The sequence below is a fragment of the Heptranchias perlo genome, chromosome 31, assembly GCF_035084215.1.
Source record: "Heptranchias perlo isolate sHepPer1 chromosome 31, sHepPer1.hap1, whole genome shotgun sequence".
Taxonomy (NCBI): domain Eukaryota; kingdom Metazoa; phylum Chordata; class Chondrichthyes; order Hexanchiformes; family Hexanchidae; genus Heptranchias; species Heptranchias perlo.
In genome coordinates, this window is record NC_090355.1 from 28,261,258 (window position 1) to 28,549,615 (window position 288,358).

General features: G+C 42.7%; 4 protein-coding genes and 1 pseudogene across 6 annotated transcripts in view; 3 read left to right on the forward strand and 2 right to left on the reverse strand.

Annotated features, from left to right (window-relative positions):
* fnbp1b (formin binding protein 1b) overlaps positions 1 to 8,156 on the reverse strand; it is a 269,577-nt gene extending 261,421 nt beyond the window's left edge. The window contains exon 1 of one of the 2 annotated variants that reach the window (XM_067969826.1): positions 7,382 to 8,156. In XM_067969826.1, coding sequence (XP_067825927.1) covers positions 7,382 to 7,405 — 24 coding nt within the window. In that variant the 5' untranslated portion in view covers positions 7,406 to 8,156. Of the gene's footprint in view, positions 1 to 6,746; positions 7,025 to 7,381 lie in introns of those variants that run through there. The other variant, XM_067969829.1, reaches the window with a different exon arrangement.
* A 12,286-nt stretch (positions 8,157 to 20,442) lies between these two features.
* On the forward strand, positions 20,443 to 119,047 carry gpr107 (G protein-coupled receptor 107). Of its 2 annotated transcripts, XR_010958143.1 has the most exons (19): positions 20,443 to 20,548; positions 28,324 to 28,446; positions 31,805 to 31,855; positions 33,458 to 33,546; positions 33,645 to 33,829; positions 35,018 to 35,055; positions 37,077 to 37,130; positions 37,238 to 37,348; positions 39,193 to 39,326; positions 41,201 to 41,276; positions 44,271 to 44,344; positions 46,856 to 46,973; positions 48,740 to 48,870; positions 50,847 to 50,890; positions 68,577 to 68,626; positions 71,448 to 71,531; positions 75,255 to 75,376; positions 92,276 to 92,726; positions 118,972 to 119,047. XR_010958143.1 is itself a non-coding variant. In XM_067969838.1 (18 exons), exons 1-18 carry the CDS (start codon positions 20,450 to 20,452, stop codon positions 92,370 to 92,372), a joined length of 1,680 nt encoding a protein of 559 aa, XP_067825939.1. In that variant the 5' UTR covers positions 20,443 to 20,449; the 3' UTR covers positions 92,373 to 99,377. The 2 variants fall into 2 exon arrangements, 1 of the variants encoding a protein (XP_067825939.1); XM_067969838.1 differs by lacking the exon at positions 118,972 to 119,047 and having other exon boundaries at positions 92,276 to 99,377.
* A 515-nt stretch (positions 119,048 to 119,562) lies between these two features.
* Positions 119,563 to 238,950, forward strand: LOC137300634 (neuronal calcium sensor 1). Its single transcript, XM_067969839.1, has 8 exons — positions 119,563 to 119,651; positions 156,225 to 156,249; positions 227,489 to 227,627; positions 228,989 to 229,067; positions 230,036 to 230,124; positions 232,715 to 232,792; positions 233,170 to 233,293; positions 237,384 to 238,950. The coding sequence occupies exons 1-7, from the start codon at positions 119,588 to 119,590 to the stop codon at positions 233,266 to 233,268; spliced, it is 573 nt and encodes a 190-aa protein (XP_067825940.1). The 5' UTR covers positions 119,563 to 119,587; the 3' UTR covers positions 233,269 to 233,293; positions 237,384 to 238,950.
* On the reverse strand, positions 231,117 to 232,624 carry LOC137300315 (cytochrome c oxidase subunit 1-like; annotated as a pseudogene).
* A 20,294-nt stretch (positions 238,951 to 259,244) lies between the features above and the next one.
* The window catches only part of LOC137300344 (hemicentin-1-like), a 270,914-nt gene continuing 241,800 nt past the window's right edge, over positions 259,245 to 288,358 (forward strand). Inside the window, exons 1-2 of the mRNA XM_067969428.1 lie at positions 259,245 to 259,470; positions 279,999 to 280,069. Coding sequence (XP_067825529.1) covers positions 259,245 to 259,470; positions 279,999 to 280,069 — 297 coding nt within the window. The remainder of the gene's footprint in view (positions 259,471 to 279,998; positions 280,070 to 288,358) is intronic.

Sequence of the window (288,358 nt, forward strand, 5' to 3'; positions counted from 1 at the left end):
AGTCACTCTCACCTCACCTCTGGAATCCAGCTCTTTTGTCCATGTTTGGACCAAGGCTGTAATAAGGTCAGGAGCCGAGTGATCCTGGCGGAACCCAAACTGAGCATCGGTGAGCAGGTTATTGGTGAGTAAGTGCCGCTTGATAGCACTGTCGACGACACCTTCCATCACTTTGCTGATGATTAAGAGTAGGCTGATGGGGTGGTAATTGGCCGGATTAGATTTGACCTGCTTTTTGTAGACAGGACATACCTGGTTCTATGTTTACAAGTTGAGGGATGTCAGTGCTGGGAGATGGAACTTTTCCACTTTGCCCCAATTTTAGAAAAGCAACAGTGTTAACATTTCTCGCACCAACTATTCTGAATGTGTGCCAACTTGCACCAAATCATAGACAGTTTCTGTTATGGATCTATATCTGCTAAGAACTGCCTAAATTAATTTCAAGTAAAACTTAATAATGCTAGAAAAAGTAAAATTTCATGCCATCAACAACAACTTGTATTTATATAGCGCCTTAAACGTAGTAAAACATCCCAAGGCGCTTCACAGGAGTGCTATCAAACAAAATGTGACACCAAGCCACACAAGGAGGTAATGGCCCAGCAACTGCTTTCAAAATAACGGTGAGCATAACAGCGCTCACCATTATTAAGGGCGAAATCAAAGAGCAAGTTCCAACAACCACACACGGGCAGTCAAACACAGAAATCCGGAACTTGCTCTTCCTGGTGCGCCAACAATGTGGCAGCTTCGCCTTAAAGGGATATCGCTGGCTGCAATCAATGGACCAGCGCCAACTTGCTCTCCTGCCCAGCTGGAAACGAACTAATCTCGCCACAAAACAGGTGTACATGTTTTTTTCTAGGTCTAAGCTAAGTTTTAACAGCTTGTTAAGTCTTAATGACTGCCAAACCAACTCTCTGGCATTACAAATTCACTTTTAAAAATGTGGAATCTCTTTACTCCTGATTTTAATAGTTTTTGGACATTTAAAAAATGTATTTAAATTATAAAATTAAAAACATTTTTTTTACTTTTTCCTTCTGTCTCTTTTATCTCAGTGTTTTAATCTTAACCTCTCTTTATTTCGCTTTCTCTATGTAATTTTATAATACCTTATCGGGCACATCCGGGTTTTTAGTCTGTGCTGTTTGTCTATGAACTGCACTTCCTGGTTCTCACAGTGTGGCTTGCTTCAAGCTGATTGGCTGAGGGGCCTCAGCGATCCTTTCACCACTCTCACAGCCTGGGAAAGTACACTAACCCACTAAGAACGCGGTAACTTAGCGGGCAAATTTAAATCTAATGAGCGGCGACCACAGCTGGTTCGCCGCTCAGAGCAATTTCCGGCCCATTAGGACAGGTGACCAAAAGTTTGGTCAAAGAGGTAGGTTTTAAGGAGTGTCTTAAAGAAGGAGAGAGAGATAGAAAGGCAGAGAGGTTTAGGGAGGGAATTCCAGAGCTTAGGGCCTGAGCAGCTGAAGGCATGGCCGCCAATGGTGGAGCGATTAAAATCAGGGATGTGCAAGTGGCAAGAATTGGAGGGGCGCAGAGTCTCGGAGGGTTGTAGGGCTCAAGGAGGTTACAGAGATTGGGAGGGGCGAGGCCATGGAGGGATTTGAAAACAAGGATGAGAATTTTAAAATTGAGACGTTGTAGGACTGGGAGTCATTGTAGATCAGTGAGCACAGGGGTGATGGGTGAACAGCACTTGGTGCGACTTAGGACACGGGCAGCAGAGTTATGGATGAGCTCAATTTTATGGAGGGTGGAAGACGGCCAGAAAAGCATTGAAAGAGTCAAGTCGAGAGGCATGGATGAGGGTTTCAGCAGCAGATGAGCTGAGGCAGGGTTGGAGACTGGCGATGTTACGGAGGTGGAAGTAGGCAGTTTTGGTGATGGAGCAGATATGTGGTCTGAAGCTCATCTCAGGTTCAAATAGGATGCCACGGTTGCGAACAGTCTGGTTCAACCTCAGACAGTGGCCAGGGAATCGGTGGCTAGGGATCGGAGTTTGTGACGGGAACAGAGGACAATGGCTTTGGTCTTCCCGATATTTAGTTGGAGGAAGTTTTTGCTCATCTAATACTGTATGTCGGATAAGCATGACAAATCAAAGACAGTGGAGGGGTCGAGAGAGGTAGAGCTGGGTGCCGTCAGCATACACGTGGAACCAGATGATGTCACCGAGGGACATCGTGTAGATCAGAAATAGGAGGGGACCAAGGATAGATCCTTGGGGGGACTCCAGAGGTGCGGAAGCATTATGAACCTTTTAAGAAAATAATTTCAATTTTTTTTAAAAATCGAACATCAAGCCATTTCAGTTTTTTTATAAACATTAATTGTGGAGTATATTTACATTTCAGTGTTTTTTTTTATAAACATTGCTTCCATTGCAAGCGATTCTCTAGCTATGACGGATAGATAAGAATGGTACCAGGCGAGTGCAGTCCCACCCAGCTGGACGACAGAGGAGAGGCGTTGGTGGAGGATGGTGTGGTCAACTGTATCAAAAGCTGCAGACAGGTCAAGAAGGATGAGGAGGGATAGTTTATCACAGTCACAGAGACATAGGATGTCATTTGTGACTTTGATAAGGGCTTTTTCAGTACCGTGGCAGGGGGGGGAAACCTGATTGGAGGAATTCATGGAGTCACGAGAAAGATGGGCATGGATTTGGGAGGTGAAAACACATTCAAAGACTTGAGAGGAAAAAGAGGCTGGAGATGGGTCAATAATTTGCAAGTACATAGAGGTCACAGATGTGTTTTTCAGGCGGGGGATGATGACGGCAGATTTGAAAGGGAGGGAGACAGTACCTGAAGAGAGGGAACCGTTAATAATATCAGCTAATTTGGGAGCCAAGAAGGAAAATTGGGTGGTCAGCAGTTTGGTGGGAATATGGTCGAGGGAGCAGGAGGTGGGTCTCATGGTTAAGATGAGCTCGGAGAGGGCACGAGGGGAGATAGGAGAAAAACTAGAGAAAGATGCAAGTTCAGGGCTAGGACAGGGAGGAACCTTAGGTGAAGTTTGGCTTGGTGGACTAGGGGAAGGGAAGGAGGCAACATAGGCAGCTGAACGGATGGTCTCAATCTTAGTGACAAAAAAGTCCATAAGCTCCTTGCACTTGTTGGAGCTGGATCATGCTAAGCTGGATTCTGAGGTGAGAAGAGTGTTAGCCAATTAGCCTTCTAGTCCCCATAATTTAGAATTGTAAAGTATTTAAAATTCTAAAATTTAAAGGCTGTTTTAGTCTTAGAAGTTTATTAATAATTTAAGTTATCGATTTACTAGAATATAGAAAAATGCATAATGGAGTGAGCTGCAAGGGCGTAAGGAACAAGGAGATGGATGACATAATAAGCAATCAGGTAGCTGTTATTGTCACAGACAAATTTATGTTTTTTTGCATTGATGTTTCAGAATTTATTGATAGTTGGAGCAGATCTCTCATGATATTTCTTGGTGCAAGTCAGAAAATGTTTTATACCATACAATGTACACCATTATTATTTAATGAGGGGAGTGTTTACATCTGGGATATCCCTTTCCTAACAGACTTAAAGGGATCGCTTTGAGCAAAGCTATAAGCTAAGGTGGATCTATGTTTAACTCCTTTGTCCCTTTTATACTGGGGGGGGGGGGGGCACGGTGGAGTGCTCTAAACAGGCCCATTCTGAAATCAATTTGAAGCTCATTTGTTTTGCAGAGAGAAATTAAGATTGTTCGGTTATGATTTGCTCCTGTTTTATGAATATGATATTTGAACCAATCAAGTACAAGTGTAACATTTCATGTGTGGTGAGCATGCTAGATACAGGATGTATATTTTAGTGGATTTTCTGTAGCATCACTCACTATAAATCAGATTTTTTTTAAAATTTAAATGATTGGGGCATTAATTTAACACACAATATATTGTTTTGCTACTGAAGTGGAGCTGTGTTTAAGCTGGTCTATCCCCTTAAAACCACCACGTCCAATTGTTGTAAACCCTGAGGTTAAAGTGCTATTGATAGATTGGCAGATGCAGGTAAATTTCTGGCTCGACATCAAAAGCAACCCGCATAAAATGGCTACCTTTATCCCATTTTTAAAAATCTATTTGACGCTTTTAAGTATGAATGGTGCTGGACTGGAGTCTTTTATGGACAGTCAAGAAGATCTTCTGTGGCTTTGCTCACAATCAGAGGATATGCTGTTTATAGCAATAGAGTATTAGCAACGTTTGACTGGGAAACTGTTACAGGAGGTAACTGTGATACACAGAGGAAATGTGAGCTATATGCAATACTGAAGAGATTGCTGGTAAATATCTCGTGGTGTTGCTCACGAGTTCTGTGTCTGTCTGATTTTTGTGCAAATCTGATTCTGACCCTCTGTCCTCCCAGGTCTCTGTTTCCGTCTCAGTGTCTATGTCCTACAAACTAGTTCTAAGATACAAGACAGTAATTCAAATGAATTGTTAACCGTAAACAGTAAGAACAAAATTCAAGGGGTTTAGGAACAAGTCAGCGGAACCCCAAAAACTGAATTAGTCCCTTAAATTCACTAAACTTTTTTTGCTGTTCTTTATGCAACCAAGTTTACACTATAAAATCTTTCATTTTGTGCATTTAAAAGTAGTTTTAGAATATGAACATGTATTTGACTTTAGTTTACTTATTTAACACTATAAGCTAATACTCTTGCTTACATAAATTATCCAAGAGATTTCTTAAACTGTTCATTGGAATTACTGAAATTAAAACTGCTACAGCAATAACAGATCTTGCAGCAGTTTATTTGCGAATATTTATTTCCAACTTTTCTCACTGTTGGGTCCTGTGCAATGAAACAAGATGACAGTGATAACTTGATATCTGGCATCATGTGACTAGCACTACATGCTCTCTCTAGACAAAATCCAAGTTAATAAACACAAATCTATAATTGTGAAGCTGGATGTTTTTCACAATTCAAGTGGTCATAATACAAAAATTTCACACGCTCACCTATCATATCTTACTGCAATCCTAATGACAGCACTGTAGTTTTTGTTGTTTAAGGTATTATCAAAAAAAATCATTTAACTTTAAGGTGTTTCTACATCACAAGTACTCTATGAAAAGGTGGCAATGTACTGCTCAAAAGGCCACAACCAGTGTATAAATGAAAAATGTATGATCATGTCACAGCTAAAATTATTGTATTGAACATGCTGATTCACAACTTTCTGTAAGTAATGCATTATGGATATTATATGCAAGCAATCAAACAATGTTGAGCCCCCAATCTTATTATACAGCATAGCTATTGCTGCTATTCTACGAAAACTATCATGGTGGACTGCAGATGTGATTATTTTAAAAGTATTACAAGCATATAAACACCAACTAATATTACCACAATATATCATACAATGCAAAGGGTCATAAAATCTTCAGGGATTCAACTGTAAATTATTTCTTGATTAACTTGTAGTAATGCTATTACAACTGTGAATGAATTTAAGCATCGTGATCATAATAACATCAATGATACAGGCAGTCAGTGTTCTGAATGACAGTTATACAAGAATAAATTAACACTCTAAAGTAAAAGAGCACATTTAAAAATATATCCAGGAATAAATTCAAGGTAATTGTGGTATTCAGATCATTGTTACAATCTACTTGTTCACTCATGTTTTATGACGTTATTGCCCTGTAATTGATCCTCAGTGTTGATTGTATTGGTTCAAAGAAAAGCCCACCATTACCTTTCTCAGGTCAATGAGGAATGGGCAATAAATGCAGCCATGCCACTGTCACCCACATCCAGTGAACAAATAGAAACAAAATGACATTCACAAAATGCAAACTATATGGTCACTGGTCGCGAAGTTCATAATGGTGTTTTCAATTACGTTTTTTTTTGCTTACTACAGCTCCCAGTGAGGACATTGATAGCAATTGTGCTCCATATCAATAATCTGTAAATAAGTCCACATTAAAGGATTAATGGGTACATGTGATTGATTCAGAACTCACCCCAAATTATTATTATATATAGTTTGTTGGGTAGTTTTACTTGTTCATGCTTAAAACTCTTCCCACTTCACAGATATATATCATAGCAGTCATGTTGGCCAGGATATTTCCTGCTGTTGGTGGCTGATTAGGTGATCATTGAAAGGCTAAAATTCTTAAGTAATCACTTTAAATTCACTAGAATTTAATCTACTGTTCATTATCAGAAAATAACAGGTCATAGTATTATACAAATAAATACTTAAATTCTAATGTCACAAGGAGTTAATGACACTACATCCCGAACTTCTCCACACAACCTTCAAATACAATTTTCTCACAAATTACGAATCACCATTTCAGTCCAACTGGTCATGACTTTATTTAAAACTTAAATCGAAATCAATCATGTCCAATCCCTCCACCATAAACCTCATATGGTGTCCCCGGGTACAAAACTAAATTTTCATTAACAGAAAGTCATTTTCTAGGTTTGCAAGACAGTTCCTACTTCCTTCAGCTAACAGTATTTTCTACTGCACTCACTGGTATTAGAAAAAGCTAACATTTATATAAAAAAATATTCTAGAAAAATTTAAATGCATAACATGTTTAATACAGCCAAGCACTGCCATGCGTATCCAAGGCGTAAGAGGCAGCATTTCTCCTTCAGGTTTTATCCACTTTACCATCATGGGGCCCGGGGTGGGGGGGAAACATACTCTAACAACTTGCAACCTATTAAAATACCTTTGTCTACCGTAGTCAGGTGCTAATGTGCACGCCAACGATTTGTTTCTTGCTTAAAAGGCCGTTTCCCTGCCTCGGCTCTTCACCTTTCACAGGAACGGAAATTTAATTTTAAAAATGCATTTTTTAATTTAAACCACCAGAGATGCTGCAATTGCCAATTCAGTAAGGTTCGATCGTAAACAATTCAGGTTATTGATTTCCTCTTGGCTCAAGAGATCGGCCTACTTCTCACAGCAGATTTTTTAAAAATGGGTTTAAACATAATTTAAAAAACACAACAAAATTAAACAACGTACACCCACCCCCGCCTGCTTGCGCTTCAGGCTTATATTTATATTTCTATCGCGTGCTTCTTCCACTCGCTCGGCTCCATCATAAAAATGTAAATGCAGATGAAAATGTAAAACCAAGAAGTAATTTTTAACCACAAATAACTATTTATATACTTAAATATTAAAGAAGGTGATAGTAATGATTAACCAGTCTGCAATTAAATACATCAATCTCCCTCAGCTCTTCTCTTCCCCCGTCCCCCGTCCCCCTCTCCACTGTTTTGAGCTGAAAGGAAAAATCTGGGGTGTTTAGTAAAACACAAAACAGATATTTATTTTCCCCTTTCCTCTTCCACTCACCCACAGTTCCGTTCCCCAGCTCATGGTCGGCGGGCTATTCCAGAATTAAAATGAAAAATAATGGAAACAAAACCTAAACGCAACCACCGCTGGTAAATGACAAAAGTGCCGTTACTAATCCGCCCGGAGTCGAAGAGACTTTTTGTCTGAATTCCGTTTAGGATTTATTTCTCCTTCATGGTTCTCCACTCGCCTCTTAGCCCACTCTGTGCTGTTTGACAATATGGCCAACGGCTGACAGGAGGCGGGCGCGCGCAAACCAGCATCGGGAGCGCGCAACGGGCAGGTGGGAGGAGGGGTGTGTGTGTGTCAATGGGGACCGCACGTCCAGCGCAGGAAAAGCGCGGAGATAATCCGATTGGGTTGTCGGCAGTCCGAGAGCAAATGAGGTGATCGTCCAGGGTGAGAGTCAAAAAAACAGAGGCGGAGCCTGAGTAACGGCCCGCGCGCGAGGAACCTAAATAATAGCTCCTGGGAGTAGGGACAGTAATAACGGGCCGCGATTTAAAGAGGCTTCTCCTCAAGTTCTGATTGCATTTCAGTCCCACGCTCCTGCTCTTTGGCTTCCCGGTGAGGAGGAGGGCGGGCAAGTCGGAAGACGTCCTAGTGGGTCTGCTCCTGGACCTGTCCAAAGTGACTATCTACAGGTCCAGGCTAGACGTGACCCGTGGAGGCGGTAGCCTCTCCTGGAGAAGGAGCACGCGGTGTCTGCCGATAGGCTTGAGGCTTTCCTAGGCCGGTGGGCACCGCAGGGGTTGGAGTGCTTCCTTGGTCATTATAATAAAATTACTTGACTTATTATTTGGTTTTGATTTTCAAAAAAAATAAAAACACACCCAAACCGCCCCTCCCCACACCTTATAAAAAGGGGCCTAAACACACGAAAAAATAATAACCGCCGGCGCGAGGAACCCAAATAACAGCCGCGGCGGGGACACCAGTAACGGACCCTGCGCGAGAACGGGGACACTAGAAACGGACACGCGCGCGGGTGGGGACACCAGTAACGGACCCTGCGCGAGAACGGGCACACTAGAAACCGACACGCGCGCGGGCGGGGACAGCAATAACGGACTCCGCGCGCGCGCGCGAGCGCGGACACCAGTAACGGAGACCGTGCGCGGGCGGGGACACTAGAAACGGACCCCGCACTAGGGACCGAAGTAAATAGACCGCGCACGTGCAAGATTAGGTTAAAACAGGCCGCGCGCGGGAGGCTAGGGTGGGGTAGAGATTAAAGCGCCAAAGTGCTTGTATAACCGAGCGCGCATGAGTGGGGTGAGCGCGGCTGAAGGTGCCCGAGGACGCGCGCTGGGCGGGTGAGAGGTGCGCGCGACACCTTCCTTCGGGCGGGGCAGATGGACCAAGAGGAGGGCGCGCCCCCAGACAATAGAAGGGTGAAAATCTTCACGGCGGAACGCACGTTATGTAGCTTTATATTTTTTGTGTAAGTCATTTGCAGGTCTCTGGGCGCGAAGAGAAACGCAAACATGCAGGATGGCGCGCTCCGGATGAAGCTACGAGGTCGTGCACGCGCTTGGTGCAGGCTTCTGTTCGTAGGCGGGGTGGGGAGAGAGATCGGGGACAGCACCGCTGCAAAACAGCGACCCCTGCAGGCCAGATTGGGGACATGCAACCGCTGTACCTGAACTAATTGGTAAATCGACAGGTTGCTCCAGCCGATGCGACACGAGTGCAGCATGTATTTACTCTGGCGAGGAAAAGTACACTTAACGACCTCAATTCAACATAAACTAGAATCAAGAAAAATAAAGGCGGGTCGATACGCTAATGTCCCCGATGTTTGCAGTCATCTGATTCGTTATGCACAGGGCTGTCAATCTAAGGAAAATGTCAGGACAGAGATTCATTTAGAATCATACAACACAAAAGGAGGCCTATCTGCCCAACCTGCCTGCTTTTTCAAAGAGCTATCCAGTTAGTCCCACTCCCATGTTCTTTCCATACACCCCTGTAATTTTTTCCTTTTCCACCACCATTACATCGCCAGTCTCTGCTGATGAAACCCTCATCCATGCCGTTATTACCTCCAGACTTCACTATTCCAATGCTCTCCTGGCCGGCCTCCCATCTCCACCCTCCATAAAATTGAGCTCATCCAAAACTCTGCTGCCCGTATCCTAACTCTCACCAAGTCTCCTTCACCCATCACCCCTGTGCTCACTGATATATATTGGCTCACGGTCCAACAACACCTCGATTTTAAAATTGTCATCCTTGTTTTCAAATCCCTCCACAGCCTCGCCTCTCCCTCTCTCTGTAACCTTCTCCAGCCCTACAAGGGCACAGAATGTACTCTGGGTGGGGGACTTCAATGTCCACCACCAAGAGTGGCTTGGTAGCACCACTACTGACCGAGCTGGCCGACTCCTGAAGGACATAGCTGCTAGACTGGGCCTGCGGCAGGTGGTGAGCGAACCAACACGAGGGTAAAACCTACCTGACCTCGTCCTCACCAATCTACCTGTCGCAGATGCATCTGTTCATGACAATATGGGTAGGAGTGACCACCACACAGTCCTCGTGGAGACGAAGTCCCATCTTCGCACTGAGGACACCATCCAATGTGTTGTGTGGCACTACCACCGTGCTAAATGGGATAGATTCAGAACAGATCTAGCAGCTTAAAACTGGGCATCCATGAAGCGCTTTGGGCTATCAGCAGCAACAGAATTGTATTCCAGTACAATCTGTAACCTCATGGCCCGGCACATTCCTCACTCTACCATTACCAACAAGCCAGGGGATCAACCCTGGTTCAGAGGAGTATAGAAGAGCATGCCAGGAGCAGCACCAGGCGTACCTAAAAATGAGGTGCCAACCTGGTGAAGCTACAACTCAGGACTACATGCATGCTAAACAGCTGAAGCAACATGCTATAGACAGAGCTAAACGATTCCACAACCAACGGATCAGATCAAAGCTCTGCAGTCCTGCCACATCCAGTCGTGAATGGTGGTGGACAATTAAACAACTAATGGGAGGAGGAGGCTCTGTAAACATCCCCGTCCTCAACGATGGCGGAGTCCAGCACGTGAGTGCAAAAGACAAGGCTGAAGCGTTTGCAACCATCTTCAGCCAGAAGTGCCAAGTGGATGATCCATCTCGGCCTCCTCCCGATATCCCCACCATTACAGAAGCCAGTCTTCAGCCAATTCGATTCACTCCACGTGATATCAAGAAACGGCTGAGTGCACTGGATACAGCAAAGGCTATGGGCCCCGACAACATCCCCCGGCTGTAGTGCTGAAGAATTGTGCTCCAGAACTAGCCGCGCCTCTAGTCAAACTTTCCAGTACAGCTACAACACTGGCATCTACCCGACAATGTGGAAAATTGCCCAGGTATGTCCTGTCCACAAAAAGCAGGACAAATCCAATCCGGCCAATTACCGCCCCATCAACCATCAGCAAAGTGATGGAAGGTGTCGTCGACAGTGCTATCAAGCGGCACTTACTCACCAATAACCTGCTCACCGATGCTCAGTTTGGGTTCCGCCAGGACCACTCGGCTCCAGACCTCATTACAGCCTTGGTCCAAACATGGACAAAAGATCTGAATTCCAGAGGTGAGGTGAGAGTGACTGCCCTTGACATCAAGGCAGCATTTGACCAAGTGTGGCACCAAGGAGCCCTAGTAAAATTGAAGTTAATGGGAATCAGGGGTAAAACTCTCCAGTGGCTGGAGTCATACCTAGCACAAAGGAAGATGGTAGTGGTTGTTGGAGGCCAATCATCTCAGCCCCAGGACATTGCTGCAAGAGTTCCTCAGGGCAGTGTCCTAGGCCCAACCATCTTCAGCTGCTTCATCAATGACCTTCCCTCCATCTTAAGATCAGAAATGGGGATGTTCGCTGATGGTTGCACAGAGTTCAGTTCCATTCGCAACCCCTCAGATAATGAAGCAGTCCATGCCTGCATGCAGCAAGACCTGGACAACATCCAGGCTTGGGCTGATAAGTAGCAAGTAACATTCGCACCAGACAAGTGCCAGGTAATGACCATCTCCAACAAGAGAGAATCTAACTAGCTCCCCTTGACATTCAACGGCATTACCACCGCCGAATCCCCCACCATCAACATCCTGGGGCTCACCACTGACCAGAAACTTAACTGGACCAGCCATATAAATACTGTGGCTACAAGAGCAGGTCAGAGGCTGGGTATTCTGCGGCGAGTGACTCACCTCCTGACTCCCCAAAGCCTATCCACCATCTACAAGGCACAAGTCAGGAGTGTGATGGAATACTCTCCACTTGCCTAGATGAGTGCAGCTCCAACAACACTCAAGAAGCTCGTCACCATCCAGGACAAAGCAGCCGGCTTGATTGGCACCCCATCCACCACCCTAAACATTCACTCCCTTCACCACTGGCGCACCATGGCTGCAGTGTGTACCATCCACAGGATGCACTGCAGCAACTCGCCATGGCTTCTTCGACAGCACCTCTCAAACCCACGACCTCTACCACCAAGAAGGACAAGGGCAGCAGGCACATGGGAACAACACCACCTGCACGTTCCCCTCCAAGTCACACACCATCCCAACTTGGAAATATATCGCCGTTCCTTCATCGTCACTGGGTCAAAATCCTGGAACTCCCTACCTAACAGCACTGTGGGAGAACCTTCACCACACGGACTGCGGCGGTTCAAGAAGGCGGCTCACCACCACTTTCTCAAAGGCAATTAGGGATGGGCAATAAATGCCGGCCTTGCCAGCGACGCCCACATCCCATGAACGAATAAAAAAAATCCTTCCGAGATCTCTGCGCTTCTCCAATTCTGGCCTCTTGCAAAGGTTTTAATTGCTCCACCAATGGCTGCCATGCCTTCAGCCCTTGGCCCTAAGTTCTCGAATTCCCTCCCTAAACCTCTCTACTTCTCCTCCTTTAATATGCTTCTTAAAACCTACCTCAGTGACCGCCACCTGTCCTCATATCTCCTGATGTGATTCGGTGTCAAATTTTATTTGATAACATTCCTGTGAAGTGCCTTGGGATGTTTTACTACGTTAAAGGCACTATATAAATGCAAATTGTTGTTATAGATCCAATTTCCTTTTGGAAGTTACAATTAAATCTGCTTCCACACCTTCTCAGGCAATGCATTCCAGATCATCATAACTCGCTGCTTAAAAAAAGTTCTGCTCATCTCTTCTCTGGTTCTTTTACCAATTACCTTATACCTGTGTCATCTGGTTACCAACACTCCTGCCAGTGGAAACAGTTTCTCCTGATTTGCTCTAACTAAACCCTTCATAATTTTGAACTCCTCAATTAAATCTCCCCTTAATTGTCTCTGCTCGAAGGAGAACAATCCCTGCTTCTCTAGTCTCTCCACATAACAGAAGTCCCTCATCCGCGGTACCGTTCTAGCAAATCTCGGCACCCTCTCCAAGGCCTTGACATCCTTCCTAAAGTGTGGTGCCCAGAATTGAACACAATACTCCAGCTGGGGCCTAACCAGTGATTTATAAAGGTTTAGCATCACTTCCTTGCTTTTGTACTCTGCCTCTATTTATAAAGCTCAGGATCCCGTATGCTTTTTTAACAGCCTTATCAACTTGATTTATTATTATATGCCTGTTTTTTCAATCAATAGGAGTGACACTGGGTTGCCCCATCATCAACAGTGATCAACAGAAAAATAATTTTGCAAGTGCCCCCTTGTGTTCTGGAGGCACAGCTGTTATAATTTAGACATAATTCTAGTTTGAACAAGACAAAGGAAATTCATAATCTAAATCATAATATTATTGTCAGTGTCTATCAGATGTTTTATTTCCTGCAGTGCCGACTGCATGCTTCCTCTCCAGGGCCACCCGGACACTCATTTATTGTGTGATTTAAAATAACAGATCATAAACCTGTTTCAGTGAGATATGTTAAAATAGTTGACGTTTTTACACCAACCATCATGGGTTGTGCTGAATCTGCTACTTCAATTTTTTTAAATGTAAAATTTCAAAGTTGAAGCTAATATCACTGTTTTCTGTCCGATCTGCACTACACGAATAATGCATACTTGAAATCCAATTCTGACCATGGTAGAAATTGCTGTACGAACTCATATCCTATAACACGGTGTCCCCATCCTAACTTCTCTTGTAAGCATCAAAGGTTGGACCAAATTTGTCAAATATTCATATGATATTTGGATACCATTGTGGATATTACAGTGACTTCAGAAGCTATTTAGGGGAATGTACTGTATCAAAAAAGTATATGAGTTTACACCTAAATATGCAATGATCTCATAAAATATCTGTATGTATGTATCCTTAATTCACAATGGCTTCATAAAAGATATGTATGAAAATTTGACTATTCTACCCCATAATCCAACAGCCTGCCAACGCTCAATCTCTGGGCTCCAACATGATCAATGTGTATTTAGGCAAGAGGGTGGCTGTGTCCATGGAACTGTTCCCCAGCAAGAGTCAGCAGTTTGAGGAAGGGAAGGAATAAATCGGCAAAAGAAAAAAAATGACAATATTTTGCAGTGTTGCCATCTCAATCTTTCAGTAAATATAATTATATTATTATAAAGTAAAGGTTGCGTGAAAATGTGTTAAGTGGAAATAATTTCTCCAGGTTCAAATGACAATAAGCCATTCCTGTTGAATGTGCAATATCATGGGAACCTTGGTGAGGTGATGTTTTGTAATCATTCCGACTCACCCATTACTCTTCATTTAATATCTGGCTTGCAGATTATCATAGGCTAATACTTGCTTTTGCTACTAACACCCGACAACAGGGACATACAAATATTTTGTCCTTGTAAGCCCCTTGGGCCACTGATAAACAATGGCAAAATCTAAGTAAACAGCATATAAGTTTTTAAAAGCAAAATCGCATTAAACACTGACTAAATACAAAATAAATCCTTGTGGCTGAGATTCAGGAAGTTTGGACCAAGAGGAAGGGCTGCCATATCCCTCCTGAGATGCTTCCCCTGATCAACTAAAACTTGCATTTATGTAGAGCCTTTAATGTAGTAAAACATCCCAAAATGCTTCATAGGAGAGTTCTTAAACAAAATTTGATCCAGCCGCGCTCCCAAGTTTAGATCACCTTCGCACTGGTCAGTTCCCAGCCATTAGCCAGGATCTCTTGCATTTTCAGTTCCAGGCATTCTCTAAATATATAATTATGACATTCTCGGGCTTGCTGCTGGCGAGCCACTGAAAATAAGTTAACGCTTCAGTGCAGCAACCCACTTACTGGCCATGCGGGCCCCAAACCCAAACAACTTAAACATTAATATTCATGACCACTTTTCACCATCCCCAACCCTATGTAACTTCAGACTTAGGGCCAAATGAACTACATCGCTGCCCCCCCACCCCCCTGCCCCTGGACCCATATTGCTCCTAGCACAAATTGCCTGATGTGACAATACATTCCTCCCACAGTCACCATGTAGCTGGGTATCACAGTGACTTTAGAAGCTACATAGGGGAATGTACTCTGTCATATAATGTATATGATTTTACACCTAAATATGCAATGATCTCATAAAATATCAGTGTGAATGTATCCTTAATTGCACAATGGCTTCATAAAATATATGTATGAAGGTACATCTATATGGATAATCGCTTCATGAATTGTGTATGTACATTCTTGAGAACCCAATAAAAAGTTTATTAAAAAAATGAGGTGGAACAATATTTTAAAATTGAACTATAACAAGTCAAAAGATTGGAATTTTTTTTTTCCTCTTACAGTTCACTTCAAAATTAATTATCTTTTCTTTCATGTTCAGTGATTTTTTTAAAATCCTGTTTCCACAGTGTGGCTCTCCACAAGGTTGTAACATTCATTCTCGGGGAAGATGGCTTGGTGCATCTGGACAATACCTGGTGCGTGAGAGTTGCACAGCATAACTCTCTGACTTTGCGTTCCTCACTTCAGTATCTTCCTCTCTGGCACACTCGGGGGGCGAACTCACTGTGGAAGAATAGTAGGGAACAATTTACATGCTTAGTTACCCCAGAGTAACCTTCCCCCTTTACCAAATTGTCCCATAATTCTAAATGTTATAATGGGCAAGTTCTGTGGCTCTGTAGGTGTATCTTTTCTTTTTATCGTAGTCACCTCTTGCTCAGTTTTACACGTTTGAACTGTTGGTTAGGAGCTGACAATTTACTTGTATTATCATGAAACTTCACCCACTGATATCATGAGTGAAAGATGCATTGTGGGTGATACTCATTCAGTGTGTTATTGGAGGATAAATACCACTGTTGCCAGGCTGCTTCTAAATCTGCAGTTCTAAAAAATAAAACGGGATAACAAGGTGTGACTGAGACACCAATAAATATACCAATGAGTATATATTCCCTTTAAGACATTTAAAATTATGGTGCATTTCAGGAGTATATACCTCTTTAAGGAGCAACTGCTTTATACTTTAAGTTCACTTATTGAGTAGACTACCACCTAGTGGAAGTAATGGTGTCTCAGTTGAACTATGCAACAACAACTTGAATTTTTATAGCACCACTCACATTGAATTATGTCTCCAAGCAATTTACAAGGAGGAGTGAAGGATGCCAATTGAGAAAGATTAGTTGGGGAGGGGGGGTGGTGGGGGGAAGTGGTAGTGGATAGACAGATTCTTCATTCAACGTGAAATAGTAGAGAACAAGTACCTGAGAACTCAGCATGTGGGGAATCAATGGAATTGATTCCACATCCGGGCACTTTGTGCTGAAGCATATCAATACACTGATAAGTTGTGTCACTGTTCTGCAGTGTATTGCTGGGATTGCTTTATACAAATTCTTATCCATAATTTTCTCACAACTCCTCCCAGCCCATTGCTTATGTGACTGCAACCAACTCTCACTGTCCCTTCAATTCCTTCTCAACATTATTCCTGCCTTCGACACTATCGATCACTTCATCCTCCTTGAATATCTCTCCTCCACAGTCCCCCTTCATGGCACTACTCTGTCCAGGTTTTACTCCTACTGCAGACATTTTTTTTTATTCGTTCATGGGATGTGGGCATCGCTGGCGAGGCCGGCATTTATTGCCTCAAATGGTATTATTCCCTTGCCCACGTGGTAATCTCTGGTGAACCTCTGGGTTCCATCCTTGGCGCCCACCTCTTCATCATTCACGTGCTTCTTGAGAAAGTTATTCAGAAGCATGAGGTCAGCTTTCACATGTACGTTGCTGATACCCAGCTCTAAATTGTCATATCTTCTTCAACCACATATCTGATATTAAAACCTGGAAGAGGCTTCCCACCACGTAATGTTGTCAAAGCTATCCTCTTCAGCATCTTTGGCCTCGACTCCATCTCCTTTCATAGCTGCCATTTCAGGATTAAACCCAGAGATGTGGAATTTTGGAGTATTGCGCAACCCCAAGCTCAGCTTCCTTCATCACATCCATTCTGTCAACAAGATTGCTTTCTTTCACCTCCGCAACGTCGGCCCCCTCCACTGCTGAAACTTTAAACCACGCCTTCATCACTTGATGGCTGGACTTATCCAATGATCTCCTTACCAGCCTCCGTGCTTCTACCATTCATAAACTCCAACTTATCCAGAACAACGCAGCCTGTAATTTCACCCACACAAAGGCCTGCATTATCATCAAGCTTTCCATGCCCAAGAAAATTGACTTTTAAGATTCTTGTCTCCACCTCCAAATCCCTCCACATTTCACATTCCCATCTCCAGCCCTACAAAGCCTCCAGTTCTCTAACAGCATTTATTCATTCCCCGCTCCCTCCACTCCTTCAATCCCATTGTTGCTGTCCTCTGAAACTCCCTCCCTTGGCATCTCTCAGCTGCAGCCCCCCTTTGTGCCTTCCTAAGACCCCCCTCTCTGACTGTGCTTTTGCCTCATTCTCATCCCCCTTACTTTCCTCTCCCCACTTGGTGTCCATCACTGTATAAGGCACTCACAGAGCTCTCTATTTACATATCGATTACTATGGAAATCCAAGTTGTTGTTATTCAAACTCCACTCCAGGATTTGAGTACGTAATCTAGGTTGACATTTCAGTGCAGTATTGAGGGAGTGATGCCCTCAGCTGACATATTGAAGTGAGACTCCATCTGCCTGTTCTGGTTCGGATGGATGTAAAGGACCGCAAGGCACTATTGGAGAAAGCAGCATGTTCTCCCTGAGTCCTGGCCAACATCCTCCTTCAACCACCACTACAACAACAACAACTTGCATTTATATAGCCCCTTTAATGAGCAAAACGTCCAAAGGCGCTTCACAGGAGCGATTATCAAACAAAATTTGACACCGAGCCACATAAGAACAGGTGACCAAAGATTTAGGTTTTAAGGAGCGTTTTAAAGGAGGAGAGAGAGTTAGAGAGGTGGAAAGATTTAGGGAGGGAATTCGAGAGCTTAGGGCCTAGGCAGCTGAAGATACGGCAGCCAATAGTGGAGAGATTAAAATCGGGAATGCTCAAGAGGCAAGAATTGGAGGAGGGCAGAGATCTCGGAGAGTTGTAGGGCTGGAGGAGGTTACAGAGACAGGGAGCGGCGAGGCCATGGAGGGATTTGAAAACAATGATGAGAATTTTAAAATCGAGGCAGTCGTGGACTGGGTGCCAATGTAGGTCAGCGAGCACAGAGGGATTGGTGAACAGGACTTGGTGCAAGTTAGGATACGGGCAGCAGAGTTTTGGATGAGCTCAAGTTTATGGAGGATAGAAGATGGGAGACTGGCCAGGAGAGCATCAGAATAGTCAAGTCCAGAGGTAACAAAAGCATGGATGAGGGTCGCAGCAGCAGATGAGCTGAGGCAGGGCCGGAGACGGGCTGTTACGGAGGTGGAAGTAGGCGGTCTTGGTGATGGAGTGGATATGTGGTCTGAAGCTCAGCTCAGGGTCAACTAGGACGCCAAGGTTGCGAACGGTCTGGTTCAGCCTCAGACAGTGGCCAGGGAGAGGGATGGAGTCAGTGGTTAGGGAACGGAGTTTGTGGCGGGGACTGAAGATAATGGCTTCGGTCTTCCCAATATTTAGTTGGAAGAAATTTTTGCTCATCTAGTATTGGATGTCGGACAAGCATTGTGCCAAATCAGAAACAGTGAAGGGGTCGAGGAGGTGGTGGTGAGGTAGAGCTGGGTGTCGTCAGTGTACATGTGGAACCTGAACTTGATGTCGCCTAGAGGCAGCATGTAGATGAGAAAAAGGATGGGGTCAAGGAAAAGTCCTTGGGGGACTCCAGAGGTAATGTTGTGGGAGCTGGAAGAGAAGCCCTTGCAGGTGATTCTCTGACTATGACTGGATAGATAAGAATGTAACCAAGTGAGCGCAGTCCCACCCAGCTGGACGTCGGAGAGAACAATTGGAGGAGGATGGTGTGTTTAACTGCGTCAAAGGCTGCAGACAGATCGAGAAGGATGAGGAGGGATTGTTTACCAGTCACAGTCACATAGGATGTCATTTGTGACTTTGATATGGGCCGTTTTATGGCAGGGGATTCAAACATGGAGTTGTGGGAAAGATGGGAACGGATTTGGGAGGCAACAACATGTTCGAGGAATTTGAAGAGGAAAGGGAGGTTGGAGATGGGGCAGTAATTTACAAGGACAGAGGGGTCAAGGGTGTTTTTTTGAGGGGGGTGCTGACAGCAGATTTGAAGGGGAGGGGGACAGTACCTGAGGAGAGGGAACCGTTTACATTATCAGCTAACATGGGAACCAAGAAACCAACTGGCATTCACCTTGTGCTGTTGGTGGGAAATTGCTATGTGCAGGTTGGCTGCTGTGTTTACCCAACTAACAGTGACAAACCCTCCAGATAATTCATTGGACCCTAAGCGCTCTGGGGGTTTCCTGCAGGAGTTCCTCAGGGCAGTGTCCTAGGCCCAACCATCTTCAGCTGCTTCATCAATGACCTTCCCTCCATCATAAGGTCAGAAATGGGGATGTTCGCTGCTGATTGCACAGTGTTCAGTTCCATTCGCATCCCCTCAAATAATGAAGCAGTCCGAGCCCGCATGCAGCAAGACCTGGACAACATCCAGGCTTGGGCTCATAAGTGGCAAGTAACATTCGCGCCAGATAACTGGCAAGTAACATTCGCGCCAGATAACTGGCAAGTAACATTCGCGCCAGATAAGTGCCAGGCAATGACCATCTCCAACAAGAGAGAGTCTAACCACCTCCCCTTGACATTCAACGGCATTACCATCGCGAATCTCCCACCATCAACATCCTGGGGGTCACCATTGACCAGAAACTTAACTGGACCAGCCATATAAATACTGTGGCTACAAGAGCAGGTCAGAGGCTGGGTATTCTGCAGCAAGTGACTCACCTCCCGACTCCCCAAAGCCTTTCCACCATCTACAAGTCACAAGTTAGGAGTGTGATGGAATACTCTCCACTTGCCTGGATGAGTGCAGCTCCAACAACACCTAAGAAGCTCGACACCATCGAAAACACCTCCCAAACCCGCGACCTCTACCGCTTAGAAGGACAAGGGCAGCAGGCACATGGGAACAACACCACCTGCACGTTCCCCTCCAAGTCACACACCATCCCGACTTGGAAATACATCGCCGTTCCTTCATCGTCGCTGGGTCAAAATCGTGGAACTCCCTTCCTAACAGCACTGTGGGAGAACCTTCACCACACGGACTGCAGCGGTTCAAGAAGGCGGCTCATCACCACCTTCTCGAGGGCAATTAGGGATGGGCAATAAATGCCGGCCTCGCCAGCGACGCCCACATCCCATGAAAGAATAAAAAATTCCTGAGATAAAGTGCAATGTAAATGAAAATTCTCTACTTCTTTCTGTACATAAGTGAAAGTTATTGTTTTTCTAGGTCTGAATGGAAGTTGCTCATTTCTCTCTGTCTCAGTGGAACATGGTAGTGCTGCTGTTGCTGGTCCTGTGCAGAGTCCGACCGCAGACGACGCCTCTTTGCTTTTGGCTCTTGGGTTTCGATCTTGTTGACGTCATGGCGCCTCGTCACGTTTGCGCTGCTCGTTGCTGTGACTCCCGGTGACCCCTGACGCCGGAAGCTCATCCGGATGGTGACGTTGTTCAAAACATGGCGGTGGTGAGTCTGTTTGTTGTCCGGAGCTGGACACTTCTCTGGATTTTGTTGTCGACGTCGGTTCGGGGCCGAATCCATCACCTGATCCTGAAGGTAAAGACGGGCGCGCTCCAAGGACGGAGGCAACTGTTTGTATTCTTTCTTTCGGGATTAATCCATTGGGATGGGAATGGCTTTTAATGACGGACCTAACTCGACATCTAGACAGTTGAGTCTGGTTGAGATGCTGGCCTTTTGCTGGTTTATATTTTTCTACGGGGTCTAACAGCTGGTAGGAGTCACTTCACCTCCTTTCAAAACGTACCCAGTGGGAGTCGTTCAGCAGAAAAACTTAAATATTCAGTTCAAAAATCGGATCTGTTTTGATCAGTGTCACTTTTTTGTTATGATGTGGAGATGCCGGTGATGGACTGGGGTGGACAAAATCACAAGCTTTCGGAGGCTTTCTCCTTCGTCAGGTGAGCGAGTGTACCTGACGAAGGAGGAAGCCTCCGAAAGCTTGTGATTTTCAAATAAAACAGTTGGACTATAACCTGGTGTTGTAAGATTCCTTACTTTTTTGTTACGTTTCTCCCACCTCTCCTGAAGGTGCTAACTCGTGCACTGATGTAAGTCATCCTCCAGTACCTTGCAGCGTGCTCAATCTTCATCGGTGAGCCAAAGCAGCCAGTGTCAGTAAGCCAGTCAACTGCTGGCAACACAAACTAGCCTATCCTGTCCTCACCCGATGCCCGAACATGCACAGTTCCAATATGAATGATGTGTATATATTAGAACATGACTCAATATGTTTAAATGGGTTTGCAATCTGGTTTGTTCTTGTTGACCTCATTTGCAACATTTCCCTAATGTTGACTACTGGGTAAATAACATCTCAATATCTTCAGAATTGGCAATTCTCAAAAATGGATTGTACTAAGACCCCTAGGCATAGTCAAGTGTCATGCTTCTCACTCAGACCCCTGCACACATGCAACCTTGTTCTTTTCTGATTTGGTGACAAAGCTGCTGCTTATGTGTAATATGATGAATTATTTCATAAGTAAAATTGCTAAAGTTTGTCCCAATAAATAGGCACTATATTCATGAAAAAGTATTTAGTAAGTACTTGATGGAAAGAAGTAAGCTGCATATGTGATGCCATCAGGAAAAAGTAATGCATTTTAACTTTTCTATCTCCCAAAATCTGACTTGCTAAACATTTTATTAAGACAAAATAAATAAAAACATGCAAGTTGTAGTGTTGTCTCTAGAATTTCAGTCAAATATAATGATATTGCATGCAATTTTCACACATGCACAGTGGGTAACTCTTTTCCTGAAATTAATGACATTTTTTAATTATGTCAACTTAAACTGTGTAGAACTGCCATCAGTATAGGACTACCAAACTTGTTTTTTGTCTGGAGGAAGCATTTTGAATTGTAAATTGCTAGTGTGAAGAACTGGTGGTTGGAGGTAGTTGGGAGGCAATTTAAAATGATGAACTAAGAGTATCACAGAAAAATGAATTGCTCATGTATAGTACGTTTAACTTAGAAAAGAAGTCCCACGGTGCTTGGCAGAGGTGAGGGGGAAAAATGAGATGACGAGCCAAAAAAGATTAGAAGGGGTGATTAAAAGGTTGGTCAAGGAGATGGGGTTTAAGGAGGGTGTTAAAGGTGGAGAGCTGGAGGGCTTAAGGAGAAAAAATTCCAGAGAGTGAAACTAGGTAGATGAAAGCATAGCTACCAGTGGTGTGAGGAGGGAGGGAGAAAGCACAAGAGGCTGGAGTCAGTGGAACAAGATGGAGAGTGGTCGGGATGGAAGAGGTTAGAGACAGGAAGAGGTGAGGCTGTGGAGGGATTGAAATGCAACAATGAAAATTTAAAATTTCAGGCGCTGAGCGATTGGGAGCTATGTAGATCAGCGAGGATGGGTGAGATGGGTGTATAAAACTAAAATGTAAAATTTTGAGTTTCAAATGTTGACTTGTGTTATATTACTTTGTCAGCTGCACTCTCATTGTCTGCTTTCTGCTCCTTGATAGTCCCATTGTTGTCTAGCATCACTGATTTATCCTTTATGAATATTTTAAGGGGAACAAATATAGCAAATGGTCTGATTAGTCCTTTAATCTGTGACTAAATAAAAGATGCAGGATAGTTCAGGGATGTCATTATCTTCATCCAATTTTGCAAAGAATTTTTCTCGAAGAAAACCTTTTGAAGTCAGATTAAATCTGATGAAAATCAAAATGACCACAAAAAAATCTTTAATTTAAATAATGTTAGAAAAAGACATGATAGCTCAGGAAATTTACAGAACTACAGCTCCCTTCTGTTTGAAGTCCACTTCAAAGTGAGAGGCATTGAAAGTATTACCACATCAATTGACATTTTCATTGCACAAATATAGGGTTGGTATTTGATGCATCATTGAATTTTACAGCACAGAAGGAAGCCATTTGGCCCATTGCCTCTGTGCCAGATCTCTGAAAAAGCTATCCACTTAGTATCATTCCCCATATCCTTAAAATTCTTTCAAATATTTATCCACATCCCTTTTAAAACTATTATAGATTCTGCTCCAACCATTGTTTCTGGGAGGGTATTCCATGTCCCAGCAATCCTCTGAATTAAAAAAAACTCCTCACCCCTTCCTTTATTCTTTTGGTGATATTACATTTTTGCCCTCGAGTTACCAACCTGGGAAAATAATTTCTCTCTTACCTTAATAAAACACTGCAAAACTATTAACACCACTATCTGATTTCTCCTTAAAAGTTTCTGCTCTAGTAAAAAGAGCTCCAGTTTCTCTAGCCTCTCTTCATAAATAGGGTAGGGAAAACGACATGATTCTCACTGCAGCCTAACCAATGACCTGTACAAGTTTAGCATCCCCTATATTTTGTTTTAATGTAATTAACATTTTCAAAGATTTGTGTATTTTACCATTTTAACTGTTTTCCCCTCTTATTCTTCTTCCCAAAATGTGTTGCCTCACATTTCACTGGATCAAGCCACCTCTGCTGGAAAGAATAGTGAGGATGAGATCATGCTCAGTTGTGGTATTCACTAGGTTTGAAATAATCGCCAAGAGATGTTCTCTGGCCGCACACATGAAGAATAGTCACCTCGTCATGGTATTAGAGGGGAAATCAGTGACCCTGGAAACATTCGCCAACATATATTATGGCTTTTGGGAGAGAAGGGGGAGAAAATTGGGATGGGTGAAGAAGGAGGAGCTGTGGCACTGGTCCAGCATTGCATCAGTGGGAGTATGATTGTTTCATAGTTGTAATGGTGCCAGCTGTTCTATGGTAGTGCCAGTAAATTAATTCTTTGTAGCCTATATCTGCTCCTGAATTGAGTTTCAAATGTAGTTGTTATTCTGATTAGATTTTGACTCCACATGACTAAACTACCTTCAGACAGTTCCATGTAGAATGCATTCTTAAACTGAGTCCTACTGATGTAGTCCAAGTTTATCCAGCATCTTGTGATTGGCTGTGAACCTCCACTGCAACGTTTAGTTGATACAGTGGTAGGTGATGAGTAAACTTCAAAAATGCAGTGTATGGATTTAAAAATGATTTTTTTGTGGAAGTGTTTGTAAAGAGGGAAACTCAAAAATATTAACTTCTGTTTTATTTTTCTTAACTATTGCTGTGGCCTTTTTGATATCATCAGCATTCACTGATTACACAATTACATCACAGAAACTATCTGGGAGGAGTTACTGAGATGGGCTGTGCAAGAGAATATAATTCTTGTTTCCTATTGAAATGATGCAATCATTGTTGGGCCTACATCTTGTCTTCTGTGAGCAGTGTCCATTGGAGGCCTGTGATGGGTGTCCTCCATTTGAATACTGCCCTTTAGGTCTGATTGATCTTCAGCATGTTAAGCAGCTTGCTGCCCACCTTTGTTATGGGATGACACCATACTTTGAATGCATTCTTCCCTGTGGTTACTATCTTACTCATGAGTCTGAGAGTATTGACAGTCTTATATTAGAAGTTGCACTTTGGGAACGGGCATTTTCAGGTAGAGACCTGGAACAGTTAGGAAAACCCAGTAGCTGGCAATATTTCCTGTGACTCATACTGTTGCAGCACCACATGAGGCTATTTTGTTGAGGATGGTTTGGAACTTGGGAATCTATCTGTGAATCCTGCTCAAAGTGTGCATGTGTGGATGTCCGATCAGGACTGAATTGAGCTCAGCTGTGATCTTCCATGTTGTTGAATAGCCTATAGATGGTCACTGTCTCGGCTGACACAAGAAAAAGAGGCCGCTTGATCAAGTTCCCAAAAGATGCTGCTGCTATTGGAACTGTACGCATCAAGGAATCAATATCTTCAGGAGGGAAGGGAAGAAAACAGGCAGAAAAAGAAAAAAATATTTTGACAACAAAGGGGTTGTTTAAATTATGAAAACCGTTCAGTGGAATGTCCCCTGTTGACGACATAGGGCAATTCCACCTGTATTTAAAAACTCGAAGCCACTGGGCAACTGCGCGCATTGAAATTAAGACTCACCGCAGTCTCCCACTCCAACTAATTCTTTCCTAGGAGTTCAAAACTATGAAACTCCTTATCCTTCTGCCTTCCTTGTTTCCTACAATCTCCAGATTTTTAAAACTCAAGCTTTGTGACCCAGTAAGTATTTCCTGATTTACTCCATCTTGCATTTTACTGTTTTCAACTTTGGTGACCTCCTGCACTATGAAGCTTGGCCCTGCAAATTAATAAAAGCTCTGTGGTGCAGGCAGTGTACCAATATGCCACTGGAAAAAATGTTGTGTTATGATCTTAGTTATCTCACACAGCTTCTACAGACTTGTAACCACCAGTACTTCACCCTTGTGTTATACAGCTCTAAATGCTCTTTCCAGATGAACCCAAGTCTGAAAGGATAAAAATCTATATTTGTGCAATTGAGTTTTTCACAGTTCAATTAGAATAACATGGAAATTTCACATGTCCACCATTAGATTGTTGAAAACCTTGTCATCATTCTTGAATCGCTCCCAACCAAAAGCTTGTGGGTTCAGGGGCTCCTTCTCGATAGCTCCCAGTTGCCCTCCACCACCCTGAAAAATAATTGTTACCTTATTAGTTCACTGTAGCCACACTGTCATTAGTTGTCAGGGACCAATAGTCCTATCTGCAAAATGCTCCATGAATGATAATGCCACTTTTCAATTAGACTGACCGGAGAGGTGGTTGAGCAGCGAGGGAAGGTACCTCAGCCGTGACCAATCAAATTTCCATTCCTTCAATCGTATTTCCCCCCATAACTTGGGTGATAGTAGCAAGGGGATAAGCTAAGTACGAATGTTAGCTGAGAACCTGATGCAGGCTCAGGTTTTGTGCATGAAGAGCATTGTTACAGGTATGGTGGTATTTCATTGATTACGGATTCAAGCAGGAAAATAACGCAAGCTGGTAATCCAAGAGATATGGTGATGGGGCAGAAATTGCTTGCAAAATCACGGTGAGCTCACTGTTTTAGTGGCGCAACGGAGGAACAAGTTCCAGCATTTGCACATGCGCAGTGAAACACGGAAATCCGTAATTTGCTCCGACTGATTTGTTGGCGATATGACAGCTTTGAATTAAAGGTATATCGCCAGCTGCAATCAGTGAAATCATTGAAAAAGCGCCAACTTGCTCATCTGCCCAGCTGGAAAGTAACTAATATCGCCACAAAAAAGGTACGCCTAAAAATACCAGGTCTAAACTAAGTTTTAATAGTCTTAATGGTTGTCAAACAACTAAAAATTAACTTTTAAAAATGTGGACTCTTATTACTTCTTATCTTAATAATCTTTGGTCATTTAAAAAAAACAATTTTTTTTTTGCCTTTCCCTTCTGTCTCTTTTATTTAATTCAATTATTCCTTACCTTCTCATTTCTTTGCTGTCTATAACTGTTTTTACAATGATGTTAATGTTGTACCTTTCACTTCCTGGCTTTCACATTGGAAGCCTGCAGAGATAGTTTTGCAGCTTGTCAAAAATGCTGCAATCTGATTGGTCGCGGGAAGCGTGTGATCCTCTCGCTTCTCCCACAGGTTTGCTTGAACTGACGCTGGGCTCTCCTCCGCTTCCTATTCGAGGAAGTGCCTGATGAAATTAGTGGGTTAGTATAAACTGCTGGCTCGCCGCTCCGAGCAATTTCTGCCCCATGGTGTTCTGTTAATAGCCCATTACCAAGGTGTATGATGTTGCCGGCTGAATGTGTGCATCCACCATGGGGAAGTGCTACTAGGCTTCATCAAAGCAGCAGCTTTCAAGTTTTGGGGCCTATTTTATGAGGTACTGCTTACAGGCTGAGGAGTCTCAACCAAGTGGAGCTATTTATAGCAGAATGTAAGAACATTTCACTCTTCTTGTGCTTTGGTGGGTATTTACTCTTGTGGGTGCTAAAGAAAAAGAAATGTGTCACCTACGGCGCAAATATTAAAGGGAGTGTGGCATCAGGAATAGGATGTTGGGTAAAGGATAGAAAACAGAATGTAGTGATTAATGGATTTTTTTTGGATTGGAGAAACATAAACAGTGATTTCCCCAGGCATTATTGCTGGGACCATTGCTGTTCATACATACATACATACATAATTTATTAACGATCTGGACTTTGGTTTAATGGGTAATATATCAAAATTTGTACACAACTCAAAAATGGTTAACTGTGATGAGGACTGTGACTTTGCAAGGAAATGAACAAATTAGTAGATTCAGCAGTTAAATGTTAGGTGAAATTTATTCTGAAGAATTGTGAGTGAATATAATTTGAGGAAATATACACTAAACTTTTAAAAGGAACAGAGGTGCTGAGAGACTTGGGCGGGGGGGTGGGGTTCAGATATACATATCATTAAAGTGGCAGAATAAGTTGATAAAGCTGTGTTTAAAAGAAAAACACGAGATTCTAGGTTTTCTAAATAGTGGTATAGAGTACAAAAGCAAAGCGGGAATGCAAAACCTATGCAAATGATTGGTTAGGCCACAATTAAAATATTGTGTCCAATTTTGAGTGCCTTACTTTAGAAAGATATATAAAGACCATAAACAGGATGTAGAAATGATGAGAAGCTTCGGTTACAAGGAGGGAATAGAGAAACCTCCTAGAAGGACAAGAGCAGCAGGCACATGGGAACAACACCACCTGCACGTTCCCCTCCAAGTCACACACCATCCCGACTTGGAAATATATCGCCGTTCCTTCATCGTCGCTGGGTCAAAATCCTGGAACTCCCTTCCTAACAGCACTGTGGGAGAACCGTCACCACACGGACTGCAGCGGTTCAAGAAGGCGGCTCACCACCACCTTCTCAAGGGCAATTAGGGATGGGCAATAAATGCCGGCCTCGCCAGCGACGCCCACATCCCATGAACGAATAAAAAAAAACTGGGACTCTTTTCATTGGAACCAAGGAAGTTTAGAGGCGATCTGATAGAGGTATTCAAAATTATGAGAGGTTTTGATAAAATAAATTGAGAAAAACTATTTCCACTGGTTTTGCAACTGGGTAACTGGAAGGAAAATTTAAGATAATCATAAAAAGAAAGGATGAGGTTAGGAGAATTTTTTTTATGTAAGGGATGTTGGGTTGTGGAATGCCCTACAAGAAACAGCGGTGGAAGCGGAATCCCTAATAGCTTTTAAAAGGGAAGTGGACAAATATTTGAAAAAGAAAAATGTAAAGCAGTAAGGAGAAAAGCCAGAGGAGTGAGACTCAGTGGCTAGCTCTTTCAAAGAGCTGGCACTGGCTCAGTGGGCCAAAAGACTTCCATCTGTCCTGTAGAAGTCTTTAATTCTGTCTTCTAATCTGGGAAAATATTGCTTTCTATTAAAGCATGTCTGTTTCTTTTTACAGGATGACGTTAGGCAAAAGGTCCATTTAAACACATTTGGTTTCTTCAGGAATGGAAATATGACGGTGGAAATGACCAGTTTGATTCCAAAGGGGTTTGACTTCAAAATTGTCGATGGCTCTTCAGTAAGTTCAGTGCTTTTCACTCCATTGTAGGAATACTTGAGGTAGCAGTGGTTTATGGAGGGAAAAAAACAGTCCCCTGCTGTGGGCTGCATCAGGTGTGGGTTATTCCAGCTGCATGAAGATTGGTTTATTCTGTCTAATTCACCACTATCCCGATGTATATTTTTCTTACAACAAATCCTCGTATCTTTGTTATAAAAATGTTAGTTGCTTTTGTTGACAGTTTAGGATTTTTCTGATGTGTTATGTTGGATGGAGGTGGGATGGTTGTTGAATTAATGGTGCTGTATGTCGTGGGCAATCATTGCGTTCTCAATCTGCAGTCACAGGTCCCACTGTTGACACTGAGAAGGTGTGTAAAATGCTGCGTCTCCATTGTTGGTACATCAAGAAGACTTTTTGCAGCAGCAATGTCCAGGAGTTTTATCGTATTGCTGATTGATTTTGAATCTGTGAAATTGAGGAGGAATGTTTGTATTGATTGTTGTAATACTAACTGTACCTGATGGCTCAGCTCTGAAATGCACTGTCTTATCTTCAGCCATATAGAACACAAGGTCCCTATATCGATTTCCCTCTCTGATTAGTTAGCTTATCTCAGCTGGGATGGCACGAGCATAGTCGGCCTCAGTGACACACTGGCAAAAGAGGGGGGAAAATCAGCAGGATTCCTGCCAGTGACCCCTGATGGATTGTGCACGTAAGACAAGATTGGACTCCGTAATGCCTTGTATGTGGTATATCCTGCTAGGTTCACACATGAGCAGAGTATTCATGTATCATACCAAGAAATCAGCAAGCTCAGACTTAGCAAGTGTGACACTAAATGGATTGACAAACAAAGTAAAAGTGAAATAATCCTGCAGGGAGAAAGGGTTCACTGGGATAAATAGAGAAACATGCAGGAATAGATTAAAAAGGTGGTCAGAGCAGCGAAGAGAGACCTAGAAAAAAGTATAGCTGCAGAGCTAAAGCATAACAGTAAAAAATCCTTTCCTCCGAGTATTCACTAGGGATGACATGAGCAGCATGCCCTCCTCAATCAGAGATAAAGCATAATTTTTGTCATGTACATGAGATGAAAGTCCTAGACTGGCTTAACGGGCTGAAAATTAATTAATACCTGGAGGTAGATGATATTTAACTAAGCGTGCTGAGAGAGACTAAGGAGGATATTTGTGAGGCATTGATGTTATGAGGAAGTCAGTGGATACTTGGGGAGCTACCTGTCGATTGGGCACAGGCTAACCTAGTGCCATATTCAAAAACGGTGACAAAACAGACCCGGGCAGCTACAGACCCATTAGTCTCACTTCAAATACCTTTAAAATAATGGAATTGTTTAACTTGAGTAAATTTGATTATCTGTCCAACAATAATCGAGTGAAGAGTCATCAGCATGGATTCAGAAGGAAAGTATCTTGTCTGACAAATCTCCTAGACTTCTTAAGGTAGTGACAACCCAAGTGGACTGAGGATAAACATACAATGTACCTAGACTTCCAAAAGGCAATTGACAAAGTTCCACATGAAAGGCTATTAGTTAAACTCAAAAGCTGTGGGGATCCAGGGAAAATCTTGGAAATGGATAAGAAATTGGCTGAATGGTAGAAAACAAAAGGTACTTCTTAGTGAAATTATGTCAGGTTGGCAGGGAAGTACTGAGTAGAGTGCCGCAGGGATCAGTGTTGGCCCACTGTTTCTAATTTACATCAATGACTTGAATATAGAGCCTCAGCAGAAAGTAGTTAAATTTGCAGATGATAACAAACTAGGAGCGGCAATGGATTTGAAGAATGACTTAGACAAAATGTATTCAGAAAAATGGCAGATGATATTTAATGCAGTGTTGAGTACTGTACATAGAAAGCAAAAATGGGCAATACACGTACTCCATGAATGGTGTTGAAATAGTCATGGGTGAAGTTGAAAGAAGATCTCGAAGTCTTCATATACTTGATACTTAACATGTCCAACTGATGCAGGCCACCAATCAACAAAGCTGATAGAATGTTGAACTGCATAGTAAAATAGTAGAATATAAGTCAGAGCAAGTCATGGGTCGGGCCACAGCTTGAGTACAGTGTTCAGTTCTGATCACTGAGACACAAGGGCGACATTTAAGCGCTGGAAGCCGTGCAGAAAAGAGCCTCAAGGCTGATCCCTAGTGTAGGAGATCTAAGTTATAAGACTAGAGGAACTTGAGGTTTTCAGCCTGGAAAAGTGGCATCTCCGAGGTGATCTTACAGAGATATACAAGATAGTAAACACAATGAGAAAGTAAATCCAAAATGTTACTTTAAATTATGAGAGTAGAAAAGTAGACAGAGGTTCAAACTAGTAAAAGCTAACTTTACCACTGATATTAGAAAGTTCTGCACGCAGTGATGAACATGTGGAATGGACTCCCAGATAGTCATGGAGGTGGAAACCTGGGAATAATTTAAAAACCAATTAAATACTGTGATGGGGTAATGTAGGTCCTTTCCAGATGGATGTACTAAGATGTGCTGAATAGCCTTCATCATCCGGAGTAGGCTCGAGGGGCCATGTGGCCTACTCCTGCTCCTATTTCTTATGTTCTTATCCTTTAATTATCTTGTGCTCCAGGTCCCAGCTTTACCAAATGAGCCACCAGAGGAGCTGTAGAGCCTATTTTAGTATCTTCAATATTGAAAATTGTTCCATCATAAATTGCTGTTGAGTCCCTTCCCAAATAATGCTTATTACTCATGCTCCTCAGCAGAGTCGAAGCCTCTACTATTCTTGCAAAGGAAATGGGTAGCAATATTCTCCAGTCAGACCTGTGTACTGTTGAAGCTTCTGAAAAGACAGTGCATTTAAGGCGTTTGGGCTTTGCAAAAACTTGCTAGTAGAATTTTTCTGACGTGGCAGTAAAAGAAAGAACTTGCATTTGTATCTAAAAAAAATATATCCAATATCAATGAATTCCAGATTGTTCAAATGATTTTAATTGAAAGGGGAAATCTTTGTAACTTTCAGATGAAATGTTAAACTGAGGCCTCTGCCTGTTCAGGTGAACAAAAAAAAAATCCCATGGCACTATTGGGAAAAAAGATTTGGGGAGTTCTCCAGGTATCCTGGCCAAAATTGATCCCTCAACCAACACCAAAACACATCAACTGAACATTGATCTCATTGCTTTTTGTAGGAGCTTGATGTATGTGAATTGGCTGTCACATTTGCCTATATAACAACAGTGCCTATACTTTAAAAGTAATCCACTGGCTGGGAAACGCTTTGGGAGGCCCTGAGGTGTGAAAGGCACAATATAAATGCATGTTTTTCTTTCTTCAACTATAATCTACTTAATCCTTTTCTTTCCTTTTTTTCTCAGCTGGGGCTTAGTTTGGACAGAACCAAGAATGATGGTTTCTCATCGTATCTGGTAAGTCAGCAATCAGCTTTTAGGGTTCTTTTTCCTTCACTTTTATTTTTGTTTGACCAATTTACTGCCCTTTTCTGCTGAAGACACTGACTCGAGCTGTTATATAGTTCCATGAACATCAGCAAGTCTCTAGTATCTTGCCCAAATGGCCATTCTTGCTGTCTGAACTTAGTGAGTGTAAGGAGGTCATTGGACTTTGGAAGGCATCACAGCTGAGCTTGCTCCTGCCCTCACTCGATGTCCACTGATGCACACTTTACCAGGGTTCACTGGATACTTAGCAATAGCAGGAATCCCGGATGAATATTCCCCTCCCCTTAACCAGCCCAGGGACACTGAACCCACTCATAGCTCCCTATCTGTGGCCTTGGCTGAGATCAACCAAATCAGCGTAGAGAGCTGTGACTTTCTAGTTGTTAAAGACAGTGCCTTTACCCTTGAGGGAAGATGTACCTTTTGGAGCAGGGAGTGGATTCGTATGCCACAACCTTTGAATGGGCCACATATGATTAAAACATTTTGCAATCAGTACATCATTTCCATTTGACATTTGTAAAAAAAAAAAATTCGAAGCCGCCTCCCCTCATACACTTAAAGTCCGAGTTCTCACATATACTAAGAATCCAAGCCCCAACAATATATCTTCAAGCTCACCTCAGAAGGAGAACCTTCTACTACCCCTGTATGAGCTTTTCCATGCTGTGCACTCACTATCTTTATCATCCGTCTCAGTGAGATTGCTAATTTCGTGCCTTCTGAATTCTATTGCCGATGTACTATCTATTTTTATAAATGTCCCCTCTGCTACAGAAAATTTTCTGTTCAAGCCCTAATCCAGGACTTGAGCAATCAGTTTAGGCTGACGCATCATTCCAGTAGTGAGGGAGTAATTTTTTGTCAGGAGTGCCTTCCTTTGAATGAGATGTTAAACAGCGGCCCTAGTTGCCTGTTCAGGTGGACATCAAAGATCCGTGAAACTATTCAAAGAAGTGCAGAGTGCTCCTGGTGTCCTGGCAAACATTCAACTCTCAATCAACACCACCAAAATAGATTAACCGGTCGTGTATTTCATTGTTGTTTGTGGGATCTTGCTGTGCACAAATGGCTGCCATGTGTTCCCAAATAACAACAATGACTACACTTCAAAAAGTAATTTGTGTGAAGTGCTGGGAGACATTTGAGAAACATGCAAATCTTTAAGTTTCTCTTTCGGATTCTGGGCAGTTTTATTGGTTTGAGACTTGCCCAAGCTGATTTCATTCACTACCCCACAACTCTGAGACCAGCCTAATCAGAAGTTCGTCCTGTGCAAATCGGCGGCCTGTGAATCAGATTCCTCCCACAGTTGGTACCTAATTAATGCAGTTAACATTCCAGTGAGGTATGCTGCCCAACTAGATTCATGCTTGAATTCTGCATGAATCTTATGCCAGACTCCATGCAAGTGTAGGTGAAGAATTTCAACTTGCAGAAAAGTGACCCCGGAAGGAGCACTTTGGTAAATGCACTGAGTGTTTCCAAGGATTGCAGATAATTCTACCTGTGATCAATAACCAATGTAGAAACAAATTTTTATTCTGTGGTGACTTTTTTTATTAATAGGAAGAAGATGTTGATTTTTGCTTTTTGAAGAAAAAGCCACCCAATAATGTACCTGTTACACTTTTTCTTTTTGACTTTCAAAATCATAGGTGAGTACGCAAAAAAAAAAATCTTTCATTGGACGCTTCAGCTGATGACAGCTTAATTGTTCCTCGGTGTTCCATTTATATCTATTATTGGTTCCCAGAGTTAGAGTTCAGAAGTCAGGCAGTAATAAGCTACAGATCAATGATGCTGGGACCACAGGGAGCAAACCAACAGAGGACAAAAGCAGCAAGACAGATGTGAAACCCCACAGTGAATCTAAGAAAGTGGAGGAGCCGGGGAAGAAGGTGAATCAAACAGCAGACCAGACTGTGCAAGAGCAGAAAGGTAAGAAATTAGATCGTTTTTTTTTGACTGCTCCAATGGTTGGTAACGGTAGGCAAGAAGGAAAGTTATTAATCAACGTCAACCAAGATGCATTCATGCACTGTCTAGTAATTACTTCGAGAGGGGTCATGAGAAAGAAGTAAAGTAGATCTGCTTGCCCTACTCCCAAGCGGGGGAATGGTAAAGGGCTAAAAAGCCTTCAAGTTTGGGAAGAACCACTAGGGTTACTGGGAATACCATGATGGGAGTCACTGTATTAGAGGAAAAGCTTTGACTGGCCAAATGGCTTTTTCTCATCCCTAATTCTTCATTTCTTAGACACACAATGGATTGAGAAAAACATTTGCCAAGTTGAAAAAATAACTTGCAATTCCCAGAGCTGAAGACTGATGGCGTTGTTGTACACTTAAATTCTCATCTGTACACCTTTTTATATTTTCTTTAAAAGAGAATATACATATACTTTGAAGTCACTGTACAGTTTTACAATACAGTACTTAAAGGAGAATAGATCGGCATATTTAGGGCTGTCAGTATGGTTGTGCGCATGCATTGATCCTGACCTCAAACCAAGTCCCTGGGTTTTAGCACATCTCTAATCTTGAGGGAAGTAGTTCACCTGTTATAGTAGGTGTGCCCAGTTAATTGGTGATGAGATCCACAAGAGAGAGTGCAGCTTTAGAACGGGTTGACATACAGCCATTTTGCTTGGCCGCACCTATTAACAAATTCCTTGGGTGCAATGCGCTGTGATGATCAGTGCGCTATTGGAAGTGGAACATGCGGAGAGAGATGGAGAAATCGCAACAAACATCCAGGCCAATTTCTTGTAATTCCTGGCTGATAACCTTGCATATCGAGGGGGATAAAATTAGATGCAAATTTTGGCTGCTTAATATTTCCAATTACATATTTGATTTAATTATTTGGATAAGTAGTAAAATATTTGATTTTTAGAATTCTGGATTGCCACAGCTCTGATTTTGCACAGTACGATTTGGTATCCAGTGCTTTGAGTATACTAACTGGAAGCTTTAATAAGTCAGATTCCTGTTTTATTGAAAAGCTAGACACAAAACCTGGATGAAGGTTTTTTTTTTAAAAAAAGCAGAATAAACCGATAATAGAAATTGTTCATTACCACATGCCACTTTGTGCTAAGTAAACATATTTATTTTCCCTTCACAGCAAAACTAAGATCTGTGAGAACTAATGATAAATCAAAGGTTAGTAAATGTACTATTTTTCTGTACTGTTTTTATTTTGATTGCTATAAATGCAAGTCTTTTCCTTTTTTACTGTCCTTTTAAGGGTGAAGGCCTGGTCCTTTTTCTTTGGAAGCCATATAATACAAAGCATTTCCTTTAAATAAATGGTATGTGGAGGGTTCTCTGTTGGCGATGTGCTGTGGTAAGACGTTGTGCAAGTTCTGGACTTCATCTGTACTGTCGAGGGGGAAATAGTTGCCTGACATTTCTATCACACACCACCTCTTGGAGAAGGGAGAGAAGAAAAAATAAGGGGTTATTATTATATATCCTAATGACAAACACTGAATGGTTGAGGATATTGCATAGCATTGAGAGACTGCGGGGGATGGTGGATATAGAAAATGATGCGCACTGTCTAGGTTCATACAACTTGAGTGAGGTACTGGAGAGCGCCTGCTGCAACATAAGTCACTGCCTTCAGTAGATGATTTATCCTAAGTAAAATGATGTGCCTAATCCAACAGTATAATGGCTCAGAAGTGTGTGTGTGTGTGTGTGTGTGTGTGTGTGTGTGTGTGAAAGAAAGGGGCATATTCTCTAAACTAAACTTTTTAATCAAAAACTCCACAAATAACATGAATCAATGTAGAGACACAGCAAGGATAAACAGCTTGTTGAGGTCACTGCCATTTTGCCTATACATACGTACAGAACATTACTGACATATCCTGGAATACCAACGACAGTTACATTCACCTCTCCTGGGGAGGACTGTTCATATTGCGGGCTCCCATTTTGTCCGAGGATGGGAGTGTTCTCTGACCCTGAGAGTGGAGTGTTGAATGCTGCAGTGTCAGCTGCCAGCAACTCCCTTCACCAAGAAGGTTCCTCTTAAAGCTACAAAACCCCACAATCTCTCTCTTTCTGTGATTGCTATTGATCAAAAAGGAGCAGTATCCCTTCAGTGGTTTTAATCTCTGAATTCTACCTCCAATAATCTGCAAATAATTTAATTTGAAGCAGAGTTCTACTCCAGCTATTGTGGAAAGCTTCCCAATTTTAATGTTGGCAGACCACAATTTTGGGCTTCTGTCCACCTGCAGTTTTATCTTTTTTTTTGTTCCCAAAAAAACAATTTTAGTCAGTTTTCTGCTTTTCTCCCCTGAAAATACTGACTCCTTGCTGGGCTGCATTCCATGGGCTCCCAGTGCTTACTGATACCTTGCACAAGTGGCTTGACACTGAGTGTCAGCAAACCACTCGGTGATGAGGGGGAAGCATCACACTTGAGCCCAATCCTGTCCTCATCCAGTATCCACACAGGAGCTTTTTCAGTAGGGCGAGCAGAACAGGGATCGGGGGTGCCAATCATTTATTTTCCCATCTCCCTAAATGGTGGCAATGAGGCTAGTTGCAGTACAAGCTACTGCCACCCCATGTCTGGCCTGTTTAACTGACACTTTGTGGGACAATGACTAGTTAACAGTGTGTCTAACTCCCATTGGTTGACCAGTTGGTCTGGTGCGTCCCTCTGCCCCCACCCCCTTCAATGCCCCAGAAAAGGCAGGGAGGGGAAATCCAGCCAGATCTATCTCAAGTTTGTTGACACGTGCCTCTTGGGAGCTGGCTCAAAATGGCCTGTTGCTTGCCTAATGTCACTCTTTTTAATATGTAGCTCAAGTGAGTCGCTCAAACACGTTAACTTTAAGCCAGCGAGAAAAAAGTATTCTTGTAAGACCTTACTGTACCCCAGGGTGGTTAGATCATGCCTCCAAATTCTAACATGGCAAATGCCTGCTCTTGTCCCTGTGGGAGGGAGAAAAAGTTGATGGATTCATCACTGGTAAGGGTGCATCTCAAATGATCACCTCAAGCGCCATTGGATAAGGTGCAGAAGCAGATTTCCTGCAGCCCCCGTGCCCACCTTAGGTGAGGATTGAAAGTGCTGGGAGGGAAAGGTCATTGCAAAGATTAAACATAGTTGGACATTAATGAAAAAACAGCAGCAAGACAATAACTCACTCTTTTTATTCTAGGATGGAACAGATACTATTCCAATGCAGGAAAAAAACACATCCTATTCATTCATGGTAAGTGGGATCTAGGAGTTGGTCCTTCATGCTTCAGGTAGTGTCTGCACAGACTTAATTCAAATTGGCAAATTCTGTAAACCTTTATGTATTTTTCTGTCATGCAGTTCTCGTTTACTATCAATACTGAGGAGGAACAGGGACTTTACAGTCTGTACTTCCATAACTGCTACAGTGACAAAAAGCCGGCTGCACAGTCTTTCCGGTTTGATATGGATGTGAGTACAAGGAAGACATCATTACTCTTTATGGAGCAAGCAAACTATTAGGGAAATTTAAGCAAATCATCTATATTGGCTTAGAGCAGTTATCCTTTCTTACAATATTGTGAAAGCTTTTATATGCAAATTAAAAACTAAATTTATTAAATATAAAACAGAAAATGCTGGAAATGCATAGCAGGTTGATCCGTACCCGAGAGGAAAAAGATTTGTGTTTCTGGTTTCATCAGGATCGTTTGAAGGGTCTTACCTGAAATGTTAACCTGACTTTATCTTTCAGATGCTGATTAGCCCGTTGTGTCTTTACAGCATTTCATGTTTTTGCTTTAGATTTCCAGCATTTGCCATTTTCTTCTACTTCAAGTTTAATGTAATTTCTACTTTAATTTAGACAGAAAATCTTCCCATTCCCCCTTCTGCTGGGATATGGACTCGGGGGCACTGCCAGCCCTCTGGTACCTCACCCAAGTAGGCATTCTTTACGTGTAATGATGTTGAGCTATATTTTGAATTTTCCCTCTCTGCCATTAAGGGAATGCTTTGTTGTAATTGCAATGATACAGCAACCATCAGTTGCCAATGAGGCTGTTGCCTTTACTTCATAACTGATGTTGCAGAAATCTGTTTGCTCTTGAGTATGACACTACTGTGGAGGGTGCAAAACTTACATGGTAAACGTTAAGGAAAATCTAACTCAAAACATTGCATCTATTACACATTTGTCACACACCAGATGCCATACTTTGTTACAGATGCAAAACATTTTTTAAAAAAGAAAGCTAGTAATTGACCCAGAGCTTGAAACTTAAAAGTACTGCAAAGTTACCCCATCAAATAACAATTGAAGTCTGATTAACCCGAGTGTGTGTTTATTTAACAGCTAGACCTTGTGGTTTTAGTGAGATACAGAGCCACCTTAGCAACAGGATAATATATTTTGCATTATATAGATGTCAGCCTTGGCTCAGTGCTAGAACTCTTACCTCACTCCCTGTCTTGCTCCCCGCCCCCCCGCTCCCCCACCCTGAAGTCACTGTCAATAATTACAGCTACCTCTCCAACTATCTTCTACAGTTGGAGATAACCTGATTCTTAGGAACTCGTCCAGCTCCCTTTTAAAAAAAAAAGTACAGTGAACTCATACTTAAGTGGTGAAGAACAGAGTTGAAGGAGATGTAAGCAGAACAGTGAATGATACTAATGGTGTCTACAGAGGTGTTGCAGTTTGTCCAAGTTGAGGATGGTTGACCGAGTGTCCAAGTCACAATATGGCAGGGGAAGGGAGAGGTCAATTAGAAAGTAGAAATTTACAAAACTAATGGTGCATCTCTGTGTGGGCCCCTTTCATCGGAAGGAGTTCAATTCACTGAGGGCCTCTTCTATGGGAAATTTATTATTGTAGCAATAAGAACATAATTACTGAACCAGAAGAGACCAGTTTGTCCACTAAACCCTAAAGGCCTTGTACGATTTGGACTATTATGGACACTCTCTCGAATTTATTTGGTCTTGTGTGGGACGTCAATAATCATACCTCATACTCTCCAAGAATGCTTGATTCCATTGTAATAATAAATGGGCTTTTGAAATATAAAAATAACTGAGGACCTGAATATTTTGACCTTTTTGGATTCTTGAAGAGTATAAGAGGGAGTGCTGTCTGCTAAAGACAGGAATGCTGGGCAGGAGGGGGATAGCAGGATTTGTGGAGAAATCTGTGATTTATATCTTGTTGTCTCAGATAGATCTTAAATCATTCATATTTGGAGAAAGGCAAAGAAGAAAAGAAGTGGTTTAGTACTTTGTTATCTCTAACTCCGATCTGTGTGATTTTCTAACAGATTACAATAGTGGAACACAACCCTGGCAGCTATTTGTCTGCAGGAGAGATCCCACTCCCCAAACTCTACATCTCCATGGCTTTCTTCTTCTTCCTGGCTGGAGTTGTCTGGGTTTACATTCTCCGGAAACGCAGGTACTGTGCAAGTACTTGCTACACTGGAGGGCAGGGTCTACAATGTGCAAGTACACATCATACCGGTTGGGGTGGGGGGGGGGGGGGTAATACAGTGGTGTAGTACTGTGAAACTACACATGGCAGTAGATAGGGGTGTGTACAATGTATTTCAACATTATGAAATAGTATTGAAGAACTCGTTCTCTCTTTGTGAAGTTGCATGCAAGAGCCAGCAATTCGCTCCTCCAATTGATTATAATAATGCCAATTGGTGCATTCCAGGTGCGGTGGTGTAAATGTTATCTGATAGAAAATTATATCTGAGTATTGAGCAGTAAAGGTGTTAGTTCTCTTTTTCCTGGGAATTATTTCAATTACATTTTGTGCATGTTTAATACATCATTCTGTTTTGCAATTAGCCTAAGTATCTTATTTGATATCTTTATCTAATGTACAAGGACCTGTAACACACTGATTGCAGGTGTTGGTTGTAATGTGTTGCTGGGGTGGAGAGGAGCAGAGTTTCTGCTTGTCAAGGCCACTGGTTTGCAGTTGTTATAGAAAAATGAATAGAATTGTGGAATGTGATCCCAAAACACAGTAAACATCCTGGAATCCCTCAATAAAAACAGAATTTGACTTATTTGGTGACTGTAAGCCAATGGCCCTGGTGATAATCAGCTGCAGTTCTAGTGTTGTTGCTGGGCTTATCGAGCATATTGATATCAACAAACTATGAAAATAATCAGATTTAAACCAGTGTGTTTTAATGTTGTGTGATTTTCTTAATTCATCAGCTCAAATTGCTCCCATTGCTAACAGCAGACTTGTCATCGCTAGTACTTCATCCTGTTGTTACACAGCTCTAAGTGCTTTCTCCAGACTTACAAAAGTTTGGTAGGACAAAATCTTATCATTGTATCACTAGGTGTTTTTCACAATTCAAGTGGGACATAGCACAAAAATTTCATGTATATAATTTACTGAAATTCAAGTGATAATACCAAGTTTTTAGATTTTATCTTCTTTGAATTAGTTGTCAAGTTCATGTGAAAATACCCAACACTTTGTGGCTTGTTTTTATTTGTGGGTGTTCCTGGTAATGTGCCTGGCTCCCAGGACACTCTTATACATGTTAAACTACTGTGAAAGAACATCTAAAGATATGTGCAGGATTCAGGCAAGAGCCATAAATGCAACACCTCACTGATCTTTCACTGTGACCCAATCGCATGAGCTTCCTCTGTTGCAGTTCTGCTTTTAATCTGCATTATTAAACATGTTGTTCTATGGCTCCCTGATGGCTCAGTCCATAAATACATTGTGGTTTTGTGCAGAACCACACAGATCAGGAAATTTCCACACTGAATCCTTAATCTGCGCTAGGTTGTATGATCTTGTCTTGCCATCAGTAGGGATGCTACATTTGGCACCAACTCCCTGGGCTAAGGAGAGGAAAGCTCAGTCAGGTTTTCACTGCTGGTTACTGTCCTTTGATTCCTGCAGTACGGTGCATGTGACAAGGTCAGGCTTGGCTTCGATGCCCCATGGTTGAATAGCATATCAATGCACACTGTCCAGGTCCACCCATGAACAGTGGTTGAGGTACTAGAGGGCAGTTAGCACCAGTGGAATCATACCCACAAGTACATAAAGGTAAGGCCACTGTAGATCATAATCCTGGAGTGTTGACTTAGTATTTTGAAGTAATGAAATGTGGAAAAATGAATGCAGAAGCCAGTACATCCGCTGATTCTCGCTTGCTGCATAGATTCCTATATACAGCCAAAGGGAAAATGTAATGATTAAGGATTAACTTTAAATTCAGTCCATCATGTAATAAAACTGGAAATGTGATCAGCATTCTTACCACTTGCATCCTTTTTCCTTAGCACCGATGTGTTTAAGATCCATTGGCTGATGGGGGCGCTTGCGTTCAACAAATCCCTTTCTCTGGTTTTCCACGCTGTAAGTGACCTGCATATCATTTTTATTGCGCGAATGATGACCCACAGCACCTTCTAGCAAAGTCAATTTGTGAATTGTTTAACATGTGTCTGCTTGCAGGCTCTGTGCAGTTGAGTAGTACACTGGCATGTTAATATTGTTGAGACAGCAGCACCCTGTGATGTGGAATGTTGGGCATGGGCTCACCCTCTGATTTTATCTACAGTGGCAAGTTCTTCATCTTGATCAATGGGGGAAGGAGGGGGCTTGAGAAATTAAAATATTGCACTGACTTGTAAGTGAGTTGCTTCCTTCGAGGGAAGAGAGGAACAATTGACATCCACAATTGTCCAGCACGTCCAGTCAGCCTGTTACACAGCAATACAAGGAATCAGGTTAGGTTCCTGTTCAGGGAATGGTGCAGATACATGAAAATCTTAAAAAATCAGACTCCGTGAGAGAGGAAATGGGTTCAAGACTCGTGTTTTGGGCTCCCCTGATGCATTTTTCCATTAAGTACATAAGCCATATAGACCAGTAACCTCCCAAGTTTGATCTGTATTGAGTTCACTGATGTTAACCAGAGCTACAATTGTTAACATTCAGTGGAAACTGCCAATTATTTTGTGGCTGTTCTTATGAGGTATTTGGATAAGATCCCCTTTCTCCGTCCATCTGCCTGATAGGGTGGACATGATTTGCTCCCAGGCTGCCTCAAGTGCCCCCTGGAGCCAGTCGGCAGGAGGTGTCAAGGACTGCCCAGATGTGTCCACCCACCCCCCACCACCAACAGGAATGCTCCATTCAACTCTTCTGCACTCGATAGAACTGAGATTAGACATTGACTGGGAGTGGGTTTCAAACCTCAGTCTGTCCACTGAGAGTGAGCTGTTAACACTGAATGTCAGTGCACCACGCCTGAATCTGCTAAATTAATGTATAGTGTTTTTTAAATTAACTTGTTTCTATCTAAGAAAAAGTTGTCATTCATTCATTGTGGCGAAGTCATCGCACTGTTGCACCAGGAGGACCATTTTATTCTAATTTGAGGAGGCCGGTGCTGGTGAAGCTGTTCATTCCCACACAACCGCAGTCTGCTGGTTTCCAAGGTACTGCCTTGTATGAGGAATAGGTTCATTGTAATACCCATCACAGTTCCTGACCCTGAAAAATATCAGATGAGACTGGACTACCGAATCCGTTATGTTTATTTTAAAATGTTTTTCCAGCATTTTATGTGGGTTTTTGTACTGATACAGCTAGTTATGTGGCACAAAACAAAATTGGCAGAGTTCTGTTAAAGGGAGCGAATATAATTATAACAAGGAATTGTGGGGGGGAGGCGGGGAGCGAGCATCTTTTCTTCAAAACCACGCATTAAAAGTGATTTTCATTTGTTCAAATTTACATAGTCGTACATTTGTTACAATAGAAAAATTGTGATTATGTATCATTAGCGTTGGTGTTACACAACTCGAGAGCTATATCTGTATTTGTGTAGTGTGCTTCTTCTAAAATGCTAATCATTTAATCCCCTGGTGCTCTGAAGTGCTTAATTGCCCCATCATCAAACTGATGAAGCATTATTCTCATTAAGTACTTTTCAAAAACATTATCCTGAATGATGATTGCTGATCTTGCTTACAAGATAACAAACTGCCTTAACCCTTTCATTGAGGCTTTAGTTTTGAACAAAATGCCCTGGGGATAATGTTAATCTTGTTCCTTGTTTGCACTGATATCCTCAGATATACAGTTTCACAGAGGCTGACAGTCTTCCACTGCTTTGCTCCAGTGTTCTAATTCTTAAGGATTTTTATATTTTGGCAATTTGTCATCAGATGTACCCTTTCTTTCTCTTTTCCCCCCACCTCCCCGAACCCTGTGCCAACAATGCTGTTTGATATAAACAATTCAAACTCCACATTTCCAACAGCACTCTCATTCTAAATCTTTGGGACTCCTGAGAGATGCCACCAAAAGGCAATACAGAAGTCTCCACCTCAGTTGGCCACCAATGGGACTCTGTCAGGGTCAGAGGCACCTAACAAGGTAAACCGGGGAGAGCTACACTGGTACATCACAGATCTGTGCTTGAGCACCAGTCTCCATAATGCCAAGGTTGGTTGACTCATGGAGAGAGAGTATCTGGAGTTTTTTTTGGCAGGAGGGAAAGATGAGAAACCTTTTGTACCATTTGTCCATGTTGGCTCAATGAGAAGGAGCTTCGGTAATTTTATAGAAACCACAAAACCATCTCCAAATGAAGTGGGATACTTAGAGCTGAAGACTGATGGAGGATGGGGGTTTACGGGGTGGCAGGTACCTTTTAAATTAAAAGGAAGCATCATATTTGTGTGCATTCTTTAGCACAAAATTTTGAAATATTAGTAAGCTTTCTTCAGTGATGCAGCCTGGTCTTGATTGTTCATTTGCATTCATCGCCTGTTCACTGTCATTAGTGCAATCGAGCTTCAAAGAGCTGTTGCTGAGTAGTGAGATTACTTTGTTCAACTGACAATGTATGCAGTGGTACAAGATAAACATGTAGGTATTGTTTAGCAATTATGGAGGGCACTGTTCAATTCAGAGTGAACCCTAAACGTACTAAATCTCATGATCCACATGTGATTTTCATAATATAACCTGTACAAAATCTATCATATAGCGTCTGCAAAACTGATGCATTATGAATTTTCAACACTTAGAAGCCAGAATTCAAGAAGTTATGGAACCATAGACTTTTTTAATGGTAGATCTGGGGTGAGGTATCTCCACATGGCAGAGAGGGAATAGCCCTCCTGCTGGTCCTAGCAGCCAGCTCAGAACAGCAATAACAGAGGTCTAAGACCTAACATCTCCACTACTGAATGGCTGAGGTAACAGTGAGTGGGGAGGAGGTGTGGAGGGTGGAAGGATTTCACAGAAGCCACTTCCATAAAAGCAGCCTGTATTTCTTCCAGATATCATCATTCAAGTGATATTAATGCTACTGTTTTTTTTTTCCCCCATCAGATTGATTATCACTTTATTTCAACTCAGGGATACCCCATTGAAGGTTGGGCTGTGGTGTACTATATAACTCACTTGTAAGTGGATTATCATGTTGTCCCTTTATCTATGGGACATTTTTGAAAGCCATTGTGTCCAAATGTGTTTCTGAAACAAATCACTAAAAATTACAAAAATATAAACTTTTGGAGGAAATGGAATCATTGAAGGACCACAGCTATTCGCAAACTATTAAGTGCACAACAATGCAATAGCATAGCTCTTCATGGGCCTGTGGGATGTGGGTCTCGGCCTATGAATCCACATGCACTATATTTCATATCTGTACCTCTCCAGAACAGAGACACGTTAAGCAGAGGCTAATGGAGTTGTTTTCCCACTGGGATATTCAGAGGGACTGTTGCCCTGACCTGGTTCACGTGCACCTCCCTATGGCCAGTTTCATAGATGTGGAGATGCCGGTGATGGACTGGGGTTGACAATTGTAAACAATTTTACAACACCAAGTTATAGTCCAGCAATTTTATTTTAAATTCACAAGCTTTCGGAGATTTTCTCCTTCGTCAGGCAAACATTTGCCTGACGAAGGAGAAAATCTCCGAAAGCTTGTGAATTTAAAATAAAATTGCTGGACTATAACTTGGTGTTGTAAAATTGTTTACAGTTTCATAGAGGCATTGACAGAGGCCTGGAAGCAGGGGAAACCTAAAATGGGTAAAGAAGAAAAATAGCTCTTAAAAATTATCTTTTTAAAATTTTATTTATCTGTCCAGTTACCCGGCAATGAATATAAATAAAATGAATCCTGCTAAAGATTGGAAGTATTGCATTTAAAGCAGCCTATTCTACTGAATTGCCACGTGATCCTAAACATCAGAGGTGCCTCTCAATCACTTCTTGTATTACAAACAAAAAGAATGCTGGAAATACACAGCAAGTTCTACAGCATCTGAAAGAAAAAAGATAGATTAACATTTCACGACTGTTCTGATGAGTTCCAAAAAAGGTTCTACACCTGAAACATTATTTATCTTTTCAGGTACTGATGGGCTTGCTGAGTATTTCCAGCATTTTCTGTTTTCATTTCAGATTTATAACATTTGTCTGCTCCCTTGTATGTTTTATGTAACAAAACTGCAGGGAGAGTTGTTCACAAAGTATCTAGTGCCAGGCTGCAGCTAACCAGTGTGAAGCAGAGTTGCAAGAGAAACCTGAGTGACAATAAGAGGTGTAGAGTAAATTTCACTTAATGTAAATTTATGATTGTGTCTTTCCATTTATTAAGGATAGCGAGCCCCCTTTTAAATATTTTTGTGCTCTTCAAAGTGAGGAGTGCTTGGGGAATGGAACTCTTCCTATTTCAGGCACACAGTGTCTGCATCGAGCACAGCCAGATGCAGAGTATAGTTCCCTCTGTTTTGCCTTAGCAACCTGCCTTACTTAGCCCCATCTTGAAAATACTTTATTCCCCATTCTGTGGCATCTCTGCTGAACTGGGGGAAGATTTGTGCCGTAGGTACACACCAGTTAGCAACTGGGTTAAGACTGCTCAAATTCGTTTCACTCATAGAACTCTTAAAGCCAGTAGATAGAGGAGAATTTCAGTCTAGGCTGGATTTGAGCCCCAAGATAAAAGGCTAGTGTCTAATCCACTGCACCACCCAGTTTCCCCACCCCTCCAATTTAACTGAGAGCCCATAATGTGCAGTATATTTCCTGGTAATACACAGCTAAAAATAAATAGCTGGTGATATATCATTAGCTCCTATATCATAATATGGATAAGTAAGTACCGTGTCCATTTAATCTTTTGCACTGTTTGTACTGTGCTCAACACAACTGTTTTGTAATATGGTTTAGAAAAAAGTACAAAATGAAATTTTTAAAACTCTAGTTCCTGTTGATAAACAGGCCAAGCTTTCTGCTCAGACTGAATGATGCAAGTTTGCTTCCATGTTCTTCCACATGCCAATTGCTGCTGTGAGGAGGCTCTTAGCTCACCACAGATAAAAGGCAGGAAGAATTGGAGGAAGACTTGCCATGGGATGCGCTCACACATTTCCTTGCAGTCGGTTTCAGAGATAGCATTGGTGGAGGTGCGAGAGCGGATCACTCACAGGGGATATGGGGTATGACCAGCACCTTGGAAAAATTTAAGAGCTGAAATCTAGATAATGGGTTATGAATCTTTTGAGCGTGGCTCTTTCAGGTTGACATTCTGTGAACCCCTCAACTTGATCACTTGAGTGCTAAGTGCTTGAGACATTTTGACAACATGATAAGGCTCCATATAAATGTAAGTATTTTTAATCACTGTTAAGTATCCACCACTTTCTATTTAATAAGAGACTGGTTAGATGTCTGCATTAAAGAACTCCATTCGGTAAATATCCTTGATAAGTGTCAAATGGATAGAACTCTTGAGTATACAATTAAGTGAAAAGCACCATTTCTGATTCATTTTGCAGTGATGGCTGTAACTTTCACTGCCACAAACACATAGTTACCTCCAAGGAAAGTGTCTTTACTATTTACTATCCTTGAATCTTCCTCTTAGCTAACGCTGTCTTCTGTTCTTTTTTTAAAAGGTTGAAAGGCGCTCTCTTGTTCATTACAATAGCACTGATAGGAACCGGCTGGGCCTTCGTTAAACACATCCTGTCAGACAAAGACAAGAAAATCTTTATGATAGTTATTCCACTCCAGGTAAAGAGCATTGCTGATTACCATTGTCCTTTTTGCAGCATTCACAGTCTGCACACATCTGTCATTTGTCTGAGTTCAGATTATTGCTTCTGATTCCATTATGATAATCAGAAAAATGGGCCATCAGGCCCTACCTCATCTTGCTGTATTGACTAGAAGTCGCTGTTCTGGGCTTTTTAAATCCTGAATGCAAACTTCTCAGGTGGACCTGATTTTTTTTGAGAAACAAAGGTGAAGGGCCAGTGCCCATTGTGCAGGACACTATGGTTGAAAGGAATGGGAGAAAGGATGAAATAAATGAAGCAGTGGTTAGGTAATGCCAAGTTTGTGTTACAAGAGCCTAATGATTGTAAAAGCCTAATGATTGTAGCAGGAAGGGAAGGCTGAAGGTGGAAAGGAGATTCACAGATTTGAGGTCCCAGGAAAGTGAGTTCAAGTAAGAAATAGTGTGATGATTCTTGATTTCATTACAATAAGGATATAAGGAGGGGGAAGTGTTGGGCATGTTAGCCTACCAATGTCATGAAGTTGACACCTGGTGATGTTGCACATGCATACTCTACTGTGCATTAGGAGGCCAGAGTTCAAATTCTATCCTGTGCTGATGCCACCCCCAGGTTTGTGCACCTCACTGGATGGTAGTGAATTGCTAGAATTTGTCAGGCAAGGTACTGGTTCTTGGGCTGGCACAGTGCTTCCTAGTGACTGAAGCAAGAACAGCGTTGACAGCTGTAATGGAGATTATGGCCCTTCTGGTCATGGAGGATTACCTAAATCTGAAGAGAGAAATTAAAGAAAAAAATGGGTGTTACACTATTTATGAGTTGACAGGGGGCACAATTTTGATTTAAATCATGCATTTGAATTGCTGAACTGCTTTGGGGAGGCAGTAAGTTTTTCTTTTGGCCTGAGGGGGTGATGGGAAAATAGGAATTTAGGGAATGTTAAGCTCAACATCCAGTCTCAGGGACTGTGTGAAGATGGCTGCCTCTAATTGTGTGGTGTTCCACCATGCCACAGCATTTTAAAATGGTTTTTAAACTGGTAGATCTTTATTTTAATATATTTATATAAATAATTTAATATGTACTTATATAAATAATCTTGAAATATTGTCATCTCCTAAATTTTTGCCTTTAAGGCCCACCCAGACTTAGAATTGTGTAAACCAAAAAAGAACAGCAGTGGTGCTCAGGCCCCTGTGTGTCAGTATGCACTCCTTTATTACCAGACCAGACTGATGGGATAAAATTTCTCTCTCTCTTCCTCTCCAGCTTTAAACATCTCACTTGAAGTGAGTTTGGTGCAATCTTGACCCATTTCCTAGTGGATGAAGGCCCACAGTAAAAAGTGGCCACAATTTGCTGTTAAATTGACAGTGTTACTTGGAAACTCCCGAAATACGAGTTTGGTCTAGGAAGTGGAAATATCACACTGGTCCAGTAGAGGGTGCTGAGAGATTTGAATTGATGTTGTTAAAGCAGGTTGTAGGGAGTTTTAGACTGCATCATCCCCGTGCTGTACCTGACCAGCGAGTGCTTGATATTGATGAAATGAACCAGGAGAGTGGAAAATGTTATTCTCTCCCTCCCTCCCCCCAGCAAAAACAATAAATGATGCAAATCAAATTGCTTTATGCCACTGAATTACATATGTAAATTTACAATCCCATTGCTTAATCCCCGATCATGCTAGGACATTTGGTGAGGAGAGATATTTTCCCTGTTGAGGAAGGTGTCCGTTAGTGAAACTGCTTTGTTCACTAGGTCCTGGCTAATGTCGCTTACATCATTATCGAGTCAACAGAAGAAGGGACGACTGAATACGGACTGTGGAAGGAAATCCTCTTTCTTGTCGACCTCCTGTGTTGTGGTGCCATCCTGTTCCCTGTGGTGTGGTAAGTGTGGCCATGATTTAATGCTGCTAACATGAGTGTTGGTCATTTGACTGGTGCACATGATGAATTGTGCCTTGGGTGAGGAAGGAAAAGCCAAAATGTTCCCTTGTCTATCCAGACTGCCCAATCCCTGGTATTTGGTAGAAAACGTAGCTCATACAATATGTGGAGTTGCCATACAGATTATTCAACAATCTAACCAATTAAAGTCTGATGCTGTCCTGCTGAGGCTCGATTCCCACTCAAGAAGATGAAAATACAGCTCAGATTCTCTCATTTTCTTCTCTTCCCCACACCACCCCTCCCCCACTTCCCATTTGGTCTCCTTGGACTTTTTTTCATGAAGGATACGAGTTCATGTGGAAGCAGCCCTTTGGCATCTTTCCCAGGTAGGTATTCTTCATGTGCAAATTAGAATATTGAGTGTCAGGATCACAGGAAGCATTGACCAAGTCAGAGTCTCATCTCACCTGATGTCCACACCAGAGAAATAGCCACGGGTGAGCCCATGAGCCACGGCCCACCCTATTAGCACCCAAGCCCATCCTATTAACACCCGTACCTACCCTAATCTGAGACTCCCAGAAGAGCCAGGGCGAGAAGAGTTGGCTCATCTGTACTTGCATCCGGTATCTTGCCATGACTCTCTGCTCGGATAGGCGGGAGAATTAGCTAGTATGGGGACGGTAGAGCCAAGAGCCGGGAGCCCCAGGCGGAGGGAGTTGGAACCAGAGTCGCAGGCTTAGGGTTCCTTGGTGCGGCTCCCTTTGATTATGCATTGTTAAAATTTTGTAGTGAGTGATTGCAACTCTGAGGTGGATAGTTTCTCGGGGGTGGGGGCGGGCGGGGGGGGGGGTGGGGAAGCCAGAGCTGCCTGGAGTCCCCAGCGTTCTGTTTAGATTAGTGTGCCGGTTAGAAGCAGCCCTTTGGGTTCTGATGCTACCCCTGACCTGCCGTGGGTTGAGTGTAGGTGTTTATTGATCACCCTGCCACCTTGGGGACTAATCCTGGCTATTGGCACTGGATGGGAGTGGCCCTCTTCAAAGCAAACTGCTGCAACATCAGACATTTGGTCATTGTCCATCCACCATAATTTGGGGCCCACCCAAATTTCCATTCCTAGCTACGTCACTGGTTCAAACATGCCTTGCGACAACTACCCCCTTTGCATTTCCCAAAGATTTCCTGGGAATCCCCTGGGGAGGGGGGAAGGAAGGCCGTGGATCGACTATGCTCAACTGAGGCATAAACAGGGTCATCCCATGCAAATAAGGCAGAAGGGGCGTAATGAGCCCTATCCTTCTCATTCTCCTGTCAGAGCACTGGGTGGACGCATATTTGGGGAGCACCGATCTAAATGGGGCCTGGGTGCCACCTGTTGGAGCCATGCAGTAGATAAGAACCTTTTTTTGCAGGTGCAGGAAGAGGAGGTTTAGAGCTGGAGGTCTGCAGGCTGCAGTTTCGAGACAACAGCCAGAAATTCCTGCAGCCGACAACCATTGCTGTTGCTGCAGGCATCTTAGACCTGAAGCAGCGGCTGACTTTCCTACCCGCTTCAGGTGTGAGGACGTACCAAAGAGTGGGCCTGGCTTTTATAACTGACCTGAACTGGGCAGGTTAACACCATGTCAGACGGAGCACATTTGGGGTGCCCTGGGGCATTTGGGGAGGGGGGGGGGAAATCGGCTTTTACCCCTCTCCCTTCCCATTTCCCCAAACAAAGCTTCGGGATAAATGGTGTGCTATTAGCAAAATTATTGGTCTTTAGAAGTTGCTGTTAATGTTACGTTTTCATATCAGTTATGGCTTAATTTGTGGTAGTTCAATAAATTAGTCTTAAAATATACCTTCTATGTCTTTAGTATAAATCTAAAGTATTTTAAATTGCAGTCTATTGATTTAATTAAGTTTGTCTGTTGGATTGATTTGACACTGCTCAATTACATCCTGATTGTTATTTATCATTGTACTCGCAGGTCAATTAGACACTTGCAAGAGGCGTCAGCAACAGACGGAAAAGGTAAGGAAGAATCTAGAAATCTGTATGGTTACTGTGTAGGTGAACGCAGTTTTAAACAAAATACTGCCACTGGATGGAGCCAAAAACTGGACAGTGTAGAAGGTACATTTAATATGAGTCTGGAGTATTGTAAAATATCTTTGGAAAACCTGTACCTCATGAATTCTTTGATGCTTGCTTGCACTACAGCAATGGACCAACATGGAAAATACACAGGGGTTTTATAAAATTAAAACCAAATATTAATTTTTACAGCAAAATGTGCAGTGTATCCAAAAAGACAGAATTGATATCTATGCAGCAAAAAATGATCCATATACAGATATTTGAAAGAAAATAAAGCTGGTAATCTGGAAAATGAGTGGAAGGGAAAATGCATAGCCTGGTGTCTTATTCACACCCTTTTAACAGGTTGCAGTGATCTTAAAACTGAAACAGTGCAGGATGTGTGAAACACAACGGTGGAGTTCATGCATTGTCCATGGATGAACACAGTCAGGTATCATCAGACCAACAATTTCCTTTCTTTTTAATGTATCTCTCTTTTTTAAAAAAAAAATTCTGTGCTCCTCTTGCTGGGATATGGTGAGACCTGCACCTGTTGCCCTCCAATACCTTGTACATGCAGCCATTCTTCATGTTTGACCCTGGACAATGTGGGTAGGCTGTTGAAAAATCATCTCAGCAGAGCCTGTTCTGACCTGACATCCGCCCATGGACTTTTCAGTAGGAGTCATGGATAGCAATTAAGGGCAAGAACCTTGCCCACTTCCCCTTCCCACTTCCACCATCTCCAAAACCTATTAGCACTGCTACAGCCAATTGTTCTTCACCCAGCTGAGATCAGCTAACTCGGTGCAGGCTCTATATCGAACATGGAACCTTGTTGGCTTACACTGTCAGTACTCATAGTAAACTTGATAAATGTCCCCAGCAGCCTCTGTGGGAAAGTTAACATGCTGCACCATCTAGCAACCAATTCTGGAGCAGCATTGGCAAAGGAGTGGGCAACAGTTACTTCACAAACCTCTCAACCAGGGGCATCTAAAAGAGGAGACGGAAAATAAATTAAAATTGGGGAGTGTGTTTTATAGCATTCTTTTGCAATGCAACGATTTGGGTTTGATCAGTGATAACAATCACCTTCTAGTTGCCACATCGTAAAAATATATTTCAATACCTTATGACATGCTTGGATTGGTATAACGTTTACTTTCACACTCAGGGCCTGTGCATGGTAAAATTAGGCAATCATGCAGATTAGTATCTCTAATATTTTGGCAATTTGAAGTCAATGAATTTAACTCCTTGGACTTTACAAATGTCTTAGATTGCAATGCTGGCAGATAAGTATGGAGTGGATGTGTGCTGTGGAAACATTTCTTTAGAATCCTTGCGGCATTCTGACTTGGCTCCTGAAAGTGATCCCGTCCTACTTTTAGGTCATGGTGTTCAGAATGTCACAGGTAGCCAATGGGAACTTTTTGAGTTCACCTGTGTTATTGATCCCTTACTGGTATTCTCTTTTGGAAGTGGAAGGAATGTCTTTTGAGAGCTCAAATGCCGAAGTGTTTTGATAGCATAGCACTTTTTAAATTTCCAGTCTGTGGAGCTTGTGCTGCCGCTCAGCTCCGTTGCAGCCAATTCATGTGAAGAAAGCTCGATCCCAATTGACCCTGCACCCATCAGCTCATTTGATGCCGTGCTGAATGTATTGAAGAGTTAGCCTGTGTTGGGGTTTTTCCAGATATGTTTACAGGTTGTTGAGTGCTGATCTACATTTTGGAGGCAAGGCAAGTTATTGAAAGATTTATTTCTGAGGAGTAATGGAAAGAGGCAGAGGTGTAGGATCTGTAGAGCAGTAAGTATTTCACACATCCCAAGCATGATGGGAATCTGTATGTTTTGAAATACAAAGGGGAATTTATACCCCGCCCCCCCCCCCAACCTGTGCTGTGCTATTTTCCAGTGTCTTAACTTTCTCATATTTCTAATCTTTTGATCTGATTGCAGAGCTCTGCAATTTATTTTCAGCTGAATCATTGTTGCAGTGACCCTGCTTGACAGTCCAAGTAAATGTAACATAAAAAATTCCTCCTTTTCTCCTATAGTTCTGTGATTGACCAGCGATGTCACATAGCAGAAAATGGGGGAGGGATTGCTGGAGGAGGTTTAGTCAGGAAGAATATTTTTGTGCATATCTGTTCCTCATCTGCAAACATACTAGACTGGAGTGGTTTAATATGGTTTATTAAACATCTTAAGCATGTTAAGAGGCACAGTGTGTTGATGTTCCATTACATTGCACCCATTATTTTCAACATATTAAGTTATTGAAGAAGCCAGGTGATTCCACAGAGTTAGGGATGGAAAATCAAAAAAGCAGTTCATTTGGAGTCACCTCCCAGAAGCCAGTGAGTGAATGGGGTAATGGGCTAAGTGTGAGAGCAGCTGGTTCCCAGGGATAGGCAGTCCACCACACTGGGAAGAAGGAGGTGGCTGCTGGAAGAGAAAGTACTAAAAACTGGAAAGATGGTGAAAAGGCTGTGAAACATGCAGGAATGATACATTACCCAGTGATTTGGTGCTAAACTCATTAAATTAACCATGAATCACTGTGTGACAACAAGCAGAGAAAATCTCCGAGGCACATGGGGATTTTTGATAGATCAACCCCACCATAGCCACCTTCTCAACATATCCCTCAGTCACCTCTCTGTCGAAACACATCTCAATTGTCTCTTGAATCCAATCATGCTGTTCACTTATTCTACCAAGATTAATACCTGTTAAATGAAAATGTTCCATTTACTGTATTACTTTTTTCCCTTAAGTTTCCATTTTAACTTAATAATTTTGAACTTGTGTCCCCTGATATTTAAATCCTTCTCCATAGTGAGCAGGTTGGTCCGGTTTGCTATCCTCCAATGAAACCCTCCCCATAAACGTTGAATTCAGCAAATGCATGACTTTAGAGCACCACACAGTTATTATTTACCCTGGAGGCATGAGTGGTAATCTGGCTGCCCACAGAATTGATACCTCATCCATCCCCAGATGATTCCCTTGTGTGAATGAACATTTAATGGGCAACAATAACCCATCTGATGATGCTCAAAAAATATTCATCAGATTTACTAGAACAAGACGAACAACAGCATAAGATTAATACAGAAATAGATTCGGGAAATTCTTTTACTTAATGAGATATCTACAGATTGAACCTATAGCTGTCACGAATGGTGGATTTTTCACACTCAGAAAGGACTTCATCGGTCTTCCATGTAATCTTTGCAGCTGAGAAGGAATTTCACCATTCAAAATAGCTTGCTGGTACTGCAAAACAACCTCTTTTTGAGGTCATACAGCAGCACAGAGAACAGAAAACTGCTATGTAAAAGTAAATAGGTTTCAATAAGTTAAGAGTGTTTTAATTAAAATATTTTATATGAAACGTTCAACCGATTTTAAAAAATATTTCATCATGCATCAGAAGGTAAAAGAATGTTCTCAGGGCAAAAAAATCCTGATTGGCTCAAATGTCCCATTGATAAAACAACTAATCACAAACCACTATCAATTAAAGGAGCTGTGCTGATTGGCTTAAATGTCACACTGACTGAAAGCAACCAAAATAAGAATCTGTTGATAAAACCCATCTGTACAACCATTGCTTTCACTCAAAAGCTATGAGAAAGTTACCTATTTACAGCTGACAAACATCATAAAACCAACCAATCAAATTGGTTAAACTATTTACTAATTCTTTTGACTTGACTTGTACTCTTTGTTCCATTCCCTCCCCCCCCCCCCCCCCAAAAAAAAAATACATGTAAAACAAGAAATATATGTAAAGTAATCTGCCAGAAACAATTAGCTATTAGTTCTTAGAAAATGCATCCAAGAATTTTTCTCCACAAAGGCCCTCTTTCTGAGGCCTAGGGTTGCAATTCTGCTCCATTCCCAGAACTTGTATAGTGTACCTGATCTTTCTCTGAATGAACACGCTCAATCAGGGAGTGTACAACTCTGTGTTCGTGTGTCAGTCATTCTGGTGAACTGCAACTCCCAAAATGCAGCTGCTGAAGTCTTGATGCTTTTGTTGGTGATGAGTTTAACTAGGGCTCACAGACCTTAATGGTCCTCTGATGCTGCCAAATGCCCAGCCCCCTTCCCAAGCACTGTCAGACAATTGTAGGCCCACTGCCGACTGTGCTTCCAGGACTAGCCCCCCCGCCATCCATAATGACAGATCTCCATCATGAACCCCCAACTGCTGCTCCATTTGCTGCCAGACCTTGCCCCCACCCCAGTGTAACTAAATCCAACTTCCTGAGTGGTTCAAGCTCCCAGTCCTTCCACAGGCTCTGCTAGGCACCAGATGACGCACTCCCTTCTAGCGGTCTTGCCACATCTATCTACTCCAACCCGTGCTTCTAGCCCCATATTCCACCCAGCCCAGACACTTTCTCCACTCTCTCTTTCGAGTGTGAGTGTGGTGCCCACAAGATACCCTGTCCCCACCTGATCTCAGTACCCATCTCTGACCTGGTGCACCTTGGCTGCTGTTGTACTGCATAACCTAAACTTTATGAACAGTAAGACAAAGAAATTAACTGCAACAATAAAGGAACGTGTGTGAGAGCCATTCAGAGATGTTCAAAAGAGATGACACTAATTTATAGATTGGGTGTTAAACTGAGACATCACATCAACAAAAATGTGAGAACAGTACGTAGAGAGAGAGAAACTCTGGACTAACTTCTGAGCAACTAGTCTTGATAAAATTGTTCTGTATTGCACCCTCACGCATAAGAGCTACATTGTAGTGACTGAAGGAAAGCTTTGCCTTGCACAGAGTTGATGCACATAATTGTCGGGTGAACTAATATGGTGACTGTAAAAATTGATTTGCATTCAGAATATCGCATTGTTAGCTGGACTCCAGAATTAAGAAAGCAGAAAGAACTTGCATTTATGTAGCTCCTTTCATGACCTCAGTCTGTCCCAAAGCTCTTCACGGCCAATGAAGGACCTTTGAAGTGTTGTCACTGTTGTAATGTAGAGAAATGCAGCAGCCAATTTTCATACAGCAAGCTCCCACAAACAGCAATGAAATAATAATCAGATAATTTGTTCTGTTAGTTCCCCTGTTCCTTTTTTAAAAAAAACCCTGTAAAAACATGTTTATCAGCTTAGATATGAGTTCTTATTACTTTTAAAATTCCACCTACTTTTTCCATACCTCCTGCCTGCAGGCTTGGCCTGATCCGCCTCCCACATGTTCCTTCCGTATCTTCCTCCTGCTATGAATAATGTAATATATTGCCCTTTACATTGCATAATACTCCTTTTGTTATGTAACCATGTATTCTCTGACTCGCTGTGAACAATTCCAAAGGAAATCTTTGTAAATAACGCCGAAATCATGGTGGCACAGCATGTTGAATGTTGCGCTATAGTGCTTCAACGTGGGTTTGTGTCTGCAATTCCCCACACAATACGGGTTTCAAATCTCAGCCATGCAGTAGAAAGTTTGGGGATAAAGGCCTGAAGTGTAGGTTCCTTGGGCTGCTTTCACGCAGCTCTAAGTAAATGATAGTGGCGGAGGCATGAGTGGAAGTCTCTAGGCTGTCCTCTTACCTGGGGATGGTGCAAGAAGAGGCTTCCTAAGGAAAAGGAGGAAATTCTCGGTGATTTGAGTCTCCCTATGCTATACACCTTCCCTGACTAGCAGCTATTTAACAATGTCATTCTGTACTAATTCTCTGGAAGGTTTTTGGGGATGGTCCAGTGTTACTGACGCTCCTATTTTCTCTCTGTCCATGTAGAATTTCCTAAGTTCTGTGAGGTTCCTTATTTTTCCACTCTGAGCAGCTTGTCGAAGCTATACTGTTAAACAACCCTAAATTTTAGGATCTCGTGACAGGAGCCCACCAATCATTGTGGGATTTGTAGTGCATTCTTTCTGTCATATGCTGTGGGATTTGCAGTTTTTGCTTCAGTCTCCTTTGCAGAGAAATGCAAACTGGAAGAGTGAACGACAACCTCGCGGAACTGGAGTGGGGTCTGGCAGCAGAACATGGGAGTGGGAAAGCTGGGTTGTAGTGCATTAGGGTGTGAAGTGGACCTTTTTCACGTGAGATTTGCTGAAGTCCCAAGAGTACATTGTCATGTTGATTAGATTGTGTAGTAGCCCCGGGAAATTATAGTCAAAGGCCCAGGACGCATTTTAAAAATATTATAGTAGATTTCCAGCTGAAGGATAGGAGCTCTGAGGTATATGGTGTGATGGGCAACCAACCTCATAGCTGGAAACAGATTGAGATTTTCTTGAGCAATTTGATTGCTTGCTTTTCTGTTAGCTGCCTTTCATTCATTGGCTGCACTGTAGCAAACATAAGAATAGTGTGTGTGAGAAAAGCCTACCTGTAAACCATTTCATGCATTTGTTTCTTGCACTGAAAAGGTTAAATGACTGCCTGATCCTAGGGTAGATCTGCAATTGCTGCATCTCCTTTCTGGCACTAACGGTCAGTATTGTATTACAGATGGAGTGTCTCTGTGGGGACAGCAGAGCCCTGTTAGAATTCCAGTCACTCCACCCTGCAGCTGCTGTGTTCTGCCTGAAAGCCGATCACTAGGTCTGAAGCTATTTGGCACGTGCCAGAGGCTGAGTTCTTTTGCGCACCAGTCCTTCACTTATTAGATGCAGCACTCAATTACAATATAGCAACAATCATAGCCTGAAACTCCCCCAGGACCAGCTGTTTTGTAATAAGCTCCTACTCTCTGTGCTACCCAAGTCACGATGTAAAATTAAGCAGGTCCTTGCAAATAGGCATTTGTTTTTATTATTACATGTAACAATTTCTGTCTGAGCAGGTAGTTGCAAGATTTAATGTGACAACTTTGCTGATAGAGGTTGAAAGGCGACAGTTTCCCACTCAATAATTTAAAGCCAAATTCTGTAGATTCCTTCCCCGCAATTTTTCTGTGCACTTTGTTGTTTGCTGAGCACCGGAACCCTCCAGTACCTCACGCATGTGGCCATTCTTAATGTGTGAGCCTGGACTGTGACTGTTGATGAACTATTCAACCATAGGAGTTGCCACAGCTTAGTGCCATACTATCCTCAACTGACCATCCATACATGTGCACTTTCCAGTAGGGTGCAATGCATAGCAATCAAGACCAGGAATCCTCTCCCAACCTTCAGTGTAGGTGTATGCGGGGTCATTTTAGCATCCCTACTGCCTTCCTTGGATCAGCTGACTCAGCACAAATCAATGATTGAACCTGTGACCTCCTTGCCTTGTAACTCAGTTACACACATTCTTTACTAACTGAGTCATCAATAGAGTGCAGGTTGTGAGGCCTTCAAAGGTTTAAAAATCAGAGATGGTTTCGTTGGTGCAATGCAACGTGTTGTGGAGTATAGGGCCTGAGTGTGTTCCTGTGATTCTCCAGAGGGAGGGGTGAGTAGAAGATGCTTCATCACAGGAGGGAAGGAGAAATCAGAGGGCAAGTCACACTAGGACATGGAAGAAACTCATCCTCTCCTCAAACCGGTGATTAACGTTAGGGTTGCTCACCCAAGGGGAGAATCATGTGAACCTAAACAGTAAATGTCAGCAGACCATTCATGCATCACAGCACGTCTGATCCCATCTTCAACAACGACCACATACTTACATTTTTCATCAGAGGTCACTGGACAGTGATTGGGAGGGAAGCCCTGGGTGAAGTCCCAGAGCTCTTGTGGGATGGATAGCTCTGGCTCATGCCGTGTGTGCACTAACCACAGAGATGAATGCTCTTTTTCCTTTTGAATTTGTAGTCATTAAGATGAGGATTATTAATGCTGGCACCTGATTCAGGCCAGGTATACAATAGGTTCTGTACAAGCCTCAGTACTGCCCTAACCTTGAAAAGCACACTCAACCAAACCTGTGTCACATTTTTCCATTTCCCACGCCAACCATTCTGTGGCCTTTCTAAATGAGATTGCCATTTTAGTGCTAAGGGCAGTTTTGGTGTGATGGACCAATGGCAACTGGAAAATGGACTGGATCAGATAATGGTCTACCAGGCCTCACTTGAATCATCTTTTTTAAAAAAAAAATAGCCACTACTCTTAGATCATCCTGAAGAGCAAAAATAATCGCGGCTTCTTTTCTCCATTACCAAGAGTTTCCATTAACCCTTCTCCCTTGTGCCAACAGCTCACAGATTTTTCTGTCGCTAAGAGAGAGACCATCTGTTCAGCTGCCTCTGTTACTTTCCTCCCTTTCCCCATACCCACCAAACCAAACATCCCTCTAGACCCCCATTCTTTGTCTAGTTACTCTCCCATTTTCCCACCTCTCCATGCCCTTTCCGAGCTCATATCCATGAGGCCCACCAGCCCTAGAGTCCACTAAACTGCTGACCACTCCACTTCCCTTTATGCTAGCTAATATTTTAGGTCTCTCTCGTCAGGTACTGTTGCCTTTCATTTCAAAACTGTTGTTATCTCCCCTCCTCAAAAAAAAAACCCAACCTGGAGTTCTCTGTCCTTGTAAACTACTGCCCCATCTCCAAACTCCCTTTTCATTCCAAAGTCATTGACTGTTGTCACCTCCCAGATCTGTGTCCGTCTCTCCCGCAACCCCCTGTTTGAATCCCCCTCCCACGAAATGGCCTTAACCAAAGTCAGAAATGAAACTCTCTGACTGGCCATCGTGCATTATTCTTCCTTATTCTCCTCAACCCCCCTGCAACCTTTTGACACGGTCGACCACACTATCCTCCTCCAATGCCTCGCCTCTTGTTATCTATTGGGGCTGCCCTTGTTTGTTTCCACTCAACTACCCAAGCATAACACAGCAGTTATATCAATGGCTCCTTTTCTAAGCCCCCACACTCACCTCAGGAGTCCCCCAAGGATTTATCCTTGCCACCTCTTCCTTATCTACATATTGCCCCCTTGGCCACATCATTCTTGGGGTCAGCTTCACCCACCCCGAGCTGCACCATCTCTAAACCTCTCCACTGCTGTCAGACTGCTTGTTTGGCATTCAGTCTTAGATGAACGACAATTTCTTCCACCTAGTCACTGGGAATAAAATCCCCACCGCATATAGTGGACGCACTCATACTAATGCGATTTGCCCAATTTGTTCGTTGGACAGTAAATCCATCAGAGCCCCTAATAACTCCTTAGCATAAGAGCAAATATCATTGACAAATGTTTGCTTACCCTAGCTTTTCTGTAAAATTTATTTCAGCAGTGATGAAGGGACCTTGTGTCAGCATTCAGTATACCAATGAATCTGTCAGCTTTGCTGAGATTAAAGCCCTGGACCGTTTAAGTGATGGGGGCAGACGGAAGTTGACCCCAAATTGGAGCAAACAGTATCAAGAGTTGTCATAATTCCAGTAACCTCCAATTTCATAAGAACTCTTCCATGATGGCTACTGATAGCTTATTAGACAGGGAAACTGCTTCTCAACATGCAATTCGCATCTGACAGATAATCGCAGTTGCTTGAACTGCCCGAAATAGCAGGCTCGTTTCATACGATTTAAGCGGCGCCGTTGTAATTGACGCTGACGGTACTAGCAAATGGTCAGTGCCACTTGCCTGATATAGGCGGCTTCCTAAATGGGGACGGTGTAAGTGGTGGGGACTGTACCATTGCCACCAATTCCATCCCCCTCCCCAACCGCTGTCTCAGGTTGAACCAGGTTTTTCAAGCTCTGTGGTTCTATTCCACCGGAGCTGAGATTCCATAGTCTCTCCGTCACAAGAACAGCCTACTTCCACTTCTGCCCATCTGCAGCTGAAATCCTCATCCATGCTTTGTCACCTCCAGACTTGTCTCTTCCAATTTTTTCCTGAGCAGCCTATCTTCAACCTCTATGAACTTAAAGCAATCAAAAACTCTGCTGCCCGTAACGTAGCATGCACCAAATTCTGCTCAACCATCATCCCTGTTCTCATTGAGCTGCATTGATTCCCAGTCTCCCAATGCCTCAAATTTAAAATTCTCATCCTTGTGTTTAAATCATTCCATGACCTCACCCATCACTATCTCAGATACCCCCACCCAAACTATCTGTTCCCCTCTGACTTTGGCCTCCTGTGTATTTTCCCCTTCCTTTGCCCCAGTGTTGGTAGTTGTCCCTTCAGCCACCTAGGCAGTATGCTCTGGAATTTCCTCCCTCAATCCCTTCACCTCTCCATCTCCCCCATCTGCTTTATAATCCTGCTTAAAACTTACCTCTGACCAAGCTTTTGCTCACCCCTCCTAATAACTCTTTTGGCTTGGAGCCCATTTTTTTTCCTGTAACGCCACTGAGAAGCACTTTGGGACGTTTTTCTACTTTAAAAGCACTATGTAAATGCAAGTTGTTTTAGATGATGATGCTGCTCCACCAAACTCATAGAGCCAGAGCAGAGAATTTAAACCTACCAGCTTGGGCTACATTCAAATAACAGTGAAAATATAATATGCTAGCCTTCAGCAACATCCATTCCCTTGGATGAATCAGTATAATTTTTTTTGTCTAATTTTCTCTGTTTGATTAAGTTCCTGTATTGACTATTTTTGTGCTTTCTAATTGATTAACTCACCAATCACATTTCACAAAAATGATTTGCCAGAAAGAATTCTATTTTCTGAATTAATCTATCTAAAAACAAGAAGCCTCTACTTCGACAGTGCTGTTGCCAACTAAGTCTTGATCCTGGCTTCTCACTCAAAAAAGGAACATAGCTGCCATGACACTGCCTTCATCTCTGATGTCACATTCTCACAGGTGTGAGCACTGACAGCGAGCGGCAGTGGGGCAGAGGTAAGAATTGGATCAGTCGGAATCTGCAAACAGCACCATGAGAGACCACCTACTTTGTAATTAAGTAATATCCACATCTAAAATATTCAATTGAATCTCCAGGATTCAGTTTGTTCACTGAATTCTAATATTGAACTTCGTGTGCAACAATTTGTCAGTAGTACATGTTTAGTGTTAAAATTAAAAAGAAATGTGCTTGAAAGCTCTTTCTACTTTCATGTTATCTATTAAATACTAAGTGAGTATCTTAAAACCAAAATACTTTTGAAAGCTGTGATTGTTGCTTTAAAGGGAACTGCATAACTCTCCATGTTATATTGTGCTAGTTTCTGCTGCTTTCCTATCTAAATGGCTGCGGTGACCCTAGCCTTACGTTGGGCACCTTTCAGCGGGTGTCTAATGACATGCATCGGTGGAGGCCTGGAAGCAGGTGGTCTTGGATGGGGCAGTGGTGTGGGGAGTTGATAAAATTAACCCAGGCAAATTGTTCATTGCGCCAAAGAGTTCAAGTCCCAGGAACATGAGTTCAAAATTGGAAAGTTAGGAGTAAGAAGGAAAGTCAGGTGGAACTTTTTCACTCAAAGCAAGATAAGGGCTCATGGGGTTGGGGGTAATATATTAGATATTGAGGATTGGTTAATGGACAGAAAAGAGAGAGTAGTGATAAACGGGTCATTTTCGGGTTGGCAGGCTGTAACTAGTGGGGTGCCGCAAGGATCTATATTAATAACTTAATGTATCTAAGTTTGCTGACGATACAAAGCTAGGTGGGAAGGTAAGCTGTGAGGAGGACAGAGTCTGCAAAGGGATATAGATAGGTTAAGTGAGTGGGCGAGAAGGTGGCAGATGGAGTATAATGTGGGAAAATGTGAGGCTATTCACTTCTGTAGGAAGAATAGAAAAACAGAATATTTTTTGAATGGTGAGAAACTATTAAATGTTGGCATACAAGAAACACAAAGTTAGCATGCAGGTACAGCAAGCAATTAGGAAGGCAAATGGCATGTTGGCTTTTATTGCAAGGTGGGGTGGGGTTAGAGTACAAGAGTAAGGAAGTCTTGCCACAATTGTACAGGTCTTTGGTGAGACCACACCTGGAGTACTTTACCTAAGGAAGGGTATACTTGCCTTAGAGGTGGTGCAACAAAGGTTCACTAGATTAATTCCTGGGATGAGAGGGTTGTCCTATGAGGAGAGGTTGAGTAGAATGGACCTATACTCTTTGGAGTTTAGAAGAATGATCGGTGATCTCATTGAAACGTATAGGATTCTGAGAGGGCTTGATATGGTAGATGCTGAGACGATGTTTACCCTGACTGGAGAGTCTAGAACTAGGTGGTGTAGTCTCAGGGTAAGGAGTCAGCCATTTAAGACTGAGATGGGGAGGAATTTCTTCACTCAGAGGGTTGAGAGTCTTTGGAATTCTCTATCCCAGAGGGCTGTGGATGGTCCGTCATTGAGTATATTTAAGGCTGAGATTGATAGATTTTTGAACTCTAAGGAAATCAAGGGATATGGGGATTGGGCGGGGAAGGTGGAGTTGAGGTTGAAGATCAGCCATGATCTTATTGAATGGCGGAGCAGGCTCGAGGGGCCATATGGCCTACTGCTCATATTTCTTTTGCCCTTTGAACATAAGAACATAAGAATTGGGATCATTATAAATGAGTCCAGAACACATTAGTTGCCCTTCTGAAGAGAAAAGGGTCTGAGGGATGTTATTGGAGGGCAAGTAAGGTGGAATTAACCTATGAAAAAGGGGAATGGGTTCCATGGGTACCTATAAATTAGGTCCTTTTATGGGGTGAGGGGAGGTAAATCAAAGTGCAACAAATACAAAAGGAAACAGTATTGTATTGTATGTGACATATTAGAATGAAAACAAGAAAGCTATTTTCTAAAACCAAATTGAAAAATCTGAAATTAAGTAATAGTGACACAGAATGTTGTGAAAAGATAGGAAACCATACAAGAATAGACAGTTTAAACACAGAGCACTCTGTAAAGGTCCTTTGGGTAATTGGAGCTCTTGGTAGCTGCAGAAATAGTTGTACCTGAAATTGATATCTGCTAATCAGGGATTTCAGATTCACTCAGCAGTGCAATTGGAGCCTGAATTTTTACTTTTATATATAATTGAATTAAATTCTTGTGTGTCCTGCATGCAGAGAGGTATAGCAATAGCTTGTTCCCTGTAGCAGTACACCTATTGTCGGAAAGGCATTTGTGATCAGAATGGTTGAAAATATGGTCTTCATGTCTCTGGGAATGTTCACAATGAACAAGCATTGAGGCAAATTTGTTTAAAAAAAAAAGTGTGTAATTAATTTGTACTTAACAGGAATTCCTGGGCATCTCTGCTATTTCATAGAGATTTTAGAGGACTTATTGATTTTTGGATGGGCTTTTTCAGCTAATAAGTATTAAACTTCAAACTTCTCATGTGGGGGACACACTGCAAATATTCCGATTCTCCTCATTTTTGAGGTGCTTCACAGTTGGGAGTCAAACCTGAGTAAGAGGGAAATTAGGGGAGGTGATTGAAAAGATACATTTTAAGGAGGTGTGGAGAGATGTAATAAGTCAAAGGGGGTTAGGGAGAGTTTCATAATGTGGGGGCAAAAATAATTTATTATCATTGAGAAGCCTAGGTGAAGGGCAAAGGCCCATAGTGAAAGAGGCCAAGGATGAAAATAGAAGGAAAGAATGTGAGGCAAATGAAGCAGTATTTACACAATGCAAAGCTTGGGTTTTAAAAGCCTATAGATCAGAGGTACTTAATAACTTTTAATGAAGAACCAATATCCAAAGAGGTGGCTTGCTTGAGGACCACTCTTAGACCCATTGTAATGCAACTCCATGTACTTATTGTAGACAATAGCAATTGTTCATATTTTGCATGCAAAATGTGAAAGTTTGTAAATTTGTAGTATTAATTTCTGGGCCTTTCTCTGTACCTGTGTCTATGCTTCTGTGTCTCTGTACCTGTGTCTGTTTTAGTGTTTGTGTTTAATTCAGTAATTGAGCAATGGGATTACACTTCACTGTCTGTCTCCTCACCAGTGACTCAACAACAGACTCTTCTCTCTACTGTGTGTGTCTGCACATTGTATGTCTGTGTGTCCTCAGTCCATATCAGATCAGTTCACTTGGGTTCTTCCTCGTTCTGACTGACTACATGCTGCAGTGGACACTGACACTGAGGAGACTGGATACCTTCTTGCATAGCTTCTTCCTGTTAAATCATCAGTTACAGCTTTGGCTTGAGATTTATATTAAACATTCATAAAATTTTAGTTTAAACAAGGCCATTGCTCATTTTGGGTTAACAGATGTATTCAAACTTGCCGTGTGAAGAAACTTGAAATTCCAGCTCTCGATCCATCAGCAGGATATATTGTGTCACACTGCACATTTCAGATAGGGTTCATAACACTTGCAAGCATGAGAACAGTGAATGTTGAGTTGGGGGTGGGGTTGGGTGGGAGAGCAATCACCTCGTGGGCAGCAGTGGCACAGGGGTGAGATCAGTGGCAGTGTAATTGGGGACAGTATTGACAGCTGCAAAACAGCAGGTAGGACAAGAAACAAATGGACCGAGAGCCCCAACAGAGGGTTGCAAGGGCCATATATGGCCCCTGAACTACATGAGTCGCCCAGCTGTAGATCATGGGAGGATCCAGAAAGGTAAGCTGCTCTCTGGGAAAGAATCAAAGAGTTGCTGATGTCAATCACTGCCATTATACATTGTGTTGTTGAGGTTCTGACCGAAGTGATCTACAGCAAATTGCTGCGGGGTCTGGTTAAGGCATGTGGTGTTGGTTGGTGCATTTGCTTTGCTGTTGATAAAATATAGTTTCATCTATTTTAAACTATTGAGCGGACTTGTCAAAATGATGTAATGCAAGTGTGGAGGGAATGCGATAACTTTAGACCCAAGTCAAACTGTCAGTCTGTCTGATTTGATATGAGATGTAAATTTCTTCCGACTGCTTAAACCAAAATGCGATTTGAAGGGTTAGGATAAACACGCAGGCGACGATAATTTTCTGTCCAGTGCTATCACTTTTCAGATTTTTCGAGCAACTGTCATTCTGGAATGTGTAAGATCTTCTTCGCTTTCTCCTCCTTCTCCCCTCATCCCGATGTTTATTTATGAGGAGCTTTTGACTTTTTAATGGGTTCATTTGAGGCAAAAACGGAGGGACGAAAACTCAGGGAGAATTGACCCAAGTTATTAGGTTAGTAAAGATGTATTCAGTTTCTAATTTAGATTAATTCATTGAGCGGAAGAAAAAAATCAGCCGGTGGTTGCAGCCATAATCACTATCCGGTGACTCCAACTGGAAAGTGCATGCGTGTGTACATCAGGTGAGAACTGGATTGTGCTTGGGTTGGGAGGGGGAGGTTAAAATAAATATATTTAACGTGCAAGATTGTATTTTAGTTTTCAACCCATTATTATACGTGGTAGGAACTTTGTGAATAGTTGTTCAGTTAGCAGAAAATGCAAACCACTCTGACATCCGAGTTTAATTTGCTGAATCTGGGTGAATGGCTAATCTGGTCTGATGTTACTTTGTGATTTATTTTGCAGGAAACTACAGCTCAATTTTATTTGCATGGCAAGAAAAATAAGAGCTTGACCGTTTGCATTTTATAGCATTTGAGCAAGTTGGTGACATACAGTATTTGGATCACATAGTGCACAATGCCTGAAGCTGTTGCTTTTGATGCTGATGCACTGCAGTAGGAAAACGTATTCCAAGTGTACGACCAGTCAGGGGGTTAAATCTTGCTTTTCTCAAATCAGAACAAGACCATTCCTTTGTTTTTTGCTTTTGAGAGAAACATTCTAAAACAGAAATTGGATACCAGCCCAAACTTGCCAGATGAAATGAACCAGTTAGATTGTTTTTTTTCACCTTCCCTTCGGATGGACTACATTAAACCTAGCCGAGCAAACCAACGGGAAGAATATTGAAAATTAAGAATTTCCTTCTGGTTTTGTGCATTCCTCGATTAGAATCGGCAGTATTTGAAACTCATCAGCTCTCAATTTCTGCAATTTGGAAGAATGCAAATAGGATGTTATGGATTTAGGCCCATATTATCTTATACAGTTTATAGGATGCATAGGAAACGTCACTCTTGAGTGCAAATGATGTATTAAGTTCAAACCATAGAGAATTCTGGATTCAGGTGTTGAACAAAATTTTAAGTATTTCGTTATCACAGCCTTGATATCCGGTACCTACTCATATTAGATTTAAGACCTTCGGTTTGCAACGGATAATGGCAAACTGTGACATCTGTACTTCTACCACAAATATTTCATTGGACTGCTGCTAGACAAAGGGAATTGGATATGTACTTGAAAAGGAGAATTTTGCAGGCCTATGTGGAAAGAGCAGGAAAGTGGGATGAATAGCTCATTCGATGAGCCGGCACACAGACGATAGTTTTCTGCTTCTTGTTCTTCTCTTGCTGTCCACACTCATCTCCTGAAGCTGACGGTGCCAATGGAGTTGTACACAGCATGCACTAACAAGCTGCTGTACTTAGTTCATGCGTGAGTCTAAATAGTGAGCATCAAGGGGAGTGTGTAGTTGGAACTCTCACTCGGTATACAAATCAGCATTGGCTGAAGAGCAGGTTTGCTGTCTGCCCATGAACTGGGGTATCGAGGGGTAGTGCCACAGAGTAGGATTTGGGGTTTTTAAAAAAAAAGAGGGGATAGCTGCACAAATGCTGATCTGATCATGTATGTGAATACATAAACCATTGACTTCTAATTGAAATCACCTTTAGAACATTTCACACTGAAAAGAGACTCTGAAGATCTCAGTAGCATATTATTTCTTGGTGGTACTGAATGTAAGTTATATTTCAGTACAGAAATTTCCTGATGACTTTCATGTGGCAGGTCCCAAACGAACAACATTGTGCAGCCATTGATATCTAATGCTGGAACGTTCTGTTTAAAAGTCTTTTATCTGTGGTGCACAGCAGCCCAGGGAATAGCTCAGCATGGATCTTCAGCCACAAACAATGTGAAGAGGCTAAGCACCTGCTGACTTGTAACCTACCATCCTGTCAAACAGCCACAACCAAGGTTTGCCAGCTGCATAACACAGATCCTCAGAAACACCAGCTGACAGGCCAATTTTTTCCTTTTTTCTTCTGAATCCCCATAGATGACTGGAGATACGTTATGTAGTTTACATGAGCTCCAGTCATCAGACAAACAGAGCTGCCCAAGCATGTTTGCAGTGCTTCAACCTTTACAGCCTTAGAGTTTGCATTGGTTAGGTTTCACCCGTACTAGCGTAGATTTGGTTAGAGGTTGCGTTATTTTAAGTGTTTGATAGTTGCAGTTAGTACAATGATCAGTGCTCCTCTGAACTTTCCACTCTCATTCCCCTAAGCTCCACAGACTATTCCTCCTCCTTGCATTATCACCTATGTTGACATGAAGACTCATCACACCATCTCCTACTCTAACATATTCTTTTCCACAACTTCATAAACTGTAGAACTCCTCACCACCTTCATTCTTTCTTCTTGCTACAATCCTCGGGCTTTTAAGAGCCAAGATTTTTTGGTTTCTTTTCTCCTGCTGTATTCAACCTTGGTGGCATCTTGCGCTATGGGTCTTAAACACTTTCTTAAAAAGAGAGGCAGAAAGGTGACCAGCAAGGCAAGTCATCTATTTGGATGGATTGACATGAACAAAATGTAGTAGGACATTTCTTCCTTAAGTTGCTGGGACTGGTGTTGTGTTTTGCTGTTCAGCTGGACGCCTGTTAGGATCCGATTAATTTTTTTTCTCTTTGTCTTCTTACAGCTGCAATTAACTTGGCGAAACTGAAGCTCTTCAGACATTATTATGTCATGGTAAGTTTTCAGTTCACCCTCCTCCTGATATGGTTGAAGGGAAGCAATGATGCCAAAATAAGCCTTTAGATGTAAAGCACTGACACAATGTGCCCTAGAGCGATAGATTTCAGAATTAGACCCAACTGTTCAGATCTATCCAAACATCTGTGTTCAGCAATTTCTTTCTCTAAATGCGCAGCTGTTTTAGCACAGGCATATGCTGGTATCGCAAGGCAGTTGGATCCCCATGGAACATGCTTGCTGGCTAGCACTGAATTTTATGGTATTTGGGTTTATTGTAGCATCTTGTGGGCTGTTTTATTTTTGAATCTGTTGCTGGTGTAACAGCTTGTCATTGCTCTTGTTTTAATGTAAGTTCAGCAGAGACTGGTTCAAAAATGAATTGTTTTGAAATCTGCTTTAATTAAAATGCTGTAAAGCTCAGTGCTGGCTGACATAACCTTTGGAGGATGAATGTAAGCACACTTTTCCCATGCACTGAAGCCTACCCATAAGTGTAGATATCTGCATCCTTGCTATATGTATGTCTCCACCTGTTCAATATGTTTCTGAAGGTAGAGGATTGGCATGAGTGCTTAACAGGATTTTAGGAATCGTGACCTTTTAACTTGCGTTACACAACAGTTTTAGGAAGACTTCCAAGGTACAGGAGGAAATTCAAATGATCCAGCTCCACTGAAAATGAAAAAAGCTTTCTTATCTGAGAATATTGCTCTGATGAAGCTCCAGCATTGTACGTTAATTTAAAAAAAATACACCAGGATACGGCCCAAGAGTAGTGTTATCATTGAGTATTTGTCTTAAAAAGTTGCACCAATTTTCTGCCCTCCTGTCCTGAAGGTGTGGCGTTATAATGGGAGTCCATGGGGGCTGCAGCCCACCAATACCTCATTCGAGTGACCATTCTTAATGGATGAGCCTCAACAGTGAATGTCGGCAGCATATTCAACCATGAGCGGCATCTTAATTGTTTTCTCACTGATGACCACCCATGTGCTCTTTCCAGTTGGGGGCTACTGGATAGTAATCAGGAGCAGGAATCCTAGCTGATTTTACTTTTCCTTAGCCCACAGATACAGAAGCCAATTCTAACAGCCCAGTTGCTTCCCCAACTGAGATCAGCTAATCCAACACAGACCAAGAATTTGAACTTGAGGGAATTTTGTGTGGATGTTTTAGTACCACACCATGCAGTGCATTTCCACAGTCAGGCACCTATAAATATATTTTTACAAGTTTTTAAAAAATGAATATTAAACTTAACACTTGACCAGGTTAACCAGTCTGTTTCGTTTCTGTGTCCAGGTGCAAAATTATGGTATTTCATTGGTCCCCACTGAATTAAGCTGTGTTTTGCGTAGTGATTTTTGAAGAGGACTGCAGTGTACTTCTATGTAACTACAATACTTGCTGACAAACTCTGTCCGTGCTTTTGCTGTCAGTTGTGACACTGCTGAAATAGTTTTAGAATATTGAGAAGTTGAGCTGTGAAAGAGCATTGGGTTTGTCAATTCCAGTCACTATTTTAGTTATAAGCAGAGTTACTGTGTTCTCCTTTTATTTGTGCGGCTGCATGTAGGCCCTGAATGGAGACCAGGTGCTCCCTCGGCAACAAAGAAGCATTGCCAGCCTGTGCCAGTGCACCCCCTTCCAGCTGCTTTCAGAGTAGCATAGATAGGAACCTTGGAGATGCATCTGTTACAGACAGTGCACAGCACAGGATGATCAGAAAAGGGAGATGCATATCTTTTGAAAGGATAAGCTTTACTTATAACAATACACAAAGGAAACTGGGACTCTATTCATGGGAACAAAGATGTTTAAGAGAAGAGCTAATAGAGGTATTTAAAATTGATGAGCTTTCATAAGATTGAAAATTATTTCAACTGATTGGTGAATTGATAGGTAACTAGAGGGCATTCATTTAAGATCAGCACCAAAAGAACGAAGGAGCAGGTCAGGAGAATTTTTTTTCTGCAAAGATTTGTTTGGACATTCAAAATCCTACTAGAAACATAAAGGAAACAGAATGCTGAATAACTTATAAAAGGGAAGTGGATAAAAATTTCAAAAAGACAAATTTAAAAGTTATGAAGAAATGTAGGGGAGTGGGACTAAGTGGAAAATTGATAAGCTTTCATAAGATTAAAAAGGGAAAAACTATTTCAAATGGTTGGTGAATTGATAGGTAACTAGAGGGCATTCATTTAAGATCAGCACCAAAAGAACGAATGAACAGGTCAGGAAATAGCTGGATAATTCTTCGAGAGAGCCAGTACAAGTGTGATGGGCTGTAAAATTCTATGATTCTGTGATATCCTCAGTGTAAAAATTGTTCTCCTATTCCATTTAGCTAGAACATTTGAAAACTTTTTGCATGATGATCCCACCATTCTCAAATTCTTGATTCTTCAAAATTTTCCTTTCATGATAAAATTGGGGACAAGAAAAACAATGAGCAATAATTTTCTGTAGAAACGACAAGTTTGTCATCTGCCTGGTTTGCTCCATACTGGGCAATGCACTCGACAGATGTAACCCTAGCACCTAATTAAACTTTTCATTCTCTGAATTAAGATCATGCACGTTGATCTTTATCATTAGTTCATTGTTTATAAATTATTAGTTTCAGGGAATCCCTTGACACAATCCTCTGCTAGTCCTGTGGTACCTCATTTTATCACTAATGATGCCACTAATTAGATTAAGTGCTAAATTGTACTAAAGTACGGAACATGGGTTGAAATATATATTCAGCTCGGTTGTAGCTGTTGTATTGCTTTTCTACAATACTAATTTTGTTTCTTTTTTGTTTCAGATTGTGTGTTACATTTATTTTACACGGATCATAGCAATCCTGATCAAAATCATTGTGCCCTTCCAGTGGAAATGGCTTTATCAGGTAAACACACACACTGTCCTGACTCTCACCAAAAACAAAGAAGTTAGTTAATCGGTTGTTTCAAGGCCTGTCTCATTATATTTTGTATTGTGATGCAAGAGTAGAATGAATTAGTTACTGGGAAACTGGCTATTGCAGTTCACGTTCAATCAATCAAGAGAAAATGGACTCGTTTTACAATGCTGTATGGGATTTTCATGTTGTAAACCTAAGAAACATGGTTATAAACCACTGTGCAATAAAATTGGTTGGCATCAACCTCCTCTGGGACCACTTTGGTCTTTATAGAGTGGTCAACTCCTTCACCTGGCAATTCAGAGTTTGAACAATTTATTGGAAATAATATGTGCCCACAGAAGACAGCCATAAAAAAAATGTTTTAAATGTTACTCCAGATTTTGATTTTTTTTTTCATAGTGTGAGAGGCTGTCTTGTACAAAAGAGATGTTTTAGGAAGTCTGCATTAAGGGTGTGGAGATGTAACCATCCTCTCCTGTGCTATGAAGTGGTGGAATGTAGGCCCAATGCACCCCATCGCTAAAAGGAATGAGGGAAAGGGAGCCGGTGTTCCCCTCAACAGTTGCATTCACCAAGCAGCATTGGTGGAGGCCTGGGAGCTAGTGTTTTAGCTGCCGTCAATGCATGGAACAAGGGACAGCGGAAGGAAAATAGTAATTTTAAACCATCAAACAAAAAGCCACCCTGTCATTAGTTTTTATAAAACTGAAATTCCCAGTGTTTGCTGGAATGTAATTTTCCACCTGATTGAATGTTATTTGTTTCTATATGTTCAGTAATTATCTAACTTAAAGCACCCCACCCCATCTTTAACAGTATTTCCCTTTCCCCTTTTTTAAACATTGAAAAGTGTTGGTGGAGACATGACTACATCTTACGAAAGACTGGAGGAGAAGATCTCTCAATGTATATTCATTTTAAAAAGACAACCCCATATGTAATTTTAAAACCATTATATTTACAAGTTTTATTTAATTAGGACTGAGGTTACACGCACAAAGGTTTTGTACCTTTGTCCAGCATCAGTCCGTGTTGCTCTACTGAATCGAAAGAGAAGGGGCAAGGAGGTGAAGACGTACCATGTTTTGTTGCTTTATCACAGACATGGAAGGGCATTTGGCTCATCTTAGTTTATCCACCCAGAAAGAACCTAAAGTGCAGACATTGAAACATCCAATTGTTTCTTAAATGATTCCAAGGTTTGCACCTCCATTAGTCTGACCGGGAGTCCTTTTCATATATTGAGCACTCTGTGAAGCAGAACATTCCTGATAGCAATGTTAAATTGGTCTTTTACTAGTTTGAACCTGTATTTTCTTGCCATACTCTCACAATTTAGTTTAAAATAATTATCCAGATTTATCTTTTCCATACTGTTTACTATCTTATGTAACTCAACAAGATCACTTTTCAGGACTTCCTTTCAAGCATGAAAAGCCCAAGTTTTTTTTCTTAACTCGGACCCTTGAGGCAAGGGATCAGCCTCACAGCTCTTTGCACTGCCTCCATGCTTGAATGACTCCCCCGTGTTTTGACTAAACTCAACACAGTATTCAAGGTGTCTGACCAGAACATTGTAAAGTTTGATTGTGACTTCCTTGATTGTTTTGGTGATATCGTTCAACATTCTGTTGGCTTTGTTGATTGCTGCTGTACAATGGTTGGACATGTTGAGTTTGCTGAGACTTCTAGATCTCTTTCAACTTCATCTTTGGCTATTTTGACATTGTTCATGGAGTACATGTGTTGCCCATTTTTTCCATCCTATATGAGTACTTACACTTATCTGCATTCAATTTCATCTGCCAGTATTCTGTCTACTTACATCCTTTGTCAACTTATTCTGTAATTTCTGGGCTGCCTTTTCTGATACCACTGTCCCTTCTAATTTGGTATCATTTGAAAATTTGACCAATTTGCATTTGAGTTTCTGAATCCAAATTGCCGATCAAGATTAGAAACAGTAGTGGTCCCAACACCAATCCCAGGGACATGCTTCTCAGATCTCCCCTTTCCCCTGACATCATTCCTCTAATCTGTTGTTTTCTATGCTTTAGCCAGTTTCTTAACCATTCCCAAGTTTTATCATAGTTATATGGTTGAAGATGTCCCAGTGGGCAGGGCATGTACCTTGTTAATCTTTTTAAAAATAAAAACATTTTAGACAGCTCCTCCAGTGGGTCAGTGGTAAAGTGTAACTGAGCCATACAGACCATAATGTGTATCTACCTGTTGCGTAATCCCATCACTTACTGTTTTTACTCCAGAAGGTTCCAGTTTTTATTCTGTTTCTGTTGCATTCAAAAAGGATAGAGGAGATACAATTGTCATCAGTGTTCCTGAGCTAGAGGGAGGAAAATTCAGCCAGGATTCCCACTCCTGTTTTCTATCCAATGGACTCCTCTGAAAGGTTGCTATGTGGGGTGTTGGGTGAGGGGAGCATCAGGGTCAGCTGTGATGCCCACGCGCCAGTACTCATTGCTTCAGCTCACGTACGAAGAATGGTCCCTAAGTGAATTGCTGAAGGGTGCTCGGGGAAATCCAGAGTGAATCCCTTCAGGAAAGAAAAAAGGGAGAAAATTGGCAAAAAAAATTACAGCATAAAATAAAAATGATACAATAATGCATGCTATCTTTTAAAGACTGTTATATGAGATTATTATGAGTATTTGTTTAATAACTCAACCATTGAAACTTGAATGTATTTCTGTTATAATAGGGAAAATGTATTTTGGTAATTAAACTTATTTTATGTCCATATGCAAATTAGGTTAATTTAGACGTGCTGTCCTTAAATGATTACTTTCTGCGTTACCCAATCTTGCAGGATGTACTTGTTTTGCTAAAAGCAATATATTCCTGAATTATGTTAAATTTAATTTGCTTATGTTGATTAGGTCAGTTACAAAATGAACTTTCCCTTATAACTCTGATATCTCTGACATGAACAAAGCCTCATACCATGGTTTGCTAGGTTGTTGGGTCTCTGCGCCATCCATTGTTACACCTCCTGCAGAAAGAGAGTGTGAGTCATGGTTGTTCTGTGAATCCCCAATACATGCCTCTGCTAATGTTCTACTGTGGCACTGTGCCACTCTTCCAGCTGTCCCAATTCTCTTAAGCAAAGAACGTCTCCTTGTTTGGCCCTGTTTTTTGAGGTGAGGGAAAGCTTTCTTCTGCAATTATTTTGTTCTATCCCCTAATCGGAGATTGGTTTCCCTGCCCCTCACACTACCTTTAGCGAAGAGGTTGGGTAACCTGGCCCCAGGCCTCTGCTGAAGACACTGTGAAGCAGGCAGCTCAAAGATACACAAGAGTATCACAAAATTCATTATTAAACTTGAATAAAAAATTTTAACAAACGGAAGGATGGGTTGGCAACCATGAAGCTGTGGAAAGGAGAGGGAACAAAATTGGGGGAGAGGAAAAGGTTTAAGGGAAGTTGCAGACCAATGATCCTTAAGATGAATCATCTCATAAAAGGGAAATGGCCTCTTGTAACAGAGTTTTTTAATTGTTATGGGACTTAAGTGTTCGTTAAAATTTGGATTTTAGGAGAGTACATTTACACCTTGTATAAATTCTCCTTTTTATGATTTTAAAACTTAAAAGAAAAATTAAGATTTATTCGATGAGCATCCCTGTATTCAGTACACAAACTTGAATGAAGGCGTTGTTTTCTGATGAACGTTCTCTTAATTTCAGTTCCTAGACGAACTCGCTACACTTGTTTTCTTCTGCTTGACGGGCTACAAGTTCCGACCAGCTTCAGACAATCCCTACCTTCAACTGCCTCTGAATGAGGAGGACGTAGAGATGGACGAAGTGTAAGCACTTTCGGCTTAAAGCTTTATCTTCAACTGAAACAGTCCCAGTGATAGTTAATGTAACTTTGTGCTCAGTGATTGCGACAGAGGGTCACATTCTAATTTTGATGTCCACATTATCCTAGATAATTACCTCAGCAATAAGGGGGAAGCAAGAATGAATGCGGCAAAATTCTTTTTACTTTCAATGGACGGAAGGGTCCAATGATCACAAACTATAGTCTGATCAATGTAAAAAGGACTTGGCTAGGCCACTGGACCACTGAAATCAGATGCTAAGATACTGAAAGTTCTTACCTGCAGCACCAGCTTCTCAAGAATTGATCTGAAGCTGAAGTTGACACTGAGATAATTACAACAAATGTGAAGTGCTGTATCTCAGATTGGTCCCATGGAGTTTGCTTTCTTTTCTTTTTAAAAAGAGGCATCATCAGCATGCTGGGAGGGGAAGTGTTGCAAGCCAGGTTTTTCACATCAAATGCAAGCAATGACTTCAAGTGAATTCTGTTGTGTGCTTTCAGAACTGGAGATGGGGAGAGGGGAATAGCAGTGTGCAGAGGATTATTTGGGGATAAATGGTTTTCATTCTAAGCCTCTTCTCCCAGAATGTTGGATTCACTGGGTTGGGTTATTCTTGGAACTGCAGGTTCAGGAGCTTCCGGAAATCTATCCGCATCATGTTGTGTTATGTGACTGGTTGCTCTGTTGTGATGTGCAGTGAACCACTGCGTTATTATTAGGTACTGATTTCCACCTCTTAGATTACATCTTGAAACTGTTGCTTATTGTCTCTGTTCATTAGGTGTGGTGCAGGCATCATGAATTATATTAGCCTCTGGGGATCCTGTGTCATACAAAATGAAGTGTCATTTTACAAGTTAATGCCAAATTCCTCTTTCTTTCTGAGGAATGCCAATGGTGGGTGGTCTGCCAGCAGGAAAGGGCAACCTCTGGGAGAAGCAGGATAGCCCAAGGGCCAAAAATTAAAATTTCAAGAATAATTTCAAAATATATAGCTGAAGAGGAGGCCACAGGGAGATGGCATGGGACAGCAGAGGGGTGAAAATGTAAAAGTTGAATTTAGTAAAGACATTATTAAAAAAAAAAGCTGAAAGGAGCGATAGTCCAAACTGTGAAAAATGTTTAAATGGATATTTTAAAAGCAAATCTATAAGAAGACGCAGGCAAAATCCTGTACAATCGTACCTATTGTGTGTGACAGCCGTCATGGGTGAATCTGAGAGCCAGGATGTGACACCCTTAACATTGAAAATTCTTGTCACAATGCCATTTACAGACATAACAAGTAATATAGTGAATTTTCCCGTAGGAGCATGATTGACACAAGACGTTTTGGATGAAACTTGCACCCCACAAACCTAATCTAATATATAATAGATGCCCTCTGGAACTATTGGCCTCACTTTCTGTGTTCATCTTACTCAAACCATTTAATATTTATACGCACTTTTTTCACCAGACTTTGGTGCTTGAAATTCTGTATCTTTTCCTCCTAGCTCATCCCTTTACACTTGAGCTCATTCATATTGCTTTTGTTTGTACCCTCTTCAATGCATGTGTATCACTTGTTGACCACAGTTGTGTGTAGCATGCCAAGTTTGGTCTGACCAGTGCATTATAAAGCCTCGGCATAACCCCTTTTTACTTATACTGCACTGTTCTGGCTATGTTGAATTGCTGTGCCACTTTGTGTCAACATTTGATCCTACTGCTCCTTGGTTGCTTCCTAAAGTCTCCCTGTTCTGTGCATTGTAAACCTATGTTACTCATTTTTTACCAAGAAGAATTTAGCAGTATTGAATTTATTTCATCATTTACCCAATTTCACAACTGATTTAAATCCTTCCACAAATCGTTAACTGCATCTTCCATCCCTTTTGCTCTTTCCATTTTAGTGCTGTGTCTGCCAATTTGTCTAGCTAACAATTGATTTCTACATCCATGTCATTAATGTAAATTAGAAATAACAGGGGTACGGACACTTGCCCCACCATGCTTCATCCAACAGCTTCTCCCTGTCTGCTGCTACACCTCTCTCTCAAATATACTGCAGTTTCTTATCCAGTCTCACATTCTACCCTCGATTCTCATGGTTTTACTTATATCAGAAAAGTCCCACATGAGACTTCTATGTCCAAATGAACTATAAAATAGGGAGTTCTACTTTTACTTGAAACCTGAAAGAAGTTGATGAGATTTGTCAAGCAGGATCTTCCCCTTCTAAGTTCATGCAAGCTGATTTTTATTAAGCTATTGCTGTACAGGTACTCCTCCAGTCTATGCCCTAGAACAGTTTTCATTAGTTTATCTGTTATTCATGTTGGGCTATTGGCCCTGTGGTAGCCTGGGTCAGGTTTTTTCCTCCTTTTAAATATATTTAGTATGTTTGGTAGCCTCCAATCCTGTGAAACCTCACCATTTGCAGGTTTTCTTTTATCTTGATTTTCACTGCAACTCTGATTCCTTTGTTGAGTTTAAATGGAAACGCAAATAATATTGTGCTTGTTTTCCCTGAAAGAAAACGTCTTCTCTCAGTAAATGGGCCCAAGGCAGAAGATGTTGTTTGCTGAATGAGTTTTCAGTGCTAAAAGTTTGAAAAAAATTCAACAATTTGACTGCGTCCTTAAGGGCAGTGGACATTCTAGTGTATTACTTCCAAATTTAATGGGCACATATAAAAAGCCAGTTAACAGTGCATAAAGATGAGTGCATAAATCTGATTAATCACGTGTTTCTGTTTATGAATAAGCAGGTAGAGCTCTCTCCACTAACAAGGCAGCTTGTTGATAATTCTATACTGTTCAAATTTCAAAACATAAAAATACCTCCGTTAACACGTCAGCAGCAGCTTTTAATCTCTCCTTGCTTCATTCCACAAGAAATAGTTGTGATGACATTGCTGATTGTGGTGAACTGTCAAGTTTGGGGGTGTTGGGGGGGAGGGGAGAGAAGCATTGCTCAGAGTGCAATGAGTTAATTGTGCAGTTTAATTATACACTGCCTTTATAATGTGTAAGTAGGACATAGAAATTGCCTTGACATGATTTTCTCTGGGGTGCAAGCTCCACACGCCTTCATATGTTAATTTTAATGAAATAATTTAGTTAGTATAATTGTCTCTCTTATTGAGCAAAGCAGAAATGTCGAGCATTCGTCTGAGTTGCAGTTGTTTGCTGAAGTGTGAATCGTCTTCGATCTACCTGTTGTGCAAATCTTTATTTTGTAGATGGTTTTGGGTTCATGCTGTTATATTCCATGATTAAAAACAGAAAATGCTGGAAAAACACAGCAGGCCCAACAGGATCTGAAAGAGATACGGCAGGTTAATGTTATGGTTGGAGATCCTTTATCTTCTGGTTTTAGTTTGGAAAAGCAGCATTTGCAGTTTTTCTGGTTACCCAGTATTTTTCCTTTTTTGTGAGTACACAGTTTTTTCTCCGGTCTCCTAAGCTGTGCATCAGCTGGTTGGATCTGGGACACAGAGGGCAGACAGTCTGCTGCCAGGGATGTGCCGATGCTGCTGTGAGCTCATCACTCGGTTGTATTTGATCTAACCTGGGATCTGACAAGGCTGCATGGCCCACTTACTTACTAGATAATGTTGCTGAGCTATTATCTCCTTGGGGATGTACATACCAGTGGTTTTATGGCTTATGCTTTTCCATTACTTCAGAAACTTAAGAAAGTGATTAGAAATTGCTTGAGTACCATCTGGGATTATCGTATCTGGACCAGTCGTGTGGAAACCGATAGCCAGCGGTTTTCTAGACTCGCCAGTCCTGGAAAAACTAGTGGGACAATATCTGGGGCAGCCACAGGTTTTAAACAGCCAATATAAGGTCTTCAAGTAATTGAACACACTGTTTTAATCTGTTGAGGTAACTTGGAGTCAGCCTGTGAGGAGATAAAACAAAAACTACTAATACTGGAAATCTGAAATATAAAAAAGAAAATGCAGGAAATTCACCACAGCTGATCAGCATCTGAGGGAAAGATGGATTAATGTTTCAAGTGTAACCCATCATCAGAATTGGCACTTGAAACTATCTCTTGGATTCTGACTGACTTGCTATGTGTTGCTGACTTTTTTTCTCCTTGTTGCTGACTTTTTTTTGTTTTCCACAATAGTAACAAGTGTAATTGTGTCTCATTATCTGTACTTTGTACGATGAGTTGTTAATATATTCATCCACAGATTATAAAACAATACTCAATAGAGTTGCAGGTGTCTGATATTGCCGTCTGCTTGTCTTGAGGGTGTCTTGTTCACTCCCTGTAGGTGTTTTTCTATTTTAACGAGCTTAGTTACAAATCTAAACCTGCACGTGACATTATTTGGCTTCATTGAAGTGAGCGATTCTTTGAACAGACCTTAACTCATGAAGAAAAACATCCTTTTTTATTTTCTGCTGATACATATTTGAAAAGAAATGTAATTGATTCAATTTATAACTTTTATTTTAGCTGTCGAGAGTAAAAACTTTTTTTATCCAATTGAATATTTTGAGATTTGGTTCCAGGTAAATTGTTCACTACAGTGAAAGATTCAAACCCCAGGGGGTGCAAGTTAAAAATTACACTTTGAGGAGTAAAAAAAAGGAACTTTTCTCTTCCCAAGGGTGGAAAACTTAGGAATAAGTTGCTCAGTTAAGCCACAGAAGGAGACAGTATAAATGAGCTCAAAAAAGCAACTAAATGCATTTCTGGAGGGAAAAGTGATTGAGGGATAGGCTGAGTAGGTGGGTCCATGGGGTTAAGAGCTATCAAAAGATGGGTGTAATAGCCTGTTCTTCAAAATTCTTATTTTCTAGGTGTGTTCCCCCTCCCCGGGTCTCCCTATGTTCTGGGTGTTTCTGATTGAAATCTGAATTGAATACTAAGTAGAGCTGAATTTGGAACAATTTCATGCTGTGAGCCCATGCCTATTAGGAACTAGATTGAGACTGCTTTACCTCGTTATATATAGGACCATTAAAGCCAGCAGACAGGAGATGTTCATCGCATCAGCCTGGACTGGAATTGAACGCAGATCAAAGACCACCATCGAATCCAGCCCCAGTTGTTATAAAGTGATCACACTGAGGGGCTTGTTCTGCAGAGAAAAAATAGAATTTTAATGCTAGTGAGGCAGCTGACAATTACACTCCCATAAACAATTATTTTAATGACAGTTGCGGAGGTGTTGATTAATTGTTTATAATCCAATTAAACCACTGCAAATCTGAATCAAGCATAATGCAATTAATTGATTTGACATTCAGCCAGTCCGTTTCAGCATCCCATCATGTACAAGTGTGACTTGGCAGTTCAAATACTGCCCTGCCACAGGTGAGATTGCTGACCTAATTTCCAGAACCAAACGTTGAAATGGTTTTGTATTTTTTAATTCATTGTCTCGGCATCTTGCACATGTATTAACTGGACGTGAAAAGAAGTAACCTAAATGAGTCTCGGCACGTTTAAAATGATATTGAGACATCACTGTTCAAGATATTGAAGCAGTAAATAGAGGTTCAGTCACAGAGTGTTAGAGGAAAGACTGGACCCATTTTACTGCGATGGAGTCTTGCCAGGTACACGCCAGTAATGGTAGAGTTTGGTGCTTGCAATCGTCCACTCAGTGAGATATGTGTTTGTGCTGTCATTTTGTGGATGGTACCCAGTGGAAGCTGGGGCCTGTTATCAAAGAAATGTTCCTTTGGCTGGAGTTCACTTTTAGAGGGGAATTGGCTAAGGCCTGAGAGAAGGTCAGTTGACCGTTGATATCGACCAAGATAAAACAATTGAGGGGAAACGGGTCAAAAATATAAGAAAAGAAAAAGGTGGTGTTTTCAGATCAGATTGTTGTCTGTGTTCATTCTGTGAACACAGACAACAATGTTATAGTTTGAATGTTATAGGGTTGTCAGGTGAAGAAAATTTGGGGGAGGTTGTTGAGAAAATGTAGGATGTGTTGGTCGCACATGGTGCCTCCAGTAGCAACAGTGCAACATGGGTTGAGACTAACTGTTTTCATTCCTGTGTGAAATTTGCACTGGGAAATGTGAGAATAACATTTAGTGAATGTGGAGCTCAAATGAAGAATGTGGAACATAATGCCAGTAATCATAATGGAACTGCCAGAAATGATAACTTACTAACAATAATGGAGTGACATCAGTGCTGAAATTACTATTACCCACTGTCAAGCATTCCCACTCATCCCAGCCAATCTCCCTCCTCTAAGCAGGTGATCCTTGATGGACACACTGCCCGCACATTGATTTCCTAGATGTGGCCCATTATCATCCTCTCCTACCCTCCCTTTTCCCCTCCTCATCTGCTACGCTACTCCTCTTCCTTCCCACTTTCCTCCACCCCTTCCCCTGCCACCTCCATACTGGCACAATTCCACTCCATTTATTTCACCTTTAACATAGTAAAACGTCCCAAAGCTCATCACAGGAGCATAATCAGACAAAAAATTTGACACCAAGCCAAAGAAGGAGACATTAGGACAGGTGAACAAACGCTGGATAGAAGGTGGATTTTAAGCTTGGCAACAAAGAGGTATAGATGTTAATGGTGGAAACTGCCAGATTCCACTGTGACATCTGTACCTTGTCTCTCCTTAGCAATAGTGTTTGATGTCCTTGAAAATCACTGGAGATCTATTTTTGTGCTATTTTATATATGCCTGTTTATTCAATAACATTTTTCAAAGAAGAAATTTATGGGCCCAATACACGGCATTTCAGTTAAATTTTGACAAATAAGTCACGGTTATAGCAGTGCCATATCAAAACAGGCCCTGGGTACTTAGAATCATAGAAGTTTACAACATGGAAACGGGCCCTTTGGCCCAACATGTCCATATCGCCCAGTTTATACCACTAAGCTAGTCCCAATTGCCTGCACTTGGTCCATATCCCTCTATACCCATCTTACCCATGTAACTGTCCAAATGCTTTTTAAAAGACAAAATTGTACCCGCCTCTACTACTGCCTCTGGCAGCTCGTTCCAGACACTCACCACCCTTTGAGTGAAAAAATTGCCCCTCTGGACCCTTTTGTATCTCTCCCCTCTCACCTTAAATCTATGCCCCCTCGTTATAGACTCCCCTACCTTTGGGAAAAGATTTTGACTATCTACCTTATCTATGCCCCTCATTATTTTATAGACTTTTAAAATAGATTAAAATTTCATGGATTATCTTCTTCAAATATTCAGGAGGAAAATAGGGGTGTTGGTAAATCATTGTGGCAGCCTGGATAGTATCTGCTGCAGAGTGCCCCTTCACCTCAAGGCCTCAAATTAAAGGAATAGCTTTCACTCAGGAACACCTGCAAAATCTAATAGCTCCTCAGCTATGTTGGGGCAGTGAGTCTGTCTCCCGGACAAGGGTTGGGGGAGTGAAAGCGAGCATCCCCTAGATTATTTCACTTAAAGCGCTGTTGTAAAAGTCACCCATGTGGGCATACTTACTTTCATTCCCGTTCATGAGATAGAATGACTTGTTTTGAATCACTTTCTGCAGCAACCTAGGTGAAGAGCTACTAAATTATCTACACTGTGGTAGGTGTTCCTGAATGATTTCAGCCAGGGCATTGGAAAGGGTGCTGCAGTCACCCTTATTACTCTGTGATAGGGAAGGAAATATTGGCCAAGATTCTGCTCCTGATCACTATACAGTGACCCCTACTGGAAGTGCACAAGGGTGAATGCTGAGTGTGGACCAGAACTTATTCAAACATTGGAAATGCCTTGTGCATCACGATAGAAAGACTCCCTATCCAGCCGGAGCCACGTGATCTCCTGGGAGAGGCAAAAAACCAGATTAAAAATCCAGGCCAATTGGGTGGGGGGGGGGGGGGCAAATCTGGAAAATTCCTCTCCGACTCCTTTAGTCGATCAAAACTAGTTCAGCAGACCACATTGGTCCTGACTTGTGTTACAGGGTACCCTCTTGTACGACACTCCAACTAGAACAGGTCCAGCTCTCTCGTGAAGGTATATGGCGAATCATTGTTCACCGCATGAGCCGGTAACCAGTTCAATAGGTCCTCTGTTCTCTGAGAAAAGAAGAACTTTTTTTTGACATGCTCTTGTAGCCACAGTATTTATATGGCTGGTTCAGTTAAGATTCTGGTCAACGGTGACCCCCAGGATGTTGATGGTGGGGGATTCGGCAGTGGTAATGCTGTTGAATGTCAAGGGGAGGTGGTTAGACTCACTCTCGTTGAGATGGTTATTGCCTGGCGCGAAATTTATCAGCACAAGCCTGGATGTTGTCCAGATCTTGCTGCATGCGGGCATGGACTGCTTTATTATCTGAGGGGTTGCGAATGGAACTGAACACTGTGCAATCATCGGTGAACATTCCCATTTCTGACCTTATGATGGAGGGAAGGTCATTGATGAAGCAGCTGAAGATGGTTGGGCCTAGGACACTGCCCTGAGGAACTCCTGCAGCAATGCCCTGGGGCTGAGATGATTGGCCTCCAACAACCACTACCATCTTCCTTTGTGCTGGGTATGACTCCAGCCACTGGAGAGTTTTCCCCCTTGGTGCCACACTTGGTCAAATGCTGCCTTGATGTCAAGGGCAGTCACTCTCACCTCACATCCAATCTAGTTCTGTCCTTATGTAATTTGTAAGCGTGATCTATCCAGTTGAAATAATTTGTCCACATAAACACAATCTAGACCCTTCATTATTTTACAAACCTCGAACAAATTGCCTGAGTCTGCACTTCTCTTAAGTATACAGACCTAGCTCTTTAAGCCTACCTGGGTAGCTAAGGTGTATTAAACTGGTAATCAATCTTGTGGCCCTCCTTTGCACCATTTCCAAAGCCTTAAAATCCCACACTGTGACAGTGAGGGGAGACAAAAATTGGATACACAATTCTAAATTAAGCCTAATCTAAGTCTTTTACAAGGTCAAAGTGGTATGTTTTGTTTTGTAGTGAATTGTCCTATGAATAAAACCTAGTACCCTGTTTGCTTTAGATATAGCTTCACAGCATTGGTATTATCCAGCCACTTGCTAATTGGTGAAGGGAACAGCGATGTCCAGCATGACATAATTTGAACTGTTTTTTGCTTATTCTTTTACTTGTGGCAGATTTGCCTGCCTTTCAGGAAAATTGTGTGATGATACTGGTCAGACCTCACTTTCTATCCACTGACTGCCAGAAATAAACCGAGTTACAGGCTGTGAAAGACCTTGCATGTCCTAAATCTGGGGAGTGCTGTGAAGTGACTGTTTGGTTGTTGACAGTTCTTGTACCACAGGTTACGGTGATTTGTAGGGTGCACCTATATGAAGCTCATGTAACAGTTGTCTCATTAACTTTTTTTTATTCATTCATGGGATGTGGGCATTGCTGGCAACGCCAGCATTTATTGCCCATCCCTAATTGCCCTTGAGCAGGTGGTGGTGAGCCGCCTTCTTGAACCGCTGCAGTCCGTGTGGTGAAGGTTCTCCCACAGTGCTAATAGGAAGGGAATTCCAGGATTTTGACCCAGCAACGATGAAGGAACAGCGATATATTTCCAAGTTGGGATGGTGTGTGACTTGGAGGGGAACGTGCAGGTGGTGATATTCCCATGTGCCTACTGCTCTTGTCCTTCTAGGTGGTAGAGGTCGTTGGTTTGGGAGGTGCTGTTGAAGCCTTGGCGAGTTGTTGCAGTGGATGGTACACACTGCAGCCACAGTGCGCCGGTGTTGAAGGGAGAGTATTCCATCACACTCCTGACTTGTGCCTTGTAGATGGTGGAAAGGCTTTGGGGAGTCAGGAGGTGAGTTACTCGCCGCAGAATACCCAGCCTCTGACCTGCTCTTGTAGCCACGGTATTTATATGGCTGGTCCATTTAAGTTTCTGGTCAATGGTGACCCCCAGGATGTTGATGGTGGGGGATTCAGCGATGGTAATGCCGTTGAATGTCATGGGGAGGTGTTTCAGTGTAAAATGACGGTAACGTTTTACAAAGCATAGACCCATCTCATTCAAACCGTGACACCTCTGACAATGCAGAACCCTCTCAGTACTATGTTGAAGTGAAATAAGAAGAATAAATGGTCAAATGCACAATAGGTCAGTCAGCATAGGTTAATACCTGAAATATTAACCTCTTGTTACTCTTTCAGATGTTGACTAACCTGTTGTGCATTTTCAGCATTTTCTATTATAATGTTTTCTTGTTTTTCCACTTTTCCTAATTTAGTTAACTATAAATGGACATCTTTTATGCTACATCTGTAGATATAAAAGTTTTAAGTCATGTCTGCCACACTTAAGGCTTCACATTTGCAAACTTCTGAATTGTATTCATTCCCTATTGGTTTCTTCTGACCTAAGGAAGGAGCTGCGCTCTATAATCTGCAGAGAAACTTCTCCAACGTCAGAATTACACTCTGACCTAAGGATCTGTCTTAGAGCAATTAGCCTCTAGTTGACCTCACGATGTGTCTATATAACAATTAGGCCTTGTGACTTTAAAGAACTAGTTGAATATGAGATTAAACTAGCAAGAAATATAAAAACAGATTGTAAGAGCTTCTACAAGTATATAAAAAGGAAGAGAGTAGCGAAAGTAAACGTGGGTCCCTTAGAGGCAGGAGAAATTATAATGGGAAATAAGGAAATGGCAGTCGTTAAACAAATATTTTGTATCTGTCTTCACAGTAGAAGACACAAAAACATACCAGAAATAGTGGGGAACCAAGGGTCTAATGAGAGTGAGGAACTTAATATAATTAAGATTAGTAAAGAAAAAGTTTTAGAAAAATTAATGGGATTAAAAGCTGACAAATCCCCTGGACCTGATGGCCTACATCAGGTGCAGAGATAGTGGATGCATTAGTTTTGATCTTCCAGAATTCCCTAGATTCTAGAATGGTCCCCGTGGATTGGAAGGTAGAAAATGTAACCCCGCTATTCAAGAAAGGAGGGAGAGAGAAAACGGGGAACTACAGGTCAGTTAGCCTGACATCAAAAGTAGGGAAAATGCTAGAATCTATTATTAAGGACGTAGTAACAGGGCACTTAAATCATAATATGATTAGGCAGAGTCAACATGGTTTTATGAAAGGGAAATCACGTTTGACAAATCTATTAGTTTTTTGATGGTGTAACTAGCAGGGTAGATCAGGGGGAACCAGTGGATTAGCATATTTGGATTTTCAAAAGGCATTCGATAAGGTGTACAAAAGAGGTTGTTACACAAGATTAGGCCTCGTGGGATTGGGCATAATATATTAGCATGGATTGAGGATTGGTTAACGGAGAGAAAATAGAGAGTAGGAATAAACGGGTCATTTTCAGGTTGTAACTACTGGAGTGCCGCAGGGATCAGTGCTTGGGCCTCAGCTTTTAAACTCTATATTAATGACTTAGATGAAGGGACCGAGTGTAATGTATCCAAATTTGCTGACCATACAAAGCTAGGTGGGAATGTAAGCTGGTGAGGAGGACGCAAAGAGTCTGCAAAGGGATATAGGCAGGTTAAGTGAGTGGCAAGAAGGTGGCAGATGAAGTATAATGTGGGGAAATGTGAGGTTATTCACTTTGGTAGGAAAAATAGAAAAACAGAATATTTTTTAAATGGTGAGAAACTATTAAATGTTGGTGTTCAGAGGGATTTCGGTGTCCTTGTACACGAAACACAGAAAGTTAACATGTAGGTACAGCAAGCAATTAGGAAGGCAAATGGTATGTTGGCCTTTATTGCAAGGGGGTTGGAGTACAAGAGTAAAGAAGTCTTGCTGCAATTGTACAGGGCTTTGGTGAGACCACACCTGGAGTACAGTGTGCAGCTTTGGTCTCCTTACCTAAGGGAGGATATACTTGCCTTAGAGGCAGTGCAAAGCAGGTTCACTGGATTGATTCCTGGGATGAGAGGGTTGCCTATGAGGAAAGATTGAATAGAATGGGCCTATACTCGAGTTTAGAAGAATGGGAGGTGATCTCATTGAAACATGTAAGATTCCAAGAGGGCTTGACTGGGTAGATCCTGAGAGGATGTTTCCCCTGGCTGGAGAGTCTTGAACTAGGGGACGTAGTCTTAGGATATGAGGTCGAACATTTAGAACTGAGATGAGGAGGAATTTATTCACTCAGAGGGGTGAATATTTGGAATTCTCTACCCCAGAGGGCTGTGGATGCTCAGTCACTGAGTATATTCAAGACTGAGATCGATAGATTTTTTTTTAAGGGAATCAAGGGATATGGGGGATCGGGCGGGAAAGTGGAATTGAGGTTGAAGATCAGCCATGATCTTATTGAATGGCTGATCAGGGGTCGTATGGCCTACTCCTGTTTCTATTTTTTATGTACTTATGTAAACTTACCATCTCCATTTTAGCAGCAGAATCATACGTTGTGCACTAAATGATATAATGCTCCTGTTCTTACAAAAAAGCATATCCTCTAACTTACTATCAGCAATACCGCGTGTGTTCCGCTAGTAAAAGTAACATACGCTAGTTGATCCCTCATGTTGCACACCTAGCGTCAAAACCAAGTGTTGTCTTCAGGTTGAGTGGGAATAGAGGCTGGGGGATGATTGAACTGGAATGCACAGACTGTTTTGAAGTCATATTATTTTTATATTTCAGTTATAAATTCTTGCGTTTATAAAGGGAACTGCCTACCTAAACGTGCCATGATGTAATTATATCCTCCCACCAATGATGGTGTTGCAGCAGGTTTTTTTTTGAACAATTAACATTAACCTGAAGAATGACTCGCTCTCTCTTACCCCTCATTTTCTCTGACTTTTTTTCTCTTTCCTGTATAGCTTAATACACTTTCAAAAGCAAAAGCTACACCAGGTGTGCAGTTAAAACACTCTCCTCTCTCACTTACTCACGGCACATGCAGAGCTGCTTAAGTACTCGATGTAAATTTTAGCTCAAAAATGAATGAGCAGCTCTTGTATCTGACCTGTGAATCACTTTTGCTTTTTACTTACACCAGATGGTGCAAATGACATCAAAAGCCAACTCCAGGCCAGAACAGTACGGAGAGCAGAGCTGCAGTAGTGTGTGCACAGAATCTGTACAAATTACTAAGTCTGTCAGACACAGTGAGGGAGTCAGCAGGAGCTTGGCGTAAGCTGTCAAGTAGAGTTTAGCTTTCAACGCAGGGAACCATTTTCTATGTTGCATTATATTGCTGTAAATAATAGATACCCAGGAAGTGAGCACAAAACTGCAATCTCATCCTGGAGTTCAGACAATGTCCTAAAAAAAGAATGAAGCTTGGGCACTTTTTAAACTTCTGTCTAAATCCTAAAATAATGTAACATTTCCAGAAAGGGTCATTTTTGTGACATTTACTGTGTAGTTCGTGGAGGGGGGTTATTTTTACTGAAAACAACTGTCGTGTCAGAAGCTAATGACCAGTGTATTCTATGTGTCCACTTGATGCACGATGACGTCCATACTGAAGGATTAACAACTATGATAAAGTAACTATAAGTTTATCTAATTATGATCAACGCTGGTTGATGGGTCACTGTCATCCCAGTGCTGTTTTGGCTCATTGTTTAAGTTTCCTGATTGCAAGACTGAAGTTTTAAATAATTTTCTGTTTAAAAGGGCCATTTTGTGACAGTCCTTTCACCTCTGCGATCTGGGATACAGTTCAGGCCAAACAGGGATATTTCTATGCTCCCACTGCTAAGGGACGATCTGATATAGGAATTTAGAACACTGCCTATTACCTCATACCCGAGTTTGAATTCATTGTAAAATAAGGTGATGAAATTTACAACACTCTGGCCATCTTGGGTCCTCAATGAAGAGAGCATGGGCAGTGTCAATCCATTGAGCCCAAGTCTATAGCTCAAAACTTCCCTTAATTAAGCATGGATCAGAGAGTCTCATTTAGAGAGTCCTTGAGGTTGATGGGTGCAACAAATGGAAAGGTCAAGCAGGTGCTTAAAGTTGAAGGATGACCTTCGAATGTTTCCAGTCTTGTAGATCGATACCACATCACAGTGTCACTGAACCCCTTAGAAGGGAGCCCTACACATTGCATGTTTTTTTAAAAACGCTCTCTATTTTTCCGTTTAGGTGTTCCTACAAGCCTAATCAGTAATGTTCCAGGTAACTCGTATCTCTTTTTCACGTGGAATGGTGATTCCAAGTATGTGTTCATCTGAGTGATCCATGCAACAAAAAAAATTTTGGGTTCAATCTGATGAAACCCAATAATCTCCAAAATGTGAATTCCAAAACTTGGGTTAAACTCTATTTATAAGCCCTAAAATGTGAACATTGTCTTCAAACTGAGTGCATTTTTATCCTATAATTTCCAGTGCTGCCTCGCCCACCGTAGGATGACTGACCACATGCAGCATTTCCCTCCCCATTGCAAAACATTGTCACTCTATCTCATTGTCCACACCGCCTGAGGAAGGGGAAAGCCCCCGAAAGCTTGTGGGATTAAAAATAAAATCGTTGGACTATAACTTGGTGTTGTAAAATTGTTTACATGTGCATTTAGTGTTAGTCTCTCGGCCACACAAAATTACCTGTCTGAAAAGCTGGGCGGACAGCACGCTTCCAAATCTTAAACCTGTGCTACTCTTGAGCCAGCCAATGACCGAGTCAATTGTAGGAATACCTAAACGGAAAAATAGAGAGCATTTTTAAAAAAACATGCAATGTGTACGGCCCCCTTGCAAGGGGCTCTGTGATGCTGGTGTGGTACTGATCTGCAAGACTAAAAACATTCCAAGTTGAATCCCTGGTCGGTGCTGAGTTCAATTCCTGCTTGTTGTCCACTTCGCCTCCTCGTCAAGTTCCTAAGACATTCTACAGGAGGAGTGCTGTATAAAAATTTCAGAGAAAATTGGTAGTACACTGTGAACTAATCAGAGTGAGAAGAACAATGTCTGCTTGAAGATTTTATTAAATTATATTAAGATTTTGCCTTAGTAAAATGTTGAAATTTGCCAGAGGGGTTCCTTTTGGAGGTCAGCTTTAGAGGGGACACTAAATACTGGTATAAGATATTGCACCTTTGCTTCTCCTCCTTATACAGAGAAGGGGCATTGGATAGTCAGCTATATTGGACTGTTTTCAAGTACCTCCTAGTTCTGTGCTATACGAGTGGCATTAGAAGAAGCCTGAGAGTACATTTCCCAGTTAGGGAAGATGGGTGGCATATTAAAGATCAAGAGGCAGAGAAATCGAAACATTTATATATTTTTTTTAAAGTCCCTGAAATGCAGGTCTATTTAACCATTTTCTTCTCCACTGTGCTGAGGTTTGTGAAGATGCAGCAGCAGCAGCAGCAGCATCTGTGTTATGAGGGACAACAGAGACATGCTTTTGGCAGAAGAACCTCTGTCTACAGACTACCTGTGTACACTGCAAGCCTGCAGCTTTCCTTCTAACTCCTCACAGTGCTGTAGTTCCGCTTGAGCCGGAAGAGCTTTGTTTCATGGCAGATCTGAAACAAGAATGTAGAAGCCCACTTAAATTAGCCCATTGAGTGCTAATTCCCAAGACTTCACATAAATGCTTTCAACTTAAATTGTTTTTCCCTGTGATTTATGTTAGCAATGTGTATATTCAACATAAAAAAAATCAGTGTGCAGTGGTCAGTCCCATTGATTAATTGAACAGTGTGTATTAGTTATTCTTCCTGTGAACTGGAATCTGTCTGTTGTTGGTCTAAAATATTGCATTTTCATGAACTAACCTGCACTTTGCTTAGCAATCAATTTGAGCATTGCAATAATGATTCTACATTGCATCCAGATACCCAGGTTTTTTCTTTAGACTGTAAAGGTTTTACATATCTGTGCATTTTCCCTTGTGCTCTGTAGTTTTCGGGATTTTTTTCCTCTCTGGGTAATTTTTGAATAGTACTGTTTCCACACACTAAAGACTGAGGTATTTCAGTTCTGAAGTGGATTTCTAAAAGGTGGTCAGGGAGTCCGTGAAGGCCCGTACAGACTAGGACTCATAACTGTAACAGATATTTGCAGTGGACTACATTCAAAGTGGGTTTGAGGGATCTTATGCCAGGATGGCAAATTGGAACAAAACCCATCTTGGGGAGGGGTTAAGAGAAGAGTATGGCAGTGAGAGAGCTTCTCATTTATTCCTGCCCACTCAACTGAAGAGAGAACTTCCTGTTCATGGTTACTGTAAGTCTGCTTGAAGGGGGTATCAAAAGCTGGAACATAGAATTCCAAGGCTTAGAAAGTTCCACCTTTCCAACTGAAGGAGAGGGTATAATGACACAAAGCAATTGTGGGGACAGCTAAAAGGAAAAATAGAGAACATTTTTTTAAAACATGCAATGTGTAGGGCCCCTTGTCCAAGGGGGCTCAATGACACAGTGGTATGGTACTGAGTCACAAGACTAGAAACATCCCAAGTTGAATCCCTGGACAATGCTGAGTTCACTTTCTGCTTGTTGTTCACCTCTCCTCCTTGTCAAGTATCCAAGAAGTTCTATAGGAGGAGTGCTGTATAAATATAATTTGTTAGGTTGAGGGTCTCAGCCAGACCAGTGACTGGAATGCTATTTAGCCTCAAAACCCCTGGTCTGTGAAGGGGATTATCACCCAGTGTTACCACTCATGAATGCTAGCTAATGACCCCAGCTGGAAAGTACATGTGCGTGGGTGTCAGTTGAGGACTTTAGCAGGCTTGGCTGTAATACCCTCATGTAGTTTACAGGTGTTCTCTGTCCGAACTCACGTGCAGAATGACCACTTGGGTGAGGTAATAAAGAGCTATGGCTATCCTAGGGGACCATAAACAGTATTATTTGGTGTCTTCAGGTTAGGGTTGGGTTCAACCCAAAAATGTTTGAATTTCCAGTGGTACAGAAGTTGTACGTACTAGTATTTTTTTTTTGGTTTGCAGGTTGACTACAACTGGAATGATGGAAGGAGTGAAAAAAGTTAATAAAACATCAAATGGCCCCACAGAGCAGAGAGGAGAGCAGGACAGAGTGGCATGATGGGACGCCAACAGAGACACGAGTGTAACCTGAGCACCCTCCCTTCTTCGTTCTATATGGAATATGCACCGAAAACACTTGATTCAGGGCTGAAAGAAGTGCTTTGGCACAAAATGAAGCTCAGTATTTTGTTGAGAAAGAAAACATTTTCCCAAAAAGTATTTGCAGTTTCCAATTGTCTGGTGCACACGATTCAGTTTGGTGTTGGAGCTGGTGATACTCGCCCTGTAAACCAGTTTAGATCAAGCAAACCTAAAGGCAGTTTCCAGCTTATGAGGCTTTTATGTTTATATATGCAAATTAATTTGGGTCGAGAGTTGCCTCTGATTCACAGAGAACTTATTCAAATTGCAGGTACAGTTTCCGTCTATATAAGCTTCCTTCATTTTCCTGTAGAGCAGCCAAAAGGCTGAAGGCAAGTCTCTGTCGTAATCTGTGGCCATAAGTGCAAGCTCCAGGCTGCAGAACACTTCAGTTCTTCAATTGCACTTGTGATGAATTGCATTTTTCTGAGCCGGGCATAATGGCGTAATGTACATAATAGGTTACAGTAACAAAGCAGGTCATCATGAGGGGGAGGGACGAGTAGTGCGACTCGGATCAAACACACTAACTGAAATCAAATCTGAGGGACAAGAATCCAACATGTTTACCTTTCCTCCCAGGTAAAAGAAGGGATTGTGCAGCCAAGAACCGTTGAGCGGAAACTATGTTTGTGTTTACTTTTGTGCTCCACCAAGTGGTACATTGTAATTTTAAAATTAGAAATATTAACTGATTCATGACTAAAGATACTAATTGGTGCTTTCACACCAGTTTACTGGATTGAGGATGTAATTGATAGGCTCCCAAGTTGATTAGTGGCTATATGCTCTGTCTAGTGTGCAATTGAGCCATTCACACCAAGGATATCCAAGGTTTAATCCTTGGTCTATAATTAGTTAGCTGATCTCAGCTAGGGCAACAGTTATTGAAATGACAATTAGCCTCAGCAGCCCTGGGCAAGGGTAAGAAGGGGGGCGGGGGGTGAAATCATCCAGGATTTCCATCCTGATTGCTGTCCATTGACTCCTATTGTAAAGTGTGCACATGTGGAACTCGGGTGAGATATGGCCACTCGTGCAAAGTTCCAGAGGCAGCCAGCAATGTGAAACTTCGTCCCCAGTACAAATACGGACACCTTCAGGAAAAGAGAAAATTTATTAGATAAAACAATACTACTATTGAAACCAATATTTCCAACTGTGCAGAGTGGTCAGACAGCAGTGAATGAGTCAAATGAATGAGTCTTTTTCCAGAATAAAAATTAAAAGTAGATGGCCTGAATTCTTAAGATTATTTTAAAGTAAAATTTTACGTTATTATGTTCTGAAAATTGAATTTAAAATCAGGCAGAATGTACTGCAGTTCGTGACTCAGATCCTCCACTCCTTCAGCTGCTGGTACTTGGCTGCTATGTTGGTGTATCTGTGCAGCTCTTGGATTACTAAACAGTGTGTAGGAGTGTCAAAGTGAGGCTGGGCTGTCAGAAATATGCTGCAGGAGAGCAGTATGGGCCCATTACATGCCATAAACATCTGAAAAGCTAATGTACGAGGGTTTGAAAGCTTTATCACACACGTGCAATCCATGTGTGCTACAGGCTACAAACTCTGATGATAGAAGTGAGATGTTACTTTACAAACCAATTACCATTGTGTCCTTTTTAATTTTATTTCCATCTGTAGTGTTTTTTGTTTCTTAAATGTATAGTTTTAGTCTTTTCCCTGAAGATTTAAAAGCCAGTCAGACCACTTGCTCCCATCCCTCTTGCTAGTGCACAGTAGTGGCAGCTCTTGTATGATTTGGCCTGCCTCCCTCCCCACCTCCCCTACCCTTTTTAGAGGTGGTACCAATTTGTCCTCTGCTTGGAGCATCCCTGGATGATGCAGCTGATGTAAGAAACTTGCTTCCTAGGTCAGGGGAAACCAGGGACACTACCTGCTACCACTCAGTGCTGCAGCATGTTGGTACAGTGACATATTGAGCCACTAAACTTCTCTCTCTTAATAGGGGTGTTAGGTACAGAATTCATACAGATTGTTTTTGGCAAAGATGTTCTCTTGCTTCCTATGTTACTCGTCATTTAAGTATGTTTCTGCCCCAACAGATTTTATACTTAATAATTCCTGCTTAACTATAGGTATGTGTTCTGCACAATAATTCCCCCCTCCTTCACCCACCCCAAAAGAATCTTACTGTGCCCTCTCGCTGATCTCTGCACAATATGCCCATGAAATAACATGCAGTCATTTTGCAAAACTTGATTTTCAGTTGTCTTATAGTATTTTAAAGTATGTTTAAAGTTTAACAAAAATGAGTTCGGTTCCACTGTTGTATTGTCTTGTATCAGGGAGAAGCATGACTAGGGAAGAGGGCTTGAAGGATCTGTTAGGGGAAGGGGGAAGCAGATGCTCTTGCTTTGAAGTCTCTTCTCTACAGTATGGGTGAGTTTTGTCTGCATGTGTGTGGTTCTTAAGCCCTGGTGTGTGTGTGCGCGTGTGTCTGCAGCTTATATAAATTAAAATTTTAAGGCTTGTCTTCTTTGACTTGTGTGGCTTTTAAGTATAACGCATTAGTTAAGGACCGAGTTAGTACATTGCCCACACCGAACACTGACATCCTGTAACATACCATGATCTCTGATGTAACATACAATCTTTGTCTCCCTCAATCGTAAACTGTATGAAATAGTCTCAATGATATGCAAAGAAAATGATATAGAGATGGGTTGCTATAACAGTGTGTGCTGTGTGCAGAGTTGGTGCTGCTTTTCATTCGAACTGGAGTTGGTGAGGGTGTGAATGAAACCAAACTGAACAGGACCAATACAAAGCATGGTGACATATAATCCACAAAAGCACCTACACCTCACTTTATGCTAGCTTTAGTTCAACAGAGTAGCATTGATGGATTCCTAAGCAAAGTTGGAGAATGATGCATACAGGAGGAAAATGGTTTCTAAAACCAAAAGGCACAGTGAGTAAATATGCTGCCTGGTGTGGAGCTGAGCCAAATGGCCAATCTTCATGTGCGAACAGATAGTGAGTGCTTTTCAATGACCACAAAGGTCTGAGCTTCAATCCCAATCAATGCTGAATTAGTTGATCTCAGCTGGTGCATTGGCAAGTGCTGCAATTGATTTTAGTGGCCCCAAGTTAGGGAAGGGGAAAAATCAGCTGAGGCTTCTGCTGTGGAGTGTGTGTGCGTTTGTGAGTGTGCACTTCAGACTAGGTCTCGTCTCAGGATACCTGGGTGCATATTCCCCCCCCCCCCCCCCACCCCCATCATTGATTAATACTTACTGTCTATGTTCACGTGAAGATTGACCACCTAGGCAAGTTACTGGAGGGCGATTGGTAACCATGGAACTGCATCACAGCATGAGTGCACCTTCAGGAGTGGTGGGAAGCAAATGGAAGGAGTGGGAAGTAAATGGAAAGCAGACTAGCTGCTAAAACAGATCTGATGAGTTGTTGGATCCTTTGTCAGATGATGCATTCAGTAATTTTGTAAAACACGTTACTTCTAGATCTTAAATAGTTTTTGCATTGCAGCCATATCCACTTGTAAATATACTTACACTTAGTGGGAGTGCACCAATGAATGGTTACTCTAATTGTACGTTTCATGGGTTGGTAGCATCGAGTAGCAGATATGCTATTTGTAAATGGTGTAAATTTTTACTGTTAATATTTAATTTCACAGTGTCCTCCTGATCATTCTTTGAGTTTTTCTAAATGTGCCATAGTGCTCCATCACCTTTGATGACGGTTTCTCCAATTTTAATATCTTGACTTAATTTCTTCCACGTATTCGCCTACATAATTTACTTAAAGACAATTCATTGTGAACGAATAACTTTGAGATGTTTCTCAGAGATGAGTTCTTTCTTTCTGTTGGTTTGTCGAAGATTCTGTCCACTTTATCTGATTTTTTTAAAAAATAGTAATTTAATGCTATACCTTACATAAGCACCCCGATAGACTAGCAGGTAAAGGCACTACCCAATGTTAGCATTAAGTCCCAGCTTCAATTCCCCAGTCTGCGCTGAGTTTGCTAATCTAAGCCAGCTAATCTAAGCCAGGGAGGTATAGTTGGCTCAAGCACCCCATGCTAAGAGGTGAAAAATCAGCCAATGTTCCTCCATTTGATTGCTAGCCACTGCAGGAACGTGCTCTCCTGTGTTGACACTGGGTGAAGATAAGATCATTATTGGCTGTGATGTCCCTGATCATCAAAACTGACCCAGGCTGACACATGAATGATATAAGGTCACTTGGACAAGGGACATGACGGCAGCTGATCTGTGGAACTATACATCAGCATGAGCCAGCACCTTCAGAAAAGCAGACGAGAAAATTGGGGAAAAAAGTTTTTGCAATACACTACTTGTTCTTCATTATTATGAAAAAATAACTTGTTCAGAAAAAGCTCCAGTATTGCCCACCTTGTTCCGGTTTAACAGTAGTAGCTATCACAGCGAGGAAGTCACAACTCATCAGACAGCATGTAAATAGTAGGCAAACTTCTTTTTAAGTGTATTTTTTTTTAAAAGAACTGACTTCAATCAGATAGCTGGACCACACTTGAGGGATTTGGCTAACTTTATGAATTATTTGCTTCATACTCACAGTTTTTGTCTTTGGAACCCACCCCGTGTTCTTATGTGTATTTCATCATTTTTCACTTATTAAAGTTAGCTTTTAACTAACTGGACTAGACAAAAAAGCATTTGAAGTGGATGGTAGGCTCGCACAGTTGCCATGTGATTCAAAGTCAAGAGTTTGAACCTTACAAACCAGAACAAAGCAAAGGATGACAGTGTAAGAAATTATTTCCTACATCTTTAGTGCTTTGTCATTGTTTTACTATAAGTAAGGTAGATTGATTGATGAAGCTAATGTAGGCTTTTGTGGTGAAAAGTGTTATTTTACCACTGCAGCATTCAGAAAACAATTTAACAGCACAAACTGTGCTTCTCTTTTTCTTTACACATTATACAGTAGCAAGAACTTTAAGGATTGACCTTTTGGTGGTCTCCATGGCAATTCACTGAACATAACCATTGATAATTGATCACCAGGGATAATTTTTACAGCCTCAGAGTTTCCGCCAGACCTCTTGTTAAACCTGATGGGATTGTGTGGTTCTGGTGAGACAGAATTTTCAGCACCTTGTTAAGTGTTCAGAACTGATGCAGCAAATAGAATTTCTATTTTTCTACATTTTTTGTGTAACAAACTTGATTTGTTCCAAACCGTGACATTACACTGTGACATGTTGCCGCTTTAAATCAACATTCTCATATGTTGCAAAGGACAACCAGAGTAAGCTGATACATTGTGAATAGTGTCCTGAATGATAATTAATGCTGACAGTTTGGAGAGAGGGCTGTGTTTGTCAGGTGCTTCTTCAGTGATGTTGAATAATTATTTTCTGGGATTGTTACTGATATTGAGATTGATTTAGTCGTTTATTCCAACCGTCTAGTGAACAGTTGGTATTCCAGCTTGGTGCTACAGAAATGATTGAAGCTATCCAAACTAGATGGCCTGTTAGTATAAGAAAGGTTAGTACAGTATTGATGTTCTGAAGCGAAATATCCTCAGTATATATAATAAATACTACAATCCTATATTTGCAAAATATATTAAAATTACTATTGATTGTATTTCATTGTGGCACCTCTATGGTTGACTTGCCTGGCAGCACTCAACATCCAGGCACGCAAATGAAGTATGGCCACTTGGATGAGGTACCAGAGGACTGTCTGAACCATGCCCTGATGAAACTTGATGCCTTCAAGAGAAGGTGAGGGGAAAAATAGAAAAAATTGGTTTGAGGGAAGATAGACATTGTGTGCAGAACATCAGTGCTGTACCAGTTTTTCTTTTCTGTACATCGATTCCATGATTCCAGTATTGAGCCCCAGAAAATTTGGATATATTAATCTGGGTAGACTCTTGGTTTAAAAATCCTGAGATGGTTCATGGTGTTACTTTAATTTGAGCATGGCAGGAGTTGGAGAAAGGAAAATAAGTGTGGTAAGAGGTGGAGAGACTTGGTGATGTTGAAGTCTAATACAGCAGGGTAGTTTCATGGCAAAATGGAACAAAGTATGTCTGAGCAGTGAGGAAATTTGATCAGTTGGTGTGGAGGTGTGAATATTGCAGTGTTGATTAATGCCAGATCTGTTGGTGGTCAGAGGCAAGTTACAGGAGATGGTGTGTTTCTGCATTGAAAACACTCATGGATTGAAAAGAAAATGATCAGGAATATGAAAAATGTTACTTGTTTTACCTTTCCTCCACCATATAAGTTAATCTCTCGACTCATTAATCTATAGATATTTTCTTCTTAAGAAACCTATTTAGAAGAAATGCAGCAGTATATTAAAATCTTTCATTCTCAGAAAATTCTGTTTATAAGGACTATCTGTATATTATAGCATACAGGAGGCCATTCCAGAGAGGAACTCTAATAGATGGGTTTGATTATTATTCATTATTGTTAATTGTGCAGTACAAATCTCTGCCAGTGTCTGAATGCTGTAGTGTAGAGTAACTTCATGCTGTGACACCCTTTGGGAGCCTTGTGAAAACCCACATAACACACAAGTATTCAGTAACCTTTTATACAGAGCCATAGTCCTGAGCAGTGACTGAATCCCAGCTGCAGCACATCACAGAGCTGATTGGCTCCTAATTGAGGCCCAGGGACACGGAGGAGCAGACCGGCTGAGGGAAGATGAGCAGTGAATGGCCTATAAACTGTATTACAAGTACCATGTGTTATAAGACAAAGGTGGTGCTCATCAATGTGGAAATGCTGCTCAGTATTGCTTGGGTGCAGCACATTGTGCACTTTGTGTTTTGACAGAAGTATTAGAAATGCACAAGTAACCGTGTACCCTAATCCCTTCCCACCTGAGCCCACGTTATGTCCCATATAGTAAATCAGAAACGAGGGGTCACTGTTGAATGTGTAGAGCTGCATAGATTGTTTTCATTATCGTGTCTAATTTGCACTTCCTATTTTGAAGCAGCCAGAGTGAGATGTCCAGTAAATTGGTGTAAGTGCTGCAGGCAATCCACCGCCTGCCTGCTCGCACTAATCTCCTGTTGGTTTATAATTAAGAGTTTATGTCACTTCGCATGAAATTTCCTGTTTCCTCCACGTTTGAAGATAAGAGAAGTGAAATGAAGCACAAATACCATTCTCACTTAACCGAGGTGTGAATTTCTCCAGGCCCTGAGCAGAACCCTTCCCTCTCCTGCACTCACCCGAGTGCTATTGTTGCCTCCCTTGTTGCTGACTTGCAATCTCCTCTTGTCATTGTTGGATGGAAAAGACTCAACAGAATGTTTTACTTTGATACTTGTACGTTACCTCGTTCTTGGTTTCTACCTCAGCATTAGGTGGCTTGCCCATTGTTAATTTGATTCGAAAATCAGTTCTGGTTGCAAACTGGATCCTTCCCCCATACTTGAACATCTGGGATGCCTATAATGCTGATCTGCAATGTTACGTGTTGTGTTTCCCCAAAGACTGCAGCTCGTTCCGAAGTACAGATTTTGGAACATGGGTCAAGGCCCAACCTGGCTGTACAACATGTAAGATTTTAAAGGATAAAAAGTTTCCAAATATGGTAGAAGGTAAACCTAGTTTTTGTAAAGATGATCCTGTTGACTGAACTACATCACACCCCCCCCCCCCCAACTTTTTCAAAACATTTCTTAAGAGGAGAAGTGGAAAAATGTCCCAAAAAACTATATTAGAAGTTTCCTCTGCTGCCATGAAATAAAAATAAACCACTTTTCAAATTTAAGCAAATAGATCGATTGTAATCCCCTGTACCATTTCAGAAGTGTGGATTCTATGGTTTTATTGATGACATCACTGAGCAAGGTCAAATCTCTCTTCTCTCCCACACATGGTGCTGTGTCACGATCTGGAACAATCTTTGTGTTTCCAGAAAGTAAGCACCAAATCTGTACCAGGTCCAAAAAATATAGAGTTGTGGTTCTCCGTTGAGCTCCCAATTTTATCCAGGCTACCCGATGGGCGGGCTTACAAAAGTTTTCTCCAGAGCGACGGCAGGAAATCTTGTGGGGCGACTGAGGTCTTAGAGCAGGTTGCCTGTGCCTCAGGTTGAGGAGGACAACTGATAAAGCAGATTTAACCTGAAAACCTAGAGGAAAGTAGATTTAAAAATGGCTGGGGGGACATGTATGAAAAGGGGAGAGGGCATTGCTTCATTTTTCAGGATCCAGTGAGTTTTAACTGAAGCATTTCAAACACATGGAAATCTGTGATAACTGGTGAATTTTTTTTGCCTTTCAACACTTTTAATTTAGACCAAGTGAAGGGAGGCTACCTTTAGAACAGGTAAATAGTGACAATAACAGAGCTCCAGGGCCCTGCTTCATTGCACACCTGTGGAAAGTCCAATAGTTTACTGTTAATGATGTAAATGTGTACAATTGTCAGTAATACAATTTCTCATGTAAATATCTGTTTATACAAGTTAAGCTGATGCTAGAATATGTCTGTACACGAGAGCCTGTTTTTTAAACTGAAGAGATGCTTATTAATTTACATGATGTGGAGATGCCGGTGATGGACTGGGGTGGACAAATGTAAGGAATCTTACAACACCAGGTTATAGTCCAACAAATTTATTTTAAAATCACAAGCTTTCGGAGATTATCTCCTTCGTCAGATGAAGGAGATAATCTCCGAAAGCTTGTGATTTTAAAATAAATTTGTTGGACTATAACCTGGTGTTGTAAGATTCCTTACATTTATTAATTTACAGGCAGTAAGAACTGTAACAAACAAAATGTTACCATTTTTATATGGGGGGGGATGTTTTCAAGTTACTTTCTCCTCTTCTCCCCCCCCCCTCCCCTCCCCCTCCCTCCCTCCCTCCCCCCCCCCCCCCCCCCCCCCATCCCCTGGAACAGACCACCTGTGTCTGAGGCTAGGTGGGTAACACACTTGAATTCCTCTTTCTGCTGATGTTACTCTGAACCAGGTGCTAGGCAAATGTGTACAAGTGGCCTGCTGTTGACTCTTCTCTCCTTTGAGAGCTACTTGGCCACTGCTCGGAGATTCCCAAAGCCAACATAACTGAGATTTGGACTTAACAAAATGAAGGCATGTTAATCAAAACTTAGAACAATTTAGGTAAAATGGTTTAGACCCTTGGTGCACCAGCAGAATTTGAACTTGTTCTTTGAGTGGCTGCGATCCACAGCCTTGTTCATCTCAAGGCCCAGTACAAATCCAGTCCCACAGCAGAGGCAGAGACACAGTCATCCCCTTGGAATTGCAACACATTAAATGAGCTGATGTTTCACTGAATTTAACCTTCAGATGAACAAAGGCTTGTAGCAATGTTCTCATGTCAGATCACACTGTGGGTCGTGTTCATACTGTGGCTTGTTTTACTTCTTGGTTTGATTTTGATCATTTTGGCTTCCAGGCTTATGAGTTTAACTCTCCACGTACTGGATTTGCAAACATGCTGTTAAAAATTTAGGCCAAGTTGGGATTGATGGGGTAAACTACCTGCTCAGTGACTAGAATGCCAATGCTGGAAACAGCCACAGTATCCCATATTCATATTTCATGATCTCAGCTTGGATCATCTGGGGTAAACAGTAGCTGAGTGCTTTCCCACAGGGTAGCAGATGATGGGTCTGAGGGCAAATCACCCACTTCTCCAGGCCACACTGATGCACATCCTTATGGTCTGTAGCACAACAACTAAATTAGAGGTCTTGGGACAGGTAACCTGCTGACCTCTTCACAGCAAAATGGTTTAGGGAGGGGAAGGGGGAATACAACCACTTTTTTTTTACAAATGCTTTGCATATATTTAATACTCTGAATGCACTGCTTACTCAGGATTAATGTGGCATGTTGGTGAAAGTGCCGTTTTTGCTCCTCTGGAGCGTGTAGAAAATATAACGTATTTGCTTGTTTCAGTTCTGGGCCACCAGTTTGAAAAACAGTGCAATAAAGACACTTGTAGATCTTTTGAATCAGTGTGCAGATTGGAGTAGATGTATATAATAACATCCTTTCTATAAGGATAATCAGTCATTTAGTATTTTAAGATCAACTGGCTTGACCAAATGGGTTTGGTGTTTGTAAGGGATTCCAATAATCATGAGTGTTTTTAACTTATAAATCTGATTTGCTGGAAAATAGAAAAGTCATTAAAATGTCCTTGGAGTGATCTGTAATTCTAGGTTTTACTAATAAATGTGAATGATTTGGCAATTGTCGTGTTGCATCTTTTGTACGCAAATCCTTTTTTAAAAAAAAATCTTTGGTCATGGACATTGCCCTCGTAATTAAAATCAAAGGGGAGGAGCTCCTCAGATGGCTCAATGGGCAAGTGCAATGTGATATGGTATGGTACTGTGCCTTATAGACCTGGGAGGTCCAGGTTCAATCCTCAGTCTGTGATGAGTTTGCTGATCTCAGTCAGGGTGGCAGTGGAGAATGGTACAATTGGCCTGAATGTTCCTGAGCTGTTGAGTGAAAAACAAATAGGATTCCTGCTCCTGATTGCCATCTAGATACTGCTACTACTAGTGCAAGTGTTTGAATGTTGGCTAAGAGCAGGTTTTGGACCCAGCCTGGATGTCCCCATGGTGCAATAGCATACCAAAACTGGCGAATTAGATGAAGTTTTGGCAAGCTGCTGGTACTCATGGAATATTGCACCTTCAATGACACAAGATATCCCAAGACCTTTCACAGTTTGGAGATGGACTCGAATAGGAATAGGAGGGGAATTAAGGAAGGTCAGTGAAGGAAAATTCAAAGAAATAGGTTTTATGAAGGCTTTTGAAGGTGGGGAGGGATGAAGCAACGTGGTGGTGTTTGAAGTGGGTGGAGGATGGCTGAAGGCTCCACCATAGGTAGAGTTTAGAGGGGGGAAAGGAACACAATGGAAGAAAGTTCAGATCTGGGCTTGGAAGCAGAGACATATGGCTGGAGGAGGTACCAAAAAGCAATTGTGTGGAGGGATTTCAGATAAGGAATTTGAACTTCATGTGCTGAGGGATGGTGAGCCAATGAAAGTCTGGGAAGGCAGAGGTGACGGTGGGATTTTGTGCATTATAGGTTGCAGGCACCAGAGTTCTGGTTGGATTGTTTTTTGTAGGGTGGAGCTTGGGTGGTCGGTGAGAAGATAATTGATAAAGTTGAGCCATGACAAGACAACGGTGTGAATAAGGGGGTGAAATTGAGACAGAGACCAGCGATATTTTAGAGGTGGAAGCAGGTGGTCTTGATGTTGAGTTTGAAGTTAAGCTCAGTAGCAGGACATTGAAGTTGTGCGCCATTGTTTTCAGTTTCAGTGGGCTTCCAGGAAGGCAGATGGAATCGGGGCAGAGTGAAGATGCAGAGTCTCTGGCTGGGCCAAACAAGATGGCTTTGGCATTACCAATGTTGAACTGCAGAAAGTTCAGGCTCATCCATGATTTCATGCTGAGCAAGCAATCGGACTGCACTGTGATAGTTGTGAGGTTGAGGGTTGTGGTGGCAAGGTAAATCTGAGTGTCATCAGCGTACATATGAAAGCATTCTTTGGCATTTTACAGCACCTTGCGTAATGCACCTCCATGTCATTGTCACCAGTAAGCAGATGCTGGGCAGGAAATTGCTTAAAGAATGGTGAGCTCAACAGTGCTCACCGTCGTTAGTGGCGAAATCAAGGAGCAAATTCTGGTGTTCGCCCATGCGCAGTCAAATCCAAAACTTGCTCCTCCTGGTTTGCCCGCGATATGACAGCTTCGAATTAAAGGGATATCAGTGGAATCAATGGACCAGGGCCATCTTGCTCCTTTGCCCAGCTGGGAAGTAACTAATATTGCTGCAAAACAGGTATGCTTAAAAATACCAGGTCTAAACTAAGTTTTTAACAGCACTAATAAGTCTTAATGACTGCAAAACAACTAAAAATTAACTTTTAAAATGTGGAGTCTCATTACTCATTTTAATTTTTGGTCATGAAAAAAATATTTTTTTACTACTTCTGTCTCTTATTTAATTTGATTATTTCTTACCCTTTTTTTTCATAGTATATAACTGTTTTTACAAATGATATTAGTGTTGTACCTTTCACTTCCTGGATTTTACATTCCAGCTTGCAGAAACTGCTCACAGCTTGTCAAAAATGCTGCAATCTGGTCGAGGGGAGAGACTAATCCTCTCACTTTTCCCATGGGTCCCAGCTTTGCTGCAGCTAATGCTGGGCTTTTCTCCGCTTCCTATTAGAGGAAGTGCCCGCAGTAAAGACCGTGGTAAGTTAGTGGGTTAGTATAAATCTATGGAGCGGCGAGCACTGTTGGTTCACCGCTCGGAGCAATTTCTGGGCCAATATCTTACCTGTGATAGTAAATCACAGCATTTCTTTCTTGAGTTGCAATGGGTGCATATATCACAGACACTGTAACCACTATAATAATATCTTTATTCCCTGTCCTTGAGCTGTTTTTCTTCCTACTCCTCCCCTTGTGTGAAAGTGATGGGGGTGGGGGGAATGGGGAAACCGATCTTGAGTTATGAACCCTAGCTTGCTAGAATTGTGGATAGAGACACTGGGGCAACAATTATTACGGGTGGGGCAGCCTGTTAATGTGCATCTGTTGAAGGGATTACAGTAAGCTATGAAAGATTGGAGCTTGGATGAGGGGGGAGGGCCCTTTATCCACACATATGAAAGCCTATCAACATCAGGTGTCCTTGTTTTTCATTTTGTTGCAATCCTCAGGTTTAATCTGTTTTTATGCAAAGTAGGGCAAAATTGTATTCCTTTTAATGGTCTTGACCTAAATTTAATGTTCCTCCTCTGTTTTGTACAATCTCAGTGATTTGACACATGACCAAAGCAGATGGCTCTTGTCTGCCAATAGCACCTGACCTGAATGGAATCCTCCCTCTTGTGTCTTTTGTGTACATCCATGTTGGCAGTGCTTAACTATCAGATTCTCTATGTTGTCTTACTCCTTTGAACTTTAAATTGACACTGACATCCATCGCTAAATGAAAGGCTGGCGCAATTGACTGGCCAACAAAGGCTGAATTTTTAAGCGACGATTCAGTTTATACGCTATTTAAAACCTGATGACACGGGGAAGTGAATCAATCAATGTTTGACTTTTTATTGTGGAAATACACAATGTAAAGACAACTGTTTCCACTTTCTTTTGAACTACATGCACTCTTTCAATTAAATCAGAGGTTATTCATTGTGCAATAGCTTTTTATTTCAAGGTCAAATATAACAACAATTCTATGGGAAAGAAAAGATATCACACCACCTCCACATATCCTGGAAAAGTGGTTGGAGTGATCTTTGGCCAGATGATTCAGAAGTCATTGGGAAAAGGTCACAACTGAAATGTAGAGACAAGGAAGCAAATGTGAAACAAAAATGGAACTGCATGGCATAGTCAGGAACATTATTCTTTCACCTCCGGGGCCTGGATTCAAATCTAGTCCAAGTTGATGGGATTAATGAGATTACTGATTAACAAGGGAGTCAAAGGTTATAGTAGGTAGATGGGAAAGTAGGGTTGAGGTCACAATCAGATCAACAATGATCTTATCAAATGGCAGAGCAGGCACGAGGGGCTGAATGGTTCTCCTGCTCTTAATTCATATGTTCGTAATTTGTAAGGGCCCTGTGTGAAATCAGTTTGGCATCCTCTGAATCCATTCCCCACAGATTTGAACATAAAGCAATAAACTGGAGATCACATCGAGAGGTGTGAAAGGATGGTTTGAATGGGAAATGAAAAGTCATTCTAATGAAATGACTGGAAGGGGAAAGGTTATTGTGAGTTTGGAATTACAGCACATTGTTAAGCAGAGAAGAATTTGGATCTGTTCCATTTTGCGTCTGACCTACACATCAATCCCCTTGTTTGTAATATCAATTTTGGAGTTCAGATGATACCCTCCATTTGAAAGGGAGACGAGGGGGCAGAGTACCTGAGGAGAGGAAGCCATTTACAATGTCAGCCAGCACGTTGATTGGCCAGCAGTTTAGTGGGACTTGGCTCAAGCAGGAGGTGGGTCTTGTGGACAAGATGAGCATGAGGGCGATAGAGAGTGTCAATTTTTGCCTGATTACACTGCTGTGACGTGCCTTGGGACGTTTTACTACGTTAAAGGCAATATATAAATGCAAGTTGTTGTTATAAACCATGAACTGAGCTCTCATGGTTATTGGTCCCATGCAATCCCATTAGTTGAATTGCAGCCATAAAATATCTTTCACAGTATCCATTACTCACTGCTTAATAGGATGTACCAACACTTAATGGTACATACTTTTATAATATATGGGAAAATTGCCAGAGATAACAGTTGTGGAGAGAAATTATTGATTTTATGAAGACAGACTATATTACAGTTTCTGGACTGCATGTTGTCTTCCTAGGAATGCACTTGTCTGTTGGTTGATGTTAGTCGCTTCATTCCCTTTTTCCTTTAGTGGGTGGTAAATGTATAATTCTGCACAAGAATTCTTGAATAATGCAATGAGTAATTTATAATTTGTAGAAGAAAGACCAGCATTGTGTATTCTTGGTTTCCACTGTAATCTACAAAGAAGACTGACTTGCTAGGACAACGAGAAACTTGTTTGAATGCTGTCATGCAAGAAACCAATGCAAAATTGAATGTAAACTTGTTATTGGACTAATATAGTCCTCTATGTGCAAGAAAATATGTTGATGGGGTAAGATGAAGTACAATGAGAGGAGGCTCATGGGGAGTATAAATACCGGCATAGACCTGTTGGGCCAAATGGCCAGTTTCTGTGCTGTGAATTCTATGTAATTCTATACTGTTTGTTCATCAACCTTTTCTGTGTCAAAGCAGCCTGCCGCCCCTCTCGTGGGAGCCAATACCAGACAGTGACAGTACCCACAGATACATTAGGGTAGATTCTTATAAATATTATATTCATTGATTACTTTATTGCAAATGTCAATGGCAAAAAACAGCATTGGCAGAGACCTGGGAACAGGACACCTACCTGTCCTGTCAGCTGGGCAAATAGGAACGTGCATGGCAATGGCAGCAGAACAAATAATAGAAGATAAAATATGTTTAAACAAAACAAGAAAGCAGCAGTAACATCTGGAAAATTGACAAACACCTGCAGTGGTGGGATTTTTCTTTTATTCACATTTTTGAGGTATTTTAACTATTTCCACTTGTTTATTAATTGTCCCTGTGCCAAGAACCTTTTCCTGGTTGGTAGGACCTGCTATAGCCCTTTGAACAGGGCTAATTTGTAATGACCAACATGGGCTGTTATAGAGCTTCTTTCCAAGAAGAGGGAGATTTTGAGGGGGAATTTTCTTGCAGGGAAACTCCCCAAAGTAACAGGCAATACGTATGTGTGTGTGTGGAGGACAGTTCTTGAGAGTTCCAGCCATCACATTTTGCACAGAATAAAAAAATCATTAAGGTTCTAATAAAAGACATTTTCTCATCAAAAATTTCCCTCCTCAACCCCTGGTTCAATGGTTAAATACACCACATAGTGCAGTGCCAAGCCAAGTAGACGAGAAGGTTCCAGATCCAGATTCAGTTTCCAGTCTGTGCTGAGTTAGCTTGTCACAGCTGGGGCAGCAATTAGGCCACCACTATTGACCCCAACTCTCTACGGCTTAAGGGGGAAAATCAGCCAATGTTGCCACTCCTGATCCAGTGAACCCTGCTGGAAAAAGTGTGTTTGTGGATGTTGGATGAGGTTAGGATCATGCTTGTGTATGATGTCTTTCTTTGTAAATAGCTTGTAGAAGATTACGGTAATGGGTAGGTGGGGGAGGTAGAATGGCCAATAGGACGAGGTACAGGAGAGCTCCCAGCACCTACAGACCTGTGTCCTAGCAAGCGTTAGTGCCTTTGGGAGAGGAGGAGAGAAACTGGGAGGGAAAAGTCCGTGTTTCTTTTATTATTAATTCAGAGGAACAACATTCTGTGCTACGGCCACATTTATTACACCAGAACATGGTGAAGCAATTTTGCAAGGACGCTTTAGATTACTTTAATAACGTCTCAATGACTAACCTTGCAATTAATTCCCACAGATTATTTTTGGGAAGCACAATGCATGTGTCAGATGAATTAATATGTGGACATTTACACCAAATGACGAAATAATGGATAACTTAGTGCCAGAATGTGGAATCTTCTGCTGCAATCGCTGTTACGATGAGATGAGAAAGCGACAGCTTTCAATTGAAAGGAAATGAATTGTGAATGAAGCAACTTCTTTGTAAAAAATTGAGTTCAGTCCCAAACAGTCCTTGCATTCTCAATTGCTGCAACTTAAATGTTGGAAGCTTAAGCCATATCCCATTGTGTAATTTTTTCCCTTCCTCTCCTAAAGTTGCTGACACTGAGCCACAGGCCCCTGAATGCCAATCACTGTCCAGTACGGCGTTCAAGTGGTCATTCTCAGCAGAGATCACTAGCCATGGACCAGGAGTGGGAAACAGGGCAATATTTTTCCCTCTCTCCAGCCTGGGAAAACAAGGGGCAATTCCAGCATTCCTATCAGCAGGCCAGACAGTGAATCTAGGAATGCAGGGTTATGGGGAAAAAGCTGGGGTGTGGGATTAAATCGGACAGCTCTTTCAAAGAGCCGGCACAGGCATGGTGGGCCGAATGGCCTCCTTCTGTGCTGTAAGATTCTATGATTCTAAAGTCTCCAGTCTGTCTGGCTCAGAACCATACAGGGTTATCACTTGATGAGCAAAGAAAGAATTTCCCCTGAAAAATAAAAACTAAAGGGAATATTGAGGAATTCCACAGATGATATTGAACTCCATAAAAATGTGGAGCCTATTAAATTTGGATTGCCTGAAACTGAACTTGCAGTTAATCTTTTGTCATTACTGGCTGTGTGTTATAGCAGGCTATTCCCAGGCATTACACAATCATCACATAATAAAAAGAGGTTACACAAAAGTCTTGTTTGCATTTCAGTGTGAAGTGATAAAAAGGTTTTTGTGAATAATGCAGCCAATCTGTAGCTTCCCATTAATCACTGGCTCAGGGATAACAGATGGCAATGAGGCAAAGCTGGAATATACAGCGTATGTGTTGAAAGTTAATTTGCGAATTTCCAAAATGATTTCACGAAGTTAACGCTGCAAGTGTGGAAGGCATTATAAATTAGATGTACAGGGCTGTTTTCTTGTAATTTTTCATGGGTTTCCCATAAACATCTGTTAATAACTGTGTTCACAGAACTTTGGTTGAAGGAGATGATTTGTTAAAGAAAGAATCCAATTTACAAGACTCAACCCATTGGTATTTTTACAGTGGATTTTCTTGCCCTCATCAAGACTTTTGAAATTTAGAATCACCACACTGTCTCCTACTCCAATTTGTTCTTTTCCTGTACCTCATAATTGTGGAACTCCTTATTCCCTTCATCCCACAATCGGCTTTTAGAACCTAAGTTCCGTGTCACCTGACCATTACTTATTGATTAACCTTGCCTTCTCTCCTGGTCTTTTCAACCTGCACGATGAGCTGCACTGTGGGCCTGAGGTTACACATTTTAATTGCATCACTGTTTGTAAAATGGGTTTCGAAACCCCTGCAGTCAACTCTTGTTTTTGCTTTTTTTCAAGTAAGACATTTTAGTAAAAAAATAATACAGTGACGTCATCGTGGATTTGAACATCACTGCATCATCTTGTATAATTGCTGTTTTGTCTTGTAGTCTCACATCAGTATCAGAGAAGCCCTGACCTGTCTTGGGGATGGCAATTAGCCAGACAGACAACACTAGAGCATACAGTTTTTTTTTTACATTTCTAATTATTTCCCACTCTCTATGGCCAACACTCACTGTCCAGATTTGCACGTAAAGAATGGTCACTTGGACGAGGTACCAGAAGACTGCTGGTAACTATGAAACTATACCCAGCAAGACTCAGGGCTGTCAGGAGAAGAATGGAAAAAAATTAGGGGAATAATTTTAAATAACAAAAAGGAAGGGGTGGAGTAAATCAATTACAATAGGAAGTGGTCTGAAGGTGGTAGCTTTAAAATGATGTGGAGATGCCGGTGATGGACTGGGGTTGACAATTGTAAACAATTTTACAACACCAAGTTATAGTCCAACGATTTTTATTTGAAATCTACAAGCTTTCGGAGGCTTCCTCCTTCTCTAAATGTTACATTTACCTGAGGAAGGAGGAAGCCTCCGAAAGCTTGTAGATTTCAAATAAAAATCGTTGGACTATAACTTGGTGTTGTAAAATTGTTTACAAAGCTTTAAAATGGTTTCTGAGTATAAACAGCGTAATTGTAAAGTGAAAAGGGCAGCCAGCTCTCAGAGGGATACAGCGGCTGTGCAACATCTTGTTAGTCAGTGTATTTCATGTTGTCTGGTAACACAATCACCAAGGCAGCTTGACTTTAGAGCGGAACAGACCAAAGGCTTGTTATTGTATTGAATTGATATTGTGCTGAATTATGTCTTTCTGCCACATCAGCTCTTCAGCGATTGTTTGCAGCCAGATATTGACTCCTGCGTGTAATTTGTAGACATCAATATTATTTGTCTTCCATTCTTTTGTTTCCTGAAACAAAACACATTTTACTCTGCCTCATAGATGGACCACTGCTCTGACTGTGTACCAGATGTTATGAAATGCATAATGTAGTACAACAGAGTGATGATGTCTCCCAGCCTGAGCCAGAGCAAGAAGAGTGGGTAGTTAGTTCCCTTATCCACAGAGTAATAAGCACATACACCAAATATAGGAACATATTCACTGCAAAAATTAACACTGCTAAAATATTAAAGAAGGCTACTAAATAAATTAAACTGAAGGAAGTTTGCAAACTAGAACTATCAGAAGTGTGCATGATGCAGCCAGGCAGACTTAACTGGCAGTGGAAAAGTCAGCAAGGGAACTGAGCCAGAAGGTAGCTGTTAACCATTGTCTCCATATTGTAAGAGTTTGTAACACTGGGTATCTGGAGAATGTAACATCAAGCATTCTGAGATGAGATAGAATCCAGCTGCCCTGAGGACGTGCCTCAGCCTCAACCTCAGAACAACACATCCAAGTACCACTGACTGCACAAACCATCTTGTGGCTTCTCTGAGTGAGACTGCCAATTTAGTGCCAATTTAGGTGTGTGTAGGCCCATGATGACTATGAACTGCATTGGCGCTGGCCAAGTGCGATTTCATATCAGACCCTAACAATCAACAGAGGAGACTTTTGTCCCATCAACCTTGGCTGGATTTGCACCCATATCCCAGAAGTGGATGGCTCGAGTCTGACCCAATGCAGCACCCAGACTTTTAAATCCTTGGTGGAAGGCTGGTGGTGAGGCACTTGTACATGCACTTACAGAGGTTTGCCTCCCCAACTTCCTAATGATGCAAGCAGGCTGCGAAGTATGTTAGTGTACTTCAATAAAAGAAAGGCTGTATTGTGCCAATCCTGGGCTTTGGTTAGTAAGAGGTTTAACAGTTGGCAAACCTATTCTCTCTCTATTTATATCTATCTTCACATATGTATCTGTGAGTGGATGTATGATATACATATATAAATGTATAATGTATGTCTGAATATATGTATGTGTATAAACTATATGTAATTGTATAAATGAATGTGTGTCTATATATGTACATATTTGTATGTGTGGATGCTTGGTTTCATTCATTCCAGGCACTCTCCGATACATCACCTGAACCTCAATAGCGAGAGCCCTCCTTAACTGCAAGGGTGGGGGGGGGGGGGGGGGGGGGGGCGCACATAGCAGCTGATACTAAACCTTCCTCTACTGGTGTTCCCACATGTGCACTTCCAATAGAAGTCACTGGATGGCAACTGGGAGCAGGACTCCGAACCCAGGTCCACTAAAACCAATTGTAGCAAGCCTATCACCACCCCAGCTGAGATCAGCTGGCTTACGACAAACCAAGAATTGACCCCCCCCAATCTGTGTAGCTCAATTGCACACTTAAACTTACCGAGCCATCAGAGTTCTAGCCAGCTTGCCACTTTTAACCATATTTTGACATAAATTGATGTTTCAGATATTGATCAAATGTCAGAACAGGGGTAACTGGGTGACATAGGTTAGAGACTGGCCTTTCACCTTTGGGACCTGTGTTCAAGACTAGCTCAGACTCATCTGTTGGCTGTAAGGATCTTATGTGAAATGAGTTTGTGCACCCGTAACCAATTCTTATTGTGCCTGCAACATGAAACTGTCCCTAATTCAGTACCAATTAGCAATCTCGCTCAAAGGGGCCACAGAATGTCTTGTGTGAGAAATGAAAAGAATATCACACTGGTGTAGTAAGGGAGTTCTACTGAGGTTAGCAATGAAGCACGTATTTGGGGGAGAATGGAGATCACGATAATTACAGAGGAGGAAGGCTGTTTACCCATCGTAGTTCATTCATTCATAAAGACCCAATATTCCCCTCATTGTAGCATCTAATATTTTCTTAAATGGTTCCAGGGTTTTTACCTTTGCTGCTCTATTCAGAAGTCCCATTCCATGCGTCAATCACTCTTTGCATAAAGAAGTTCCTGATATTAGTCTTAAATTGCCCTTTACTAGTTTGTCCCACTCTTGCAATTTACTTTAAAGTAATATTCCGTATTTATCTTTTCTCTTCTGTTAACTATCTTGTATACCTGCACAAGCTCATCTGTCAGACGCTTTCTTTCAAGGCCACCTTTCTCAAAAGCAACAAATATTTTTCTGTCTTTAATGCAGAAAAATAACCCAAGGCACTTCACAGAGGTGTAATGAAAAAATGGATAGCCTTTCCTAATAATGCAGATACTAGGGATCAGCCTTGGGGCTGTTCTCTACACTTATTCCATTGCTTAAATGTCTCCCTTGTTTCTTTGCAGCCAGAACGGGACACAATATTCAATATGTGGTCTGACCAGATCATTGTACAGTTTGATCATGATGTCCTCTGACTTACAACCTACAGTTTGGGCTATGTGGTTTAGCATTCTGTTTACTTTGTTGCTTGCTGCTCTGCGTTTATTGGAAGTGTTTAGTTTACTGAAACTCCTAGTTTTATTTCAACTTCATCCTTAGCTATTTTAACACAATTAATGGGGGAGATTCACTTTGCGGCTGGCTGTGTGCTATACTTGATCTGGGAGGGCTTGATATTGAGACTGAGTGCCTGAAATGGAAGCATGTTCCATTCCCCCTTGATGAGCTAAAAAAAAATCCAACAACTCTTTGCCCAAAGTTAACAGCTTGTGGTGTGTGTACATGCATCTCTGTATACAGAGTATGTGCGCCAGCCAATCAGGATTGCATTAGGTTTAGGATGCTAGACAGGGATGACAAAAAAAAATCATCTACCTCTTTAAGATGATGAAAGGGTTTGATAGGGCTGACGTAGGGAGAATGTGGGGGTATCCAAAACTAGAGGTCATAAGTATAAGATAGTCATTAATGAACCCAGGATAAATCAAGAGAAACTTCTTTACCCCAAGAACGACAAAAATAATCATCTACCTCTTTAAGATGATGAAAGGGTTTGATAGGGCAGACGTAGGGAGAATGTGGGGGTATCCAAAACTAGAGGTCATAAGTATAAGATCGCCATTAATGAACCCAGGATAAATCAAGAGAAACTTCTTTACCCCAAGAAGGGGTAAGAATGTAGAACGAGCTACCACCAGGAGCAGTTGAGACAAATACCATAGATGCATTTAAGGGGAAGCTAAATAAGCACATGAGGGCGAAAGGAATAGAAGGATATGCTGATAGGGGTTAGATGAAAAGGGGTGGGAGAAGGCTGCTGTGGAGCATAGCCCAGTTGGGCCGAATGCTCTGCTTCTGTGCAGTACACTGGACGTAACACCTCAGTGAGGAATCTCTGACGGCTCGTGACGTCAGACGCAATCCCGCCCCGCCCCGCCCCCCCCTCCTAGTAGCGGCGCATGCGTACGTGCACGCCGGTGGTCCGCGCGAGCTGCGGTTGCTGTGAGAAAAGCAGCTTCGGCTTCATTCAAACAAGCGGAGGGATTGCGAGCGGATAGGTGAGAGGAGGAGACAGCAAATAGGGGAAAACCGGGGCTGTTTACCGGGTGGATCGGATCGGAGTCCGGTCTGGTCTTGAATATAGGAGCGGGATACTGTTGTGATTTTTAAAAAAAAATTGTTTTATGAAGAGGCCCGGAGTGGGAGGGGAGACGCGGAGGCTTTGCGGTTGCTATGGAGGGAAGGCGGGCTGTGATTTACACTCGAGTCGCAACAAGAAAGCTTCAGGATGCGTCCTGCTTTAAAAAATATATGTATTTTTTTAAATGGAAGAAACTTTTTATAGCAGCCAGCGGGAGGTATTATCCCTTTTGTTGAATGCGATTTTTGTGTCGGTCGGAGACTGGAAAAATCCACCTCCACCCTACAAAAAGAAGGAAAAAATGCAAAGTGACGGGCCTAATTTTGTCACAAATCTTCCCATTTGATTTAGTTTTTGCAGTGATTCAGAGCGGGTTTTTCTGTAGTTTTTTTTAAAATAAGAAAACATTTGCTGGGAGGCGCAGAAGAGTCTATTCTATTTGATATCTTATTCAAACTGCCTAACGCGCTGTGTCTGATTAAGTTTAAGAAAAAAAGTCATTTTTGGCCTAAATATTCGATTGTCGAGTTTGTAATCTGTAGCTTGTTTATATAATAGTTGTGAAACCGTAGCCACCTTCAGTCACGTTAGCTGGTGTGTGGGCTGCGATGTCCCTGGGTTTTGTGTATATAATTTATTTGTTATCCCTTTTCATTTGTGGGTGGATGCAGGTTTATATATTGGTTGGACAAGTGCAGTGGGTGTAGGATAATGATTTCCTGAGGGCGTGGATGAGTTGCAGTTCTGGATACGAACTTGCATTTGTTGCACTTCTTTCTTTCTCCCTAACGGATGCCATTACATCGTTTGTGCCTTTCTCTTCCCCTTTTATTTCAGGTTTAGTTTATCTCTCTCTCTCTCTCTCTCTTCCTCTATGTACATGTGAGAGATCTGGAGTTTTTTTTCTAAATCTCCGTCTCAGGGTCTTTGCAGGATCTGATTTTAAGCTTGCTGGTGTGATAGGGAGGAACGACATCTGCAGCTACAGGGTTTTCTCTTTGTCTGTTTACACTGTGTTTGTTACATAGCTGTCAGCATCATAAAAAGGCCAGAGTTAGATTTACGATGAGAAGAGTGACAGATCGCAAACCTCCTCGAAAATATTGTTCATTTCTAGGAATGAGATGCCTCAAATAGTTATACTTTTCAACCAGAATAATAACACCTGATGGATTTGTTATGCCAGTGTGTATAAGAAAACATCTTATGAAGGAAACATGTTGATCTCAAGTTCATCAAGTTACAGTTAAATTATGTGTACAGTAAAATATTATCTTTACTGAAGCTAAGCTTTTTTTTAACAGAATTACTGGTTTAAAAACTGTGATGAGTTTGTATAGAATAAACATGGAATCAGTGGGTGCTGCATAGCAAAATTACATTTATGGAATATCAGAAATATTGCTTAGGAAAGCTGTTCCAGTGTGCTAAAACTATTCCTGCATTCAAAGATGCTATATACAGTTGTGTACGGATTATTACACTGTCATACAAATGACAATAGCATTTAAAAAGCTGATTTTTGTCTGTACGCTATTGTAAAGCGCAATGGGGCATTTTTCTATGTTAAAGGCGTTCTAAACTGCAAGTTGTTTTATTGTTGAAATAAGGTGCTGTCTGGTCTGCTGAGCGTTTCCACCATTTTCTCTTTATTTCAAATTTCCAGCATCCGCAGTATTTTGCTTTTACTTTTATTTCTTCCTTACTTAAATTAAGCTCTATTAAAACAAATAATTAATTTGAAACTTGTTTATTTCTGCTCCATACTGTTCTGTAATTGGTTGGATTTTGAATACCGGTCAATGCTGTCAACATCTTCACAGATGATATCAGATTTGCCTGGAGAGCACTTGCAGGGTGATGTGTATTGGTAACATTACATGATTGAGGGAGTTGATGTTGAGATGTGATATGTTAGACTACAGCCCCATAAATGTTCGCTTTCTTTTTCTGTTCATTTCAAGTGGTGTAGTATATTTTTTTTAAAAAAGGACAAATTAAGAACTAATTGGAGTAGTGTGTTTTGCTGAAAAAGCACGTTTGAAATCTGTGAAATTATGTAACAATGAAGGGGAATCCTAGAAGTTAAAATGGATGTAACATTGATGTGCTCACTCCAGGGGTCTCTGCAGTATTCACAATACTTTCAGATTCCACTGTACACAGGGAATGAGTTGAACTGGTGGAGTCACCACACTGCAGGTTTTGCTGTTTGGGTATGTGTGGGAAAGATCAAAGGCTCAATGTGATGTGAGACAAGGCATCTGCTTGCGCTTTGCTGTTGTGAAGCCTTTGAGTAGAGGATTAATTTTATATATAGATACATTAATTTAAAAGTGGGTTGGATGGTTTATTGGTAAAACCTGAGTCATACCATTAGAATCAGTCAGAGCACTTTAGGGACTCCAAAGTTGACCAAGTGGCACTGAGTTAAAAAGGGGGAAATTGATCAGGGTTTGCACTCCTGAAAACTATGTGAATCCTACTGGAAATGTGTGAATGTTGGGTAAGAACAGGATTCCTTGCTGCCATGTAGCCTGCCAGAACTCACTTGTGCGAAATATGAAAGGGCAAGTTCTGTCCATGGATCTATATCCTAGTATGAGGGTCAACGCCCCTCGGAGTGGGGTGAGAGAATTTGGAGAAGAAAAAGTGGAGTGGTGAGAAACTACACTGCCAAATTTACTTTTCAGTGGAGTTTGTGGTAAACTGAGTTCACTTGTAAATTATCTGATTTCAGCAAAGCAAGCTACATTGCAGCTTGGTTATTTGATCTATTCATTTTTTTTCCAATTTTCTTCTCTTACCTGGAGGTGACTAATGTTGGAGCATAAACTGTTCTTCATGTTGTACGCCTGGAGCATGAATGTCATTAACTTGTTTGGCTGTGCGGACCATTGCATAAGCATGTTCCTTCCCTTGGCACCCATGAACATTTCCAGCGGGCGTTGCTGGTTAGTGATCAGAAGTGGGAATCCTGCTTAAGTTTCAGCCATCTTCAGCTCCTGCTAAAGACTCTGTACTCTTGCTCCTAACTCTATTCCCCTCCCTGCACAACATTAGTGATGATGTGGAGATGCCGGTGATGGACTGGGGTTGACAATTGTAAACAATTTTACAACACCAAGTTATAGTCCAGCAATTTTATTTTAAATTCACAAGCTTTCGGAGGCTACCTCCTTCCTCAGGTGAACGATGTGAAATTATGTAACAATGAAGGGGAATCCTAGAAGTTAAAATGGATGTAACATTGATGTGCTCACTTAGTGCTACTCACTTAGTGGCAGAATTTTGTGCATTGACCCTATCATTTGGAACTTCCTCCATAAACTTTTCCACCATGAGCCTTTCTCCTCACCATTAAAAATCTCCTCAAAACCTACCTTCTTGACTGTGCCTTCAGCCAACCGTCCTAAATCTTCTTCTCAGCTGTCTCTTTTATTACGTTAAAGGTGCTATATAGATGTTTCTGTTTCTTCCCCAGCCCAGTAACAATGAAGCCAGTTGTTGTGTCCTCAATATTGCGGTAGCTAAGATTACTTCACTCAACACGGACCAGAGATCAAACTTAATTTTCATTTTTTTTTTGTATGGATCAGGGCTAAACATTGTGCAGTACATTTATCTACTAAGCTATTAGAGACCCAATTGCACACCAATCCTCAGAAGACACATGACCTGCAAATAGAAGTCTGCCATTGCTTCTCCAACCAGTTGTTATAATTCCACCCCACCTCCCAACTTTTCATTGTGGAAATTTCTTGCAGCCTATAGGGACAAAGAGGATGATTACAGTAATGCTAAAATATATCACATGATGTAAATGTTGGTAGCATGGTGCCTTGCAGTGCCATCATATGGTGTAGTTACTGGGTACCCTATGGTACTTCACTGGTTTATTCTTCTAAATGAGTTTTGACGATGAAGTTTTGTTGACTGTTCACCATGGGGGCATAACAGCTGAACCCGATCGTGTCCTCATCCGACAACTATATTTGCACACTTCCAACAAAGAAAGCAATCAGGAGTCAGAATTCTAGTGCATTTTTCCCTCCCTAAACCAGTGGTGCTGGGATCAATTGTAGTACCATACCGGCAACCCAGCTGAGATCAACAAATTCAGTACAGTTAGAGGATCAAATGTGGGGACTTTCTGATCTGCAGGGTTAAGTCGATCACTGCCTTAACTAGCTGAGCCATCAGCAGAGTCTAGTCCAGGCAGTGCATTACCTACTTAGCTTTTGGGGAGCATGAGATGTGTTAATGGACCTTTCTTCACCCCAATTGCAATAAAGATTGATTTGACTTATTCTTGTGTTCTGCATAATTGTATCATTGTGTACAGTACCTGTGCTGTTTTGTTTCTTCCAGGATTTCAAGCCTCTGGTCTGTAGCATTGATTAACTGCTCCATGCACTGCAACCCAGGACACCGACAAATTGAGAGAGTTGACCATACGCAATACTGTAATGTTGTAATCACGCCTGAACTGTTTAAAGTGCATCATCAGGTTCCAAAAATAGAAAGGAATAAAACAACTCATTAAATTGACTCAATCCAGAGGATACAAAAGGCAAAGAAAAGCTGAAAACGCCACCCATCTCCCGTAGGGGCTAAATTGAGCAAACAGTCGTTGCAGCCAGGGACAGCGGCTATCAACACTTCATACCAAAGGAAAGGTACCCTGAGAGCGGGTTTGAAGAAGAAAAGAAAAATCCAGAGTAAATTTTGACATATTCAACGTTTGAACTGCTTATCATGCCTGTAGTGGAGTGACAAACAGGTCGTTATTAAACCATCACCAGGGAAACCACAACTGTGCAACATTACGCAGAGAGAACGCAGGAGGCATCCTAAGAATATTTCATTCAAGAAGTAACAGTGAAGCTCACCATTATTATTCCTGGCCTGTTTGAATCTCTGATTTCTTCAAACTCTAATATACTCTTCCCAAAAAATACATTTTCTCATGAGTTAAGTTGCTGCAATGGGGAAGTCCAACAGCAAGCTGAAGCCTGAAGTTGTGGAGGAGCTGACTAGGAAAACATACTGTAAGTATTAAAGAAAAATATGAACCATGAAGACGTGTTTATTTTTCAACTTTTTTAATAAAAAATGTATTTTCCCCTGTGCCATGCACAATTCTTTAGGCTGGGTTGGGTGGGTGGTATGCAACTTATCAGCTCCCAGCTAATCCAGTTCCATAACCAACCATTAGGAGGTGCACAAGAGCAGCCGAGATGACTCCCTCAATCTAAAAAAAATTTGAACTCCTGTTGGGAAAGACGTCTGTGTGATCCCTCCTGCACTTTACCTCTCCACATAAACTGCTGAATAAAGTTTACCTAAGTCATTTGCAGAATGATAGGATGCAAGTTTATGACAATTCTGTGTATTTTTGCTGTGTCTTTTACTGTTGGGAAATGGTTATGAAGAATATGTAGTGTTAAAGCTGTAGGCCTCAACTCTGCTTGAAAGGTTCCTCATACCCCAGATAGTTTACTTTTAACATTTACATTTTCCAGGACCTATCATCACCTATCATGTCATATTTATCATACAATCAACAAACTTTTCAGTCACTTCGTTCCAAACGTTTGTTGATTATATGATAAATATGACGTGTGATAGATTTGTAGCCATTCTACACTAGCTATTTCCCACTAACAACAGTGGCATGAATGACCAGTTATTCGTTTTTTTGTGTGTTATTGGCTGAGGGAGGAATATTGGCTGGGATACTAGAGAATTTTTTTTTGCAATGTTAACATGGAATCTTTACTATTAACTTGAACATGCAAGGTTTAATACCTCATTTTTTATTATTCATTCATGGGATGTGGGCATCGCTGGCGAGGCCAGCATTTGTTGCCCATCCCTAATTGCCCTTGAGAAGGTGGTGGTGAGCTGCTTTCTTGAACCGCTGCAGTCCGTGTGGTGAAGGTTCTCCCACAGTGCTGTTAGGAAGGGAGTTCCAGGATTTTGACCCAGCGACAATGAAGGAACGGCGATATATTTCCAAGTCGGGGTGGTGTGTGACTTGGAGGGGAATGTGCAGGTGGTGTTGTTCCCATGTGCCTGCTGCTCTTGTCCTTCTAGGTGGTAGAGGTTGCGGGTTTGGGAGGTGCTGTCGAAGAAGCCATGGCGAGTTGCTGTGGATGGTACACACTGCAGCCACAGTGCGCCGGTGGTGAAGGGAGTGAATGTTTAGGGTAGTGGATGGGGTGCCAATCAAGCGGGTTGCTTTGACTTGGATGGTGTTGTTGAAGCTGCACTCATCCAGGCAAGTGGAGAGTATTCCATCACACTCCTGACTTGTGCCTTGTAGATGGTGGAAAGGCTTTGGGAAGTCAGGAGGTGAGTCACTCGCTGCAAAATACCAGCCTCTGACCTGCTCTTGTAGCCACAGTATTTATATGGCTGGTCCATTTAAGTTTCTGGTCAATGGTGACCCCCAGGACATTGATGGTGGGGGATTTGGCGATGGTAATGCCATTGAATGTCAAGGGGAGGTGGTCATTGCCTGGCACTTGTCTGGCGCGAATGTTACCTACCATTTATGAGCCCAAGCATGGATGTTGTCCAGGTCTTTGCTGCATGCGGGCTCGGACTGCTTCATTATTTGAGGGGTTGTGAATGGAACTGAACACTGTGCGGTCATCAGCGAACATCCCCATTTCTGACCTTATGATGGAGGGAAGGTCATTGATGAAGCAGCTGAAGATGGTTGGGCCTAGGACACTGCCCTGAGGAACTCCTGCAGCATTTCCCTGAGGCTGAGATGATTGGCCTCCAACAACCGCTACCATCTTCCTTTGTGTTAGGTATGACTCCAGCCACTGGAGAGTTTTCCCCCTGATTCCCATTGACTTCAATTTTACTAGGGCTCCTTGGTGCCACACTCGGTCAAATGCTGCCTTGATGTCAAGGGCAGTCACTCTCACCTCACCTTTGGAATTCAGCTCTTTTGTCCATGTTTGGACCAAGGCTGCAATGAGGTCTGGAGCCGAGTGGTCCTGGCGGAACCCAAACTGAGCATCGGCGAGCAGGTTATTGGTGAGTAAGTGCCGCTTGATAGCATTGTCGACAACACCTTCCATCACTTTGCTGATGATCGAGAGTAGACCGATGGGGCGGTAATTGGCCTGATTGGATTTGTCCTGAAGGACGATCCCATTGACCACTGTGGTGCACTAGAGTGTTGGTATAGATCGTACATTTGAAGAAAAACAACGTTACAGTAACTCTTAAGAAAATGCAGTTTTGAGTTTCCGATGAATGTTGTACTGTATGGGTACGGTTTTTTTTTTTTTCATTCGTTCACGGGATGTGGGCGTCGCTGGCAAGGCCGGCATTTATTGCCCATCCCTAATTGCCCTCGAGAAGGTGGTGGTGAGCCGCCTTCTTGAACCGCTGCAGTCCGTGTGGTGACGGTTCTCCCACAGTGCTGTTAGGAAGGGAGTTCCAGGATTTTGACCCAGCGACAATGAAGGAACGGCGATATATTTCCAAGTCGGGATGGTGTGTGACTTGGAGGGGAACGTGCAGGTGGTGTTGTTCCCATGCGCCTGCTGCCCTTGTCCTTCTAGGTGGTAGAGGTCGCGGGTTTGGGAGGTGCTGTCGAAGAAGCCTTGGCGAGTTGCTGCAGTGCATCCTGTGGATGGTGCACACTGCAGCCACAGTGCGCCGGTGGTGAAGGGAGTGAATGTTTAGGGTGGTGGATGGGGTGCCAATCAAGCGGGCTGCTTTATCTTGGATGGTGTCGAGCTTCTTGAGTGTTGTTGGAGCTGCACTCATCCAGGCAAGTGGAGAGTATTCCATCACACTCCTGACTTGTGCCTTGTAGATGGTGGAAAGGCTTTGGGGAGTCAGGAGGTGAGTCACTCGCCGCAGAATACCCAGCCTCTGACCTGCTCTTGTAGCCACAGTATTTATATGGCTGGTCCAGTTAAGTTTCTGGTCAATGGTGACCCCCAGGATGTTGATGGTGGGGGATTCGGCGATGGTAATGCCGTTGAATGTCAAGGGGAGGTGGTTAGACTCTCTCTTGTTGGAGATGGTCATTGCCTGGCACTTATCTGGCGCGAATGTTACTTGCCACTTATCAGCCCAAGCCTGGATGTTGTCCAGGTCTTGCTGCATGCAGGCTCGGACTGCTTCATTATCTGAGGGGTTGCGAATGGAACTGAACACTGTGCAGTCATCAGCGAACATCCCCATTTCTGACCTTATGATGGAGGGAAGGTCATTGATGAAGCAGCTGAAGATGGTTGGGCCGAGGACACTGCCCTGAGGAACTCCTGCAGCAATGCCTTGGGGCTGAGATGATTGGCCTCCAACAACCACTACCATCTTCCTTTGTGCTAGGTATGACTCCAGCCACTGGAGAGTTTTCCCGCTGATTCCCATTGACTTCAATTTTACTTGGGCTCCTTGGTGCCACACTCGGTCAAATGCTGCCTTGATGTCAAGGGCAGTCACTCTCACCTCACCTCTGGAATTCAGCTCTTTTGTCCATGTTTGGACCAAGGCTGTAATGAGGTCTGGAGCCGAGTGGTCCTGGCGGAACCCAAACTGAGCATCGGTGAGCAGGTTATTGGTGAGTAAGTGCCGCTTGATAGCACTGTCGACGACACCTTCCATCACTTTGCTGATGATTGAGAGTAGACTGATGGGGCGGTAATTGGCCGGATTGGACTTGTCCTGCTTTTTGTGGACAGGACATACCTGGGCAATTTTCCACATTGTCGGGTGGATGCCAGTATTGTAGCTGTACTGGAACAGCTTGGCTAGAGGCTACGGTATTAGACTAGCAGCCCAGAGTTCGTAAGTTCAAATACCACCATGGCAAGTCGTAAAATTGAATTCAATAAATCTCGTAATTTGTGGGCTAGTACCAGATAAAATAACAAAGATGTTAAAAACCCAACTGGTTCACTAAGTGCCTACCAGCCAGCCAGCCATACCTCATCTAGTCTACAAGTGATTCCATCAAGATTGTATCGGGATCAGATAGCCTTTGTGAACCCTGCAAAGTCCTCCTCATCAAGCAATAGCCTGACATAGATATGATTCCGTGAGTATAACTATCAGCCAAAATCACAGACTGCTCCGTCCCTGCGTATGCCCACCACCAAGAGTGGTTTGGTATTGCTACCACTGACCAAGCTGGCAGTCTGACACAGCTGCTAGACTGGTCATGCATCAACATGAGGAAAATAAGATGCTTGACTTTATGCTCACCAACATACCTGTTGCGGGCATGTCTGTCCATGATAGCAGGTAGAAGTGATCACTGCACACTTCTTGTGAAGACAAAGTCTTGTCTTCACTGTGAAAACATCCTCCAACATGCAGTGTGGCACTACTACTATGCTAAGTGGGACATATCTAGCAGTGCATGAGGTGCTGTGGGTTTCAGCAGCAGCAGAATTTTATATCACCACAATCCGACCTCATGGCCTGGCACATCCCTCACACCATGATCATCATCAAGCCAGGAAACCAAACTTGTTCAATGTGGATGTAGAAGGGCAGCACCAAGCATACATAAGAATGATGTATGAACCTAGTGAAACTACTACACAGGACGACCTGCATGCTAAACACCAAGAGCTGCAGGTTATAGACACAGCTAGGCAGTACTAAAACTCACTAATTAGAGCGAACCCCTGTCCCCTAACATATTCAATTAGGGATGGTGGGCAACCTGGCAACTAACAGGAGGAGGAGGCTCCATGAACATCCCCCATCCTTAATCATGGTGGAGCTCTGCAAGTGAGTGCAAGAATCAGGGCTGAAGTGTTTGCAGGTGTCTTGAGCCAAAAGCGTCGGGTGGATGATCCTACTCGGCCTCCTCCTGAGGTCCCCACCATCATAGATATCAATTTGGTTCACTCCACATGACGTTAAGAAATGGTTAAGTGCAGTGGATACAGTAAAGGTTATGGATTTGACAAAATCCTGGTTGTACTGCTGAGGACCTGTGCATCAGAGCTAGCTAGTTCCCTAATCAAACTGTGGCAGTGGCATCTACCTGACAATGTGAGAGGTTGCCCAGGTATGTCCCATCCACAGAAAACAAGATAAATCTAACCCAGCCAATTACTGCCATTTTTGGCAACTCCCAATAATCAGTAAAATCATGGAAGGAGTCATCAATAGTGCCATCAAATGATACTCACAAATAACCTGCTCACCGATGCGCAGTTCTGGTTCCTTCAGAACCACTTGGCACCAGACCTCATTACTGCCTGGATGCAGACATGGGCGCGAGCTGAATACCAGAGGAGAGGTGAAAGTAGCTGCCCTTGACATCAAGGCAGCATTTGACTGAGTATTGCACCAAGGAACCCCAGCAAAACTGATCAGAGGGAAAACCCTCCAGTACCTAGAGTTGTGCCTGATGCAAACGAAGATGGTTGTAGTTCTTAGAGGGCAGTCATAGCCTTAGGACATCACTACACGTGTTCCTCAGGGAAGCGTTCTTGGCTAATCATCTTCAGCTGCTTCATCAGATGACCGCCCTGCTGTAACGGACAGGCGTGGAACTGTTCGTTAATGATTCCACGGTAATCTATTCCATTCATAACTACTCTGATAATGAAGCAGTCCATGGCAGCCTACAGAAAGATCTGGATAACATTCAGCTTGGGCTAACAAGTAGCAGGTCATGTTTGTTTTCCATAAATGCCAGGTGATGACTATCTTGAACAAGAGAAAGCCTAGCCATGTTCTTCTGACCTTAAGAGGCATTGCCAAGTCCCCGACCACCATCAACTTCACCGTTGACCGGAAGTTGAACTGGACCAGCCATATCAACACCGTGGCTACAAATAGCAGGGCAGAGGCTGGGTACTCTTAACGAGTGGCTCATCACTGACCCCTCAAAACCTATCCATCATCTACAAGGCTCAAGCCAGGATTGTGATTGAATACCCACCATCTGGATAGTCAGGAAAAGTAACTAACGAAAAACACACCAGGAAAAAAATAGGAATTTGTGTTTTTTGTTTTTCAGTACTGATGTTTCACCTGCAGATATAGTTGGTACACCTCAATATGCGAGACCTAGTGACAGAAAACCACTAGCATACTATCTGCAAAGTACCATTTATAGTGCATGATTTTTTCTTTTGCTTCAACTTTCTCCCTCTTTTTTAATATATATCTCTCATTTCATTATTTGAGTGGCAATGGAATACAAGCAAACATCTGAATATGCTTATCTGTAATTCCACATTAAGAGTGTCTGGTATGATTTGCATTTTCTTTTTTGCTTCCCTCTGAGGCAAACACCTTGCCAACCTTTGGTGGCACTGATGGGAATTAACTAATATTCTGCTGCTTTGAGGCACAGTGTATTAGCATAACTAATTGGTGCAGCATAAATTATTTCATATGTTCTTGCACTGCAAGAAGCTTTCCTGGCTGTCAATTGCACAGCAATTTCTGCTCTATCCTGAAAAACGCTATAATGAGTTTGCAATTTTCTGAAAATACTGCTGTTTGTGTTGTTACTGCTTCATGATATTCATCACCTGGGCTTTGGTTGAGGTTGTATGCTATTCCCATGTTTCAAAAGCTTTGTAGCAGCCATGATGCAGGAGCAAAGGAAGGACAATTGTTTTTTAATGCCCTCTAGCTTTATTTCTAGATTGGATTGAGAGCTATGGTGTGTATTACAATATTGCACTATTGTGATAAATTGCATTATGTAAAAGTTAATATAGATGTACTGCCTTCTGTGTTAATTATGATTAAGCCCATGAAAATAACATTTTAAAATACTGGAAATATACATTAAGCCATTCAGCATCTGTAAAGATAAAGGCTAGGTTCTGATAGTTTGGTTGTGTACCCTTAAACAGAACCATTTTGTGAGCAAGATCATAGTTTAATTAAGTAATTGCAAAATAATTAATCGATTAAATTATTTTTACATTACAAAGAATTTATATTTCCAGTAAGAAAGTCCCCATTGATGTTCAATATATGTAGAAAGCACTGTATTTCCTAATGTTCACTTTGAAATAGCATTCAGTTTGAATCATATACATTTTTGCCTGTTTTAAGGAGCGTTCTTTGAGACTCTGCTTAAAACCTCCCTCTTTGACCAAGCTTTTGGTCACCTTTCCATCTATAGTCTCTTATATAGTAATTGTGCAGTAAAATATGTGCACAGTCATTGTCATTAAAAGTTTCTGAAGGATTCTATGTGGGATTGGAGATGTGAAATTGCTTTACTCTTTAATGGGATTAAGTGCTGATACAAAACAACATTCCAGTAGTGATTCTGTTAACTGGTTGTACAAAGATTATCAAATTACATTTAATTGTTTGAGATTACTGATACTGTAAGATGTTATATGACGATTAGGGACTTTTACAAGTTTGCCATTGTGCATCAGTTAATGGTGACCATCCTTATCTAGTTTTTATAGTACATTTATATTGCAATACAGCACTGAGTCTGGGTGTTATCAAATGCTGCAGGACAGTTTCTACAGCAGATGGTTTAACTTTCAAAATCTCTGTTTGTAGGGAAGAAGTAGGGAAGACACAAAGTGTCTGCAAAGGGATATTGACAGGTTAAGCGAATGGGCAAAAATTTGGCAGATGGAATATAATATGGGAAAATGGGTCGCCCGTTTAAGACGGAAATGAGGAGGAATTTCTTCTCCCAGAGGGTTGTGAATCTTTGGAATTCTTTACCCCAAAAAGCTGTGGAGGCTGAGTCATTGAATACATTCAAGGCTGAGTTAGACCAATTTTTGGATCAGCAAGGGAGTCAAAGGATATGGGGAAAGGGTGGGAAAGTGGAGTTGAGGTAAAATCAGATCAGCTATGATCTCATTAAATGGCGAAGCAGGCTCGAGGGGTCAAATGGCCTACTCCTGCTCCTATCTCTTATGGTCTTCATGCAGATCAGAGGTTGAAAAACAGTTTAAGGGCCTCAGTCTTTTTTTAAAACAAAAGTATCAACTTGTATTTAATGTCATTGTTTTAAAAACATTAACGACGTATCTTCGGAGAGTGCTGCGCTCACAAAGAGTTGGACACTGGTGCTGTTACCACTGGCCTCAGTGTTCAGAGACCAAAAAGTGACACCTTTTTTGTTTTTATATTGCTACTGGAGGTGGTGGTGCCTCCCAAGGTGCTTGCAGAAACTACTTTTGTTACTTGGTGCAACACCTCTCCTGTGATGGTAGCATCATTGCCTTTTTTTGTTGTTAGTTTGAAGTAACCTGTGAAGCAGTGGTAAGTGACAAACCAGTGATGTAAATGCAGCATTGACATTCTGCTTTCATTGCTTATCTTCCCCTCCCCGTCCCTATGTCAGGCAGAAAAGGTCACGTGACTTTTTCGCTGTTTTTGTAAATTATTTTACACTCCTTCAGGTCTCCATATACCTGTTGCCCAGCTGGAGGTTTGGCAGGCTAACTCTTCCCAGACCTCTGTCTGTGCTGATGTTGAGCTGGTTACTGGGAAGAGTGCATGATCATGCTAGAGCTAGAAACAGAATTCAAAATTAGCTGAAAGCAGCACACGGCAATTCCCACCTGTACAATTCTGGATAAAGCCCTGACTAACGGTTATTGCTTTTGATGAATTTGTACTTGCCTTGCTTTCTCAACAATAGTTATTGAGCTGTTCTCTGGGAAGCCTTTCTGCCCAAGGCAAATTCTGCAAGTCAGCCTGTATCTTGCCTGCCAGTAATATGTTAAGATGAAACTATGTGCTGAGTTCTCCTGTTTGCTCAGCAAGTTTATACAGAGTTTACCTGAGCCATATCGATCAGGAAGATTCCAGATTTAATATCTGGCCTGTGCTGAGCTGGAAGATCTTGGGTAGAGTGGCAGTCAGGATACTACTAATGGCCACAATGCCCTTGGGTCAAGGAGGGGTAAATCAGTCAGGGTTTCCACTTCTGATCACAAATCAGCAGCATGTGTGTGCGGATTTCTGGTGATAACTAGATCAAGGCTCGGTATCGTGTTGCAAATTTACAATTTTTTGTGAACTTGTAACTTTGAAATGAGATTATGCGATATGGTGATGGCACTTAAAAATGAGCAAACTGAATTGCATAATGCTGGTAATGGGGGCTCTTCCAGATTGGCTGCAGTTTGGGTCAATCAAGGTAAGTCCCTCCCCTCAGCACAGCTGTGCATGTTTGAGTTTCAGGCCTTGAAAAGTTCAGCTGTAGCTGCATTCTCAATCCTCAACCAGTTTTTATAGTTGCTGAGCCACTTCAGGCAAAAGTTTTGCAGTACTGTACAGAACACAGTCTGGGTGCTGTTACATACTGCAGGGCAGTTTCTACAGCAGATGGTTTAACTTTTAAAATAACTAAAGGGTTGTTTTAAAATCCCTGTTTTAGGTTCATGCAGACTAGAGATTGAAAAATAATTTACATGCCTGAACCGTTCAAAGACCAAAAGTGGCACCCATTTTGTTTTTACATTACTTCTGGGAGGTGGTGGTGCCTCCCAAGGTGCTTGCAGAAAGTACTTTTGTTACTTGGTGTGATACCTGCCCTGAGCTGGTTGCAGCATTGCCTTTTTTCATTGTTAGTTTGAAGTAACCAGTGGAGCTGTGGTAAGTGACAAACTCTACTGGTCATTGCTAGATTCTCCCACTCCATGTACCGGGGCCTTGTCTGCTTATTTCAGTGGCTGCTCTTGCAGGTTTCTGGGCTGCTTCAGTTATCCTCCCCACACTCTGGCCTTCCAAGCAGTGGCCCTGGCCTGGTCTTGTCAGTTCTGTATGCCAGTTCAGAGAGAAACAGAAGAGCAGAGGGAGAAATTGGGGAGAGAGAGATTCACAAGAGGATGAAGAGCAGAGGAGGAGAGGGATGGGAGATGAGCAGAAAAGGGAAGTGAGGCGAAGAGGAAGAGAGGAGCAGAAAATGGGGGTAGTCAGAAGATTGGAAAGGGCGGGAGAGAGAGAGAAGCAGAAGTGGAGATTGAAAGAAGCTGAAGAGGGAATGGAGAAGAGATAAACAGAAGAGACAAGAAACAAGTAAAGGAGGAGAGCGTGATGGAAGGGGAGAGACAGAAACAGAAGTGAAGGAGGAAAGCCAGATAGAAACATGTCGAAGGAAAGTTTTTTTTTGTCAAACTTATCTGTGTCAGTATCTTTAGTTAGAGGGGTGTCTGGCTGAGATTTTTTGTTGGAACCAAGTTTAAAATGTTTTGAGGACCATTAGATAAATTTTGCTCATATTTGTTGTCAAATATGACCTGTTGCAGGACCAAGTTGAGTCCAAGCAGTATGGGGTTAAAAATGTTAGATAAAATTAAATTTTGCTCCACAGCTTCAGCATTTTGATCATTTCATGGAATAGCCCCCCAGAGAGAGTAGCGGAGGATCAAACACCACTGAGGCTTCTCTTCTTCCCTACTCCTCCCCTTCCCTGCCCACCACCTAGTTGAGTAGCATGCCAACTCTCCCTGTTGAGGCTCATACATGAATAATAGTTGCTGGAACAATGTTTTGGAGGATGATTGGCACCTGTAAAACTGCACCCAAGCAAGGAGGAGTCAATGCCTTTGGGATTGGAAGAGAGGTGAGAAAATTGCTGAGGGGGGAAAATTGTAGATGACTGCAGATGAGGCCATGAAGTCATAAATCTCAAACATACAGCTTAAGGGTGTATTAGTATCGAAGAGGTTAAAACAGTGATGCAGAAGCTTAAATATGCTAAATAAATTATTTCTGGCCTGAGGCGCATTGTAACATTTAGCATAGTCCTGGGAGACATACTCTATGCTTCATCAGTGGTGCAAAGAAAAATCACTTTGTATTTGCATTTCCAACATTCTGTTCCTGTAACATGAAATAATGATTGATAGAATCCAGAAGAAAGTGTTCAAAAGCTAAATCTGTCGTCATTGATTTCCAGCATTTGCTTCTTTCCAGAAACATAACTTTGACTGGGGTTGATGCTGACTCATTAATGAATGATAGCTTTGACTAAGCTAATTGGAACCTGGTTCTTATTGAATATTTCCAATATTACTTGTTTTGCACTGCATGGGGTTACAGTTCTGATTTTATATTTTACCCTTTATTATTTCCTGTCTATTGAAAAAAGTCCCCATCCCTCTTGTGGCTTGTATAGCAACAACAGCCTCAGCTAAGAGGCGACACTGCTGACCTGACTGTAGGTTTTCCCACTGCTATTTTGAAACCAACTGCTTTGGGGAGGGAAGAGAGCAGCATAAAGATTTTTTTTTGGTCAGGTGGTGCTTGATATTTGCAGAAATCCAAGCTAATGTTTAAGAATCACAAATTCACAGAATAATTATGGATAAGGAAGGCTATTCATCCCATCCAGGACAAAGCAGCCCGCTTGATTGGCACTCCATTCACCACCCTAAACATTCGCTCCCTTCACCACCGGCACACCATGGCTGCAGTATGCACCATCTACAGGATGCACTGCAGCAACTCGCCAAGGCTTCTTCGATAGCACCTCCCAAACCCGTGACCTCTACCACCTAGAAGGACAAGGGCAGCAAGCACATGGGAACACCACCACCTGTACGTTCCCCTCCAAGTCACACACCATCCCGACTTGGAAATATATCGCCGTTCCTTCATCGTCGCTGGGTCAAAATCCTGGAACTCCCTACCTAACAGCACTGTGGGAGCCTTGCCAGTGACTCCCAATGAACAAATTAAAAAAAAAATCTGTGCTCATCCTTTCAGAATGACCCTGAACTCTTCTCTCTCCCTGCCGCCCCCCCCCCCCCCCCCCCCCGTTTCCACATCCAGTTGTTTCATAAATGGTTCCAGGGTTTTGCTTCTACTGCATCTAAGGTGTCTATTCTAAATATTGATCACTATGTGTGAAGAAGAACTTCCTGATATAGAATCATAGATACAGCACAAAAGGAGGCCATTCATCCCATCATGCCTATGCCGGCTCTTTGAAAGAGCTATCCAATAATCCCGTTTCCCTTCCCTTTCCCCATAGCCCTGCAAATTGTTTCCCTTCAAGTATTTATCCAATTTCCTTTTGAAAGTTATTATCGATTATGCTTCTATCACCTTTTCAGGCGATGCATTCCAGACGATAACAACTTTGACCCTTCCGCCATTGGAAACAGTTTCTCCTTATTTACTCTTATCAAAACCCTTCATGATTTTGAATACCTCAATCAATTCTCTCTGCAACCTTCTCTGCTCTAAGGAGAACAACCCCAGTTTCTCTAGTCCCTCCACGTAACTAAAGTCCCGCACCCCTGGTACCATTCTAGTAAATCTCCTCTGTACCCTTTTTAAGGCCGTTACAAGCTTCCTAAAATGTGATGTCTAGAATTGGACACAGATATATAGCTGGGGCCTAACAAGTGATTTATAAAGGTTTAGCATAACTTCCTTGCTTTTGTACTCTATGCCTCTGTTTATAAAGCCAAGGATCCCATATGCTTTTTAACAGCCGTCTCGACATGTCCTGCCACCATCAAAGATTTGTGTACGTACACCTCCAGGTCTCTTTATTCCTGCACTCCCTTCAAAATTGTACCATTTGGTTCACGGTGCCTCTCTGTCTTCCTACCAAAATGCATCACTTCACACTTCTCTGCGTTAAATTGCATCTGCCATGTGTCTGCCCATTTCACCAGTTTATGTCCTGCTGAAGTCAATTACTATCCTCACCGTTTACTACATTTCCGAGTTTAGTGTAATCTGCAAACTTTGAAATTATGCCCTGTATACCCAAGTCAAAATCATTACTGTATCAAAAAGAGCAGTGGTCCTAATATCGACCCCCTGGGGGAACACCATTATATTTCCCTCCACTCTGAAAAACAACCATTCACCACTACTCTCTGCTTTCTGTCTCTTAGCCAATTTTGTATCTATGGTGCCACTGCCCCTTTAAACCTATGGGGTTCAATTTTGCTAACAAGTCTATTATATGGTACTTTATCAAAGTTTTGAAAGTCCATGTATGCAACATCAACCCTCTCTGTTACTTCATCAAAGAACTCAATCAATTTAGTCAAACACTATTTTCCTTTAACAAATTTGTGCTGGCTATCATTTATTAACCCATATATTTCCAAGTGACAATTAATTTTATCTCTGATTATTGACTCTAAAAGTTTCCCAACCAGCAACGTTAGGCTGACTGGCCTGTAGTTGCCGGGTTTATCCCTCTCTGCTTTTTTGAACAGGGGTGTAACATTTGCAATTCTCCAGTCCTCTGGCACTACACACGTATCAAAAGAGGATTGTAAGATTTTGACCAGAGCCTTTGCTATCTCCACTTTTACTTCCCTCAGCAACCTAGGATGCATCCCATCCAGACCAGGGGACTTTTCTACTTTGAGTGCTGCCAACCTTTCAAGTACCTCTATTTTTATCCTATCCAGTTTCTCTACTACCTTCTCCTTTACTGTGACATTGGCAGCATCCTCTTTTTAGTGATTACAAAGTTCTCATTCAGTACCTCAGCCATGCCCTCTGCTTCCACAATAACCATGGCCCCACCCTTCCTTTGACTACCCTTTTACTATTTATATGTTTATAAAAGACTTTTGGGTTCCCTTTTATGTACCCACTAATCTATTCTCATACACTCTTTTTGTCCCTCTTGTTTCCTTTTTCAGTTCTCCTCTGTATTCTGTATTCAGCTTGATTCTCTTCTGTATTATATCGGTCCTAAATTTGCCTTTTACTGGTTTCAATCTGTGAACGTGTTCTAATCTCACAATTTAAAGTAATTTTCTGGATTTACCTTTGTCCACACTATGGAAGCCTTGAATACTTCTATAAGATCACCCCTCAGCTATCTCCTTTCAAGGATAAAAAGCCCAAGTTGTCTCATCTTTTTTCATAACTCAGACGTTTAAGACTGTGCATCAGCTTGGTGACTCTTAATGGATTGTAATGCAATTGTAACTTTTATCCATTAATCTAAGGCTCCTTACACTCAATTTTTGAAGGGCAATAATACAGTAGTAATGGGTTTTCAACCCGATTCCCAACTAAGGAATGGGGGTGCGGTGGATGGAGCAAGGAAAAGTTACAATTGAATTGTGCTATCACTGATTTTTGAAACTGGGATTAATACTTCCCGTGATCTCACATGGACGTTGAAAAATATGATTGTAGGGATAATAAATAACATATGTGAAAATCTTTGTCCTGGTTAGTATACCCGGGGAAGAACATTTTCTTTAATTGCTGTTTCATGGTGGATCAAGTATGCTCTTTACTACCAAAATCCTGGAAATACAGAGCAGGTTCAATGATGACCTATTTGCACAGTATTTTGATATGGCAGTCACATGCAGTAATGGAATGCAGTTTGCCAGTCTCCACCAGAATTTTTGTGAGGTGACAAACAAAATGAGGCACCTCTCCATTGTAAAAGAGAGCAACGCACTGTTAGTTTGTTCTGCACACATTCTAGTAACCAATTTCACACCTACCAGCCCATGGTTGGGACATGGTACTTGGAGGGAGCTAAATATATGGGGGGTACTTTTAACCCCCAAGAACGAGTGTGTTGGGGGTGGGTGGGCAGTAAAAATTGTTGCTTTTTGGAGTGGGACCACATACCGGCTCCAATGCACTCACTTCCGAGTTTAACCCAGCTGGATTAGGATGCTAGTGTGTAACAGGAACCTGGAAGTCCCGTCCCCACTTAAAGCCGGCGGGCTGATAGTTAAAGGGGCAATTTAGGTACTTTAAACACGTGAGGTACTTAACTTTTTGTGTATTCTGAAACAGAAACGAATTTAACTTCTCCTGAACATGGCTCCAATGGCTTCTGAAACACACCATTGAAACAGAGGCGAGTTGCAGCCGAAGCTCATTTGGCCCTTCAAAGCAGTGATTGACACATTTCAATAAAAGGTGAGATATTGCAGCTGGGCTCTCAGTTCTTTCAGGCAAACGTTTGTCTGGGAGTTCTTTGTGTTTAGACTGAGAGTTCTTTGTTGAGACTGAGAATTCTTGTGTTCAGACAAATTTACCAACATTTTGGAGCCCCTCAAACTGACAGGATCAGGATTGTGGGGGTGGGGGGGGGCGCAATGGATGTATTCCACAGTACATCTAAGGAGGATGAACATCACCATTTGCGGCAGTCATGTCATGCAGTTCTGGGATCTGTATTTGCACAAGACAGAGATGCGCAACAAGGACCTGGAGAAGAGCAGAGAGGGGCCGAGATCGCAGGAGGCACGTGAAAGGGTCTGCAGGGAGAGGTTGAGCTTCCTGGACCTCACTGAGGAGCAGTGCCCACGCAGGCTGAGATTGAGTCGGCAGGCAGTCGCAAACATCTACAGCCTCCTTCAGGAAGAGCTGCTCCCAGCTGGACCTAGTGGCCACACATTGCCCGTCACAGTCAAAGTCACCACTGCCCTCAATTCCTTCGCCTCCAGATCCTTCCAGGGTGTCATTGGTGACATATCCAGGGTGTGTCGGTCGTCTGCACATAAGTGTATATGACAGGTGACTGATTGCTTGTTTGCCAGGGCATCCAACTACATGAACTTCCCCTGTGACGACATCAGCCAGACTGAGAGGGCAGTGGGTTTCAACACACTCGTGGCTTCCCTTGGGTTCAGGCGCAATTGATTGCACACACCTAGCAATCCGAGGACCTCCACGTGAGCCAGGACTGTTAATAATCCAAAAGGGATATCACTCCATCAATGGACAACTGGCGTGCGACCACCGGAAGAGATTTCTGCAGGCGTGCGCCAGATTCTCTGGCAGTTGTCATGATTCATTCATTTTGCGCACGTCCAATATCCTGGACCTCTTCCACACAGAAGACAAACGTAAGGGCTGGCTCCTTGGAGACTATGGATATCCCCTGCAGACGTGGCTCAAGATACCTGTGAGAAACACCACCAACGAGGCACAACAGCGGTACAACCAGAGCCACATCACAAGGTCTGTATTGAGCAAGCCTTAGGAATGTTGACTGCGCTTTAGGTGCCTGGATAGATCTTGGGAACCCTTCAGTACTCGCCAGTGAGGATGTGCAGAACAATTGTTGTGTGCTGTGTCCTGCACAACATAGCACAGTAGAGAGAGTTGCAGGTGGAGGAGGTCGAATGCGCTCATTAAGCATCCTCATCTGGCGGCAACATTGAAGAAGAGGAGGAGGAAATGAAGATGGGGAACCCATCGCCAGAGCAGCGGCGCACATTGCTGTCCATGATACCAGGGGTTCCCTCATCTCTTAACAGGTTCTCATAATGAGATGTGCAGGTTGCTACTCAGGCCACCTGGAACAACCACCACCCCCAATCCTTCCCCCCCCCCCCCCCACCCCTGCACAAAACAGTCCTTCAACCAATTTAATATGCCATAACAAACAAAATATATAACTGAACAACATGACCTCTCATCACATAACATTGTGCATACCTGTGGTGAACTACAAATACTTAGCCTTTCTCGTTCTAACACTTCTACGTGGTGCATTCCCTGTGGTTTCAGCAGAGGTAGAGGAAGATTGCTCAGTTATCTTCCCTGACTGCTAAAATGCTTTTGGCCTATGACCTCTGGGTTTTGGAGCCCATGAGGGCCCTGCCAAAGACTGCTCCACCTGCACCTGTGTAGGGCAGACATGGCCATCGGGAGAGGAGGCAGCATATCGGGTACTGGTTGAGGGGGTGGTGAGGGGCAACAGTGAGACATGGGAGCGCTTTGAGTGGAGTCCCCACTTCCATGTCTCCTTTCGCTATCATCCCTCTCCCGGGCCAACACAACATCACTCCCATCACTCTGCTGGACAGCAGGCTGATAAACAGATGTGCCACGGATAAGTTATCTGTCAGTCTGTTTAAGGTTGCAGGCATGTTGGGTCCAGAGTCTGCACGGCCGTTGTCAAGGCTTGCATGGACTCATTTGAGATTCGTGCTTGAAGCTCAACGGAGATTGCCACTCTCCATCACAGACATTCTTGCACTTACCCGCGCCAACAATCCACTAACGATGGAGTTGGACTCTTCCATCTTCTCTACTACTGCGGAGCCTGCATGTGGCACGTTTTCCAGTACCTCGCAAAGGTGTAGCTGTATCTTTATCATTCTCATTTTCAACGATGGCCCCCAGGGTTCAGCATCTGTGTCCAGCTGAGCAGAGCTTGGAGAGAATTTGTGCCACCCAATGCTGCCTCTCCACAGCTGTCCCTGCCACCACTGTCTGCTCGTGCACACTTGAGCGGTGAATCACCAGATGACAACCCAACTAACTGTCTAACGACCCACTGAAGTGCGATTATCTGTGCTGGTGCATGGCTGTATGTCATGTGATTGTGCACCCTCAAGGAATGAGATCCTCTGAGGAATCACTTTCTTCCAGCTCGGCAGATTCTTTTTGAAGGCGTGAAGGCCCTGGAAGATAACTGAAACCGATTATTAATTATTCATCGGAAAAGTGACAATCTTTCCAATGACTGTACTGAGGTCTGAAACAGTTCAGTCATTGATAAAATCAATTCATCATGTGTGTGAAAGATCTTAAAGTTCTGTCACCAGCCATCTGTGGGTTGCCAGTCTCTCTACGACGGATAGGCATGCAACAGTCTGACTTATTTCCATTGCCTCCTCCTCCACATCTGTAACTGTACTAAATGTGGTGGACCACCTCCAGTTCTGGTCCTCTCCCTTGCGTTTTGCGCTCTCTTCTCTTACAAGGGGACAAACAACAGACCTGTGAGTGACTGAAAGTGACGTATTCCCCCAATGAATGAATTGCTTTCGGTGAGGCTGACCATGGCGACATCATCCTAAAACATAACGTCCGATTCCATGTTTATGCTGACAACATCCAGCTCTACCTTACCACCACCCCTATTGACCCCTCCACTGGATGAGCAAAAATTTCCTCCAACTTACACATTTAGCATGCTTTTAGCATGCTTTGTAAAAGTAGAGCATAGGGTTCCTAATATGGTCACTTCTTCTGCACAAAGGAAATGGATGCTGCTTGGTATAAAATTGAACTAGCAATGGCTGCTCTCAAATGAGAATCAAAAAACTGTTTGTATCATAAGCCAATAGGACACAATTGCAGTCATAAAAGACAAGATGCAGGTATGGTAATGTAGTGGTTATGTTACTGGACTAGTAATCCAGAAAACATGTTCATATCCCGCCAAGGCAGTTTGAAAATTTGAATTCAGCTTAATAAAAAGCTGCCATCAGTAAATGTGATAATCAATTGTTGTAAAAACACAATAGGTTCACTCGGAAATCTTCAGTCCTTACCCAGTCTGGCCTATATGTGACTTCAGTCCCACATCAACATAGTTGACTCCACGGGATCCTGGGCTTCATAAATAGAGGCATAGAGTACAAAATCAAAGAAATTATGTTGAAACTTTATAAAACACTGGTTCAGCCACAACTGGAGTATTGTGTTCAATTCTGGGCACCATACTTTAGGAAGGATGTGAAAGCCTTAGAGAGGGTGCAGAAAAGATTTACTACAGTGGTTCCAGGGATGAGGGACTTCAGTTACGTGGATAGACTGGAGAAGCTGGGGTTGTTCTCATTAGAGCAGAGAAGGTCAAGAGGAGATTTGACAGAAGTGTTCAAAATCATGAAGGGTTTAGATAAAGTAAATAAAGAGAAACCGTTCCTATTGGTGGAAGGGTCGAGAACCAGGGGACACAAATTTAAGGTGATTGGTGAAAGAACCAAAGGCGACATGAGGAATAACTTTTTTACGCAGCGAGTAGTTATGATCCGGAATGCACCTGAAAGGGTGGTGGAAGCAGATTCACTTGTGGCTTTCAAAAAGGAATTGGATAAATACTTGAAGGGAAAAAGTTTTCAGGGCTACGGGGAAAGAGCGGGGGATTGGGACTAACCAGATTGCTTTTACAAAGAGCCGCACGGGCTCATGGGCCGAATAGTCTCCTCCTGTGCTGTAACCATGCTATGATTCCATAACTGCCCTCTGAAGAGGCCTAGTAAACCAATCGGTTGTACCACCACCTTCTCAGGGCAACAAGGGATGGTCAATAAATGCCTGCCTTGCCAGCAAGGCTCACATCCCAAGAATGTGTACCAAAGAAGTTATTCTGCTGAAGTCAATGACTGTCCAGTTTAAGCATGTTGCTTCTTTTAAGCTACCATTAAAAAAATTACAAAAACCTGAGTCATGCTTTTGTTGCTCTTCCAAGATATTTTGGATAATGGCAATGTACAGATGGTGCTGGTGCAGGATCCTGCTGACCTCTAATGCCATGTGTTGGAGCATACAGCTCCTACTCAGATTAGAGTATAGAGCCTCTGCTTGGCTGATGCTATGTGCTTATCTCAATTTAGTGTACTGCTAGTTGAAGATGAACTGCTTTCCAGGGGTCTTCAAAATATATCTCAGCCAGCTAGCTTGATAATTCAGTTGCAACTCTGTTCCTTGTGAAATTATGGTTAGCACCACAACCAGCATATAAGTCGTATCCTGCAGGTGGGCTTAATATGCTGTTTTTATGTTGAACATTCATCTGTTAGAGTTAAGTAAAGTGAATTTTTTTTAAGGTTTAAAAAGAATTAACTTAATTTTGTTATTCTAGAGATTGTTTACAGTCCAGTCGGAGGTAGTCTTCGCCCTAATTAGTTTATTGTTGTGTGCTGTGGACATGTAAAGTGTCTCCAGAATCAGAATATGGGCACAGGCAGCCCTCCAAAATCTTGCCCAAGTGTCTATTCCATCCATTTGAGCTGAGACAGTATGTGTCAGCAGGCTATTTTACCTTGGGGGCAGCTCAGTCCAGCTGGGTGCTGGCCTCAACTGCCATCCATGCATACACACTTCACAGTGGAGCTGAATAGATGATCAGGACTTGGAACCCCAGTTGATGATTTCTCTTCCTAGCCCATGGTTACTAAAATGATTAAAAATGCCCCACCTCATCCATGCCATTCCAGCTGAAATCAATTAACTCAAGGCACACAGGGAACTGACCCTAGAACTTTCTTGGTCTGGGTGGCTCAGTATTATACCACGTGACGTATTTGTCCATCAAGAACACCTATAGTCAGTTCATTGCTTTTGCTTGTTTATTTGTAGAGAAGTGCACACAATGGAGAAAATAGGAAAATTCAAAGAGGCAAGCTGGAGAAGTGGTAAAAATTTACCTGCTCCAATACTTAAAATCAAACTGATATAAGTGGTAGGGTGTTGTACCCTTGATTACCTGCAATTCTATTTCAAAACTTTTTTTTAACAAGACCAATTGCTATTTACAACTTTACTATATCATAAAATCATAGAATGGTTACAGCACAGAAAGAGGCCATTTGGCCCATCAAGCCCATGCCAGCTCTTTATAAGAGCCATCCAGTTAGTCCCATTCCCCTGCTTTTTCTCCATAGCCCCAAATTTTTTCCCTTCAAGTTTTTATCAAATTCCTTTTTGAAAGCCACAATTGAATCTGCTTCCACCACCCTTTCAAGCAGCGCATTCCAGATCATAACAACTTGCTGCGTAAAAAAAGTTTTTCCTCATTCGCCTTTGGTTCTTTTGCCAATCACCTTAAATCTGTGTCCTCTGATACTCGACCCTTCCGCCGATGGGAACAGTTTCTCTTGATTTACTTTATCTAAACCCTTCACGATTTTGAATCCCTCTATCAAATCTTCTCTCAACCTTCTCTGCTCTAAGGAGAACAACCCCAGCTTCTCCAGTCTATCCACGTAACTGAAGTCCCTCATCCCTGGAACCATTCTAGTAAATCTTTTCTGTACCCTTTCTAAGGCTTTCACATCCTTCCTAAAATGCGTTGCCCAGAATTGAACACAATACCCCAGTTGTGGCTGAACCAGTATTTTATGAAGGTTCAACATAACTTCCTTGCTTCTGTACCGAACGCCTCTATTTATAAAGCCCTGGATCCCGTATACTTTTTTAACCGCTTTCTCAACCTGTCCTGCCACCTTCAAAGATCTGTGCACTTATACCACCAGGTGTCTCTGTTCCTGCACCCCCCCTTTAGAATTGTACCATTTAGTTCATATTGTCTCGCCTCGTTCTTCCTGCTAAAATGTATTACTTCGCACTTCTATGTGTTAAATTTAATCTGCCATGTGTCCGCCCATTCCACTAGCCTGTCTATGTCCCCTTGAAGTCTATTACTATCCTCCTCAGTGTTTACTACACTTCCAAGTTTTGTGTCAGCTGCAAATTTTGAAATTGTGCCCTGTACACCCAAATCCAAGTCATTAATATATATCAAAAAAAGCAGTGGCCCTAGTACGTCCCCTGGGGTTCACCACTGTATACTTTCCTCCAGTCCGAAAAACAACCGTTCACCACTACTCTCTGTTCCTTGTCACTCAGCCAGTTGATATCCATGCTGCCACTGCCGCTTTTATTCCATGGGCTTCAATTTTGCTGACAAGCCTATTATGTGGCACTTTATCAAACGCCTTTTGAAAGCCCATATACACAACATCAATTGCATTGCCCTCATCAACACCCTGTTACCTCATTAAAAAACTCAATCAAGTTAGTTAAATACGATTTGTCTTTAACAAATCTGTGCTGGCTTTCCTTAATTAATCCCCACTTGTCCAAGTGACTACTAGTTTTGTCCCGGATTATCGTTTCTAAAAACCCCCGTATCTAAGAAGGATTGGAAGATTATGGGCAGCACCTCTGCAATTTCCACCCTTACTTGCCTCAGCAACCTAGGATGCACCCATCTGGACTGGGTGACTTATCTACTTTAAGTAAAGCCAGCCTTTCTAGTACGCGCTCTTTATAAATTTTTAGCCTATCCAGTATCTCAGCTACCTCTTTTACTGTAACTTTGGCAGCGTCTTTCTTGGTAAAGACAGATGCCAAGTACTCATTTAGTACCACCACCTTGCCCTTTCCCTCCATCCGTAGATCTCCTTTTTGGTCTCTAATTGGCCCCACCCCTCCTCTTACTATCTGTTTACTATTTATATGCCTATAGAAGACTTTTGGATTCCCTTTTATGTTAGTTGCCAGTCTATTCTCATACTATCTCTTTGCCCCTCTTATTTCCTTTTTCACTTCACTGTACTTTGTATATTCAGTCTGATTCTCACTTGTAGTATTAACCTGACGTCTGTCATACACCCCTCCTTTTCTGCTTCATCTTACTCTCTATCTCTTTTGTCATCCAGGGAGCTCTGGCTCACCTTTCCTCCTGTGGGAATGTGCCTAGACTGAAAACGAACCATCTCTTCTTTAAAGGCTGCCCGTTGTTCGATTACAATTTTGCCTGCCAATCTTTGATTCCAATTTACCCGGGCTACATCCATTCTCAACCTAGTGAAATTGGCCGTCCTCCAATTAAGTATTTTTACTCTAGATTGTTCCTTGTCCTTTCCATAACTAATCTAAACCTTATTATACTATGATCACTGTTCTCTAAAAGTTCCTCCACTTGACCCACCTCGTTCCCCAGAACCAGATTCAGAAATGCCTCCTTCCTTGTTGGGCCAGAAACATACTGATCAAGAAAGTTCTCCTGAACGCACTTCAGAGATTCCTCCCCTTCTTTTCCTGTTACGCTATGTGACAACTTAGCAGTGTAAGCTGCTGATGGCGACTTTGAACCATAATATCTAAGCAAAGATGTTATCTTTAAAGTTTTATATAATTGATGAACTACAAATTGCACTCATTTAGTTGGGGGGGGGGGTGCAGAGAAAGAAAAATGTACTTGGATACAAGGTCTGTTAATATTCAGCTTATTTGAAAGCATATGGCACTCTATGGGATCCAATTACTGTAATCATGTAACAATGTACAGTGATGTGATCAAGGAGACCAGCTGGTATTACACCTGTGAGCTCCTTAGGAATATATAACTGCAGGTTTCTGCGCTGTATGTGTTGATATATAATTATAAAATGCTAACTAGTTTCATTTTTTGGCAATCTTTTTTAAATAAAAATGTAAAATGAGATATGGGTTGCAGGGTGTTAGAACTTTGATATTGAGAGTGTGTCTTGAACATTACTCCCCTTAAAAAAAAATGGCTACAAAGAATTAGCATTTAGCTTTTTAAATTTGTTGGCAAATTTCTGGCATTCATCAACATGATGAATGTTCAGGGGAATTGGAACACTTCTCTATAGCATCTACTATCAGCATGGAGTGCATCAAACTAAAGTTAAACATGGGCCAAATACAGAGGTAAAGCTCCTTGTTCACTGTCCCAGCAATTGTACCGTAATCCCACCCTGATTACGACACTCCACTTAATCAGCATATTTATAATGTATTACATTTGGTACATGGGTGTGTGTTCCATTGAAAACACCTCTGTAAACCAACTCTTATGTGAAATCTTATTACAGTATAATAGTGTCCTCATTTTTTGCAATTGCCTGTGACGCCTGTAGATTGTGCTGTGATAGTATTTTCAATGTTTGAGGATCAAACTTTCCTGTCACATAACAATCACTGTTTTAGTAAGTGTCCTGCAGTGTATTCATAACTGTTTTCTTCACAAATCAGTCAAATTGCTTTCTGAAAAAAAATTCAACTGCCATTGTTTTCTCAGTAACAGCAACTTCTGTGTCCGAAATAATGTTATATTTTGTTTAAACCCTTAATATATTTCAAAATTACATGATTAGATGTATCTACTGAATTATCTTCTTAATGCTTTCAGTAAAAGTTTTTACTTGGTCTCAACATCTCCCAAAAGCCTGAACTTAGACTTGATATTTTTTACCTCGTGCTGTGATGTTGTTAGTAGAATTCAGATTGTGCAGTCTAAACACGTGCACAATTTCCCAGGTTGCATCAGTACCTTTCAGTAGTTGAACTGCTGGAATGTTATTTTTTTTAGCTTCTAGCGTTTATGCGTCGAACAGAAATTGACAGAATAATGGATTGACTTGTGGAATTCAATCCCCAGAGCACCAGGAAAAATCCTAGAATACCATATAATAAAAATTGAATTTGACTTGTTTAATCAGTGGCCCTGATGTTGTTCCCCATATAGCATAAACACTCCTATTGTTATAAAACAGCGAATCCTTTGTGTGAGCAATGTCATGGAAACCTATTTAGTGGCTTTTATTTCCTGCATTAGTTATCCCTTTTGGTCTCAAGGGTTGTGGATTTGTGGCTAAACCAAGGGCCCTTTTATGCTGTGAACTAACAGCTGCAAAGAATGTACCCATACTCCTTTAACATGAGATCCTTACCAAAGGTACACATCTTTCATGTCATTACCTGGCTTGGATTTGAGTAATTGCATCAGCTTCTATGTGTATACTAATGACACTTGGCCCTACCTATTCCCTTGATTCCATGACTATCACTGTGCTGTCTGCTATCAGTCTGTCTGATATCCAGTCTGTCTGATACCTAGTCTTGGATGAGCCAGAATTTATTTCACTGCAACCTCGGCAAACCAGAGCTATCCTGTTTGGCTTTCGTCAGAAGCCGATTCAGTTTCCCTCCCCAGTTGCCCTCTTAGATTGAACGTGTAAGCGTGCCTCCTCGGGCTTCCTGTTTGACCATCGACTGAACTTCAAACCCCAGATTTATCTCATCACCAATACTGCTTACTTCCATGTTCAGAGCATTACCTGCCTATGCCCCTATCTTACCCCCACTGCTGCTGAAACCCTCATTAACACTTTCATCATCACAAGGCTCAATTCCTCTAATGTTCCCCTCACTGTCCTTCCCAGCTCCACTCTACACAAAAAACAATATTGTGGGCAGATCCGACCTCATCCCCATACAAAGTCCCACACATCCATCACCACCTTACTACCTCTCTTCAAAAGCCTCCTGTAAAACTTTCCACTTTGACAATGTCTTGGGTCATCACCCCTAACTTCTTCCGAGTTCCATTTGATATCCATTGCTTCCTCTGCAAATGCGCTTGGGGCATTCTTTACATGAAAGGCACCATATAAGTTGGTAACCATTTAGCTTAGGAAGTCCTCAATTTCATATTTGGTCAGAAATCTACAGTAGAAAATTATTTATAATTTGACATTAAATGGAAATACTTGTTTGTAAGCTATACTGCTTCACGTGCTTATGGGGTTGGCCACACTGTTCCTTTTATGCAATCTTTGCTGAACCAAAGATAAGCCATAGAAGACTTTGGCCTTGTTCCATATCAGCCACCACTAATCAATGTATCTTTAGTGCTTTCAGAATCACAGACTTTTAACAACACAGAAACAGGCTATTTGGCCCATGGTGCCTGAGCATGCTCTCTGAAAGAGCTACCACTTAATTGTGCTCCCCTGCCCATTTCCCATACCCATTTTTAAAAAAATTCTAATATTATCAATTTGCATTTTAAAAGCTATCATAGATTCTGGTCACCCCCTGTGTTTAAAAAAAAATTCTCCTAACCTCTCCCTTTGTTCTTTTGGTGACCTTAAATTTATGCTGCCTAGTTACTGGCTCACTGACCAATGCAAATAGCTTTTCTTAAAATTGACCCATCAAATTATAATTTAATTAGCATTTCTGAACTCCTTATAGTTGTGTCTGACAACTCTGTACCCTGTTATACCACCTCATGCACCAATAAAACAGTCCGTGCCCCCATGCAGCAAGACTTGGACAACATCCAGGCTTGGGCTGATAAGTGGCAAGTAACATTCGCACCAGATAAGTGCCAGGCAATGACCATCTCCAACAAGAGAGAGTCTAACCACCTCCCCGTGACATTCAACGGCATTACCATCGCCGAATCCCCCACCATCAACATCCTGGGGGGGTCACCATTGACCAGAAACTTAATTGGACCAGCCACATAAATACTGTGGCTACAAGAGCAGGTCAGAGGCTGGGTATTCTGCAGCGAGTGACTCACCTCATGACTTCCCAAAGCCTTTCCACCATCTACAAGGCACAAGTCAAGAGTGTGATGGAATACTCTCCACTTGCCTGGATGAGTGCAGCTCCAACAACATTCAGGAAGCTCCACACCATCCAGGACAAAGCAGCCCGCTTGATTGGCATCCCATCCACCACCCTAAACATTCACTCCCTTCGCCACCGGCGCACTGTGGCTGCAGTGTGTACCATCCACAGGATGCACTGCAGCAACTCGCCAAGGCTTCTTCGACAGCACCTCCCAAACCCGTGACTTCTACCAGTTAGAAGGACAAGGGCAGCAGGCACATGGGACAACTCCACCTGCACGTTCCCCTCCAAGTCACACACCATCCCGACTTGGAAATATATCGCCGTTCCTTCATCGTCGCTGGGTCAAAATCCTGGAACTCCCTTCCTAACAGCACTGTGGGAGAACCTTCACCACACGGACTGCAGCGGTTCAAGAAGGCGGCTCACCACCACCTTCTCAAGGGCAATTAGGGATGGGCAATAAATGCTGGCCTCGCCAGCGACACCCACATCCCATGAATGAAGAAAAAAATACAAATGTCACGATTTAGTAGGAGGTGGTATACTGAATCAAGTTGAGGTATCCATGTCCTACCTGATTCTTGAAGTCTCTCAGACTGACAATGGATGTGGTAAATGAGGACAATCTTGCATTCCCTAGCACTGGTATTCCTCACCTTGATCACATATATTTGACAAAAAAATAGGCATCAAAATTTAATCTATTGTCTAGCTTAAAAATGTGTTTTTGATGTATATAAAAGGCCATTGATAAGACTTTGAATATCAAAATTCTCTTGCCTCTCCTGGGTTAGCTGATCTTGGCTGGGGTGGCAATATATCTGCAAATGGTCCTCATTATCCATCAATTAGGGAAGGGAAAATGACCTGTAAGTCCTGCACCAGATTAATACCTGTAACCCCTACTGACGGTGTTTGTGGACTTCTGGCGAGGACAGAATCGAGTTCAAGCTGCGATACCAATTCATCTTTTTAACTGAGTCAATTTTTCTATTTGATTGTTGGAATGCTCAAGGTGGAGATTCAGTACGGATTCTTAGCTAAAAGAGTGGAGTGCTTATTGCTTCTAAAAAAGATAAATTTTAAAACATACAATTTGAACCACAATTTCAAGCTCAGATTCCAAGTTTAGGTAGAATATTCTTCACTTGAAAAGTATTTGGAACAAATAATTCAATGGTTATAAAAACAGAAAATGCTGGAAACACTCAGCAGGTCAGGTAGCACCTGTGAAGAGAAGAACAGGTACTCTGGCTATGTAGGGTTCCAACTCTTAATGTAAAAACCGTAAAAATATTTTTGAGCTCTAATCTTTAACAATTGAAATCTTGTTGGTTTCTGTTTGAAACAGCAAATTCTGTGCCTAATGAAATGGACTATCAGTGATAATATCCACCCTGTGTTAAATGTTGTTTATTGCAAGTACCGATATTGTTATCACAAATACTTCATGTAACAACACTAATTACAGCTGCTCAATCTGATCACTCCTGAATAAAATTGAAATACTTTGAGTCACAAGTATAGCCTGAACACAAGATCTTAGTAAATTGCCCTTCAATACAACTAATGGCTTTCTGTAAATATCCACTCACAAGGACATGGTTTGTTGACAACAAACTGCAGTCTAACCACAGTCTTAAACAGAATGACAACTTCCCTTCCAAAAAACAGTTATGGTATTTTTTTAAAAATCCAAATAAACGGGGTTTGTATGGTTGTTCTAAATCATTTGAAGAGCTGGATGTTTCAGTGGGCTAGTTCACTATCCTATCATCTGGGACCTGGTTTTGAATCCAGCCGAAATTAATGCCATGAACGTCATTGACTGACTGTAAGGGTCTTAAGTGCCATTAATGTGGAAAGACTCGACCCTGTAGACACGGATGGCACAGTACACAGCTGGTCCCACCTTAGAAATGAAGGATGGCGCGGGAAACCAAAGCCTCAGTTATCATTCCACAAGGACGTGCTTTTCTGAGGTTGGAGCAGAATTCATGGAATTTTATTCTGATGCAATTAAGCTGTGCTTTGTATGAATGGAGGTGCTGGATGCTAATACTGGGTGCCTAAAATGGGAAATTGTTCCATTCAGCATTGGTAACATTCCTTGCCTTGGGTGCAGCAACTTTACAATAACAGCTTTAATTTTGGTTTTAATCTCCTTGTTCCAACTGCCTCATATAGATTATCCCCACATATAGATCTCTCTGCAAACAGCTCCTTAAACTCTGTCCTGAGAACCCTTCCATTAGCAGGAAATCATTCTTCGCTGTAGGCCATATAGATTCAAAGAATTATAAAAGGAATAATTTTAACTTAAGTATTTTCTGTAATGCAAGTTGATAGTATTTCAAAGTAATTTAGGCCAGTAGGACAATAGGTCATAAATTTAGAATAGTTGAAAAGTAAATTTAAAACAGATTTAAAAAAAATTCTTTACTCAAAAGGACAATAAACATTTGGAATGATCTACCAATGGATTCATCTTGGGGGAGTTAAAAATACAATGCTCAGGGTACAGGCGCCTCGTAGTTATGGTCTTGGCCTAGCTACCCAGAGGTCATGAGTTTAAATCCCACCATGACGTTGTGAAATTGAATTCAATGGTAATTGGTGGCCTAATACAAGAAAAAATTACCATGAATGCTGCTGGTTTGTCATAAAAATTCAACTGGTTCACTATTGTCATTCAGGGAAGGGACCTGCCACCCTACCCATCCTGGCCTGCATGCTTAGAGCAATGATGTGGAGATGCCGGTGATGGACTGGGGTTGACAAATGTAAAGAATCTTACATTCTCTGTCTTTCTCTTCCTTTCGGATGTTTCTCCCTCTCTCTGTCTTGTGTTCTGGCCGTTTGTATATTCGGTGGTCCTGTAGGTAACACCTCTCTGTCTGAACACTTTGATTGCCTTGACAACGGGCAGTTGGAAAGATTATCTGTAATCACCAGGTATTGTTCTCTGACTATAAATGCGAAACGTTCAAGGATTCCCACACTCACCTGACGAAGGAGATAATCTCCGAAAGCTTGTGATTTTCAAATAAACTTGTTGGACTATAACTTGCTTAGAGCAAGGATAGTTCTGAAGAATGTGTTTTGGGACGTGGATACATTCTGCAGTTCAGGTGATTATCACTAAGAAACTGGTCCGACCTGCGGTTCTGCCATTTGGCTTAACACAGAAGGTCAAGGAAGGACCATAAATGTTTACAGCACAGAGAGGTCAGGCAGCTTATCATGACTGTGCTGGCAGTTTACAAGAACAATGCAAAACTAATCCCATTGTCCCGCTCGCCCCACAACCTTCATGTATTCTGTCAGTGCTGTTGTGTTTGATTCAATTTGCGTTGGTTGGGTTATTGTGATATCAAAATTGGGGAAACCTGACTTAATATTTCTAAATTTTCACACTAAACCAGAATAATTTCTGATTTGTAAAAGCAATGAAACTAAATCCCAGGAATTTTACTTTGCTTAGAAATAACAGGAGCAACAGAAATTAGTCAGTAATGACCACCGAAGAAGGAGCCTGATCAACTTGTGTCTGTTCATATTTAGTTCCTTCACCACATTTAATAGGTGCTTGATCATTGATTTGAACCTCTGTTCCTAGCTAAGGTAGGAGATCTATAGCAACACTTGTATGTTAAGAGAAAGGAAAAACAAAACATGCAATAAGGCAAGTTCAAGATAATTATCTAGATCTGCAAACTTATACATGCATCTGAAACAACTCCATATATTTGGAAGTAGTAAAAGCTGTTGGAATTAGGAGGTACCTATATATAGGTAGAAGGATATGCTGATAGAGTTAGAAGAAGTAGGGAGGGAGGATGCTCATGTAGGCCGAATAGCCTGTTTCTGTGCTGTACATTCTATGTAATATCTGGGACAAAAGGGAGAAAAAGCTTATGAAATCTGACCATTATCAGTGGCGAAGCACATTGTGTCACAGAATGTAAATATGCATGTACAATTTCTGTACATGTGGAGAACTCTCAATCTTAGCTGGAGCTGTCAAATGGGATGTGGCATGTGAAGTGGGGGAGACATTCTTGTAGAAGGAGATACGTGTTCCCGTGCAGAGATCCCAGCAGCTAGTTAGAATGGAAGCTTTGGATTAGGTTGTCTGCCTGTCCATAGAGGTTTGGAAGACATGATTTACTCTAATATAGCAGTCAGAGGATTATAAACACAAACCTGGAGGCTCTATCTGTCACAGTTCCGTTGAAATCCTCAGTTAATAATCATATGAATTTAATTGTGTAAGTATCAAGTACAGATAAAATGCTTTGAGTAGCCAGTGACATTTTTTTTTAAAAACACTGGCTACATAGTTTCCTGACCTTTACTGTCTTTCCAATGATTTGTGGCAGCTAGTACAGAGACACGCAGCAATGTTGTATTTTAAATTCACATTCTCCTACACTTTTCTTTATCAAAATTGTGTGACTAATTAAATCCCCATACAGTGTCAGTGCTGTATTGTGCTTAGTAATTGATGTGGTCCCTGAACCTCATTGCCAAAGGAACAGAATCCATGTTCCTTTTTGTTGGTAACTAGATGTATTCATCTGCTTTAGCTGTATTTCTGCTAACTATTTTCCAGAAATCAGTTTGTGGGGTTCTTCAAGGCTAATTTTAAACTTGGGTAAACCCTACTTCCTTCTGTGTTCATCCCTGGAAAAAACTCTCGCCTACATCACTTACGACGGCACTTTCAAATTCCCAACTATCTAGTGTTTGGCCCTCCATTCACCGCGACACTTCTGCAGCTACCATCTGCTCAATCACACTCTCACCTTTGATGCTCTTGTCCCCATTAAAACCATTACTCTCTCTCACCCTGGTCGTTGCGCCTGGTACGGCCCTCATCTCCTCTCCCTTAAGTCGAAGGGTGCAGACCTGAACGTTATGGGGGACAACTGGTTTATCCATTCAACGCCAGTTCTGGCTGGACCATATAAAGCACTATCGGGTCCTGCTCTCTTGTGCCAAAACTGCTCACTATTCCAGGATCATCCTGGAATGCAGAAACGCAAAGAGAACCCCCAGCTTCTCTTCCACTGCAAACCGTCTTCTTAAACCCTGCCCAGCCTCCTCCATGCTCACTTCCAACGACATGTGCAAGGAGCGCATGGTCTTCTTTGTCCCGAAGATTGAGACCATCCGTTCAACTGCCTCTGCTGCTTCCCTTCATTCCCCCAGCCCACCAAGCCACCGCAATGGCTTCTCTTCCCGCTCCTGCACCGTCACCTCTGGAGTCCCCCAAGGATCTATTCTTGGCCCCCTCCTATTACTTATCTACATGCTGCCCCTCGGCAACATCATCCGAAAACACGTCAAGTTCCACATGTACACTGACAACACCCAGCTGTACCTCACCACCACCTTGACTCCTGCACTGTGTCTGATTTGTCACACTGCTTTGACTGGATGAGAAAAGATTTCCTCCAACTAAATATTGGGAAGACTGAAGCCATTGTCTTTGAGCCCTGCCACAAATCCATTCCCTAGCCACCGACTGCATCCCTCTCCCTGGCCATTGTCTGAGGCTGAACCAGACCGTTGGCAACCTTGGCACCCTATTTGATCCTGAGCTGAACTTCCGACCACATATCCACTCCATCAACAAGGCTGCCTACTTCCACCTCCGTAACATCGCCAGCCTTTGCCCCTGCCTCAGCCATGCTGCTGAAACCTTCATCCATGCCTTTGTTACCTCTAGACTTGATTATTCCAATGCTCTCCTGGCCGGCCTCCCACCTTCCACCCTCCATAAACTTGAGCTCATCCAAAACTCTGCTACTCGAATCCTAACTCGCACCAAGTCCTGTTCACCCATCACCTCTTTGCTTGCAAAGAGAACCCCCATTGGCTCCATTGGCTCCCGCTCCAGGAATGCCTCGATTTTAAAATTCTCATCCTTGTTTTCAAATCCCTCCATGGCCTCGCTCCTCCCTATCTCTGTAACTTCCTCCAGTCCTACAACCCTCCAAGATCTCTGCGCTCCTCCAATTCTTGCCTCTTGCGCATCCTCGATTTTAATCGCTCCACCAATGGCTGCCATGCCTTCAGCTGCCTAGGCCTTAAGCTCTGGAATACCCTCCCTAAACCTCTCCACCCTTCTACCTCTCTTCCTTTAAGAGGCTCCTTAAAACCTACCTCTTTGACCAAGCTTTTGGTCACCTGTCCTAATATCTCCTTATGTGGCTCGGTGTCAAATTTTGTTTGATAATCGGTCCAATGAAGCGCCTTGGATCATTTTACTACATTGACGGTGCTATATAAATGCAAGTAGTTGTTGTTGTTGTGTAATTTCTCCCATTTCAACATTTATATTTTTTCCAATTTTTCTGTCAATCTCTTAACTTGCCCTTGTGTAGAAACTATTATTTTGCCCAATCCATCAATAAAATCCTAATCTCACTCTTTGTCATCACACAGTTGAATTGCAAGAGTGTGGATCCATCATATTTATTTCTATGTTATATACAATGAAACCATCTGCAGTAGGTTGCAAGGCAATACACATTTCAGGACTTGCGTTTTGTTGCTCCAGGGGTCTCAGTTTAATGTCTCATCCAACAATGCAGAACTCACTCAACACTGCACTGAAGCCTCAACCTAGATTATGTGCTGAAGTGGGGCTGAACCCACAATCTGCTGACTCGACCACTACTGAGCCAAGCTGACACTTGGGACTCAGAGGGCAGGGGTGCTACAATTGACCTCAGTGTCTTGTCTAATGGCTACCCAGTAACCCACACACACACCTATCGACAAATAAGGATAAGATTGGATTCAGCTGTAATGTATTCTACGGGGTCAAACACCATGCCTTCAGTCCTCACACATGAAGACTAGGTCATTGAATGAGGTACTGGAGGATTCCCAATATCCATAGATTGCACCACCTTCAGGAGAGTAGAGCAGAACAAGGGTGAAATTTGGGAAAGTGGGAAATTAATGTTGCAGTAATATATGCTGTGTAATTGATTATTTTAAATGATAAAATGCAAGGACAGTTGAAGACAAGCAGGTTAGATTTTTACTATATACTTGTTGGTATTAAAATTTCAGGCAAAATCAGTTTAGTTAGATATGTATTAATGCTTACACAGCATCCATTACTGAAACTGGTAAAATAGTGACTGAATGAAAGGAGCACCGAAAAGCTGGTGGTCCCAGTAGATGAAAATAGGAGAATAAGTATAGAGGAGGAAAGATGGTAAAACAGGATGAAAAAGCCCAGGAATTAAGGTGCATTTACTTCTAGTGTAGCCTGTGTTTTTCCTCATCGTTACTTTTTTTCAGGTTTGCCTGTGGTATATGCTGTTCTTATGTTGAGAGAAGCATGCAGACAGACATCCAAAAATAAATCTATGACTGTAGAACAGCTCTGCTGAGAGTTAACTGTGGAAATGCAGAGCTCTGCTCATCTGTCCATGTGAATTAGGGCACTGGGCTTTGATACGAAAAGTGACCTGAAGACTGATGGCAAAATGCTACTCGGTGGAGGCAAAGACAAATGTTGGCATGCTCCTGTCAGTCTTTGTAACCAGAACAATAAATTTCTTCATTCCAAAAAGTTCTATCAATAAGCATATTGTATTACATTCCTATTTTTCATAACTAAAATATTTGAATACTTTTCATGTTTACTGTTTCAAGATTTGAGGAGAGAAAATCATATTGCTCCTTCATAAGCAATGTTTCATTGAGCATGGTAACAAAAGTCACCCTTAATACTAAAGGATGAATTATTGTTTGGCTGGTGACATCTGAGCACCAGAGAAGTTGAATGAAGCTTCAATTACACCCACATAGCTGAGTTACCAATCTTAGCCATGTTACTATAGGGAGCCATTGAATGGAGGCACTTTGTGTCTCCATAGGCATATGGGGAGAAAAAAATAATTTGCATCATTTTTTTCCTTCACTTGATGAGGGCTGACGCATTTTCACCAGATCTAGCTGGACCATATCAAGCTGTGCAGGGTCGCACTCTCCTCTGCCAAAACCATCCATCCTTCTTGGATCAGCCATGAGAGTAAAGAAATCACTAGTTTCTTTTCTCCACTACCAATTATCTCCCCAGCCCCATCACCCTCACCTCTAACACCCTAGGCTTCTCCCCTTTCCTGGTCACGAATGAAAACGTGAATGCGTCCTCTCATCCGCAACGGTAGGAATAGAAGTTTATAAGGAACTGATTTTGAGGGAGGTGATGGTTTCTATTCCTTCATGTTGGTCAATCTCTTGTTCTTGGACCTACTATGAAGGCTGATTACAGGCATAGAAAAATGATTGGAAGGTCGTTCAGTCACTTGCCTAAGATCCCAAACTTTGTCGCATTCAATTTTTTTTTCAAATAAATGTATCCTTGCCCCAGCTAGAATTCAGAGAAAAATGGGTACAAATTGAGGTGATGTTTAACTTGCTTCCTTTATTTCACTGCCTTTTCTTTGCTTTTAATTTCATCAAAGAGGAAAAATTAGAACAATGTTTCAGATAATTAGGAATAAGTATGACTTCTGCACAATAGCTTTCGGCAGTGATTTCAGTTTCTTGAATTATAACAAAACATTTTGATAAATGGGAGTTTGGCAGTCTAACAATTTGAAGTGTCAGACTGTAAGTCACAAAAGTGGATAGGGATTTATTCTAGTTCAAATGGAGAGATTTTATTTTAAAAATGTCCAATTAATTCATTTCAATTTTTAGTGATTTCTAGTGTTTGAACTTTATTGGATTCTTGCCTTACCCCTCCCCATGGTGTGGCATATGCCAAGAGTGCACCTTATTTGAGTATTATATGTATAAGATTATGCTCATCCCTGTATCATGTAGTGAAATAAAACCTGATATCACTGCATTTCAAATTGTGGCTTAATTGTGGAAACTTAATGCCCTTCACTATACATCAATGCGCTGCTGCTGGCAAAAATAAAAATTCCTGCAATTGATCGAATTCCCAACTCACTCCCAACTCCCCCTATATGTGTTAGAAGAGGCCAAAGGTTGCAATGCTTTTGTTGAGGTTATTCCTTTCTCCCACCCGCCCCCCCCGCCCTTCACAGATCCTCAAATGGGCCATGCACCTCCTATATCCGAGAATGGGGCTAACAGTTCAGTCCTCCCTCCTCCCTCCAGCTGTTAAAACTTAAGCTTTGGATCACTTCATCGCTACTGCCAGGTTGATCTTGCCTTCTCTTTTTTTTTTCATTCTTGGGATGTGGGCATCGCTGGCATGGCCAGCATTTATAGCCCATCCCCATTTGTCCTTGAGAAGGTGGTGGTGGGCTTTCTTTAACCACTGCAGACCGCATGGTGAAGGTGCTCCCACAATCCTGTTAGGTTACTACTTTAAGTTTTGGTATCCTGCAGTAAGGGCATTGGTCCTTCGCCATAGTTTCTCAGTATATAAAAAAAATTCTCTGCTGCATATTCAATTTGCACTTCAGAGATCAAGTCCATACCTAGCATTACTTGTGTTTGACACGTGATTACTCGGTCTCTTCCTACAGAGCTTTCGTTTATGTGTAGATATATAGTGATGTTTTGGGTAAAGTTCCACCCCCGCGACACAAACTTGAAGATTATTATTTGAGTTTATGTGCAAGATTTCTCCATATTCCTTGGTTTAAACATCGCTCTCATGTTGCTGGTTAACTCTGTATTATGCTTGAGCTGTTACTAGGTTAGCTGAACCATGTTTTTGTCATTTTGAAAAGTGTTAAAATTGTTTTGGCCCAATTTGCATGTAATACGAGGACAACATTGGCATCATACAGACCAACTGCCCTTGTGGACAGTTGGTGTATTTGGAACAGTATCGTCTTGTCCTTGTTGGTGGTTGAAAACTAATGGGGCTCTTTGCTCGAAGAACGCACTGAGTGCTTCTCCCCTCTGTTGCACCTGGCTCCGACCTCCTATTGCGACTGCAAAGGTTAAATACCGCTGAATGCTGTGGGTGGAAATTCTCATACGATCAGGGATACCCAGCCATCACGTGCGGAGGTATTCAGTCCCAAGAAGCAGCAGCAGCAGCAGTCAGAAATGGGAACAATGTTGGATGGAAGAGGTAAGAGTGCTAGCGTAAACTGGGAGGTGGGAGAAGTGCGAGGGTCAGCACTATATAATTGCAATTTCTTTTTCTTTCTTTCCCTCGCACTCTTTCCCCCTCGCGCTCTTGCTGAATTAATTTCTGAAACAATTTCTGAATTAACTGCAGAGAAGACCAATATATATCTGCAGTAGCCTGAAATTTCTTCACAAGGCATAAGGGAAAATCACTGCAATTTTTTCCACAATCTTTCTCTACACATGTGATGGAAGTTTGGGTTCACCTGCAGCTTAAGTAATGATCAACCTGTACCTTGGTGCATTTCCATTGCAATTGGATTTCATAGGCCTATATTCAGGGCTGTTGCTCTAATTTTGCTGGATTTCCAGATTGGCCTGTATGGGCTGATGTGTAACATTGCAACTTCTAATCCAAACAAAGTAACTGTGACTGACAACTAAATCAGCAACAATACTTAATGGTTTGAAATGTGGCCTTTCTCTATAGTTAAAAGTAAGTGTGACAAATATGCTTGATGAACAGTATGGTGGAAATATTCCTTGTCATGTGATAGGTAGGGGATATTTTGCTGTAATATTCCATATATATATATATATATGGTGTATATACTATTTGGTAAATCTGACAACTTTTTTTTCTTTTGCAGTTACAGAGAAAGAAGTCCAACAATGGTGAGTCCAGTGTTCCTAATCTTTTAAAAAGAAAAAAACGTTCATTGTCAAACCTATAAGTCTGATCAAAATACTCCCTGGTGTGGTACTCCGCATCATAGATTGGGAAGATACCAGGTTTACATAACTTAATTGTGCTGAACTAATTGATCTCAGCCAGTGTGATGGTAAGAACACTTCGAATGCCAGTGCTGGATTAGAGATGGGAAAAATCAGCTAGTGTTCCTGCTACTGATAAGTGTCGACTGAGTCCTGCTGGAAGTGTTTGGTCGAGAAGGGACAGATATAAACTCTGTTCTGATTACCTCTGTGGCTGACACTCGCTTTCCAGCTGGAATGACTACTTGAGTGAGGTACCAGAGGGTATCTATCATTAAATACATTTGGTCTGTCTCATGGGCATGGGTCCACGCCATGCCACTCAGTTGTCCAGAGTTTGTCAATAAGTTGTCAGTCTTGCTCATTGATGGAAAAATTCACACTGGCAAGTGAAGAATGCTGTTCTTCAATTGGAGTTGCAGTATATTTTTCAGGTAGTGCGTGGCATCTGATGTTGACACTGGGTGCCCAACAAGGAAAATTGCCCCCAAAACTAACATCTTTCGCCTTGATAAGCACAAAAATAGGTTAGAAATGCATACTGAACCTTTTATAGCTTACTGGTTCTTTGATATCAGTAGCTCATGTTTTGACAGCACTGTTGGTTTCCTGATTCTTTGCTTACTCTCATACTCAGGGTAACAGTTTAGTTTTTATAATGCTTAATTTTCATGGTTATTAACGTTAGGACACCAGTGGCAAGTTTGACATGATGCCCAAACTATAAGTGGTGCCATTAGCAGTGCGGAGCTTTCAGTTGTACTTATGAATGATTTATGGTCGTAGTCAGTTGGACTGGTGATTTCCGTTGGCCCAGCTGCCATCTGATACAAATACTTCATGATCTAGGCATCTAGTCAGTACTATGGCAAGTGAGCAGCTCTGGGAGTTTTGCCAATGTGCAGACTCAGGGTGAGAAATTAACTGGGAAATGGGATAGGGATAGAGCTGAGGGCAAGTAGGGGAAGGCTTTGGAGAAAAGTATCCAGGTTGGCCACTGCTGGCCCAAGAAACAGTCGTGTCTGTATAAACAGGTGCGGACAGGGTTAATGTTTGAGAGAGCACTGGAGCCAACATTCCCTTTAAACAATTCATTTTGCAAAGTCCTACTGATGAAAAATGATTTTTTGTGGGTTGGGCTGAGATGAAACAAGTGCATCAACTGAAGAATAACTGATGGGTGTGGATGATGATATTTAGGTTAACATTTTAGAAGATTAATGCAGGAATACTCGGGTTTAATTAAATCTACCTCCAGATGACATTTAATTTCAAACTGTTCACCCATTACATTATTATTGTTCAGTGGAGTGGCACAACTGTTCTTATCAACTTTTAAGCATGGAGGTGACACTTTCATTATCTGTCTAAAATTTAATGCCTTGTGTTGTGAAGAGTCGTTCTCTTTTTTAAAAAAAATTCTCAGTTCAGTTCGTAGCCATTTTGTAAGATTTTCTAAATGTTTGATAAGTTTTCTTTTTGTTTTTCTTTGCACAACTTCTTGATTTCGAAGCACAGTTTCTTATTTTTGCAGTCAGTTGTTTGGACAAGGCTTTTAGTGGTTCATGTTTTCTGGTTAGAACAGTGTGTTTGTTGGTGCTTCCAAAATTGTAATAAATGCCAGCAAAGGGTTTCAAACTCACCGCTTCCTGTTGGGTGTTCCCAGCAATTGATCTGAAGTGCTTGCAGAGGCTTCCTCCAATGTCTTAATTGGTTAAGTCAAACGTGTAGCTTCAGTCGTGCAAACAAGGAAAACCCCCATGTCCGACCCACTCTCCGTGCTAAGTAAGTTGATCTCGGGCAGTATGGTCGTAGGGAAAATACAATCAACTCGCTGACCTACATCGGCTCCCGATCCGGGGACGCCTCGATTTTAAAATTCTCATCCTTGTTTTCAATCCCTCCATGGCCTCGCTCCTCCCTATCTCGGTAACCTCCAGCCCTACAACCCTCCGCGTTCTCTGCACTCCTCCAATTCTTGCCTCTTGCGCATCCCAGATTTTAAGCGCTCCATCATTGGTGGCCATGGCTTCAGCTGCCTAGGTCCTAAGCTCCAGAATTCCCTCCCTAAACCTCTCCGCCCCTCTACCTCTCTCTCCTCCTTTAAGACGTTCCTTAAAACCTACCTCTTTGACCAAGCTTTTGGTCACTTGTCCTAATACCTCCTTAAGTGGCTCGGTGTCAAATTTTTTTTGATAACGCTCTTGTGAAGCGCCTTGCAATGTGTTACTATGTTAAGGACGCTATATAAATGCAAGATGTTGTTGTTGATTAAATGGAGAAGAAAATTAGCCAAGGTTTCTGTTGCTGTTTGTTATCCATTGGTCCATGCTTGGAAGTATATGTATATGTCTGTACTCTCATCACTTTTGTCCTCTGAACAGTTGCAAATAAAATGGAACAGTCTTGAATTGTATTCTTTCACTAGAAAGAGCTCTTTTAGTATTGCAAAGTTTGTCACGGCATCATCAAAACCAGCAATCTTCACCAAGGAGAAAAAGACGTGTGCAAAAAAGATTGCCCTAGAGTAACAACACAGCACATAGTGTGCTAACTGGCATAACTGCAGAATATTCTACCTTCAGGAAGAAAAAAAAACTACTGGTGCTAAATCAGATACTGAGGTTCACTCGGTATACCCTCCTGCTAGATGCTTCAGCACTTCCCTTGGTGCGAGGGTATAACTACAGCATGAAAAGTTTACATAAGCAATTTTCATTAAAAATGTGGATGTAGGAATTTATAATAAAATATATAAAAATAAGGACAGAATCTATGATTTTAAAATGGGGTTGAAATTATGGCTCTGCACCCTGGTCCAGTTATCCTCTGCCCTGTAAATACCCACTTCATCTGAAGATTACACTTTGTCTTGACTCCCCACATGCAACACCATGGTAGATTGACTAGTATAACATAATTTTATTGAAAGGTCTTAGTTAGCTGGCAGCCAGCTGTTTGAGATCCATTCTTAGGGAACCCTGCAGCACTTGCACTTATACTGTCTTGTGCAGTATAAACACCGTGTGTCGACGTTCTCATTGTGATTGCCAATATCTGCTCTCCTCTTCACCTGGTAGTAATCGGTAAAATTGTTCATTTAAAAGTATTATTCCCCTTGTTTTTCTGCCCCTTTTCTCCCCTTCCTTCCTGCCCTTCTCCTTAAGACATTGACTGGGGTACAATTTCACAGACACCAGACATCGTTTGGTGACTCATACATTCTTTGTGTGATCCTAGACAGCAAATAGCATGCCATTCAACCATGCGGGTAACACAGCTGACCCCAGTCCTGTTGTTACTTAATGCCTAAGCCAATTTTCGAGCAGAGATCGCTAGATAGTGATTAAGCATGAAACATAGAAACATAGAAAATAGGAGCAAGAGTAGGCCCTTCAGGCTTGCTCCGCCATTCAAAATGATCATGGCTGATCGTCTAACTCAGTACCCTGTTCCCGCTTTTTCCCCATATCCCTTGATCCCTTTAGCATTAAGAAATATATCTATCTCCTTCTTGAATACATCTCATGACTTGGCCTCCACTGCCTTCTGTGGTAGAGAATTCCACAGGTTCACCACCCTCTGAGAGAAAATTTTCTCCTCACCTCGGTTCTAAATGGCATACCCCGTATCCTGAGAATGCAATCCCTGGTTCTGGACTCCCCAGCCATTGGGAACATCCTCCTTGCATCCAGTCTGTCTAGTCCTGTTAGAATTTTATATGTTTCAATGAGATCACCTTTCATCCTTCTAAAGTGAATATAGGCCTAGTCAACCCAATCTCTCCTCATATCTCAGTCCTGCCATCCCAGGAATCAGTCTGGTAAACCTTTGTTGCACTCCCTCCATGGCAAGAACATCCTTCCTCAGATAAGGAGACCAAAACTGCACACACTACTCCAGATGTGGTCTCACCAGGGCCCCATACAACTGCAGTAACACATCCCTGCTTCTGTACTCACATCGTCTTGCAATGAAGGCCAACATACCATTCGCCTTCTTAATTGCTTGCTGCACCTGAATGCTCGCTTTCAGTGACTGGTGTACAAGGACATCCAGGTCTCGTTGCACCTCCCCTTTTCTCAATCTATCACCATTCACATAATAATCTGCCTTTCTGTTTTTACAACCAAAGTGGATAACCTCACATTTATCCACGTTATACTGCATCTGCCATGTTCTTGCCCACTCACCCAACTTGTCTAAATCACATTGGAGCCTCTTTGCATCCTCCTCACAGCTCACATTCCACCCCAGCTTTGTGTCATGTGCAAACTTGGAAATGTTACATTTAGTTCCCTCATCCAAATCATCGATATATATTGTGAATAGCTGGGGCCCAAGCACTGATCCCTGCGGTACCCCACTAGTCACTGCCTGCCACCCGGAAAAAGACCCGGTTATTCCTACTCTCTGTTTCCTGTCTGTCAACCAATTCTCAATCCATGCCAGTATATTCCCCTCAATCCCATGTGCTTTAATTTTGCACACTAACTTCTTGTGTGGCACCTTATCAAAAGCCTTCTGAAAATCCAAGTTCACCACATCCCCTGCTTCTCCCCTATCTATTCTACTAGTTACATCCTCAAAAAACTCCAGTAGATTTGTTAAGCATGATTTCCCTTTCATAAACCCATACTGACTTTGTCCAAACCCGTTAATGCCTTCCAAGTGTTCTGTTATCACATCTTTTATAATAGACTCTAGCATTTTCCCCACGACTGATGTTAGGCTAACTGGTCTGTAATTCCCTGTTTTTTCTCTCCCTCCTTTTTTAAATAGTGGGATTACATTTGCCACCCTCCAATCTGCAGGAACTGTTCCAGAGTCTATAGAATTTTGGAAGATGATCACCAATGCATCCACTATTTCTAGGGCCACTCCGTTTAGTACTCTGGGATGTAGATTATCAGGTCCTGGGGATTTGTCAGCCTTTAGCCCCATTAATTTCCCTAGCACTTTTTTTTTTACTAATACTGGTTTCCTTCAGTTCCTCCCTCTCACTGGACCCTTGGTTCCCTAACATTTCTGGGAGGTTATTTGTGTCCTCCTTTGTGAAGACAAAACCAAAGTATGTGTTTAATTGTTCTGCCATTTCTTTGTTCCCCATTATAATTTCCCCCATTTCTGACTGTAAGGGACCTACACTTGTCTTCACTAATCTTTTTCTCTTGACATATTTATAGAAGCTTTTACAGTCAGTTTTTATGTTCCCTGCTAGTTTACTCTCATACTCTATTTTTCCCCTCTTAATCAATCTCTTTGTCCTCCTTTGCTGAATTCTAAACTGCTCCTAATCCTCAGGCTTGTCGCTTTTTCTGGCAATTTTATATGTCTCCTCTTTGGATCTAATACTATCCCTAATTTCTTTTGTAAGCCACGGTTGAGCCACCTTTCCTGTTTTATTTTTGCACCAGACAGCAATGAATAATTGTTGTAATTCTTGCACACGTTCTTTAAATATTAGCCGTTGCCTATCCACCGTCATCCCTTTTAGTAAAGTTCCCAATCTATCATAGCCAACTCGCACCTCATACTTTCGTAATTTCCTTTATTTAGATTCAGAACCCTAGTTTCGGATTCAACTACTTCACTCTCCATCTTAATGTGGAATTCTGTCATGTTATGGTTGCTCTTCCCTAAGGGACCCCACACTTCAAGATTGTTAATTAATCCTTTCTCATTGCACAATACCCAGTCTAGGATTGCCTGTTCCCTAGTTGGTTCCTCAACATATTGGTCTAGAAAACCATCACGTACACACTCCAGGAATTCCTCCCCCACAGTATTATTGCTAATTTGGTTTGACCAATCTATATGTAGATTAAAGTCACCCATGATTGTAGTTGTACCCTTCTTGCATGTGTCTCTAATTTTCTGCTTAATGCCCTCCCCTACATCTCCACTACTGTTTGGGGGCCTATAGACAACCCCCACCAACGTTTTCTGCCCCTTGGTGTTTCTTAGCTCCACCCATACAGATTCCACATCGCGATTTTCCAAGCCAATATTCTTCCTCACTATTGTATTGATTTCCTCCTTTACTAACAATGCTACCCCACCTTCTTTCCCTTTTTGCCTGTCCTTCCTAAATATTGAATACCTCTGGATGTTCAGTTCCCATCCTTGGTTATCCTGCAGTCTTGTCTCCATAATCGCAACTATATCATAACCGTTAATATCTATCTGCGCTGTTAATTCATCTAGCTTATTGCGAATGCTCCGCGCATTAAGACACAATGCCTTTAGACTTGTCTTTTTAAGATTGCTAGTCATCTTAGTTTTATTTTGCACTATGGCCCTATTTGTTTTTCGCCCTTGTTTTCTCTGCCTTCCACTATTGCTTCTTTCCTTTCTGTCTTTTGTTTCTATCCTTGTTTCCCCCTCCTCTGTCTCCCTGCTCAGGTTCCCATCCCCCTGCCATTCTAGTTTAAACCTTCCCCAACAGACTAGCAAATACCCCCGCGAAGACATCGGTCCCGGTCCTGCTCGGTTGTAACACATCCCGCTTTTACAGGTCTCACCTTCCCCAGAACCGGTCCCAATGTCCCAGGAATCGAAATCCCTCCCTCCTACACCATCCTTGCAGCCACGCATTCATCTGGTCTATTCTCCTGTTCCTATACTCACTAGCACGTGGCACTGGTAGTAATCCTGAGATCACTACCTTTTGAGGTCCTGCTTTTTAATTTATCTCCTAGCTCCTTAAATTCACCTTGCAGGACCTCATCCCTTTTTCTTTTACCTATATCGTTGGTACTGATATGGACCACGACTACTACTGACTGTTCACCCTCCCCCTCCAGAATGCAACTGCAGCCGCTCCATGACATCCTTGGCCCTAGCACCAAGGAGGCAACATACCATCCTGGAGTCATGTTTGCGGCCGCAGAGCCACCCGTGGTGCCACGAACTTGGTTCTTGCTGCTTTCCCCTGATGAGCCATCTCCCCCAACAGTATCCAAAGCGGTGTATCTGTTTGAGAGAGAGATGGCCCCAGGGGACTCCTGCTCTACCTGCCTAGTCATTTTACTCTGCCTGGCGGTCACCCATTTCCTTTCTGCCTGCATAATCTTTACCTGTGGTGTGACCACCTCACTGAATGTGCTATCTACTATAATCTCAGCATCGCGGATGCTCCACAGTGAGTCCACCCGCAGCTCCAGCTCTGAAATACAGTTAGTCAGTAGTTGCAGCTGGACATACTTCCTGCACACATTTCCGATTCTTGACCCAAAAAGTACTTTATTTTTTATATATACCTAAATTCAAGAAAAATAAAAACTGGAAATTGGCAGACCTATTTTTAATATTCAGTACTGGCTAAACTATGATGCCATGTTAAATAACTGGGCCTGTTTGTTGGGATGGAGTGTGATGGAAAGCAGCAAGAGGTTCTAAGACTTAGATGAGAAAGTGGAGAGTTGCCAGGGTGCTGGGCCCAATTGTCTTTTCCACCCCATCCCCCCCCCAATACCAAATCAATCCTCCAGATGTGGCAGTTCAGCTACATTTCTGGCTGCATGCTGCATGAATAAATTCAGCTGGCTAATGTGATGTCTCATATGTAGAGAAAAGACAAATATCTCGATTTTAATCACTGTCACTGCATGAGTGGAATAAAATTCTATTTACAGTTTCTTACATCTCTGGTACCCCACATCAAATGTTGAGAAAAATCAGTTTTAAAATATATTTGCATTAATGTGTTTTATGGGTAATTTAATTCACTTATCCTGAGAAACCACATAATTCTATTGTATAATTCAAGTTAATTGGATGATTTCGATCTAAAAATGCTGATTGAGTCAGCTACTTACTGAAGGAGAGTTGATTTTGTTGATAAAGATAAGAGAGAGCGAAGATGGAAGGCCTATGAGAGATGGAGAAAGAAAATGATGGGGGAGAAAGTCTGGGTTATTTTAATTTAAATGTGGTAAAAGCTACTTAACTGCGATACAGATAAGCAGAATGTCTGCTTCATAGGGATGAGCTCAGCTAAAAATTGATTTTCCTTAATGCATTTCTCTGAGCAATCTGCTCGTTTAACAGGACATTCAAATCCATTTAATAACTACTGTAAGGCTGGTGGGAGAGTGGAGTCTCATGGATGACAATCCTGCCACCATGTCTCCCTAACTCGCTGATCTCTCTAGCCTACCCACATTTTAATCGGTTGTTCTATTGATGCATAAACAGAGCTAAGTCTTAGGAACATAGGAATAGGAGTAGGCCATTCAGCCCCTCGAGCCTGTTCTGCCATTCATTGAGATCATGGCTGATCTGTATCCTAACTCCACTTACCCGCCTTGGCTCCATATCCCTTAATACCCTTGGCTAGCAAAAATCTATCAATCTCGGGTTTAAAATTACTAATTGAGCTAGCATCTACTGGTTTTTGTGGAAGAGTGTTCCAATCTTCTACCACCCTTTGCGTGACAAATTGTTTCCTAACTTCTCTCCTGAATGGCCTGGCTCTGATTTTAAGATTATGTCCCCTTGTCCTAGACTCCCCTGCCAGCAGAAAAAATCTCTCTGTATCTACCCCATCCATTCCTTTCAAAATCCTAAAAACCTCAATCAAATAAACTCCTAATGATCTATATTCCAGGCAATACAAGCCCAGTTGATGTAATCCCTCCTTATAATTTAATGCTTGGAGCCTTGGTAACATTCTAGTGAATCTGTGCTGCACTCCTTCCAAGGCCAATATATCCTTTCTAAGTTGCAGTGCTCAGAACTGTACCTAGTACCCCAGATATGGTCTAACCAGGGCTTTGTATAACTGTAGAAAAACTTCCTCCCCTTTATATTCCAGCCCTCTAGATATAAAGGCTGACATTCCATTGGCCTTTTTGATTATTTTTTTGAACTGTATCACTACATTTTAGTGATCTGTGTACACGGACCCCTAAATCTCTTTGGACCTCCACTGTTCCTAGCTTTTCACCATTTAAAAAATAGGTGGATCTATCCATTTTTGGTCCAAAATGGATGACCGAACACCTAACTGCATTGAAATTCATCTGCCATAGTTTTGCCCACTCACTTAATCTATCAATGTCTCTTTGTAATTTCATGCTCCTGTCTACACTTCTTACTATGCTACCTATCTTTGTGTCATTGGCAAACTTGGATATATGGCTCTCTATTGTGTTATCTAAGTCATTAATAAATATAGTGAATAGTTGAGGCACCAGCACAGATCCTTGTGCGACACCACTAGTCATTTCCTTCCAATTCATACCCATTATCTCTACTCTCTGTCTTCTATTGCCTAAACAATCTCCAAACCAGGACAATAATTTGCCTTCAACTCCATGAGCTTTAATTTTAGCTAACAGTCTCTTATGTGAAACCTTATCGAATGCCTTCTGGAAGTCCATATAAACTACATCCATAGACATTCCATTGTCTACTACTTCAGTTACTTCCTCAAAAAATTCGGTTAGGTTCGTTAGACATGACCGAGCCTTTACAAATCGATGTTGGCTCTCTCTGATCAGCTCAAATTTCTTGAAGTGCTCAGTCACCCTTTCCTAAATTATAGATTCCAATAACTTCCCTGCAACAGATGTTAGACTAACAGGTCTATAATTCCCTGGTTTCTCTCTCACCTTTCTTAAATAATGGAGTTACATTTGTAATTTTCTAATCTAAAGTATCAATTCCTGAATCGAGAGAGCTTTGGAAGATTATGGCTAAAGCATCTACAATTTCCTCATCTAGTTACTTTAAAACCTTGGGGTAGAAAGCTTCAGTCTTACAGCGGATTGAAATTCTGGCGGGCTGAGGAGATCGCTTAATTAAGGAAAGTAGAATGAATCGGTTTCCAGTAAGATGCTCTGATTAAATTTTTGCTGCTTTTAGAATTTTTGGGTCTACATTAGATATTATCTTGTATTTGGCGCCATCCGTCATTCCCATAAGTAGACTTCGCTTCCCCAATGATCTGGAAACCACTGTTGTTACCCAAAATCTAATTAAATAATTGTGTGACCTGGGGATTGTAATATGGACCCCTTTGAACTTGCATAAGCTGTCATGTGTATTCTCCTGTCTTCACGAAAGACAGACTGAAAAGCATTCTACTGACACAACTGTAAACCAACAAATTGATTTATTTTACATAGAATACATGATTCAACAGAATACAGTTTTCACAGTGAGATTCATCTAATTCCGACAGATCATTGTACCATAAAATAATAAAAATATGAGACTCTGCTACTACTTTAAGCAAAATTTATATTCTGGCTAATTGTCCCTAAGCTACCTTCCTCTGTTACATACTTATTATTACCCAAGACTGGAAACCCCTCAGTCTCCCTGACTGGCTCACATTGCTTCTCCAGAGAGTAGTGTCTGATCCATCTCTCAACTCAGTATTAAGGATTGGCCCACTGAGCTATCAATCAAGGTTAGCATCTTGAATGAAATGCCCCCCTCTTTATCTGGGAACTCTCGTGGTCTGTGTGGCTTGTTCAGGCAAGCTCGGCATATTCAGTGAACATCCTTTCTATCCTGTTGGTAAGTAATACCTTGGACCAGGTAGGACCAGACCTTTAGAATCGTCATTGCCTCAAAACTAATGTAACATGTAAAAGTAAATAGTCCATGATGTTTGGGCTATCTGGTGTCCCTACCTGGAAACCATCCTAATTGATATTCTAAATGGCTTGTTTCTTGCTGGGAGTTCACTCTTTGTAAACTAAATATAACTTTTACAGCAATTAATTAAAACGAGATCCCTTCCTGCCTGAATAAATAAAAGTCCTAAAATGTGACATTGCCATATTTTTTTTAAAGCTTTACTTGAAAACATAGCTCGTATTGTCTTGGCTCAACTCTCAGCACCCTATGGAAGTTCTTAGTGGACATTAGCCTCATAAAGCCACCTATTCACATCCTTTGATACATGTCTCTTGCTGCAGTGTGCTGTTTAAAACTGTTGTAGCCAGAGCAATACATCTCATTGTCACTTTCTTAAATTCCCTTCTGAAGGACTGTAAACTTGAGAGACATGTGCGTGCTCCCCGGTATGATTTTTAGGAACTCTTTGTCAACATTTACATTATTAAAACCGTTTGTAAATATAATGGCTATTTTCCTATGAAAACAGTTGCTTTTCACAATAGTTACAGGCTTTGGGCACAGGGTTGCACTGTGGCACAAGTTTCGAAACTCTCTCCCAACTCTGTCCACCATCAGGTTTTTCTTTATTTACGCAAAGGGACATTGATAGATTGTGTGAGTGGGCCAAACTGTGGCAGAATGGAGTTTAATTTAGGGAAGTGTGAGGTCATCCACTTTGGACCTAAGAAAGATAGATCAGAGTGTTTTCTAAATGGCAAGAAGCTAGAAACTGTGGAGGAGCAGAGAGATTTAGGGATCCAAGCACAGAAATCACTAAAAGTTAGTGGACAGGTACAAAAAATAATTTAAAAAGCTAATGAAATATTGGCCTTTATCTCAAGAGGGCTGGAATACAAAGGGGTGGAAGTTATGTTACACCTGTACAGAGCTCTGGTTAGACCCCATCTGGAGTACCGCACCCACCCCTGGCATGTTAACAGTCTTCAGGGAGCCCTTCCAGTGCTACCATAACCTTGTCCTCCCTCCCCCCTCTCCAGTGTTGCCACACTCTGGGACCCCAGCATATCCCCGCACCTCAGGGAGGATATATTGACCTTGGAGGGGGTGCAGCATAGATTCACCAGATTGATACCGGGGCTAAAAGGGTTAAATTATGAGGACAGGTTGCATAGATTTGGCTTGTATTCCCTTGAATATAGATTAAGGGTTGATCTAATTGAGGTGTTGAAGATGATTAAAGTAGTTAATAGGGTAGATAGAGAGAAACTATTTCCTCTGGTGGGAGAGTCCAGAACAAGGGGGCATAACCTTAAAATTAGAGCTGGGCCATTCAGGACGATGTCAGAAAGCACTTCTTTGCACAAAGGGCAGTGGAAATCTGGAACTGTCTTCCCCCAAAAAACTGTTGAGGCTAGGTCAATTGAAAATTTCAAAACTGAGATTGATAGATTTTTGTTAAGCAAGGGTATTGAGGGTTATGGAACCAAGGCAGATGGAGTTAAGATACAGATCAACCATGATCTAATTGAATGGCGGAACAGCCTCGAGTGGTTGAATGGTGTACTCCTGTTCTTATGTTCCTAGAAGAGAAAGAGGTGAGAATGTCTGACACATAGTATGAGAGCAACAGAGTGGATATATTTGAGATGATGTGGAGATGCCAGTGATGGACTGGGGTTGACAAATGTAAGGAATCTTACAACACCAGGTTATAGTCAAACAGTTTTATTTGAAAATCACAAGCTTTCGGAGGCTTTCTCCTTTGTCAGGTGAAGTAAATTTGAGAGGTAAATAAGAAATGGATAGTGTGTCAGAAAAGTGTGAGAGTGACAGCCAGTGATCTGTTGCCATCCACCCCCAGATGTTCAACCCCCTCTCCCGAGCACGTTCCCGACCTATATTTACCTGTCATGCCACATGACCTATTCTCATGCATCCCGGGCTGTAAGGTGGCCTCGAACCCACCCCTGGCATGTTATCAGTTTTCAGGGAGCCCCTCCAGTGCTACCATAACCTTGTCCTCCCTCCCCTCTCCCCTGTGTTGCCACACTCTGGGACCCCAGCATATCCTCCGACTCAACATATGCAATGCCATGGGAAATCTCTTGGTTATTTCCATTTTTCTTCTTTCATCCTTCTAGGCTTTTCCTTCCCTACGGAAGGCCAAAGATGTGGTGGTGTGACTGTGTACTGGAAGACCTCAATGAAAAAAATGACACTAGGCAGACAGCTGCAGGAGATGGCAATGGGAACTGTGAGCTGGCATGGTCTTGAGGGTCTGTGGCCAGCGTAATCATGACTGCCTGCCTGTTTTGATGTAAATATAGGAGAAACTTGTTTTGTAGTGCTGTATATAAGCTTTTTGTAACATAATGGCAACAAGCAGCTTGGATGTAGGTGTGATGTGCATTGGATTTTACGGTGCTTATAACTGCCACGTGAATACTATGGATCTACTTGTGCTCATTTGTTTTTGTTTAACTAAAGCACAGCAACTTCTGCTATTCTGATGGAATTGCCATTTTAATTCTGTTGAAGTTCCTGTAGATTCATTTCCTGTAGGTTTCCATGCTATGTGTGGTGCACTGACGATTAATAGCCTAAGTAATTAAAGGCTGGCTGGATTATGGATGTACTACTCCAAGTACTTCATTTAAAAAAAAGTAGAACAAACTAAAAATGCACAGCTCCTATAGGCTAAAGTTTTGCAGCAGTGTTTATTGCACTCTCTCTACCTCTCTTATCTATCTGTCTATCTATCTATCTATCTATATCTTTGTATAGATTATTAGGAGAGAAAATCAATTTTGGTGCTGTTCTGGTATAATTTTCTGTGTCTTGAAATGTGTAGAAGTGAATTATTCAGGAGGTTCAAGGAGAGGTTATGGGCGGCACTGGTTTCTGTCATTTTTAACCAACTGGGTAGGAACACAGTCTGTGTTAGTTACATATTTTTTGTTCCCCAAGATTCTTGGGCAGTGAAATGTCAAAATTCAAACTATTGAAAATGCATTTAAATATAACGAATCTGTAATAAATTGTGATACAATTATTAATCATTGATAGGAGGGCTAGGAGATTGCTTGTTTGTTTCTTTATGACTGATTATTTATGATGCTAAATTTAATCAAATTCACCATTCAAAAGGAAAAATAAGAATTCATTAGAAGCTAGCCAATACTGATATAGAACCTGATATAGAAGGGATAACTGCGGTGATTGTAGCTGCTGCAGGCTGGGCTGGCTTGGCTGTGACTAGAGTTCCTTTGAGAAGTTGAATGAATTGATTGGACTCCATTTTGAAAGCAGTATTTCAGTCCTCAAAGGTGATTTAGTAGCTCACCAATGTCTTTATCACATATTTCATACGTTTTGTTTCTGCAAAATAATATTCTTGTAACGGAACTCATTTTGAATTTGTTTACCCTGATATAATGAGTTATTTATCAATGACATTTTGGATCCCCCAATGGATGTGGTGGTAAGTGCATTACCTAATCTAGTTGCTTCAACGCCTTAGTGGATAAATGTACTGTGGTGTAGTATTAAGCCACAACGGTCCCAAATTTGATTCCTGTTTTATGCTGAGATAGCTGATTTCAGTTGAGGTGGTAGGGGATGCCAGAATTGGGCTTAGTACCCCTGGGCTAGGGAAGGGGAAATCAGCCAGCACTCCTGCTCCTGTCACTATCCAATAGCTCCCACTGGTGAGTTTGGGTCTTCAATATCTGAGATTGTTGAGACTCAGCATTGGAAACTCATTAGAAAAGGAAGATAAGTTCCAACCAAGGCAGTGAAGAATGGAACAAAATTGTATTGCCATGTGTTTTCTCTGCTTCTCCTCCAAATTCTGAGCCTTGTAGACAAATAGCAAAATTATAAAATCACTCACTATTTGTTTCTCAGTAGTCTATGGATTGACGTAGGGCTGTGATCTCATAAGATCACAATATAAATACACAAGGAAGGCTGTTCGACCTATATTAGCTAATTCATTTAGAAAAACTTCATTTCCCCCTCAATCACTCCATCTAACTATCTCTTAAATTGACTCCAAGATTTTTGAATCGCTGCAGTCCATATTGTGACGGTGCTACCACAATGCTGTTAGATAGGAAGTTCCAGGATTTTGACCCAGCGACAATGAAGGAATGGCAATATATGTTCAAGTCTGTTAAGGGGAACTTAGGGATGATAGTGTTCCCATGCACCTGATGTCCATGTCCTTGTCCTTCAGGGTGGTGGAGGTTCCGGGTTTGGGAGGTTCTGCTGAAGAAGCCGTGGCAAGTTGCTGCAGTGCATCCTGTGGATAGCATTGTAGTCACGATATATCGGTGATGGACGAGGTGAACATTTAGGCTCATGGGTGAAGTGCCAATCAAGTGGACTGCTTTGTCCTTGATGGTGTTGAGCTTCTTGAATGTTATTGCAGCTACATCCATCCAGACAAGTGGAGAGCATTCCATCACTCTTCTGACTTGTGCTTTGTAGGTGGTGGAGAGGCTGTGGGGAGTCGGGAGGTGAGCCACTCGCCGCAGAATACCCAACCTCTGACCGGCTTTAGTAGCCACAGCCTTTATGTGGTTAGTCCAGTTCAATTTATGGTCAACGGTGACCTCCAGAGCATTGATGGTAATGCCATTGAATGTCAAGGAGAAGTGGTTAGGTTCTCCCTTGATGTCAAGGTAGTCACTCTAATCTCACCTTACCTCTGGAATTTAACTCGTGTCCATGTTTGGATTTGGGTTCAATAAAGTCTGGAGCTGAGTGGCATTGGTGGCATCCAAACTGGGCATCGGTGAGCAAGTTACTGGTGAGTAAGTGCCGCCTCATAGAACTCTTGATGACTCCTGCCATCACTTTCCTGATGAGTGGGAGATGGGCAAGCAATTGGTTGGGTTGCATTTGTCCTGCTGTTTGTGGACAGGCCATACCTGGGCAATTTATCACATTGTCTGGTAGATGCCAGTGTTGTAGCTGTACTGGAACGGCTTGGCTAGAGGCACGGCTAGTTCTGGAGCACAGTTCTTCAGCACTACGGCTGGGATGTTTTCGGGGTCCGTAGCCTTTGTTGTGTCCAATGCAATCAGCCATTTCTTGATGTCATGTGGAGTTTATTGAATTGGCTGAAGACTGGCATCTGTGATGATAAAGGCCTTAAGAGAGCCAGTGAAGGATCATCCACTCGGCACTTCTGGCTAAAGATAGTTTCAAACACTTCAGCCTTTTTTGCACATGTGCTGGGCCCCGCCATTGTTGAGGATGGGAATGCTCATCAAGCCTCCTCCTCCCATTGCTTTATTGTCCAGCACCATTCAAGACTTGATGTGGCAGGGTTTCAGAGCTTTGAGCTGATCCGTTGCTTGTGGGATCACTTAGCTCTGTCTGTAGCATGTTGCTTTCATTGTTTATCATGCATGTAGTCCTAAGTTGTAGCTTCACCAAGTTGGCATCTCATTTTCAGATATGCCTGATGCTTATTGAACCAAGGTTGGTCGTCTGGCTTGATGGTGAAAGAGAATTGAGAGATATTCCAGGCCATGAAGTTATAGATTGTGGTGGTACGCAATTCTGCTGCTGTTGGCCCACAGTGCTTCATGAATGCCCAGTTTTGAGCTGCCGGATCTGTTCTTAATCTATCGCACTTAGCGTGGTGGTAGTTCCACATGATACGATGGATGGTGTACTCAGTGTGAAAACGGGACTTGGTCTCCACGGGTACTGAGTTGTGGTCACTCCAATAATGCAGTCATGGACAGACACACCTGCAACAGGTAGATTGGCAAGGTCAAGATCAGGTAGATTATTCCCTCGCGCTGGCTCTCTTACCACCTGCTGCAAGCCCAGTCTAGCAGCTATGTGCTTCAGGGCAATTACACTGCTGGGAGTGTACTATAGACCCCCAAACAATCAGAAGGAGATAGAAGAGCAAATATGTAGGCAAATTTTTGAGTCGTGCAAAAACAATAGGGCAGCAATGGCAGAGTGGCAAGTTGGATCCAAAATTGGCTCAGTGGCAGGAAGCAAAGGGTAATGGTTGACGGGTGTTTTTGTGACTGGAAGGCTGTTTCCAGTGGGGTTCCACGGGGCTCAGTATTAGGTCCCTTGCATTTTGTGATACATATTAATGATGTGGACTTAAATGTAGGGGCATGATTAAGCAGTTTGCAGATGATACAAAAATTGGCCATGTGGTTGATAGTGAGGAGGAAAGTTGTAGACTGCAGGAAGATATCAATGGACTGGCCAGGTGGGCAGAAAAGTGGCAAATGGAATTCAATCCGGAGAAGTGTGAGGTAATGCATTTGGGGAGGGCAAACAAGGTAAGGGAGTATAGTTTGGGTTCCGCCAGGACCACTCGGCTCCAGACCTCATTACAGCGTTGGTCCAAACATGGACAAAAGAGCTGAATTCCAGAGGTGAGGTGAGGGTGACTGCCCTTGACATCAAGATGTGGAGATGCCGGTGATGGACTGGGGTTGACAATTGTAAACAATTTTACAACACCAAGTTATAGTCCAACGATTTTTATTTGAAATCTACAAGCTTTCGGAGGCTTCCTCCTTCCTCAGGTAAATGTTCAGGAGCTCCTTGAAGCCTACGCATTTATACATCACAGAACAATACATGGTGTTTACAGACTGCCCCTGCAACTGCCCGTTGCCAAGGCAATCACCGTGTTCAGACAGAGAGGTGTCACCTACAGAACCCCCGAATACACATTCAACAAAAAAACAAACAGGAAAAAAAAACAGAGAGAGAGAGGCAGAAACATCCGGAAGGCAGAGAAAGCCAGCAAATGACCCATTATATTAAAAACAGATAGCTTTTGTTCGCTGGTGGGGTAACGTGTAGCGTGACATGAACCCAAGATCCCGGTTGAGGCCGTCCTCATGGGTGCGGAACTTGGCTATCAATTTCTGCTCGACGATTTTGCGTTGTCGTGTGTCTCGAAGGCCGCCTTGGAGAACATTTACCCGAAGATCGGTGGCTGAATGTCCCTGACTGCTGAAGTGTTCCCCGACTGGGAGGGAACCCTCCTGTTTGGTGACATCAAGGCAGCATTTGACTGAATGTGGCTCCAAGGAGCCCTAGTAAAATTGAAGTCATTGGGAATCAGGGGGAAAACTCTCCAGTGGCTGGAGTCATACCTAGCCCAAAGGAAGATGGTAGTGGTTGTTGGAGGCCAATCACCTCAGCCCCAGGGCATTGCTGCAGGAGTTCCTCAGGGCAGTGTCCTAGGCACAACCATCTTCAGCTGCTTCATCAATGGCCTTCCCTCCATCATTAAGTCAGAAATGGGGATGTTCGCTGATGATTGCACAGTGTTCAGTTCCATTCGCAACCGCTCAGATAATGAAGCAGTCCGTGCCTGCATGCAGCAAGACCTGGACAACATCCAGGCTTGGGCTCATAAGTGGCAAGTAACATTTGCGCCAGACAAGTGCCAGGCAATGACCATCTCCAACAAGAGAGAGTCTAACCACCTCCCCTTGACATTCAACGGCATTACCATCGCCAAATCCCCCACCATTAACATCCTGGGGGTCACCATTGACCAGAAACTTAACTGGACCAGCCATATAAATACTGTGGCTACAAGAGCAGGTCAGAGGCTGGATATTCTGCGGCAAGTAACTCACCTCCTGACTCCCCAAAGCCTTTCCACCATCTACAAGGCACAAGTCAGGAGTGTGATGGAATACTCTCCACTTGCCTGGATGAGTGCAGCTCCAACAACACTCAAGAAGCTTGACACCATCCAGGACAAAGCAGCCCGCTTGATTGGCACCCCATCCACCACCCTAAACATTCACTCCCTTCACCACCGGTGCACTGTGGCTGCAGTGTGTACCATCCACAGGATGCACTGCAGCAACTCACCAAGGCTTCTTCGACAGCACCTCCCAAATTCGCGACCTCTACCACCTAGAAGGACAAGGACAAGGGCAGCAGGCACATGGGAACCTGCACGTTCCCCTCCAAGTCACACACCATCCCGACTTGGAAATATATCGCCATTCCTTCATTGTCGCCGGGTCAAAATCCTGGAACTCCCTTCCTAACAGCACTGTGGGAGAACCTTCACCACACGGACTGCAGCGGTTCAAGAAGGCGGCTCACCACCACCTTCTCAAGGGCAATTAGGGATGGGCAATGAATGCAGGCCTTGCCGGCGACGCCCACACCCCATGAACGAATAAAAAAACAACAATAAATGGGAGGATAATGAAAGGTGTAGAGGAAGTGACGGAACTTGCAGTGCATGTCCACAGATCCCTGAAGGTAGCAGGACAGGAAGATAAGGTGGTTAAGAAGGCATACGGAATACTTTCCTTTATTTGCCGAGGCATAGAATATAACAGCAGGGAGGTTATGCTGGAATTGTATAAAACACTGGTTAGGCCACAGCTTGAGTATTGTGTACAGTTCTGGTCGCCACATTACAGGAAAGATGTAATTGCACTAGAGAGGGTACAGTGGAGATTTAGGAGGATGTTGCCAGGACTGAAGAATTTTAGCTATGAGGAAAGATTGGATGGGCTGGAGTTGTTCTCTTTGGAACAGAGGAGGCTGAGGGGAGATTTAATTGAGGTGTACAAAATTATGAGTGGCTTAGATAAAGTGGATAGGAAGGACCTATTTCCCTTTGCAGAGAGGTCAATAACCAGGGGGCATAGATTTAATGAGTTTTCGTAGAAGGATTGGAGGGGAGCTGAGGAAAAAAGTTTTTCACCCAGAGGGGAGGGTGGTAGGGGTCTGGAACTCACAGACTGAAAGGGTGATAGAGGCAGAAACCCTCAACTCATTTAAAAAGTACCTGGATGTGCACCTGAAGTGCCGTGACCTACAAGGCTACGGACCAAGTGCTGGAAAGTTGGATTAGGCTGGATGGCTCATTTTCGGCCGGCACGGACACGATGGGCTGAATGGCCTCCTTCTGTGCCATAAATTTTCTATGATTCTAATAGTAGGGGATTTCAACTACCCTAATGTTCACTGGGATAGAATCAGTGTAAAAGGTATCGAGGGCGCAGAATTCTTAAAATGCATTGAGGAGAACTTTTTTTTATGATGTGGAGATGCCGGTGATGGACTGGGGTTGACAATTGTAAACAATTTTACAACACCAAGTTATAGTCCAATGATTTTTATTTGAAATCTACAAGCTTTCGGAGGCTTCCTCCTTCCTCAGGTAAATGTTCAGGAGCTCCTTGAAGCCTACGCATTTATACATCACAGAACAATACATGGTGTTTACAGACTGCCCCTGCAACTGCCCGTTGCCAAGGCAATCACCGTGTTCAGACAGAGAGGTGTCACCTACAGAACCCCCGAATACACATTCAACAAAAAAACAAACAGGAAAAAAAAACAGAGAGAGAGAGGCAGAAACATCCGGAAGGCAGAGAAAGCCAGCAAATGACCCATTATATTAAAAACAATTGTAAAATTGTTTACAATTGTCAACCCCAGTCCATCACCGGCATCTCCACATCATGACTACCATCGACACCACAAACTGCCGGCTCACAGTGGAAAGGATATCCAAGAAGATCGCGCATTTAGACACAGACATCAAGTTTTTACAGAGCTGCAAGAAAGCAGACAAGATCCCGAAAGGACTCCAGATCACGAACCCACTCAAGTCCACATACAACTCGGATTACGCTGAGAGACTCTGCCGCCGTACCTCTCGCACACTCCGCAACCATCTCATACACCAACTCTACAGCAGACGCCACAACCTCGAAACCAAGATAGAGTCCATACTCTCAACCTGTACTCAGGACACAGCAGACCAGCTACGTTATACCGCCAAACAGACGAGGCAACGGAACTACGCTGCCTACATGAAAACCAAGAGCAGGAAGCTTGAGAAACTCGGCATCACCACCAGCATCGACCAAGCTTCCCCTGGTACCACGGTTGCAACCACAGGGAAGTCTATTGTCAATTTATCCGACCACACCCTTCAACCAGACGAAATCGAAGTTCTCAGCCGAGGGCTCAATTTCTGCCCCACTACCAAAATGGACCCCACTAGTCTCGCGGCGGACACAGAGGAATTCATCAGGAGAATGAGGCTCCGGGAATTCTACCACAAACCCCAAGATTTCAGCAGCGAACCCAATGAGACAATCGACGATCCGGAACAGCAGACAGAGGGATCCGCGGTACAGCAACCGAAGAGGAAAGAGTCAAACTGGACTCCTCCGGAGGGTCGCTGCCCTCAGCTGGACATGTATGCTCAAGCTGTCAGGAAATACGTCAATGCCAGATTCATCAGCCGTACTCAGAAGACAGTCCAGAATGTCACCCGAGCACAACGCAACGCCATCAACGCTCTCAAGACCAACCGCAACATCGTCATCAAACCAGCGGACAAAGGAGGAGCCATAGTCATACAGAACAGAACAGACTATTGCAAAGAAGCATACCGACAACTGGACAACCAGGAACACTACAGACGGTTACCCGCAGATCCGACCAAAGAACACACCCACCAGCTCAACAAACTGATCAAGACCTTCGATCCAGACCTTCAAAGCATCCTACGCACTCTCATCCCACGTAATCCCCGCGTGGGAGACTTCTACTGCCTCCCAAAGATACACAAAGCCAACACACCCGGACGTCCCATCGTATCAGGCAACGGAACCCTGTGTGAGAACCTCTCTGGATACATCGAGGGCATCCTGAAACCCATCGTACAGGGAACCCCCAGCTTCTGTCGCGACACTACAGACTTCCTACAAAAACTCAGTACCCACGGACCAGTTGAACCAGGAACACTTCTCACCACGATGGACGTCTCGGCACTATACACCAGTATCCCCCACGATGACGGCATCGCTGCGACAGCATCAATACTCAACACCAACAACAGCCAATCTCCGGAAGCCATCCTACAACTCATCCGCTTCATCCTGGATCACAATGTCTTCACCTTTGATAACCAGTTCTTTACCCAAACACACGGAACAGCCATGGGGACCAAATTCGCACCCCAATACGCCAACATTTTCATGCACAAGTTCGAGCAGGACTTCTTCACTGCACAAGACCTCCAACCAACACTATACACCAGATACATCGACGACATTTTCTTTCTATGGACCCACGGCAAGGAATCACTAAAGAGACTACACGATAACATCAACAAGTTCCATCCCACCATCAAGCTCACCATGGACTACTCCTCAGAATCAGTTTCTTTCTTGGACACACGAATCTCCATCAAAGACGGGCACCTCAGCACCTCACTCTACCGCAAGCCCACGGACAACCTCACGATGCTCCACTTTTCCAGCTTCCACCCTAACCACGTCAAAGAGGCCATCCCCTATGGACAGGCCCTGCGAATACACAGGGTCTGCTCAGACGAGGAGGAACGCGATGGACACCTACAGACGCTGAAAGACGCCCTAGTAAGAACGGGATATGACGCTCGACTCATCGATCGACAGTTCCGACGGGCCACAGCAAAAAATCGCATAGACCTCCTCAGGAGACTAACACGGGACGCAACCAACAGAGTACCCTTTGTCATCCAGTACTTCCCCGGAGCGGAGAAACTACGCCATGTTCTCCGCAGCCTTCAACATGTCATCAATGAGGACAAACACCTCGCTATGGCCATCCCCACACCTCCACTACTCGCCTTTAAACAGCCACCCAACCTCAAACAGACCATCGTTCGCAGCAAATTACCTAGCTTTCAAGAGAACAGCGTCCACGACACCACACAACCCTGCCACGGTAACCTCTGCAAGACATGCCAGATCATCGACACAGATACCACCATCACACGAGAGGACACCACCCACCAGGTGCATGGTTCATACTCCTGTGACTCGGCCAACGTTGTCTACCTCATACGTTGCAGGAAAGGATGCCCCAGAGCATGGTACATTGGCGAGACCATGCAGACGCTGCGACAACGGATGAACGGACACCGCGCAACAATCACCAAACAGGAGGGTTCCCTCCCAGTCGGGGAACACTTCAGCAGTCATGGACATTCATCCACCGACCTTCGGGTAAGCGTACTCCAAGGCGGCCTTCGAGACACACGACAACGCAAAATCGTCGAGCAGAAATTGATAGCCAAGTTCCGCACCCATGAGGACGGCCTCAACCGGGATCTTGGGTTCATGTCACGCTACACGTTACCCCACCAGCGAACAAATGTTATCTGTTTTTAATATAATGGGTCATTTGCTGGCTTTCTCTGCCTTCCGGATGTTTCTGCCTCTCTCTGTTTTTTTTCCTGTTTGTTTTTTTGTTGAATGTGTATTCGGGGGTTCTGCAGGTGACACCTCTCTGTCTGAACACGGTGATTGCCTTGGCAACGGGCCGTTGCAGGGGCATTCTGTAAACACCATGTATTGTTCTATATGTATAAATGCGTAGGCTTCAAGGAGCTCCTGAACATTTACCTGAGGAAGGAGGAAGTCTCCGAAAGCTTGTGAATTTAAAATAAAATTGCTGGACTATAACTTGGTGTTGTAAAATTGTTTACAACTTTTTTTTAGCCAGCACGTAGCAAGCCCAACAAGAGAGAGGTCAGTTCTGGACTTAGTTTTAGGGAATGAAGCTGGGCAGGTGGAAGAGGTATCAGTGGGAGAGCATTTTGGTGGTAGTGATCATAATTCAGTTAAACTTAGTGTAGTTATGGAAAAGGACGAAGGTAGACTAGGAGTAAAAGTTCTAAAGACTAGGAGTAAAAGGCCAATTTTGCTAAGCTGAGATGTGATTTAGCAAAAGTGGACTGGAAACAACTACTTGAAGGTAAATCAGTGTCAGAGCAGTGGGAGGCATTCAAGGAGGAGATAGTGAGATTTCACAGCAGATATGTTTCCACAAAGAAAAAGATGGGGCTCCCAAACCTAAAGCCCCCTGGATGTCCAGGAGGAGACAGGGTAGGATAAGGCAAAAAAGGGAAGCTTATGCCAGATACCGAGAGCTCAATACTGCAGAAAGCCTAGAAGAGTATAGAAAGTGCAGGGGTGAAATTGAACAGGAAATTAGGAAAGTGAAGAGGAGGCATGACAAAATATTGGCAAGTAAAATCAAGAAAAACCCAAAGATGTTTGATAAATACATAAAGAGCAAGAGGATAACTAAGGAACGAGTAGGGCCTATTAGAGACCAAAAAAAAACCTGTGCGTGGAGCCAGAAGAGAAGAATCTTAAGTTCTTTGTGTCTGTCTTCACAAAAGAGAGGGACGATGCAGACATTGTAGTTAAGGAGGAGGTGTGTGAAATATTGGATGGGATAAACGTAGTGTCAGAGGAAATATTGAGGGATTTAGCACCTTTGAAAGTAGATAAATCGCCAGGCCTGGATGAAATGTATCCCAGGCTGTTAAAAGAAGCAAGGGAGGAAATAGCGGAGGCTCTGACCATCATTTTCCAATCCTCCCTGGCTACAGGCGTGGTGCTGGAGGACTGCTAATGTTGTACCGTTGCTTAAAAAGGGAGAAAGGGATAGATCGAGCAATTACAGGCCAGTCAGCCTAACTTCGGTGGTGGGCAAATTATTGGAAAAAATTCAAAGGGACAGTATTAATCGTCATTTAGAAAGGCATGGATTAATCAAGGACAGTCAGCATGGACTTGTTAAGGGGACAAATGTAAGGAATCTTACAACACCAGGTTATAGTCCAACAAATTTATTTTAAAATCACAAGCTTTCGGAGATTATCCCCTTCGTTCATTCGACATTCACCTGACGAAGGGGATAATCTCCGAAAGCTTGTGATTTTAAAATAAATTTGTTGGACTATAACCTGGTGTTGTAAGATTCCTTACATTTGTCCATCACCGGCATCTCCACATCATTGTTAAGGGGAGGTTGTGTCTGACTAACTTGGTTGAATTTTTTGAGGAGGTAACAAGGAGGGTCACTGAGGGTAGCGCGTTTGTTGTAGTCTACATGGATTTTAGCAAGGCTTTTGACAAGGTCCCACATGGCAGACTGGTCAGAAAAGTAAAAGCCCATGGGATCCAAGGGAGAGTGGCAAGTTGGATCAAAATTGGCTCAGTGGCAAAAAGCAAGTGGCAGGTCGATGGGTGTTTTTGTGACTGGAAGGCTGTTTCAAGTGGCGTTCCGCAGGGCTCAGTACTAGGTCCCTTGCTTTTTGTGATATATATTAATGATTTGGGCTTAAATGTAGGGGGCATGATTAAGCAGTTTGCAGATGATACAAAAATTGGCCGTGTGGTTGATAGTGAGGAGGAAAGTTGTAGACTGCAGGAAGATATCAATGGACTGGTCAGGTGGGCAGAAAAGTGGCAAATGGAATTCAATCCGGAGAATTGTGAGGTAATGTATTTGGGGAGGGCAAACAAGACAAGGGAACACACAATAAATGGTAGGATAATGAGAAGTGTAGAGGAAGAGAGGGATCTTGGAATGCATGTCCACAGATCCCTGAAAGTAGCAGGACAGGTCGATAAGGTGCTTAAGAAGGCATACTGGATACTTTCCTTTACTAGCTGAGGCATAGCATATAACAGCAGGGAGGTTATGCTTGAATTGTATAAGACATTAGTTAAGCCAGTACAGCGTACAGTTCTGGTCACCACACTACAGTAAAGATGTGATTGCACTAGAGAGGGTACAGACGAGATTTACGAGGATGTTGCCAAGACTGGAGAATTTTAGCTATGAGGAAAGGTTGGATAGGCTGCGGTTGTTTTCTTTGGAACAGAGGAGGCTGAGGGGAGATTTAATTGAGGTGTATAAAATTATGAGGGTCCTAGTCATTTCCCTTAGCAGAGAGCTATTTCCCTTAGCAGAGAGGTCAATAACCAGGCATAGATTTAAAATAATTGGTAGAAGGATTAGAGAGGGGTTGAGGAGAAATTTTTTCACCCAGAGGGTGGTGGGGGTCTGGAACTCACTGCCTGAAAGGGTGATAGAGGCAGAAACCCTCATTGCATTTTAAAAGTACTTGGATATGCACTTGAAATGCCATAACCCACAAGGCTATGGACCAAGAGCTGGAAAGTGGGATTAGGCGGGATAGCTGTTTTTCGGCCGGCACAGACACGAAGGGCTGAATGGCCTCCTTCTGCGGTGTAAATTTCTATGATTCTATGACTTGGCCAGCTTGGTCTGTGCTGTTACTAAACCACTCTTGGTGATCGACATTGTATTTTGGGTGGGGAATTTCATTCTATGGCCTTGCTCAGTGCTTCCACCAAGAAGTGTTCATGGAGGAGTTCTGACTCATCAGCTGAGGGAGGAAGGCAGTAGGTGATAATCAGCAGGATGTCTCCTCGCCCATGTTTGACCTGAAGCCATGAGACTTCATGGGGTCCGGAGTCAATGTTGAGGACTCTCAGGGCCACTCTGTCCCACAACTATATACCACTGTGCTCCCACGTCTGGTCCATCTGGATGCTGATAGAGGATGTGGGTGTGTCTTTGTCTTGTATTGACTCGATGCTTAGGTCGCAGCTGAGTGGTCCATCCAGTTTCATTCCTGTTTCTCTTTCCAGTGGTTTAGTATAACCGAATGGCTTGCTAGGCCACTTCAGAGGGCTGTTAAGAGTCAACAGACTTGGTGTAGGACTGGAGTTACACATAGGCCAGACTGAGTAAGGACAGCAGGTTTCCTTCCCTGAAAGACATTAGCGAACCAGTTGAGTGTTTACGACAATCTGACAGCTACGTTCACTTTTACTGATACCAGCTTTTTCTTTCTGTTTCCAGATTTATTTTAAACTGAATTCATTTTGGTTTGAACTTGCATTCTCCAGACTATTAGTCCAGGCCTCTGCATTACAAGTTCAGTAACATAGCCACTATGCTACCGCACCCGTCGTTCAAGTAATAAACAAGAACTGCCTGTTAACCATCCTGAATTTGCCTTTCATCCATTTTAACATATACCCCTTTGTCCAACTTTGACGGCATACCATGTAATAATGCTCTGCATTTAATTTTGCTACACTGTTCAATACCTTGCTTAACTCTGAAGTACCCTCTCAGCTGTCTCCTTTCAAGGCCAGAGAGCTAACTTTCTTTGGTCATATTTCAATCCTCTAGCATGAGTAATCAACCTTGTGGCATGCTCAACAGAGCGTAGCAGCGAGAACTAGAGGTGAAGGAGAAACAAGCCGAACTTCCCTCTTCATCTGATGTGGATTCCAATAGAGAGGAAGAGGAGGAAGAGGAAGATGGGGCACCCAACGCCAGACCAGCCGCTCACATTGCTGCTGGGGATGTCAGGGATTCCCTAATAGTTTGAAGGTTCAGTTAGTCACTCACATTGGACCAAAGTTACGATCACATCCCGCGGCCCCGCCCCACCTTCATTGACACTCCTGTCAGCTACCATCCACCCATTGTACATGCACCAATTGGTCCCCGTTAGTTCATGTCTTCACATTCACCACCAAGCAACTGAAAAGGCGAGTTGACACCTGGCAGGCAAGAATGGTGAACGCGGGAAAGTGGTACAAATTAATAAATTTTGTGTGATTTGATTTTAAAAAATGAAATTTAATGACACAAACCATTTTCTCAAACATCCATGTTCATACCCTTGGTGAACTACAGTGTTTTTCTTTTCCTTTGCCCACCACTCCGACGTGGTGCAACCCCTGTGGCTTCAGCAGAGGTAGAGGCAGGCTGCTCAGATCCCTGCTCCGACTGTTGAGATGCTCTCGGCCGATGAGCTCTGGGTGTTGGAGCCCATGAGGGCTCCGCCAAAGACTGCTCCAACTGCACCCGTGCAGGGGCAGACACAGCCATCGGGAGAGGAGGCAGCATGACGGGTACTGGTTCGAGGGGGCAACGGGTGAGACGTGGGAGGGCTTTGAGTGGAGTTCCCACGTCCATGTCCTCTTTTGCCATCATCCCTCTCCTGGGCCATCGGCACATCACTCTTATCTCTCTGTGGGGGAGCAGCTTGGTGCAGATCAGTGACACATTGTAAGGCCACAGCTAAGGTAACTGTCATCCCTATTTAAGATGGCAGACGTGTTGGCATCCAAACTCTGCATGGCCATGGTCAGGGCCTGCGTGAACTGATTAGATTGCCGCGATTGAAGTTCAACGGAAGAAGATATCTTCGTAATGGCCTGCAACATCAATTCACAAATGTTTGAGCTGGACTCCACCATCCTTCCTGCTGTTGGTGTTTGACATTGAAATTCCCCACCCAGAATACATTCTATGCCCTTGCTCAGTGCTTCCACCAAGAGGTGTTCATGGAGGAGTACTGACTCATCAGCTGAGGGAGGAAGGCAGTAGGTGATAATCAGCAGGATGTCTCCTCGCCCATGTTTGACCTGAAGCCATGAGGCTTCATGGGTCCGGAGTCAATGTTGAAGACTCTCAGAGCCACTCCCGCCCCACAACTATATACCACTGTGCATTGCAGGACTGTCAGTACCTCGCAGATTTGCTGCTGTTCCTTTATGATTATCCTTTTCATCGATGGCTTCCGAGGTTCAGCATCTGTGTCCAGCTGAGCAGTGCTTGGAGAGGAGTGCACCCTCCGATGCAGACTTTCACAGCTGTTCCTGCCACCATTCTCTTCTCATGCTCACTTTTTAAAAATTTTAAAATATACTTTATTTCATAAAATTTAAAGGCACCACAATTCCAAGGCGATACAATTCAAAACAATACAACGCAGATCATACACAACACGATTCCAATATTACAATTTAAAACACAGTACATATCTGAGAATACATGCTGTATAATACAAGGTGGGGGGTGGCTTTACACGGTGGCCTTTCCCCATAGAGCCTTTGCATAGATTTTACCTTGCTTCAATGCGTCCCGCAGCATGTATTCCTGGACCTTGGAGTGTTCCAGTTGGCAACACTCTGTCGTGGACAGCTGCAAGTCCAGCAGGTTTCGGGCGGACCAAAGGGCCTCCTTCACTGAGTTGATGGTCTTCCAGCGGCAGTTGATATCTGTCTCGGTGTGTGTCCCTGGGAACAGCCGGTAGAGCACAGCATTCTGTGTTACTGAACTGTTGGGATGAACCAGGACAGATACCAATGCATCTCTCTCCACCGCCTTCTGCACGAAAGGACAGTCCATCAGGAGGTGGACGACGGTCTCGTCTCCAACGCAGCCTCGAGGGCAGCTCATGGTGGCGCTGAGATTCCGTGCGTGTTGGAAGAACCGCATTGGGAGGGCCCTTCTCACCATCCAGGCTACATCCTGGTGCCTGTTGGTCAGTTCTGGCAACAAGATGTTCTGCCAAATAGCGTCGGGGAACTGCCCGATCGGACCCACCCTCTCCTTTCCCTGCAGGACTGTTCCGTGTTGACCACTGTCTGATGGTCTTGTGGTCGAAGGGGTTCCTCGTCAGGAACTTCTCCTCCTGGGACAGGTGGTGGGGTACGGTCCAGCTGGACAGGACATCCTGCGTCTGCTCGGCCAGACCCAGCCTTCTCTGTCTGGTGGACAGGTAGAAACTCAGCACGTAGTGACACTGGTGTTTGCGTACTGGGGCTCTACACGCATCCTGAGGCAACCACACACGAAGGTGGCCATCTGGATCAGAGCGGCATTGGGGACACCCTCCCTCCACTTTGGGGGTTTGTACACTGTGTCTCTGCCGACGCTTTCTACCTTGGACCCCCAAAGTGGAAGATAGCTCGGATGACTGTGACGACGGAGTGGCAGGGAATGGGCCAGACCTTGGCCAGGTAGAGCAATACCGCGAGTACCTCGCACCTTATCACCAGGTTCCTGCCGGTTATGGAGAGGGAACTTCTGTTTGGTCGTGTCGATCCGCTCCTCCCAGTTCTTAGTACAGGCCTGGGACCCACCTACCTCCTCAACTAGATCCCCAGCACCTTCTCGTGCTCACTTGTGAACTGTGAGTCACCAGGTAAAAACCCAACTGTCTAACAGGACCCACCAAAGTGCACGTCTCTGCGCTGGTGCCTGGTAAGCATATGTTCTGTGACGGTGCATCCTCAGAAGGAATCAGCTGCTCTGAGGAATCGTTGTCCGGAAAGTCCATAGACTGCTGTGAAGGCATGAGGAGAAAAGAGACGGATATGAATTAGTAATGGCAATGTGAAAATGTTGCTACTTAGCATAATTAAGATGATCATATTTCATTTGGTGCTGAAATCAAGTCAACACGACTAGTGTTGTATGAGACGTGGGTCGAAGATATTTAAGGCAGCTGCGAAGTCCCAATCTCTCCATTTCTGATGGTCAGAGACGCAGATATGCCACTGATCTCCACGATCTCTTCCTGTGCTGATGTCAGCTATTCTACTGATGTCTGCTGCACTATCTGTGGCAGGCTACCTCCGGTCCTCTCCCTCTCCCTTGTATTTTGTGTTTGTTTCTCCTGTAAGGGGGAACAACAGACCTATGAGTGTCTGTGAGGCATGTGTTCACCCGATGGATGCAGTGCATTCGGTGAGGTTGACTATCAGGCAGATGCATCAACTTGTATAAGGTTTGGGGTGAGTGGTAGTGGGTAAATGGGGAGGTGAGGAAGTGTATAGAAAGTGAACGATGGATGCTCTTCAAACTTAAATGGCTGTGAGGAGTGATGTGATAGATTATGGTTGGGGGTGGTGTGCACTCCAGGATGTAGATGAGTCTGCAACTATACTCACCATTCCTGACCTGTTTCGGTCATTAAATTGCTTCCTGCACTGGATCCAGATACGAGCCACAATACTCCTGCTGCTGACCTCCTCGGCCACTCCTAACCAAGTCTTCTTGGTGACAGCAGCAGTTTCTTCTTCCTGTTGCTGGGGATGATTATCTCTTTCCTGCACCCAACAGTACATCAAGTGAGGCGTCGTTGAAACGGGGTGCAGCCGTTGAAGGTTCTGGGTCCATGTTGTAACTTTACAGTCTCTTTCCAAATGGTCCCAACTCCTCCAAGTTCCATTTCTTCCATTTGCCCTTTAAATGGTCCAGTTGAGATCAAGTCATGCTGACGCGCATTGGAAACGCGAAATCCGGAAGTAAAATGGTTATTAAGTTTCCACGCACCCAAACTTCTTCCGGGTTTTGCGCCCGCTATCCCCCACCTCGGCTCAGAATCCACCTCTGCGTTATCGGGCCCAATATATTTACTTAATTGGATGAGTTGCCTGTGTGTAAACAAAAAAAAAATTAATGCTGAAAGTCCAGTTTCCAAGTCTATAATGTTGACTGCTTGAATTATTGAAATTCCTGCTCTGCTACATTTAAAATGCTGAAATTAAAACTTAATACTTTTACATGGTTGGCAGTATATCTTCAAAAAGAGAATACTTTCCTAATGTCAACAACATCACCAAAAGAAGATTAATTGGTCATTCATCTCATTTGATGTTGGACTTTGCTGTGTTTTTCCCACATAGCAGTAACTGTACAATGTAATTTAATTCTACTTGAAGTGCTTTGGGATGTTTCCGAGAGCCATGATAAATATTCGTTGGCTCTTTTTCCTTTCTTTTTTTGTCCTCCTTTCTCTTTTTCTGACTCTTTCTTACTCAATCCCTTTTTTCTTTCTCTCTCTGTAGTCCTAACACGGATCACTGCCAGCCTGCAATGAAGTATATTTGTGGGAATTGTAAAGCCTGAATGAAAAATTGTCAGAACTTGGAATCTGTGATTTAGCTATTTGAGATCTGTAATCACTTAATAAACCATTATTGTGGCTATTAATGTGCTGCTAATCTTCTTGGTCAGCCTTTAGGATGGCTTTGGGGAACATGGAAGTATTACACTCATGCAATGGTGGATTTGCCAGCAGCCAATGTCTTGAAAGGGTCAATGAAGAATTTCAATGAGAGCTGCCATAGATCTTGTGCATGATTTTTGAGTAGTCTGCATCTTGGCCTAAAGCCAAGTGCAATCAAGACTACGAAGAGCTGACTGAGCAGGGTTGTGAACGCACAGGCTCATAATTTACTTTTTATGACCCAGAGGTTTAAGAGTTTTATTGATTTCTGTATTTCAGTGGAAAAAATGTTTCGGTCAATACTGCAGAGACATTCATTTGTAAATTGCTCCACTACCTATATATGTGGTTTTGTGGATTTTTTTAAAAAAAAGTCAAATAATATGATGTTGAGGTATTAATGCATAATGCCAGTGTAGTGGCACAGTACTTTGATTTTGCCACGGCATTGAGTTGCTGTTCTTGAATGTGCTCTGTGGGAAGGTACCTGCTCTACGCTTAGGAAGTATCAAAGGGAGAATCATTCCTTTGAATATATTACACACTTCATCGAGAGTAAATTTGGCAGAGGCTTACGAGCATGTGGCCACAAATGATGCATAGCTCTTTCAACCCACCCCCCACTCACGCGCTAACTATCTTTCACACAATCTCTCCCTTGCAATCTTTCTTGTGCTCTCAGTGCCGCTCTCGTGCAATCGCCCTCTTACGCAATCCCCTTTGTGCTCTCCATCTCTTGTAATCGCCCTTGTGCTCCCCGTGTGCATGCTCTGCAACTTTCTCATTCTCTTTCTCCCATTCATGCATGCTCTCCATTTCTCGCTCAGCCTCTCTCTTGCTAGCTCCATCTTTCTTGCATGATCATCTTTCTGTCTCTCTTACGCATGCTGTCTGTGTGTGTCTTACTCTGGTGATCTCCATCTCTTGCGCACTCCATCTTCCTCTGGCTCTCTCCCTCTCCCTCATTCTCGCTTTCTATCTCGCAATCTCATTCTCTCGCTCATACTTTCTCCCTCCTCTCTGTTTGTCTATCTGGCTCTCTCCCAGCTTGCGCTTTAACTCTATCGGGTGGGCTCTATCTTTCTCTGTTGTGCACGTGCTCTTGATCTTTCTCTCCCTGTCTTTCACATTTGCCATCCCTCATTAACGTGATCTATACATATATATATATATATATATATCTCTCTCTCGCATCTACGTATCCCTCATGAGTGCGCGCCCTCTATCTCTCTTGCATACACTTTTCGCACATGCCTTCCTTCTCGCGCACACTCATCTTGTCTCAAACACACGCACTCTCCAGCATTTTCTCTTTCACGTGCACGTTCTCCATCTTTCTTTCTCTTTGTCATGAGTTCTCCATATCTCTTGAACACATATTGCCTCTCTCTCTCTCATTATCATCTCTCTCGTGTGCACGCACTCTCCATCTTGTACTCTGTATCTTTGTCCCGCGCATGCATGCCCCATCTCTCTCCTGCAGACGTTCTTCATATCTATCGATCTTACAAGTGATGCCTCTTTATCTTTCTGTCCAGCATGCATTCCCCAACGCCCCGGTACCGGCATTTCATCTCTCACACACATGTTCTCCAGCGCTCTCGTGCATTCTCCACCTCCACCTCCATTCTCTCTTATGCGTGGCGTTCTCTTTCTTATGCTGTCCATCTCTGTCTCCCCTCCCCCCCCCCCCAATTTCTATTGTGTTCTTTCTCACATCTATCTGTCTCCATGCTACATGTATTGTTTATGGGAACTTAAAGTAACCTTTGAACAATATAACAAACCTGCATCATAACATGGGTGAAAATCTGGTATTTGTGATACCCTTAGTACTTGCAGCAACTAACAAATTAATGTATTTACAAAATAGGAATAGGGACTGAAGAATTAATCATGACACGGGGATTCTCCAATGCCAGTGTAACATCAAATACCAAAAAAAATTAACTAAGATTAATAAAACATGAAGTATTCATTACAGATCATGTTATGCATTTAAATGAAATGTGGCAGCTGGGCAAGGCTCTAGCCCACTTTGTTCTCTCTGCTCCAGTGCTGGTGATGACACTTTAATTAGTTTTACTTTCCAGAATCCTTTCATTGCTTTCTGAGTCAGCAACAATGATGGCAATTCAAATCATGTTGGGGTCTTAAACACCTGTAACAAATTATTTTTTTTTACTGGTAAAGCCAAACCATTTTCCTGCAAAGTGCCCAGGTGACCAGCACTTCTGAGTATTAAGAAGCAAACACTAATGGACGATTGTAGATAGAGCCCTAAGCTGTTGGAAGAATATATCTAATATCCAGTCATGAAAAGTATAAAACTCTATGATGAAGTGATAAAATGCTACTATTGCAGCTGTTTTTTGGACACATCACATAAAGATAAACCAAAAGCTTTGATGGCAACTCATGAGGAAGAGACAGATTTAGAATCTGTAAACCTAACTCCAAGATCTCAGGACATGAATATTGAACTCCAACTGCACAATAGGATTCTTAAGCTAATGATTGGTGGTAGTTAATGCACCTAAAGGGCTAATAATACAAAAGAAAATCAAGCGGAGAATAGAAAATGTAGAGGGAAAGCATAAAAGATTAGAAAGGTTAAGAAATGTTATGAAGACTGAAATAAAAATAGTAAAGGAATTTATAGCCACATAAAAAGTAAAAGAATAATTGAACAAAATGTATGATCGATTAGAGATGGAAGAGGAAGAAATGGTACATATACCAAACAAGAATTTTGCCACAATTTTTACAAAAGACTGAAAGTGGGAATGAAAAAGCACAAGGGTTGCTGGTGGAGCAATTAAATAGGATAACTCTAGAGAAGGAAGCAGTACTGAATACATTGGTGTAAAAGACACTGGTTTGCATCCTGGCATGCTGAGGGAAGTCAGAGAGGAGATAATGGAGACTGATCACAATCTTTCAAACATCTTTGGGTATGGCAGTTGTAACAAGTGTCACACGAAGAAATAAGAAGCTCAGATTTTCTTGGTTCACAGAGACACCAGCAAACTGAAATTACAAGTAATTTGAACTGCTGTCTTATCAGCTGGTCTGTGAACCAGGCAATGAGAGTGCTGGGAGGGATAGCAAATCAGAACCAGGGCTCCTCCCTCAACTCAAATTGGCTGGCTTGCAGGACAAATTATTTTTTATTTCAATTTACTACAGTCCTTGTGAATACAGCAGAAGAATTGGAATAGTTTGTTGCATTGCTGTTTTTCTACTGGCTGGTTTTCTCTATGGAAATCAGGTACTGGGCCCCGCACTAAATGTCATAGAAACCAGGTGACAAGCAGCACACTAAACGTAAGTGTGCAAGAGAAGAGATGGAGTAAGTTGAATCAGGTGCTGCTGTCCAAGCTGCATGTTGTAAGCCTGCAATGAGCTGAATGAAATTGTAATTGTGACATTTATATTGAACTGTGAGTATCCTTAGATTTTATGAAATAAGGTATATTTTGAAAGTTTAAATAAAAAGAAATGCCAAAGCTTGTGACAGTTGGGCCATGGATTGGACATTACAGTCATATCGAATGATCCTGTCCCCAAACAATAACAATCCATCATATGAAAGAAAGAAGGAGGAACTAGTTTTTACATCGCAATTTTCGTCTCCTCAGCACATCCCAAAGCACTTCACAGCCAATGAATTATTTTTGAAATACAATCACTGTTATGTAACCAAATGTGGTAGATAATTTGTGCACAGCAAGCTGTCAAAAACAGCACTCATATAAATGGCTAAGTCAAAAGCAAAATACTGCGGATGCTGGAAATCTGAAATAAAAACAGAAAATGCTGGAAATACTCAGTTTGTCAGACCTGGAAGAAGTTGAAGATTAAATAGTTTTTAAGCAAGTACAGAGCTAGGGAGGGGGGGGGGGAGGAAAGAACAAAAGGGAGGGTCTCTGATAGGGTGGAGGGCAGCATCTCCTGTTTCGATTTGGCACTTTTACAACCTTCTGGACTCAACATTGATTTCAATAACTTCAGATCATAAGCACTGCTCCTGTTTTTTCAGACAGCAAGTGCTGGTAATGGTCCTGATATTGCCATTTACAGCTCCTCTATACCCATCTTTTGTTTCTTTACTTGTCTCATTAACACCCTCCTTCATAGAATCATAGAGAATCATAGAAGTTTACAACATGGAAACAGGCCCTTCGGCCCAACGTGTCCATGTCGCCCAGTTTATACCACTAAGCTAGTCCCAAATGCCTGCACTTGGCCCATATCCCTCTATACCCATGTAACTGTCCAAATGCTTTTTAAAAGACAAAATTGTACCCGCCTCTACTACTGCCTCTGGCAGCTCGTTCCAGACACTCACCACCCTTTGAGTGAAAAAATTGCCCCTCTGGACCCTTTTGTATCTCTCCCCTCTCACCTTAAATCTATGCCCCCTCGTTATAGACTCCCCGACTCCTTGCCTTGCATCATCATCCCTTTTGACATTTAATCACTCATGCCCTCCATCCTATCAGAGACCTTCCCTTTTGTTCCTTTCTCCCATCCCCGTCCTCCACCACACCCCCCCCACCACCCTTTCCCTGGCACTCTACTTGCTTTAAAACTGTTTAATCTTCAACTTCTTCCAGTTCTGATGAAGGGTCATCGACCTGAAATGTTAACTCTGTTTCTTTCTCCACTGTTGCTGCCTCACGTGCTGAGTATTTCCAGCATTTTCTGTTTGAGTTTCACATAAATGACTACTTCATCTGTTAGTTGAAGAATGGAATTTTGGCCAGAACACCAGGACAACTCTCTTTCTTTTCTGTGAATAGTGCCATGGGATCTTTTACACCCACCTGAACAAAGCAGTCAGGGCCTTTGTATCATCCCAAAGGTGGCATCTCCAACAATGCAGCACTCAAGTTTCAGCCTAAATTGTGCTAAAGTCCTACAGCGAGTCTTGAGCCCACAATTTTCTGATTCAGAGGCAAGAATGTTACCACTAAACCAAGCTGACTCTCGTGAACCTTATTAAATATTTATGCGTTTAAAAGTGCCTTACATACAGTGAAGTTTCGGTATTCCATTTGATTAAGCAACAGCTCGTAGTATGGTAATTGTATGAGATAGCAGTGTTGTATTCTTGTTATAGTTACAAAACTGTCGTTCACACAATTAGCAGGAATATTTATAAGACTAATTTCAACACATAACTTTATTTCAGTCATAGAACCATTTCGGTGTGAATTGGCTACTGTGATATCTGATGACTGTTGCTGCTACATAGGTGCACAATTATACATGAAATGCATGTGAACATAAAATGTGATATTAAGCACAGGAACAGTCGTGCGTAGGTGTGACATGCCATGACCGTTTGTGGTTCCATCAATGAACATGATTAAAGTATAAATTCTGATCAGAAAAAAGGGAGTTGTATGCAGTGCCTCATTCATTGCTGTCTGTGAGAACAGTTTAGAGATGATATCTTTAGTGGTGGTGCCTTAATTTGATGTCCAGCATATTGTGTTAAAACTGCCATTGGCATAATAGCTAAGTGAATAGGCCATGAAGCTTTTCTTGCAGATTTGGTATTGCATGCAATTTTATTAGGAGTTCATTGACTGCTTGCAGAAGGTATGGAGTGTTCAGTTTTTTTTTGATCTCATATAATTTCTTCCTGATTAGAAACATGGGCACCTCATTTAAGTGCATAGGTCTTCCTAAAGCCAGACAATGTTCAGCTTTTTGTGGCTACACTTAACTGCTGTTTGGCTTGGATTGTAGAGTGGGTATTTGGATTCCTTTTATTTTTTCTACATCTTTGTTTTCATTCTCAAACAGTTTTATCCACATATGTGAGTACACATGGATGGATTGTTAAACACCCTTTCAGAACATGCTGTTTTCAGCTAACCTTGATGTTCGGTTCTGTTTAGGCTGTTGAGTTTTTAGAAAAAAAATGGGTTTATTGATGACTTGGTGGGTAAAGTGTCAGGTGATACAGTGCTAAAACCATACAGATCAGGATGGTCCCAGGATCAGCCTCTGATCTGCGCAGAGTTAGGTGAACTTGTCCAGGGCAAAGTAACAGTTGGCTTCAGTACCCCCAGGTTAGGAAGGGACAAATATCTGTCTAAGTTCCTGCCACTGATAACTATTCAGTGACTCAATTCGGAAAGTGTGTATATGCTGGCATCAAATGAGGGCAGAAGCGGACTCTGATGTGATTCATCTACAGCCGAATAATAACCTGCCAATCTCACTTTCAAGGCTGTCATGTGAAGAATATTCATTTGAGCAAGATCCTGGAAGGTTACCAACTCCAATGGATCCATTCCCAAGAACAAGTCACTGTCCTCAGAAGATAAATTTGTTGGGAATAGAGTTTCTTTAATCATACATGCCAACTTACAAAATGCAGAAATGTTGACTAACAACTCCAAAAAAGCTGACAACCCAAAAAAGCAAATTACAGCTGGAAAAACAGCCTTGAACGAAGGCCTTATGACCAAGATCGCTTCAAGGCAATTGATCGGTTTCCAGGATTTTTGTTAGTATTTGGAATCACATTCCATAATTCAGTGAAAACTGAAACCCAATAGTTTCATATGACATAGGAAAAAAAATAGTTACAGTGTGATGTGAACTTGTTATGACTTAAGCTGCAGCTATACTGAAGGGCGGGTTGTGCAGGATTTGCCCCAGGGTGCAGGATGTGCCCTTGCTCTTTCAGCTGTCAGCATCAGGGCAAGTGGATAAGGGAGGAAAGCAATAAAAATAAAGGGAGGAAATCTGCCCGATTGCCCCAGAACTAAGAAAGTGAAACAGAAAAGTAGAATTCTTTTCATTCATACGGGTCAATGTTTATTTTGCAAGAAGCAGATTGAAATTGTTTCATTTGGGGCTCTGATGTGATGTTGCATGTGGCTTTGAGTCTATTCAACACACAGTATAGTAATTAAACAAATTACAGCCCCCTTCCTCCCCATCTCATTGACTGCCCTTAGGTTCTGTGTCTCTGAATTCCCCCTTTGGACTTTAGGAGTTTCCCTTTCATGAAGTTTGTTTTGTGACATGAGAAGAGTGCCTTTTAAATTAAGTAGCTGCCAGGACCTTGCCATCCCTCACAGGAGCAATACCCCCCCCCCCCCATCAGCCTGGAAGCCCATCCGCATGGGGCAAGAGCACAGAGTATTTCCCACAAATAGTCAAAACTAATTTTTGTCACAAACTTGGAAATTCATGCTCATTACTTACATTCAGCATTAGGCCTAAATTGCTTGTGACAGCATGCGATTAGTAATATTTAGACAGTAGTGGAAGAGCAGACATGACACACAGAAGTCAGAATGAATGAGACACCATTTCAAAGCAGGAGCCTCGGTGACCAATAAACTCATCCAATGATGCATTGCATATTATCTCTTCTGTGCATGTGTGATATTTTAGCATATGCACTGTATTATCGGATGAGTTTCATTGTATGATTTTTGGCGCCGGGTGCGAGCAGTGTTTACAGTCCACACAAAATCCGGATGGGTGGCAACCATGTTTAGTTCTTTCCAAATTTAGGTTCTCCAATATGCCATTTGCCAACAGAAAGGGATGGTGGATGACCTACTCCCAAGGCTGTGCAGTTCCATTCTGCAACTGTCCTTTTGGAAGTGTGGTGAGTACAGCTTGGGACAACTGATTTGCAAAGAGTTGTCCTTGGTTGAGGATAATGTTATGCTTGGATCAGGACTTCTATGAGCTGCAGTTCAAAATAGCTTATTTGCTGATCTTTACACCACAGCTATTTAATTATTAATTAAAGTAACTGCATAACAACACTATTAGCTAATTAGAATATAATTGCAGCTACCTCTCATCTGTCTTCAGGGTGTTTTTAGCTCCCCTTCCCCTTCTTCAAATCAGTTTTAAGACTCAATACCCCTAACTAGCATTTGAAAGATTGATTAATGTTTCAGGTAGGACTTGCAGGTTGTGGGATAGTTTTTATTAAAACCACAAAGCAAAATCGGGAGGAAAAATGGGTGCAGTTACGAAAAAGTGGCAAACGTGGAGTGTGATTTTTGATTATTATCCAATAATAATTTTTTATTGAAGTTGAAATCTCAATTAATATTGACGTCAAATGTGTTTTATTTTGTATAGACTTTATTTTGTAAATTGAGGTATAGAGGATATCTCAGTTAAATGGAGAAAAAAGGACAAATTGTGAAATGACAAATTTTCTGTACATGATGTCTAATTTTTTTTTTGTAGTTACAACTTCAGAAGCCTTGATTTTTTGGATTGTATGCCTTAGAGAATATCCATTATGTATTGTACAGCATTGTGTATGGGTTAGGTAGGTACATTTTATATTATGGTGGACCTTCTGCTTGCTGGTTCTGCAGTCTTGATTCAGAGGCTTGCAGATCCTTTGGGGGTTTTATAACCAACATATTTACATCACTAGTTTTGGGACAGGAGGTGATTAGGCATTTTCTTCAGGTATCTGGTTTCTCTTCAATTACAGTCACTGAAGAGCCAGTATCTTTGTCAAGCTCACTGTTGTAGAAAATTGTGTTTTTTCTGGCAAAGTAAACACATTGAATTTTTGATTTTTGCTTATTTGTAGCAAGCAAAACAAATCCAATAATAACAGACAGTTGTTGACTTACTGTAAAACCTATACTGTTGCGTGCTTGAATACTAAATATCAGTGTTGTGTTTTTTTGGCATTTGATATACTTGTTCAGCAGCCATTATTTATTCTGAAGAAACACATTGAGAGCTACCTAGATTAGACCAGATTGATGAAATTGTAATTGCAAGCAACAATGATCTTCTCAAAGGTGTGTTTAGAAATATAGGACTTCAAAATGCATAATATGGCCTGTGGGGGCTGGAGAGAAAAGAGTGCAGCTAGCCAATTATAATCTAATTAATGGGCTATTGGGTGAATTTACATACTGTGCATACAATGTCATGAGGGAATTCTTTGAAATAGGAGAATCTTCAGTGTACAATTTTTGTGTGTTCAGTGTTTTGTGTCGCTTATCCTGGAACTTCATTATTGTTGCAAGCGTAAAGTGCCAAGTTGGAGAGAATTTAGTTTCTTTTTGTTTACTAGCATCCTCACTGTGAGGTGTGATTGAGTGTCTTCATTGTCTTCTGTTTGACTTGTTTTGTTCTCTTCATATCAATCTCGGTGCAGTTAGTACAATTTCAACAATAGTAATGGATGCATGAAATTTTGGTACTATGCCCACTCAAGCTGTGGAAAAAAATGCCCAGCAGTACAAATATAATTTTTTCTCCTTCCAAACTTGGATTGTGGCTTCAGAGAGTATTTTGAGCAGTATAACTTTAGGATGAATTTCTACACGTGGGAGCAGTTTAAAGCGATGAGTTAGAACTATCACATTACTCAGGGAAGAGCAGCAGCCAGGCATTGCACCCTTCTGTCTTTTTCTCAGTCCTTCCCTTTGTTTGCCCTGACTCTTGTTAGAGCACTGTTCCATGCCCTCTAACCCCTCACAACTGGTCATTTTGAGTCAAGGTAGTGAGTGTTAGACTGTTTCACCATGTAGGGTATCACAACAAAGCCCAGTCTTGTCCTCACTTGGCACTCACGCATGAGCATTCCAGCAGACTAGACATTGGGAGTGGAATCCCGAGTTGACTTGAAGCGTCCCTAGCCCAGGTGTGCTGAAGTCAATTATTGCAGCCCAACTGCTGCTCCAGCTGGTATCAGCTACCCCAGCATAGACCTGGAATCAAACCAAGGACCTTCTGGAATGAATACTTGACTTCATATCTTCACTGGGTACTACCTTCTACTCTCAGGTCAATCAATAAAGCCTCTATCAACAACATTAAAGCATGCTGGTTTTAGTGTGACTTTTTTTCCCTGCAACATATTTGTACCATTCACTAAATAACATTGAGTTATCTGAATGAAACATCAATCAAAGCACAGCAGATTTTATGCTCCACATTGTGTCTTCTAACACACCCTGCCTCCAGCTTCCTGTGGGCTCTACAAATTTGTCATTAAGCTGCCACTAGGATTGTGACAGCAGGCAATTAGTTGGGTGGTCTTATTCATTTTTAGAGCTTAGTTATTATCTTTCCCTGGCTTTCTTTACCTCCAGTTTTTTTTTGGTGAAGATCATTCTTGTCTTTTCTTGAGATGGTCTGTATTGGTTGACTCCTGGTTCACCTTATAGTTCTTGACCGCTGGATTTTTTATTTACAAATTCGGGTCTCTTGTAGATACCTTCTCTGGTTTAGTGGTGTCTGAGCATCTTGCTTTTATGGGAGTTGATTTACACTGCCCTTGCTACTTGTACGATAGCATCCCCTTGTGATCTGAACCAGATACTCATGTATTTCACGAGTGCTGCCTTCAATCTCTCAGAAAGTGATCTGAGTTATCATTAGTTGAGGTGAGGCTCAACATGAATCAAGCAGCTTCATTTCACAGTAAGGTGAACATATAGAGCAACAGTTATGATCAGATTCACTTAGTTGTTTGTGTAATGATACAAAATAAAGAACACGCCACACAACCCCACATCAGTGAGCCACCTTACTTGACTTACACAAGGTCACTTAACTGTTGCAGCAGAACTTCTGATTTTCTGATCCTGCCTCAGCAATGGCTCTCTCAGCTTTTTCAACAAAACCTGACCATGCTCTTGTTGGTCATTGTTCCCCTCTTTCCTGTCACCACAAGAAGTTGGCGCTTGGTTTCTGATCTCACCCTCCTGTCTGGGAGTTGGCCAGACCAGCTATTAATCAAATCTGCTACCACACCCACTCCCTTTGAAGCTCAACAGGAAGAGACATTCCATCCCTCCCACGGTGCGAATGTTTGTTAAGAGCCACTAGGATAGAATAATTACTCCACTGTTACTTCCAGTAGACCTAAGTAACAGTGCTGGTGTTTGGCTTTAATACACATTTGGCAAATGCCTGCAGCCTTCCTTTTAAAACCTTTGCAAATCCACTTTGCTTTGAAAACATAACATTTAGAGGTAACTTTTTTGTGGAAAATTACTCAAAATGTCCTGAAATGTACCTGCTGTGTACCATTGTTGGGTTGCAATTATGGTTAAGGATAGAAAGAAATAACTTGTGTTTATATAGCACTTTTCATGTACCTTAGGACATCCCAAAGTGTGGTGCAGCCAATGAAGTACTTTTGAAATGTAATCACTGTTGTAGTCGGGAAAGCAGCAGCCAATTTGCACACAAATTGTCCCACAAATAGTGAGATAAATTATGAGATAATTGTTGAAGGATAAATGTTAGCCAGAACACTGGGAGAACTCTCCTGCTCCTCTATGAATAGTGTTGTGGGATCTTTTGCATTCGCCTGAGAGGGCAGACAGGGACTCAGTTTAATGTTTCACCTGAAATACAGCTCCTCCAAAAGTACTGCATTTTAGTGCCAGCCTAGATTATGTGCTTAAGCTTCTGGAGGCTTGAGCACAACCTTCTGACTTGGAGAGGGAATGCTACCACCGAGCCAAGGCTGACACCTAGATCACAATATTGTAAATAACCTTTAATCCTATGATGTTTCCTGGAAATGCACCTTTCTTTATCAAGACCAAAGTATTTTTATTCCCCCAACAGCCTATTTTAAGTTCCCCAGTATAGTTCACTATTTCCTTCAGTGAGCAGAGTCTGACATCATTGTTTACCAAGACTTCCACCACTTTGTACATATTGGAGAGTTGTACTGGACAAAGCTTGCAATAAAATAATTAATCAATTGTTTATTGATCAGTGTTGCAATGAAGCAATTAGATTAACATTAAGCAGCATTTAGCAGTTGCCTGGACTGGCAGCAGGGTAAATTGTAAATTTATCGATTCTAATTGCATTTTATTACCTTTTCTGATGCTTTTCAGGGCTACAATTAGAAAGTTATGGATGACATTTAATAACTAATTCAACTAGCAATAAAAAATAGGTTAATATGTCAGATGGGACTTACCTGTTCAGAAATGTTCACCTGCTGATGGGACCTATTCTGCATTTCCAGCATTTTCTGTTTTATTTTAGATTTCCAATATTCAGAGTTTTCTTTTTATCTCTACTCTTAAGTGAGCAATCAACCTGTTTTCCATAACATTTTATTCATTTTGCAAAATATTCATTCAGTGAAATATTGGTCACATTCTGTGGCACAGTTCCTTGCATACGTTTCTTGTAACAGCTGAAAGTTTAAATTACATTTCATTGAGTGCTCAAATGGTAATGGGACATCACTTATGCATACTAATAAAAATGGGGAGTGGAAGGTTTCAGTCTGTTGAAGATTTTGGCTTTTCAAAATGAATGCCCAATGCCTTGTACTGGAGTTTCTGTCTAAAAATACACCTCCTCTGTAATTTTTTTAAAATTGCAAAACTTTAAAGAAATTTTTTGGCTTCCAAGCTAATGCCAGCATATTTACCTCATTTTTGAGACTTGTGCTTAAAAATGATGTGATGTGGAGATGCCGGTGATGGACTGGGGTGGACAAATGTAAGGAATCTTACAACACCAGGTTATAGTCCAACAGTTTTATTTGAAAATCACAAGCTTTCGGAGGCTTTCTCCTTCGTCAGGTGAGTGTGTCTTTGACTAACCCCGGCCCCTAAAATACTCTGCTGCTTCACTGTGATCATAGAATGCTCACAGTGAAGCAGCAGAGTATTTTCAACAACTGTAATATTATGAAGAGCTTTTCTATAACCCATAGTGGTTTGTGCTTATTAGTGCCTTAGTTTGTGAATATGAGTATTCCACCACAAACATTTTTTGGGATTTCGTTGGGAACACATCACCAAACAGATTTTTTTTAGATTTTACAATTATAGTACAGATGAGGAAGTCCATTCATCTCATCCGAACATATCAATCCAGAAAGATCCTACTGGACCCACATCACAGCCACTGTCTATTTCTTAAGCTGTTTTTTATTGGTTTAGTGGCGTGCTAGAGCTACCGGCTCCTAACACACATGCCTTGCACAGCCAGAAGCAACCGTTAAGTAACTTTGCCAGAGTCATGATGCTTTTGTAATTAGTGCCAGTTGTGAGAGACCCACATATCTGGAGCCACTAACTCTAGCAAGCTATTAAGCATGGCCCATGACTGCTTCCTTAGATTCAACTGCCCATTACCAAGTTTTATATCAACTATGAATTTGAACAAGTAGTTAATGTAAGTTTAAAAACCCACTGTTGTCCCAATAGCGATCCTTGCAGCTCTCCTGCCGCTCACTCTAACATTACTCCACTAGTAAGCAGCTGTTGCTTTCTAACTCTCAGCCCATGTCTTATCCATTTCAGGTTTTACCTTCAATCCTTAAATAGTAGCCTTTAGTTCATGTTCCTCCTCAAAAAAGAGGCTGTTCAGGCAGTACTGTCCTCTTCTGAATCCAGGTTGACTGCTATTTACTAGATTACTATCATGTAGGAATGCTCCTGATAATTCTGTTTTTTTACAGTGCACAATTGAGAGACTAATGGGTCTGTAGTTGCCTGGTTCTGTTTTGTCACCTTTTTTGAAGTTGATTACCAATCATAGTAGGTACAGCACAGGAGGAGGCCATTCAGCCCATCATGCCTGTGCCGGCTTTTTGAAGGAGCTGTCCAATTAGTCCCATTCCCTTGCTCTTTCCCAATAGTCCTGTAAATTTTTTTCCCTTCAAGTATTTATGCAATTCCCTTTTGAAAGTTACTACTGAATCTGCTTCCACCACCCTTTCAGGCAGTGCATTCCAGATTATTACAACTCTCTGCATCAAAAAATGTTTCCTCATGTCGCCTCTGGCTCTTTCCCCAATCGCCTTAAATCTGTGTCCGCTGGTTGCGAACCCTTCTGCCACTGGCAACAGTTTCTCCTTATTATCAAAACCGATTGTGCTTTTGAACACCTCTATCAAATCACCCATGAGCCTTCTCTGTTCTAAGGAGAACAACCCCAGCTTCTCCAGTCTCTCCACATAACTGAAGTCCCTCATTCCTGGCACCATTCTAGTAAATCTCTTCTGCACCTTCTCTAAAGCCTTGACATCCTTCGTAAAGTGTGGTGCCCAGAACTGAACGCAGTACCCCAGCTGAGGCCTAACCAGTGTTTTATAAAGGTTTAGCATAACTTCCTTGCTTTTGTACTCTATGCCTCTATTAATAAAGCCCAGGATCCCATATGGTTTTTTTTTTAAACAGCCTCGTCAACTTGTCCTGCCACCTTTAAAGATTTGTGTATGTGTACCCCCAGGTCTCTCTGTTCCTGCACCCCCTTTAAAATGGTGCCATTTAGTTTATATTGCCTCTCCTCATTCTTCCTACCAAAATGCATCACTTCACACTTCTCTGCATTAAATTTCATCTGCCATGTGTCTGCCCATTTCACCAGTCTGCCTACGTCCTCCTGAAGTCTATTAATATCCTCCACATTCTTTACTACATTTCCGAGTTTTGTGTCATCTGCAAACTTTGAAATTTTATCCTCTACACCCAAGTCCAGATCATTAATATATGTCAAAAAGATCAGTGGTCCTAATACTGACCCCTGGGGAACACCACTGTATACTTCCCTCTCTGCTTTCTGTCCCCTAGCCAATTTTGTATGCACGCTGCCACTGTCCCTTTAAACCCATGGGCTTTAATTTTGCTAACAAGTCTATTATGTGGTACTTTATCAAATGCCTTTTGAAAGTCCATATACACAACATCAATTGCACTACCCTCATCAACCCTCTCCGTTACTTCATAAAAGAACTCAATCAAGTTAGTCAAACACGATTTTCCTTTAACAAATCCGTGATGACTTTCATTTATTAGCCCATACTTTTCCAAGTGCCAATTAATTTTGTCCCGGATTATTGTCTCTAAAAGTTTCCCCACCACTGACGTTAGGCTGACTGGCCTGTATTTGCCGGGTTTATCCCTCTCCCCTTTTTTTGAACAGGGGTGTAACATTTGCATTCCTGCAGTCCTCCGGCACCGTCCCCATATCTAAGGAGGATTGGAAGATTGTGGCCAGAGCCTCTGCAATTTCCACCCATACTTCCCTCAGTAACCTAGGATGCATCCCATCTGGACCGGGTGACTTTTCTGCCAATCTTTTAAGTACCTCCTCTTTATCTATTTTAATCCTATCCAATATCGCTACTACCTCCTCCTTTACTGCTCCAATGGCAGCATATTCTTTAGTGAAGACAGATGCGAAGGATACATTTAGTGCCTCAGCCATGCCCTCTGCCTTCACAAGAAGATCTCCTTCTTTGTCCCAAATTAGTCCCACGCTTCCTTTGACTATCCTTTTACTATTTATATGTTTATAAAAGACTTTTGGGTTCCCTTTTATGTTAGCCGCTAATCTATTCTCATACACTCTCTTTGCCCCTCTTATTCCCTTTTTTTGATTTCCTCTGTACTTTCTGTATTCAGCCTTGTTCTGTACTGTATTATGAAACTTACATTCACCATAAGCCTCCTTTTTCTGTTTCATTTTAATCTCTATATCTTTAGTCATCCAGGGAGCTCTAGCTTTGGATTCCCTTTCTTTCCCATTCGTAGGGATGTGTCTACTCTGTATCCAAACCAACTCCTTCTTGAAGGCCGCCCATTATTCAATTACTATTTTGCCTACCAATTTTTGATTCCAATCCACCATGGCAAGATCCCTTTTTAACTCACTGAAATTTGCCCTCCTCCAGTTAAGCATTTTCACATTTGATTGTTCCTTGTCCTTTTCCATAACTATTCTAAACCTAATGGTATTATGATCATTGTTCCCCAAATGCTTCCCCACTGAAACATGCTCCATCTGCCCCTCTTCATTCCCCAGAACTAGATCGGGCACTGTTTCCTTCCTGATTGGGCTGGAAACACACTGTTCCAGAAAGTTGTCTTGAACGCATTTCAGGAATTCCTCCCCCTCTTTGCCCTTTACACTGTTACTGTCCCAGTCTACATTGGGATAATTGAAGTCCCCCATTATTACTATTCTATAGTTCCTGCATCTTTCTGTAATTTACTTGCAAATGTTCTCCTCTATCTCCTTCCCACTATTTGGTGGCCTATAGTATATACCCAGTAATGTAATAGCTCCTCTATTATTCCTTAATTCTAACCAAATAGATTCTGTCTTTGACCCCTCAACTACATCATCCCTTTCCGGTGCTATAATAGTTTCTTTGATCAATACTGCCACCACCACCCCCCCTCCTTTCTTTCCTTCCCTATCTTTACTGAATACCTTGCAGCCAGGAATTTTAAGTACCCAATCCTCCCCTCCTTTGAGCCAAGTCTCTGTTATTGCCAGGATATCATAGTCCCACGTGGCGACTTGAGCCTGCAGCTCACCAACTTTATTTACCACGCTACGTGCCTTTACGCACATGCACTTCAATCTCATCTTAGACTGCCTTGCATTTGCCCCCTGTCTGATCCCTCCTATCTCTGAACTATTCTTTACTCTAGTGCTACTTGTCCCTTTCAGTCCTCTGTGCACCTTGATTCTCCTCTCTAATGTTTCATTCTGGTGCCCGTCTTCCTGCTAAATTGGATTAAACCCTCCCCCACAGCACTAATTAACCTCCCTGCGAGGACATTGGTCCCAGCTCTGTTGAGGTGTAACCCGTCCACCTTGAACAGATCCCTCCTGCCCCGGAACTGGTTCCAATGCCCTAGGAATCTGAAGCCCTCCCCCCTGTATCATTGCTGCAGCCAAGCATTAACCTGTCTTATTCTACTATTCCTATACTCACTAGCGCGAGGCACTGGGAGTAATCTAGAGATTACTACCTTTGAGGTCCTGCTTTTTAACTTCCTCCCGAGCTCCTGAAACTTTGACTGCAGGACCTCGACCCTTTTCCTTCCTATGTCATTGGTTCCCACATGGACCACAACTTCTGGCTGTTCCTCTTCCCCCCTCAAAATGTTCTGCACCCTCTCAGGGATGTCCTTTACCCTGGCACCAGGGAGGCAACACTCCATGCCGGACTCACGTCGGTGGTTGGATCTAGTGGAATCGCCCCAACATCCAACAGCACTTTCGTGGTCACTGTCAGCACCTCACAAATCGCATCCCTTGCCTCTTATAGCCTAGGATAAAAAAAAATCCTTGAGATTTGTTTATTTTGAACTCTACTAGCATGTCTAGCATCTTCACCTTATTAAACTACTTGGGTTTTCACCGATTATGGGGTGCACATTGGTTTTCAGAAAAATGCTCGAAGTTTATATTTTATGTAATGTGTAATAACTGAGTGATTTACCAAAACATGAGCCATGTGTTGGCATCAGATGCATAACTTTCAAATATTGCAACAATTTATTTGAAACATTAATCTTTGCAAGTGTGCTTACTACATCTGTTGTATGTGCTGTGCTGTGAGGCAGTTACGTAGTTCAGAGTGTGATATGTATCTCATGGAACTTTGTACATCATGGTATTTTATGTTTATTGGCTACTGATGTGAACTGCTGGGGATTAGGAGCGTACTAAGAAACAACTTTCATTTACATAGCGCTTTCACATCCTCAGGATGTTCAAATGTGTGTCGCAGCCAATGAATTACTTTTGAAGTGCAGTCATTGCTGTAATGTATGAAAAAGTGGCAGCCAGTTTACAAGGCAGCAAGGTCCCACAAACAGCAATGGGATAAATGACTGGCTAATCCATTTTTGCTGGTGTTGATATGGGATAAACATTGGTCAAGATACCAAGAGAACTCCCCTGCTCTTCTTTGAATAGTGCCTCAAGATTTTTTATGTCCACCTGAAAAGGCAGACAGGGCCTTGGTTAAACGTCTCATCAGAAAGATAGCACCTGCAACAATAAGCACTCCCTCTGTATTGCACTGAAGTTTCAGCCTAGATTGTGTGATCAGGTCCTGGAGTAGGGCCTGAACCCACAATCTTCTGATTCAAAGGCAGGAATGCTTCTACTTAGCCAAGCTGACACCATAGTGATAGAGCTGTAGAAGTATATGTATGGGGATCAAAAGATTGTTACTTTGCCATCATATTGTGTACTGTGAATCAAGGAGACTGGAAATATACTAGTTGCTTTAAAAAAATTGCAAGTTTTCAACTTCACAAGTTTTTAATTTCAATAATATTGTGTTCAAAGATAATGTGTTTGGTGAGTGAATGTCAAGGAGTAGAATTGTCAAGTTGCAGGAAAAGGTGTTACATTACAACAGCTCTCCACCGTTTGGTAGATGGCTCTCTACTTTTTGGTAGATGCACTTTGGCTTGTGGGGTTGATAACTGGCTTTCCACCCTTTGGTGGACAAGCTGAGTTAGGAGGGCTAGATCCCTCCATCTTAGTGGGCACAGAGCTTGAAGGGAAATTGATGATGTTTTTTGTGGGCACACTGGTTGGTGTAGACAATGTTTCGAAGTAGCTAAGGATTCTCTAATTTATAAGTCCCATTTAGAACAGTCTTCACTTTTTTCTAATTACAGTTTACAAAATGAAAATGATCCCAATCCAATTTAAACATAGTATAGAGAGAGATGGGTGATAGTCCTTATTTGGAGATGGAAGTTAGTGAAGGTAACTTAAGATGCAATTGTACTGTTGCTGTGGAATGTAATAGAGACCATCAAGGGAGGGAGAGAAAAAACAGGGAATTACAGACCAGTTAGCCTAACATCAGTAATGGGGAAAATGGTCTATTATAATAGATGTGATAACAGAACACTTGGAGGGCTTTAACGGGTTTGGACAAAGTCAGCATGGGTTTATGAAAGGGAAATCATGCTTAACAAATCTACTGGAGTTTTTTGAGGATGTAACTAGTAGAATAGATAGGGGAGAACCAGGGATGTGGTGTATTTGGATTTTCAGAAGGCTTTTGATAAGGTGCCACACAAGAGGTTAGTGTGCAAAATTAAAGCACATGGGATTGGGGGGAATATACTGGCATGGATTGAGAATTGGTTGACAGACAGGAAACAGAGAGTAGGAATAAACGGGTCTTTTTCCGGGTGGCAGGCAGTGACTAGTGGGGTACCGCAGGAATCAGTGCTTGGGGCCCAGCTATTCACAATGTATATCAATGATTTGGATGAGGGAACTAAATGTAATATTTCCAAGTTTGTAGATGACACAAAGCTGGGGTGGAATGTGAGCTGTGAGGAGGTTGCAAAGAGGCTCCAATGTGATTTAGACAAGTTGGGTGAGTGGGCAAGAACATGGCAGATGCAGTATAACGTGGATAAATGCGAGGTTATCCACTTTGGTTGTAAAAACAGAAAGGCAGATTATTATGTGAATGGTGATAGATTGGGAAAAGGGGAGGTGTAACGAGACCTGGGTGTCCTTGTACACCAGTCACTGAAAGCGAGCATTCAGGTGCAGCAAGCAGTTGGGAAGGCGAATGGTATGTTGGCCGTCATTGTAAGAGGATGTGAGTACAGAAGCAGGGATGTCTTACTGCAGTTGTATGGGGCCTTGGTGAGACCACATCTGGAGTATTGTGTGCAGTTTTGGTCTCCTTATCTGAGGAAGGATGTCCTTGCCATGGAGGGAATGCAACGAAGGTTTACCAGACTGATTCCTGGGATGGCAGGACTGATGTATGAGGAGAGATTAGGTCGACTAGGCCTATATTCACTAGAGTTTAGAAGAATGAGAGGTGATCTCATCGAAACATATAAAATTCTAACAGGACTAGACAGACTCGATGCAGGGAGGATGTTCCCGATGGCTGGGGAGTCCAGAACCAGGGATCACAGTCTCAGGATATGGGGTATGCCATTTAGAACCGAGATGCAGAGAAATTTCTTCACTCAGAGGGTGGTGAACCTGTGGAATTCTCTACCACAGAAGGCAGTGGAGGCCAAGTCATGAGATGTATTCAAGAAGGAGATAGATATATTTCTTAATGCTAAAGGGATCAAGGGATATGGGGAAAAAGCAGGAACAGGGTACTGAGTTAGATGATCACACACTCTCAAAACATTAAGTATTTACCAGCTGTGAGCGCAGCTCTACACTTACTTGTAGGCATGCCAGCACAGATCTGTCTCTCAGTGGCCAGAGTACAATTGCAACCCAGTGATATAGTATTCTTGCCAACTGCAAATTGCACTCTATACCTACCACTCGGAGACCAATATAACCACAGTCTTGCAGAAACAAAAGGAGAAAAAGCCAACAAAAATCACATGATGTTAAAGGGAAAATGAGAGGAAGGCAAGAAAACTACAAATGTAATTTAGTGAATTAACCCCACCCAGCTTGCTCTATTTACAATTGCTGTACCTTCAATAGAGATATGGGGTAGAATTTTCTAAGCCCTTATTTAGGTTATCAACCCTTGAGGACTCTTGTGACTACTGCAATCAATGAGGAATAGATGAAAAGAGATAACATCAAAAATTGTGAGCTAGATACCATTCTTTAATTCCTTTTACTGAGGATTACTACAATGAGAATATTTAGAAATCAAGGTTAGTTTGTGAGAAACAGAAGGTAAAATATTTTAAAGCTGTTGGACTGTATCCTGTTTATGCTGCAGATTGATTGTTTTTTCCTCCCCTCTCCTTCACTGAATTAGGTGCAATCTTGAGATCCTCAGCAGAAATGTAATTCATTTCAGTGATGAATTTCACAGCAGTATTTGCCGTGTGAGCAGGAGGGAAAGTCTGCCCAGGAAAATGGAGCTTTCTGGACAGACCAGCCCACCGATCTTTATCTATGTGTGGAGTTAGCTTTCACTAATTGCCTCTGCATTGCTCATGTTCAATATATGTGCCAGCCAGATCCATAAGGAGCAGTCAAAAAAGGTCAATTTTTGAGGTGTTTGCATGTGGGAATTGTGTATTCATAGGAATTAGAGTTTTGGCATTTTTAAGTTCCTTGACAGATTATATTTCTAATAGTTCTTTTTATTGCAGAGTCTGCGAAGGTGTCTCAATTTTTTTCTTTGTGAAAATGATCCAAGGAATACTGCATGAAGTTTGAAACCAATTCACAATTCTTTGAAAGGTTATAAGTAGGGATTTCATGGTTAGGAAAGAGTATAACTGGTTCCATGACATTGTAACTAGCAGATGCATAATTGGACTGGAGAGTTTGACAGGCATGTTGTCCCTGAGGAGTAGCGTCCAAAGATGCTTGTCTAGGATGAAATTTTAGTTATCCTAAAGCAAACAACGAAACTTCACCTTGTAACTCGCAGTAATGATACTGTGCTTGTGGTTCATGATTTTCTAAGTGTTATCAGTTTTTTCATAATATCGGAATTGGTAATAAAGTAAACCTAGAGTGGATGACCTCATGTTGCAGTGGGTAAATGTGCCACCTATGTCGTATTAAGCTAAACTGACCAAGCAGTCCCAGGATTGATCCCCAATCCATGCCGAATTACCTGATATCAGTTGGGGTGATGATAAGGGTTCTGGTTACAAATTCAGGTCTGTCATAGATAGCTTCTCGGGTTCGATGGTGACAGTTGCTCTCAAGTGGTCTGAGCGTCTTACCTTGGTGGGAATGGACTCACACTGCTCCATATCTACTTGTGCAATAGCATAACTCAGGGGCATAACTATATTACCCACTTCTGACCTGAACTGAATATTTGTACCTTTTGCCTGTGGACAGCTTCAATCTCTTCTAAGGCAGACTGAGTGAACACTTAGTGAGATGGGATCTGATACAAATCCATAAGGTGCTTTATTTTACAGTAAGGGGAACATGCAGAACTGCACGCGTGATGGGACTCACTTAATTTAAACAGTACTACTTATCTTCGCATAATGTCACAAAAAGAATGCTGCACACTTCCCATGTCTGTGGGTCATCTTGTTTGACTTAAACATGGTGAGCTCTAACTGTTCCTCCTGCATTTCTAACCTCTTAGTCTTGGTTAAAGCCTTCGCAACTTTCTGTTATAAAAATCTAACTGCTTGCGCAGCATCCAGTTTCAAAAACCTCACTTGCCAACCTGTGTCCCAGTTTCTTATTAACAGTCTCTGTTAGCAGCCAAAATAAGGATCACAGACTTTCCAATGCAATGGTTGTGAGTTGTTTATCAATTACCAAAACAAGATAATGAATTGCTTATGATTTACAGTCTAAGAAAATATTTCTTTTTATTCGTTCATGGGATGTGGCTGTCGCTGGCGAGGCCGGCATTTATTGCCCATCCCTAATTGCCCTTGGGAAGGTGGTGGTGAGCTGCCTTCTTGAACTGCTGTGGTCCGTATGGTGAAGGTTCTCCCACAGTGCTGTTAGGAAGGGAGTTCCAGGATTTTGACCCAGCGACGATGAAGGAACGGCGATATATTTCCAAGTCAGGATTGTGTGTGACTTGGAGGGGAACGTGCAGGTAGTGTTGTTCCCATGTACCTGCTGCTCTTGTCCTTCTAGGTGGTCGAGGTCGCGAGTTTGGGAGGTGCTATCGAAGAAGCCTTGGCGAGTTGCTGCAGTGCATCCTGTGGATGGTACACACTGCAGCCACAGTGCGCCGGTGGTGAAGGGAGTGAATGTTTAGGGTGGTGGATGGGGTGCCAATCAAGCAGGCTGCTTTGTCCTGGATGGTGTCAAGCTTCTTGACTGTTGTTGGAGCTGCACTCATCCAGGCAAGTGGAGAGTATTCCATCACACTCCTGACTTGTGCCTTGTAGATGGTGGAAAGGCTTTGGGGAGTCAGGAGGTGAGTCACTCGCTGCAGAATACCCAGCCTCTGACCTGCTCTTGTAGCCACAGTATTTATATGGCTGGTCCAGTTAAGTTTCTGGTCAATGGTGACCCCCAGGATGTTGATGGTGGGGGATTCGGCGATGGCAATGCCGTTGAATGTCAAGGGGAGGTGGTTAGACTTTCTCTTGTTGGAGATGGTCATTGCTTGGCACTTGTCTGGCGCGAATGTTACTTGCCACTTATGAGCCCAAGCCTGGATGTTGTCCAGGTCTTACTGCATGCGGGCTCGGACTGCTTCATTATCTGAGGGGTTGCGAATGGAACTGAACACTGTGCAATCATCAGCGAACATTCCCATTTCTGACCTTATGATGGAGGGAAGGACATTGATGAAGCAGCTGAAGATGGTTGGGCCTAGGACACTACCTTGAGGAACTCCTGCAGCAGTGACCTGGGGGCTGAGATGATTGGCCACCAACAACCAATATTATTAAAGCTAATTCATTAGCATAGGAACATTTTGCCTATGAGTTATCTTGTTGCGAGCTAGTCAGCCACTGAATGCAAATAATGGATACGGAGATTGTACAGTAGCTTTATTGAAGGATAGAAAAGTTGAGCCTGTAGATGGGCGTCATTCATTTTGACTCTGAAATTGGAAAATGAAGAGTGTGTGCATGTGTCAGCCTTATCTCACTGGTAGCACTCTCGCTTCTGAGTCAAGGTTCTGGGTTCAAATACCACTCCAGAGACTTGAGCACGTAATCTAGGCTGACACATCAGTGTAGTACTGAGGGAGTGCTGCAATGCCTTTCGGATGAGATGTTAAATCGAGGCCCCATCGGCCTCTCAGGTAGACGTAAAGATCCCAGGCCACTATTCGAGGAAGAGCAGGGGAGCTCTCCCCGATGAGCTGGCCAACATTTATCCCTCAACCAATATCACTAAAAACAGATTATCTGGCCATTATCACATTGCTGTTTGTGGGACCTTGCTGTGCACAAATTGGCTGCCTCGTTTCCTACATTGCAACAGTGACTATATTTCAAAATTAGTTCATTGGTTGTAAAGAGCTTTAGGACATCCTGTGGTCATGAAAGGCACGATATAAATTCAAATTTTTTATTTTCTTTCTTTGTGTGTGTATGTCCACGCGCAGCAATATTTTATAATGTATACAAGCAAAATTTGGTTCCTAGCTATTTAAAAATAGGGAAGTTGCAACACTGACTTATCTGAAATTGAATGCATCCAAGTCTGATGGGATGACAGTTTTCTCACAATTTAGTCTTGACTGAAATGAGTTTGGGCACTCACTCCCCTTCTAGAAAAAACTGCTCATAATTTATCAGTAATTGTCAGTCTTGCTCATACAGGTCACTTGGATGGCTGATGTGGGAAATGGAAATGTCACACTAGTGCGGAGGAGGTTGCTCTTATGAAGTTGTGTTACGGCACATTATTTGGGCAGTGTGGATGGAGCTTAGTCTCTGTCTAATCTGTGGTATAAATGATGTGGGAGGCCTTGATGCTGACAATGAATGGAATCCCAAAACTGTCTTTTATTATGCATTTTCTAGTAATCGGTTGTGATTATTCCTTGATAACTATTCTAATATTGTTGCTGCAGGGTTAATTCTCTTGTGCAAACGTTGTCATAAGTCATTGATAATGAATTCATTGACAATCATTGCTTTCAAGGTGGCTGAAAACAAAATATACATTCAGAATTGGAACAGCATATTGTGAATGGCTCCCATTGCGCGATATTGCCCAGAATTTGCTGGGAATGTAACGGCAAGTTTAATGTACACGCCGTTATTAGTGTGTAAATAACCCAGCAGTTTGTGGTGAGAAATAGATATATGGAGGGTTATGAATTGCCACAAATTGCTGCTCAAATTAGCCTTGCAAAAACGTGAGCTCGCCTTCAACCTCCCCATGAGTTTCAAGAAATTGCTGCATTTGCGCTGTTAAATTGAATTAAACTCATCGCAGATAGTTACGGCTGGTACTTAACAACGTAAGGGCCCTTTCAATGACTAGATTTATGTTCCTGCAAGGCCCCTCAACCTCTCCGGCCCAGAATGGGAACAATTGAAACTGGGGTCTCGTTCCTGCAGGTAGTAAGTTGTTCCTAGAGGTTTCAAATTTTAATTTTTTTTTCCTTTCTTTCTCTTTTTTTTCTCTCTCTATCCAATCTTTCTTTCCCTTTATTTATCTTTGTGTATCTAATTTGACTGTTTCATTCTGTATCTTTAAATCTAATTGGCTAAGGAGAGAGATCGTTGGTCACATCATTCACCAAGGTACCAATTGAGCTTGCCGTGCCGATATCAGCTCGCACTTCCAGCAATTTGCAGTGCAGAACATTTTTGAGCTGTAGGGTGAGGAACAAAATCTAATAAACGTGGCATGCTGCGAGATGCCCTGCTCCAGCAAATTCTGGGCCATTGTGTCTAATTGGTGTTGATATAATGGCTGCAACTCTTAAAGCAATGTGATGACACTTTCGATAGTTGAGAACTGCAATTTGTGGTCAGATTTTAAAATGAGACCTTTTAGAGTCAAGTGCAAAATGCAGCCATTGCAGCAAAAGACAGTTAAACAGTTAAATGTAGAGCTTTATATAAAACACAGTTAATGAAAGCTACAGCTTCTAAAATATTTGTACACCTAACTAATGGGTAGTGCACTGTTCATTCACATGACTATGGTACTAATCCACAATCCTGAGTATCAATATAATGCAGGCTGTTTGTTTATAGTGTTAGACTGATTGATTCTGTATAATTTTCAGTCTAGTTTACTGGATTATATTCACTCATAGGAAGTAGTAGACAGATCAGTATAATATATCTAATTTTTTTGGGGGGGAAGTATGCATTTGACTCTCTTCGAAAATAAATCACACATTGTGTACAGTACATCTACTTCTAGAATTGCCAGTAAGCCACTATGATTATGTCAAACAACTTATTAAAATTCAGTTTATCTACATCCATTAGATATCAATAAGGTCTCTTTTGAGCCACCTTTTCTCCTATGTAAACATTTCCAAACTCCTTCGTCTTTGCTTGTAGCTCAGGTGCCTATTCCATTGGGGTCATCTACAGTGACCAAACCTGTAGACAGTACTCCATTAATCTTCACAAACTCACTGTTATCCTTTGGCATTTGTACTCTATCCCTCTGGTTATATGTTCCAAGATATTGTTGGCCTTCTTTACTACTCTCTCACATTTCGTAACATGTTTCTAGTTCTCCCTCTGTGCATGTCTATCTCCTGTGCATTGCGCTTGCTCTTGATGCTTTTATGCACTTTCCATTTCTGCCTATCCTCTCTGCTAGCCTCTGAAATGATTACACAATTCAGCAACAGTGACCTAATTTTACAAATGTAGAAATTACTTAAATTAGCTGCATAGTTTTTTAATAAAATGTGATTCACATTGTTAAGTACTATTTAGACCTTGAAACATAAATGATCTCAGTCCTGTTATATTGGGTTATATGGCATTTTCATACCACTTTTGATCTCCTTTTGAGAAATCATTTGAGCATTAATGCAACTCATCCAGAATTGACAACATTATTTTTAAAAATAAGAAATACATCCATCATGTTTGAGTGAGAGATTATAGGAACAAGAGTAGGCCATTTAGCCCCTCGAGCCTGTTCAGCCATTCATTGAGATCATAGCTGATTTGTAACCTAACTCTATATACCCTAGCCCCATATCCCTTAATACCTTTGCTTAACAAAAATCTATCAATCTCCGATTTAAAATTAACATTTGAGCTAGCATCAACTGCCGTTTGCAGAAGAGAGTTCCAAACTTCTATCAGTCTTTGCATGTAGAAGCGTTTCCTAACTTCACTCCTGAAAGTCCTGGTTCTAATTTTTAGGCTATATCCCCATGGCATTCGATAAGGTGCCACATAAAAGATTACTGCACAGGATAAGAACTCGTGGTGTTGGGGGTAATATACTGGCATGGATAGAGGATTCACTAACTAACAGAACACCAAGAGTCGGGATAAAAGGGTCATTTTCAAAATGGCAATCTGTAACTAGTGGGCTGCCACAGGGATCAGTGCTGGGACCTCAACTATTTACAATATATATATCAATGACTCGGATGAAGGAACAGTGTGTCTTGTGGCCAAATTTGCTGATGATACAAAGATAGGTGGAAACGCAAGTTGCGATGAGGACACAAAGTGTCTGCAAAGGGATATTGACAGGTTAAGTGAATGGGCAAAAATTTGGCAGATGGAATATAATGTGGGAAAATGTGAAGTCATCCACTTTGGGAGGAAAAATAAAAAAGCAGAATATTATTTGAATGGAGAAATACTACAAAATGCTGCGGTACAGAGGGATCTGGGTGTCCTCGTACATGAAACACAAAAAGTTAACATACAGGTGAGGCAGGTAATCCGGAAGGCAAACGGAATATTGGCCTTTATTTCTAGGGAGATGGATTATAAAAGCAGGGAAGTCATGCTACAACTGTATAGGGTGCTGGTGAGACCACACCTGGAGTACTGCGTACAGTTCTGGTGCCCTTATTTAAGGAAGGATATACTTGCATTGGAGGCAGTTCAGAGAAGGTTCACTAGGTTGATTCCGGGTATGGAAGGGTTGTCTTATGAGGAAAGATTGAACAGGTTGGGTCTATACTCGAGGAGTTTAGAGAATGAGAGGAGATCTTATTGAAACATACAAGATTCTGAGGGGACTCGATAGGGTAGATGCTGAGAGGATGTTACCCTTCATGAGGGAATCTAAAACTAGGGGGCATACTCTCAGAATAAGGGGGTCGCCCGATTAAGACGGAAATGAGGAGGAATTTCTTCTCCCAGAGGGTCGTGAATCTTTGGAATTCTTTACCCCAAAAAGCTGTGGAGGCTGAGTCATTGAATACATTCAAGGCTGAGTTATACAAATTTTTGGATCAGCAAGGGAGTCAAAGGATATGGGGAAAGGGTGAGAAAGTGGAATTGAGGTAAAAATCAGATCAGCCATGATCTCATTAAATGACGGAGCAGGCTCAAGGGGCTGAATGACCTACTCCTGTTCCTATCTCTTATGGTCTGCCCATTATCCCTACCCTGCCGCTCAGCCAATTTCCTAACCAGGTCAATTATTTGCCCTCAATTCCATGAACTTCAACTTTAGCCAACTGTCTCTTATGAGGGACTTTATCGAATGCCTTCTGGAAGTTCATGCAAATAACATCCATAGACATTCCCCTGTCCACTACTTTAGTCACCTCTTCAAAAAATTCAATCAGGTTCATCAGGCATGACCTATCCTTGACATTCTCAAGGGTAGCTACCAATGGGCCATAAATGCTGGCCATGTCTCCGACGCCCTGAGAATGAATAATAATAAAAAAACATAGTTTACAGTTAAGTCAGTGAACTGGGATATTTATTTGTTGCTCATATTGCCCAAAAAGTTTTTGTGGACTCGAGGAAAGATGGTTTGAATTTAATAGTTCTCACGGTATAACTCAATACATCCCACACTGGAAAATTGGGAGGCACTAATGTTATTGAAGTATCCATTCCAGACCGCTCTACTGAGTCAAACATTACAAGCATTTTTAGTCAAAGTTTCAAGATAATTCATTTTATCAATTCCTTTGTGTGCATAAGTTTGGCCTACTAGTTATTATCTTACTAGTTATCATCTTTCAAGTCTTTTTATCTTGCTACTCTCTTATCAGCTCCCCCACCTTTATTTACTTAAAGAGGAAAGATAGTATAGGATGGACTTCTGATTGAATTTTTAAAAAAGCTTATATTTCTATAGCAACTTACAAAAAAAAACACCGTAGTGCTATACAGGGCAGAAGACTAAAAATAAATGCCAAGCAGGGTAAGGAAGCGAAACAGAAATGCTTTAGGAACTTTTGAAAATGTGTAGAGGGTGGCAATTGGAGGAGTGTTCCATTCCCAGTGCTAACATTCCTCACTTAGATGAGCACAAAATTCAGAAAACAAAAAAAAACAATGCCTTTGACTCATAAATTTATCCTGGTCTTTGCCTCCTGGAATTATGTACATTAGATTTGTTGGCAATGTTCTTCGCATCTATTGATTGCAAGCAGAACTTCCAAGGGTGATTGATGTTTTTTTGCTACCCCTAAGGTTAAATGGCCTGATTGTATCAAGCTACCCGTATTAATTTCCTTCAGATCCAATAAAATGAAGACTATGAATTCTCTGCAGTCTTGTGTGACCAAACCTGGCCTGGGCATAGCAACAGCAGTGAACAGAAATGTAGAATGCATTTTTTTTGAAAAAAAGGGAATCTGCAACTCTTCAGGGATTGGGGGAGATGGTAAGATTGGCATTCATCTATGAAAAAGGGTCAGCCTATTGAACTTCATGGCTTTTTCTTCCTAATTTTTTTCTGTTATGGTAGCGAATGTGGGTATTTAAAACAATCCATTTATTGTGTGATTGTTCTAAGATATGAGCCATCATGTATGAGTATTAAAAACATTTAAAGTGCACACCATCTAGATCAGAACTAATCCTAAGAAACTCTACTCTAGTTTGTGTACTTAGAGAACCCCCAGTACAAATATTACAGGGTTCACCTTCTATTCGTACTTTACTATTATTTCGTCCTCATTAATTTTTTTGTGGCTTATTTACTCAAATATTTAAAGAAATGTAATGGTTTACAAATGGAATGCAGTGCTTTAGGATTTTTACGGGTTAGTGTGCTGGTGACCAAAGAGGAATACATGACTGTCACACCAGTCAATTACTGTACCAGGTGATAACTTCCCCCATGTTTGGATGAGTGGGGAAAGACAGAGCATTGGCTCATCATGCCCATTGCTGATTGAACTTAGGAAGTGCTCAGTGTAGAGTTCTCAAGCTGCAATAAAGTGGCACACTTCGCATACTGCAGAAATATACTATTGCTTCTAATTGTATGCAATGACGCATTCTGTATACAGTGGTAGCCTGCTACTATTTGGGATTATACAAGGACCACTCACTATAAGGCAACAGTGTGCTACTATGTATGATGGAGTAGTGTCACACCCAATATACAGCAGCAGTGCTGTTGCTTCTGATTGTGTGCAGAGCAGCAATCAACAAAGCCAACAGAATGTTGATCAAATTATGCAATGCTCTGGTCGGACCACACCATGAATACTGTGTCAAGTTATGGTCACTGAGACTCAAAAGAGACATTCCAGCACTGCAGGCAGCGCAGAGAAGAGCCACAAGGCTGATCCCAACTGGCAAAGATCTGAGTTATGAGGAAAGACGGAAGAAACCTAGATTTTTCACCCTGTCAGCATAGGAACATGGGAGCAGGCGAAGCCCCTTGAGCCTTTTCCGCCATTCTATTAGATCGTGGCTTATCTGTACCTCAACTCAATTTACCCGCCTTTGATCCACAGCCCATGATACCCTTATCTAGCAAAATTTATTCAGTTTTGAAAATTTCAATTGACCCAGCATCCACAGCCTTTTGGGGGAAGAGAATTCCAGATTAACATTACACTTTTGCAAAAAAAAAATGCTTCCTAATTTGATTCCTATATAGCCTAGCTGTAATTTTAAGATTATGCCCCAGTTCTGGATTCTCCCACCTGAGGAAATAATTTCTCTCTGTCTACCCTAGTTTCTCTCTATCTACTCTATCAACTCCTTTAATCATCTTAAACATTAAGGTAATTGGCAGAAGAACCAGAGGGGAGATGAGAATTTTTTTACGCAGCGAGTTGTTATGATCTGGAATGCACTGTCTGAAAGGGTGGTGGAAGCAGATTCAGTAGTAACTTTCAAAAGGGAATTGGATAAATACTTGAAAAGGAAAAATTTGCAGGGCTGTGGGGAAAGAGCAGACGAGTGGGACTAATTGGATAGCACTTCAGAGAGCAGGCTCAGACATGATGGGCCAAATGGCCTCCTTCTTTGCTGTATGATTCTATGATCTCAATTAGATCAACCTTCTAAACTCAGGGGAATATAAATCAAGTTTATGCAACTTGTTCTCATCATTTAACTCTTTAAGACCTAGTATCATTCTGGTGAATCTGCCCTGGCCAATATATCCTTCCTGAGGTGCGGTGTCCAAAGCTGAACGTAGTACTCCATATGGGGTCTGACCAAAGCCCTATACGATTGGAGCATCACTTCCTCACTTTTGAATGCCAACCCTCGAGATAAAGGGCCAGTATTCCATTAGCCTTTTTGATTACTCAAGGAGTCTGACAAGTGATCTTGGAGGTATGTACGAGAGGAAGACAAGGAAGGATGCAGGTTCAAACCAGTAGGAGGCAGATTCAGGACCCCTATCACGAAGTTCGTCTTCACAAATAGAGTGATCAACGCATGATCTAGTAGTGGAGGCAAAAACCCTGGAATCATTTAAGAAATAATTGAATGCTGCAGTATTCAGTGATGGTATGCTACTATTTGTGCTTGTATACAGTGCTACACTCAATATTCAGCAGCAGTGTGCTACTGTTTGTGGCTATGTACTGTGCCATACATGGTGTACAGTGGTAGTACGCTAACTTTTGTGGTTATGTGTATAAATTGTAAAAAGCATGCTGCTCATCACTGCAGTGCTTGCTGCAGCATTTAAATTCTGTCAAGGGTGAAGTGAACATAGATTCTGATTTACTAAGGGAAACGAACCATTGTTTTGCAGGATGCACAGTGATTTTCTGAAGTGTTTGAAGTCCCATGTCTGACTTGGCTCATGCGGTGAAAACTTGTGGGAAGAGAATGAAATATTGCTACTTCCAACCACTCGTGCTAATTAATTTATATTCCCTTACAAGATCATTAGTCATTGGTAACAATATTTTGAGCATTGCATATTTATGCAGAAAATGTGTTATTCCATTAACAGTTGTCTGATACAGGTTTGCTGAACAAAAATGTAATGCAATTAAGTTTTAGTTATTGAACAATTGCTAATTATCTGATGGGTTACCGAGTGAAAGATGTTTTTTCTTCTGCATGGTTGAAGATCTAATTGTGATAACATGCTCAGATCTGCAGACTATTTTCAAAGATACGTCCAGAAATTCCAAATCCACAGTAACTGGTTTCTGTCAGGCGAGGCTTTCAATAAGCTATAAAGGTGTTTCCCCCTTGTGGCTAAAGCAAGTTCTGCAGTATGTGAAGTTACATGTCTCAGTCGCCTTGATACTGATTTTTAGATGTACTGACACTCCCAAGCCCCTGAAGCAAGATGGTCTGTGAGTTTTCAGTTTCTAAAGCATGATTATGTATTAACAGATTCCCTGTTTAAGCTCATGAAGAGCACTCTATTGATCCAGAAACGTCCATTATGCTGCACTTTTGCAAGCAGTGTTGTGCAGTTATTTTTGATAAAACCAGTCTCTCAAATATGCTACATAGTCCTGCAGGCTATTTGAATTTTTAGTGATTGCAAACAAGGCCACTTACAAGTGTTGTTCCTGCACGAATGTAAATGCATTTTGGCTGCATTGTAACTGCTAGCTGGCAATTTCATCTTGCCTTTGGATTTGATGGTTTTGAGGGACTGGATTCATTTAGTTTGCAAAACAGTGCAAGCTCCTGGATGTATTTACTCCAGCCTAGCACTCAGCACCTGAAAGACTCAGACAGTGAATATTCCGATCCAGGTTGGTAAGTGCACCCATCAGCACCATGTTCTCCCCTTACCAGGCTGTTACTAGGTGTTAGCTGTGGCTCAGTTGGTAGCACTCTCGCCTCTGAGTCAGAAGTTTGTAGGTTCAAATCCCACTCCAGAAACTTGAGCATAAAATTTAGGCTGACACTTCAGTGCAGTACTGAGACAGTGTTGCAGTGTCAGAGGTGCGTCTTTTAGATGAGGCGTTAAACCGAGATCCCGTCTTCCCTCTCTGGTGGATGTAAAAGATCCCATGGTACTATTTCAAAGAAGTGCAGGGGAGTTCTCCCAATATTTATCCCTCAAGCAACATCATTAAAACAGATTATCTAGTCATTATTTCATTGCTGTTTGTGGGACCTGTGTGCAGCCGTGTTTCCTACAATAGTGACTACATTTCAAAAGTACATCATTGGCTGTAAAGTGCTCTGGGAGGTTCTGAGGTTGTGAAAGGCGTGATATAAATTCAAAGTTTTTCTTTTTTCCGACTCTCACAAAACTTATCTGAATGACAATAAGTATGCCACAGTTTCAGTCAGCCAGGTTCAGGAGAGTGCTCGCTCCTGATAGCTATCCAGTGAGTTTGAAGTGTGTGTGTCTGTGGGCAGGATCAGATTCTATTATTGAATAGCCCGCGAGGACTTGCTATGTAGGCTTACATGTGAAGAATGGGCAAACTAGCAAAATATGACTTGGCAGCTGGCATTCATGGAATTGTACCCCAGTAAAAGCTTTCAGGAGAAGAGATTTTTAAAAATGGGGCCTATGTCTGTGAAAAGAATAATAAGTGTTAATACATGAAGCTCTGATAACACCCTCTTGATAGAAGTGAGAGTTGACATTACAACTGGACCAAACTTCAAGAGTTCTATTTTTGCACATTCAGAGCCCAGAGGCAATGTTAAACCAGCAACATAATTATAGCTGTATGAATGCCAAATTGCTCAGGATTTGAGACAAAGCTTTACAGCTGTACTTGCGTCATTGTAGTACATTTGAACCCAGATATGTCCACATTACTAATTCAAAAAGAAATATCATGGTTGAGTCATGACCTCAGTTTTTGAGACTGAATTGGAAAAAAACGTTCAATATCAGAATTTCTCACACCTAGGTTTTATGCATGCCAGACAATCAGAAGATTCTCACTTAAAGGTTTTCCATTCATTCGTACCAGTAACTTATCATTGCCTTGAAGTGTAGTACCTTGAGAGTGGAATCAGTAAAATTCAGCCCTCTGTGTAACTCCGCCAGTTCATCTGATAATAACTGTCTGTCTCAGTCTAGCTCTATTTCAAATGCCATTGAAAGAAATGTCCATCATGATGTGGATTCTTACATCCTGGAGAAGAATTTTTACTTCTCGCCTATCTCTTCATGTTGCTTTCTGCCCTCTTTGGTTTCTCTCTTCATATGTTGGGGGGGGATGGGGGGGGCGGTGTGACAGGGGGTCTGACCAGGAATGTAGGCAGACTTTAGACTGGACATGGGGAGAAGGATCGGCAAACCCCATAGGCTGGTTCTGGGGTGATGGTTGGCGGTTGGTAGCTCTCAAGGCTGTAGGGTGGAAACAGAAAGAAAAGTGAGGGAATTACACTTCCCTCGTGAGATGCCTGCTCCTACAGTCACATACCTTCTCCCACAGGCGCACACCTTCTCCCTTTGCTGCATGTCTTTTCCTTGTAATGACCGCTCTCCCTGTGAGGCTGTGTACTTGTTCTGCCTACTGCTGGCACATCTAACCCTGACCCATCCATTCCTGCCCTTTATTGCTTTTTCCCTTTCACCCATCTCTTCAATTGTCCCTCCTTTATCTTTCCTGGCTCAGTGCTGGGAAACAGTTGAAGGGGGAGAGGGTCAGCAGGTGGGAGAGAAGAGGGTCAAGGAGAGGCCCAGGAAGGCAGGAAGGGGAGCACCTGCAATGGGGGAAAAAAAGAGGCCAAAACAAAAGGAGAAGCAGATTCCAGAATGGCAGACAAGGGGTTAAACATACTTGAAGTAAAACTTTAAAGTTAACATAAAACTTGCACTTAAACAGCTAAAATAAAACTTAGCTGCAGGGAACATGGTGGTAAATAGAAAGCTTATTTGTATGGCCACCTAAAGGAATGGATCTGGGAGACAGTGCTGGGAGGAGCAGCAATGCCACATGCTGTTGGAAGGACTAAAGTTAAGTATAATGATAAGTATGTGCCTTACAGTTAAAAGTAATACACTGGCATCATGGAAGAGCATGACAAACAAGTCATGACACAGGAGGTAAGTGTGACAAACTGGAAGTGTATGTAGACGCAAAATCTTTCTACCGAAAATCGGGTGGGGCGTATAACGGGCGTCTGATCCAATACTGCCTGTTTTACATCTCCACCAAAGTTGAAAGCTCCGGCAATAGATAATTATTATACATACATATTAGAAAGAACAGCATTCCAGGCAATTAAAGAACAGTATCAATCTTTGGGAAAAGGTCTGATGATGTGCTTAATAGAGAATTAATTCCTTTTCTAGTTGTGACATCATCAGATCTGCCCATTTTAAATGACTGAGTTAAGACTCCCTGCCAGCTGATAATTATCCTAATTATCCTATATTTCATTCGTGTTTACAGTTGATACCAGTAGGTTCCATTTCAGGCTTATAAATCTGACCAACAAACCTGCATCTCTGTTGCTGTCCCTCAGGGTTCTGTCCTTGGCCCATTTTTTGTGTTAAACGTAAACAATCTCCTTTCTATTGCTTCCACAATTGCAGTGTCTGTGTGCACAGGCAGTGCAGTCTTATTCTCCAGACATTAGTTTGTGTTGTGTTCAATGCCCTCTTGAATGAATGTGTCTTGTTTTTTATTTCAGTTGCTGTCTCACCAGTCTAGTATCCATAACCTTGATAAAAAAGCTCCTTTCAACATTCTGACAAAATCAAACTAGTTATAAATTCATTTTTAGTTGATGGTCAGGTAATTTGATTACATATCTTTTTGAAATACCGGAGAGCACATTTAAATGCCTTGGGTTTTCTTGAAAGCAATGAAATGGCTTTAGATGTTTTCAAAATTGGCCTCTTTTAACAATACTTAGATCTGTAGTTCTCTTGTGTTGCCTCATTTGACTACTGTGATATTGCCTGGTCAGTGCTCACCAGATCAGTCAGTTTAGAGCTCTCCGACGACAGCCTCTCCAATGTTAAGTCCTGGCAAGTATGGATTTTTAAAAATTACTATCTGTACTTTTGCACCCAGAAAGCTACTCCTTGATGGAGTCAATGGGCCCGATGTTAGCAGGGCTGCGGGTTCTCGGCGGGGGGGGCTATCGGGCGCATGGGTAACGCGCCCGGTGAAATCAGTCAGCTCCCCGCGCGATCGTAGCATAATTGGATCCACTTACCTGCTCATCCAGGGTTCCCCACTGCTGATCTGCGTGTCGGGCGGGCTGCGCATGCGCAGTAAGATCTGTCAGCTGGAGGAGCTCTATTTAAAGGGACAGTCCTCCACTGACACATGCTGCAACAAACAGAAAAAATCACAGCATGGAGCAGCCCAGGGGGAAGGCTGCTCCCAGTTTAATGATGCCTCACTCCAGGTATCAATACACGGGTGAGGAGGAGGGGGAGGACAGAGATCTTCCCCCCGGCGGGCAGGAGGAAGCGGCCTGCCTCTGCCACCAGGAAGGCCTGGCTCGAGGTGGCAGAGGAGGTCACCAGCACCACCAACATATCGCCCACCTGCATACAGTGCAGGAGGCGCTCCAATGACCTCAGTAGGTCAGCCAAAGTGAGTACACTTACTCTTTCCCCTACACTCCGTCTGCCACATCACCGCCCCCACCCCACATCTCCTTCTGCACTGCCAACACTACTCTGTCACATCACCCCTCATACTGAGCTGTTTCCCCCAAATGTTCATGGGATGAGGTCTCTGTTTCTGAGGCGAGGAGATTAGGGACGGTCGGAACAGGCCCATTCAGCAACCCCCCCCCCCCTCTCCTCGAGCAAACAAATCTACCGATCTCAGATTTTAAAAATGATTAATTGAGTTAGCCTGGACTGCTGCTTTGTTGGGGGAAGAGTTCCGTACTTAGATTTAAGCTGATTGGCGGAAGGATTGGAGGGGACATGAGGAAAAACTTCTTTTACCCAGAGGGTGGTGGGTGTGTGGAATTCGCTGCCCAAATTGGTGGGAGAGGCAGGGACCCTCAACTCTTTTGAAAAAGTACCTGGACCTGCACCTAAAGTGCTGTAAGATGCAGGGCTATGGACCGGGTGCTGGAAGGTGGGATTAGAATGGGCACCTGGTTGTTCTTCGAGCCGGCGCGGACACGATGGGCTGAACGGCCCCCTTCTGTGCTGTATCTTTTCTTTTCTATACCCACTCAAACCTCATCCTCATCGTACCTGCACCTACTCACCTCGCCAGTACTCATCCCGCCACTACCACTCAACCCAATCCTCATACAATCTCATGGCTCTATCTCATACTCACCCTCTCGTGCATCTCTTTCACGGCCAGCCTCACTCAACCTGAGGGCATGCATCACATATGTGCAGTTGGCAGCGTAAGGCAAACGTGTCGTGAGCATGAAGGGAATGCACAAGGGTGTTTGAGGGTTTGTCATGGTTGTTACTTATATTGAATTTCTGACCAACTCACATTATATTGGCACCACGACTGCCATGTCTTCACGAATCTTGTCTGATCTGTGCAATAATGCCCTTTCCTGAGGATCACTGTGAAGACCCACAACTGATGCCACCCATTGTGTCACTGCAGAGTGGGTGTAGGTGTATTTGCAGGGCTCTTTTGTGCAGACGGCTGAGAGACGTTGGTGATGTGTCCGGTTGCACCCTGGAAGGATGTGGAGGAGAGGTTGTTGAAGGCAGTGGTGACTTTGACAGCGACAGGTAAGAAGATGGTGCTTGGGCCAGCCGGGAGCATCTTGGCATGAAGGAGGCTGCAGCTGTCCACGACTACATGTCGAGTGACTCTGAGCCTCCGTGTGCACTGCTGCTCAGAGAGGTCCAGGAAGCTGAGCCTCGGTCTGTGGACCCTGTGGCGAGGGTAATGCCCTCTGCGACGCATCTCTCTCTGCGGTAGCCCTCCCTCCTGCTGTATAGGTGGATGTGTCACAGCGCTCTGTTGTGGAGCTCCACGTGTCAGAGGTGGATGGCGAGGCTGGTGAGGCTGGTGATGCTGTTCGCCCTCCGAGGAGGTCATGACTGCAGCTACGGTGGCCCCCATCCGGAAGTTGTACATCTGAGGGGGTCCACAAGGTAGGTACATGTCTCTGGACCCCGGGGTAAGTGTGCAAGTTGGTGACTTTGATTGTCAGGAGGAGGGTGGTGGAGGCCAAACTTTGTCCCAAGTGACAGAGTGGCCTCCTGCAATGAGTGAGGGTCTCCCCACCTCCCCACCTGTCAAATGGACCTTTGCAGCTGCCACAGGCTGACAGCTGCAACAGGTCCATTTGAACTGGGAGTGTTTCCCCCAGTGTGGGAAACAGTCCCAGGTTGCTCTAAAATCCCACCCCTCCTCACATAATCCCTTAATCAGGTCAGTTAATGACCTGAACAAGCCAAATAAATAGCTTCAAGTGGAACCCCGCTGGCTTTAATTGCCTGTGGGATTCCCACCAGCGGGGGCTGCGCGCGCACGCCGGCGCGTCAGCGGGGAACCCGGAAGTGCACGGGTTCGAGGCGGGCTCCGGTCCCGCTCCGGGATTTCCCGATTTTCGGGGCCCCCCCCCGCCAGGAACGCACCCACTGGCGGGTGCTAAAATGCTGCCCAATGTGTCAGCAGACTGGATGCTTTCCTGCTGCAAACCAGACATGGCAAGTGTTCTTCAGACTCCCCTATAAGGTAAAATTGAGGACTTCTCCCCATTGGTGGGGGAGTGAAAAGGCATTTTTATATTGAACGTGTGTCATTGACCGCAGGTTTGCAATATTCCTGCTGCCTACAGCACACTATGATATAAAGGAGGCAATCTCCGTGCCTCCTGCGACCCAACTTTTCGTGGATTCAAGAACAGAACTTGAAGTGAGTAAAATATGAGCTTCTTCCTATTGGCCATCTAACAGAGACTGATGGCACCAAAGTACAGTGAAATGGGAAAGTAGCGGTCGGAAAGATTGCAGGTCTCTCACACATTGCTACTCTCCCCACTCTTGGCCCCAACATAAAGCACTAAAAGAATGACTTGCTGTAGCTGTATCAGGTGGAACTTCAGAGAAGTAGACACTGTACCTTTTTATAACGAGTTAAACCAGCTTGCACTAGCAGAAGAGACTGGCTTCATTTTATAGCTTAATTATCTAATGCTTTCACAACCTCGCAATTTTTTGTGATTGACCATTATTATCCATCTTTTCATACCCACAGCCATATTTAACTTTAGGCTTAATTGCTGCCTTATCAAATGCAGAATAATTCATCTCTCATGCTGCCAAACTGGCATTCCTTAGCCACTGGACCAAGCCATCCATACTTTCAAGTATTTTAATTGTTCAGTTCAGGGAATGCATTTCTAACGACCGATTTGTGGCTTGTATTGGGATTTGAAGACTTGCTCTGTTGGTTTTCTCTTTTTGTTTCTTGTTTATAATGTCATTGGACAGTGACTGCTCTTCATGGTATGGATCAAGTTCATCCAGCTTTGCTGAAAAATATAAAGATGTTTTTAAAAGTTTTTCCTCACCCTCCTCTCCTGAAGGCAGTGCCTCTTGCTTGGTATTGTTCCATGAGCACTGGCTGCCCTCCGGTAACTAGCATAGGTGGTCATTATGAATGTATGATCCAAGATTAGTGTTGCAGGCTGCTTGGTCATGGGAGCATCACAACTGAGCTAATCCCATTCTCATCTGGCATCCAACACACTCTCTCACATTCCAGCAGGAGTCCCTCAATGCAATCAGGAATGCAAACCCTGCCCGGTTATCTTTTGCTCGCCCTAGCGAAAGTTAATTGAGGCCAATTGCACCTTCCCTCCTGCCCCACAGCTGAGATCAACCAACTCAGTGTGGACTGTAGTTCGAGCCTGGAACCATCCTGGTTTGTATGACTAATTTTTACACTGGGCAATCCAATAGCTAATTCGGGGAGTGCATAAATATTTTAAATAAACATGGCAACATTCTAGGTGAGATCAGATGCCTGAGGGGCCTTCTCAACTTGTAGTATTCTGTGTGTATTTAAATGGTGGACAAGTTATTTTCATGATGAAGGAGTTTGTATGTAATGTCATCTACAACAGCACTAAATGGTGTAGAACAATTTGTATGATGAACTTGCCAATTTGGGCGGTATGTCTGCTGTGTGATTTGAGAGGAACAACTATTTAATTGTACATCAGTTTTAGCATTGGGCCAACCAGTTATCAAAATGGAGATTGTACATAGTTTTCCTTTTTTAAATTGAATTTTCAAGGAAGTACATTATCATTTTATGAAGCTATTTTACACACACAATTCTACTTTAAATAAAAGTTTAATTCCAGATTTAAAGTGTGTAGTGTTAATTTATATGCTTACTGGTGAAATAACCTGCTTTAATATTTTGTCTGACAGGTACAAAGGTTTCATTAAAGACTGCCCCACTGGACAGCTTGATGCAGCAGGCTTCCAGAAAATCTACAAACAATTCTTTCCCTGTGGAGACCCGACGAAATTTGCTACATTTGTCTTCAATGTCTTTGATGAAAATAAAGTGAGTGACTTGTTCTTCAAATTCTTCCACTGGACAAAATGAATTTTGCCTCAATTGGAGGTTCACAAAAAAATCACAAGAGATGCAGATTGGATTTTTAACAATGTGCACCAGTTCAAGCTCTGTTGGAACGTATGTTCTCAAAATTAACAAACTACATGCAAGATCCGAGATTAGTAGGAGGTGTTTTTTCTGCACACAGGGTAGTGAATTATATGGACTAGACTGTCAATTAAAACAGTTAATACATCAGTTAACACGTTTAGAGGTGAACTAGATGAATATCTGGTTAGAAATGAAACCTGGTGTTATAAGGAGAAATGCAGATAGTGATTGAATGCTGTTTGGAACGTGGAAATGTGATTCAGGTAAGGCAACCAGTCAAGGATGAATAATGCAGGGTGAGGTTAGTCAACTTAGTGTTTCGCTTGAATCAGCTTTGGGTGCAGCTACATATAATAGATTAGTTTTAAAATCCGTGGTGTCTCACAAATAACACAAACGCAGATCTATTTGTGAGTTACTTTTTTGAGGACAGGTCTCCCTTTTCAATAAAATTAAGCTTTTTTTGTTCCCACACCATCTGTAGCCAAGAGGACGGGTGTATACACCTTCTCCCAGGTCTCTGCCAATACTGCTCTAGTAACTGCTGTGAAGAGATGCAAGAGAGCAGCCGGGGATGACTTTGTTTTCAATTTTCCCTCCATTGGCCTTGGCCTCAGCTCGAGATTCCCTCAGAAACACAATGCTGAGATCTATCATTCTGTGGCACAGCTCCAAAGTAGCCCTCTGCTCAACTCCCCGAAGACTCTGGGACCTCATTCCTTTATGTAAATTCTTGAAAAAACTGCTAACTTTAATTTATATAGCACCTTTCACATCATCAGTGCATCCCAAAGCACTTTATAGCCAATAAATTATGTTTTGAAGTGTCGCCACTTGATTTGTAGGAAAACACGGCAGCCAATTTGCACACAATAAGGTCCCACAAACAGTAATGAGATAAATTACCAGTTAATCTATTTTGGTTGTATCGGTTGAGGGAGAACTGTTGACCAAGACACTGGGAGAACTCCCCTGCTCTTCTTCAAATAGTGCTATGGGATCTTTTGCATCCATCTGAAAGAGATGATGGGACTTCAGTTTAACTTCTCATCCAAAAGACGGCACCTTCAACAATGCAACACTCCTTCAGTACTGCACAGAAGTGTCAGCCTAGATTATGTGCTCAAGTTCTGGAGTAGGATCTGAACCCATAACCTTCTGACTCAGAGGCAAAAGCATTTCTACTGAGCCAAAGCTGAAAATTAAAGTAATTTACATGTGAATTGATGAAGATGCCTTTTTGAATGAATTTTCAGGATGGAAAAATTGAATTCTCTGAGTTTATCCAAGCACTGTCAGTAACTTCAAGGGGGACTCTGGATGAGAAACTGCGATGTAAGTAACTCACTTGACTCGAGTCTTGTATCCATTTTGTTCAGTCTCCAATTTTGTCATACTTCATCTCTACCTTCAACTCTCAGTGCCCATTGTGTACGCATGACTTAGCAAATGTGTAGTTTTTCGTGTTTTTTTTTAAATTTCAGTGCTACGGTTTGGGAATAATCTTTCACTTTTTGCATCTACTGTCAGTGTCATTTCTTTTTTATTCATTCTCAGGATGTGGGCATCGCTGGCAAGGTTGACATTTATTGCCCACCCTAGTTGCCCTGAGAGCAGTTTGATACAATTGAGTGGTTTGCTTAGCCATTTGCAAGGGCAGTTATGAGTCAATCATGTTGGTTTTGGTCTGGAGTCACATATAGGCCAGACAGGGTAAAGACGGCAGGTTTCTATCCCTAAAGGACATTAGTGAGCCAGTTTGGTTTTTACGACAATCCAAAAGCTTCATGGTCACTTTTATTGTTACCAGCTTTTTGTTTCCAGATTTTTTAAAACTATATTCAAATTCTCAAATTGCCAAGGTGGGATTTGTGCTCACATCCTCTGGTTTATTGTACACAGATAATCGCAGGCCAGCTACATGCTAATGGCAGACCTATAACCGTCGATACTTCATTCTGTGACTTAAAATGCTCTCCTAAATTTGTAAGCAAAAAAATCTATAAGCCTGCTGCTGAGTGTCTTTTCACAGTTTAAGCAGACACCGTATAACCATTTCACATTCTCGCCATTATGTGTTACTAAAATCCTAATGATAACGTTAAGTGTTATTCTTCCTCATCTACATGTGTTCTTATATAATTGTCCCTCACGGGGGTAGTGGAAGTAGAGCAATTGTCAGCTTTGGTTAGATTGTAGTTGAAATATTAACATAAGCATAATTATAAAAGCCTACGGTTTTACTACAGTCTGCCTGAAGCATTAATTTTGAACATGCATTAATGTTTGACATGTTGTTTCAGGGGCTTTTAAACTGTATGACCTAGATAACGATGGCTTCATCACCAGGAGCGAGATGCTGAATATTGTCGATGCTATTTATCAGATGGTGGTGAGTGAATTATAGAGACCAACTTAAATTGTACTTTTTTCTTCCAATTTCTTAATCAGACCACATTTTCTAATTTTTTAAAAAGCCTGCGTCTGCTCCTTGATATTGGAGGAACTGTGCATCTTTTAAAATGTTTTTTAAAAAATTATTTCAAAACCAGGCATAAATAAAAGATATTCCATTATGTCTGAAACTGGGAAATTTACACAGTTTTATTTTTTTTAAATTACTGGCAGTTTTCTTCTAAATAAGGATTAAAAGGTTTTTTTTAAACTTCAGTGGGGTACTTGCATTTACTCTTGGGAATCTACTTTAGTAAGTCTAAAATGCTAAATGTAAGTGCTAGGCTGTGAGTTTTGCAGGTAGAAACAAGATATGGTTCTGTAGGTTGGTTCCAGCCACTCGACTCAGAATCGGGAATTGTTTCTATGAATTGTATTATGGTTAATTTGAAACTCCAATTTGTGTTCATGGCATGCTCTTATCAAAATAATGTGTCCCCATTGTTGAGGTGTAACTTTGTATTTTAAAACAAAAACAGTTCATGACGTACGGAACTTTGCATGGTTATATTTTAAGTAATTCACTGACCGGCTAGTTGATCAATCCATGTATTCTGAGGGGCAGAAAGTAAGAAGAGATAGATTACAGATTGCAAGGGATGCAGCCCACATACAGGAACTAGAGTCACATTTTTGAAAGAGAAAATAAGTAACCAGAAACCTTAACTGGTAAGTGGAACCCAGTTGTTGGATTTTTTTTGGAGGGATTGAGGGGGGAGGAGGAATTATAAGTGGAGTTTTATTTTGTAACATTAAGTAAAAATGCATTTATTGTTACCGCTTGTTCCCAGTGAAAGCATGTGTAGCTTCTTTTGTTTGTGGTGTATGGACAGTGTTTCCATTCAAAAAATCAAGAAACCCTTGGTTTTCTTCATCATTCCAAATTCTCCACACACACGATAGGAGCATACGACTGTTCCGCATGTGATATCATTTGGGTTCTGACTGAGGGAGGGGCGGGACTTTAACACTTATAGAGATATCAGTAATTATTGTGACTGAAGTAAAATAAGCTTGGATATCCATGTCTATTACTACTGTAAATGTGATGAGCTCCTACCATAAAACGTAATTATCCAATTGCTATTATTGCTCAGACTATTCCTATGTATGTAAAAGGTTCTTTTTTAACCTGAATAGTAGGCGTCAACATGAGAAATTATTCCAAACCCTAGTAATATTAGAATATAAAGTTCATGGTAACTAAAGAATCAGAATAGGTTTTGGTAGAGAATTCGGTCTGCAGCTCCTATTGGGTTAAAGAAGGTTGTCTTTAAATTTCGATCAGTAAGATATATGGTAATTCCAACAGCAGGTGTTGAAAGATAAGAGAAGGAGAATGGTAGTTACAAGAACTGATCGAATGAAGAGTGGAGTTTGATACTGAGAAATGGCTAAAAGTTTCCTGTTAATAATAGTTGTAATAAAATTAATGGAAGCTAAAATAGAGGAAATTCCTGCCAGGTAAATTGGCAAATACACCAGAGTGGGCAAAATTCCCTCCCAAGAGGGGGATAAACAATTTGACCAATTCCTGCTCCAGCTGAAGCCAGAAAAACGAGGGAGGGAAAAATCAAAAGCTTATATTCATGGAAAGGTGAAATGGCCCCTAATTTGTTCTCTGGACAATGGAAACAATGTAAAACACAACCATCCTTTTTTTTTTATTCGTTCACGGGATGTGGGCGTCGCTGGCAAGGCCGGCATTTATTGCCCATCCCTAGCGAGATTTTTACAACTGAGTGGCTTGCTAGGCCATTTCAGAGGGCAATTAAGAATCAACCACATTGCTGTGGGTCTGGAGTCACATATAGGCCAGACCGGGTAAGGACGGCAGGTTTCCTTCCCTAAAGGACATTAGTGAACCAGATGGGTTTTTACGACAATCCGGTAGTTTCATGGCTATCATTACTGATACTAGTATTTTAATTCCAGATTTTTATTTAATTAATTGAATTTAAATTCGCCAGCCGCCGTGGTGGGATTTGAACTCGTGACTCTGGATTTTAGTCCAGGCCTCTAGATTACTAGCCCAGTAACATAACCACTACACTACCGTACCCTGAATCCTTTTGGGTGTCTTTTGGTTAGAAGAAGATGGCCAGATTCCTGAGTCTGATTGTCTTTCCATTTCCCTCATTCTGGGATTTTTTCTTTCCCTTCTGATGCAATCTCAGTCCTGAGTCTCAGCTCTCATTCTGTTTTACCAGTGTTGATTTGTAATTATTCTGCCCCTTCCTTAACCCAACCTCCAAATATAAATCTCCACTGTTAACAGTCATATAAATTAACATTTCAGAATTCTGTGACTACATGTACTGATTTAATTTAAAGATGAAGAACTGACCAAACTCATTAACAACATTGATGGGCATGTTGGTGTGACAGACAGCCTGGGAGATTCTAGCTCCTGGTCCACTTAGAAGAGTTGCGTACATGTCGATTGTGCTTGTATCAGTTTATAGTTGTCTTTTTCTTAAAATCCTTGGCATTTTTAGTTTTTAACATATTAATCTTTGGGTCCTTAGGGAAATACAGTGGAACTCCCTGAAGAGGAGAACACGCCAGAGAAACGGGTGGATCGGATTTTTGCCATGATGGACAAGGTAATGAATTTTATTTTGTTTTAAATTTGAAATCATTAAGAACTTAATTAAAAAGATGGTACTGTTGGGAGGGGGACAGAGAAGGTAATTTTCAACTTCACAGCCTGGGCGATAACCTGGTAGAGTGGAACGACTGTCCGTTTGGAGAACCCGCCCGATTGTCATTGCATTGACGGGAACGAAAATTGGGTGGGTGCCATGGCGGGTGATCTGCTTCGCCAAGTTACTGCCCAGATGGCAAGGTTGAAAATTACACCTAGAGTGTCTTTGTCATTTCAAACTTAGTCTTGTACTTCCAGTTATCAGTTGGTTTCTTGGAGCTTGACGCTGTGCATGCATTTATGGCGGTTCACTAATTCTGGTTACCTGTGTTACAGAATGCTGATGGGAAGTTAACCCTGCAGGAGTTTCAAGAGGGATCGAAAGCAGATCCATCCATTGTCCAAGCACTTTCTCTATATGATGGTCTAGTATAGTCCCTACCACCTCCCTTGTGCCATGGTGAGTAATGATAGTGACAGCCTTTTTAACAGTTCTTCAAATTACAGGTACTCATGTTTTCTACCATAAAATGCTATAAAACAATTTTCTGTATATTTTAAACACTATAAAGTTTGACCTAGAAACCACTTTGATATTATTTTAGGATTCTCCCCTTGATAAATCCCATTTTAATGGGAGATGTGATGTTGATTAATGAGTCCCGATTCATTACAGAGGGGGCCATCTGCTTTGGACATTTTGTAGCAGTCAAATCAGATGCTTTGATTAAAATTGTTGAACTTCCTTCTAAGTATGTTGCTGAGCTTTAAAGTATAAATTAATGTACTGTAAGTCAAAAATCAAAAGCACACACTGAACTTTCTAGTACACAATAAATATTTCTGATACACACTTCTGACTATCTCTTCACCGTTAACCATTAAAGGAAGAGCATGATTCCAATTAGGAACATAGGAACAGGAGTAGGCCATTCAGCCCCTCAAAACTGTTCTGCCATTCAGTGAGATCATGGCTGATCTGTATCCTAACTCCATCCACCCGCCTTGGCTCCATATCCCTTAATACCCTTGGCTAGCAAAAATCTATCAATCCCAAAATTAAAATTATTAATTGAGCTAGCATCTGCTGCTTTTTGTGTGAGAGAGTTCCACATTTCTACCACCCTTTGCGTGAAGAAGTGTTTCCTAACTTGTTTCCTGAATGGCCTGGCACTGATTTTAAGTTTATGTCTCCTTCTCCTAGTCTCCCCCACCAGCAGAAAAAAAATTCTCTCCTCCTATCCTATCAATTCCTTTCAAAATCCTAAAAACCTCCATCAAATCACCCCTTAACCTTCTATATTCCAGGGAATACAAGCCTAGTTTGTGTAATCCTTGTAATCTAATCCTTGGAGCCCTGGTAGCAATCTGGTGAATCTGCGCTGCACTCCTTCCAAGGCCAATATATCCTTTCTAAGGTGCAGTGCCCAGAACCGTACACAGTGCCCCAGATGTGGTCCAACCAGGACTTTGTACAGCTGTAGCAAAACTTCCTCCCCTTTATATTCTAGCCCTCTAGATATAAAGGTTAATATTCCATTAGCCTTTTGGTTATTTTTTGTACCTGACTATTACATTTTAGTGATCTGTGAACATGGACCCCTAAATCTCTTTAGACCTCCACTGTTCCTAGCATTCTACCATTTAAAATAAATACTCGGATCTATCCTTTTTTGGTCCAAAATGGATGACCTCACACTTGCCTGCATTGAAATTCATCTGCCACAGTTTTGCCCACTCACTTAATCTATCAATGTCTCTTTGTAATTTCATGCTCCCGCCTACACTACTTACTATGCCACATCGGCAAACTTGGATATATGGCTCTCCATTGTGTTGCCTAAGTCATTAATAAATATAGTGAATAGTTGAGGCCCCAGCACAGATCATTGTGGGGTACCCACTAGTCACTCCCTTCGAATTCGAATACATACCCATTATCCCTACTGTCTTCTACCGCCTAACCAATCGCCTAACCAGATCAATAATTTGCATTCAATTCCATGAGTCATTTTTGCTAACAGTCTCTTGTGTGGAACCTTATCGAATGCCATCTGGCAGTCCATATAAACTATATCCATAGACATTCCCTGCCTACTACTTTAGTCACTGCCTCAAAAAATTCTATTAGGTTCATTAGACATGACCTACTCTTTCCAAATCCATGTTGGCTCTCTCTAATCATCTCAAATTTCTCTAAGTGCTTAGCCACTGTTTCCTTAATTATGGATTCCAATAACTTCTCCACAATAGATGTTAGACTAACAGGTCTATAATTTCCTGGTTTCTCTCTCTCGTCTTTCTTAAATAATGGAGTTACATTTGCAAATTTTCCAATCTAAAGGAATAAATCCTGAATTGAGAGAGCTTTGGAAGATTATGGCTGAAGCATCTGCAATTTCCTCATCTACTTCCTTTAAAACCCTGTGGAAATCATCAAATCCTGGGGATTTGTCAGTCTTTAGCGTCATTATCTTTTCAAATGCTGTTTTTTTGCTTACATTAACTTTAGTGAGTTCCAGTCCTTGATTCATTGTTAGTTTCCCTGGAATGTCATGTATATTTTCCTCTTCCTCTGCTGTGAAGACTGACACACAGTAATTATTCAACAAGTCTGCCATTTCCTTATTTTCATTTGCAATATTTCCTGCATCTGTTTTTAAAGGGCCCCCATTACCCTTGACTACCCTTTTTCTTCTAATGTAACTGTAAAAACTATTTGTGTTAATCTTGATACCCCTTGCACGTTTCTTTTTGTATTCTCTTTTTGCAGCTCTTGCTATCTTTTTTGTCTTCCTTTGCTGTTCTTTATATCTCTCCCAGTCCTTTGGATCTGCACTATTCTTTGCACTTTTGTATGCTCTTTCCTTTAGTTTTACGTTACCCCTCATCTCTTTTGTCAACCATGGCTGTTTCATTTGTTACGTAGAGCTCTTGCCCCTTAGTGGTATATTCTGGTCCTGTATTAAGTAGAATTCTTTTTTGAACACCTCCCACTGTTCATCTGTAGTTTTACCTGATAACAGTTTTGACCAGTTTGCTGTCGTCAGTCTCTGTCTCATCCTGTTAAAGTTAACCATACCAAAATCTAGAATCTTAGTAACTGTGTTAAGTTTCTCCTTTTCAAACCTAATGTTGAATTCTATCATATTATGATTACTGTTAGATAAATGTTCTCTTACTGTTAGATTATTAACTAAGTCTGACTCATTGCACATTCCTAAATCTAGTATGACCTGCCCTCTTGTTGGTTCTAGAACATATTGCTCCAGAAAACTATCTTGAATGCACTCAAGAAATTCACTACCTTTCTGACTTGAGCTACTCTGCTGTTCCCAATCTATATGAAAATTAAAGTCTCCCATTAAAACAACTCTGCTTTTGCTGCAAGCCTCTCTAAACTCTGAATTGATACATTCTACCACTTCAGGAGGCCTGTAGACAACTCCCTCAGTTTTAAGTCCTCTCTTATTCCTCAATTCTAACCATAAAATATCTGCTGATTGCTTTCCCTTACCTAGATCCTCTTTTGCTAATATTGTAATAGTATCTTTAATCAATAAGGCTACCTCACCTCCTCTTCCAGTTTCCCTATCCTTTCTAAAGACCTTATAACTTGGAATATTTAACTCCCATCTTGCAGCCATATCTCAGTAAAAGGCACCATGTCATACTCTCTAAGCTGCATTTGAGCCTCTCATTCACTCAATTTATTTCTTATACTCCGTGCGTTAGTATATAAAACTCTAATTTAGGCAAGAGACCCTAACCTTTCCTTCTCCCTGATGCTGTCTTTCTCACACCATTTAATTTAACACGTTTCATATTTGTTACACCTGTTGTAACTACTTCAGTTATTTAATATTCCCTTCACCTGGAGTCTTTATATCCCTGTTTGTGAACTGAACTCTGTTCTTATCCCTTTCTTAAATCTTTAAACTATAATTTTTACTATTGTTTCTAACTGAGCATTCCCCCCCCCCCATTTATTAGTTTAAAGTCCTTTTTACCACCCTACTTATCCTTTCCGCTGGGACCTTGGCCCCAGTCCGATTGTTGGCTGTCGGTTATTTTGGTGGGCGACTAAAATTTGTTTTTTGTCAAACAAATAATATAGTTGGAAATCTCTGATCCTTGCATAGAAAATTTATGTTTGCAGCCCAGATTCAGATATTTAAAGCAGATAACTTAGACTGTGAGTGTTGGTAGGCTATTCAGCTGTGCTTGGATGAGGGTCTGAGGGATTATACTTCAGTCCAATCCTGTCCTCCTCAGATGTCCACACATGCATACTTTCCAGCAGGGGTCACTGGATAACAGTCAGAAGCAGATATCCTGACCGATATTTTTTTCCCCTCTTCACCTGTCACCTTGGATCAGATCAATTAACTGAGTACAGACTAGAAATTGAACCTGGGACCAGTAGACCATCAGGCAGTATAAGAACTGAAAAGAGAATATAAACTGGCCCCAATTATTCTGTAGATAACCACTCGAGGAACTGGCAGTTGTGGTTGTATCCACTGACCACTTATTCACTTCCTTTCCAGATGCTCAAGGATGAACTATTTTGGTGCCATTTGAACAGTTCTGTGCAGAAGCTCGATGGTCCAGCAGTCACTCACCTTCACCCAGATGTGAACAGGAGTGCACGGGTGTGTGCAAGCTGAGCTCTTTTGCTTGTCTCCATTTGCCAATCTCAGCTTAAGAACCCGAAATGTTTTTTTAGACTTGAGAACTCTGCGGTAGACAAATGCCTCAGCTTTTTTTTGGAAGGACTTGATCGAAAGGAGCATTGATATTTGCCTTTTTGTACAATTTTAGACTTAATTGAATTGCTCTAGCTGTGAATTATTTTTGTTTGGCTGCCCTAGCCGCCTCAATTAATGTTTTAAATGAACAAACAAAAAGAATTGCTGGTCTTGTATTGTCTGAAAATGTTAGCAGCAAAGTACTGCAAAGTGAGGATTTGTGCGTGTTTCGTGCTTTAAGTGAAAAGTGTTTTATCATGTATATTCTTTATTTATTTACTCTTGAAATTGCATTGTATTCTTGTTGTCGTCTTTTATTTTGAGGCAAAGAGGAGGTTAGTTTTCAAAACCATACCTGTACTTTTCAGCCATGAAGTCAGACTTGCAATGTCCTAGCATTGCAAATGGTTTCCAAATTGCAATAGTTTCTTGATTTGATGCCCTCTCAGACTGTTTAACATAAGATAATGCACAGACTGGAAAGCATTACAGGGCAATAATTCAACAAAAGATTCTGATGCGTTCATAAAGCCAAGATTAAAGCTGAAGCTGTTTGTTGTTGGATCTTGTGCCCTTGCAATATACTCTTGCCTGTTGCTTTATCTAATATATACAGTTGGAGTTTTTATCAGTTGTAATATAATTTTATTTTTCTTTGGGTGGTTGGCAGAGGAATGGCCTGAAATGGGCTGACTATGGTTAATAGTGATGGCACACAACATGATCATGGAGGCGGTGAACGGAAGGATATTGTGGCATGATTTGAACTGCATAGATATTGAGGTTTTATTTCACCATGGTCCAGAAATAATTTTGGTCCAGTATGTGAATGAGTGGCACTGTACATGTACAGAGCGCTACCCATACAAGCCGGGACCCGTTGGTCACACCCATGGCTAACTCACCTCTTGGCCATCCATTATTATTGCACATTGCACATAAGATGCTCTTTCGTACATTTTAAAATAACAAAAACCTTTTTTTTCGAGTTTGTGAAGTGATGAATGTCTCGTTAGAATCAATGGGTCGGACAGTAAGGAATTCCTATGTCCTGACACAAGAATGTGCAGTTTACAAGAATCTAATCTTCAAAAAAAATGAGAAAAGAGAGTAATTACTTATGATTTGTATTGTAGTTTAAAAGTCCTGAGTTGGATATAATTGAGCTGAATTGAATATTCACAGAGCACTGTCAATATCGAGTTACTCGAATCTCTTCAAAGCTCTGCGCTTTTCTACAATTTGGATTGGTGCATTTAATGTCACCCCTCTAAGGAACATCAATTTTTTTGGAGTTTTTTTCACCCTTTGATTTGTTTTTTATTTTTTTGTGTTCTTGAATTAAAAAATAGAAATGAAATGATAACTGCAGATGAAGAGATATATTTTGTGGTTTACAATGCAGAGTGTTACTTATTGTATCTCTGATATTTTTAAATTGCTTTGCCTAATGTTGCATTATTTGATTATATGCTGGCGTGCATAATGCTCACTCAACATATGAATGTAAATTCCAGCAGTCTGGATAAGTCCAGTTCCAAACTGTGATTTATGGCTCTTCCTGCATGTCGCTCACTATTGCTTTTGGCAGGCTCAGAGGAAGCACTTCAGAAGTGGTATAGCCTTGTCACAGATTCTTGCTGAACTGTCTCTTCTCTTTCCTCCTCCTTCTCCCACCCCAGCCACCAGCAGATTTTTTCCCCAGACCTTATATTTAGCCTCATCTTAATGTTTTTTTTTAATCATCACTCTGTTTTATCCTTTCACCTGCTTCTGTTCTTTGTCCATGGAGTCTTTCATTCTTTGGTAAATTTTTTGGTTTTATTTCAATTTAGTTTTTTTCTAGAAATTTCACTTTTAAGTTTAGCTTGTGTTACTCCCATTTCCTGTGACATACCTTTCTCTTTTCTGTCTGAATCTGCTTCATAACTTTTTGCTTTATCTCGTTATTTGAAACTGCCGTGCATGTTTAACAAGCAGTGCATGTGTAGAAAATATTTTTTTGTAGTACAGAGCAACTCATGCAAAGTAAATAGGACATGCCAGTTTCAGGCAAAAATGATAATGCTATAGCTGTATCTGCCCTTGTGGTCCTATACGCTTAACTTCCAGAGTTTGCATGGATGTGGTTTAATCTCTTGGAAGCATACTTCAAACAGCAGGAAATCTGGGAGCATTGTACAGTGACTTCACCCCAAAAAAACACTCTTACCAATGCTGGCAAGCAGTTATTTTTGTGCTCTATATATTTTGTAACAGGTATGCACCAGAGAAATTTAGTAATGGGGAAGTCCCACTGTCCTACTATGGATAGTGCATTCACCTGATGATGTTAACATTTGGAAGCTGCATTATTGATGTCTGAATGTAGTGACTGGTTTCACTATGGCCAGTCACATCTTCGTGACACTAACACAGCTGATAACCTTCTAACCTGCTTCAGTTATGTCATTAAGAAAGAAAAGCAAAGGGATGGGGTAGGGTTGCCAACCCTCCAGGATTGTTCTGGATTCTCCAGGAGTAAAAGATTAATCTCCTGAATACTGCTGCAAGCAACCTGGGAGAAAAATCATAGGGGCATTAAAACAAATGTGTTCTTTGTTCATTTTCTTTGAACTCTTTCATTTATTAGTTATAAAAATATTGGAAATAGGAAAAAAGGCTGTTCAACTTGGTGGAGCGGTTGGAGGTGGGAGGTCATGTGATGAAAACTCCAGGAATACGTTCAGCCAGAGTTGACAACCCTAGGATAGGGAGAGGGTTTGATCAACGACGCTGCACCAAATTAGTTTCTTTCTCAATGGGACAGATGCATTCAGGGGTTGGATGGTTTTTTTTAGATGTTTTTGGTATCCTTTTTGCTTGGTAGGAATTCTGTCATTGGATAAAGTTGGTAATTCTTTGTAATCAGGAGCTAACCTCCTCTGCTGCTGCTGGCATGAGCTTTTATGGACAGGAGTGTTATATCATGTAATGCACAATGTATTATCCTGCAGTTAAAAGTGCAGCTCTGTGTAACTTCGTATGTTGCTTTATGGCCACAAAGTGTAATTGTTGTGTCTTCTAGGATCAATTAAAGGTTAATTGTTTTTGGGCAGAACTTCAGGTCAGTTAAAGATCAGAGTAGTTTGTTTTACACACGCTTAAGTGTGATGCCTGAAATCAGTTTGAAGGTATTTTGTTGGGGGAATTCCTCCATATATTGGAAGTGATTGACTTTTTCTTTGTACATGTTTTGTACATTATGGAAATGTGCATCTGTGTGACAGACGTATTTCAAAATTGTAAAATATAATCTTTGCTGCACCTCTTGGTTTTTACATCAGGGGAATTTCCTCAGTCATTTGGCTCAATATAGCTCCAGCCTATTAAAATACCAAAGATTGGGCACTTTAGTTCTTTGAGTATGGAGATGCAAAAAGGAAGCTGGGAGTCTTCCGGGTGAAATTTACCACGAAAAAATCCCCCCCAAAAGTTCTTCATAAAAACAAAAATTTTTCAAAAAAAAAGCCAGCCCAGACTCCTGGTTTGCACTTCCAGTCTTTCTCACAGCAACTTACTTTATCTCCAGGGTGAGACACTTACACACAGGCAAGAATGAAACAGAAGTAGTTGGTAACGTGTACTGTCAGCAGTAGGATAAAAAGAATAGGTAGGTTGCCCATTTAGCAGTCATGGAATGGCATGTGGTCTGGGAATCCAAAGGGGAGGGAGAAAATCTTGTTTTATTTAATGGGTGGAAATATAAGCAAAAAGAAACCATAACTCTCATCCCCATAAATTGCAGCTGCTAAATTGTGGCATATCTTTGTATCTGTAGTGTAACATTAGCTCTTGTGAAAAATGCTGAAGAAATTTGGAATGACATTGCTCGAAGAACTGGAAATTAATTTGGGTAAACAAGTGCAGGAATGCTGCAAATCCAAAATGAAAACTGAAAATGCTGGAAGTGCCGAGCAGGTCAATCAACACCTGAAAGAGAAACATAGGCAGACCCACAGTTCTGGTACCCAGCTCTACCTCTCTACCATTTCTCAAACTCTCAACTGCCTTTGTATTGTCAGGCTGCTTGTTGGCCTTGGTCACTGCCCAACCTTGGCCTTGGCCACTGACTCCATCTCCCTCCCCTGCCACTCTTTCGGGTTGAACTGACTGCAGTGTTGGTGTCCTGTTTGATCCTGAGCTGAGCTTTAAACTCCACATCCTAAACAAGACCAATTCTGCTTCTGCAATATTGTCATCTCCACCCCTACTTCAGACCCTCTGCTGCTAAAACCGTTATACACGTCTGTCACCTCCAGACTCGAATACTCTTAATGTTTTCCTTGCTCTTCTTCTATATTCCATAAACTTTAGCTTGTCAAACTCTGCTGCACGTATCCTGTCCTGCACTAAGTCCAGCCCATTGTCCCCATTGTCATTGGTGTGCCTTGGCTCCCCCATCTCCCAACACAGCTTCACACCCTGTTTGTACAAAAATCAACCATTCTGTCCTAGTCTGACATTCTGGGCTAATGGTAATTCAGCCACAGATTGTTCGCCAGTAAGAGGATCGTTTGTCAATCTCGGGGAAGACTTTCCTGGTCAGGTGAGACTGTATGTTCTCGGATACTTCAGAACCTATGAGTGCCTGAGGATTCTTTCACTTCTGTTTGGATGGTTTTATCGTGTGGTTTCTATATAGACCTGCGTGTTTTTTTTAATATAAAGGAGTTTCTCGCATTGTCCAAATCGTCCTAGTGTGAGCTATAACAACCAGCAGTGTGACATCTTTCAAATAAAAGCATGTTTGCAGCTTTCATCAAAGAAAAAACCTAGAACAGCATATTTTTAATTTAAAAATCATAAATCTACTTTGCTGGCATGTTCGCCTTTCAATATAGAACTTGTTGCACTGCTGGTAGTTATTGTATCCATGTAAGTGAGACTGTTCCAAAAGCATTATAGAATTCCCTAGTAATAGAGCTGTTATAAGTGCCTGTTAATTGGACAGTGTAATGAAAATTAAGCTACATTTTTAGATCGATACCTTTTTTAATCTTAAACAAACCCTTTCCTATTTTTAATTTCTTTCTGCCTCGACCAATTTCTTGTCCAGTAGGGTACCTTGCATCTCGGTCTCTGCCAGTGATAGTGAAGCAGCTTGCTGGGAGCTGCGTCTTCCCTTCACCCTCTCCCCATGCACCCATTTCCCATGTAGAATTTCTCTTTTAGATCAGCTAAGATCAGAAAATCACTGAGGAACTGCAGTCATGACCCCTGTGTCCTTTCATTGTACATAGCTCCACACTGCCACTAGTGGTCTTCACGACATAGAAATTAGTACTGGACTCGGGGATAAAAATAGACTGATGCAGTAACCTAATTGCGGCTGAATGGCCTTTTTTATTTCGTCTTATGTAATGGACTTGATGTTTAGCAAGAAGATAGGTGCTTAATCATATTCACTGATCAAACCTTGAGATGGATGGCTAGTTTGTAAAGATCTGCTTTTTTGTGTCAGCGATGTTGCCCTGAGTTGTGGATCCATGCGATCACCGGCCATCTGAACCTTGGCACAAACGTCCCATGGAACAAAATTATGTTGATTATAGGTAAGAATTCACATGCCTGCAATATAGCGGTATATTTGAGGATGGATTGGTGCCCGAGAGTAACATGAGGAAATTGTGTCCTTTGACCATACCCCCTGTTGATATCCCCAGTAATATCACCATCGTTTACAGGAGGTAGCATTCAAATGTACAGAGGACACATAAACGGAAGTTATACCACCATTTGGATTACTTGAACTTTTCAGCAATTCAAAGGTGGCTGTGTCCCAGGTGGTGGGGATTGGTGATGCCACATGTACATTCATGTATGCTAGCATACATCCTACCAAAAACAAGCAGTGAAAGTGAAAACTTAAGCAAGAAACTTTTGCTGAACATATCAGTCCAATAAACTTTTGCATGCTATTTTAGGCGCTCATGCAATGATCTGTATGCTGTGATTTCCATTTCGTATTTTTATGATCATCAATCTTGTCTCCCCTTCCCGTACACCACACTATGCCAAGTAACAACCTGAGCTATTATGTTGGTGTCTTTCCCTCCAAATACAAAAAAATACTGTATGAGAATGATGTTCGTAATCGTATAAATTGTCAAGTCATCTGAACCCCAGCAATCAATTGTTAACAATCAACTGTGACATATGTTCAGTTATAATTCCTCTCAGTATTAACTTGGCTCAGTTGGTGGTATATATATACCCGAAGGCAGACCATTGCATGTTCAAGCCCCACTCCAGGACTTGAGTGCATAATCAATGCTGACCAAGTGTAGTACTAAAGGAATGCAGGCTTGTTGGAGTTACCATCTTTCAGATGATATGTTGAACCAAGGCCATGTCTGCATGTTTAGGTAGACATGAAAGATCCCATTGCACTATTCGAAGAAGAGCAGGGAGTTCTCCCAGTATCTTGACCAACACTCCTCCCTCAAGCAACACCTTCAAATTGGCTGCTACGTTTGCTTTAATAATGGTGACTACACCTCAAAAGTAAGCCATTGACTATGAAGTGGATTGGGAAGTCCCATGGATGTGATATATGGGACATAAAAAATGCAAGTTATTTCTGCAATCTTTTTTAAAAATCCATTTTAGTAATAAATAAATGAAGTGCAAACTGGGTTTAATGTACAGATGGGGTAGAATTTCCTGATAATCTGCCACTGAGGAGAAGATGTTGCAGTCATTGGCCCATTTGTATGAACAACATCGTCCATTAGGGGTTTGGAGCACAGTTGGCAGCCCCATTCACACTGTTGGTACTAACAAAAAAGCACTAGAATTTCTACTCCCCCACAACTCTCGAACACAGGATTGAAATGGCGCAGGTTAGAAACAATAACTAACAGCAGGGAGTGATTTTAAGGCTGTAATCTAATCTGGGGGTTTAGGTGACTGTTAACAATGCCCCCTTGTGATTTTATGAAGTCAATTGGATGCCTCCATTAGATTACAGCCTCAGGAATTCTGTTTTCTGTTGCAATGTGCATTTGCAGATAACATTCACAAAGGCTTGATGTGTATTGAGCTTGTGTGTGGCAAAGGTATGTTTGCACTAATTTAACTGAAAAGGCCCTAACAGAATTTTCTCCCATGTAGAGATTCTTTTTTTGTTAATTAATTGAAACAAAATGATAGAAAAGTATGTAAACATTTATATGAAATGAAAAGTTTAGGCCTCTCAAATAATCAGCAGATTTCTTTTTGGTTTTTTTTCCTGGAACCTAAGTATTTAGGCCAGGTTGCTGGTTATTTTCTTAAGGTTTGACAAACCCGGGCCTGCCTTAGCGTGTAATAAAATATATTTTCATGCAGGTTGAAAAGACCCTAATATTGTAATGAGTGTGGAGTTTGCTCTGTGGATAAATTAATTCCTTTCAGGGTTCAATATCTGTTTTGCCTTGTGATCTCCTCATTCCTCAGTCAGCACTATGTTCACAGAACAGTTGTATGCCTGGGGTCTGTTCCACAGCAGTTAGCTTGGGATCAGCTTTTAACCTCTATTGGCTCCTGAAAATAGGGCAGTCGTTAAATACTTTCATAGCCCTCTGACCCTTATTTTACTTTGCTGTTCAGCTATTTATTGCAGTTATTTTTATTTTATCAGTTAAAAAGAAATAACAAAAATCTGTCTTCTCCTGTGGTTGTGGTCCTCACGAACTGTTAAATTATCTTCACACTAAGTTCACACAACGTATGATTGAACCAGCGTAAAATGGCTAAATCCTTCGCGCTGCTGTTTATGATGTACATAGTCCCTTAAATGTGATATTTTTTGCTGTATAAACAAGTGCAATCCAAGCAGAATGAACTAAAATATGTTTTTTTTCCCCACCTTTCCCTTCACTAAAAAGAAACATTCAGTGTTCATCCAGCACTCCACCTAAGAATTATCCAATTCGCCCAACTGAAGCCAGTGAGTTCATGATCCATTCATGATGAATGAGGTAGAAGAGTTTTACCAGGCTATTCTGTGTTGTACATTACCCTGAAATGTACCTAGTTGTTGCCACTTGCATTTTTTTTGTGCTGCTGCCTCCCATTACCATGAGGTAGGTGGGCATCACGTTCTAAGCTGACTGACTTCTTGGCAGCAACCATCATTATGGAACTGCACTTCGTGAGTTGATAAATGTGCTTGGGTGAGGCGATTCCTGATATTTTATATTTCTCCTCCCTGATATCTCCTTGCATTTCTACCATGTTTTGTTTTTCTTCATTCCTCTCTCATGTTCCCTGCCAGCCACAGCAGCAACAAAAAGACAGCAAATTAAGTTTGTTTCTTTTACCATTCGGAGCTCATGTTGAATTGCAGCCTCAGCAAGCTAACAAAACATCTTTAAAACTCTTTAGGGTTGCAGAATTTTGGGCCTCATTGATTTGAATTTTTAAACCATAATGCAGTCTTTGGTGTAAAGTTAACTGTATGGAACTCATTCTGGGCACTGATAGTTTTGTGACACTGGCAATTTAGTAAGCATGTTCCACAGTAACAGTGCATTCTTCCTCATTTGTTACAGGATAATTGTCAAATTGTCAGCTTTGCTAGCTCCCTTGCTGTTCCAGCCTCTCTGTTTTGTCGGTAATAAGGTCAGAGCTTAAGGATATGTGTGGAATTTTTATATTTTCTTTTTAAAAAAAAAAGTCAATTCATCACAATATCTGGCCTTCTGTAGGACTGCGTAAAAATACTTAGTGTGGCATTATTTGACCTGGATTGTGTCCAACTTAAGCTTGATTACAATACATTGATCCTACATATGTGCTGATGATGTTGCCATTGATCATTGACTGATTTTAACTTGTATGAGATCAAATGAATGGGACCTACTTACAATTGGCTTTCAACCAATGCATTAGGGATTTACATCCAGCTCCCTGAACAGCTCAGTGGGTAAATGCTACTCTGTGGTGCAGGATTGCGCCATTCAGACCATAAGGTCCCACATTTGGTTCCTGCACTCTGCTGAGTTGGCTGATCTCAACTGGGCCTGCATTTGGGATGCTACAGTTGACATCAGCACCCTTGAGCTAGGCAGGGTTCCTACTCCTCGTTGCAGTCAAGTGACTGTTTATGGAGTGTGTGTGTCTGGGATGACCTATGCGGTTGAATAGTCTGCTGACATTCATTGTCTAGTGAAGAATGACCATTTAGGCAAGGTCATGGAGGGCTACTGATGCTTGTGGAACTGTACCCCAATGAGTCAGTACCTTCAGGAAAGGAGGAGAGAAAGTTCTATGAAAATCATGTGCAAATTTGCGTTCACATTCCTTTGAAGAATAAGTCATTTGTCCTGCCCTGTCCTGTCCTAGGGAAGCATCTGTGTAGAACTGTGCACTTCCTGCTGCTTCCTGGTCACGTCATGAGCCAACCCAAACGGAGACTGTGGTGCCATAGACCAAAAACAACCGTAACCCATCTTCACTAACATTGCCCAGTTCTAGTTGTCTGGTTTGATTGCATGTCCCAGTTATGTCTTACATGTTTCAACTCTGAACTTGTGTGAGCAATGTATTGCATGTGATACGTGAAGCACTGATTATACAGCAATATTTGATCAGAATAAGGTCAATAAAATCTTGGAGGAGTGATCTTAAGTATTTGGTAGTTTATTTTTGATGTGATTCCCTCCCCCCCAGTTCTGAGGAATGGCTATCTTCTGTTGTGAATGCTTCTGTCTGCAGGTATGGCCGGTTGCTGCTGTATAAACAGAAATTGCTGGAAATTATTGCTGGAAACCACTGACTGTAAACACTAACTACTAACACTAACCCTAAATCGCACGTCATCAATGATGCAGGCTGGCCACGTTGTCCAGACACTTTTTTAAATAAATCCCAAATTTAAAGCCGCTATATTTGGAGTTCGAAGTTGTATTTTGACTTCTCCTTGATTTTTTCTTTGTTCCTTTCCTTAGTCCCTTGAGCACCTTACAACCCTTGCCTAACTTTCAATGTTTCATGGTGAATGGTGGAGTCCTGGTAAGTAACAGTGAGCAGAGCCCACACCTGTGAATCCCCAACCTCAGTTGGGGTCAGCCGAGAGAGGAGCACCCTAATTAGGGGAGGAGAATCCAAGCTGGTAATTTTGATGCACCGTGATTTAGTGGCAGTGTGATGGTGCCATTTCTAACAAGGCTTTGACCCAATGGATATCTTAGCTTCCTTTATATCTTGGAATACCACAACCACACCTTTGTAACATTTGGCATTCCAAGATTTGGGTCTGTTCACTCGTGTAGTAGAAGTGGTGCTCCAAGTTTCAAGGGAGGACGGGTGCATGAGTGGCCGGAACAAGTTGGTTGTCAGAATTGAAATCATTCAGGTCCGGATCAGGATTGCGAGGGTGAGTGAGTATAATGGGATCATCAGTGGATAAGCTAAGGGCATTACAGAGAACGCTGGGAGCAGGCGGCTTGTCCAAATAATACTAATACAACAGATTAGCTGGTTTGAGCAAGCCTTTGCTGGTCCTAACTGGAATTTTCAGCAGCTCAGCACAGGACTGGATCTAAAAATGGCCAAAAATAACTCCCCAAGAATTTAGTTGAAATTTTAAAATTGTTGAATACCTTTTCCCAGCTGAAAGAAATAGTGGAACCAATACTGTGATACACTGCCAGGCAAATGTGTATAAGAACATTTAAACCTGTGACCTTAAGTGCATCTGATTCCATTTGACAGACCATATGCATTGGGTTTATGATACTGCAAAGGTTTCATTACTTTGATGGTGAATGGTATTTATTTAATTTCCAGATTTCTTAAAAATAGAATTTCCCTCCTTTTGGTGACAAAGCTGCTAGGTTTTTTCTGGCCTGAGTTGAAACCCCACCACACTGGACTCCTCTGCCCCGCTGCGTGCTGATAGTGGTTCAGTCAGAAAGCGGAGGAACTGCCTGCAAGTGATTAACTTTTTTGTTGGGGGAGATGCCAAATGTTTTTTTAAGCTGATTACCATCTTTAAAAGGTTTCCTTTGCACTTAAAGCTGTTTGGACAGCTAAAGCTGACGAGCACTCCACTAATCCAGATATTACTTAATCTGTAGCAACACAGAATCCAGAAACATGGTCTGTAGTTAATTAAAAGTATGTACAGGGTGTAATATTCCCCAGAAACACATGGTGAAATAAAGCTCAATTTCACTTTGTAAGAACATAAGAATTTTTAGGAACAGGAAAAGATCTAAACCGCTCACCCCTTTTTGCTAGTTCAATCCCGCTCACCTGCCTTTTCACCATTTCTCTCAATCCCTTCTCTCTCCAGAAACTCATCCAGTTGAGTCCATTCACAGTATCGCTCCAATCACCATCTGTGTTAACCTGTTCTACGTCTTCATTGTGCTTTGCGTTTAAACATTTCACCGAACTTTCCTTTTTATTCCTAAAATTCTAGTTTTTAAACTTGTGCTGCCTCCACTCAAATAGTTTAATTTGATATTAGATGTCACTGTCTGTCATTGTGATGTGATAGCTGATACCAGCAAAACAAAACCTTGCTGAAAACTGATTAGAAAGAACAAGTCTGACATCTGCTTGTACACACTCCAAAAAATAAACTTGTTAAAGTACCTTAACATATATCAGAGTCGGAATGTTGATAAGTGATTTGTGATAAGATGGTTACTGCCTTATAATGTATTTACTCCATGTATCATCTTAAATCTCCTACAACTTGTCCTTAGAAATACGAAGTCATCCCTTTTTTAAAACTACCTTAACAATATTATTTCTTGGCAATCATCACATGCTAAATGTTTACTGAATACACCACAATTAATCCTCTCGTGTGTATTTCTTCACTCATGCTTTCCATCCTCCATAAACTCCAGGTTGTCCAAAACTCTGCTGCCCGTATCCTATCTCGCACTAAGTCCCACTCATCCATTAGTGCTGTCCTTACTAATCAACACTCCCAACGCCTCAGATTAAAAATTCTCATCCTTGTCCTTAAATCCCTCCATGGCCTTGCCCCTCCCTATCTCCACAATCTCCTCCAACCCTGTATTCCCCACCTCCACCTCCACCTCCAAACATTTCATTCTGCTGACTCTGGCCTCTCTCTCCTCCTATGGCATCCCCTACCCAAATTTCTCCAACTGTCTCCTTTAAAAACCTCAAAACCCATATTTTCAATCAAACTTTTTGTCACCCTCTTAATCTTTCCTTTCATGGCCTAGCATCCATTTTATGTACCCTTACTCTATGAGGTGCCTTGGGACACTTTAATGTTAAAGGCAATATATAATTGGAAGTTGTTGTTTCAACCAGTCCATCTCATGTCAAACCATCCACAAGGCACAAGTCAGGAGTGTGATGGAATACTCTCCACTTGCCTGGATGAGTGCAGCTCCAACAACACTCAAGAAGCTCGACACCATCCAGGACAAAACAGCCCGCTGGATTGGCACCCCATTCACTCCCTTCACCACCGGCGCACTATGGCTGCAGTGTGTACCATCCACAGGATGCACTGCAGAAACTCATCAAGACTTTTTGACAGCACCTCCCAAACCCACAATCTCTACCACCTAGAAGGACAAGAGCAGCAGGCACATGGGAGCAACACCACCTGTACGTTCCCCTCCAAGTCACACACCATCCCGACTTGGAAATATATCGCCTTCATCGACGCTGGGTCAAAATCCTGGAACTCCCTTACAGCACTGTGGGAGAATCTTCACCACACGGACTGCAGCGGTTCACCACCACTTTCTCAAGGGCAATTAGGGATGGGCAATAAATGCTGGCCTTGCCAGTGACGCCCACATCCCATGAACGAATAAAAAAAAAATTGATTACAAAATAAAATCCCCAATTTGCAGATCCCTTGTCATTTATTATTGCCTAATTCAATCATTGCATACTTTTACTACCAGATAACATTGATATTTCATTTTTGAAAAAGGCAGTCATAATTCGCTCAGGCCTGTAGATGCGTAGTGGGGGAAAATTGGAACAAACTCTCACCATTTATGTTAATAGTATATTTGTCAATAAAAGAGGTGAGCTACAAAGCCTACATTGACCACCAGGTGGCAGGGTGTCACTGGTTGTGAATTTCTGCCGCTACTTTTTTTGCACTGTAATCTTGTTTGATCATCTTTGGGTCACCATACTGCCTTCTTCAGGTGGCTGTGAGCAAAAGTCTGCACTACAGATTCTCCCTCCCCAATCCCATGACAGTGTCTCAGAATATTTGTACTTTTTGAGACACCCTAGGGCTGATCAGAGCTTTCTACTGATTTGTTTTCCTTCCCCTCTTGAGAGTTCTAACAAGGTGCTCTTAACTGAGAACTTCCACAATTTGACTTATAAAGGCTAGCCAAGCTTAAATCATGATTTAGGCTGGGATTCAAATCCTTTTCTCCAACAGGGACCTCTAACATTTCACTATAACAGGTATAGAACACTGATTATTTTTCATATTTTATCTGTTTAGAGAACTTAAAAAAGTAACTTCCGCTCCTTCCAACTCTCTCCTCTTCCCACCTGAAGGCACCCAGTCCTGCTGAGGAACGGTTCCACTGGTATCAGCAGCCCTCCCACTACCTTGTCCAAAGTGCCATTCTTCATGAGTGAGCCCAGACAGTACGTGTTGGCAAGCCATTCAACCAGAAGGGGCATTCCACCCAAACCTGATACTGCTCTCACCCAGTGTCTGTACATGTAAACTTTCCATACAGGGGTCAGTGACCAAGCGGGAGCTCCCTGGCTGTTTGTTTTTTTTTCCATTTCAGTAGCGGCCAATTCTAGTGTCACCCCGCCCAACTCAGCAGAGACTGGGCATTGAACCTTTGGCCTTCACCGCTGTGCACGGGTCACTGCCACATCTCTGCATTAACCATCACCAGGTATTGTTCTCTGACTATAAATGCGAAACGTTCAAGGAATCCCACACTCACCTGACGAAGGAGATAATCTCCGAAAGCTTCTGATTTTCAAATAAAATTGTTGGACTATAACCTGGTGTTGTAAGATTCTTTACATTTGTTAACCATTAAAGCTCGTAGGGGAGCCGATTACAGGAACCATTTGAAAGTTGTATAGTTTCTCTTGCAGGGAATTCTCTGAGTAATTCTTGAAGCGACTGATTTCAAATGTTCAACTCTGTTGGTGCCATCGTGGGGAATGGGAGAATTCGCACAGCGGCAGATACGATCTCTCCTGCACCGCAAAGTTCTACTGTGCACCTTTTGCAGCGCTGCTCTAGTGCAGTAACAACCCTCTTTAAAACATATCAGGCAGGAGATGGCCATTTGCCTCATCAAGCCAGTTCTTTCTGCAGAACATTCACCCTATCCTGAACCTACCTCACCCATGTGTCTGCCCATTCCACCAGCCTGTCTATATCCCTTTGAAGTCTATCACTATACTGCTCACTGTTTACTACACTTCTAAGTTTTATGTCATCTGCAAATTTTGAAATTGTGCCCTGTACACCCAAGTCCAAGTCGTTAATATATATGAAAAAAACGTGGTCCTAGTATTGACCCCTGGGGAACACCACTGTACACCCTCCTGTCTGAGAAACAACCATTCACCACTACGATCATGTCCCCTCATTCTTGATTTCCCCCACCAGAGAACATAGTTTCTCTCTATCTACCCTATCGAATCCTTTTAACATAAATACCTTCATCAGATCACCCCTCAATCTCCTATAGTCAATGGAATACAAGGCGAGTTTATGTGACCTGTCTTCATAATTTAACCCTCTAAGCCCCGGTATTATTCTGCACTGCACTCCCTCCAAGGCTAATATATCCTTCCTGAGGTGCGGTGCCCAAAACTGAATGCAGTATTCGAGATGGGGTCTGACCAAGGCTTTATATAACTGAAGCATAACTTCATCCCCTTTGTAATCCAGCCCCCTTGAGATAAAGGCCAACATTTCATTTGCCTTTTTGATTGCTTTTTGTACCTGTTCCAATAACCTCCACTCCCATTACCGTGCAGATATTTATCCAAAACAATCTGTGTATTTTTACATAGAATTACATAGAATGTACAGCACAGAAACAGGCCATTCGGCCCAACAGGTCCATGCTCCACTCGAGCCTCCTCCCTCCCTACTTCATCTAATCCTATCAGCATATCCTTCTATTCCTTTTTCCCCCATGTGTTTATCTAGCTTCCCCTTAAATGCATCTATGCTAGTTGCCTCAACTGCTCCTTGTGGTAGCGAGTTCCACATTCTAATCAGTTTCTAGGTAAAGGAGTTTCTCCTGAATTACCTATTGGATTTATTAGTGACTATCTTATATTAATGGCCCCTCGTTCTGGTTTCCCCGCGAGTGGAAACATCTTCTCTACATCTACCCTATCAAACCCTCTCATAATCTTAAAGACCTCGATCAGGTCACCCCTCAGTCTTTTCTTTTCTCGAGAAAATAGCCCCATAATGTACAATCTTTCCTGATAGGTATAACCGCTCAGTTCTGGTATCATTCTAGTAAATCTTTTTTTGCACCTTCTCCAGTGCCTCTAAGTCCTTTTTATAATATGGAGACCAGAACTGTTCACAGTGCTCCAAGTGTGGTCTAACCAAAATTCAATACAAGCTTAACATAACTTCACTGCTTTTCAATTCTATCCATCGAGAAATGAATCCCAATGCTTGGTTTGCATTTTTTTAATAGCCTTATTCGATGGCAGTTTATCCGATGAGCTAAATGTTGTGGCTGCACCATCTGTATGAAATCATCTTTGAGTAGCCCAGTGAAAACCTGCCCCTTTGAAATGAGCACATTTTGCACGATCACAGAACAGGAGGTTGTGATGCAAACTGTCACCCAGATAATCAGAAACAGTCATTCATCAGATACTGAACCTGGGGAATGAAAAATTCATATAAAACCCAAATACTTCAACTGTACACCAGGTAACATGTGACACTGCAGTGGAGTATAAGAGCCTTTTGCTGTATTTTATTTATAATTTAAGCTGTATTTTTCTCTCTTTATCATCTTGCTTGAATTACACGCCACTGATGAAAGCTGGGCTGCCCTGTGATCAGTTGTTAGATGTGCTCAAGAACAGCCCACCCGCCCTCCCCCAGGGAAGCAATTAACCTCACTCGCTCTGTCTCATTCCTCTAACCACTCTCTTGGATTTCACATTTCTTCACACAAAGGGTGGTAGAAGTTTGGAACTCTCTTCCGCAAACGGCAATTGATACTAGCTCAATTGCTAAATTTAAATCTGAGATTGATAGCTTTTTGGCAACCAAAGATATTAAGGGATATGGGCCAAAGGCAGGTATATGGAGTTAGAGCATAGATCAGCCATGATCTTATCAAATGGCAGAGCAGGCACGAGGGGCTGAATGACCTACTCCTGTTCCTATGTTCTCTCCCCCCTCCCTCGCCCTTTTGGTTCCATGTCTCTTTATGCCACTATCGTGACAGCTCCTCTGAATTGTCCTCCCTGTCTGTCTCTCCAGCTTCATTTTTTTTTGCTCGCAACCTCGGCACTCCTCAACTCCATCAGCGTCGACTCCTCGTCACCACTTGTAAAACTCGCCGTGTGGAGGAATCGTGGGTGGGAGCCCCTGGCTGACGTGGCCATTCAGTGCTCCCAACCTTTTATACCATTGCACTGCCCACCGACCACACCCAGTTGAGATGCATCTGAAACTGCTCCTGCAGAAGCCCCTCTTCAACATTCCTGGGTTATTGTTATGATTACATTAATAACAACCTTTCAACAAATAGATATTTAAAATATTAAAACTTGATACAAAACTAAGCAAGGTATTAAATGCTTTCTACAATAAAAGAAACAAATAAAATCACTTATCTGAAGCGAGTACTTTAAATTATAGGGATATGATCTATGAAAAGATGCTGGGACTCTTCCTTTTGGGGGAGGGTGCAATCTATACAGGAATAGATTCCTCATCCTTCCAGGTAATTATATTTGGCTTGGTCCTCCTCCTTCAAAACCAAATTCAGTCGAGGCACTTCCCTGGATTCCCAAACGTGAGCTGCCAGAGTAAGTCTACCTCGCTTACTTTTTATTCAGAACCCTAGTTGTGATCAAACAACGATCGTGTAGGACAGCACCAGGGGCTGAAGAGAGTTAAAGGGAAGATGGGGTAAATCAGGAGGCAGTGGTTGGATAACACCAAACTTTGGTTTATTTTTAAAAGTCATGTTAAGTGTAGAAGGAAACGACCGAGGGAGGTAAGGAGTTCCATGGTTTATTGAGGTTGTGAGAAGGAAATAATGTAGTCAGAGACAGCAGAATGAGGGAGAACAGTTTAGAGCCACCAATGACCAGAAGAGCACAGGGACATGGAGCCAAACGGTGGGCGATGGGAAGAAAAGGTCAAGGTTGAGAGTGGTTACAAGAATGAGATGGAGGGAGTCCTCCTCACTTCTCTTGTACACTCCTCTTCAACACTCCGATGAACAAATGAATAATAATAACCTTTCAACAAATAGATATTTAAAATATTAAAATTTGATAAGTTAAGCAATGTATTAAATGCTGATGTTCTCAATAAAAGAAACCTAAAAGTTAAATAAAATCACTTATTTAAAATATACGGAAATGATCTAATTCCATTTCAGATATTTCTGTTACAGTTCACAGGTGGGTCTAATTGATATTTTCTAAAATATCAAGTTAACCTAAAAGAGTCCTTTAAATACAAGCAATCGTCAACAATACTAATAAATTGCCCATGGCGTCGTCCACAGTAGGTTCATGAATATAAGCTTTTTTTATATACAAGGTGAGAGGGATACTGGCCGGTGCATTCCTTCACCTGGCCAATTCTAACTGGACCAGTAATGGTGGGTCGGGGTAACCCCGGTGCCACAGGACAGTGATCAGCACCACAAGTGCCCCCTCATCCCGAGGAAGGCGCCATTGATAAAATAGACCAACACGAGCTCCAATTAAGCTGGAAGAATAGAGTGAAAATAAATCAAGATCTCATCGCGTGACCGATCATACAGTAAATAAAAACTGAAAATGCTGGAAACACTCAGCAGGTCAGGCAACGTCTGTGGAGAGAGAGAAACAGAGTTGACGTTTCAGGTCAATGACCTTTTATCAGAATATTATCGCCGGGGGAATATGTGACGCGCCAGGCGTACATTAGAAACTGAGGGGAGCCGCCGGGACTGACGGACGCTCCAAAAAGTTAACATTAGCTGATTTCCAGCTGTAGTTGGACGGGTCCGACGCTGGTGTCCCCGTGAAAGGTGGGCGGCCCCGGCTTATGGTCTTGCCTCGTTGTTTAGCTGCACTATCACTTTCCTGAGCTGCTCTGCTCTGCAGCAGACCATGGTTCTGACTTTGCGCTGGCCAGTTCCCGCCAGGATTACAAAGTTAGTGGCAAAATAAAGTTTAAGACAACAAAAAAAAGTTAAGAAAAGCGGAAAAAAAACACAAAAGCTGAATGTAAGCAACATTTTCAGAAAGATGCCAACATGGAAATAAAATTGAAAAATCACCAAACAGATTACACAGAGAACAGAGGGGGGGAAAGAAGGGGAGGGCAGGGTTAAGTAGAACGGCCAGAGCAGTGAGGGGGCAGATCCAGGAGTGCAGCGGTGGCCATGAGACAGGTCTGCCTGAGCTCTGTGAGGTGTACACGCACAAGAAAGAATTGTGTGTGATCATCCTGTGGTCGGTCTTGCTGAGAACCAGAAGTGTAAACAGCCTCCTCCAGTCTGCTCCATCTCCCAACATGGATCCATGGACTGAACATGAACTAAACGAGATAGGAGCAGTTTTCCTTATCTCCACCCGGAATTATAGATAGTAAATGGGGTGTTTTTCTCTCCTCTTCTGAAGGTGCTTACTGAAATTTCCATCCGATTCCATGGACCCCAGCAGCTGGCTGGTATCTCACCCAATTGGCCATTCTTCACGCGTGAGCCCGGACAGTATGGGCTGACTATTCGAACATGGGGGGGGGGCGGGGAGAGGAGTCACCACAGCTGAGCCCGAGAATTCCTCACCAGATTCCCCACATTAAATACTGATCAGGAACTAGAACGCTGCCTGATTTTCCCTCTCCCCAGCTCTTGCCGATAAGACATTCTTCCTACACAAACGTTAGCTTCCGTAGACAGCGTGTGATACTCGAGCTTATGTGCAAAGTATCTCAGATATGGGGCCACAGGAAGAACAAGGAATCTTTTTTACTGTAGGGAAGTGCACTGGGAATGGTACAGGATACCAAGTGTGCACTCAGATCTCTCTGACCGATGGGAAACATCATACTGATGGACTCCTATTAGTACAGACTAAAAGCTTTTAATTCGCGTTTACTAAGAAGTAACATCAAACAAAGTCAGTAGTTTAGATTGCTTGCAGTATTTCACATAACTTTACGTCTGTTCCAAAACAATAAAAGCTTTAACGTTTTAACAGTTCCCTCCAGTAACTTTGGACCATGCATCTGGGATGAAAAATGTTACTTGGGGCTGTACCCTACTAGTCTGCAGCCTGTATAGTCGAATAGCAAACTAGGGAAACACCAAAGGACACAAACTACCAGCCCAAGTTATAGGTCTCTCTTCCCATGGAGGTGACGGAGAAAGCAAAACTGAGAAAGTTTTTCTCGCGGGGACCTCTGATGGGATAACCATTACAGGGGGTTATAAAATGCAATAGACTAAGTGTAGAGAATTGATAGTCTGGGAATGTTAATTATTTCTGTCACTTGAGAGAGGTTAATATCTTGTAACAGTAACATACCCCACAAAGATAACCGACAAACTCCCCCAGAATGCAGTCACAGAATCATTTTAAACTACTGACATAGTTATAAATTCCTATAAAATAATATCGAATCTTATGATCTGAGACAGGATGAATTCTCTACGGCATCACAGACTCTTTTAATTTAAAATGTGAAGGTTGTGGCTATTCTTAGAATCCAGCCGGCCAACATTTAGTGAAGTGGATTATGTTCCCTTGCGCCTGGACTGAAATCTGGGGAGTCTCAATGTACCAATGGGCTTAAAACAGGAACCCCTCAACAACGAATAGTTTTTTTTTCATAGCCCTCCCTCGGTTAAGTACCCTCAGGGACGGACTGGCTGTGTGGGAAGTTTCCCGAGTGGCCCCTTGAATGGTTCCACGGCGCCGTATTGTTGGTGCCTCCCTTTTTCTGTGACAATCCCAAAACAACCCCGTGTCCTTTCGGGGTAGCCAGTCCGCCCCTCACCATCCCATAACTACCAAACCTGTGGCAACAATACTGGAGTAATGGATCACTTAACACATCAAATCGAGCACTGCAGTCCTTTCAACATTGTTCAAACTTTTCTTTCAGAGAGAAAAAAATAACTTTAAAGGTTGTTGGCAATAATTGCACAAACAACAGGTGTCCCTTTGTGTAAAGATGCCCTGCTGATTATCCCTGTAGTGTAGCTGGGCGCTTACACTCTCTCCCCAGGTGGGGGGCTGAGCTGTATTTATAAGGAGCAGAATTGATTCGCTGTATTTACCAAGGATTGTGTGTTTGTGTTTAAACACTAATGTAATATAAATTCCATACTATTTACAAGAGCCGAACCACTTTCGAGCAGGACTATTTTCCTTCCCCCAATTGTGTCTGTTTTTGTTTTTCCTGAAGGCACTAACCCTGGGATTGGGGAGGTGAAATCAGGAAGCACCTTTTCACATAAAGGGTAGTGGAAATCTGGAACTCACTCCCCAAAAGACTGAGAAAGAGAAAAAACAACACAGTAGATAGCAGAGAAGGGAGGGAGGGAATGCAGGAAAAGAGAGAGGGGAAGGAAAAGTTCTTAGGAATATGGAATCAAAATACCAATGTAAGTTCTGTAAATGTATTCCTGTTACAGAGTTCAAAATATTAATGTTATTGCTGGGGGGCTCTGTTAAGGGGCAACAATGGTCTTGAGTGAAGCTAAATAGGAACAGGAGCAGGCCATTTAGCCCTTCAAGACGGTTCTGCTATTCAATTAGATCAGGACTGATCTGTACCTCAACTCCATTTACCCGCCTTTGTTCCATATCCCTTGATATCCTTGTCTAACAAAAATCTATCTATCAGTCTTGAAAATTTCAATTAATTTAAAATGTGAAGGTTGTGGCTATTCTTAGAATCCAGCCGGCCAACATTTAGTGAAGTGGATTATGTTCCCTTGCGCTTGGACTGAAATCTGGGGAGTCTCAATGTACCAGGCTTTCTAACTTCTCACTCATTCCCTTCGTTTTCCTTTTCTATATCTCTTGCCTTTCAACTTTCTTGTGCATTTTCGCTCTGACTCTTTCCCGCCCTGTTTTAATCGCCTTCTCTGGGGTCCCATCCATCCCCCACACAGTAAATCGGGTTAGGTGTATGACCCCGGCGGGCATTAGGACCGCGGCGCAGTCACTCCCGGGCTAGCGGAGAAAGTTTGGCAGAGCTGGAAAAAGTTTTTTTGTGTCAGTTTGGAGGAGTCCCGCGCTCAGAGTGACAGGGCGGTGACACCTTCCGAGTTAGTTAACAATAAGCGGCTGGACTAGTTTGAATGAGGCTGGGATGAGCAGTGGGTTGAGGTGGGAATAGCTCCCGCCCTCCTCCCTCTTCCACCTGGATCTGGCCCGGGTTTTCCAGCCCTTATTCTCCTCATGGCTCTCGGTCTGTGGCTGTTCACTCTGTGCTCGCTCCCGGTGTTGGCAGCCGATCCCGGCTGGCAAGGAACCTCGACCCTCGCCTTCGTCTTTGATGTGACCGGCTCCATGTACGATGACCTGGTGCAGGTTATGGAAGGAGCCGCGAAGATCCTGGAGAGCACGCTGGGCAGAGCCGGCACTCCGGTGTCCAACTTCGCGCTGGTGCCGTTCCACGACCCAGGTGAGTGGGTGAGAGGGAGAGACTGGGAGAGAGAGGGAGAGAGTGAGAGACTGGGAGTGAGAGTGAGAGACTGGGAGTGAGAGTGAGAGACTGGGAGAGAGAGAGAGTGAGATACAGAGTGAGACTGGGAGTGAGAGTGAGAGACAGAGAATGAGAGTGAGAGACAGAGAATGAGAGTGAGAGACAGAGAATGAGAGTGAGAGACAGAGAATGAGAGTGAGAGACAGAGAATGAGAGTGAGAGACAGAGAATGAGAGTGAGAGACAGAGAATGAGAGTGAGAGACAGAGAATGAGAGTGAGAGACAGAGAATGAGAGTGAGAGACAGAGAATGAGAGTGAGAGACAGAGAATGAGAGTGAGAGACAGAGAATGAGAGTGAGAGACAGAGAATGAGAGTGAGAGACAGAGAATGAGAGTGAGAGACAGAGAATGAGAGTGAGAGACAGAGAATGAGAGTGAGAGACAGAGAATGAGAGTGAGAGACAGAGAATGAGAGTGAGAGACAGAGAATGAGAGTGAGAGACAGAGAATGAGAGTGAGAGACAGAGAATGAGAGTGAGAGACAGAGAATGAGAGTGAGAGACAGAGAATGAGAGTGAGAGACAGAGAATGAGAGTGAGAGACAGAGAATGAGAGTGAGAGACAGAGAATGAGAGTGAGAGACAGAGAATGAGAGTGAGAGACAGAGAATGAGAGTGAGAGACAGAGAATGAGAGTGAGAGACAGAGAATGAGAGTGAGAGACAGAGAATGAGAGTGAGAGACAGAGAATGAGAGTGAGAGACAGAGAATGAGAGTGAGAGACAGAGAATGAGAGTGAGAGACAGAGAATGAGAGTGAGAGACAGAGAATGAGAGTGAGAGACAGAGAATGAGAGGGAGAGTGAGAGACAGCGAAAGAGTGAGAGAGAGAGAAAGAGTGAGAGAGAGAGAAAGAGTGAGTGAGATACAGAGTGAGAGACTGGGAGTGAGAGTGAGAGACTGGGAGTGAGAGTGAGAGACTGGGAGTGAGAGTGAGAGACTGGGAGTGAGAGTGAGAGACTGGGAGTGAGAGTGAGAGACTGGGAGTGAGAGTGAGAGACTGGGAGTGAGAGTGAGAGACTGGGAGTGAGAGTGAGAGACTGGGAGTGAGAGTGAGAGACTGGGAGTGAGAGTGAGAGACTGGGAGTGAGAGTGAGAGACTGGGAGTGAGAGTGAGAGACTGGGAGTGAGAGTGAGAGACTGGGAGTGAGAGTGAGAGACTGGGAGTGAGAGTGATACAGAGAAAGAGAGTGAGAGTGATACAGAGAAAGAGAGTGAGAGACTGGGAGAGAGAGAGAGTGAGAGACTGGGAGAGAGAGAGAGTGAGAGACTGGGAGAGAGAGAGAGTGAGAGACTGGGAGAGAGAGAGAGTGAGAGACTGGGAGAGAGAGAGAGTGAGAGACTGGGAGAGAGAGAGAGTGAGAGACTGGGAGAGAGAGAGAGTGAGAGACTGGGAGAGAGAGAGAGTGAGAGACTGGGAGAGAGAGAGAGTGAGAGACTGGGAGAGAGAGAGAGTGAGAGACTGGGAGAGAGAGAGAGTGAGAGACTGGGAGAGAGAGAGAGTGAGAGACTGGGAGAGAGAGAGAGTGAGAGACTGGGAGAGAGAGAGAGTGAGAGACTGGGAGAGAGAGAGAGTGAGAGACTGGGAGAGAGAGAGAGTGAGAGACTGGGAGAGAGAGAGAGTGAGAGACTGGGAGAGAGAGAGAGTGAGAGACTGGGAGAGAGAGAGAGTGAGAGACTGGGAGAGAGAGAGAGTGAGAGACTGGGAGAGAGAGAGAGTGAGAGACTGGGAGAGAGAGAGAGTGAGAGACTGGGAGAGAGAGAGAGTGAGAGACTGGGAGAGAGAGAGAGTGAGAGACTGAGAATGAGAGTATGAGAGAGAGAGTGAGAGACAGAGAATGAGAGTGAGAGACAGAAAAAGAGATGAGAGACTGGGAGAGAGTGAATGAGAATGAATGAGAGGGAGAGGGAGGGAGTGAGGGAGAGAGTGAGAAAGAGAGAGAGACTAGGAGAGAGTGAGACAGAATGAATGAGAGGGAGAGAAAGAGTGAGTGAGAGGGAGGGAGGGAGAAAGAGAGAGGGGGAGTGAGAGAGTGAATGAAAGAGACAGAGAGAGAGTGAATGAGAGAAAAAGAGACAGAGAGAGAGAAAGAGACTGAGAGTGAGTGACAGGGGGATAAGAAGGGAACGAGGCAAGTGGGTGGTGGGGAGTAAGATTTCCTGCCGGGATTCAGTGTTTCAGGGTGAGATGGGTACATTTTCTCTTTGCCCCCCACCCCGAGTTTTCTTGTCCCCTCTGTTTGTCTCTCTCCTCCCCAGTTTTTTCTCCCCCCATTCTCTCCTGAAAGCATGGACTCATTCTGAGGCAGGGTGAGATCGGACTGGTCTGAGAGTGAAAGGAGACAGATTTAAAACTAGAGAAGTGTTTCCCCATTTAAGAAAAAAAGAAAAAAGACAAAAAATTCTGAACGATGACCACAATGATCGCTATATTTTTTAACAGTAAAAGATAAGATGGAGGATTGATTAAATCTCCCCCCCTCCAAGGTGCTGACTCCTGTTGGGTTGCATTTCCAGGGGCAGTGGTCTCCCTTTTATATCTTGCTACTGTGGCAATTCATCAAATGTAAACCGTAAACTGAGGCAGGTAGTTTGACTGGGGTGGAAGAGGGGGGGGGGTCGAGAGGTTGGGTTGGGAGGGGGAGAGAGGTTGGGTGAGGGGTTGGGGAGAGGGGTTGGGTGGGGGGCTGGGGAGAGGGGTTGGGTGGGGGGTTGGGGAGAGGGGTCGGGTGGGGGGTTGGGGAGAGGGGTCGGGTGAGGGGTTGGGGAGAGGGGTCGGGTGAGGGGTTGGGGAGAGGGGTCGGGTGAGGGGTTGGGGAGAGGGGTCGGGTGAGGGGTTGGGGAGAGGGGTCGGGTGGGGGGGTTGGGGGGTTGGGGAGAGGGGTCGGGTGAGGGGTTGGGGAGAGAGGTCGGGTTGGGGGCTGGGGAGAGGGGTCGGGTGAGGGGTTGGGGAGAGGGGTCGGGTGGGGGGCTGGGGAGAGGGGTCGGGTGAGGGGTTGGGGAGAGGGGTCGGGCGGGGGGGTTGGGGAGAGGGGTCGGGCTGGGGGGTTGGGGAGAGGGGTCGGGGTGGGGGGTTGGGGAGAGGGGTCGGGTGGGGGGCTGGGGAGAGGGGTCGGGTGGGGGGTTGGGGAGAGGGGTCGGGTGAGGGGTTGGGGAGAGGGGTCGGGTGAGGGGTTGGGGAGAGGGGTCGGGTGAGGGGTTGGGGAGAGGGGTCGGGTGAGGGGTTGGGGAGAGGGGTCGGGTGGGGGGGTTGGGGGGTTGGGGAGAGGGGTCGGGTGAGGGGTTGGGGAGAGAGGTCGGGTTGGGGGCTGGGGAGAGGGGTCGGGTGAGGGGTTGGGGAGAGGGGTCGGGTGGGGGGCTGGGGAGAGGGGTCGGGTGGGGGGTTGGGGAGAGGGGTCGGGTGAGGGGTTGGGGAGAGGGGTCGGGTGAGGGGTTGGGGAGAGAGGTCGGGCGGGGGGGTTGGGGAGAGGGGTCGGGCTGGGGGGTTGGGGAGAGGGGTCGGGCGGGGGGTTGGGGAGAGAGGTCGGGAGAGGGGTGGGGAGAGAGGTCGGGTGGGGGGTTGGGGAGAGGGGTCGGGCGGGGGGGTTGGGGAGAGGGGTCGGGCGGGGGGTTGGGGAGAGAGGTCGGGAGAGGGGTGGGGAGAGAGGTCGGGTGGGGGGTTGGGGAGAGGGGTCGGGCGGGGGGGTTGGGGAGAGGGGTCGGGCGGGGGGGTTGGGGAGAGAGGTCGGGCGGGGGGGTTGGGGAGAGGGGTCGGGCGGGGGGGTTGGGGAGAGGGGTCGGGCGGGGGGGTTGGGGAGAGGGGTCGGGCGGGGGGGTTGGGGAGAGGGGTCGGGCGGGGGGGTTGGGGAGAGGGGTCGGGCGGGGGGGTTGGGGAGAGGGGTCGGGCGGGGGGTTGGGGAGAGGGGCCGGGTGGTGGGGGTGGGGAGAGGGGTCGGGTGGGGGTTTGGGGAGAGGGGTCGGGTGGTGGGGGTGGGGAGAGGGGTTGGGTGGGGGTGGGGAGAGGGGTCGGGTGGGGGTTTGGGGAGAGGGGTCGGGTGGTGGGGGTGGGGAGAGGGGTCGGGTGGGGGGTTGGGGAGAATATTCATACATATTCGTTTCCAGCTGGGGGTCTCTGGATGGCAAATCAGGAGCAGGAGCCGTGTCTGATATTCCCCCTCACTAACCCGTGAGCTGCCGCCCGGCTGAGATTGACTAACTCGGCACAAGACTGGGAATTGGAACCTTCGGTGAGGCGAGGCACAATGTCTGTGTCTGTAAACCCGTTGGTGGAGGAGAAGAGAACAATGTTTTCCAAAAACTAGTGCCCCTTTAAGGTAATAAAAATTTGAAGGGAGTGGACAGGAAAAAATGAAGAGGGAAATCTGGAAGAGAAAAATGAACGTGAATTCGATTAAAGAAAATGGGGAGTTGTGAAGAAAATGTTTAAAACTGAAGAGATCTAAAGAAAAAGCATTGAGAGATGATGGAACAAAAGTGAGGGCTGAATTGAGACAGGTCAGATTACAGGAAAGCAGGATTCTTTTAGATTCAATTAGATTAGATTAATTTAAAATGAAATATGTAGCAGATGTTGGAATCTGGTTTTGTTTTCAATTCCTTATGAACAAACTTCATTGACTGCTTTGGTGTAGTGCTGGGGTGGGGGGTAGGGAGGAGAAAGCTGCTGTCATTCAGCTTTGTGGTGTTCCTGGTGGAGAGGAGCCCCTCTCACCAGGGAGGGGAAGAATTAAGAGGGCTAGTTTGAACAGGATGGTACGTGGTGCTTTGTATCTAATCATGACCGTGAGCAATATGAGGTTAAAGGTGAAGTGTGCGATTCTGAATTGCCTCATGTTCCTAAGATTAGAAAGGCAGATGCCAGTAGATTTATTGGTGTCTTTTAGACTCCCATTTTTACTCTTATTTTATGTTTTAAAATACTAATTAACAGTAGCCTGAGAACAGACATTCTGTGTACTTTAGGAGTGTTGCTAATATTTGTGATTACAATTCTGTGACTTTAGGACTTCGATGTTTGCGATTAAAGAGAAATCTAAAATTGTAGGAGTCTTAAAAATTGCTACTTTATAACGTTTCTTGTGTGGGATCTGCAAGCAATAAAAAAAAAACAGCCTGAAATGGCAGGATTCCTGAGTCTCGCCAGTGGTATTGCAGAACTATCAGCCTTGGCTCAGTGGTAGCACTCTCACCTCATTTAAATCAGAAGGTTGTGGGTTCAAGTCCCACTTCAGAGACGAGCGCATAATCCAGGCTGACACTTCAGTGTAGTACTGAGGGAGCGCTGCACTGTCGGAGGTGCCGTCTTTCGAATGAGATATTGAACCGAGGCCCTGTCTGCCCTCGTAGGTGGACGTAAAAGATCTCACAGCACTATTCAAAGAAGAGCAGGGGGAGTTCTCCTTGGTGTCCTGGTCAATATTTATCCCTCAACCAACATCATATAAACAGATAATCTGGTCATTTATCTCACAGCTGCTTGTGGGACCTTGCTGTGTGTAATTGGCTGCCACGTGTTCCTACATTACAACAGTGACTGTACTTCAAAAGCACTTCATTGGTTGTGAATCAACACAAGTTCTTCCTCTTTCTTCTCTGCAGCAATCCTCAAACAACTGTGCACAAGATGATTTGCACACTGCCAGCTGCTCAGAAATTGCAAACACAACTTCAGTATTCTGGTTGCTGGTGTTGCGGGGGGGGGGGGGGAATTGTGGGGGAGGGGGGTGTTGAAGACCTCGACAGATTAGCAACATAACAATAGAATAGTTCACTTGTATTGCTGGGCCAAGGGCAAGAGGTTTCTGTTTACCATTGTACTTGAAGGCTGGGTGGTGGTCCCTGCCTGCGGAAACAGTACTGTGATCTAAATGGGGTGCAACCCTCCTCCTCCTGATGTAACGTTAATGTCTCCTCTGAAGGACAGCACCTCTGACAATGCAGCACTTCCTCAGCACTGCAAACATTTCAGCCTAGAATATGGACTGAAGTCCTGGAGTGGGACTTAAACCCACAAGCATCTGACCCGAGAGGAGAGAGTGCTTTCAAGTGAAGCCTGGAAATTGCAAAGCTCCATTTGTGTCACTCCCCGGGGTTCATTTTACATAATTTAAAAGTGCCTGTCCTCTTTCCCCCTAATTTTTTTTTGCCTCTCTTGAGGAAAACGAATAATCCTTGGTTGAACTCAGCAATATTGCCCCACCACTATCGAGTGACAACTCCAGGATATGGATCTGACGTAACCTATGTTATCAACCCCGACTGGTTGCATTGCACAGCTGATACCTCCAGCAGGACCAGAGCCCACGTGTTCTGTGAAGTATTTGATCCACCTCTCAACCCTATAACCTACAGTCCCTTTCATCATCAGATATCTGCCCAGCGCCTTTTTGAAACAGTTAATTGACTTATTACTAAAGGGGAAGGAAAGTCTCGAGTGAGTACTATTTGATCAAAGTACTCCCCCAGTATCTGTGAAAAATTTCTATGATATAAAAATATTCTTGCCCTTTTAGAAGGAATTTCCTGCCCCAATTTAGACCCACCGTTGGGCTGCTTCCCCACAGTGAGCTGTGGCGATGTCGCAGACAGGGAAATACCCTATGACTCCCAGAACAGCTCCGTTCATTTTAACGGAAATCATAACTTTGGATTATCTGGAGTCGTCCCACACTGGTAAAACACACTGTTGTCAGGCAGCTGGGTACTGTGTCGGCAGCGTGTCTTATTAGGGCCAGGCAGCTTCAGATTGCCCCCAACCCAGACTGGCCTGAAGTTGCAACCCCATCAAAACCCATTAAAATGAACGTACCTGGCCCTTCCCTGTCAATGATGTCACTGTGCCAATCTAGAGGGAAAGAGACTAAAAAAAGTTCAAGTTCTTTTTTTAAAAAATGTTGTACTTTTTTTAACATAGGCATGGGGCTGACACAGGAGTCCAGATTTTCCAATTGCCGTTTTCTTATTCGAAATTAAGGTGATAAATCTAGTGTTAAAATAACTCCAATTGCAAGATCTAGGTTAAAGTGTTTTTACCTTGCTCCGGGTGTTGCTTTCCCCCTTTTACATTTGGTGTTGTGCACCTGTTTCTGCAGATGTGCTGGCTCGCTGATACAGAGACCAAGAGTGGAAACCAACGAGACTGACTCCTTGCGTTTATATTCACAAAGGCTGCCTACTTCCACCTCTATGCTCATCTCCGCCACCACCTCAGCCCATCTGCCGCTGAAATCCTCATCCATACCTTTGCTAGCTTTAGACTCATCTTTTCGAATGCTCTCCTGGTCAGTCTCACATCCTCCACTCTTTGTAAACTTCACTTGATCCAAAATTCTGCTGCCCATTTCCTATGTCAAACCAAGTCCCACTCACTCATCATTCCTGTTCTTTCTGACCTACATTGGCTCCCAGTCCTAAAATGCCTCAAATTTAAAAAAAATCATCCTGTGTTTAAATCACTCCATTGCCTTAGCCCTCTCTATCTCTGTGACCTCTTCCAGTGCTAAAATGCCCCTCTGAACTCTGTTTCTCTGACTCCAGATTTTTGTGCATCCACCCCCCTTTGCCCAACCATTGGTGAATGTGTCTTCAGTTGCCTAAGCCCCATGCTCTGGAATTCCCTCCCTAAACCTCTCCGCCACCCTTTCCTCCTTAAGACCTTCCTTGAAACCCAAGTTTTTGATCATCCTTCCTAATTTCTCCAACTTTGGCCAGGCATCTATTTATTTCCTTGTGCTTCTCTGAAGTGCTTTGGGATGTTATAGATCTGTATAGGTGCACGTTGTTATTGATGATGAGTATGTTTAATGGAGGTGTAGGGTCAGTGGGCCCTCTGTAGAATAAAGGTGTTTAATGGAGGTGTAGGGCCAGTGGGCCCTCTGTAGAATAAAGGTGTTTAATGGAGGTGTAGGGTCAGTGGGCCCTCTGTAGAATAAAGGTGTTTAATGCAGGTGTAGGGCCAGTGGACTGGTTATAGAATGTGCTTAATGACTGTGTTTATTGTTGGTGTAAGGCCAGTGGCTGACTGTAGAATATGTGCGATTAATGACTGACTATAGGGGAGATTTTCTTGGGTTAGTGCCTAGTCGCATTGGATTGCCTGGGTGAGTAGATATTGGAAAATTGGGCAGGTTACAGTGCACAATGGAAGGAAAATTGGATGGGTATCTTTATGGGCGGTGCTTCAATCCGTCCGATTGTCCAATATCCACTGTGCTTAGGTATTCCAGTGCATTTGGGTGCAGATCCAGGAAAATCTCCCCTTCATATGTTTAATGACTGTGTGTTTCATGAATGTCTTTAATGCTGGTGTACGGACAGTGGGACTGGATATAGAATGAGTGTATTTAATGAATGTGCAACCTTGATCTGAACTTTGAACCTCATATCCTCTCTATCACAAAGACTGCCTACTTCCTGCTCTGTAACATCATTCACTTTTGTCCCAACTGTAGGCCCATCTACCAACGAAACCCGCATTCAGACCTGGTTATTCCAATGCTCTCCTGGCCAGCCTCCCATCCTTCACCCTCCATAAATTTAACTCATCCAAAAGTTTGCTGCCTGTATCTTATCCCACACCCACTCATGCTCGCCTATCACATCTCTCCTCGCTGATCTATGTTGGCTCCTGGTCCCCCAATGCCTCAGATATAAAATTTTCATCCTTGTGTTTAAACCCAGCTCTAACCTCCTTTCTTCCCGTCTTCTCGACGTCCGTAGTGCTACAACGCTAGCCTCTTGTACATCAGCGCTACCTTTGACCCACCATTGGCTGTTGTGCCTTCAGCTGCCTAGATCCCACTCACAGGAATTCCCTCCCTAAACCTCTCCACCTCTTTACAGCCCTCTCCTATTTTAAGATCTTCCTTAAAGCCCATCTCTTTGACTTCCTTTTGGTCGTCTCCCCTAGTCTCTCCTCTTTTGGTTTAGCATCTGTTTTCCTTCTGCCTCTGTGAAGCATCTGAGGGTCTTTTTGTACATTAACAACCATTTTTAATAGTATTTTAAATGAGTGTGTTTAATGCTCGATACTGATTCTGTACCTGTGCCCCTCACACACTGGGCACCTTATGGCTCAATGTTGATTCTGTACCTGTGCCCCTCACACTGGGCACCATGTGGCTCGATGTTAATCCTGTACCTGTGCCCCTCACACACTGGGCACCATGTGGCTCAATGTTAATCCTGTACCTGTGCCCCTCACACTGGGCACCATGTGGCTCAATGTTAATCCTGTACCTGTGCCTCACAGACTGGGCACCATGTGGCTCGATGTTAATCCTGTACCTGTGCCTCACACACTGGGCACCATGTGGCTCGATACTGATTCTGTACCTGTGCCCCTCACACTGGGCACCTTGTGGCTCGATACTGATTCTGTACCTGTGCCCCTCACACTGGGCACCTTGTGGCTCGATACTGATTCTGTACCTGTGCCCCTCACACTGGGCACCTTGTGGTTCGATGTTAATCCTGTACCTGTGCCTCACACACTGGGCACCATGTGGCTCGATGTTAATCCTGTACCTGTGCCCCTCACACTGGGCACCATGTGGCTCGATGTTAATCCTGTACCTGTGCCCCTCACACTGGGCACCATGTGGCTCAATGTTAATCCTGTACCTGTGCCTCACAGACTGGGCACCATGTGGCTCAATGTTAATCCTGTACCTGTGCCCCTCACACTGGGCACCTTGTGGCTCGATGTTAATCCTGTACCTGTGCCCCTCACACTGGGCACCTTATGGCTCGATGTTAATCCTGTACCTGTGCCTCACAGACTGGGCACCATGTGGCTCAATGTTAATCCTGTACCTGTGCCCCTCACACTGGGCACCTTGTGGCTCGATGTTAATCCTGTACCTGTGCCCCTCACACTGGGCACCTTATGGCTCGATGTTAATCCTGTACCTGTGCCTCACAGACTGGGCACCATGTGGCTCAATGTTAATCCTGTACCTGTGCCTCACAGACTGGGCACCATGTGGCTCAATGTTAATCCTGTACCTGTGCCTCACAGACTGGGCACCATGTGGCTCAATGTTAATCCTGTACCTGTGCCCCTCACACTGGGCACCTTATGGCTCGATGTTAATCCTGTGCCTGTGCCTCACAGACTGGGCACCATGTGGCTCAGTGCCAACTCAGCAGAAATGGGGCACTTATCGCACACCATGTGACTCAAATGGACCTTGATGGAAAACACTCGATATGTCAGCCCAGATGTACCCTGGGTGTTTGCTTGCGTGGAGTGTTTAGTTTTGAGTGAGGGTATCTTCGATTTGTGGATTTCGAATATTGAACTGTGATAAACCTTCAGACATCCAACAGTTTAAATTTCTTGCATCACGCCTCGTTTTTTAGATTGGGGAGAGGCGGGGGAGAGGGAGGGGGATTATATAAACATTCGGTGAATCCCTGGTTTTATTTCTGGAAGAGTTGAAGTCAACCTCGAGAAATAGCACTGCTCACGTTTCCACTTTGTGCTCAAACTGAAGCAACAGAGACAGCAATAAAACTCATAACCAGGATGTCAGATTCACGAGCGCCTCAGGCACATCAATAAACACCATCATTGTGTGTGTCATCAACAATAAAGTTTACAGGAAAAATCTAGTAAATGGGATTTATGGATGAACAGCTGTCAGAATTCCAACAGGGCTCAACAAGACCCCTCCAGATATTAAACATATTGAAAAGAACTAGAGCCTACAGTGATATTATTATACTGCTTGAATGTGATCTCCTGGCATTCCTCTGTCTGCTATTTTAAAATAAATGGGTTAATGTCTCCATTAAATAGAGGGCAGAGGAACGTCATGATGTGTTGAATATTCCCCACAAGTATTGCCATCAACTATTTCTAAGTTCATATTTTTTACACAAAGAACTGCAAAGAATCTTCTGTACATTGTAGTTTCTTCCGGTATTCTCTCAGGTTGAACCCTCTCTCTGTGCTGAGTTAGTTGATCTCAGCTCAGGACACTGGTAGGGAAATTAAAATTGACTTCAGCACCACTTAGGTGAAACAGCCCAGGGCTCCCAATGCTGATCGGTGTCTGACGATCCTGTTGAAACGTGCTCCATGTTTGGAGACTGGGTCGCCTGTGATGTCAAATAACCTGTCCAGGCTCACACATGAATAGGTTGTTGAGCAAGGTACCAATGGGCTGTAGGTGCCTATAGACCAGCAACCCCTGCATTACTCCGCGGCTTCATGAGAGGATGAGAGGGGGAGGATATGGTAACCTTTATCTAGAGCGGTGTGAACTCGTCAGGTGCTGAGAAAGCAGGGTGCTCCCCATTGTGTGTTTCCCCATTGGGTGTCTGTTACTGTCTTAGCACCATTGCTGTTGGCAATATCTCAGACCGCTGTAAACCTGTTGTGCTTTTTTATTTAAAAGATGAGCTATTTATTGAACAGTTCCAGATATTTTACTTCCTCTTCTCAAGGTCCTGCTCTGCTGCTTACTTAGTTCTCCTGGCACGAATTCCAAACAAACGGGCATTGGAACGGGCTTGCAAATGCCTTGAAGTTCTTCTCATCCTCCGAGATCACCTGGGTCTTCTCTCTCTTCTTTTTTTGTAAACATTCTTGATGGGCATGACCGGTCCAGTTAGCTGAGTTACCTCCTTGGTGTCTCCTCTCATTCATAAATTCCAGGCCCCAAGGGGGTTTATTATCCTGCCGGCCTCCTGTTATTGCATCAGCATCTCTCCAGTAATTTATCACATTCTGTCGGCTCCCCTCCTAGCCATCCCGTTTTCCGTGTTAGTTTGGAGTGTGGGTCAGGCGTACAGACCTGCTGTTCAGGCTTTGAAATGGGGATTAAAAACATATCCACGATATTAAACACAGACTCGCCAATTCTGCACGCCTCTCTCATGTTCCACGTACTCAGCCTGTGCTTCCTCTCGTTCATACTCCTTGTGTCCCTGTGTATCTGGGTGCATCCTCCCACTGTACATTTCCTCCCTCTCTCCTGTTCTATCTTACTCGCCCTTTCTCATGCCCAGATTGTAGTGTGCACTGTGGAGCACGGCAGCATATTTTTGTGATGCATCTCCTTAAAATACCTAAAGCTCCTGTGAAGGCTCAGTTGCTAAGGGCAACTTACGACGCGGTACTGAATTATGCAGGTCGGTAAGATCCCATGTTCAGCCCCTGGTCACTGCTAAGTTAGCCGATCTGGGGGGGGGCAGCAGGAGAGGTGGAACAATTGGTTTCAGTGTCCCTGGGCACGAGAAGGGAAAAATCAGCTCCTGGTCATTATCCAGTGATTGCAGATGGAAAATGGGCAAGTGTGGACATCGAGTTCTAACAGGATCGGGACCGCGCAGCGATCACCCCACGGTCAAATAGCCTGCTGACACTCATGGCCTAGCGCCATGAAGAATGGCCGTTTTGAAGAAGTACTGGAAGGTGTGTGGCATCGGTGGAACTATACCTCAGCAAGTCAGTGCCTTTAAGGGGCAGGGGGAGAGGAAGTAAGTTTTAGGGTCAGTATATCTGGTGAGTATTGGGCAGAAAATAATGATACGGTTCTCTGTGTTTAGTAGATGCACAGATTGGTGTAAGTCTTTAAAACACCAATCCGCAAACAGAAAGTCAACCTGAGATAAATCTCCCTAATTACTTCAAAGTATTCTAAATATCTATCCGATTTAAATCAGATATTAGTTCATTAGAAGCTACAAATAATTCTGTTGTTGGGTTAAAGTGATGCCCTTGGCTGTCTCTACCCTCTGGGAATGGTGGCAGCACTTCCTATGTGGAGAGGACAGAAACAGATTAAGGCCTTGTGCGTGGCAGTGTTAGTCAGTACATGTGCCCCAGTGGATGTGCCAGAGGTCTTGCAGTCTGTCTCACTTTTGTTCTTCATCTCTTTTTTTTTTCTTCTTCTTTCCTTCTCCCTATCTCTACATTTTATCTCCGGTGTTTCTCCTTTTTTTTATACGACTGCTCCTCGTGTCCGTTGGCTCTCCATGGCTGAGATTGAGAACTCGGTGCATGGGGCATTGTCAGTGGAGAGAGAGAGAGAGACACCACCAAAGAAGGTGATTCTCCATCTGAATTCCTTGCACGAGAAGCCAAACCCTAGCCTCCATGCGACGCCTTGCCGTGATATCGCACCTATTCCCAGCCAGTGAAACAGTAAGACTTCAGCATGGGCCCAATCTTAGCCAGTGGAATAGTAGGGAGAATCCTCCTAATATTATCGTGTCTTCTCCAAGTAAAATCTGAGTGCCGTTTAGTCAGCACTTGCATATTCAGTGGGGCTGAAAGGAGAAATCATTTAGTTTATTGAGAAAAAGTTTCCTAATTTGAGGGAAAAGGGCCCCAACAAAAAAAAAGTAGGGACATAAATACGAGGCAGAAACTGTCAGCTGTCTCAGGTGGTGATTATGTGATTTATTGCACACAGACATGTTTTATACTGTGCTTTCCCCTGAGGGTTTCGGATCAGGCTGACATAAGACAGAATACATTTTATGTATTATCTGTCTTTCTCTCTCTTTTTCTCTCCCTTTGATCTGATCTTTTTCCCTTCCTTGTATGGAAGCACCTGGTGCCCATTCAGTGGTTCTCTGTCCATGTCTGAGATTGGGAGAGCAGAGGTGCAGAAAACAGCTGAGGTGGTGATTCTCCCGTCAAAATTCCCTGTGGCAAAAAGACAAACGTTAACAAGTCAGACGGGGGTTACGTGCCAGATTTACCCCCCACCTCTCCCCCGACAGGCTCTCCTTACACATTTGTGGGGAAACAAAACGTGTGACTGAGAGCTGAAAACCCTTTGGGTCCTGCCAGGATTTCCACCCACAATGTTCTCTCCCTCCCTCCCTCCCTTTTCTGAAGGTGTTGAGCCATGCTGGGTTACGGCTCTGTGACCTCCCTCCAGTGCCTGACCAAAGTGGCCATTCACATGTAAGGCTAAATGGTGAGTGTGTTCACTGGCTGTTCCACAACGGGGCACGTCACAGCTGAGCCTAACCCTGTCCTCATTTGACATCCACATGTATCCTTTCCAGTAGGGAGGGTTGGATAGTGATCCAGAGTGGGAATACCGGGAGCTGGATATTTTGCGTGTTGCAGCGAGTGAGTGTTATGATGGACGTCTTAGATCAATAAAAAATGCCATGAAATTTTCAGGATTCAAGGTGAGAGCCTCGTAATAAACAGTCTAATAAGTAAGAGCCTCGTAATGAGGTAAGTGTAACTGAGAGGGTTATAATGAGGCTGGGGTGTAACAGAGAGGATGTTATAACTGAGAGCCATATAATGAGATAGGTGTAACACAGTGTAACTGAGAGGCTTGTAATGAGGCTAGGGTGTAACAGAGAGGGTGTTATAACAGAGCCTTATAATGAGACAGGTGTAACAGAGAGGGTGTAATAACGTTTATACAGGAGCAGAACAAGCAATCTGTGTGCTTGTGCTGTTGTAATGACAAAGCTAAGAATAAAAGGCATTAAAATATCTATGTTACACCCTCATATTTGAATGATATTGTTACAATAATGAAGTTAGCTTTGGTCCAACCAAATGCTGAAATGCATAATGTTATGATGTGGCAAAATGCAAGGTGCGACCCATGATTCACCATGTTTGAGATCTTAGCCCTACCCTAAAGGGGAGGGGGTGTGTGGGTGGGTGTGTGTGTGGGTGGGGGGCGGGGGGGAGCTGAGTGGAAATCAACTGCCTCCCCCCCCCAAGGAAGCAGGAAAGGAAAATAAGTCAAATTGTGACTGGCAGAGGCCTGGGAGAAAATTTCTCTGCTTGCCCACTTGTCTTCTCATCTGGGGAATGTTTTTGCAGAAGACCTAAAGGGGAGGGGAGGGAATAAAACCATGTTTTTTTTTTAAAAGGCTCCCACAGTGGCTCTGTGAGTTTATCCAAGTGAGTAGCTGAGTCGGACAGACCAGGATGGTTCCAGGTTTGATTACCAGCCTTTGAGAAGTTAACTGATCTTAGTAGGGTTGGCAGTGGTTGGGATGCTACAATTGGCCTAAGTGTCTCTGGCTTAACGTGGGGGAATTGGCCAGTGTCTCTGCTCCTGGATGCTGTCAAGGAGGTTATGATGGAGCTGTATAAAACACTGGTTAGGCCACAGCTGGAGTACTGTGTGCAGTTCTGGTCGCCACACTACAGGAAGGATGTGATCGCTTTGGAGAGGGTGCAGAGGAGATTCACCAGGATGTTACCAGGGCTGGAGCGCTTCAGCTATGAAGAGAGACTGGGAAGATTGGGTTTGTTTTCCTTGGAGCAGAGGAGGTTGAGGGGGGACATGATTGAGGTGTACAAAATTATGAGGGGCACAGATAGGATGGATACTAAGGAGCTTTTTCCCTTCGTTGAGGGTACTATAACAAGGGGACATAGATTCAAGGTAAAAGGCGGGAGGTTTAGAGGGGATTTGAGAAAGAACTTTTTCACCCAGAGGGTGGTTGGAGTCTGGAACTCACTGCCTGAAAGGGTTGTGGAGGCAGGAACCCTCACAACATTCAAGAAGCATTTGGATGAGCACTTGAAATGCCATAGCATACAAGGCTACGGACCAAATGCTGGAATATGGGAATAGAGTAGACAGGGCTGATGGCTGGCGCGGACACGATGGGCCGAAGGGCCTCTATCCGTGCTGTATAACTCTATGACTCTATGACTCTAATCCTGGTGTGTGTGTGTGTGTGTGTGTGGACAGGATGGGTTTAGCTGAGATGTCTCCCACGGTCTAATTGTCTGCTGTCGTGCTCTGTCTGGGCTCAAACATCTACAATGGGACTTGGATGAGGTATTGGAGAGTGACGACCACTTCTGGCATCAAAGCCCAACAAGGATTTAACACCTTCAGGATAGGAAACAGGAGGAGAAAATTAGCAAGGAAAATATTTAAAAAGGAGAACAGAAATGAATAAAAATTTATGAAGCTGCCTGTAATCGTCTATCAGTGCATTATTGTGTGTAATAGTACCAGTGTTTATAGGGAACTGGCTGGAATACTATCTCACTGCAGAAAATGCAAAATCTTGCATTTAATGTTGTTGGTACTCAATTTGTCAGCCGTGGCTCAGTTGGTAGCGCCCTCGCCTCTGAGTCAGAAGGTTGTGGGTTTAAGCCCCACTCCAGAGACATCAGCACAAATTCTAGGCTGACGCTGCAGTGCCGTACTGTGGGAGTGCTGAACTGTCGGAGGTGCTGTCTTTTGGATGAGACGTTAAACCGAGGCCCCGCTGTCCTCTCAGGTGGATGAAATGGCACTATTTCGAAGAGGAGCAGGGGAGTTCCAGCCAGTGTTTATCCCTCAACCAACATCACTAAAAAAGCTTATTTGACCATCATCACATTGCTGTTTGTGGGACCTTGCTGTGTGCAAATTGGCTGCCGAGTTTCCTACATTACAACAGTGATTACCTTTCAAAACGTACTTCGTTGGCTGTAAAACGCCTTGAGACGTCCTGAGATCATGAAAGGTGCTGTATAAATGCAAGTCTTACTTTTTTTCTTTTGAAAGTCTGTCTTATATTACAACAGCTGAGGGAACAGCAGCAGAACTTGTTTATTATCCGTCAGACAGCAAAAAACAGCTCAGTGATAGTGGACAGTATGATAACACTTCACTATTTCATGGTGTAGATGCATTTCATTCCTTGCTGTGTGCTAGACCTGTACCTTGTGCAATGTGATGGGTTTGTTTGATATTTTGTGACATCCAATCAGCCAGCTGATTGGTGCAGGAAATGTTCAGAGATGGTGAGAGCTGGGAGCACGGACTGAGGGAGGTGTAATCATGTACAGCACGCATCGTGGGTTCAAGCTATTTTAAAGAAAGCCATGCCAATTATTCACTCCAGCTTGCTGGGCACTGCATTTTCTTCAGCTGCTGTCTCCAATCCAGAGGTTGGCAGCCTTAATTGTCTCAGAGCCAGTTATACCTTCTTGATGTCCAACTGTTCCTTGATGTCTTTGACCAGTGTTCATCTCTGACTTTCTTTGCTTCCATTTTTCCCTTCAGCAATTCACACATTAGCTGTCCTGTGATTCTCAACTGAATTTGTCCACACATCTGATCTTTCTTTGGACTATTGTCCTACCAAGTTGAGCACTTGGTTGTTTGTAATGTCCAGACATCTAAATGTGACTGCTTGTAGCCTCCAGGTTTCACATCCAAATAAAGGTGTCACCAAACTTCTACAAAAAACCCCTTTTACAAATTATCATCATGATGTGTGTTGCCATGCTAACCTGTTGGCTGGTCAAGCAGTTGATAATGGACTATACCATACCCTCACTCGAAACAGGTCTGTTACCTTATCACCATGTCTGACCTTATAAAGTGCATATATACCTGCTCTCTACAGCTGGGGGTAGCTGTCGAGCTGGGAACGTCACATTTATTCCCATGGGGTATTGGTGTATTTTGCTCTTGTTTCAAATGGAAACCATGTAAAGGTTCGGTCAGAGGCTGGGTATTCTGCGGCGAGTGACTCACCTCCTGACTCCCCAAAGCCTTTCCACCATCTACAAGGCACAAGTCAGGAGTGTGATGGAATACTCTCCACTTGCCTGGATGAGTGCAGCTCCAACAACACTCAAGAAGCTCCACACCATCCAGGACAAAGCAGCCCGCTTGATTGGTACCCCATCCACCACCCTAAACATTCACTCCCATTACCACCTGCGCACTGTGGCTGCAGTGTGTACCATCCACAGGATGCACTGCAGCAACTCGCCAAGGCTTCTTCGACAGCACCACCCAATCCCGCGACCTCTACCACCTAGAAGGACAAGGGCAGCAGGCACATGGGAACACCATCACCTGCACGTTCCCCTCCAAGTCACACACCATCCCGACTTGGAAATATATCGCCGTTCCTTCATCGTCGCTGGGTCAAAGTCCTGGGACTCCCTTCCTAACAGCACTGTGGGAGAACCTTCACCACATGGACTGCAGCGGTTCAAGAAGGCGGCTCACCACCACCTTCTCAAGGGCAATTAGGGATGGGCAAGAAATGCTGGCTTTGCCAGCGACGCCCACATCCCATGAACGAATGAAAAAAAAGCTTCATGGCTTTTGACAGGACTCAACATTGCCCTCCTATACAAAAAACAGCAGTGCTATCTTGCAGGAGCTGACATTATGATTTATAAATATCTGAAGTGCTGAGCTTGGCTTACTCACCAGTGAAACATTTTCTCTTTTCAGTGTGAGGGATGGTGTTTGTTTAAAGTCATGGTTTATATTTTAAGCAGGCAAGGAATAAAGATCATAGAAAGAGAGACGTATTGTCTAATTTTTGTGTGTGTATCATCTCTTTTTCAATTTTAAATACAAGATGTATTTTCCTCCTGCTCTTTCAGTTATTTTAGTCTTTTTAAGTTCCCACCCGCACAACCCAGCATTCGTGGTCAGAGAGCATAGGTGCGTTAGGGTTAGGGTTAACCCTAACCACCTTTTGCCCCTTTTCACGGGCTACCTCTGTTAATTTGCCATAGGGAGCTATGCAAGAGCCACATGCCTTGACTTACTGCCTGCTTTGTTGTGGTTCTCCCTGTTACAAAAACATATTTTATCACAGCCTGACAGACCAGGCCATTAGTCTGTGGTACTAAATGGACAGAAGAAGGTACAGAAGCAGGCATTAAGAATTACAGAAACTGCTGAACCTGTAATACAGGGACATTAAAGAAGAACCCTCTTGGGCAAGACGGCTGGCCAGACACAACTGTAAGATGATGTAAATTATGTCACTGTCCTGGATCCTCTTCCTCTCTGGTGTTTAAAATAAGATACCTCCATTTGAAGAGTTTTATAGTTGCTGCTAAAGGACATCATATTTAAGAGTGGATCGAAGATGATGAGGGTGAGAATACTGGCTTCTAACCTCAGGGACCTAAATCCAGCCTAGTCTGATGGGATAAAAGCCTCCTCTCTGTGCTCGATGTAACAGTACGACATGAAATGAGCTTTAGAGAGTTTCTTATGGACTTGGAGCATGGCACAAAGACTGTCCGTAATTCAGCACAAACTGTTACAAAATTGGCAATTTCAATCAGAGGTCACCAGGATGGCTGTGGGGAAAATGGAAATGTTACATTTGGGTAATAGAGGCACAGTTTGAAGTTACACTTGAGACACAACCCAGTGTGGAACGGAGCCATGCAGACCAGTAGGTATGAGGTTCAATCCTTGCTGTGTGCTGAGTGAGCTGATCTCTGCCAGGGAGGTATTGGTACTGCCCGGACCAGTGAAGAGAAAACCAGCCAGACCCCCTGCTCCTAATCACCATCCAGCGATTCCTGCTGGAAACAGTGAGTAAGAATAGGATTGTGATGTCCTCCCCCACTATTGATGACACTCACTGACTGGGCCCACGTATGATGAATGCCCTATTAGGCAAGGGACCGGAGGTCACGTAGCACCTGTGAAACATGAATCAGTGCCCTCATGAGGGAAGGGGGGCACAAAGGACGTTTAAAAACATATGCCCATGTTCTGTGTGGCTCACAAGGGTGTTGTGTTGCTTTGTTTACATCTCCAAATACACAATACCTATTTGGAGAGTGTCCAGGTAATGTGTGGAGCAGTTTGTTTACAATTAGTGTTTATTAATTGGAATCAATTCAGTCTTTCCAGGGATGATTTAGAGGAGAAGTACACCTGAACGGGCATTGTTGACAGTAGAATTACTAATGCTATGATTCCACCACCAAAGATTTTCCAGTTAAAAGTATATAATATATAAAGCAGTGTCCCAGTAATCCAATTAAATTAGTGTTGGCATCCCGGATTGGAGACTCCACAGAAGATATCTTGCCTTTTTTTTTGAAAAAAAGCACTTCAATCTAATGCACAGATGCTGTAATATGAGTTGGGAGCCTGGCTGATGCAGTGAGTTAGACATTGGCCTTTCACCACCAGGATTTGCATTTCAGTCCAGACTGATGAATGCATCTTTTGTCTGCTGACTGCAAGGGTCCTATGTGAAATGAGTTAGCGTCGTGTCTACCCAGTGGGCACGGACACGCTGCACAAAACTGCCTCTAATTTGGCATCAAATTGGCATTAAATCGAGAGACCACAGGATGGGTGCTGAGGGAGAAATGTCACTCTGGTACAGTACTGCTTCTCTGAGGTTGTGGGGGTTTGGGGTGGTGAGGTGATTTGGGGAGAGTATAGGGAGCTTTACTCAGTGTCGAACTAATCTATACCTTACCTGGCAGCGTTTAACATAGCAAAAACCCGATCGCAAAGAGTGGGAGAAAATATAGTGGGAGCATTACACAACATCAGAAATTTGCAATTATTTGCTGTCAACACTAGCATCATCTTGTGTCCGGAATGAGGAAAGCAATCTTTATATCACTAACGAGCACAAGATTCACCAACCTTTTGGTAAAAGGAATTTGTGTGGAGGGGGCTGGGTTAATTTTTCTTCCTTCTTCTTCTGCAGAGATTGGTCCTGTTACCATCACATCGGATCCAAAAGAATTTCAGAGAGAGCTCCGGGACCTGTACGTACAGGTTAGTGCTGAGCATGCTTGGACCTTTGCCTCTTGAACCCTGACCCTACTGAATAAATAGGAATTAACACATCAAGTGTTTAGAGGATTGGATTGACTCAGTGCTGAGATTTTTGCAGTTATTTGAGTTTTCAGTTGCACCTCAGATTGTATTGTTGCCATTGTGAAAAATAAACAGTAGTGAAATCAGTGGTATAATTCCAGTGGATTAAATCTCTTGCCATTTACCCTGGTGTGTAGAATTCCTGTGAGCCAAACCTCTTCCCATTCACCCTCGCAGTATGGAATTCCAATGGCCCAAGCACTTCCCATCATAAAGCAGATTTTTTCATAGTTTTATTATTGTTGTTGTTAAGAAACCAAGGTGAAGGTCCAAGACTCAATGCAGAACACCACCAAGGATTGAAAAAGAAGACCGGATGTAGTGATTAGGGGCCAGCAAGCTTGGATTTTAAAAGCCTGAAGGGTGTGGAAGAAAGAAGTAAGGAATTCCACAGTTTTCAGCTCCTGGGACAACCTGGGCTAGAGTAGGAATGTGTACGAAGAGTCTCGATTTGAACACAGTGGAAATGTTGGGAGGAAGATGAACATGTAGGAAAGTTCAGCAGAGCACTGACCATAATAGTGTACTATATTGGACAGGAAAGATTGTGATGAGAGAGAGAGAGAGCGAGTGAGAGGTTGGAGGTTAGAGAGGGATCACCAGTAGAGCATCTAGATCTTCATTAATAGCCTGTCCAGGAATGAAAGAGCAAAAATAGACGAACCTCGCCAGAAACCTCCTCCCGGTTATGGATTATCTGCTGCTACTGAGAGAAAGAAGTTTTTTTAAAAGATTATGAAAAATAATTCATTCCAAAATTGCAAATAGAGACAAATTTTTAATAAAATTCAGCTTCAGTACCCATATTCATTGTAGATTCAAAAAGACTGGAAAATACACCAAATAAAGTGTTTTTAAAAAAGATTTCTGGGGAGCGGGCCATGCCCCCAGACCCCCTCTCCCACCTTAAAATTATTTTGTGTTTTCACCATTTGGCTGTACCCTTCAGGTTTTCAAGGATGTATGTATTTTTTCCCAGTATGAATCAAGCAATGTTGAGTATACCGACAGCTTAAGTTATGTGTAACTACTTGTTTTCACACATTATAGGCTTATAAACAGGATAGTCCTTGAGTTGTCAGCTTTTTAGGGGCAACCTCAGCTTGTTTGCAGCTGTTGCTGGTTTCCTGGTTGCCATGCACGCTTATCAAAGTGAGGGATGTCACTGGTGTAGAATATTGGACAGCCAGTGTCGCCATCAATCATTCCCAGGTCGGGTAAAGCACAGTTAAAAGCAGAGTAATGGTCTCTGTACACAACAGAAGAGAAGTCCCAACTGTGCTGGCATGACACTTTTATATTCCCCACACCAGCCATCTTTGGCCTCTGTCATTGAGATTATGGGCAGCTTGGTGCTGTGGCATCATACCCATTAGGAACTTTAAGACTGTCCAAATTAATTGCATGTAGCACCCTTACAGTACACAGGTAGAGGAGACTATCCTGCCATCATCAACAACAACAACTTGCATTTATATAGCGCCTTTAACATAGTAAAACATCCCAAGGTGCTTCACAGGAGCGATTATCAAACAAAATTTGACACCGAACCACATAAGGAGATATTAGGACAGGTGACCAAAAGCTTGGTCCAAGAGGTAGGTTTTAAGGATCGTTTTAAAGGAGGAGAGAGAGGTAGAGAGGTTTACGGAGGGAATTCCAGAGCTTGGGACCTAGACTGCTGAAGGCACGGCCACCAATGGTGGAGCGATCAAAATCGGGGATGCGGAAGAGGCCAGAATTGAAGGAGTGCAGAGATCTCGGAGGGTTATGGAGCTGGAGGAGGTTACAGAGATAGGGAGGGGCGAGACGATGGAGGGATTTGAAAATAAGGATGAGAATTTTAAAAACAAGGCATTCCAGGACCTGAGCCCATGTAGGTCAGCGAGCACAGGGGTGATGGGTGAACGGGACTTGGTGTGAGTTAGGATACGGGCAACAGAGTTTTGGATGAGCTCAAGTTTATGGAGGGTGGAAGATGGGAGGCCGGCCAGGAGAGTATTGGAATAGTCAAGTCTGTAGGTAACAAAGGCATTAATGAGGGTTTCAGCAGCAGATGAGTTGAGGCAGGGGCGGAGACGGGCAATATAACGGAGGTGGAAGTCGGCGGTCTTGGTGATGGAGTGGATATGTGGTCAGAAGCTCATCTCAGTGTAAACCTGGTTTGGACCCGAACTTGGGTCCCAGAGGTGAAAAGCTAGTCTCTAACCCACAGTGGCATCCAGTGTTGTTTATGATTAAGGGTCTCGCTGAAATTGTTAACTTTTATCCTTTCTTTCAGTCGCTGACTGACTTGCTCTGCAGTACTGGCATTTTCTATTTTTATTTGTGATTTCCAACGTTTGCAGTTTTCCCAGGAATGCGAGCGCTGGGTTGTTCTGGGATTTGAACATGCTCCTGTCTGGTTGGGAACTGAACTTTAACTTCTGGCTGCTGTGAGGTTGAGCTTGAATTTGGATTATCTTTTTGTTTATTATCTTTGACTTGGAGCACAGCACAACGTGATCCAGAGCTGCACACACAATAATTAGAATGTTGCAAAAGGCTTGTTTAAACTCAGACTAACAGGAAACATCGGTGAGGCTAACCTCTAACGGAGAGACTTTTTAAAGAGTTTATGCAGGTACCACTACCTATCTCTCACATGGCTTGCTACCTTCTGAGACCGTGTTTTGCACTGTGTGAGGGTTGTTTCTTTCCACTGAGAAGGATCTAACACCGTCGCTGAGTCTTAATGAGCAATAGCTCCCATATCACCCTGCGCGTTGGTATCCAAGCTAAACAGGCTGCCTTGGCCTTCCAGTGATGATTGACTGCGGTCCCACAGGGTTTGCTGTCCGACACTGGGAAAAACTAGAGGAACTGCAGGATTTTCCATTGAAATTCCCCTCCGTTCTGTCTTTCCTTTACTGCAGTCCTAACACAATTCTTGTGTCATGCTCAAGGTTCCCTCTGTGTGTTGAGACAGATTTAAAAACCAGGAATCATTTTTGTTGCTCATCTTCGTCCGCTCTCAAAGGCAATAACATTCTTCTGGCATGTCATGAGCTCTGACCAACACATTAAACAGCAAATAAAAACAGCAAATGCTGGAAACACTCAGCAAGTCAGGCAGCATCTGTGGAGAGAGAAACAGAGTTAATGTTTCAGGTCGATGACCCTTCATCAGAACTGGACGATGTTAGAGATGAACGTTAAACAGCAATGTTAGATTTGTGTTCTACCCTTCTGCTAATACAGCTCTGTACTTACTTGCTTTTTTTACTGCAACCAAATACTGGACTGATGTGGGGGAGGGGTGTTGGGAAGACTTGTGACCTATGCCGTCAGCTACAGCCTATCGCTGTATAGACACACCACCCCAATCCCTCTTTGACCGCAGCCTCTTGTACCACAGGTAGCAGTGGCCAGGTGTGTATCGGCAGAGGGGAAGCCATTCTGCTTCTTGGAATCTTTTCATTGAATATAACTGGCTGCTCCAGTAACTCGGCCAGTAACAGCACCGTCTGGTGTGGTACTGAGCTACACAGGCGAGAAGATTCTCAGGTTTGAATCCCGGTCTGTGCTGAGTTAGCTGATCTCAGGGGGTAGGGGAGTTACAGCTGGCATCAGTGACCTGAGAGCAAAGAATCAGCCAGGGGTTCCCACTCCTAATTGCTATCCAGTGACGCCTGCCGGAAAGTTCACATGTGTGTATGTGTGGATGTTGGTTGAGGATGGGATGGGCCTAGCTGTGATGCCCTGCACAGTGGAATAGTCTGTCAACATTCACAGTCTGGACTCACTTTGTAAAAAAAAACAGTCTGCTAGCTAGGGAACTCCAAGAAAAATCAAGTCAAAGAATTAAAGTTAGATCCTTTTGTGAAGAGCTCCCACTTATCGAAAGGATAAGTTGTACATTTGTTTTAGAAGTTAGGGAAACAACATTACAGGTTGGCTCATACTTGCTTTTTCCTGTACAGGGAACGCTTAAAATAATTTCATTACGATACATTGACTCCCAAACCCCACAGCTGCAATAAATTCTCCACATGTAGTTGAGTCATTGCTGGAAGAGCTGAGTTCCATTTTTATTTTAATAAGACCACAGGTCGGACAGTTTTCATTGCTTGTCCTGTCAGCAGTCAGGAGCTTCTAGACTGGCATCGGTTCAAAGGAAAGAAGGGGGGAACACCCCCCCCCCCAAAGTGGGTGGGGGGATAAAAAGAGTCAGCTACTTTACAGCCATGTTGGGGAAGGGTGAAAGTCCTTTGGTCTATAATCTTCCTGTAATATACAAATAAAAGCCTTGTGATTAGCATGTGCCCCAGTGTCTGTCACATTTGAGAGTATCAAAAGTATAACGATAGCAAGAAAGATCGTTACTTTCTGCTGGAAATTACGTGGTCTTTCCCCAATAGCAGAAGCTAGGGATTTACAAGCAGCTGCCAATCTATGGAAACTCCTCAACACTTAGCCTCTAAATGACCATAAAGGGACAGGCCAGATTAAACACTGCCCCATCGTCACAGCTGAACATCGGCAACTGTACTCCAGTGTCAAGCCCCCGTGTGAGCAATGCCACAGAAGATCAGGTAGTTTAACTCACGTAACTAAATTATCAAAACGAGGAATGCAATGCCCACTGTTTTGGTTTCTTAAAATGATTTTTTCCTTCCAGTTTTCTTCCCTCATCTTCGGTTGGAGTGCAGTTCCATGGGCACTGACCGCCCTCTGTTACCTTACCCAACTGGCCATTCTTTAAGTTTGAGTTTAGTCATTGGTAATCTTGCAGGAAGGACATCACCAATTTAATCCTTCAGTGATAACTGACATACATCTTGTAATCCTGTTGTGTATATTATTGCTAAGTGTGGGTGGGAGTGAGTGCGGTAATCACATTGAGAAGCCACAATAAACTTCCTGAGCTTTCCTCTTGTGGGTTATGTCACTGTCCGAAACTCTTGAGGCTCTCCCTTCGTAATCGCTCATGATATTCTTTATCTAATTTAGAGAAGTAAAAGTGTAATTAATAAGAAGTGGAGTAGCTCTGCCCCTAACTCTCCAGGACTGTCAGTTTTGAATGCGGTTTAGGGGTTGCACCTCCTCAAACACCTACAGCCTGCTTCTATCCTCTGCTTCTTTACACTGCTTTAATACTGCTGCTTCTGCACCTACGCAAAATGGTTTTGTGTGGGCACTGACAGAAGTGCCAATTTAACCATGGAGCGCACTGAAGTGGTGAGGTGTGACGATCCCTTCAGGGAAGTGTCTCACATGGGCTTTGAGTTCCCAGAGTGCAGCGTATATCCAGGGTCAGAGAGATGAGCATGGCACTCTGCACTGTGGAGTGTTCATACTGCGGACTGGGGTTAGAGCACAAGAAATTGAGAGTGTGATTTTTAAGACCAGGGAAAGGCCATTTGGCCCAACATGACTATCCTTATCCACCTTCTCACTACATCCCTCCAGCTTTTCTCTTGCTAATTGCCTCTTAAACTCATTTATTCAGTCTGCGGGTAACATTCCACAAGTCTGTTGCCCTTTGGGTCAAAAAGTTCCTTCCCAATTTCTATTATTACTCTAATATTTTATTTCTCTATTCCTTTATTACTCTATTATTACCTTAATATTTTATTACTCTATTCCTTTATTATGCTATTATTACCCTAATATTTTATTACTCTATTCCTTTATTACTCTACTATTACCCTAATATTTTATTACTCTTCCTTTATTACTCCACTATTACCCTAATATTTTATTACTCTATTCTTTTATTACTCTATTATTACCCTAATATTTTATTATTTTTCTGACCCCATTATTCCATTATTACGCTACTTTACTATTACTTATACATTTGGCCCGTGTTTCTATCTGTTTTTTCACCTCTCCCAGGAGGTTATATGGTTTCCGGGGGGGATGGGGAGTCCATGTGTCGTGATGCACAAGACATCACAATTATACGGGACAGGCTGAATGGACCAGTAGTTCTTTTCCTGTTTGTCATTTTTCATAGAGTAATAATAGGATTAATGAAATATATTACATTATTACCACTATCATTGCTCTGTTATTGCCTCACATCATTGGTACCTGTTAGTTTTTGCAAGAGTTACAATTAAGAGAAGGGCAAAGTTGCAATGTAATGCTCTATGTAGACCATTTACATCGGTATGTGGCTTGCATGTGTTGGTTAAATCATTTCCATGTTTGAGCCCAAGAATGTGATTCCCAAAGGTATTGTGTGGCTCTCATTGGCTTTACTCCAGCAACTCATTTGGTCATGTACGCTGTCCCTATAGTGGCCGTGTACACTATCCCTGTAGTGGCCGTGTACGCTGTCCCTGTAGTGGCCGTGTACGCTGTCCCTGTAGTGGCCGTGTACGCTGTCCCTGTAGTGGCCGTGTACGCGGTCCCTGTAGTGGCCGTGTACGCGGTCCCTGTAGTGGCCGTGTACGCGGTCCCTGTAGTGGCCGTGTACGCGGTCCCTGTAGTGGCCGTGTACGCGGTCCCTGTAGTGGCCGTGTACGCGGTCCCTGTAGTGGCCGTGTACGCGGTCCCTGTAGTGGCCGTGTACGCCGTCCCTGTAGTGGCCGTGTACGCCGTCCCTGTAGTGGCCGTGTACACCGTCCCTGTAGTGGCCGTGTACGCTGTCCCTATCGTGTCCGTGTACGCTGTCCCTATCGTGGCCGTGTACGCTGTCCCTATAGTGGCCGTGTAAGCTGTCCCTATAGTGGCCGTGTACGCTGTCCCTATCGTGGCCGTGTACGCTGTCCCAATCGTGGCCGTGTACGCTGCCCCTTTAGTGGCCGTGTACGCTGTCCCTATCGTGGCCGTGTACGCTGTCCCTATCGTGGCCGTGTACGCTGTCCCTATCGTGGCCGTGTACACTGTCCCTATCGTGGCCGTGTACGCTGCCCCTATAGTGGTTGGTTGTGTTCAGCTCTTAACTGGTTTATTGTTTGAAACACTCTGTTTTTCTTCCCTATACCTCTTGAATGTGCAGTTGGCCCATGTTCCTATCCCCTTCAAAGGCTGGCCTGCCCCTAAATTCAGTATGGAAGAGATAGTGCCTTTCTCTTAAGAATAACAGATAAAAATGAACGATTTGTCTTTCATACATTTTTTTGGGCTGGTTCTTTTCCGCTTCAGTGAACTGTCTTTAAAATCAGTTTCTTTCAGAATGACAGTGTCCCTGAGCTGAATTGGTTCCTTGGGGCTCTGGAATCCACTGCAGGGAGTGGACAGTTCCTGACTGTAAGAGAGTTCAAGGACCAGCCATACAAATGTAAAATGCACCTCTGCCTCCCTCTGGACCCTTGTAATGTAATATAATGAATGTGTTCTTGGGAGGCTTCAGTACCCACCCCCCCTCACCCCCAGACCGCCACTGGCGTAAAGCCACCTTACCCATCATCAGGAGCTTGCCTGCAACAGTGGTGGAAATGTTTGAGTTCTCATAGAATATTATTCGTCTTTCTATGGTGCTCCCCCATATCTATTATAAGGGAGGTGTTTGATTTTGTGAAAAAACAAATTTAAGTGAAACATAATTAATCTGTTCACTCTCGCCTCTGAGTCAGAAGGCTGTGGGTTGAAGTCCCGTTCTCGAACGTGGGCACGTAATCGAGGATGACACTTCAGTGCTGTACGGAGGAAGTGCTGAACTCTCACTGGTGTCATCTGTCAGATGAGACGTTAATCCGAGGCCCCGTCTGCCAGTTCAAGCAATGTAAAAGATCCAATGGTTCTATTTGAAGAAGAGCAGCAAGTTGTCCCAGTGTCCTGGCCAATGTTTACCCCTCAACAGACATCACGAAAAAAACAGACTAACTGCTCATTCACCTGGTTGCTGTTTTGTGGGATCTTGCTGTATGCAAATTAGCTGCAATATTTGCCTCCAATGACTACACTTCACAAGTCATTTATTGGCTGTGAAATGCTTTGGAATGTCCTAAGGATGTGAAAGGTTCTATAAATGCAGTTTAATTCTTTTTACCAGCTGTGACACAATACACAAACATTGGAGAGTGATATCACTTTTAAACCCTTTGCATTTTTCTCTCTTCCTCTTCTGAATGTGTTGATTCATGCTGGGGAATAGTTCCATGGACACTGGAGGCTCTCCAGCACCTCGCACAAGTGACTTTTCTTCATCTGTGAGCTTAGACACTGGCTTTGTTGGCAGGCTGTTCAACTGTA

Coding starts and splice junctions, on each gene's coding strand:
- gpr107 (XM_067969838.1), top strand. CDS start 20,450: ATGGCGGTGGTGAGTCTGTTTGTTGTCCGGAGCTGGACACTTCTCTGG. Junction 35,056..37,076: donor GAACTAATGATAAATCAAAG/GTTAGTAAATGT, acceptor TTTTTATTCTAG/GATGGAACAGATACTATTCC. Junction 48,871..50,846: donor ATCCTGTTCCCTGTGGTGTG/GTAAGTGTGGCC, acceptor TTGTACTCGCAG/GTCAATTAGACACTTGCAAG.
- LOC137300634 (XM_067969839.1), top strand. CDS start 119,588: ATGGGGAAGTCCAACAGCAAGCTGAAGCCTGAAGTTGTGGAGGAGCTG. Junction 227,628..228,988: donor ATGTCTTTGATGAAAATAAA/GTGAGTGACTTG, acceptor ATGAATTTTCAG/GATGGAAAAATTGAATTCTC. Junction 230,125..232,714: donor ATGCTATTTATCAGATGGTG/GTGAGTGAATTA, acceptor TTGGGTCCTTAG/GGAAATACAGTGGAACTCCC.